Source organism: Neofelis nebulosa, chromosome 4 (genome assembly GCF_028018385.1).
Source record: "Neofelis nebulosa isolate mNeoNeb1 chromosome 4, mNeoNeb1.pri, whole genome shotgun sequence".
Classification (NCBI taxonomy): domain Eukaryota; kingdom Metazoa; phylum Chordata; class Mammalia; order Carnivora; family Felidae; genus Neofelis; species Neofelis nebulosa.
Genome location: NC_080785.1, coordinates 1564688 through 1847050, shown reverse-complemented (window position 1 = coordinate 1847050; position 282363 = coordinate 1564688). Strand labels below are relative to the sequence as shown.

The following is a 282363-nucleotide window of genomic DNA, read 5'->3' as shown; positions in this document are numbered from 1 at the left end:
AAATGAGGAAAAGAGGGGCGCCTGGGTGGCGCAGTCGGTTAAGCGTCCGACTTCAGCCAGGTCACGATCTCGCGGTCCGTGAGTTCGAGCCCCGCGTCGGGCTCTGGGCTGATGGCTCGGAGCCTGGAGCCTGTTTCCGATTCTGTGTCTCCCTCTCTCTCTGCCCCTCCCCCGTTCATGCTCTGTCTCTCCCTGTCCCAAAAATAAATAAAAAACGTTGAAAAAAAAATTAAAAAAAAAAATTTGGAAAAGACTTGAGGCTTCACAAGAGTTCCAAATACCCATAAACACATGAAAAGGTACTGAAATTCACTAAATCATTAGGGAAACGCAAATAAAATTTGTTGCGCAATAAATATTGCGACGCTTAGGACAATGGCTTACATTTAAACAGGACAGAAAATACTAAGCGTTGGTAAAGCTGGGGAGCAACCACACCCCTCATTCAGTGCTGTGGGAGCGCAAGGTGGTGCAAGCACTTTGGTAAACGGTAGGAAAGTATCTATTAATGATAAATGCGCAACCTACACAGCGGTTCCACCCCAGGGCATCTTCCTGTAACAGAAATGCGGACACACGTTCACCGAGAAACACGTACAAGAATATTTGCAGCCCCAACCCGTTAACTACTGAAGCGCCCCTGAAAAGTAAAACAGGGGCTCGGTCTGTTGAGCACCTGACTCCTGATTTCGGCTCGGGTCACGATCTCAGGGTTGTGCGTTCAAGCCCCAGCCACGTGGGGCTCTGCGCGGAGAGCACGGAGCCTGCTTGGGATTCTCCCTCTCCCTCTCCCTCTCCAAATAACCTTCAAAACAAATAAAACAAAGTCGATCATACTATAGTCACACGACAACAGCGACAGGAACGAAAGCTCTTTATTCCAAGTTATGACTCGGCAAAGCAGTTCTCAATTTCAAGATCAATAAAGACACAAATCCGGCGATTCGACACCAGAATTCCCTCACCCCCGAGCAAGAGCTGTGACCGAGTCTGGGACAAGTCAGAAGAGGGAATGTGTAAACCCGATGTGCGACTGCTGGGAAAACACAAACACATCGGGACGCGCGCGGCGCACGACCAAAAGGCAGGCACTTCAAGGCCGGTTTCTAAGGCCGAGCCCGCTTCCCGATCCCGGTAGGACGCCCGCCACCAGAAGTTGCCCGCAGAGCACAATGGACTCGGGCTCGGGCCCTCCGGGGCCTCGGTCGCCGCCGTCCCCCACAGCGGAAGGCGTCCGGCGGGGCGCACGCGGGGCCGGGCCGCGGGGCGCCGGGAGCGGCCGCACAGGCACCTGCACGCACACCTGTGTGCGCTCACGGCAGAGCTCGGGGCGGAGGGCGCGGGTGGCGGCGCGGCGCGCACCCAGCTCGGGCGCGGGGGGCGAGGGGCGCAGGGCGCGGCCGGCGGCGGGGGGTCGGCGGGAGGCTGCGGGACTGCGGCCGGGGCGCGGGGGGGGGGGGGGGGGGGGGGCAGGGCCGTGGGGGCGGGGCGCGGGCCGGCTCACCGTGGACTCCCGCACTTGGCTGTGGAAGTGCTGCTCCCGCGCCGACACCTCATCTTGCCCTTCCATCCTCCCTCATGCCCGCCGCCGCGCCGCCCGCGTCCGCGCGCTCCGCCGCACCATCGCCCGCCGGCCCGGGACGGGAGCAGACTGACAGCGGGCCGCCGCAGGGCCGGCGACCACGACCCCCGGCGCCGCCTCGGCCGCCTCAGCCGCCGCCTCAGGCGAAGCCGCTCTGGCTGCAGAGGGCGGGCGCGGGGTGGGGCGGGGGCGGGACCTGACGTCAGAGGAAGGCGCCTCGCGTCAGAGGAGCGCGCCGCGCCGTCTGCGAACGGGAGCCGCCGAGGGGCGTGGCCTAGCGGGGCGGGGAGGCGGGGCCACGCCCCCAGGAGGCCGGCGCTTGGCCGCCTTGACCAGTCCGGAGACGCGCGCGGACGCGAGGTGGGTGGGTCTGCCGAAGCGCGTTCCTCCTCCTTTAAGGTTCAGTGACTCGTGGGCGGCCGGCCGCAGTGTCCGTGCACTTGTTTTCGGCAGAAGGTAATTTTCGTGGCAACTCCTGTTAGTGCCTTCGCCGGGCACCCAGCACCCGGTCTCTGGCCCTTGGCACTCAGCACCCGGCACCCAGCGCTCAGCCTGCAGAGCACCTGGGCGGTCAAGCAGGACATCTCCCGCGGGGTCTTGCGCTCTGCCAAAGTAGGTAAAAGGCCAGCAGAGTTGCTTCCGGACCCTCTTTGGGCGGAACCCTGGAAACCTGGCTTGTGTGGATGTGATAAGGGGCTCGGGCGGCAGGAGGTCTCGGGCTTCCCCACCTGGAGAACGTAGATAGCCTTGGACAGGAGGCCCTCGCCCAATCCCTAGAGCCCTCCCTGTTCCTCTGTCTTACTACCTTCCCGACACCCTCGGCAGCTCATTTATTTGGGGGACCTCCAAACATAACAAACACAGTAATTCATCCCCAGTCTACATTAAGTATCTTTTTTATGGATTTTTGCCATGAAGCTGAGTTTGAAGGAATACTTAATCATTTTACCTTTGGATTTATTTGGCTATAGAGAAGTCATGTAAATTGCTATTGTCTGTGTGATTTTCTTGGCATCTCTAATTAAACATTCTAAGGAAGCAAGAAAATCTAGAAGCTCCGTTCAAATTATTTTAACAATGTATGTGAATTTAGATTTTTTTCAGTATCTTTTGAAATTTTGAGTTAAAACTTTTGTCATGACTCAAAAACTTTTTTTTTATGGTCTGCAAAAAGCTTGCCAGCCCCCTATATTGTGCCCATGATGCACTGTGCTGTAAATTGTTGGTAGTGGGAAAACTGGGGGGACATGCGGTTTGTTCTGAGAGTTCCTCTGCTGACACAGGCTAATAAGAAACCAGGAATGCTTCCAACCGGTTATATGCAGTGTTCACTTTTATTTTGAAAATGTCTCAGGGGGGGCGCCTGGGTGGCGCAGTCGGTTAAGCGTCCGACTTCAGCCAGGTCACGATCTCGCGGTCCGTGAGTTCGAGCCCCGCGTCAGGCTCTGGGCTGATGGCTCGGAGCCTGGAGCCTGTTTCCGATTCTGTGTCTCCCTCTCTCTCTGCCCCTCCCCCGTTCATGCTCTGTCTCTCTCTGTCCCAAAAAAAAAAAAAAAAAAAAAAAAAAAAAAAAAAAAAAGAAAATGTCTCAGGGCCCAAAAGAACGAGGGAAAGACAGTATCTCAGTCTGTTTTTCTAGACACCCAGGTTCTGCAAGCTGCGTTATACACCCCCCTGAACTGACCTGCATAATTTCTAGATTAATCTCTCCAAATCAGAAGGTAGGCAGATCGTATTTTAAGATGTGTGGCATTTAGACGTGTTCCAGAAAGTGGATGCATGCATTTCTGCTCTTTCTAACCCAGCACTCCGAGCATCTAGACCTTTCTGTTTTCTTTAGCCCTTAGCCCAGGATAGGAGACTTCAAAAATGGCCAGAAGCTCACCCCTCCCTGTACATTCACCCCTTTGCCTTGTGGCTTTGCCCTTCCTTCCATCAAGAAGTGTATCTGTCTTCCACTCCCTTGAATCTGGGCCTCAACATGTGACTTGCTTTGTCCAAAAGGACAGAAGAAAGTAGGAGGTTCCTGAAAAGCGCTTGTGCGTTAGGGCTTGTCCTCTCCTACCACCCCTTGGCACCCTCCAACTGCTACTGTGCAAATAAACCCCAACTAAGCTGGTTTGGGAGGCCCAGTTATGTCTGTCACCCTATCTGCCACTCTTCTGCATCCCTCTAGAACATAAATCTACCCCAAAATACAGTTTTTCTCCCCTGCTCAAAGCACTGCAATGCAGTCATTCTCACTAACTGAAAGATAAAATTAAACTCCTTAACTTGGCATTCAAGACGTTGACTTTGGGGCCCTACCTCACCCTTCCAGACATCCTCCCCACTTCATTCGCTGAACAGCTCTTTGCTGCAGCCTGGCTCTCTCCTCTCTCCACCCCCAATACCAAGGCCCAGCCACTTTACTGTTCCCTATCCTCTTTCCTGCTGTTCAGTCAGTGCTACCTCCCTTCAGCGTTCACACCAGGACCTTCCTTCTCCACAAAGTCTTTCCGGACAATTCCAGTCTCTTCATTCATTCAAAAATGTGGGGACAGGGGCGCCTGGGTGGCGCAGTCGGTTAAGCGTCCCGACTTCAGCCAGGTCACAATCTCGCGGTCCATGAGTTCGAGCCCCGCGTCAGGCTCTGGGCTGATGGCTCGGAGCCTGGAGCCTGTTTCCGATTCTGTGTCTCCCTCTCTCTCTGCCCCTCCCCCGTTCATGCTCTGTCTCTCTCTGTCCCAAAAATAAATTAAAAACGTTGAAAAAAAAAATGTGGGGACACGATGGAAAGAACCCTGCTTCGGTCCCTGCTCCCACAGAGCTTACAATCCAGGGGTGCAGCAGAAAACGTACAGAGACTATATTCCTGGCCATTCATTTGACCCTTAGGACACATGGCCTTGTATCTGGGTCTATCCATAGTCAACGTATAAGCTCTTTAAGGTCTAGGGCATCTTTTCTTGTAAACATCTGTGTACTGCCTTCAATACCTAATAGAATGCCTTGTACAAAGTCGATACCTAAATAATAATGTTGATTGGTCCATAGGTTGGTGGCCCCGAGAAATTTCCCAAAAACTTCTTCATGCTTTGGCACTTCTTCAGATTTCTATACCGATGTAGATGATTGTGTGGCATTGCTCGTGTTTCCAGCATTACGGTTCAGATGTCCATGATTGAAGGCACTGCTCGTTACTCTGTACTCTGGTTTCACTGCCTCATCGTGTCTTTGAAACTGCTAATATTCCATATAATTCTCCTCGCTTCATTAGGCCTTGCTTTGATCCTCCTGGTCAAAATGAGATCAAAGTTTTGAGATATAAAGGGACAGAGACCCAATTTTTTTTAACCTCTTTATGCCCTGCACGAAACCAAGCCAAGCAATATTCAGATGTAACTTGTATTCCTTCCAGCCTCTGTCCGAGGTGGAGGTTTTTTCCCTTAGCCAAATAAGCAAAAGATGAACAAGGAAAAGTCTAGAAATAGCCCAGCTCTCCCTCCGCAGTGGGATGGGTAAAGAAACTGTGATGTGTTCATGCAATGGAATAATGCACTGGGGTGAAAACTCGACGAACTACAGCTGCGAGCAACATTCTGGATGAGTCTCTGAGACTGTGTTGAGCAAAAGAAAGAACAATGCGCACAGCCTGATTCCATTTATATCAAGTTCCTAACCATGCAAGACAAAATAAGATACTATTTAGGGATACAAACATGCATAGAACTATAGAGGAGAGGGGGGGAAGGATAAACTTCCAGGAAGGAGGGTCAGAGAAGAGAACGGCAGGAGGCGTGCAGGGGCTGCAGAGAGGTGATTGTGCTCATTGCTAAGACTTGTTGGATCTGGATGCAGGTTGCCATTTGCACGATGGATCCCACAGGGATCTCCCTTCACGTCACTGCAGCGGGTGCCTCCAGTTGGCAGAGCCTGGGTCATGTGCCCACGCCTGTCTGCAAAGGAAGTGAGTGTGTGATTTTTCCAGCTTCTTCTGTGGGACGGAGTCTCTGCTTCATAGGATAGGGGGTTCTTGTAACACAGAAAGGGGCTTCCGATATGGTTTGGCCGAGAGGAATTCTTTGGTGCAAATACGAAGTTCTCTGATGATCCAGCATAATCAAAGTATAAAATTTAGACTCCCTAAAGAAACATATGGACTTTAGGTTTCACTAGATGATAACCAGCTAGTGGTGTGCTGGAGACCAGCTCTTAAAAGCTGGTTGTTGGGGGGCGCCTGGGTGGCGCAGTCGGTTAAGCGTCCGACCTCAGCCAGGTCACGATCTCGCGGTCCGTGAGTTCGAGCCCCGCGTCAGGCTCTGGGCTGATGGCTCGGAGCCTGGAGCCTGTTTCCGATTCTGTGTCTCCCTCTCTCTCTGCCCCTCCCCCGTTCATGCTCTGTCTCTCTCTGTCCCAAAATAAATAAAAAACGTTGAAAAAAAAATTTTTAAAGCTGGTTGTTGGTTTTTAGGAATTTTGTGAGTCATTTGTTAAACACAGCCCTTATTTCAAGTTAAATTATAGACACTTACACTCAGTTAAATTTTTCTGAGAGAGAGCACGCGGGGGGGGGGGGGGGGGGGGGAGGGGGGAATGAATCCCAAGAGGGCTTCACACTTGTCAGCACAGAGCCCAACGTGGGGCTCAATCCCAGGACCCTGAGATCATGACCTGAGCTGAAACCAAGAATCGGCCACTCAACTGACTGAGCCACCCAGGCGCCCCAATTAAACTATATTTTTGAGAGGTAGCAAAAACTCCTAGTCCGCCATGTCCTGATTCTTTTATCATACTTTACTCTCAGCTGGGCTCCGGAGGTTACTTACATCCACAGCTGCCTGCTGCTTCTCCTTCAGTGGCCTCACACTGGCAGCCGGAATCCGCCGCGGTGGGAGCATTTACAACATGGAAATCAGCAAATGATGCAGATCAGAGGACTCTTTCCGCCCCCTTGTAGAGCACCATTAGTTCTGGCATCCCACGGAAGCTGGCAAAGTCTCGGGAAGCACTTGAAGGTTTTCCGTACTGTGAATTAATGCCAAACAACCAGCTGATCAAAGGTGGTGTCGTTTGAGGGAAATTGAGGAGAACAACACACTCACCTGATGGCTGATCGTCCCAGGTGTCTGGAGAGGTGGGGGGCTCCTCCAGGGAAAATAGAATTTTCTCTCAGGAAAGCAGTTCTAAACCCATGAGAGTATAGCTAGGTTTAGAAACATCCATTATGTCACGCTGATCAGAACTCACCCGTGGCTTGCTGGGGCGCCTGGGTGGCTCAGTCGGTTAAGCATCTGACTTGGGCTCAGGTCATGATCTCGCGGTTTGTGAGTTCGAGCCCCACGTCGGGCTCTGTGCTGAGCTTGGATCCTGCTTGGGATTCCGTGTCTCCCTCTCTCTCTGCCCTTCCCCCACTCATGCTCTCTCAAAAATAAATAAATGTTAAAAAATATATATATACATATATATACATAAAGAGCTCACCAGTAGTTTGTGTATTTGTTGGTTTTCTTTTTTATTTATTTTTTAATGTTTATAGTGAGAGAGCGTGAGTCGGGGAGGGTCCAAGAGAGAGACACGGAATCCCAAGCAGGCCCCAGGCTCTGAGCTGTCAGCACAGAGCCCGACACGGGGCTCGAACTCATGAACCCGGAGATCATGACCTGAGCCGAATTTGGACGCTTAACCAACTGAGCCACCCAGGCGCCCCTGCTGGTTTTCTAAAGGGGCAAACGAAATTCATTGTTCCCTCTCACGGGAAGGACAGCAAGCGCGAGGCCAGGTGCAGGGAGGGAACAGACGTAGCGGGAGTTGATTGGCCTGGAGCTGCCGTGACAGAGCCCTCAGACTGGGCAGATGTGTGCAGTCCTGATCTCTCACAGCTCTGGAGGCTGCAAGTCTGACCTGAAGGTGCTGGCAGGGCTGCTTGTCCCTGAGGCCTCTCTCCTTGGCGTGTGGACACCTGTCTTCTCCGTGTTCTCATGTGGCCATCCCTCTGTGTGTCTGTGTCCTGATCTCCTTATCAGGACACCGGTCACACTGAACTGGGGCCCTCCCTCATGACCTCCTTCTAACCTAATCACCTCTTTGAGGACCCCATCCCAAATACAGTCACAATCTGAGGTCCTGGGGTCAGGAGGTCAACATGAATTTGGGGGACACAGTTCAGCCCCTAACAGGGGGCATGGTTAAGTTCTCTCTCCTGATGGCCCACCTTTCTTGGGGGAATAAAGAGCAAGCTCATCCTCGAGGGAAGAATGTAGTGTTTGAGATTCTGGGAGGGAAAAGGTGTGACATAGTCAATACTGGGGTGGGCAGGGGCAGGCACAGTCACCAGGGGACAGGCAGAGGCGGACATGGTCACTAGTGGGTGGGAATTAGTGGACATAGTCAAGGGGGGGGTGGCAAACAGGGGGATCAGAATCACTAGGGGGCAAGTCAGGGATGAACACACCCTAAGGTGCTGACAGGAATGAACATAATCACCAGCAAGTGGGGAGTAGCGGACAGAGTCACCAGGGGGTGGGCAGGGGTGGGGACAGAGTCTCCAGGGGGCAGGCAGGGGCAGACAGAATCACTAACGGGTGGGCAGGGATGAACACAGACACAAGGGTGCTGTCAGGAGTGGACATAGTCTTAGGGGTGCTGACAGGGATAGATGTAGACACTACGAGTTGGACAGGGGTAAACATAGTTACCCGGGGGGCAGGCAGGCGTGGACACAGCCACCAGGGAGTGGGCCGGGACAGAGACAGTCACCAGGAGGCAGGCAGAGGAGGACAGAGTCACCAGGGGGCAGGCTGGAGTGGACACAGCCACCAGAGGGTGGGCAGGGGCGGGGACAGTCCCCAGGAGGCAGGCAGAGGTGGACAGTCACCAGGGGAGAGCAGGACGGATGAGGAAGGGCACAGCACTTCTAGGCAGCTCAAAGCTCCAGTTTAGGCACCAGACGTAGCTGCCCTCTAGGCACCGGACCCCGCATGTAACCGCTCCCTCTGCTCAGTGCTCCCCTGGGCCTTGCTCTCCAGTTCCCGTGTTCAACTCTGGCCAGCCTGTGTTAACATTAGCGGGTGAACAGCTCCTTGCAAGGTAGGCAGGATAGCGCTTAGGAACAGCCTCAGAAATTGGAGAACCAGGTTGGAAAGCCAGCTTCACCACTTCCTGGTTGTATGGCTTTGGGCAAATTAACAGCGTGCTTTGTGCCTCCGTTTTCTCATCTGCAAAAGCTGGGAATCATGAAGACGCTCAGCTGGTGTGGTTGCTGCGACTGAATGACATATCCGTGGAGTGCAGAGGCACCCTAACGTGGGCTGTCATCACCATCATCACCTGAAGAACCGGGATCTAAGCATGGATTGCGCGGACATTTACATATTGGGTTACATACCTACGAAACATTCACAAGTTTCAAAGAAATTTGTAGCTCCTGCGCAGGGGCTTAAACACAAAAACGTGCTTAAAATGAAAGAGAAGAACTTTAATTTGCCAAGAAATTGCGTAGCTGTGGTATCCGTAGAGTTGAAACTTAGAGGAGACACAACCAGAGGAAACAAAGGCATGTGGGACTTGGGATTCGCTGCGGGGGGGAATTGCAGAGAATCCCTGGAAATCTAAGTCCACAGATAAAAATTGCATCCCCCCCTCGACTTGCCCTTCGACCCTTGGCATCAGCTGCTGATCTTAACAAGACTCTGTCTTAGGTGAGGCACGTGGTTTTCACCTGCTCTGCTAACCCTCGCTGAAGAGTGAATAGAGGAGCAGGGCTGCTAGTGGAAGAAAGAAGAGGGACGTGAGGGTTGGTGTGCGGTGAGATCAGCCTTATTCAGCCGTTCTGCAATGTTTCAGATGCCACGGGAAAGCGGGACCCCACGAGATTCCAGATAAGAGACCCGTACAGACCTCTTTAAAGGTCTGCCCTGGGGCGCCTGGGTGGCGCAGTCGGTTAAGCGTCCGACTTCAGCCAGGTCACGATCTCGCGGTCCGTGAGTTCGAGCCCCGCGTCAGGCTCTGGGCTGATGGCTCGGAGCCTAGAGCCTGTTTCCGATTCTGTGTCTCCCTCTCTCTCTGCCCCTCCCCTGTTCATGCTCTGTCTCTCTCTGTCCCAAAAATAAATAAAAAACGTTGAAAAAAAAATTAAAAAAATAAATAAATAAATAAAGGTCTGCCCTGTGCCGTATACACACGAAAATGCCTGATCTCTGATTCAAAGGCAACCTTTGAGGAGGCGAGCTATCTCACCAGGGCGTACGTCGGATGGCAGAGAGCAAAACAGCAGTACGGGGAAGGGCCTGGGCCAACGGGGCGCGGGGTCGAGAGATTGAGGAGGACACAGGGCATGCGGGGGCCGGACAGGGAGGACTCAGGAGGACGGGCTGCGTGCCCGGACACTCCACAGACGGTTTTGTTACGAATGCCTGACGGCGGGAACGGCTCCCTGCCTCGATGAAACCTCAGCGGGCCAAGTTAGATGAGCAAGCCCTCCCCGGCTCTGCGGGGGAGGCCCAAAGCCAGGGCCCAAAGCCAAGGTGAAGACACTCGTCTGAAAAATATCCTGCTTGGAGAGCCAGCTCGTAAACGGCTCGAGAAGAGGCAGTTAAGTGCTCAGGGAACGGGATGCTGACCTTACACTTTTTATGATAGCTTTTTAATTATGCTGTGGAAGGAAAAAGAAGGAAACAACGAGAAAAGTATATTTAAGAAGTTAGCCTTTCTCCCCCTCCCTCAGATGCGTCCTCTGGATGCAGCCGGGGTGGCCGGGGCGGGGTGGGGGGTTGGCGGTAAGTGTTTCCACATTCCTGCTACACACACAGAAGTGTTTCTTTACGACACAGTTGAGATCTATTCTGCCACCTGATAACTTTCATTTGACCACATATGGTGGCTATGTCACCACATCACTACGTGCAGCTCTGTTTCATTCTTTCCACGGCTTCATTAGCAGTTCACGGACTAGTAGTTTTTGTTTATTGATCTAATCTTATAGGGACACACATTCGGGTTGTTTGGTTTTTTTATTTTCCAGTCTTGCTTAAACGATGCTGTATCATCTATCTTTGTGCGTGTATTTCTGCACACTTGTGCAAGTCTCGGAGGCGAGTGGGCCCCTGGTGGACACTTCCTCTGGTTTGCAACAGATGAAGCCAAAGCGGCCAGATGCTTTGGGGAAAGGCAGTACTGGGCCCAGGTCCCATCACCGCGAGGGCCTCCCGGGGGGCCTGGGAGGGACACAGCCGGAGCTGGCTGGGAAGGGAATCAGTTACATGTTGAGTCTTCACTCGCCACCGGGCCCGAGGAGGGAGACTGCCTGTCAGGACCGTGGGGAATTCACCCCAGGGAACGCAGGCCTCATCCAGGCCTCCTCAGGGGCTGCGAGCCCTGGGACAGGCCCAAGGAGGGAAAATTAAGTCAGCAATGCCCAGGAGGGAGGGATCTCTCGAACCTGGCAGCTTTAGAAAACACTGACTTAGCCCCTGAGAGCCCAGGCCACGTGCTTGAGGACTGGGCCCTGAAGGGACGGGTGGAGGCAGGAGGGCAGGATCCAGGTCACTGTGTAGTCACTGTGCAGGAACCAGTTCCCAATCGTTGGCTGCGATGCCCTGGGCACGAAGCAAGCCCCTGTGCCGCGCGTCACTTAAGGAGCTGGGAGGGCTGGTCTCGGCGGCCTATAGCACTGTTGGAAATACCTCAGTTACCTTCATGCGCTCCCGAGCCGTGGTGAGCCTACACCTCCTGCCGCTGAGGTCCCTCTCGCAGGGTGTGTTTAACCCCGTTTTCAAGTGAGCGTCCTAAAATCACTCTACCCAGGAAGTCAGTCTGATAGTGTCCCCGACATGAACTTTCCCGGCAAGACAGAGGGTGCCGCTGGGCCCTGACGTGCTCCCCCACAGTGCTCGCTCGGGACTCAGCAGTGGGTCAGCAGGGCGCGCGGATCCCCGCCAGGGGCTGCGCTGAGGCCCCGCTCGGCTATCGTCGGGGACACGTTGGGTTTTGTGAGAAACCGCAGTCTGAGAACACAGACGCTGCTCCACCTGTGCGGGTCCTGCCAAGCCGTGCGTTTGCTGGGAAGGTTCCTCTGACTGCAAAGCGTCAGGACAGGCACACAGGCAGAACGTTAGCCCGAGACCCCTGCGTTGCTGTGTTTGAATGTGACATCATCACAGTCGAAGTTCTTGCTGTCATCGGCGGGGGGGGGGGGGGGGGGGGGGTCCGTCTCCCTTAGGACCAAGTCCCCCAGGGCAGGGCCAGGCCCTGTAGCATCCCTATCCGGCACAGCTGTGGCCTCACCAGGCCTGTGGTAGACGGTGACTTGGAGGTCACGGACGGTAACAGATCCCCCGAAATGCCGGGTTCGCTCACCGCATCCAGAAATCTTCCAATGAGGCAAATGCCCTCCAAGCTGCACACTTAGAAATTCAGCACAAGAACCACACACACAAGCCCTTGTCTGGAAGATGCTGCTGTGGAAAGCACTTTACTGACTGCGTGACAGGAGGCGTGTGTGCCGGGCTTGGGGCGCTCGAAGCGTTAACAGGAAGGTGGATCCTCCCAAGAGGAGGGCTGCAGCCTGCCCCACCTGCCTGTCCTGGGAGCGGGGAGTCCTGGAGGGCCTCCTGGCAGCACCGTTAACCCGGGCAGAACTGGGGGGGCGGTAACGCCGCGGGCGCTGTTTCCGGGGCCTCAGGGCTGAGAGTCTCTCTCTCTTCTGTCCCAGGCGTTCCCGGGCTGTGAGCACGGGAGCCTGTCACATGTCAGAGTACTGGCACATTGGGCACCAGAGGTGACACTACTTCCCCTTCTTACCTTACACGTCATTTTTGCTTAATATTGGGCTTAGCCCAGATCTTGGGGCGATGTCTTCTAATGGAATCAGCAGCCGATGTTACAGAGAAGGAAACTGAGGCTGAGAGGGAGTAGGGCTCCCTCTGCTCGGTCTCGCCCCAGCCACGGGCCAGGCGCCCCACCCCTCTGTCCTGAGGCCCCGCGATTCGCCCAACGTGAGCCAGCGAGTGGACTGCAGGCGTCATGGGGGAGTAGGTCTTGAAATGGGGGCTGCTTCTCCCTTCAGACCTCCAAAAGTGGGCCTGAACAGCCTGTCGCTTGTGTGTGGTGTCTTGTAGCCCCCAGAGCACGTGTGATCCAGGACTTAAGTTCACAGTAACCCACCAGGGTCCCTTCTCAACGGATGAGGACACTGAAGTGGGAGGGGGCAAACCGCACACCCAGGCTGGCGCGGTGAGTGCGCAACAGAGGCAACTCTGAATTCCAGCCGTCCGTCCCGAGCCCAGAGCGCTCCGTGACCTGTCCCACGGCCAGCCCAGGAGAAAGGGAGACAGCGAGAGACGGGGTGGGGTGTAGACAATGGATACGGACACAGTTATAGTAGAGACAGATGTAGCCATGCTGTGCCCATGGATACAGATACCATAAGCAACGTTACAGTCATTGACATGCTATGGACATCGACCCAGCGATGGTTGTGGATGTACAGGTAAATACACATTTGTAGATAGACACTGGCAGAGGTGGAGACAAAGACAAACTGCCCCGCTGAGCTGGCCAAATTAAAATTCTCACATGCGGGGCCCGTGGGGGGCTCAGTCTGCGAAGCCTCTGACCCTTGGTTTGGGCTCAGGTCATAGTCTCGCAGTTCGCTGGATCCAGCCCCACGTCCATTCTCTCTCCCTCTCTCTCTACCCCTTCCCCATTCACGCATGCACGTGCACCTGCTCTCTCTCTCTCTCTCTCAAAATAAATAAACATTTTGAAAGTCAATGAAAGAAAATGCAAGTAGAAAGCCTGGGCCCAGATTCCGTCGCCCCTGGCTTCCTTCAGTCCACACAGGGACCTCCTTGTGGAAGGGAGACCAGGAAAGCCCTCTCTGCCGTGCCGGGGAGCGCAGGACTGCTGGCTCCGTGTACTGACAGGTGGATAAAAGTCCCCTTTCTCCTGCTTCTCAGAATCAATGTTTTATATAGTTAGAAACTTCTGGAGCTTCCTGAGACAGTCTGGGAGACAGCTTATAAATAGCTCCACTTTTTCCTTATATATACTCAAGCATAGAAGGGGGACTCAAAAAAATCAACAGTAAAAAATATTTGTTATATGTTTTACTATTGTAAAATTGAATTATAATTTAAGAGCTTCGATACATTTCTAACTGTGGTAGATTTTAAGGTAATTACGTGTCTCTTCAGTAATATATTTGCTATCAACTTATTGCATAAAAGGATTGCTTGTGAATTCAAAATTATTTTTAGATTTATAGCCCTTTCAAGCGAAAAAAGGGTTTTTCAGAAATACTTCCGATTGCCAATGTCAGGTGGATCGTCCATTTGCCATCAATAACGCCTCCTCCAGAATCCTCCGTCATATAAATCCAGCCTGACAGGCCCATAATGCATGCTGCGAGGGTGTTCTCAGGGGTAAGGAATGATATCTGTGTGAGTTATATTAGGCCGGCCTGTGGAAAACAGTCATCCCGCAATTTATGAATTCAGATGCTCCCAGAACACGCTTTGGTATTCCAAGGAGACGTAGGTGTTTTCATTTGCGTTGGCTGTCTTGATAAATGTTTATTGTGAAAAACTGCTGATCTGGAAAAACACTTCTGTGCACCGTTGTCCGGCCTGCCTCTAATGTTTATTGCCCACATTATCAAAATTGTACGGCTCTATTACGCGCCCTGAGGCTGTTTTGTCGTGATTTTTCCAACATAAAGGCTTTGTGGGTGGCTCCAGGTGAAGCCTCGGTGTCCAAGACGAGCTTGGAGAAGGCAGGTGGCAGAGGCCTCCCTGGGGACACTGTCGCGTCTAATGTGTTACTTTATGTGGCCTCACGGGCCAGGCAGCGTCGTGTTGTGATGTGTTCTGTTGTGCTGTGTTGAGCTGCGTATGTTGCCTGTAGTATGTTGGTTTATATTGTTGGAGACCACAGAGCCATGGTCGCAGTGCGGAAGATAATAATTTCATGTGGGTTGAGGACGGAGTAAGCGTTTGGGCTAAATGTTACAGTGTCTACACGGTCTACGTTCGCTGGGGGGTTGCCCCTCTCTTCGCCTTCTCTCCCGTCACTTGGTTCATTAAAATATGGGGTTTGATTTGTTCATTTGGTTGTTTTAAAAGTTAAAGTCTCAGGCCTCAAATCTTACCCAGCCTGCTGCCTTTGGGTAAGTGCGCGTGCATGCGTGTGCATGTGTGTGCGTGCGTGTGGGTCTTGAAGATCCCAGGGGAGACTGGGATGCTGCGATTTATCTTCGGACCCAGTTCTAATGCCCAAGCTCCTGAGTCAGCAGCCTTTATTAATACAGCCGAGGAGGCCAATTCCCCTCAGGCTGCACTCAGTTCCTCTTCCAGTGATCTCTGTCTTGCTTAGCTCCTGGCCTGCGCCTGGGAGTGGGATTTAATCTGTTATCTGAATACCATTCATAAGAAAAAGCATGCAAGTAAACATGTAGCATTAAATAAGGAATTATTTGTGAAAGTCACACAATCCCTTTCTGTAGTCAGGTCACTGAAAAGGAACCAACCATACGCTATCCTTTTCCTGAAAGATTGGTTTCAGAAGCATTAGAAATCCAAGGGGAATAAATCAGATTAATTTTCAAAATTAGCAGGGATAAGCTTTATTCTGAAATCATGAATGTTCTCTTTTAATTAATTTCAAATGTGGCTAATCCGTTTTAGGCGTGTTACAATATTAAATAGTAGACTGGCGTGTGGCAGGCAGAGGCGGTGAATATCCTTGATCTCTGTAAATACTTAGACTGGTTGGCTTATAACGCATAATGTCAGACACTGTAAAAATCCCGATCTTCTACTTCCGTCTCATTGGCAAGAATAAATAGGCTTGTGCTAGGCACACAGGCTAAAACAGGAATTCGGTATTGTTCAAGGACACCCCGGAGGAGGTGCAGGGCCCCTGCCGGCTGGCAACAGTTTATTCAGCTTGGTTTTCCTCTTCCCAAAAGCAGATCGAGAAAATCATTAGATTAGCAGCTCTCACAACTGTGCTACTGCTCGGCCAGGTCATCAGCCACGGGGGAGGGACAGGAATCGGTTCATTGGAGTGCCATGGGGACGTGGCAGAGAGCTTCTTCCTGCTTCCCCGAAGCCCAAGGGATCCAGCGAGATGACGGCAGCCGTCAGCGTGAACGCGGCCAGCAGCCCAGACTCGCCCTGGTTCTGCACCTCCAAGCTGAGGCAGGGGTGAATCTCGCAGACACGCCCACACCCGGCTCTACTCTACTCGGTTGCATTTTACGGAGTCAAAACAGGACGTTCTTCCTGTGTTAACGATCGCAAGGGAAAGGAGGCTCAAGCTCACGCTGGCCACCTGGGCCTGGGATGTTGATAGTGGCCTCCACGCGCTATGGGGGGCGAGCGAGACCTGGCTTGGGCCAGGAAGCGTCCTGCGGGCCTCTTGGCTTCCATTCCTTCGAGCACAAGTGTAGAAGTCCTCTGGGCTCAGCACTATTCAAGGAACTGAGATTACTTACACGGAGTTTGTCAATAAACCCTCACATAAACACGGAGAGTTACTTACAGGCCTCAGCTGTCCAATGCGTGCACTTTAGGAGAGACACAAAAGTAATTAACGATTTTAATCAATTAATGAAAATATTAGGTAATGACTGATGAGCGCTAGAGAGAGAATTAAAATAGGTTGAGCAGATGAGGTTAGAGAGACCCAAGGTGGAGACTCTGGAAGGTGGAAAGGGGAGGGGGGACCCAAGGACCCAGAGCAATGGGACATCTTCCCACCTCCAGCCCCCGCCAGGCGTCCCCCGACCCACCACCTTGAACAGAAGGTGGCCCAGGTAGGCTCACCCCTCCCCCACATCAAACAGGAGTCCTGCCCACCCCCGAAAGCAGGTGACCCAGCAGCACCAGCAGAGTGCTGACCCACTGACAAGAAGAGGCCAGGGGACATACGCCCTCCCCCAGCCAGAGAGATAGGGTGGCCCAGGGCTTGAGCAAGGAGGAACCCACCATCTGGCCCCAGAATCATTCTAGGCCTCTAAAGGCACCAGGCGGCTTGGCCTGGGAAGTTCCCTCCAGCCGCTCAGGAAGCACCAGCAGGAACCTGTGGGAGCCCCATCAGGACCAGACAGGAAGTAGAGCAAAATAGCTCCTCAAAATCTCTGAAAATTATTATTTTTTAATGTATTTTTTTTTTTTAAAGAGAGAGCACAAGCAAAGGAGGGGCAGAGAAAGAGGGAGAGAGAGAGAGTCTCAAGCAGCCTCTGCACTGACAGCACGGAGCCCGACGTGGGCCTCAAACTCACAAACCGTGAGATCAGGACCCGAGCTGAGATCAAGAGTCAGATGCTTAACTGACTGAGCCACCCACGCTCCCATGTATCCTAGGTTTTGACGAGAACATGACCCCAGATGATGCAGAAGAGATTCATTCTAAAAGTCAAGAAAACAGCTGGGTCAAATCATGCTAAACAGGGATAATATTACCCTGCTCCAAAGTCTCTCCAACTAGAAATGATCAGTGAAGTGAGAAATTCTTGAGAAGGCCATGTAGTTTGTTTTTTTTAGATGCCCTTCTTTGGGAAGATAGTTCTAAAACATTTGTTCAGATTGTTTTGATTACCTTTATGTTATTACCCGATGACAATAAATGCTGTGGGGTGGTTTTTACCTAAAAAGGATTCGTAGTAAGTAAAGGATGACAATAGAACTGAAAAAACACAGTAACCGAAATAGAAAACTCACGGGACAGGTTCCTAGTGCAGTAGAAATGACAAAAGATAGAATCAGCAAACTTGAGGACAGATCAGCAGAATTTACCCCATCTCAACAACAAAGAGAAAATAGAAACCCACACAGTTTCAGGCCATTGTGGGACCATAACAAGACATCCAACATTCATGTCATCAGAGTCCCAGAAGGGAAGGGAAAAAGGGGGTAGCTGAAAGCGAATTCAAAGCAACACTGGCTAGAAGCTTGCAAAATTTGAGAAAATGCATAAACCTACAGATGCAAGTACAGTTTACCTTAGGATAGGACCCCCCACCCAAAAAAAAACCTCATCCAAGGTGCATCATCAGGAAACTAAAGACCAAGACAAACTGTTGAAAGCAGCCAGAGAGAGATCACAAAGTACCAATACAGGAACACCAGTTCGAATGCTGGCGCATTTCTCATCTGAAACCCGAGGCCAGAAGGAAGCAGCATGACACGGTCCAGATGCTGGAAGAAGAGAGCTGTCGGCCACAAATTCTATATCCTCCGTGAAGCTATCTTTGAGGAGTGAAGGGGAACTAGAGACGTTCTCAAAAGAAGAAAAACTAAAACACTTGGTCACTTCCAGACCTATTCCTCAAGAATAGCTAAAGAAGTCCTCCGGACCTTACGGCAACGATGAAGGAGCGTCAGCAAGGAAGACGACGGGAGGAACAGGTACAACAGGACTGCCTTTTCCTTGTGATTTTCCTAAATCATCTTTGATGATCGAAACAGAAATGGTAACACCATTTGATACTCAGGACCATGATATGTAAGAGCGGGGAAATCAAAGTTGCCAAATGCAATCAGGCTTTGGATGCTTAGCTTGAAATGGGAAAATGGGCGGCCGCGTAGTAAAACGCTCCCTGAATGCTTGTGCGAAGAAACTGACTGAGCTGCAACATAGCAGGCTAATACCAAATTTGGGGAAAGCACGTTGAAATCTGCATTATTAGCGCTGTATCACTAGGACTCAACGCTTGACGGAACAGGATTTAAAATGTATGAGCACTTACATGTGCGTACAGAAAAATTCTTCTTGCTTATTTCTCCCTTGATTTAGCAATAGTCAGACCTGCAAATGCATAAAATCTTAAGTGATTACAAAGAAGGTGGCTTGCATAATGACGACTACCTCTGTTTGCAGCTGTGATTTTAAAAACCGTTGCCTAATAAGCCAGCATGGAAAGTGGCTCGTAATCTCCTCTTTTGCAGGAGCAGGAGCAGTGACCTTCTCGGTGGCTCCGAGGAGTATGGGCTACCATCAGAAAGCACAGTGGGTTCTGCTAAGCTGGTGGTCAAGCAGCAGAGACGTCGTGACACATGGGGGACTGGAAGCCCAGACAGGGGACGTAACAGAAAATGGACAGCAGAGAAGCAGCCCTGAAGCCCAGAGCCCACTCACCGTGGTCTTGTGACGAGGGTCCGCTCCCCGCCATGTGGCCTCCCTGCCCTCCCCCTCAGATTACAGACTGGCATGTCCGGACTCTTCCCCCGAGAGGCAACCTGGAGGGGACCCTGGTAAGGCTGGAGTGGTCTCAGCCCCGTGTTTCTGGGCCCCACGCACGCCTCTTGCTTGCCCCCACTCCTTCTGCGACTTCCGTGAGGCCTGGGCTCCCCATACCCACGACTTGGCAGCTTGGGCCCTACAGTGTGAGCTGTTTCCCACAGGTAGGACCCACGTGCCCCTGACCACCCCGGGCCCTCGCCTGCCTCTGTCTCAGGTCCTGCCTCTGGCCCCGCCTCTCCCCTGGGGATCCCGGCTCTGCCAAGTCTGGGACAGTCCCTGCCACCTGTCACCTGGCATTGTGCTGTGGAAGAGAGAAGCGTGACCACAGGAAGCACGCTCAGTCGTTCCCACCAGAAGGTTCTACTGCAGTCAGGGGTCCCCTTCCACCTCCTGAGTGGGGGACGGGCCTTGCCCTCCGCCCTCCGGCTCAGGCAGCCGTGATAACGAGACAACGACAGTACCGCGGGTGCCCTCACGCAGATTCCTGTCGGTCTTCTGCTGGAACCGAGGTTCTGAACCCCAACTACGAAACATCTCCTGAGTTAATGAGACTGACACCTCCCCCGCACCCCCCCCCCCCCCCACCATCCCGGAAAATCCTGGAGAGGAGGAAACATCCCTGGGGCTCCGGGAGCCTGGGCCCCTGCTGCCCTCCCTGGACCAGCCAGGTGAAGTCCGCCAGCTGTGACTAGAGCCCTGGCACCCGCCCGCTCCTGTGTGTTCAGCTAGACAGCGCATCGTCATACCATATGTGGCCCTTTGTACCTATTTGCACGTGGACGTAATACCACAAATAAAACACTGAACGGGAGGAATCAGGGAAAAACACAGAACCCAGAATATTGGGGGCCACTTATGCTCCTCCGGGAAAGCAGCGGGGACACTGTGGACGTGTTAATATTTCTACCGCAGTGAGACCACATGTCAAATGTCAAGTCTGTGTGTAATTGTGAGAGAGAGATATAAATAGAGGAATTATTATAATTCCGTCATAATTTGCTACTTGACCAAAATAAACTAATAAGATAAATAAACATGGCTGCTTTTGCCCAACTGACTAATATGACCTGAATAGAAATAAAATATTGGATGAGTTGGAGATGCCAAGTTTAAACTAGATTAGCAACAAAATCTCAGTGTGCCGTTTCGATATAATTAACGGGATGATTTAATGTGTTTTTCGCTCAGAATCGTCGTGAGGCGTTTTTTTGCAATAGCGTAGAAATGAATCCGCACGCGTCCGGGCTGCAGAGGAATAAAAGGTTGTAATATTTTTGAGTCCTCTTGGCAGAGTAATCCATCTGGCACTCTGCAGGACAACGGAGATGTTTTTCTTCCGATCATTCACAGCCATTATTTAATGCGGGGTAACAGCCACAGTCTTCATTAATATATTAACCTATGGCTCAAAAAGGCCTTGCAGTAAACCAACTGAGGACTCCTCATGACGGGTTTATATCATAGGGTTTGGAGACACTGAGCCGCGGAGACACTGACCTCAGGGATAAGCCCAGCGTTTGTTACCGACGGCAGAAGTGTGGCCAGCGAGTGAGAAGGGAGGTGGTCAGAACACTCACGGAAGCCACTACACGCGGGACAGAGGGCCAGTTACAAACATACACGATATGAGGCGCCTGGGTGGCTCAGTCGGTTAAGCCTCCGACTCGGGCTCAGGTCATGATCTCACGGTTCGTGGGTTCGAGCCCCGCGTCGGGCTCTCTGCTGTCAACACAGAGCCCACCCTCTGTCTCCCCTCTCTGTCCCTTCCCCGCCTGCACTCGCTTGCCTTCTCTCTCTATCAGAAGTAAAGAAACATTTTTTTTTTTAATTTTTTTTTTTCAACGTTTTTTTATTTATTTTTGGGACAGAGAGAGACAGAGCATGAACAGGGGAGGGGCAGAGAGAGAGGGAGACACAGAATCGGAAACAGGCTCCAGGCTCCGAGCCATCGGCCCAGAGCCCGACGCGGGGCTCGAACTCACGGGCCGCGAGATCGTGACCTGGCTGAAGTCGGACGCTTAACCGACTGCGCCACCCAGGCGCCCCAGGAAACATTTTTAAAAACACATACATGATACAACCTTAGAATACAATACTTGGCGACCTCAGAAAGAATGTGGTAGAACCACCGTATCTCACTGGCCTCAACTTCTGCTCATTCCATGCAGCCCCTCCAGCCTCCTGGCCTCTCTTCAACATGCAGGCCTTTCCCAGACCGAAGTTCCTGAGGCAGCACTTCCTTCAGGGAGATGTGGAAGAGAAGGGTCAAGACCAAACATCTTTTCGGGAGGCCTCCTCTGGCCGCAGGGTAAAAGTCACGGGGGGGGGGGTGCCCGGGGAGGGGGGGGGGCTGCCCCTTCAATGCTTTGATTTTTGCCCCAGGGCTTGTCACTGACATACAATGTACTTTATTTATCTTGATTTTCATCTCTTCCCTAAAAGGGCGGGAGGATGAGTCAGAGCCCAAGCAGGAAACAAAAGGGAACCTTGAACTGGGTTCTTTGAGGAGAGTTTAGTAAAAGGGCCATTTCCCAAGACTGGGAAGGAGGTAGGGAAGCCTGGGGTGAGGCAGCACCTGAGGGCAGTGACCCAGCCCGGGGGACAGGGATGTGAGAGAGGACGACAGCCACTGACCCTCCGCTTCGGGCGGCTCGGTCAAGCAACCCCCCACTCCGCGGTTGCCCCACATCACCCACCCCAAGCGGAGCCTGGAGCTGGGGCCCCGGGCACAGTGCTAAGGTGGGGGGGGGGGGGTGGAATCTGCACGGTGACACACAGGGAAGTCAGGTCTGTCCCCCGTTGGACCTCCATCCCTACTGGCACACAGGAGGTGTGAGTGTCCTGGGGCTGCCAGGACAAAGTACTGCATGGGGGGGGGGGGGGGGGGGGCGGGGCTTAGAACAGTAGAAACACATTCTCTCACGGTTCTGGCGGCCAGACGTCTGAAATAAAAATTTCAGTAGGGCTGCGCTCCCTCGGAAGACTCTAGAAAAGAAACTCCCACATCTCTCCAGTAGCTCCAGGAGGATACGGATGCCCCTTGGCGTCCCCTCACCTGTGAACTCCGTCTTCATGGGGCCGTCTTCCCGTGTGTCTGCATCTGTCTGTCCTCACAAGGACGCCAGTCATATTGGATCAAGGCCCATCCCCACTGAGGATGACCTCATCTTAACTTGATGACATGGGGAGACCCTATTTCCAATCACAGATGCTCGGTTTAAGACTTCAACACAGCCTTTTGGGGGACACAGTTCAACCTGGAATACTGAGTAGTCAATAATGAGTCAACGAATGAGTTGTCTCTCCTGAGAATAAAAAAGAAAAGAGAAGTAAAGTTTGGGGGTAATTCAAACCAGGTCATTAAAGGCCCTCCTTCCATTATATATATATATATATATTTTTTTTTTTTTCCTTGACATTATGTCAGATTATGGGCAGCAGTAAATCTCCAAGAAAAACAAAGGCCAGGATTTAGTGCCAGAAAGAAATCCTGAAAAAAAAATTTTTTTTTCATAAATAAATAACACAAGGAACTAGAAGCGGAAAGGGTGGTATACTGTTCAGGCATAGGACCGGGGAGAGGTTCAGAGCTCAGAAACGCTGCCTTCGGATGGGAGTATGAAGGCGTCACCCCCACACCCCGTCATGCACAGCGCGGGGACCTGGCTCCTAGTGAGGGCTCTTCTCTAGAGAAATGAAATGTTTCCAAAGCAACCAGCAAACCCTTCTGCCACCACTGGATCCCCCGCCCGCCCACCCTGAAGTGAAGCCTGACAAGGATGAGCCCCAACAGAGATACAAAGCCCTCTCTCAACACACTGTCTGTCGCCTTTTTCCTAGCTTGAGGGTCAACAGAGAAGGATTGGACATTTCCAGGAAACCAGAAATAGGAATGAGAAAGAGGAAGACAAACAGGAAAAAGGGAAGGAAAAAGCCATATGTACCTACGGTCCCAGTTCAATTAAAAATGCACACAGTGTGGGGCGCCTGGGTGGCTCAGTCGATTGAGCGACTGACTCTTTTTTTTTTTTTTTTTTTTTTATAAATTTTTTTTTCAACGTTTTTTTATTTATTTTTGGGACAGAGAGAGACAGAGCATGAACGGGGGAGGGGCAGAGAGAGAGAGGGAGACACAGAATCGGAAACAGGCTCCAGGCTCCGAGCCATCGGCCCAGAGCCTGACGCGGGGCTCGAACTCACGGACCGCGAGATCGTGACCTGGCTGAAGTCGGACGCTTAACCGACTGCGCCACCCAGGCGCCCCGAGCGACTGACTCTTGATTTTGGCTCAGGTCATGGTCGCAGGGTCATGGGATCAGGCCCTGTGTTGGCCGAGCGTGGAGCCTGCTTGGGATTCTCTCTTTCTCGTCCTCTTCCCCTCACCTTTCTCTCTCTCTCTTTCTCTAATAAATAAATGAAAATAAAAAATGAAAAAAGTACAGTGTGTTTGTAGACACATCAACACACGTGTTATGTATGCACATATATATGTGTTTTTCGGGTTGTTTTTTTTTTTTAATATTTCCCTTTGAGAGAGGGATGGACAGAGTGTGAGCAGGGGAGGGGCAGAAAGAGAGGGAGACACAGAATCCGAAGCAGGCTCCGGGCTCCAAGCTGTCAGCACAGAGCCGGACACGGGACCCGAACCAACCAACCGTGAGATCGTGACCTAAGCCCAGCGCTCAACCGACTGAGCCACCCAACTGCCCCGAGATTCGTGTGTTTTAGATGCCAGCAAGCCAAGTATCGGTATTCAGACAGCAAGACCAAGGTTGGGCTGTAAATGTTAAAAGCCCTGATTTATGTTGCTGTCCTCGTGAAGCACAGCCATGGAAGCTCAGCCTACTTCTCATGGAGTAGGATTGTTGAGCTACCAAACTATTTTTCAAAAAAGCGAGTGGAGGTTTCTTTAAATATCCAACAAGTACCAAGAACGGTGCCATCATTCCATCCCGTTAAGTGGAGTGCCAGGTGACGGTCACCGAGCAGCAGAATGGAGCCCAGCATTCAGCCTTGTATTTCCTACCGCATTTAAGGCTTTGTTAAAGAATATTTTAAGGACATCTCTTCTGTCATAAAAGAACTCAGTAAGTCTTCTGGAAAGGTGTACCAGTGGGTCCGCCAAATGACCAAATGAGCTAGTCTGTTCGGTAAACTTGTTTAAACAGTATTATCCAATCAGATGCCAGAGTTAGTTTGATAAGAACGACTGTTTTGATGTCGGCTGGATATTTTGCTGTTTCTCTTAACAATACCCAACCCAATGGATTCAGTTGTTTCCTGAGGCTTGCTGGGGACACAACGGTAGCTCTACGTTATCAACCCAGAAGAGCGTCTCCTGTTTATTTAATTTCAGAGGCCACGTGACCACATAGGCTAGGAAGGTTTCTAAAATCTTTACATGTGGGGGCTGTGTAAAACAGAGCCATCGCCACATAATTAAACATGGACTTTTATGTCAGAAGGCCAATCCAGCCCACTCCGATTTTCTCAGTGACATTATGATAAAGGCAAAAGGTGCATTAAAAGCTTTGGATCTATACTAAGGTCATAAAATCTCGCCCAGAGACAGTTCCTGTCTAGGGATTCATATGCCAGAAACAGATCAATAAAGGCTGTAAAAAGTTCTACAATATTCCCAACCAGCTGCTCTATAAAGTACAAGTGAACGCTCACTCGTTGAAGACGAAAGCATTCCCGTAATGCCAGTATTGAATATACAATTTACCCGAATGAAATAATTTGTTTTCTATTTATTTTCTTGGGAAAACCAGTTGACCAGTGAGATATGAGACTTGCTTCATTTTCCAGGTTAAAGTCTGATGGAACCACTGGCCTGCACCAACCACAGATAGGCCGTCTTCTTTCCCCTCCCTCAGTAGACGCCAGAGATGTTTCCTCTCGAGTTGTTGGGGTTCAACTTGACAAAATTCTAGAGGCGGTACAGAGTCTGTGATCAGAAAAATGCCTTGATCACGGCGAAAATCTGCTCGTGCCGGTGGACCGGAGAGAAGGCAGAAGAACCAGTTGTGTCTCGGGGTAGCTGTTCTCCCTCGAAATCCGGTAAAAATGGCCCCGTGAATGCAGGGCCTAAAAGTGAGTCCCCAAAGTGAGGGGCCTCTGGGACCCACACGCCATCCCCCAAACAGGAAGAATCATTTTCCTGGCAACGGAAAGATGAATCATGCATTTCACAAAGGAGACGCAAGGTTCGGTAATGTGCGACCTTGATTTACAATGGCCTCCAGATTTATTGTTGTGTATTTTTAAACCATGCTATTTAAAACACAGCTAATTTAAAAGCTAGTGTGTAGGCCCCGTCTGACTAGTGCTAAAGATTTACTCTGTGCTAATAAGAAAATTATTGTGTCTACGCTATTCCCACTTCTCCCGCACTGTGTGATCCAACCTCCAATAAAATTGCTTGTCAGGTGAGAGACATTGGTTTTCTACTGTAGTTACTATTTCTTTGTCTCATCCCCTCCCCTCCCCTCCCCTCCGAAATACAGTTTACCGAATGTTACAGACACTGCATAAGAAAGATGCTTCATAGCAACAGCGCCCAGGGTGAATGAAACAGCAAGTGTTTTTAAAGGGGCCCTTTCTACCGGCAAGAACAGAAACATTTGTGCTTATGTGATGCACTTGGGTCAGAGGATAGACACATCAGCACCTTCCTCTCCTGCATGAGGAAACTGCCTGCCTCCCCGCCCAGCAAAGCCAGGCAGCCCAGTCGGCCACCCCCTTCCACTTGCACAGCGGCTGCTGGGATCCCGGGGCGAAACTCATGAATTGATATTTCTAAAAAGTTCAGAATAGGGCCTGATTCATGGCAAACGTGCAATAAATGTTAGCCATTCTTTTTAACTCAGAAATATTAAGTTCTATGCAAGCTCATTTTGTCCTAAATATTGTTAGTACAAGACTTTAGTACAAGACCAACAGGGGCTCCTGGGTGGTTCATTCGGTTAAGCGTCTGACTCTTTTTTTGTTTGTTATTTAAATCCAAGTTAGTTAGGGGCGCCTGGGTGGCGCAGTCGGTTGAGCGTCCGACTTCAGCCAGGTCACGATCTCGCGGTCCGTGAGTTCGAGCCCCGCGTCAGGCTCTGGGCTGATGGCTCGGAGCCTGGAGCCTGTTTCCGATTCTGTGTCTCCCTCTCTCTCTGACCCTCCCCCGTTCACGCTCTGTCTCTCTCTGTCCCAAAAATAAATAAAAAACGTTGAAAAAAAAATTAAATCCAAGTTAGTTAACATATAGTGTAAAATTAATACTATGTGTATTATTATATATAGGATTTAATGAGTCATCACTTACATATAACACCCAGTGCTCATCCCAACAAGTGCCCTCCTTAATGCCCATCACCCATCTAGCCCATCCCCCCACCCAACACCCTGCCAGGAGCCCTCAGTTTGTTTTCTGTATTCAAGAGTCTCTCATGGTTTGTCCCTCTCTGTTTTTATATTATTTTTTCTTACCTTGTGTTCGTCTTTTTTGTATCTTAAATTCCACATAGGAATGAAATCACATGATACTTGTCTTTGACTGACTTATTTCGCTTAGCATAATAGCCTCCAACTCCATCCGTGTAGTTGCAAATGGCGACATTTCATTCTTTTTCATCGCCAAGTACTATTCCATTGTATATACATACCACATCTCTTTATCCATTCATCAGTTGATGGACATTTGGGCTCTTTCCATAATTTGACTATTGTCGATAGGACTGCTGTAAACATTGGGGTGCATGTGCCCCTTCAAATCAGCATTTTTGTATCCTTTGGATAAATACCTCCTAGTGTATTGCTGGGCCGTAGGGTAGTTCTATTTTTAACTTTTTGGGGCACCTCCACACTGTTTTCCAGAGCGGCTGCACAGGCTTGCATTCCCACCAGCAGGGCAAAAGGGCTCCTCTTTCTCCACATCCTTGCCAACATCTGTTGTTGCCTGAGTTGTTAATGTGAGCCATTCTGACCGGTGTGAAGTGGTATCTCATTGTGGTTTTGATTTGTATTTCGCTGATGATGAGTGATGTTGAGCATTTTCTCATGCGTCAGTTGGCCATCTGGATGTCTTCTTTGGAGAAGTGTCTGTTCATGTCTTCTGCCCATTTCTTCACCGGCTTATTTGTTTTTTGGGTGTTGAGTTTGATAAGTTCTTTGTAGATTTTGGATACTAACCCCTTATCCGATATGTCGTTTGCAAATATCTTCTCCCATTCCATCAGTTGCCTTTTAGTTTTGCTGATTGGTTCCTTTGCTGTGCAGAAGCTTTTTATTTTGATGAGGTCCCAATAGTTCATTTTTGCTTTTGTTTCCCTTGCCTCCGGAGACGTGTTGAGTAAGAAGTTGCCACGGCCAAGATCCAAGAGGTTATTGCCTGCTTTCTCCTCGAGGATTTTGATGGCTTCCTGTCGTACATTTAGGTCTTTCATCCATTTTGAGTTTATTTTTGTGTCTGGTGTAAGAAAGTGGTCCAGGTTCATTCTTCTGCATGTCGCTGTCCAGTTTTCCCAGCACCACGTGCTGAAGAGACTGTGTTTATTCCAATGGATACTCTTTCCTGCTTTGTCAAAGATTAGTTGGCCATACGTTTGTGAGTCCATTTCTGGGTTTTGTATTTCTGTTCCATTAATCTGAGTGTCTGTTCTTGTGCCGGTACCTTACTGTCTTAATGATTACAGCTTTGTGATACAGCTTAAAGTCCGGGATTGTGATGCCTCCTGCTTTGGTTTTATTTATCAGGATCGCTCTGGCTACTCGGGGTCTTTTCTGGTTCCATACAAATTTTAGGATTGTTTGTTCTAGCTCTGTGAAGAACGGTGGTGCTATTTTGATAAGGATTGCATTGAATATGTAGATTGCTTTGGGTAGTGTCGACATTTTAACAATATTTGTTCTTCTGACCCATGAGCATGGAATATTTTTCCATTTCTTTGTGTCTTCTTCAATTCCTTGCATAAGCTTTCTATAGTTTTCAGTGTATAGATCTTTCACGTCTTTGGTTAGGTTTATTCCTAAGTATTTTATGGGTTTTGGTGCAGTTGTAAGTGGGATCGATTCCTTGATTCCCTTTCTGCTCTCCTTCATTATTGATGTATAGAAATGCAGCCGATTTCTGTACATTGATTTTATATCCTGCAAATTTGCTGAGTTCATGGATCAGTCCAGCAGCATTTTGGTGGAATCTTTTGGGTTTTCCACGTAGAGTATCATGTCATCTGTGAAGAGTGAAAGCATGACTTCTTCTTTGACAATTTGGATGCCTTTTATTTCTTTGTGTTGTCTGATTGCTGAGGCTAGGACTTCCAGCACTATGATGAATAACAATGGTGAGAATGTACATCCTTGCCATGTTCCTGACCTTAGGGGGAAAGTTCTCAGTTTTTCCCCATTGAGGATGATATTAGCTCTGGGCTTTTCATATATGGCCTTTATGATCTTGAGGTATATTCATTCTACCCCTACTTTCTTGAGGATTTTTATCACGAAAGGATGCTATATTTTGTCAAATGCTTTTTCTGAAAAGTGTCTGACTTGATTTCGGTTCAGGTCGTGATCTCATGGTTCATGGGATTGAGCCCCACATCAGGCTCTGCACTGACAGCACAGAGCCTCCTTGGGATTCTTTCTCCCCCTCTCTCTCTGCCCCTCCCCGGCTCACTCACACTCTATCTCAAAATAAATAAACTTAAAAAAGACTTGAGTACAAGACCTACAAACAATTTTTAAAGAACCCATTAAAATTCCCCAAAGAGGGGCTCCTGGGTGGCTCAGTCGGTTAAGTGTCCGACTTGGGCTCAGGTCATGATCTCGCAGTTCGTGAGTTCAAGCCCAGCATCAGGCTCACTGCTATCAGTGTAAAGCCTGCTTCGGATCCTCTGTCCCCACTCTCTCTCTCCCTCAAACATCGGATCCTCTGTCCCCACTCTCTCTCTCCTGTCCCCCACTCTCTCTCTCCCTCAAACATAAATAAGCATTAAAAAATTTTTTTAAGTAAGATTCTCCAAAGAACTGAGTATGTTGCAGTGTGAATAATTAAAATAACCAAAGTGAGCCCACAATGTCCTATATGAACCTCAAAACCCAAACGACTAGACCAGGGCCCCCAACTCTGCTGTTGTAAAACCTCCACTTGAAGCCACCGACAGAGTGCTCGCTTTGGCCGCACATATACTAAGCAACCGACAGATAGCTGTTTTCTAAAGACCTTTATGCCAGGCCCTGGAAATCAAACAAGTGACCCCGGTCCTCTTCTTCGGATAAAACCATGAACACCAGGCACGGGCCACCATGGAGGCTCGACCACCAGGAGGAAGGCGCCTGGAGAGGGTGCCAGGGAATCCTGACTGAGAGGAGGAAGGTCCGTGTCAGAACACAGAGGTCACGTGTGGCTGGGGCTAGCTGCGTGGAAAGGCGTGCCCAGGAGAAAGGGCCGAGGGGCGGGTGAGTAGCAAGATGGGGTTGCTGGTTTGGGGGCTGGCAGGGCAAGAAGCAGCCCCAGAACCGTAGGGCGAAGCCACCTGCCTGCGACCTGCTGGTCTCCGGGGACACTGTCCTCTGCTTCTGGCACCCTCACAAGCTGTCACCTTCACAGCCCTCCCGGCACAGCAAGGACTTCAGGGAAACCAGACGGTGGAATGTGATGCCCCCACTGCCCCCCAAAAATGTGTGTGCGTGCGTGCGTGTGTCTGTGCGTGCGCGTAAGAAAGAGTTCTGTGCTGAACAAGGAGACAACCACATTTGGGTTTAGAAAGAGGAAGAGTTTTCTATACTGGTTACTTCTAAAAATTGCTCTGTTACTCTTCCTAGGATTTTTATTTATTTTTTTTTTTTAATTTTTTTTAATTTTTTTTTTTCAACTTTTTTTTTTTGTTTATTTTTGGGACAGAGAGAGACAGAGCATGAACGGGGGAGGGGCAGAGAGAGAGGGAGACACAGAATCGGAAGCAGGCTCCAGGCTCCGAGCCATCGGCCCAGAGCCCGACGTGGGGCTCGAACTCACAAACCATGAGATCATGACCTGAGCCAAAGTCGGACGCTTATCCAACTGAGCCACCCAGGCGCCCCTATACTGGTTACTTCTAAAAATTGCTCTGTTATTCTTCCTAGGATTTTTATTTATTTATTTATTTTTTATTTTTTTTAATTTTTTTTCAACGTTTTTTATTTATTTTTGGGACAGAGAGAGACAGAGCATGAACGGGGGAGGGGCAGAGAGAGAGGGAGACACAGAATCGGAAGCAGGCTCCAGGCTCCGAGCCATCAGCCCAGAGCCATCAGCCCAGAGCCATCAGCCCAGAGCCTGACGCGGGGCTCGAACTCACGGACCGCGAGATCGTGACCTGGCTGAAGTCGGACGCTTAACCGACTGCGCCACCCAGGCACCCCTATTTATTTATTTTTTAACTGCTGTGTTACGTTGAATTCTTCCAGAAGCAAACCTGGAGTCAAGGATTTTAATGCTCCCAGGAGTACCAGCTCTCCGCCCATGGCTCTCCTCCCTGCCCCTGGCCGGACCAGAGAAAGACACTTGTTCCAGGAGATCCTCGGCAGGTGCCGTGTGTGGAGGACACAGGGGCACCGACAAGAACCTCTTCTTACATTTCTAACTTTTTGATATTTTCTGAAATTTGTACATTGAACTTCTTGTAAGAAAAACTGTATCCACTCAGAAAACAGCAAAATATACATGCCCGTTACATTGCCAGAGTTTCTGAATGGAGAAGACCATGTTTAAATTTAGCCTGTGATCTGAGCGATATTAAAGGGTTGGTCACCTTAGCCAGTGATGACACTAAGTAGAATTTTATGCTAATTGAACATTTTTACTTCAAAATCCAAAGTGTAGGGGTGCCTGGGTGGCTCAGTTAAGCATCAGACTTCGGCTCAGGTCACGATCTCACGGTTCGTGAGTTCGAGCCCCGTGTCGGGCTCTGGGCTGCCAGCTCGGAGCCTGGAGCCTGCTTTGGATTCTGTGTCTCCCTCTCTCTCTCTCTCTGTTCCTCCCCGGCCCACGCTCTGTCTCTCTCTCTCAAAAAGAAGTAAATGTTAAAAAAAAAAAAAATTCAACTTGTATTCGTTTGCTCTGGCGTAAGCAAGATGCAGCGTGAACAAGATCAAGCAGCTGTGTGGGAAGCTGAGAGTTTCACCAGGACACGTGAAGACAGACGTCCTGGGTCTACTGCGGGCTGGAAGCATGGCAAACAGCAAACAGCGCGTCGGGATCCTTGGGCTCGCGTGGGAACGCTGAACGGAAACAAACACGGGTGTGGTGGCCCCCGCAGGGACTCGAGACTGATGATAAACAGCAAACCAAAGACGGCAGTGAGAGACCCTACACAACTAGCGAACTCGGCGTAGCTTCTGCGGAGAGGGGAAAGCGCCCGCGGAAGCCGTAAGTGCTCTAATCCCAGAGCGTGCACGTGCCACATGCTGCAGACCGGGAAGCATCTCCTGACCCAGGAGAACCCTGAACCCGGGGAGAGCCTCAGAAAGAACACGCTTTGCTAATGAAAACCAATGACGCCTCCGAAATACAGCCACAAGCAGAGGTGGCTTCACGTTACTCAAACGCAAGAGCTGACCTCCAGGGCCCGCCCCCGGGAACGGAGGTTTGATAAGGACTTTGGTAATCAGGAATGTGATTGATAACCAGGACGAAAGCCACGGCGTTCATAATAAAGGGATCGATGACACAGACAAATATATCTACAGATCATTGCCTCAACTTGAAGCCGGCAAAGGCCCAGATGTATCACTGCTTTCAAATTTATTTATAGATCAGTGTCTTAATGTGATAAACAGTTGGCTTGTAAACTAAAAATCCTGAAAACCGCAACATAGAACCGTGGCTTTTGTTCCTTTTCTTTGCTGCACGAGAGATGTCAGCGCAGGTCCGTGACTCGGGACAGCTCCTTCGTCATCTGATGAGTGGTGTCAGATGGCCGCTTACCCTGCGGCTAACCGCTAACGAACGCGACACTCAAGGCCCTGTGGACACCCCGCAGCTCAGAGCCACGGTGCACCGGAAGCCTCTCCCGTGGAGGTGCCCTCTTCCACGTCCAATCTGACCCGGCTGCTGCAGCCCGGTGCTGTCTGAGCTCTGTCAAGAGGAAAGCTGGACCCGTGGCTCTTGGCTCGGCCGTTCCATCGCTAATCAATATAGCAGAAGGAAAAGACTGAGGACGCTGGCTCTCAAAGTTCCTTTTTGCCCCCATGTGATTGCACTTGGGCGTCCCAGGGAGCCCACTCGGTCGTGCATTTTGCCCAGCAAGTGAGTGAGTGCCTGCTGCCGGCCAGGACTACAAGTAGGTCCTGGAGGTAGAAACATGGCTGCAGAAAGTTGAAGAAGACAGAATCTGAGCTCTCCCCTCCAGTCTGGGAGACAGGGGTGAGCACAGAATAGGGTAAGGGGTGGAGTAGGAGTGGTAAAGGGAGGCAGGAAGCTGTCTCTGGGCAAAGCCGGGGGTGATCAAGCAGAAAGGGGCACTCCAGCCAGAGGGTAGACAGAGAGGCTCAAGACGGAGCGTCCTGCCAAACCTGGGACATGTGGGGAAGAGAGGCCGGGGGGGCTGGGATCAGGGAGACCCAAATGGGCTGAAAGGCCGGGCTTTGAACTTGGTTCTTCAGGGAGCCATGAAAGATCTTACACAGGGGAACGGCAAAGGGAGATTTAGGTCTAGAGCGAACGCTCTGGCAGCCGGTGGACTGGAGAGAGTCAGAGGGAGGAGACGCTGGGGCCTGTGCAGCACAGCGGCTTCAAGGATGGGGAGAAGGCTCTGGGTCTGGCCCGACCTTCTCCATCAGGGGCTACGGCATGGATGCTGGGGGAGAAGTCTGGGCTGCCGTTTAGTAGCAGGAGGCAGAAGAAGGGAGGTGCATTTGACCTTGACCTTGCAGCCGAGGGCCTCTCTGCATGCTGACCTTTCACCTACCAGATGGCAAAGAGGAAACCCCAGAGGCGTCGGTGAAGGAGGCGGGGGGCACAGGTGCTCACACTCTCGGCTGCAGCACAGACCGGCCCAGCTTTGGGGTTGCAAATTTGGCACTGTGAATTTTTAAATTTTTTTACATATTTATTTATTTTTGGCGTACAGAGAGAGACAGAGCATGAGCAGGGGAGGGGCAGAGAGAGGGAGACACAGAATCCGAAGCAGGCTCCAGGCTCTGAGCCATCAGCACAGAGCCCGACGCGGGGCTTGAACTCATGAACTGCGAGATCATGATCTGAGCCACCCAGGTGACCCATTTATCTGTGAATTTTTAAAACACATGTGTATACTTTCTCTAAGCAATTTCTAGGATGACAATCTATGGAACATGTGCACAGTCCTGCAGACACACACACACACACACAATGTTCACTACAGCATTTTTAATAGTGCAAAAAATGTGTCCTTAACAAGAAGCAATTAAATATTCCTCATTAGCAGATTGGTTACAAAAATTATGCCCATCGAGCCGCTGGAAAGAGTGGAGGATCCAGAATCGATACTCGGATGTTACCATGCCAAGAATCACCCTGGAGGCTGCTGAATGCAGATTCTGACTCAGTGGGTCTGGGAAGGGCTGTGGATGTTACTACATTCCTAACCCTCCAGTGATGCTGCCAGGCTCCAGGTCACCGATGTGGAGAGAAGCCTCAGCTGAATCATCTATTGCGGAACAATAGATCCCATTTTGGTAAAAAAAAAAACAAAAACAAAAACAAAAACAAAAAAACATCATCATCATCATCATCATCATCATCATCATCATCATCATAATGCAAGTTGGTATATAAACTGAATATCCAGAAGGAAATGTATTTCTGGAAAGTAAAGCATAGGGTGGACCCCCCCCCTTCTACATCACATGTATAACTATAATGATTCCTTTTTTTACGGTGAGCATGAATTATTTTGCATCAGAGAAAAAAGGAATCCATAAATCGATGCACTGAAACAAAAAAGTTTGTAAGCCTAAGTGTTATGGACAGAATGTTTTCGTTCCCCCAAATGCTTGTGTTCAAGTCCTCACCCCCAGTGTGATGGTGTCCGGAGATGGGGCCTTGGGGAGGTGACCAGATCAGAAGGGTGGAGCCCCGTGGTGGGCTGAGTGCTTTTACAGAGGGGACCCCAGAGAGCTCTCTCACCTTCCCACCAAGTGAGGACACAGCGAGAAGAGGCCATCCGTGAAACAGGTTGGGGGGTGTGGGGGCGTGTCACAAGACACCAAATGTGCCGGCACCCTGACCTTGGACTTGCAGCCCCCAGAACTCTGAGAAATAAATCTCTGCTGTTTAAGCCTCCCACCCCCACTCCCACCCCTGTCTGTGGTGTTCTGTTATACTCGCACTAAGACACAGAGCTAAAGGCTATGCTTTAAATTGTATATCATGTTCCTCGTGATAGATCATTCATGCTATTATTTTTAAAAAGCTGTCAGGCAAAGCCCCAACCCGCAATTTTTTTCCAGGCCGGGGGACAAGTGTCTGAGGCAACAGGCTTCCGTCTGCCCTTCAAGGCCGACCAGCCTGGGTCAGTCCTGCCGGCAGTGGGGTGAGTCTCTCACAGTGCAAATCTGTCTGGGTCACGCCCGAACAGTCTTGCCCACCCCTCCACCGGAAGCATTTCCCTGGTTTCCTTGTGCGCCCAGAATTAAAGTGAAATGCGGCGCAAGTTGCCACACCTTGCCCGCCTGGCCCCTGCCCACTTGGCCGGCTTGTAGTTTGCACACACACCCCCACGTGCACACACCCGCACTCTGGTTCTGCTACTGCCCGGGTGCCCTCTGTTGCCCCAGCCCCTGTGTCATGAATGGACTGTTTTACATCCGCATTGCTTCTCTTGGCAACGAGATGGTAAAGGCGCTTTTCTCCCACCCCCGGCTGCTTTCATGAGGCAAACAACTCCCTCTCCACCAACTGCCCGAACGCCTGGCCAGTGGGGCGATGGCGGTTTGCGGGTTTGGAGACACCGAGCTCCTCCAAGTGAGAAGTCGTCGGAATAAGTGCGGAAGGCCTCCCTCGCTTTAGGATTTTAGGGTTGAAAACTACCCCCAAGATTTGCCTACATCCATCCCTCCCGGAGTCTTAGAAGCCGTGGCCTCGGAGCAAAGCCGCCTCCACCAACAGGAAGGCAGAGCCAGCCAGGTGGCCTGGACGCTGCCAGCCCAGGGCTCAGAGTGATCCGTGAATGCCAGCCGATTAGGGAGGTCGCTGACATTTACTGAGCACTTACGATGTGCCACACCCCTTCTAAAGACTCTGCATGAGTGAATGAATTTAATTCATCCGGTTTCTGTCAAAACGGATTAGAAACAATTAGCAGCAGAGAAATGTCTGAACGAGAGAGAAGCGTGGACCCCAGGGCATAACAGCAGAAGCGAGAGCCCTGCAGTGACAGGAGGTGAGGACAGGTGGAGACAAGCTTTCTCTCATCTCCCTCGCACGGCCTCCCACACGGCCAGGGCCCGGGAGGGGAGGCGCCCTGGAGGGCAGAGCTAGGCCGGCACCCCAGCACCTGCTCCAAAGCCCCAGAGCCCCAGGACCAGGGGGACTGCCCCCGGGAGGCCTGTCCTCCCCCGATGCTTCTCTCCCGGCACTTAGTGATGTGGACAGGCGGACAGGGCCTGGATCTCTCCACATTGGAGCTAGTTCGTCAGACACGGCCCCGACCTTCAGCCTCCGAACTACTCATTCCCAGAGCGTTCGTAGTCCCGGCAAACAAGCCCTCGCTGCAGCCCCAAATACAGATGAGAAAGGGGACAACTAGCAGCATGGGTCACAGAGTGAGGGTGTGACGGACCAAGAGCCTAGAGCCGCCTGGCAGGGCCACTGAGGGAGAACAAGAGAGGAACAGCATACGTTCTGCTACAAAACCAAAGAAAGCAGGTGTTTGCTTAAACCTCATTATTTTTATAATAGCCCCGTGGGATAGGCACGATCATCATCCCATTCTGCAGATAGAGAAACTGAGACTCACTCAGAGAAGCTGAGCTCAGTGAGGCTGAGCAAGGTCACGTAGCTAGGAAGCGTGAGGTCAGGATCTGAACCCAAGCCCCGGGGCCCCGGCTGTTGAACACTCTGAGTTTTGAACTTTTATTTGCTTGTCTCTGGTCCTTCCTGAAGTTTTTTTCTCTTCACCTTTAAGCCATGAGTACTGTTCTTCCCCTCTACTGCACTGTTTCCTACTATAACCACCTAGTAACAAGGTACCACAAACTGGGCAGCTGAAAACAACAGAAACAAATAGGCTCATTCCTAAGGCTGGAAGTGGGAAATGGTGGTGTGGGTGGGGTTACTTCCTTCTGGGCTCCCAGAGAGAATCTGTTCCAGACCTCTCCCAGCTGCTGGCGGTGGCCGGCCAGGAGGAGCTCACGGCCCTCTCCCTGTGTGTGAGCCCAGAACCGGCTGGGAAATCCGGGAAGACCTCCTCTTACCTTTCCTTCGGCTGAAGTATGACTACCAATCAGTGCTATATTAGTTTCAGGCGTAACCTCCTCTTGATCACAGCTGCAAAGACCCTATTTCCAAATAAGCTCACCTTCCCAGTCTCTGGTAGACACGAATACTTTCATCCCAGGACACCGCTATTGAGAGAGAAATAATGGAACATCGCCCCATGAAATACCAGGCAATCCTAATAAATACGGAGGTGAGCCATTCCACTGTAGTGGAGGGATGGGAGGCCTGAGCTGGAGTGAAATAAGCAAGTGTCAGAATCATAAGCTTGGATACGTTTCCCCTGTAAAATGCCCACCGGAAACGACATTAACATTTTCCCTACGGATCTGTGAAAGGCAAGCACGTCGGAAGAGTCGCGCCATCCAGACAACCACACTTAACTCCTGTGACATAGGCCGTGGGGTTTCATTCATTAAATGAGAATGTACTTGCGTGCTCAGCACACAGATTTTCCAGCATTTGCCGAGCAAGCGACGTTCCCTGCGCTGCCGCCCTCCCGCCAGCAGGGGACACCGCCCCGTCCGGCTCAGCGCCGGCTCTGCCCGGAAGTCCCGCCCCGGCCGGAAGTTGGGGTAGGGGCATCCAGGAAAATGGCGGCGTCCGCAAGTGCGGGCGTGATGGGCCGGCGTGGGCGAAGGGGGCGCGGGCAGCACGGACGCGGGGGGCGCCGCCGGCCGGGGGGCGGCACGGAGGGGGCCCTGAAGCGGCTGAAGCTAGCGGTGGAGGAGTTCGTGCAGGCGACCTCCGAGGGTGAGACCCCCGGCGGCCCGGCCGGGCCCCGGGCGGAGGGGCGCTTGCGCCGGGGCGGGAGGAGAAGCCGCAGGGAGCTGAGGAAGGAGAAGCGGCACCTGAAGAAGGCGCGCCGGCTGCAGAGGACTGCGAGCCCGGCGCAGGGCTCGGGCCCAGGCGGCGGCGGAGCCGGGGGAACGAGCGGCCTTCGGGCGGAGGGGGCGGAGGGGGAGGGCTGCCGGCGGTCCCCTCGTCGGGTCCCGACGCCCCCGGACGAGCCGCGACCTCCCCCGGCCAAGGGCGCCCGGGCCCGCCCCGAGACCAGGGGTCTCCCCGGGAGCACCAGACCCGCCGCAGCCGCCGCCGCCGCCCGGAAACGGGCCCTTCTGGCAGCCAACGAGGAGGAGGACCGGGAGATCCGGAAGCTGGAGCGGTGCCTCGGCTTGAACAAGCGCAGGAGGAAGGGCGACGGTGGCTCTGTGCCGCTTAGCTTTGCTCGCGATGGGCTCGACTACATCCTGGGAGCCCTGGGGTCTGGAAGAACTGGCGGCTCGTACGAAGGCAGTAGTGAGGAGGAGGAGGAGGATGTCGGACAGACTGTCCCCGAAAGTGACTTAGAGAGCGACACCGAGGACGAAAGGGAGGAGGAGGAGGAGGAGGAGGAAGAAGAAGAAAAGAACAAGGTGGAAGCGGGAGCGCACAGTGAGCAGGACGACGTGGAAGACATTAAGCCAAAAAAAGCGGCAGAGGGGAGAGCGAAGTGGAAAAGGGACAAAAAGAGAGTCCGTTTTGCAGAAGAAACGAGTGAAAATTCCTCTGAGGACGCGGGCACAGACGCAACAGATCAGGTATGGTGTGGACAACCTAAATTCTCCGGAATTTTCCCCAAAATAACGCGTGGTGGCCAGAGTGGGACAGAAGTGACATATTGATCTATTGGTAGTTGCTGAGCCAAGTGTGGGTAAATCGGATTATTATGTCTATTATGTTTTTTAATTTCCATAATGAAGAGTTAAGGGAGAAAACCTTTCTGGAGACTTTTTATATCAGAAGCTTAATGGCCATTCCCACTGGTCGTCCTAAGATGATATCTTCAGCTTACTGCCTCAGTCTCTGAACCTGACTTTGAGTTCCCTCCCCCTGTGCTCTGTTCCCAGTGGGCCTCCGACGTTTTGGCTGGGCGGGGTGGGGGTGGGGGGGATGTCTCTAGCATCCCTGACTCACCTCTGCCCTCCCTAGTCCTTTTCCTGTCCTGCTGCTTCCAGAGTGAATCTTTAAAACATAAAGCTGATCTACAGCACCCCCTTCCACAAAGTCCTATGTTGAAGATCAGGTTCAGAACCCAGCACCCAGCAGTTGCCTTAGGGGAGGGGGGCACCTCCGCGTGCACCTTGAAGGCAAGCATACGAGTGGAGTGCGTGCACTCTTCCCACGTGTCGCTGTCACAGCGTTCTGTGCCTAACTAAATGCATTTCTCCCTCCTGCCTGCAGGGCCTGTCTTCATCTTCCCAACGTGTCTGTCTGTCCACGCAGACTTCCCTGGGCGTCTTTCCCCATCTTAAGTGTAGGAGCTAACACTCTCGTGTCTGTCCCCGGAACCTTAGCACCTGGCGCTCTGTGAGCAGTCTTTAACTGCTGTCGGTTCCTCTCTCAGGACTTGGTTTTTGGACTGTCCCTAACTGTTCTTTCACAGCCTGTTGAGGTATAATTGACACACTGTGAACCGATGGGTGTCTCAAGAGTAACAGTTTCTGTGTACATAAATGTGTTTTCTCCAACTAAGTTTGAGCTCTCTGACTGCAGGAATCATGCCTTACAAATGTTTGTCCCCTAAAGCCCTCACTTAGGTACCCAGAGAGTGTTGGTCAATGGTGATGATCTGTGTAACCTTCCCAGTTGATAATCTAGGAAATAGTGAGCAATGGATTGATTTTGATTTGGTCTTGTATACTTAGACACTAGTTTTGAACAAGTTTGAAGTTCTTTTCTTTTCTTTTTGAAGTTACTTTAGAACAGTCTCCCTCCAAAACCGGTGGTGCATTTAATTTCGGTGTTTGTATCCTGCTGTGCGGACCGTAAATTAAGCCCAAGCAGGTGTATGTAGACTGTGGAGCTCTGGCGGGCAGATGCCGGAGGGTCACGGCCAGTTCTGAAGAGTCACAGGGAAAAACAAGGGGGTGAGATGTGCCGACACTAACGTCAGTGGCGACACCACCAGGCTGGGGAGTGGGGGGCTCAGGGCTCCCCACGGCATGCAGTACGTTACTGATGGTGATTAAGCAGCAGTGGTCAGTGGGTCAGCCCCTGCCGCTCCGTGGGACTGTAATATGTAAACGTGAGCATAGAAGACAGAAAGGTGGAACTTGTTCGATGTAAAGTTTTTGTCATTTATTTCTGTCTTTTCAAGCAGAGTGTTTGCGAAAACGATGGAAAGTACGTCCCACCTCACGTGAGGCATGCTGAAGAGACAGTGAGTGGTCAGAAAAAGGAGGGACTGGAAAGACTGAAGAGACATGTCCAAGGTCTCATCAACAGGTAACCTGGCAACACTGTCACCCTGTGACATGAAAAGAGATCGTCTGTGTTCTGAGAATGTAGGAACTTTTCCCAGCAATAACCCGTAAGCTGATCGACCACAACAGCCCCTCTCGGTTCCTGTCTTAGTGCAGCCAGATCTGTGCCTTGGAAAGCAGGATGTCCGCCTTTTCTGTTTGGTACTTTGAACCCTTCAGACTCTGAAAGCCACATGGTGGTTCTGAGAAGTCCCAGGACCAGGCCTGGCAGGACTGGGCCTCCCCCTGCACCGGCGCTCCTGGTCCGGAATGCGGGCTTCAGTCCCCTTGCTCGTTACTTGTGGTTGAGAGTGTGTGTGTTCTCTGCAGGGTCTCACGCACGGAGCTCCAGGTCCTGCCCACAGTGAAGGCGGGACCCTCCCGGCACCCCACAGCTCTCATGCTAGCCTTTGTGGTCACACCCAGTCCTCCCTCTGCACTCACTGCTTTGTTTTATTTTGTTTTTAAGTTTCTTAGTTTATTTTGAGAGAGAGGGAAAGATTGAGCAGGGGAGGGGCAGAGAGAGAGGGAGACACAGAATCCCAAGCAGGCTCCATGCTGTCATGAGATCATGACCTGACCCGAAGTCAAGAGTTGGACACTTAACAGACTAAGCCGCCCAGGAGCCCTCATTGCTTTGTTTTTAATTAAAAAAACAAAACACCGTTTCCATGGTAATTCTGGAATTCCACCATACGTGCCGTTTTAACGCTCGGGGGCAGCACAGGAATGGTGCATGATCCTCACGTACCTGTCCAGCCCTCCCCTCTGCCCAGGACACAGAGCAGCCTTTCCTCAGTGTAGGAGCGGAAATCGTTATGCTGGCCTCTGGCCCAAGGTGGAAACGGACTTCTTCCCAACAGTGCATCCCCACGTGCCAAGTAAGGACAGCTCCCTGCCTGTGCCCGGGACGCTGGATCAGGGCAGCAGTGAAGCTCCCTCAGCATAGTGTCCGGGGTCTTCGAGTCCCGTGTATGCTTCCTGCAGGCAGGAAGACAGTGGTTAGATCATTGCGGGCTCCCAGAGGATCGTGTGCCATGTACGGATACACGCGTTACCGGGGCCACCCAAAAGCTGTTTGTGGGTCAGACAGGCACGTGGATAGGGTGTGGAGTGGTACTGATGACTCTAATTTGTTTAAATGGACCTAGAAAGTAATTCCTGATGAGAAGCATCATTGCTGCTCTGCCTTCACAACTGCCTGCAGGTTGAGCGAGCCGAGCGTGGCCTCCATAAGCGGGCAGCTGGAGGAACTGTACATGGCCCACAGCAGGAAGGACATGAACGACACTCTGACGGCCGTCCTCCTGAGCGCCTGTGCCCCGGGCGCGGCCATGCCAGGCAGGCTGGTGATGGAGCACGTGCTCCTGCTCAGCGTCCTTCACCACACGGTCGGCGTGGAGGTAGGGTCCCTCTCCCTGCGTGATGGCCGTGTCCACAGGCGGCTCCGGAAGGCAGGTGCTGCTTTGTCGCCACTGCGTCGTCCGAACCGCGTTCCCAAATACTTGGTTTCGTGTCGGGTCCGTTCTGATGGCCCCCGTCGCCGTTAGTTTGCTCGGGCCTGGCGTCTCGGATTTGCCTCCATCGTGCTCCCCGCTCTAACAGAGACTTGCCCCAGATACTCGAGAAACGGCGGTCCGTGTGGCCTATCTGCTCAGGTGTTCGTACTGGGCGCAAGGCCACCAGACTGGGAGTGACGGCGGGTTTGATGACGTGAGGAGACACGGGACGGGGCCGGGCTCGGAGCCCCCGGGGCCACCTGCGGGCAGCCCGCAGGCACGTCCTTGCCCCTGGCCCTCTGCCTTAGCCTCAGGGAGGCCGTGCGGTGACCGCTCCCGTTCTGAGAAGTCCTCTTGGGTCACCTCCTATGGTAAAGCCACAACCTTCCCAGGCAGCATTCCATTTCCCACCTACTTAGAGCATCACCTACCAGAAGTAATCGTTTGTGTTGTAAGGGCCGTCCTCACATAAGACGCCGTGAGTCCCTTCTCTTCACGGTGAAGTGTGCTGGACTCCCCGGACGCCACTCCCGAGTGCCCTGTGTGTGCCGCGACGCGGTGCCCCCGGGGCTTTTCTAGCGTGCCCCAGGCCTCCCGGGGTCACACCGGTGCCCTTCGTAACCAGAAGGATTTAACGCAGACGGTAAGTGGAGTTGCGGTAACAGCCGTAGACCCCGAGCAGCCACAGCATGTAGGACCCCCGGGTCGGACGACATGAGGCGATGGGTCCCACGTGTCATTAGACCCCCACGCACGGTATGGAGGACACCTGGAATGGCTCGTCCCCGGGGAGTCGTCACGAGCCTTAGTGGACAGTGTCCGCTTCTGCCAGAGGTTGACCAGCTGTCCGGACTGGGTCCGTTAGCTTTTCTTTCAGTTCTTGAGAAGGACCTCCTCGCAGGAATTCGTGGGAGAAGAGTCTGTCACAGACCCCCTGCTGCCAGTTACTGAAAATAAAAGTCAGGCCTGTGCCGATTTGCTTTAAAATCTCCAAATCAGGAGCGCCTGGGTGGTTCAGTCGGTTGAGCATCCCAAGTCGTGATCTTATGGTTCATGAGTTCGAGCCCCGCGTCGGGCTCTGTGCGGACGGCTCGGAGCCTGGAGCCTGCTTCGGAATCTATGTCTCCCTCTCTCTCTGCCCCTCCCCTGCTCTTGCTCTCTCAAAAATAAATGAACATTAAAAAAATTTTTTTTACATCTCTAAGTCAAAATTAAGGCATATTCTCAAGTAACTTTAGTCACATGAATGTTACTCATATTATAGTAAAGTTATATTTTATTCTGAAGATATTAACTGGAATCTAAAATTTTGACAAATGTTATTATTCTGTTCGTGTGATTGAAGACATACTTAAATATGTTTTATGCCTGAATTTTTCTTGATGTCTGCAGAATTCTACTTTCTGTCTTGGGTTATATTTGAACGTGATGTAGCATTCACCACGGGGTGCCCTTCGGGGTCACCGTCACTGTCCCAGGCTGTCCTCCCTCGGCTGCTGTGTGGACACACCTCCCCACGGGCTCTGTGTCCCTGCTTCTCTTGCCCCCTCCAGCCTTAGCTGGAGCCGAGCTCAAGCTGCATTAGAGTCTGTAACTTAGTAGCTGTATATTTTCTGTGTTAATTTAAAAAGCACTAGACGTTTAAGTTCGTTGCAAGAGGAAGAAGGATCCCTGAGAAGAGCTTGCCAACATTGATTTTTGCATGTTTGCAGTGATATTTTTTCTGCTTTGTCCAGGTCGGTGCTCACTTTTTGGAGGCCGTGGTGAGGAGGTTTGACACCATCTACAAGAACGGAGGCGAAGACAGAGAGTGTGAGAACCTGTTCACTGTCATCGCCCACTTGTATAACTTCCACGTGGTGCAGTCTCTCCTTGTCTTTGACATTTTGAAAAAACTTATTGGAACTTTCACAGAAAAAGATATTGAACTGATCCTGTTAATGCTGAAAAACGTGGGCTTTTCATTGAGAAAAGATGATGCTTTGTCGCTTAAGGAACTAATCCTGGAGGCCCAGGCCAAAGCCAGCGAGGCAGGTGGCAAGTTCCGGGACCAGACGAGGGTACGAGTGCGTCACCTGGCCTGCTTCCTAAGTGCCTAACTGCTCACACTGACCAGAGCTTAAAATCAAGTATTTTGGGTAAAATTGCTTTTAATTTCTTAGCGATCCCCGTTGTCTTCTGCCCCATCGGGTTTTGTGGTTTATCTTCAGTAGGTGAATGGACTTTTTTCCTGGTAAGAACTCAGGTATTTTGTGAATTTCAGAATCGGCTTATTTAACATTTACCCACTGAGAAAACGTTTCCTGAGGAAGGCCATGTGGCTGGGGCTCAGGTGTCAGCCCTTGTGGACCTGGGTAGAGAGAAGGGATCGAGGGGAGCATTCCTGAGGGCGGGGCAGGAGGAAAGGGCTGAGGCTGGCCTCGGGAGGCTTGTAAACCTTTCAGGGACTTGGGATTTTATCCTAGAGGCACCTGAAGGGTTCCGAGTGTGCTAATGCCGCTTTCACTACCCCGTAGAAAAGGGGGAGGTGGGGCGCCTGGGGGGCTCAGTCGGTTGAGCGTCCGGCTTCGGCTGAGGTCACAATCTGATGGTCTGTGAGCTCGAGCCCCGTGTCGGGCTCTGTGCTGACACCTCAGCCTGGCGTCTGCTTCAGATTCTGTGTCTTCCTCTCTCTCTGCCCCTCCCCTGCTTGTGCTCAGTCTCTCAAAAATAAAAAAATGTAAAGAAAAGGGGGAGGTGGTCAGGGCAGGGAGACACCACTGCAGGGTCCGGTGGGGAGCGGCAGCATGGTCACAGCAGATGTGGGTTTAGGGATTAGAAGTGGGTTGGAGGGGGAAGGCGAGTGTGAAGGAAAGGAAGGGCCGGGGTCACCGCCAGTGGACAGCAGGACAATAGGAGAGGAGACAGGCGCAGGAGGGAAGGCTGGCCCACTTTGGGAGTCCTGAATGAAAGTGCTGGGTCAGCTATGAAGAGGTGCTGGCATCTGCTGGGCAGTGGACAGAGCCTGATGGTTTCAGAGGACCAGCATTCAGCGGGGCTGTTGAGGGAGGAGCGTGAGGAATCTCATCGGCCGGGTCCCAGAGTGTCCCGAGGAAGCGCTTGTCCCTGGGTTGAACGATCAGAGGTCAAGTTTAAGACAAAAGTCGCTGGAGGCGGGAAGTAGGCTCTGTGGCCTGGGGCTGGGAGGGATGGGGAGTGCTCATATGGGTTTGGAGCTTCTTTCTGGGGGTGATAAATATGTCCTGAAATTGATCAGGTTAGCTGCACTCCCCTGAATGTGCTCATACGGTTTTATGGGGATGAGTTTTATGGTGTGTGAATTACTCTCTCGATCAAAAGGTAGTATCGGGGGAAATCTCAGAGAAAGTTACGTGAAAAACTTTTTTACTCTTGCAACTTTTCTCTAATTATGACATTATTTCCGATTTAAAAGTTAGAAAAAGAAAAAGACCAGGAATGGGGAAGACATTAAAATGTAATGGAGAGAGAATAGCTAAGACTGTGGGGTTGGGAGGTGCAGGGGGCAGGTCAGAGGCGGTGGGGGTGGAGGAAAGAACGTGAGACCTTAGGGGGGTGGTCGGGTCCCAGAGGACGTCGGGTATTAAAACACGTAGTCCTGGGACGCCTGGGTGGCTCAGTCGGTTAAGCGTCTGACTTTGCCTCGGGTCATGATCTCACGGTTGGTGGGTTCGAGCCCCATGTTGGGCTCTGTGCTAACAGCTCAGAGCCTGGAGCCTGCTTTAGACTCTGTGTCTCCTTCTCTCTCTTCTCCTCCCCCCCCCCCCCCCCGCCCTTGTGCGCGCGCTCTCTTTCTCTCTCCTTCAAAAATAAACATTTAAAAAAAAAAAAAGGAAAACAAGAAAAAACCTTGTAGTCCTGAGCAGGAGGGTCAGGTTAGTGGAGACCGTCTACCTGAGGACCAGGCTGGTTCACCGTCCACGGTGTGCACAGCTGGGTTAGTTCTTTCCATCTCGGGTTTGCACTGTACGAAACGACGCTTTTGTTTTCGTTTTTTTCCTTAAAGGTTCGGTTTATGCTGGAGACCATGCTGGCGCTGAAGAACAATGACCTGCGCAAGATCCCCGGCTACGATCCTGAGCCTGTGGAGAAGCTGAGGAAATTACAACGAGCTCTGGTGAGGCCTTTTGACTTCTTGCTTGTTCAGAGCTCCTGTGCCTGCCTGAACTCCTCGTGGAACCTGGGCTGTGGTTGGGGCTGTTAGGTGCCACATCCGGTTAGTAAGAGTTCAGGATCCTGGAAGGAAGCTTCGTGTTTCTGTGGTGAGACCCTCTGAGTGGTCTGTGTGCCGAGGCGTCCCTGTGACTTAAGCGTCCCAGACACTTAGCCTGTGGTGCTCGACTCGGCTGCGCGATAGAATTCTCCGATCGCTTTGAAAGAGGGCTCAGGCCACAGTCCCACCCAGACCAGTGAGGTCACACCATGGGGGTGGGAGTTGGCTGTTGAAGCTCCCTAAGTTCTCCAGACGTGGGGCCACAGCTGAGACCCACTGACCTCCCCCCCCAGCCAGGGGGTGCTTCGGCCCCGACTCTGGGCCGGTCCAGAATCACTGACTCGCAGACCCTAGGTGCAGAGCGGTTCTCACCGCCAGCTCTGTGCAGCTGTCCTTGGGACCTGAGTGCGAGCGTCTTCCTGGCATGATAACTCTCCAAACGAGGCAGTGTGAGAGTTCACGTCTCACTTTGGCATCATTCCAAACTGGTCAACTATCCCATTGGTCGGTGACCCATCACAATATTCACGAACCAGGGGCACCTGGTGGCTTAGTCAGTTGAACGTCTGACTTCGGTTCAGGTCACGATCTCACAGTCTGTGAGTTTGAGCCCCACGTCAGGCTCACTGCTGACAGCTCGGAGCCTGGAGCCCGTTTCAGATTCTGTGTCTCCCTCTCTCTCTGCCTGTCTCCCTGCCCCCCCCCCCCCCCCCCCGCCAAGAATAAATAAACATTAAAAAAAAGAGAGAGAGAATTGGGTGTCTGGGTGGCTCAGTCGGTTAACTGTCTGACTTCGGCTCAGGTCATGATCTCGCAGTCTGTGAGTTCGAGCCCCACGTCGGGCTCTGTGCTGACAGCTCGGAGCCTGGAGCCTGCTTCAGATTCTGTGTCTCCCTTTCTCTCTGTCCCTCCCCCGCTCACACTATCTCTATCAGAAATAGACAAACATAAAAAAAACAATACAGATCAGAAATCCCGTTATCAACAACAGGAAAAGCCAAGGGTGATGGAAGTACAGACTGTGAACCGGCTGAAGTGTTTCACAAGCTCCTTCTCTTCACTCAGGTGCGCGGCACCGGCTCAGGCACGGAAACCCGGCTCCGCGTCTCCTGGGACGGTGTCCTGAACGCAGAGCAGACCGGGCGCTGGTGGATTGTGGGGTCCGCGTGGAGCGGGGCCCCTATGATTGACAACAGCCAGCAGAAGGTCACAGAGAAGCGGCCCACGGGGACGGTACGAGACCCCTGGGCTCATTCCGAAACCTTACAGAAACTGTTACCGTTTGCTGATAGAATTGAACTCCGTTTCCGTTGTTTCTCTAGTCCCTGAACACGTTACGTTAAGGACTCAAAAGTTGAATGAGGGAAGCACAAAGGCCGAACGCTCACGTTGCAGATACCAGACTTGAGATGCAGGCAGGGGTTTCCCGGGAGAGGTGGCTACCGGTCCCTTAAGATTGCATTTCAGATGGTCGGAAATCTTCATTTTCTTTGTATTTTATCATTAACTAAAGTTCACGTGTTACTCAGATTTCCTTCACTTTCCCCTAACACCCTTTTTTGTCCCAGGATCCCATGTCCTCCTTCATTGTCCTGGCTCTTCTGGCTGCGGCCACTTCTGTCTAATTTATGTCGTTATTGTCTAGACTCACAGATGGGGGTGCTCTGAGAAGTCCCCCAAATCAGGCAGTTTTTCTCCTCCTGTGGCCCTCTATGTCTCCTGCTGCCGTTCTGTCTTTGTGGGGCTCACCCAGGGATAAAGATTTGGCACTCACACATACATATTTACGTATAACTCACAGTTAATCCTCTGTAAAGTCACAAAGATGTACATGTTATCTTCTAGAAACTTAGTAAAGACAGTGAATGAAATTCGCTTTTGCTTAAAACATGTGTGGTCTGTGTCTCAATTACCCCTCTTTCAGGTCAGCGGGAAGATACTAGAACTCGCCAGGAAGCAGAGAATGAACACCGATGTCAGGAGAAACATATTCTGCACAATAATGACAAGTGAAGATTTTTTGGACGCGTTTGAAAAGCTTCTGAAGTGAGTGTGTGTGTGAACACTTGGACGTACAGTTTGCTGAGATGCTGTGGAAGGAAGCCGCACAGTTGAGGTCTATGGCACGGGGTTGAGGGGTCAGAACAGATGCGCTCGGGGCAGCTGGGCCGTCCCGTTCCTCCCCTGCCTGGCTCCAGGGGTCGCTGGCCGCCAGTGGTTCCAGAGTGGAACATGTTCGATATATTTTGATTAAAAGTGTTGGGTGACTAACTGATTATTCTCAGTGACTGTTGGTTGTCATAAATTGCTTAGAATCTTCCTATCGAGGTTGTCTTTCTGATTTTTTCTAAATTAAAAACATCCTGGTGTAGTTTCTGTAATTGGTTGTGGTAAGACTCTTCAAGTGTCTGTGAACCCTTACAAAACCCTTCTCAGGAGACGTGATAGGAGTTAACTTTCCTTTATTTGCTTCACACGGAATGGAACTCCCGGGTGCAAGGACAGGCCTGTCTGTGGCACCTGTCCTGTGACTCGCGCCTCCTCTCCTCAGCTCTCCTTTACCCAAACTGCCCGGCAGGCTGTGCTCCTCTACGCTTCCTTACTCATCACCATGTCTGTTCGCAGGCTTGGGCTCAAGGACCAACAGGAGAGGGAGATCGTTCACGTTCTCATGGATTGCTGCCTTCAGGAGAAAAGCTACAACCCCTTCTATGCGTTCCTGGCCGGCAAGTTCTGTGAACACGAGAGAAGGTTCCAGGTAACTCCGTCAGCAGGCCGCCCGTAACCTCTGCTCCGCTCTGTCTTCCTGGACCTGGACCTTCTGTGTGGCTGAGCCCAGCGGGCACAAGTGCCCTGAGTCAGGGTCCAGCTGGGGCCACAGGGTATGCAGGGAACCGGTCCCACGGCCAGGCCCCTCTGGGGCAGAGCCAGGGGACACCGCTGAGGCAGAGTGATGGGGAAACGATTGCCGTGCTGCCTTTTCCTGCCGCAGATGAGGGCCTCTGGCGGCCCACGTCTCTGGGGAGGGCCTCCTGGATGCTGCACTGCACCAGCCTTTTTTCCTCCTAACGTTTCTGCCAATTTGAGGGAAAACGCTGTGCAAACCATGTGTGGGACGGGAGGGCGTGTCGCTCCTGGCTTGTCCCGACTCACCTTGTAAGATACTGCAGACACATGAGTGGTAGGGTGCCTTTGAGTCCATTCTAGCGACTTACACTAGCAGTTTCTTGCATTTGACTTTGTTCTTTTTTTTTTTTTTTTCAATCAGATGACTTTCCAGTTCAGCATATGGGATAAATTCCGGGACCTAGAAAACTTGCCAGCCACTAATGTCTCTAATTTGGTTCACCTGGTAGCCCACTTGTTGAAGACAAAGTCACTTCCACTTTCCATTTTAAAGGTTTGTATCACGTGCGGAATTGCTGAAAGCAGTGAAAGTAATAACACAATTGCTTTTTTTGGTACCTCAAGAAAATGCGTCTCCTTAGATTCTGACTTAGCTGAAACACGTTTAGTTTCATTTATTTTGAGAGAGAGTACATGGGTGCAAGCTGGGGAGGGGGAGAGAGAGAGGGAGAGAGAGAGATGGAGAATCCCAAGCAGGCTCCACGCCGTCAGCACAGAGCCCAATGCAGGGCCCAGTCCCACAACCGTGAGATCGTGACCTGAGCCAAAATCAAGAGTCGGGTGCTTAACCAACTGAGCCACCGAGGCGCCCCAGTTTGTTCCATTTTTTTTTAATGTTTATTCTGGGGAGAGAGAGCATGAGCAGGGGAGGGCCAGAAAGAGAGGGAGAGAATCCCAAGCAGGTTCCACACCAGCAGCACGGAGCCAGATGCGGAGCTCAGTCACAAACTGTGAGATCAAGACCTGAGCTAAAATCAGGAGTTGGACGTTCACCCGACTCAGTCCCCGCCCCCCGGCGGCCCTGAGAAGTGTGTTTATAACACCATAGCGCTGTGAGGAGTAGCCAGAGTCGCTCGCGGTGTGAGTGCACTCGGTAGAGGAAGGCACTGTTACGGCTTTGCTCATCTCAGAGAATCTTGTCTGGAGTTTGGGTTCCCGCGCATGCCCTAAAGATACAGCCGCACTGGCTGCTGTCGAGTCAGGAGGAGGACGGGGCGGCAGGGAGCTGGCGGGCTGCTGTGCGGGGCTTCCGCTTCTTCTCCCTTTGCGACGGACAGACGGCGTCTCTTAAAGCGGAGGGCGCCCCAGCCCTGCCCTGCTTCCGGGTCACGTCCGAGCCAGTGACGTGCAGGTGCCCCGATGTCTAGAGTGGACAGGGGAACCGAGAGAGGACGTGGAGTTTGAGGTGGCTACCGGGCCTGGGCATCCTAGAAACGTGGACAGTGAGGGAGCCTGAGGGCCAGAGAGGGTGTTCGTGGCCTGGACTCGTGCCTCCTGCTCCCTGACCCGCAGACAGACGGCCGCTGCGGTTTCCTGGTTGTGCTTACGTGTCCATCCACCAGGGCACCGAGGCAGGTCGACTGTGTCTCTTTCGGGCGTGGAATTAGGTTTAGGCCACCGTACTGAAAACCAGGCACGGAGCCTTCTACCACATTCCGAAAATGGGAATACTGTGAAGTGTGGCGAGGACGTCCCTTCTCGTTGCTGGATAGACCTTGCTTTCGGTTTGCTCGAGTTTTGAGCTCAGAATGGAGTAGGGTACGATGTTTCCCTGGATTCAGTGGAACCTAGAGATGTCCTTGAAGCTTGTCCCGGGGTCCTCCCCTAGCCCCGTTCGCTGGGACCTCTCTGGTTCTCAGGTGTGCTGTTGAACTCTTACTGGGCCTGTGTATCTGCGGGTGTCACGTAATGTCATCTCATGTACCGAGTCCTGCACATGAACAGTACTGTCCTGTCCCCGTGCTGAGTATCCTTTTACAGTTCTTTGTGGTTAAGTCAGCATGAGTTTGAAACCCACGTTTCATACACGTTTATACCTGTAATTCTGTTCTCTGATTTCCTTCTGTGCAGTTTTCTGTGGTGTAAGTGTAGCGAAAGTTATGTCTATTTCTCAGGGAGTATGTATACGTATATGTGAGCGATTGTCCCCAGACCTAAACTTTGTATGTATGGTTTCAATTTGGGTGTGGTTTCTTTAAGGCAGGGAGATAAGTATGCTTCAGTTCTCGAATTCCTGGTTCATAACTTTTGCGCCCATATAAACCCCCAGCGGCATGTTGCACTCGACAAGGGCGTGCAGGCTCCTGCCCTCAGTACGTAACAGGCCCGCGACCCCACCCTTGCTAACAGCTCTTCGTCTTATAAAACTGGAAGTAGGTTACTTACAGGCGGCAGGTAATTTTTTACTCTAATTATGTTTGGACATCATTGAAAGAAATGGACTAAATGCAATTTTTTCTCTCTGTCCTGACTCCTGTTAGGTAGTTGAATTCAGCGAATTGGATAAACCCAGAGTCCACTTTTTACGAAAAGTGTTATATATGCTGTTAATGGAAACTGAAGTCGAAGACCTGGCTTCAATTTTTGCAAGGTGTGTGCCAGCTTGTTCTGTTCCAACACACTGCGTAATAAATTATTTTCCGTTTTAGCCTTCAGCTCACATCTTACACGTTAGATTTGGGGAACACGATACCTGCCAGAGGCAAACTAATAACCTCTGACATGTAGAATAGGTTGTTAAGCTCTTACCTGAGAGTTCTGTTCTTTAAAAGCAGTTAGGTTGTGTCTCCCGACGGGAGATCCCGGAGCTGTGGTCTGGGAGCGGCCAGCTCATCGCTGACACACGTTTCTCCGACTCCTTTCCAGAGTGGCTGACAGCCCGAAGCTAGGCATGTTGAGAGAAGGTCTGAAACTCTTCATCAGTCACTTCCTGGTGAAGAGCGAGCAGACGCACGCGAGTGCGGAGGAAGCCAGCGTGCTGAGAGAGAGGGCCGACCTCTCCACAAAGAGTTTGCAAGGCCAGGCTTCCCTGAGGATGTAGCCTGCCAAAGGACGGCAAGTGAGTGGTCATTTGTCTGAAAATGTCCCTTTTAAACCCAAAAGGCTTGTTACTCCACTGACCGTGTGTAAAAAGCCTGGTGGAGATATGCCACGGTCTGTCGTATTTAGTATACTGCATTTTAGCTAATTTTTTAATTTAAGGTTATATTGTACTTACGTTTTCACCCATTTTCACGTATCTGTATATACAGTGGAGTTGGGAGAAGACGGAGGGAAGAACAGACAGACCCCGGACTTGTTCTCCGAGCTGCGAGACCGGGTCGGGTATGGGTGTGCAGGCACGGGGGTGATGGTCTCTTTTAATAGACAAAGTAGGCCACTAGGGGGTGCAGTTACAAAGAAGTTGATGCGTGTTTTTATCTTCTTTATATATTGGTTAAAAGTTCGAAAACCATCAGTTAAGTGTGGTACCTGATATCTGACTATTTCAAGTGTTGGGAATGCAGATGTTTTGGAAAAGTCAGCAGGTGACGTAAGCCTTGCAAATATCTGTATGACATGATGTGTGTGGAGCTTCGCGCCAGCACTTGCCTAAAATTGTGACGTGGTGAAGGACGCTCTTCCTGTTTGTGTCTGTCACTTCTACTCATCAACTCCAGATGGCAAAGCACTTTGCTAAACAGCCTTGACGTCACCAGATAGTGGACACTTAAGGGGTGTGGCTTTCGAGCCTGGTTCTAGGAGGGACGCTGTGTGATGAGTGAACGTTTCTGCAGAAAAGACACCCCCGCTCACACGGCAAACTCCGGCCGATCCTCTGAAGAAGTGAGTGTCCTCGGAGGGCAAGTGTCTGTCGTTTCTCCAGCTCCTAGGATCTGCTCCACTGTCTTAAATGCTGCAAACTTGACTTACACGTCACCTTCAGTTGTTGAAAAGTCACCAAAACGTGTGTATAGACTAGTGTTTTATGTGCCATAAACCCACGTACCCCAGCAGTGCGCTGTCCTTCAGAGTGGTCCCCGTGGGAGGCTGCACCGGCCGAGTGAGGCCACTCCTGTGCAAACCCCCCTTTTGTCACAGACTTTCACACATCGTCTCCACGTGACCCAACAGCGGTTCATGTCTGGAAGTCACCGCGCGAAGTCCCACGTGTCTCCGTGTGTCTCCGTGCGCGTCCCTAAACTAACGGTTTCAGTTTTGAGATGCGCAGGGGACACCGGAGACTCGGTGCTCTGGCCTCTGTCGTGCTTGTCAGCCCCACAGTCAGCAGCCGCCCCGCAGCCGCGTGTTTCGCAGCCGGTTCTGAACCTGCACGACAAAGAAGCCTGTGTTAGGAGCGCGCTGAGAGCCTCCACTCTACCGAGGGGCTTTTTCACAGAACGTCTGCTGGGCGGTGGCCAGGCTGGACAAGGTCCGTTCCGCTCACGCCACCTGTCTGCGCACAGCGACCCGCGTCCAGAGGTCTGGCTCCAAAGAGAAATGTGTCCGTCGAACTAAACTGTGTGCTTAACGCACAGTCGATCTGCGTTCGGTGCCAGCTCCTGCCTCCCCGAGGACGCTCGTAACTGACCTGAGGCCATTCTCTGTGGGGGCAGCTGCCAAGATTGAGAGAAGCTTCTCTGCAACAGAACGGTCCCCCCTCATCCGTGACACGCGCCCCAGACCTCGGAGGTGTGGATGAGCCCAAGCTGATGTTTCGTAGAAGATAAACTTGTGCAGGTTGAATCCCACTTTTATATTGTCTTTTACTGTTAAAACAGTAAGAATGTCTCTTTTCCATGGAATATATTTATGACTTAATCCCCGATGTCTGAGTTGTTGAATTTGTACTATGGCAGATTATCCATAAATCTGTCCTTTTTAAGTATAAACGCCTTTTTTAACAAAATATGGGTTGTCACGTGTCAGTATGCTTTAAGTAAATGATTGTATCTTGACCAAAAGCTGTGAATTCAAATTTGCTTTAAATGTATAGGTCTTTTAAATGTAGTACAATAATCTGCCTTTGAAAAGAATGCAGCCAGTGCTAGGTGTCTGTGAATTCTTGGACTTCTGGTGATGCAGTTTGAGAACTGCTATTGTATTGATGGAATTTATGAAAAGAAGCTGTCTTTAGGGAGTTTTGTCTTTTTTTTTTCTTTGTAAACGATCTCTACATCCAGCCTGAGGCTTGAACTCACAACCCTGCAATCAAGGGTTGGTTGCCTGTTCCACCCACGGAGTCGGCCAGGTGCCTGCACGGGGTTTCATCTTCAAAGTAGAGACATAAGGAACAAACTTTTTAACGTATTAAAATGTGTAAATAAAAATATTTTTTGTATTTAGACTGCTTGTGAAGGTTTATTTTGAAAGAAGAGGTCTGCTGGTATACTAAGGTCTGCACCTTATCTTTCCATTTTTAGGAAATCTACTTAGCATATGGTTTAGACTCCGCCTGAAAAAAACATGTGTCTCCCTCCCTCTGAGCCCAAAGACCGAGATAAGGCAAATGAGGCAAGATGTAAACCATTAGTGGATCTGGGTGAAGTTTATACAGACCAACTATTACATTCTTGCAACTGCTCCGTAAGGTTTAAATTGTTTTAAAACAGAATTTTGATACGGCGTTCATAATGCAGATCTCATCCTTCAAAGTTCTAAAATACCCTGGTGTTTTTTTTCACCAAATTAAGCTAACAAATCACCTTTGCCTCCTTTGTAAACTGATTAGGCCTTACTGGGTAAAACAGTGATGGCGTGTGTGTGGGTTCCCTCCGTCTTGGCGCCTGGGTTAGGAGGAGCCCGGGGGGGCTGGCGGGGAGGCCCGGTTCACTCGCTGATCACGGTGAGCCGTGCTCGGAGCCTGCACGTGGGCCAGGTGGCAGTGGGCACAGTCCCGAGAGTTGAGCACCCTTCCCACCCTGCCACACGGGAGCGGGCGGTTCGTGCTTCCTCTCCGTGGCTGGCCGGGTAGCGAGGCCCAGGGTCCTTTCCCGAACCGCTTGAGAGAAAGCTGCATCGTCACGTCCTGTTTCGCTAAGCGACTCTGTATTTCCTGTGAGCGCCTTCCAGTTGCCAGAGTCAGGGAGTGAACGTCGACGGGAGGCTAGGACGGCCATCTGCGTGGGCCTTTCTGCTGTTCCCTGATGACCCAAGCTACACTCTCGTTCCCTTCTCCGCGCGTCCCGTCAGGAGAACGTGATGTCAGTCTGTCCTACCGATGACAGCTGGGGCTGATGGAGGCCATGTCGGCTGGGGTCCACACCGACCAGCTGACCAGTCTGTGAGCAGGGCGGGGGAACCGTGCTAACCTAGCGTTGCATCCACAGTCACCCCACTGCCTGGGTGAGGCAGCAGTCACTTGGTGTCTGGGGTTCTCTGGGTCACGTTCACGAGCAGCTGGGCCGGTTCCGGGTCAAGCGAGAGGAGCTTCCCGCCACGTGCCCTGCCGGCCCTCCGGGGCTCCCGCCGGCGTCTGGTCCGCTCGCGGCACACCTCTCGCTGGAAATAGCAAGAGTGGCTTCTCTTTCCTGCACCGAAGGCTGAGATGCTGGGCGTCACAGGATACCTGCCTGACCCTCAAGCTCTCCGCGGGGCCTCTGCAGTCCTTTCCTTGGCCTTGTCCCTCGTCCGGCTGCCCCGTCCCTGGACCCAGAGCACGCCTCTTGTCATCGAGTCCCGTGAGCACAAATAGCATCCCTATCGCAGGGTCCTAGCGGCGGGATGGCTGTGGTGTGCTTCAGGCGCGACCTGGTGTGGGACCCAGCAGCAGGGAGGTTCCTCTCGGATCTCACCGCCTCCGTGGCCCGCCTCCCGCTCGGTGTTGTGTGCGTGGATGTGTTTGTTCGTGTGGCTGTGCTGTCTCTGACCTGCGTCTGCTCAAAGCCCCTTCTGAGGAGGTCCTGAGGGACACCGGAATTGTCAATTCCGTGAAGCACTTCTGGGGGGGCCTGCCCGGGGCCGCCCTTCGGGCTGTAGTCTGAGTGCCGGGTCCTTGAAGTGTGACCCAATGGCCCGATAGCGGAAGTGCTCCGGACCTGGGGGAGGGGGGGGGGGCAGCCAGCGATGCCCAGAGGGACAGGGATCCAGCGCTTTCTACAGGGAGCAGCTGAGAAGGGCACTCTGGGGACACTCGGGGCCACCAGGCACGGGTCCCTGAGCCCAGATCCCTGCTGTGGCCTGGCCAAGGACACGGCAGCAGTGCCACAGGTGTGCTTGGGACCTGATCCTGATTTCCCTGTGTCCACACTGAGGAGGTGGGGGTTCGGTCACTGATAGCAAACTATGGAAGGATTATTGGCAAGATTGAGTCGCTGAAGCTGGTTTCAAAGGCCTTGATGAATCAGGGCTCTGGACGGGCAGGGGGGTGTCCTGGTCACAGCCCAGGGGGCCGGTTCCTGTGACTTGCCCAGCCGGGCGTGCCGCACCAGGGTCAGGGCAGCAGCAGCGGGGGCCCTTCTACAGACACTTGCGAGAGAGGGGGATTTGACCTTTGGGGCCCTGGATCCCACAGAGGTCAGGGTCAGGGGCTCAGACACGCCACCTGGAGGCGGGAGCCTTGGCAGGGAGTCTGGTGACCCGAGCACGGAATTCTGGCGCTCTGAGCAGAGACCACAGGCAGCCAAGAGCCCCCTGAGACCCTCCTGACACATCCCGGAGCATGAAGGGTTGAGGACGTGTGAACAGGTGCATGTGTAGTGCTCGTGTGCATCGTGACAGACAGGGACACCAGAGGTCGGGGGGACTTGGGTTTTCCCAGAAAAGTCATCCAGGCGCAGAGATCTTTGCTTTCCTTTTTCCCACCAGTGAGGTTTTGTATCCTGTGCCACACTGAGGACGCTGGCGGGAGGGGGCTGGCCACTGCGAGGTCGAGGTCACAAGAAGGTGACATTTATCTTGAGCACAGCAGGATAAATGATGAAAAGTTATGTTTGCGCGATAAGATGATGAAAGGGAAATCGGGCCCAGTGTCCAGTGCTCCAAGGGTGCAGAGGTGGAGTCAGGAGCAGGGAGGGCTGAGCGGGCTCGAGAAACAATGCCGTGTGTGTGCCCATGGGCCACCGGGGCCGCGTGGTTTTGACCTTGAGTGTGTCCAAACAAGGATGTATGGGCCACTGACCTTCGAGGCTTATCAAGGCAACGCTTTCCCACCCCTTCCCCCGAAGCTTGCCCCCCCTCCCCCACCACGTGCTCTCTTTCTCCCACGCGCCCCCTGCTCCGGCAGGGCCCTCCCCAGCCTGCAGCCCAGCCAGGTAGCCACCTGCACCTGCGCTCGAGAGCGCCCCTCGTGGGCAGCAGGAGGTACAAAACCAGGCCGGGGCTTGGCATTTTCTTCTCTCTAGAAAGTCATTTGTGGTGGACCACTCCCCTCGTTCTGCTTTGTCACAAGTGTTTCCAAAAAAGAGGGCAAATTCTTCCACTTGTGTGTTGGGTTTGCCAGTTAACGTTTGCCGTCTTTGCCCTTTCTCTTCTTTATATATACGTCCACGTGCGTTTATACTCACCCCGTGTTGTGCTGGCGTCATTTGAAAACACACACATCAGGGCACCCAACGCCTAAAGCATCAGCCTGTACCTCCACCAGCGGCCGCGGTGCCGTGAGCGCCCCGAGCGCAGGGACGCTACCGCAGCTCCAGACTCCCCAACACTCCAGCCAGTGTTCGAGCCTCCGGTGCTGAAGCGAATCTTCCAGAGCTGTTGTTTCCTACCCCAGGAGCACAGCCAAGGCCCGAACACTCCTCCTTGTCACTTCTCGTTTAAGGTAGGAGGGGTTCTCCCCTCCTCTCTGTTTCTTAAAAAAGTCCGTGACGCTGGGCTTTTGAACAGGCCCGGCCAAGTGTTCCGCGGAATCCTGGATGTGCCTGCGAGCCGGGGGTAAACCCTTTGGGGGCAGCCCGCTGCTTGTGACCGCCAGTGCTAAGTTCCATCGCTCCATTAAGGTCAAGGCCACCGGGCTTGCAAAATGGTAAGCTTCTAATTCTGTCGTTCCTCCTACATTATCAGCTGGCTTTCTTATTTTGAAATGAGTCTTCCCAGTGGGGCCCCTGGCCGGCTCAGCCAGTAGAGCACGCGACTCTTGATCTCGGGGTTGGGAGTTCAAGCCCCACGTTGAATGTAGAAATTACTTAAATAAATAAAAATAAACTTAAAGGCACAAAACACGAGTCTTCGTACAGTCCTCTCCCCTTTCCCTGGAAGGATGAATCTCTATCCGTTTTTAGTCTGCTGACATAGTAACAAGCGATTCCCTGACTTGTGCATCTGAACACATCATTACTGGCCGTGGCTGGTGCAAGACCCGCCAAGGTCATCAGGCTGGGGAGTGGGGTCCGAGGAGCATGGTCCTGCAGCCTCCCCAGCTTGGTGGCAGAGACCTGTCGTGAGTGAAGTCCCACCAGGTGGAGGGAAGCCCTGGGTGCACTGCCAAGCTTCCAGAACTCCCAGCTGCGTGGCCTTGAGTCTCCAGTATGATTACCGTTCGCGGTCCAGGGTCTAGGCCTGGAGCACAGTTTTGTCACATTGTGTGCTATTGGAAACAAACATCAGGCGGCCTGGGTGGCTCAGTCGGTTGGGTGGTCAACTTCAGCTCGGGTCACGATCTCACCGCTCATGAGTTCGAGCCCCGCGTCGGGCTCTGTGCTGACAGCTCAGAGCCTGGAGTCTGCTCAGATTCCGTGTCTCCTTCTCCCTGCCCCTGCTCATGCTCTGTCTCTGTCTCTCTCAAAAATAAGTAAACTTTTTAAAAAACTAAAAAAGAAAACATCGGGCATCACAGTATGCAATCCCCTTCTAACGAGGCAATGATGACCCTCTGTAGACATGCCGCCTGGTCGGTCCTAAGGTGTAGAAGGGACCAGGTGCGTCAGGCCCGGCCAGCACGGCCACCAGCCCAACTCAAGGCCAGCCTCCTCCACTGACCGTCTTGGAACTGCTTTGCTTATGAACTCAATTTGCTATTTGTGTTTCTCTGATGTTCAGGTGGGTTTGTGAACACCTGTGATGACATCGGCGAGGTCTCTGGGACTCGGGAAGTTGTTCACCGGCAGCTCCTTAAGTCACACTCTTCTCACGTCTGCCTCACGCTGTCCGCTGAGTAGAGCAGGCAAGGTGACCGGCTATCCCGGTTTGTCCAGGAATCCGGGGGGTTCTCAGGATGGAAACTTTTTTTTTTTAACGTTTTTATTTATTTTTGAGACAGGGAGAGACAGAGCATGAACGGGGGAGGGTCAGAGAGAGGGAGACACAGAATCTGAAACAGGCTCCAGGCTCTGAGCTGTCAGCACAGAGCCCGACGCGGGGCTCGAACTCACGGACCGCGAGATCGTGACCTGAGCCGAAGTCGGCCACCCAACCGACTGAGCCACCCAGGCGCCCCAATTTATTTTTTAAATCTACATCCAAATTAGTTAGCATATAGTGCGACAATGATTTCCGGAGTCGATTCCTTAGTGCTCCTTCCCCGTTTAGCCCATCCCCCCCCCCCACAGCCCCTCCAGTGACCCTCTGTTTGTTTTCCATATTTAAGAGCCTCTTATGTTTTGTCCCCCTCCCTGTTTTTATATTATTGTGACTTCTAGGATGGAACATTTTTGGTGCTAAGACCGGGAAAGTCCCAGAAAACCGTGATGGGGACGGTCACCCTAAGTGCAGCAGCAGACAAGACCTCGGGTAAAATCTCCAGGACAAGACGGGGGTCAGGTCCGGGAGTGTAGCTGAGTGAGCGGGACTCCCTAGCTCTCTGGTGGCCTCACCTGTGGTACCCACAGCCATACCTGAGCCCCGGAGGGTTTCTTTCTGGCAGTGACTCCCGAGATAGAAAGTGTGCGTGTCAGTTTTGCTGACAGCCTGACACGGGCAGGAGTAAGGGCACTTCGGACTCCTGGAGTCCGATTTTACAACCTGTCACGAGTTTTGTGTCCTTCGGAGCACCCAGCACTGTTCGTCTCCAGGAAGGCTCTTATCTAGACCCAGGAGGGGCCTGTTGACTGAGCGGTACTGCTTCTCAGTACAAAGAGGATGGGCTCTAGAGTCATTCTTCTTTCTCAGTCCCCAGTGTCCCATGAACGCTACCCCGAAGGTCTGTATCACTATCATGCTTCTTAAAAGCCGATGGACAGCTCGGGACGTTTTTGCTGTCTCTGGGAAAATCATCCTTAATGAAAGCAAAGTAAGGCTCGCAGAAAAGTACAAGATGACGGCAGGTGCTGAAAGCCATCCCGGCACCCCTCCCCCGCCCCGCCCGGGCACCACACGCCTCAACCCCGAGGGCTGAGGTTATTTCTCTTCTCGTCATTACTGGATTCGCCCAGGCTCGGCCAAACCCCTGATTTCCTAGAGACACCCGGCCCTGAGCAGATGTGCCCGAGGGCGTCACTGTCAGACAAGCCGCAGAAGCAGTGCGCGAGCAGCGCGGACTTCCTGGGGAGCGCGCCCTGTGCTTACCGCGTGCGGGAAAGCAGGTTCCTGTGTTCAGGGCATAGAGCCTGCTTATTTAACGCCTCAAAAATACGACGTGATTATTTGAGATTTATTTTAGCCTCACCCTCAACCTTGGGGTTAGCGGAGGAAGTGCCTTTCAATCCGGGCCCCGGACCAGCAGGTGGAATCCATCGAATGCTCATTAGCACCCTCGCACTTTTGACTCACGTAGACAATGAGCTTGCTAAAGCGCTCTGTTTTCTAGATCAGGTTTAATAGGGCCGACAGAGTCTGCTTTTCTACTTGGGCACCTGTGGGGCCGACGCTGAGAGACCAGGCTGCGGAGCCCTCCCCCTGCGGCAGAGGCCAGGCCTGGGGAGGCCTGGGGACACCGGGCCTGCCCCGGCCCCACTGTCCCCAGAGGCGGCCCTGCCTCACACACCCTGTAAATCCGCCCAGAACCGTGCCAGAGAAAATCCCAGAAGACAGCCTGGGCGTTGGGAGGCGGGCTTGCCGTTTCCTCTCCCGCGTGTGCGAGTGGATCCGTGCACTTCGGTCCTGTGGCCCCAGCTCTGTGTTCCCGCGGGGGAGTCTGTGAGCCCCGCCGTGGGAGGGGGAGCCCCAGAGCTGCTCCCCTGGGGTGCGATTCACGACACCCCCCCCGAGTGAGCCCGGTCCCTGCCCCTGCCCGGCCGAGTCACCACGGTGCCAGGGCCGCCCGACCGAGCGCCTGGGAACCATCTAGCCAAATAGCAGCGGCCACTCGTCGTGAGGAGACGTGTGTGTTTGGCGGCGATCTCGGGTGAGAGTCCGTGGTGGGTCATCCCCCCACTGCCCCACCAGAGGACGGGGGCCTGGAGGGACCGTGTCGGGAGCGAGGCCATTGACAGATCTGATGGTGGTCAGAGGGTCTCCGGTCCCCACGTGGTGCCTGGATCCTAGGGGGCCCTGCGGGGCCTCTGGTCCCCGCTCACCCTCCCTTCGGCCAGTCGGAAGGCTCCGGGGTCTCAGGGGCACCACGTGTGCCCGCCAGGCCGGGGACTGTCCTCGGGAAACGCCTGGCCAGCCCGAGGGCTCCCAGCCTGCTGGGCGGGAAAATACAGCACTTTGTCACCTGTGAGTGTGGGGCCTGGTACAAGCAAAATCGTGTCACACCGCCTGTGATTAGGGGGCAGCTGACACTGCAGAGTGAGTAACATTTATGAGTAAATATAATTTATTTCTGTTCTCTGATTATGAAGGTCACGGTGGTTTAACCCTGTCGGGAAGGCCTCAGACGCATTATCTGCTCAAAGAGAACTGGGAAGGAAAACACTGGCGGTCATTAAAAGTGAATTACTTTGTTTTTTGAAGATAGAAGGCCTCCAGGGCCTCGCAGGTGGGGCCTTTCCATGGGCGCCTGGACGGACACACAGGGACCCTCCGGTCCACCTGCAAAGGGGGGGTCGGAGAGAAAAGCTCACAGGCGGCCGCCAGAGATCCGGGCAGGTTGTGAGCTCCCCTGGCGGCTTCTTGGAAACTCTCTGGATTTTTCCAGCAGTTTTGAAAGCTGCCAAGAGTGAACCATGGGGCATTTCCGGGGTTTTCTTTACCTGTGAAATCGAGGAAAGGATTTCTGAGAGCTACAAAATCAGCCTATATCTCTGGTTTCAAATTTAGCAGAAGACTTGTGTTTTTTGGTGCACTGGCCCTGTTTTCAGGTGAAATGTTTGGCCAGGGATGATGATTTTCCAGTCGCTCCTGACTCTGTGAACCATGCCCCCCCTCAACCCTTGGGCTCTTGGGGGACATCCTAGTCAGGAATCACTTACTTGAGCTCCACGCAGACATGCTAACGCCTCTAAGGGAAACGTGGACCCTGGACGTGGGTGCTGCATCGCACGTGGGACAGAGGGTTGGTGGGTGGTGTTAATTTTGCTGAATGGGGGGAAAAACCAACTCAACTTATGGGCCCTTTTCATGTGTTCACATCTCCGCTGGGTACTGTAGGGGTTTGAAAAGAACCCAAATTACGGGGCGCCTGGGTGGCTCAGTCGGTTGAGCGTCCGATTTCGGCTCAGGTCACGATCTCAGGGTTTGTGGCTTCGAGCCCCGCGTCCGGCTCTGTGCAGACAGCTCGGAGCCTGGAGCCCGCTTTGGATTCTGTGCCTGCCTCTCTCTCTGCCCCTCCCCTGCTCATGCTCATGCTCTGTATCTGTCTCTCAAAAAGAAATAAACGTTAAAAAAAATTCTAAAAAGAACCCAAATTCATAGAGGTAGAGTAGAGGCACCCAAGGGCTGATGGAGGGTTATTGTTTGGTGGGGACAGAGCTTGGGGGTTGATGGAAGAGTCTGGGGCGGACAGTGCTGACGGGTGAGTGGATTTCATGTCCTGAAGCGCTCACTGCAAATGCCTACAATGACGCATCTGGCTATGAACGTTTTGCCACAATACAAATAACCCAAACACACACGGGCGGCAGAGTCGTTTCCCAGTGCTCGCTCGCCCGCCTTGTCCTCCGGGGTAGAAGCCCGATCTTCAGCTAGGCCCAAGGCCACCTGGAAATGCGGATTTCCCCGCTGTCAGTGAGGCTCGCCGTGGCCGTGTGCGGAGCGCTTGCCAGGTGAGAAGTGGAAGTGCCGGGTTCTGACCTCCTCGGAAGGATACACGCTCATTTGTCCTGTGCCCTTGGCCCCGTTCGCTGGGTTGTGGAGCCCAAGCGCCATCTTGAACGGTGGAGGAAAGGCCACCGGATTAGGATGAGCCGCGGGGTAACAGGCCCAGGTCGGCGGTGATGGCGGGGCCCCCAGCGGAGGCCGGAGTCGGGGCGGGGTGACGCCAGGCACAGATGTCCCCCGACGGGCAAGCCCGGGAGGGCAGCGAGTGGCGCAGGGAGACCGCAAGACCCCCGCGGGAGACGCGGGAGGGCTGGCGTGGGGGGGCTGCTTCCTTGGTGACCAGCCACTCGTCTGCGCTGCCGTGGTGCCGTTCCTCATGGCCACTCTGTGACGCGGCCACCGCTATCCCGCTGGCCAAAGGAGGACCTGGGGGCTCAGAGAGGTTACGTCACTTGCCCGAGGCCACCCAGTCGGTGTGTGCCTGTGTGCCGGGACCAGGATTTCACCCACACCTCCAACGCCAGCCCTGTCTGCAGAGAGCCTCCTCTCCGCCACGTGCGCCCCCTCCCCCCCCAACTCCCTCCCCTCTCCCCCTCCCTCCTCTCCCCTCCCTCCCTTCTCCCCTCCTCCCCCCTCCTCCCCTCCTCCTCCACAACACCCCTCCCCAGACTGCCTGAACTACAGCTGCTCCAGCAGGCCCTGCGAGTGTGTCCTGTGTGCCACAGGGCGCTGGAGACCTTGGGGCAGAGAGGTGCGCATGGGGGGCAGGGGGTATTCTTCTTGGTTTAATGATCCCAGAGCCGGCATGTGGTGCCTGGCATGCTATAAATGTTGTCGTCCAACCGCAAGTGCCCTGTGAGATGGGAACCGAGAGGGCCCTTACTTTACAGCGGGGGACGCTTCGGCCCAGGCCGGGAGGAACTCGCCCCAGCCATACTCTAGGTGAGGCAGGACACAGGCCCCCGTGGCGGGGCTCTGGGATCCCCACCCTTCTCCGTGGCCCCGCTGCTCTGGGCTCAGCGACTCCCCGTGGGGGGATGGGCTTGCCTCCCATCCAGGAGAATGGGTGGTAAGGAAAGTGCCGGTGACGCGAGTCTAGCTGGGACGACAGCGTGTACAGACGTGTGGACGCAGACACACCGCGGGAAGGGGATGCTGCGCGATGCCTAGCAGGTGCAGAGGGGGCCCGTGGTCACTGACTGTGTGGTGAGGGTGGCGTCCCAGGGCCCCACTCTCAGTGGCACATGAGCCCAGGCCTGGCATAGGGTCGCTGCTCCAGAGCTCCCTCCTCCAGAGATCTCCCCACACCTCTAAAACTGACCACGAATCTTTCATGTGGAAATTTTGTTTTTCTCTTCTATTTTCTGGAGTGGTATTAAATGTGTGAATTAGGGGCGCCCGGGTGGCTCCGTCGGTGAAGCGTCTGACTTCGGCTCGGGCCATGACCTCTTGGTTCGTGGGTTCGAGCCCTGCATCGGACTCTGTGCTGACAGCTCAGAGCCTGGAGCCTGCTTCGGATTCTGTCTCTCTCTGTCTCTCAAAAATAAATAAGTGTTAAAAAAAATTAAATATGCGAATTATTAAAATTAAGACATTATGTACCTGAAGCTCATACGGTATTCTGTCAATCATATCTCCATAGAAGAACAGAAAGAAACCCCACGTTATCTATTTCTCTCCCCAAAGTCCTGTCTGCACCACCCACACGCCTCTCTGTTCTGTGTTCTGCGGTCTTTACTCGACCAGAAGGGCTAAGAAGACTGTGCGTCAGAAGGTGAGCATGTGATGGGTCGGTGTCCTGCACGATTCCTGAAGGCCTCTGGTCCTTCCTTCCTAGCCTCTGAAAGGAAGACAGCCCGCTCCCTCACGGCCCCATCAGCGCCGGCACAGTCCCCATCTGGGATGACGTCCCAAGGGACGGCCACCCTCCAAGGACTGTGCTCCATGCTCTAGACCTGCCTTGGCCTTACTTTACAATGATGTACCAGCTCGGGTATGACCTCATGTCTTCACGCCCCTTTCAGCTGCGCGGTGTGTGTTCCCACGTTTCCTACTGGTCCTTCTCTTCCCGCTACAGCGTCACTCCAGGCGGATGGAGGTTCGGGGCTGGCTTATGCGCCAGGGCACCTCCGTGCCTGGAGCAGCGTCTGGCGGCTCGGAGGTTTCTGGAAAGTCTGGTTGCATGAAGCACCGAGGTGGCTATTGTTACCGAGTTTGTGGGCAGAAAGGCCGCAGTGTCACACAGGCATCTAATCCGGGGGCTCTGGTGACACCCCTTGGAAAAAAGTCATCAGCAGGTAAATCCACCGGGGCGATGAAAGGTGCGAAGAACGTGTTGCAGACCCGGGAAGAAAACCAATCCGTGTTTCCTTCACAGATTTGTCTATTTTAAAAAGTAAACCGCAAGTTTCCTGTCGCGGCGCTGGCCTCTGCTGCACCGAGCAGAGCCACCAGCTGGTGGGGGCCTCTGGCCGGTCGCGGGTTTGCAGGAGGCAGCTGAGCCCCCCCCCCCTTCCCCGTCCCCCGCCCCGGGCTGCCGAGGACGCCCCGCCCGAGAGCCCCGCCACCTGCCGGGGGCGCAGGACCGGCTTCGGAGGACGGGGGCCGCCCCTCTGCCCTCTCTGGCCCCCTCCCCCAGACGACCCTTATTCTAGTTTTCCCTTTTTCTAGGTCTAACTTCTCAGCAGAACAGGAGACTTCAGGGCCGGACGCAAGGAGAGGGAGGGTTAGGGCGACCGGGAATAGCACAGGAACCACGGCAAGACCAGAGGCCTCGCAGTGAAAACCGCCCGACTTGGCGCCCTAAGCGCAGGCGCCTCCTGCGCTGGGAGGGTCCCGGTTCCCAGCGCCCGCCGCCTCCGGCCCCCCACCCCCACCCCCGTGCCCCTCTCCCAGCCCCGGGCGGCAGCGACCCCACCTGGGCCGCCCGCCCCCCCGCGCCCCCGGCCTGACCCCGCGCCCCGCCGAGATAAGGCGGCGGGCCTTTGTTCCTCCCCCCAGCTGGGTAAACCGCGCCCGCCGCCCCGCCCCCCGGCCGAGGCCGCCCGGGGAGGGGGCACCCTTTGTCCCGCCCGAGCGTGGCCGGACAATGGCCCGGAGCAGCCGCACATTGTCCGGCACCGTGTGCACACCTGGGGGGCGGCAGGTGCGCGGGGTCGGCGCGGGGGCGGCGGGGGGGGGGGGGAGACCGGCTTCGTTCCACCGGCCCCGCCCCTCCGGCCCCCCTACTCCTCGACCCCCTCCCCACGACGCCCGGTCCCTGCCCCCGCCCCGCCCCTCGACCCCCCCCCCACTCTGTTCCCCCCCCCCCCCGGCCCCCCTGCCCTGTCGCTGGCATTTGTGGGGGGAGGGGGCGTTTCTCGTCGGCGTCCAGTTTGGGACACACCTGGCGCGTAGTAAGGTGATTTACGAAGTGAAAGTGTTAAACGAGGCCACCAGCTGGAGGCCCGACCCGGCTTTATGGGTTTTATTAGGTGCCCTATTACGGAAAATAAACTTTAATCCGACCATAAAAACCAAATCTGAAAAACATATTTGCCCTTGTAGTCTGGACCGGTGCAGGTCCCCGCTGCAGGTCACACCTCCCGAGGGATTAGTTTTATTGAGGGAGACACAATGCACCGCGGGACTTTGATACGGGGTGGGGGGGCGCGCGCCTTTGCGGGGAGCACGCCCCCACCTCGCCGGCAGCCCGCACTGCCCCCTCCCTGCGGGCCCCCCCCCCACCCTGGGGGTGCAGTCTCCGCCCCAGCCTGGGGGCAGGGGGCGCAGGGGCGGCGGCAGGGCTGAGTTAACCCGCCAACCCGGAGGTGCTCCGTGGAAGCCGCTTGGAGCTCCCGGGCCTGGGGCGCACAGCGCGGGGGTGGGGTGGGGGGCGGGCATCCAGACACCCTCTTGCTTTGGTCCAGGGGCTCGCCCTCTCTGTGCCTTGGATTTTCCACAGCAAGTGAGCCCTGTCTTTAGAGGGGACGGAGGGCAAGGGGGGAAGGCGGGCCTGTCTTCGTTTTAACCATCGCCGGCGTCAGCTCCCTACTGTTACCTGTGGTTGGGCAAAAGATCCCTAGAATCTCTCCATCTTGCAAAACTGAAAGCCTGTACCCACTGAAAAACTCACTTCCCCCTTCCTCCTAGCACCCCCACGCCCCACCACTCTAAGAGTTTGATTTAGATTCCACATACAGGGAGAATTTGTGAGTGGCTCATCGCATGCACAGAACGTCGTCAAGGTTCAGCCATGTCGCAGGTGACAGGCTTTGCTTCTTTTTAGAGGCTGAATGATATTCTAGTGTGTGTGCGCGCGTGTGTTCCGTTTCCTTCCTCTGTCCGTCTTCCACGTCTTGGTTATCGTGAGTAGCTGTGCAATGATCACGAGTGTGCAAATTCTCTCTTCCAGACGCAGTTCTCAGTCTCTTGGCCGCACAACCGGGAATAAGGTTGCTGCTGGGTCGGATGGTAATTCCAGGGTCGTTGTGTTCTGTTGCGTTTTGTTCGTCTTTGAGGAAGCTGCTTTCCAGGCTGTGCTATTCTCCACACCATCGCCAACACTTGTTATTTTCTGGGTTTGTTTTCATGCCTGTCATCCCAGTGGGTGTGAGGGAGTAGCTCACCGTGGTCTTGATGTGTGCTTCCCCAGTGGCGAGTGGCGTTGAGCACCTTTCCGTGTGCTGCGGACCACCTGTCCGTCTACGTCAGAGAAATCTCTATTCGAGTCCTTTGCCTGTTTCTGAGCGGGTTCATATTTGTGTCGTCGTTGAGTTGTGTGAGTTCTTTTACATCTTGGAATATTAACCCCTATCAGACACGTGATTTACAAGCATCTTCTCCCGTCCCTAGGTTGTCTTTTCATTCTGTGGGCCGTTTCCTCTGCTGTGCAAAAGTTTTAAAGTTTGACGTACTTCCACTTGTCTATTTTTGCTTTTGTTGTGGGTGCTTTTGGTGTCCTACAAAGTCTTTGAAGCTGCTCCTGCCGAGCTGACCCCCGTCCAGGGATGGGCTGCGGAAGGCGCCCCTCCGAAGGAGCAGGCCTAGTTCGTCTAGGTTCTAGTACGTTCTGCACTTCTCAGGCTCCCGCTGTGAAAGCTTCTGTAGGGGCCTGGGACCCTGGGCCAGAGCTCTGCTGTGGACAAAAGACCCGTGGGCCGTCCCAGGAGGATACGTGTAGGTCGGTTTCTTTGTCACAAAAAAGGAGGTTGTCCACATCCTGTCGTGCAGGCTGGAGACGCTGGCCAGGGCAGATGCCCCTTTTCTCCACCAGGGTGGAGAGAAGCGCGCGCACGACGGGCCCTCGGCCCGCAGGGGGTCGGGCTGGGGTTCCCGGAGGAGCGGGATCCGCTTTGGGTGGAGGCCTCGCGGGGGGCCTGGGCCCCGGGGTTCCAGGACCTGCGCGGCGCGCCCTCGCCCCCGTGGAAAGCCGGGAGGCCGGCGCCATAAGCCCGGCTTGTCTGAAGCCAATGCTTTCGTCTCCCCCTGGGCTGCGGGTCCTGGAAACGGGGGTCCTTGGCGGGGGGGGGGGGGGGGGGGGGGGGCTGCCGAGTCTCTCCCCCGCCTCGCGGGGTCAGCGGGGTGGGGGTCGCGCCCCGCGAGGCGGGCGGAGCAGGGCCCGCCGGCCGTTGATCAGGCGGAACGAATTGTTCGCGGTGCCCCGAGTGGGTGAGGATGAGCCAGTGATTATATTTAAATTTGCTATAATTGATTTGGGGAAGAGCTGACAAGAACGAATTGATCATTAAATTTATTAGCGAGATAAATTCCGCCGCGATTAGGCAGCTGGCTGGAGACGCCGGGGCCGCGGCCGGGCCTCCCCGCCGCCGAGTCCCCGCGCCCCGGCCGGGCCGCTCCGCCGGGGGGCAAGGGCGGGGTCACGGGGCGCGCCCGCCTCCAGCGCCCCTCCTGCCCGGGTCGGGTGGGGGGAGCGGACCGACCCCGGGCGCGGGGGGCTCAGCCCCGCGCGCGGATGCCCCCCCCCCCCGACCCCCAGGCCGAAGCCCGCCAGCCGGGGAAGAGATCGCTGCGGAGTGAACCTCACCAGCGTGTTAGGAATGGAGACGCCAGATCCACAGATTGCGGAGGTTTTGTGGGGGCTTTTTTAACCCCCAAAGGCATTTCTTTCTCTTCTCTCCCTCCCCCACCCCTGTCCAATTTCCCCACCCCCTTTCCTCGGGGCCCTCTGGCTTCCCCACCGCTTGCAAACCCAGTCCCCGGTCCCCAGAAGCACCTTTGGACCCCGAGGCGGCCGAGGCCCGCGCCCTGCCGGCAGCTGCTCCCTCCCGGCTCTGGCAGCGCCGCGCCCGGCCTCGGCTGACGTTGCATTTTATGGAACGAGCCCGGGGTGATAATGAGCTGCCAGAGAGGATATTAATCTCACCCCGGCCCTGAGGCAGAGGAGTGGCCCCGCTGGCCCGCGGTAATCACCCAAATGAAACGCCAGGCCCTCCTGAACTCATTTATCAGCGGGAGGGGGAGGGGCGCTCCCCGCGCGCCCGGCGGCGGCGAGTGAGGCCGCGCGAGCCACAGGAGGACGGGGGAGGGCACGCGAGGCGGGCCGTGTCGCCTGTTTCCTCCGGGCCCAGGAGGGGCCACCGGGCCGGCGCGGCGGGCGCAGGTGCAGGGGGCATGTGTGCGGCACATGGCGGCGGGCCCGGCCGGTGACCGAGGGCGCACGCCGCAAGGTTTACTGACCCGGAGCCGTCGCAGACCCGGCGCCAAGCGATCCTGTCGCCGCCGCTGTCGCCGCGGACGTCTGCACGGGTCCCAGAAAAACGTTTCCGGCCGGACCCAGAAAGTTCTGCGGGAGGCAGGCCCCGGAACGAGCCCGGGGTTACGCGAGGCCACACGGACCCCAAAGGCCTGCCGGTGAATCGTCCAGTCGTGGTAAGGCTTATTTGCCGAAACGTTCGAATGGTGCGTCTCCACTTCCTGGAGCGCCGGTGCCGCGAGATCCTCGAGCAGATAGGAAAGTAAACCCACCGAGTCCCGTTACCCTCCTGGATCCCCGCATCCGGACAGGCGGACGCCAGGTCGCAGGTATTTTCACCAACCTGTCGCACCTGCGACTCCCCAGCCCCGGGGCCGTGCCCCGCCCCGCCCGCAGAGGGAGGTGATCCTCCCACCGGTTTGCAAGTCTGATTTGCACCTTCGGTCGGTGGAATAACACCCAACCCCTCATTTCAAAAACAAAAATAGTAAAGTCCGCTTTCCTAACTCACCCCCCCCAAAGATCTGCGCTCTCATCCAGTAAAAAACCAATTTATTTTACATTCCATCGTGGGCGATGGGAGAAGCTAAATAATAATTTAGCATGCATAAGTAGTCGTTTCTTTATATATATATATAAATACAATGTACAAAAATAAAGACGGTACAGTTTTGAGATTTCCAGCAGTTTGAAAGCTCGTGACATAAAGTTCCCCCCAGATAGGTAAGCACAAAACAGTTTCCCTTTTTCAATACTCAAGTTTTCCAGGTCGTCCAACACTGTAGGTCCCGGCCTTCTCCATTCAGGAAGTGGGGAGGAGTGGGGGGAGGAGTGGGGGCCTTCCCCTGGTGGCGCTCAGGTCGTCTGACAAAACAGCACCCCCAACACTAACCAAAATTAAATTAAAAAGGACAGGAGTTCAAGGGTGCACCCGTCGGACCTCCCTCTTTCTCGGTCCCTGGGAGAGCAGACAGGCACGGCGCCCGAACCTGCCCCAGGACGCGCGGCCTCGAGGCGGGGGGGGTGGGGGGGGGGGGGGGGGGCCCGCGGGGCTGCCCTGGGGCGCAGGGCCCCTCCTGGGGCAGAGGCTGGTGCCTGGGGGCCGCGGGGCTGCCCTGGGGCGCGGGGCCCCTACTGGGGCGGGGGCTGGTGCCCGGGTGCGTTGGGCCGCGGGGGTGGGGAATTGGCCTCAGACGAGCAGTCGGAGGAGACGGCGTGCGCTCCCGTGCCGTTGCTGTAGGGAAAGGGGTCCTCGTCGTCGTCGTCCTCGTCATCCTCAGTCACTGTCCCTCAAGTCCCGCAGGCGGCGTCCGCCGCTTTTGTCCCCGGCAGCCGGCGGCCCCAGCAGCTCGTCGTCCCCCTTGTCCTCCCCGAGGCCACCTTTGCTGGCGCCCCCACCCCCCTTCTGCTTCTCAGCCTCCTGTGCCGCCTGCTCTTTGGCCTTTTTGCTGCGTTTCCACTTCATCCGCCTGTTCTGGAACCAGATCTTCACCTGAGGGCACAAGACGGCGTAAGAAACTGGCCACTCCATCCCTACGGGTCCTCTCTCTGGAGTCCTGTCTGCACCTGCACCACGCCGGTCCTCACAAGGCCCAGGAGTGGGCTTCAGGGGAAGGGGTGCCCCCCCCAGGCACCAGCGCCCCCAGAGTGGGGCTGGGGGGCTCCAAGGAGGCTTTTTCTGGGGGTGCTCTGGCACTGTCCAGATAGGACTGGAGCAGCTCGAGGACATATCTGTAAACCTGTACACATCCCTGCTCTCTTTTTGGAATAAAATTTCTCAAATGTGGCCTGGGGACCACTGCTTCGGAATGGAAGAGGGGGTGAAGTGTCCTTCAAATGCAGATTTCTGGGTCTCAGCCCAACCTACTGAATCAGACCTCTGGGCTTGGTAAGTGAGCCCTGGCAGGGTGGATGCTAACTCTCCCGGGACAGGAACCCGCCCCCTAAGGGTCCAAAAGCCGCCCCCCCCCCACCGGCCTCCAGGTGCTCAGGCCAGCAGAGGGCCAGGGGTGCACAGGTGACAAGGCAGGGGGTGAGCTGTTGGGGGGGGGGGCTGTGTACCTGGGTCTCCGTGAGCATTAGCGAGGTGGCCACCTCGAAGCGCTTGGGCCGCGACAGGTACTTGTTGAGCTTGAACTGGTGTTCCAGCTCCAGTAGCTGCTGGCTGGTGAAGGCTGTGCGGGGCCGACGGCACTTTCCCAGGAGGTTGGACTGCGCCTGGGCTGGGGACAGAGAGGGGCATGACACTGGAAGTCTGGCTCAGGCCTCCCGCCCCCACTGCCACCCAATGCGCCCTGTGCCACTTGTGCAAGGCTGCTGCCCGGCCCACCAGCCCAGGGCCTCACCGCTCTGCCTTCAGTGTGGACGCCCTCTCCCCAGGGACGCGGGTGTGCCTGGAGGGGGCCCTGGAGCCCAGGCTCCGGATGCCAGGTGGAGCCACGCAAGTTCGGATTTAACAGGACCAAATTTTTTTTAACCCAGGGCCTGGGCGTTCTGATTAAAGAGAGTCTCTCACACACAGCAGCCCTGTGCACCCGGTGGGCGGCGTAGAAGAAGGTGGACAGGCCAGAAGCAGAGGCCAGAGGGGCACTCCTCCTCCCACTCCTCACTGAGTCCTCCCCCAGCCCAAGCTCAAAGAGACAGGTCCCAGGAATCACCAGTCCCGTTTCTTCCCAGCCAGCAAAGGACTGGTGTGGGATTCCCACTGCCACCTCCTTAAGTACATAGGAGAAGGGGGAAAGGAAAAAGGAGGAAGGCCGGAGAAGGACCAAATCCTGGGCCCGAACATGTGAATTCACCAGACTCCCCCACTGAAAATTCTTCCCGACAGCCCCGTACCCAGGTCGCAGAGGGGCAGAGCCCAGGGAGACTGGAAGCCTTTTCAGAACAAGTCTCATTTTGCAAATGGAAGGCCTAGGCAAAGGGGGCGGGGGGGGGGGGGGGGGGGGATCCGGCTTTCCAGTGTTCAAGGAGGTCCCCTGGCTGTATTTACATAATTTCACAAGGTTACATCACAGAGAATTTTGTGACCTCAAAATGCGACCTGCCTTGATGTCCCAGGAGCCTGACAAGTGTTAGACAATAAAGGGAAGGGACGAAAAGAGGCCAGTCCAGCGGCTGAGCTCAGGCCCCCGGGGTGGGCAATTTGCTTTACGGGAAGGCCCACGCCCCCAGCTTTAGTTAAATGAGGCCCCAATTCCCAACTTGACAATACATTAGAACTTTAATTAAAACACTGGCTCCAAAGGGACCATTTGGGACATGCCATCCAACAGCAGAGACAACCTATTAAGGAAACCAAACAGGTTTTCCAGCGACCAGAAGAGGAACCCTCAGGACAGACGCCGGCATCCTGGCCGGCTTATTATTGCCCTTTAGGACTCGGCGTTCAGATTTCTGTTCTAAACTTAAAGCTGCCTGGGTTTTCACTCTGCTACCTCTGGGTCAAGATTAGGAATCAGGGATGGGTGAAGTGTGTTGGCAAAGGGATGTGGCTTTCACCGGTTTTCTGAGCGACCTTGAGTTCCACGCAGGCCCAGGAGAACAACCCCTGCCCCCCCCCCCGGCCGTGGTCAGGGGACCCAGTGCCCAGGGGAGGCCTGTGTGCAGGCCAGCAGCCCCCTCCGAGGGAGATGCAGATCATAAGGGGAAATCCATGGGGTGGCTTTCCGTGAGCAGGGGTTTGGAGGCTTTGGCGACCAGGCCCGGGAAGAGTGCCCTGGGTTTGGCTGACCCGGGATCAGCAGGTTCAGACATGAGGTGAGACAAGAGTTGAGCTGGAGGTTTCCCTGTAGGGATCAGGATGGGCTGACTTCCCGCCGGCCGGCCGTTCGGTGGCCATGAGGGTCTTGTGGGAGCTGAGCTGGGAAACGCCTGGGGTGGGCTGTGGGCCAACAGTGCACACGCAGGGATTTTCTCACCTGGCTGTGACTTCTCCAGCCTCAGGGTCCTGGCTTTTCTCTGTTTAGTCACAACCACGGCTTCTAGCAGAGGGATCTCAATTCTGCCAAGTGCTTATTTTTGTTTTCTTTTTTGCTTTTTTCCCCCTCCTATGCCTGCATCTCCCCAGTCTGAACACATCCACCCAGAAGGAAACAATGGGGTCTCTTTGTTTGGGTCTTCTGCAGCTGAAAGCGTAAAGTCTTATGCATCAGCCTGCGCATGCAGCCCCGGTGGGGCGAGCCGACAGGAGACCCAGACTCCCCGGAGCGCCAGCCCAGGGTGCCTGCCCTCGGGCCAGGAAAGACGAGGGGGCCCAGGCCTCCTGGAGGTGTACCACCTGCCCACAGTCTCGCCGCTCTCCTCCGGGTGGGGGTGGCCAGCCCTCCCTTGCTCCTACCTTGGGGAGGAGTTCGCTCTGTATTGGGGACCTCCAATTCTGGGCGGGCACCTGCTACCCAGAGTCCCCGAGATGGGAGTACTGAAAGAGACGTATCTCCCCTTCCGCAGGAGCGCACCGTCGACGCTCGGTTGGGGTCAGGCCATCTGCTTCCTGGGCATCACACGGCGGCCCAGGCGCCCTCACAGAGGCAGGCTCAACCCCGCAGACGGCCTGAGCGTCGCCAGGGACCTGGCCTTGCGGCCCTGGCCTCTTGAAGCCCATTTCTTGTTCTGTGCTCCTGAATCTCTCCTCTTGGGAGGGACCGGGGGTCCCTCCAGAACCCAGAATGCGGTACCTAAGTCAAGTCCGTTTCCCTGGAGAGAAGCCCCTGGCTCCGGGGGGCCTCAATCCCCAGGCCAGCCTAACTCGGGTGCTCCTCGGCTCGCCTTCCCTCACCACTTCCTTCTCTAGCCTGCCGGTTAATCATTAGATTCGAGTCTCACACCTCCACTGCCCCTTCCCGTTAGGAGAGGAAGAGAAAGAAAGCAGGGCCCGCGCGTGGCCATTTCAGTAACTCGCCGCCGATCCCACCGCGCGCAGTCCGCACGAGTCTTCGCGGGCCCCGGGCGGAGCCGAGGCGGCCTCGCGGCGCTTCCACCGCGCTCTCCCAGCGGAGAGCGAGAGGCAGGCGGCGGCCGGCGGCCGAGGCTGCGCGGGGAAAACCGTGTGCCAGGACTCCCCCTCCCCCCGTTTTCCCCTGGCTTCGTTTCCGGGCCCGGGGGCTGCGCGGTACTCACAGTTGAAGTCGGGCATCTTGGGCAGGATCATGCCCGCGGTGGACGCGCGCAGCCACTGGTCCAGCTGGAAGGTGCCGGCGCCCAGCTTGATGGGGTCGGCGGGGTGCGCGGGGTGCGCGCCCTGCACCTGCGGGTACGAGTAGGAGAGCGCCGGGTGCTGGCCAGCCAGCGCGGCCGCCGCCGCCGCCGCCGAGTAGCCGTAGACCGGGTGGCCGTAGAGCGCGGCCTGCGCGGGGAGGCCCGCGCCGCCCTGCGCGCCCCCGGGGTGCAGCCCCAGCGCCAGGCCCCCCGCGGCGGCGGCGGCGGCGGCTGCAGCGGCGGCGGCGGCGGCGGCGGCGGCGCCCGGGTGCGCGTGGTGGTGGGGCCCCCCGGGGCCGCCGCCCGCGCCGCCCGCGCCGCCGCCCGCGCCGCCCGCGCCGCCCGCGCCGCCCGCGCCCAGGAAGCCGGGCTTGGGCAACAGCGCGCAGTGCGCGGCCAGCAGGCGCGGCGGCGAGGGGCTCTCGGCGTGCAGGCGGTCGGCGGGCGCCGCGGGCGGCTCCGAGGACGCGGGGCTGCAGCCGCCGCTCGCCCCGCCGCCGCTCGCCCCGCCGCCGCCGCCGCCGCCGCCGCCACCGCCCCCGGGGCCAGACGCGGCGGCCGCGAGCGACGTGACCAGGGCCAGCGGCGCGGTCTGCGCGGAGGCCGCTCGCGGGGGGTCCACGGCCAGCAGCGCATCGATGCGGAAATTTTTGGATTTTTCCATCGGCCTGTGTGGGGCTGGCGAGCAGGGCCGGGCGGCGGGTGGCGCGGCCGCGTGCGGGCTCGCGGACTCCGTGCGTGGTGGTGGCGAGCCCCAGGGTGCGGTATTGTTATGGTGATTATTTGCCAATAATCAAAGTCGCCGCCGGAAACTCAGCCGAGGGTGACCATGGTCCGGGCGCCTCCTCCGTGCGGGCCCCGCCCCGGGCCGCGCTCGCACGCGCTTTGCACAAACTCGCAGGCGAGTGCCCGGACGCGCCGGGCCGGGGAGCCCGGCTCTGTGCGCTGGACCCTCGGGCGACCGCGCCGAGGCCGCTGGCGCCGTAGTGGGGACCCGCGCCCCTCCGCGCACTTGAAGCGCAGCGCGGCCGCGGATTGGCGCGCTCGGCGGGGGCTCGGGGAGGGGCGCGGGCCCCGCCATTGGCCGAGGGGCGCACCTGTCACCGTCCCGGCCGCCTGCCGCCCCGCCCCTGCGCCGCGGGGTCCTAAACAACCGGGGCGCCGAGCGGCGATGGCGGGGCGGAGACTGCCACCGGGCTTGCCAGACCCGGAGCCTCAGCCTAGGGACCCCGCTCGCCCTCCCGCGAACGCTGAGCGGGGCTGCGGGCGTGGCACCCCCGGGTCCGGGTGTGGGCCCCGCTGCCCGAGTCCAGCTTCTGACACACGCTGTCCCGTTCTGGGCTCGGCGTCACCTAGAGCAGTGGCCCGCGTCTTCTCGCGCCTCCTCGCCCGCACTTGAGTTTGTGCACTCCTGCGTCGGGGAGCCCACGTTGCTCGCAGATCTAGCTGCTTTGCACAATGGCCGCAGCACAGCGAAGGCCGTACGGGTCCCCAAGCCCCGCTCCCGGTCTCCAGGGTGCACAGGGGCGGTTCGTGTCCCTGCCGCCAGCCCTCTGCAGGTGGAACTTTCTCTACTCCGTGCGTCTCAGGTGCTGTGTGTGCGCGCGTGAGTGTGCCTTCCACAAGTCCTCGCCTTGAGTGCCTGCCCCGTCGAGGCGCAGTAGACGGAATCCGCGAGCCCGCGGCCTCCAGGACCTGGATCCGCTGGGAGACCTTGCCCACCTGCCCTTGACAGGATCCTCAGCGACAGCGCTCCTCTTCTCTGGGAAGGCGACCCTCGGGCGTGCGAGACTCAGCACCCACCCCACCCCGGCTCTGGAAAGCCCGCGGGCGCGCAGAGTCCTCCGGAGGCCAGTGCCCCCGACCCCCCGCTTCGTCCCCAGGCAGGAAAACGCAGCCTCTGTCCTCTTGCTACCTGCAGCCTGGGAAATCGCGCGGAAACCTCGCCCCCCCTGGCTGAGCAAGGTAGCGGAGGGAGAATCCAGACTTCACAGCCACCCACCCCCTCCGTCCCCCATACACACACTTCAAATATTTACAGTCAAAGCACTTCCAAGGGCTTTTCTGCAGCCGAAAGAATCAACATGCAGGTCGGGGAGTCGAGCGGTCACCAGCACGAGGCTTGGTCAATAGCTCCATTAGACCTAGTTATCTTGCCCAGCTGGCGAGAGGACGCAGGAGGGGGGTTCCATTCTGGAAGGCAGCTTCCTGAGCAGGCGAGAGGGGAGTGAGGGACAGGGTGGGGGCTGTGGGAAGGGCAGAGGAGGAAGGAAAAACCAGGGCAAGTAAACTTTAAAATTAGCAGATCAGGTTGCTACAAGAGGGTTGGTTTTTTGGGTTTTTTTTTTTTTTTGCCTTTTTTTTTTTTTTAAGGTAAGTATAGGGATCGCTTAGTTTCCCTTCAAAAAGCTTCTCGCCTTGGCAAGAGTGGACTGCGGTGATTCTCTTGGCAAGAGCCGAGTTTCTTCTTCATTAAAACAGGGTAGTTCCCAGACACACAGACTAGCTGGGAATTAGGAGGACAGCAGTGGGACTGAGTGTTACATGGCTCGGCAAAAACCAATAATAACTTGTAAATAGAAATGACAGCATTTACGTGGTGTTTGTCTTGTCTTTGGATGGTATCTCTTTGGGTGATGAGAATGCAGTCCTGCCTCTACAGGGAGAGAGGGGAACACTCAGTACAGGTTCAAAGAAGTTGAGAATCCTGTCCCCTGTAAGCCGTTATTTGTTTGGGACTGAGTCTGCCAGAGGGGCCACACAGCTCTCACCGGCCGCCCTCAACACTCCCGGTGTCCCTAGCCCTGTTTCTCCGTGCCTATCCGTTCCCCTCGGGGGAGAAGGGTTTGCGAAAGAGACACGAGATTCTCATCTGTCCTGGGCAGGAAACCCTTCCCCCTTGGAGGGACAGTAACAATATCTTGGCTGTCGATGTGCCTCCCCAGGAGAGAGCAGTCTTGGCCCCCACCTCTGACTGTGGCCCTCTCTAAGTCTGACTCGCCTTTCTCTATCTCTCCCCTCCTCCATGTGCTGGGGCAGGACTCCTGGGCTTGGGGGACAGTGATGTAGGAGGCTGGGGGAGGGGAGCGAATGAAACTAATGAAACTCCCCCAAGATTGATCTTGGAGAGCCTGCTGCCCTCTCTTCTCCCTGAAACACCCACCACCAGGGCTGTTTTAGTTGAGGACAGGTGTGCGGGCTATACGCAATAAATCTCCCCATTTCCCTCAACAAAATCATTCTGGTGTTTAGAACTCCCAGAGGAATTCATTTCACCCCTCTTTGTTCTACAGTAACCACGCTCCTAAGCCCCTCAAAATCCCAGGCTGGTGCCCGTCCTCCCCGAGACCAGCTGAGAGCACTTCCTGAAAGCAGACTGGTCGGGGAATGCGGGGGTGGGCACCCGCCCCCCTTCAGGAAAAGTTCACCAGGGTTTACCCTGGAGCCCACACCCCTACAGGGGCGCCCGGGAGGCATCCAAGTGGTGCTCAGCCTGCTCTGGGTCCTGGTCCGGGCCACCCCTCCACTGCAGTGTGACTCTGGATGTCACTGCTCTGTTATTTTTATAGATTCTGTTTCTTTGTTTAGAAAAGTCAGGGTTAGGTCTCTCTGGGGCTAAAGGGCTTTAAAATGATATACTCTGTGAATGTTGAAAAGTTAATACATATTGGAGGTTTCCTGTGCAGTTGTATGGAAAGAGGGACAGAGAGAGGGGAGAGGTCTTGGAAGTGTGGGGGCTTTGTGTGGTTTATGAGGTGTGAAGCTGAGCCCGCTGGGGTTCTTCCTGTCTCCAGCATCTGTATGGACCCAGCCCAGCTGGCTTTGAAGACGGTTTGGGGCAGACAGGAGCAGGGCTTGCGTCTGGTGAAGGGCCCTAGCGAGAGATCAAAGGTCTGGCCATACACCCAAGCCCAGTCTCCCGGTGACTCCCCTCTCCAGCGGCCGGGGGGTGGCAGGCCGCCCTCGACACCTGGGGGGACCCTCGATTTTCCGATCGGCCAAGGCCTACCCGGTGCACAGTCCTCTGCCGTGTCCCTTCTCAGCCCCTGCCCTGCCCGCACGACGTCCCTGCCTCCACACAGCCTCCCTCTAAGACGTTGAATCCTGCCTGCGGGCCGCCCTCCTCCCACTACTTAGAAAGGAGAATTGGTGGTTTATATCAACAATTGCAAACGAAAAAAGCGTTCCTAATGCACATCTGTTCACTTTCCGAATTGAACACATGCGAGGTTGGGAATAAAACCCGTATACCCGCATATTCAGAGGGTGGGAGGCAGGCATCATTATCATTTACATATTGCTTTCTTCCCTGTGAAGTGGGCCCAGTCCAGAATAATCCACCCGAAGACCGCCTCGCCTTCGGAGGCACTGGGCGCTGGAGCACAGGGTGCAGCCCGAAGTTCCCCGGTAGTCCCTGTGGGCAGAGCCTCCGCGGGGATGTGCGCCAGGCCTGGGGTCCGGGGTGGGGGGGGGGGCGCACCGGGGTTGGCCGAGCGTGGGGGTGTGTGTGGCTGGGGTCACCGGAAGGCGAGCTGGGTTGGGGGGGGGCGGATCCGCACAGGTGCCCCTCCCCCCCCCCCCCCAAGCAGAGCCCCGAGGGCCAAAGGTATCGCGTTGTAGCGCTGCCCTTTGATCTGCCGACCGCCTTCCTGACCCGGGGGCGCTCCGCCTTTAAAGGGGCCTGGAAAGGGTGGGACCCCGCCGACCGGCCTCTCCAACCACAGGTGGGGCCTGCCAGAGGCGCTTGGTGCCTTTTCTGGAGGCTCCTCCTGGTCGGCCTCGCCGTCTACACCTGGATTTCAAGTCGCCCCTTACAGGTCTGACCCTGTCCACGGGGCCCAGCCCTAGATGCAAACACCCGGCCCAAACAGGGCGGGGATCACTGCTGGGGTTTCGCTAAGAGGTCAGGAGGATGCCGCAGGATTTAAATGCCTGAAAGTTCAGCAACCCAAGGGCCCTCTATTTTTGGAAATTTCCTCCAGATACAAAAATATCTGCTTTATGCTCAGGCTTTGGGCAGTCTCCCAGCGTCCATGGACACCAAAGAGAAGGCACGGGCTTGGCTGTCGGGGTGCTGGGGGTAGGGGTGAGGTGGGGGGCAGGGCTAAGCGCTGGGCCCTGGGTGGGGGGGCCGAGGCAGGCCTTATCCACCTGCAGGCTTCCTTCTGACCGGAACACTGGAGGCGTCTCCAGCCTCTCTATTGCACAATTTCGGGGCTCTGCATTACAAAGAGAAACCAATCCCCCCCCAAGAAGTGGGGGGAGCAGGGGGAGCTCCCGCAGTCCCTCTAATCAGGTTGGGGGGACAACAGTCTTCCCCAGGGAAGTAGCCTGTATTTTTGCTGGAGGATTTCAATTTCATTGTGTCGCAGGTTCACTCACACTGTGTCAGGGACCAGGGAGAGAACACGCGTCCCCGCGAAGTCAGCTTTTCCAGAGCGCTGCTGCCTTCACGACCCCTCTCCAGACACGCTGCCGGCTGGCCTGCGCTTCGCAGTGAGTCTGGGCCCAGGGGCCTTCTTATTTTAGGGTTGGACACAACGCACGCCTGCTTTGGAGGAGCCCAGCCTTCCTGGCTCCCTTACAGCATGTGTCTAGTCATCGAAGGCTCGCTTTCTAAAGAGCCCCCGCAGCAGGTCGGGGACCGTGCTGCCTGAGGTCCTCCCCCACCCCGCTGAAGGAGAGGGTGGTTGAGTTCACGCCAGCAAATCTGCCACTGAGAAGATCACAGCCACACGGGCCGGTGTCCGCCCCAGCCCGGCCTGTCACTACTGACCTGGGGGAGGGGGTACAGGGAGGGGCACAGATAACAACAGATACTGCTTGGTACATGAACTGTTTGGTGCGTTCGGACTCCAATTCTGGCCGAATAGCAGCACGGTAGCGTCCACGTCCACGGTGGATAATGGCAGGAAGTCGTCACTAATTGGTCTCTTTAGGAGTGCTGAGGTAGCAGAAGCTGCTGAGACAGAGAGAGAGAGAGAGAGAGAGAGAGAGGAGAATGAATTCCTTCTCATTTCCCAGAGCTGGGGAGGGGGTGTTCCCAGGTGTTGGGGTCAAGTTCTCCTTGTCCTCCCCCAGGTGCACACGCAGGACCCGAGGGCAGATCTCAGGCTTGGGTGGACTTGCGGGGGAGGGGGGTTCGGTGTGCCAGTGGGATGTGGCGACTTGCCCAGGACATCGTTCCCAGGGCGCCTTCCTTCAAGCAGCCTCTGCCTCACATCACACCCCGTCCACACGGCCCGACGGCTCAGGTGGAAGAACCCGCCGCCTGCCCTCCCCTTGAACCCGTGGGACGTTTTACCCAAGAGGAATCTGAAGCTAACGGCCCCTCAGTGAGTGTCCCCCCAGGCCAGATTTGAAGTGGCCTCTGCGGGGGGCCTGGCCCTCAGTGCCCGCTGTCCTGCCGGGTCGCCGAGCACTGGCAGCATGTACTGTGCCTCAGTGTACCTTCTGGCACCGTCCCGTCCGACGGGGATGGTACCTGCAAACGTACCGGTGTCCCCGTCTTACAGATGGGCAAACTGAGTCTCTGAGAAGCCAAGGCGCTTTGCTCCAAGCCCCACAGCAAAAAGGCCGCTCTGACTCCCAGTCCCGTGGGGGGCCTTGCGCCATAACCTGGTCAGCCACACTGCTTATTATGTTATAATCTCCTCACTGCGGGGTTCTAATAAGCTTTTCCCACTTGGCCTTTGACCCACTGGGCTCCTGCCTGTGGAACATCAGGCTGACAGAGGCGGAAGGTTGGCCGCGGCCGCCCTGGGTCTGGGGTCCCTCCTCCCTGACACCCGTGAGGCTGTCCCCTGTCGGGCGCCCAGGCCCCTCTCCGCGGGCTCCGCCAGACCGACCGAGGGCGGGGGGCGGAGAAAGCCCGTGGCCCTGCCCCCGCCCCCTCCCCCAGTCCCCCCGGGCTCCGCGCGGCCGGCAGGATAATTTGGCTAATGAACTCGTTAAACGGCCCCTGGTGACCCGCCCCGGCCTCCCCCCCACCCCCGGCCCATCTGGGAAATTCCACTGAAAGGCTGAGAGCCTCCGCGGCCTCCGCCGTCTGTCGCCGTGGGAGGCGCGAACCCGGTGAAGACGCTGGGCCCTTACATTAAAATAATTACCCGGCGGAACAGGTGGCCCACTCCGGGCCGCCGGGACGCATCTGGGTCGGGGAGCCGCCGCCGCCAGGGGAGGGGAGCGGCCCGCCCACGGGAGGGCAGGGGAGGTCAGGCCCGCCGCCCCCGGAGCCTGGGGGGGGGGGCGGCGGCTGAGAGGGGCCTTCCGGGCCAGTTCCGGGGAGGGGGCGGCGGGGCAGAGCGGCGAGCTCGCACCTGCCGAGGCCGGAGCACAAGCTTATCCCGGGCAGCGCTCCAGGGCCGCGCCGGCCGCGTGCGCACGAGTGACGCGTGCGACCGCGTGTGTGCGGGGCCTGTACACGCGCCTTTTGAGTGTGCGCACGTGGGTGTGGTGGTGGAGGTGGGGGGCAGCGTGGCCCCCAGGCCTCCCTGCCCGCGCGGGACGCGTCCTCGGGCTCCCGGCTCCGAGCGCGCGGGGTTCCAGGCCGGGCCGTGGGGAAGGAGGCCCGCGGTGCCGCTAAAAAGAGCCGCGCGATCCAGGCGCGGGGCCAAGCCTATTGCCAAAAACACATATTACACTGCGACATTCTGTAAATGAGATAATGATACATAAACCCGGATGATAGATGTGACGTGCCTGGGATGTCTTCTCTAAATTAGCTGCTCGCATCGACTGCTAATAATGGTGAGTTTATGAAAGCAATTTCAGCGCAGAATGCGAGCCGGTCTTACTCTAATCAGCCTGCCTCGGTTAATGCATGAGGGGGTCAGGCTGAGAATTATTGACACGCCTGTGCCCTTAACCTGTTTCCCAATAAAGCTGATTAGTTTTTGTCAACCCATCAGCTAACCACTCTTGCTGGAACTGCATCAAAGCCTTATTTGCTCAGGGGAAATCAACAAGTCACAGACCAGCTCCATTAAGGGGCTGCTGGGCCAGGACGTCAGGGGGGGCCTAGGGATGCCCCACTGACCCCACACGCCCCCCCCAGGGCGGGGGACAGCATGGCCTCCTAACCTCTAAGCACCAACACAAATGAATATGGCAAAATTGCTGGGTCTGAAGATTTCCTCTTTCTGTGAAGGGAGGCCCCTGCAGCCCAGTGCTTTGGGTCGGATGTCTTGGGCCCTGACAGTCCCCGTGAGGACCCTGTCACCTTCTAGGCCAGGTGAGGTGGGCGGAGGCAGCAAGTCCTGAGCCCAGCAGGATGTTGCAGGGGGGAGGAAGCAGAGAGTGTAAGTGGGGGGCCTGGAGGGGCCTCAGAGTGCCTGCATGTCCCACATACGCATTCCCCCAAGATGACAGAAGGGACAAGAGTGCGGATGTCAGACTGTGGGGGGGGGGTGTCCAAGTGCTGACAGGGCAAGGGTACTATTTGTGGGCCGGGTTTACACCTACAACCAAGGCTGACCCTGACCTTGCCTGGTTACCTCCACAAGCACGTGGGCTAGGGAGCTGGGCTGCCTGGGGGTCCACTTGGGTAGGGGATCTGTGTCTCCGCCCCCACCTGTGCCCCAGGTGAGCTGGCCAGGTGAGCCTGGCCTTTCCCTGCAGGCGGGAGCAGCAGATCGGCCTGTCTGATGGAGGTGACCTCCGTGCCCTGGCCTGGGCGGGCGGGGAAGGGGGGCGGAAAACGTGTGCTGTCCCTTTAAGCCCTGGGCCACTGTCGCCTCCCGACCCCATCCCCCCTCAATTTAATTTCATTAAAACAGAGCATGAATATTTCTATTAAACCTAAAATGAAATATGAAGCCATTTAGTCTCTGCCTGCACCAATCACCCAGATTTATGACTTTTATTCATCACATCAAGAGCCTGGAAAAATGAATTTTCTTCACCCAGGAAGGAAATAAAACCTCAGGCTTGGTCATTTCCAGAAAGCTGTTAATTTGACCGTGTGGTAATTACTTTCACAATTAACTAAAATACAAATCAACTTGACAAATTGGGCTAGTTTATATATTAATTAGCCTGCTTAAATTTATTCATTATGAAAAGACAATTTAAGGGGACCCGTGGTGTCTGTTTTATTGCAATAAATTATTGTTAGGAAATGGGTCTAATAAAATATCTTTAATATTTAAGGATATTGTGTACGCGAGTGGGGGGATGCTTTATTGACAATTTCATTTTCCAATTAGTAATCGTGTTGTAATATCTGGGCGATCCCAGGACTCGCCAGCGGGCGGGATGCTCCGGGCCGGGGCAGCAGCAAGTGGCTGGGCCGGGCCGCGGCGGGAGAAGGGAGTCAGGGGTGCGGGCAGCGCCGGTGTCGGGTGGGAAGCGGAGCCGGGTTTGGGGCTCCGATGGCGGGGGCACCGAACCCCGCCGAGCCGCCGCGCCCGCCCCGGCTCCCTCGCCTGCTGCCAGGGGCCGCGGGGGCTGATTTAATAGAATGTCGATAGAATCATTCGATGCCTTTTAGCTTGTGATCTTTATAAATGTCCCTCTATTAAATTAGAAAATGATTCTCTTCTCGTTTAATTGTATTCTTTCGTTTCTTATTTCCAATTAATTAGTCCTATCGACGTTGCAATATTTTAAGTGACTCGAGTCCGTTTCCAGTTAGAATATATGGGTCAGCAATGCAATTTTATACCCGACAGAACTATATAATGTGGGTTTTAACTACTCTCTCCTCATCCGTCTTTAATATCTGGCCGGAATGCGCCCCCTGGTCCCCTGGCCGCCCCTCCCGGGTAGGTGGGCGCCTTCCGCCACCCGGAGCGTTTATTTGTGATTCTCTCTGTTTTACATCTAGTCCCAGCAGGACGGTGAGGACACCGCGCAGGGGAGCCCGGCGCCACCGTGGGGTCTGCCACCGTGGGGTTCGCTGGTGGCGCGAGGGCGCGTCCCCACAGGTGCCCCTGGACGCCCCCTGGGCCCAGCGCCGCGCTGGCGGAGCCGAGGCCGCCAGGCCAGGCCCTCCGGCACCTTCTTTTCCACTCCTGCCCGCACCCCCACACTTGCTGCCTCACAAGACTTTAAATCACTTTTCAAAAGGATGGCCTTCGCGCAGGCTTCTCCCCAGGGCCCCCTCGACCTCTGCCAGGGAGCCGCACGCCCTCCTTGCAGGCGGCGGTGCGGGGGACCTTCCCTCACGGCGTTTGACCCCCCACAGCCACCCCACGGCTGTCACGGAACTCAGGTTCAACCCGGGAGGGACCCACCTTTCTTTAATTCATTGACCAATCAACTAATTCTCCCCAGGAAGACTGCGGGGGCTGCTGTGCGTGCGGGCGCCTCCCACCGTGCGCTCCCCGGCCTGCGCGCCCCCAGCCCACCCCGGGGCCCACCGGAGTCCGCCGCCTTTTCCTGCCCCCGTGGGCACCGGGGTCCTCTGTTCAGCTGCCCTGAGGGTCAGTGGCCTGGTGCCCGAGGCAGGGCCCGCGAGCGGGGAGAGGGACAGTGGTCGGAACGGTCCCTGGATTCGGACTCCTGGGTGCCCTCGCCAATGCCGGGCAGCGGCGCCCCTGCGCGCATCCCTCGGCTCACCGCTCCGGAGGCCCACTCACCCGCCTGGCTCCCCGCTCCGTCCCTCCCTCCTTCCCCCTCTTTCCCCCTCCTTCTCCCTCCTTCCAAGGTGGGGATGGGGCTGGAAACCTGGAAGCCTTCCAAGTAGCTCCCCGCTCACCTCAGGTTTCTCCCCCTAGAGCAGAGAGACCCCCGTTTCCTCTTCAAGGCCTGTGTCCTGAAAGAGGGAACATGAGACCCACCGAGGAAGGGGAAAGGTGACCCAGCCCCTCGCCTCAGCTTGGGCAGAGAGGGGCGCATTTCCACAGAAATTTTCTCCCCCAAACCAGGACCCGTCCTGCTCGCTGTGGGGACACAGCTGGCTTGGGTGGTGGGAGAACTGAGCATTTCGAGCCTGGAGCTCAAGGACTTCGTAGGGAGCCAGGCTTGGGCCTGTTTCCCCGACTCCCAGCCGGTTCATCTATAGCCTGCCCTCTGCGGAGGACCCGCTCTCCGGCAAGAGGGTGGCTGGCTCTTTAACGGGAGGATGTGGGTCTTTAATGCAGTGGTGTTTTTTGAGGGGACAGGAGGATTTCAGATCGGGTGGAGCTGCTGGCCCCCTCCCTCCCACTTCTGCCTGACACCGGGGTGGTGGGAGCCTGCGATCCGAACGCTTCTGCCGGCTCCCCAGGCGGCTCTAATACCAGCCGTCCCCGCAGACCGGCTTCCTCCGGGGCCATAAGGGGCAGCCCCGAAGTCTGGCTGCCTGAAATCAAACTCTGCTCACCTCCTCTTTCTGGTTATCCGCTGCGGTTGTCTACTGTAGGTTAAGGGGGAAAACAGTCCTCAGCCACGGGAGAGCACTAAGCAGACCTGCAGAGGTCGGCCTGGCTCCCTCGCCCACCCTGGGGTCGGGGCTGTGCCTGGAGGAAAACTGCCCGGTCTGAAGGTGGTCAGAGCCACGGCCTCAGATGGGCAGCCAAGGACGCGGGAGCCCTCAACGTCCCCCAGAGCGTGTGGTCTGCCGATGAGTGACCGTGCACTCGGACTGCGCTCTCTGCAGCACCGCCTGTGGGGGGCAGCTCCCTGGGCTTGGGGCAGAGGAACTCCGCGCCCGCCTGCTTGGAGTGACAGCTGCAGGTTTTCTGTCTCTGGAACCCAGATGGGCTGTATAACGGGATCCAAGGCGGCAAGCCCGGGGGCGCCTGGTGGCTCAGTCGGTTCAGGGTCCAACTCTCAGTTTTGGCTCAGGTCACGATCTCACGGTTCCTTCGCTTAAGCCCTTCATCGTCAGGCTCCATGCTGACACTGGGGAGCCTGGTTGGGATTCCCTCTCCCTCTCTCTCTGTCTCAAAAAAATTCCCTTTCTGTGCTCAATTCCTTCTTGGAAGAGAACAAAGTGGGCATGTGAAACAATTAGAAAACACCATCAAATCATATATAATGATGTATAAGAATGAGGAAGAGGGGCACCTGGGTGGCTCAGTTGGTTAAACATCCGACTCTTGGTTTTGGCTCAGGTCATGATGTCACAGTTTGTGAGTTCGAGCCCCACGTCGGGCTCTGCACTGGCAACACAGAGCCTGCTTGGGATTCTCCCTCTCTCTCCTTCTCTCTCTGTCCCATCCCTGCTCGTGCGTGTGCTCCTTCTCTCTCTCTCAAAATAAGCTTTTAAATTAAAAAAAAAAACGAGGAGGAATATAACGCTTTGTGGGAATTAGACTTACAGCCTGTATTTATCCAATTGGCCGCACCATGGACCGTCTTTCCCAGAATCCCCCCGGAGGAGAAGGACGTCCAGCCTCATGGGAAACTATCCAAATCTTATTTTTCTCTGTATTACATCACAGAAGGGTGACTAGTCCTGTTCTAGCCTTGGCTTACCACCTAATTAGCTGTTTCCTTGGCGATTTGCTTAATTTCCTTGGGTCTCCGTTTCATCACCTGTGAAAATTTTATTTTCAATTATAAGGGAATTTTTTTAACTTGGGGATTTTTTTTTTTCTTTTTAACATGGTAGAAGCTTAGTGGAGAAGTGGCAATTTAGATTGTTGGCAAACCTAGGACAGCAGCTGCCACGGGCTGTCTTACGCGCATTTTACAGGTGAGGAAACAGAGGCTTTGGCTGGTTTGCCCCAGACCCCGCATCCCTAGTAGGGGGCGGGTGGTCGCGGGCTCCAGACCTTCTGTTCCCCACTCTGGACACCTCCCAGGAGACAGGTCCCTCCGAGCTGTGAGGGGGCTGTGGCCAGACGAGCGGGGCAGGCACCCGGGAACTGACTCAGGCCAGAGCTGGCAAAATCCGAGATAGCGGGGGCCAGGCATCCAGCTGCTGGGGAGGCAGGAGGGGCTGGAGTGCCACCCGGCTCATTGTGGGATGCTGCCAGATGTGTGGCGAGGATGTGTGTGTCTGCCGGGCGCTAAAATACCATGAATCATTGACAAGAAACCAAACAGTGCCGATCTATGTAACAATTCGGAACCACATTACTCCAAGTAAAATCAAATTAGAGCCTTGCCCCAATTAGGTTATGCAAACGCTGACGGAAAGAACAAAGAGTGATGTCCGAGGGGCCCAAGCCGGCGGCCCCCACCTCGCACCTCACACACCACAGATACGCTCAAGCACGCGGGCCCGACACCCGGTTTCTGTCAACATTCTAGCTCCAGATAATAAATATGAGACACAACGCACACTGCTTTTAATTGCATCGATAAACTGGGATTAACCCCCAAGTCAGGCTCCACTATTGCAATCAAATGTCCTCAAATAAATTGTTTCCTCAATAAACAAATGGAAGGGACTGTGTTTGCCCTGAATAATAACAGGTGTAATATTTTACTGGCTAAAGTTAAGTATTAAGTGGATTCACTTGCTGGCCCTGATTTATTCCCTGGGATCGGAAAGTCATTTTTCATCCGTCTTGGGCCGCTTCAGTACTGTATAAACAGCTAATAATACACTAAATCAACCCGGCACGACCTTGCATTTCACCTAAAGCCATCAGGCCGCAAGAACCTGGCGTGGAGGGTTCTAGAGAGTCAAGAGCATAGAAGCTGTCCTGGAAAGACAGCTGAGTAAATGCTTGGAGGGGTTTTGTCTCCAGCTCCTGGGATTCAAAAGTTAAGAAATGCATGGAAACCTTCTAGGTTGTTAAAGCATCTGGTAGCTCTTTAAAGACATCCGTTTTATTTGGGTTTTCTGGTTTTGTGGTAGAACCAGCTGGAGGGCTTATCCTAAGGAGGCTGATGAGGGGACCTATTTCCTTTGCCTCTGTGCTGAGACGCCACCTGTCAGAGCCGTAGTCCCTTCGTTGGTGAAATTGCACAGGAAATCCTTTTTTTTTTTTTTTTAATTTTTTTTTAATGTTCATTTATTTTTTTGAGAGAGACAGAGACAGAATGCGAGTGGGTTGGGGCCCAGAGAGAGGGAGACACAATTTTGATTCATGGCGATCCTTTCTTTTTAATGTTTTTATTTTTGGGAGAGAGGGAGAGAGAGAGAGAGAGAAAGAGAGAGAGAGAGACAAAGCATGAGTGGGGGAGGGGCAGAGAAAGAGGGAGACACAGAATCTGAAACAGGTTCCAGGCTCTGAGCTCTCAGCACAGAGCCGGACTTGGAGCTCAAACCCACGAACCCCAAGATCATGACCTGAGCCCAAGTCAGATGCTTAACTGACTGAGCCACCCAGGAGCCCCTTCACAGACAACTTTTAGTCTCTCTGGGTGGCTCTTGATTTGTAAGGCACCAGGGAAGAGAGAACACAGTGATGTGTCCTAAGAGGTTGGGAGTGAAGATTATATTAGCTCTCAAATAACCAGGGTCTATCTTATTCTTCTAGAATAAATTTTTTTAATATTTATTTTTGAGACAGAGAGAGAGCACGACTGGGGGAGGGACAGAGAGAGAGGGAGACACAGAATCCGAAGCAGGCTCCAGGCTCCAAGCTGTCAACACAGAGCCCGACGCGGGTCTCCAACTCATGGACTGTGAGATCGTGACCTGAGCCGAAGTCGGACGCTCAACCGACTGAGCCACCCAGGCGTCCCTATTTAGTCCATTGCTTCTTAAACTTTGCAACGTGAAATGTCCCTCTCATTTTACTCTATAAACCTTATACTTGCATTCTTGACCATATTAAAAATAAGGCCTTGCTTTTTTTTTTTTAGAGGTAGTCAAATGCGTGGCTTCCGGCCCACAGGAGAGGGCTAACACCCGCGGCCCCGAGCGGATTCCTCCTCCACCAGAGAGGCTGTGGGCTTTGGTAAAGAAGCCTCATGGAGAGAAAAATGCAAGATATCTATTAAGCTCTTAATGTATTGAAATGATGCGAAGGACACTGTCTTCCCCTCCCCCATGACTACCTTCCTTGGTGCCTGGAGACCTGGAGATTCTAGGTTGGGATTTATTGATTTAGTTAAAGAGCAATTTAGGCCACATTTTATTAATATCCTCCTCATCAGCATCACTGTCCCTTAACCTTTCCCGCTTTTACCACATCATTCTCGATGATTACCGAGCCGTGCTTATTTTTAGTTAGTGAATCTCTTACACGCGTTACCACAGGGGGAGAGTGTCTGCTTGGGCTCCTACACAGACAAAAAACATGTGTGGGAATTATCGGCATGCCTTAAATATATCAAAATAACCTTCCTTTGAGCTGATGCCCGGGAACTTGAGATAACGAGAGTTTGGATTTCCCAAAGTATTATAAAACATCTTTCGATGGTAAAGGATATCAGATGAAGAAAATAAAATATTTAGCATGCAGGAAGGACCTCATTCAGAGCATGAATATATCTATAGATAATTGTAAGTTCCTAGGAATACTTGATGGGAAATATATTGATAATACAATTTTTCTTTTGAGAGGGGTCATAATGATTGCAAATTTGGTTAAATAATTAAATTAATAAGAACTACTTGGTTCAAACATGGGCCTTTTAATGATATACAGAGCTAATAATATCCCTCTTGCCAGCTAAAGAGGTTTTAAAAGACTGTATCGGGCCATCTACAATTACAGCCCCTAGCTGCCCTTTATTAATGCAACATTAACCTTTAGATTAAAATGCATTTAAGCGTAGTCTCTGAAAATATTAAAGAAAAAACAAATATAGTTCATAACAACATCCTTATTTTACTGTTTTGGAGAAAAAATATCATCGGGGCAACTGGGCGGCTCAGTCGGTTAGGCTTCCGACTCTTGATTTCGGCTCAGGTCATGATCTCGTGGGATCAAACCCCGCGTCAGGTTCTGTGCTGACAGTGCGAGCCTGCTTGGGATTCTCTCTCTCCCTCTCTCTCTCTGCCGTTCCCCTACTTGTGCTCTCTCTCTCTCTCTCTCTCTCTCCCCCTCAAAAATAAATAAGCATTTAAAAAAAATTTTTTTAATGTTTATTTATTTATTTATTTTTTTTCAACGTTTTTTTTTTTAATTTATTTTTGGGACAGAGAGAGACAGAGCATGAACGGGGGAGGGGCAGAGAGGGAGGGAGACACAGAATCGGAAACAGGCTCCAGGCTCCGAGCCATCAGCCCAGAGCCTGACGCGGGGCTCGAACTCACGGACCACGAGATCGTGACCTGGCTGAAGTCAGACGCTTAACCGACTGCGCCACCCAGGCGCCCTGATGTTTATTTATTTTTGAGACAGAGAGAGACAGAGCATGAACAGGGGAGGGGCAGAGAGAGAAGGAGACACAGAATCCGAAACAGGCTCCAGGCTCTGAGCGGTCAGCACAGAGCCCGACACGGGGCTCGAATTCACGGACCTTGAGATCATGACCTGAGCCGAAGTCGGATGCTCAACTGACTGAGCCACCCAGGCGCCCCTAAATAAACATTTTTAAAAATATTATTTAATTTTCTGGAAATCCATTGCAAAATGGAGGTAAAAATACCTACACTGTGTTAACGCATCTCAGAACAGGATCTTACAGGTCCACGGGAAGTTCCGAAAACACGTATCTGTATTTTGTAGGTGACGTGTGGTTTAGTAATTGGTGTCGGGGAGGCAGCACGGTCCATGTGAAGGAGCCGGGCGGCTTCCTCCCTGCTGGTTGTTATGTGACCCTGGACGAGTCACTTAGTCCTTCTTGGCCGTGTTTCCTTATCTTATATGTAAGCTGGGGATAATAACATCTGTCCATCCTAACAGGGATGTTGGGAACGTTAATGACAGTACACGTATGGAGCATCTGGCACACAGTAAGTGCATAATACATGCTGGTCCACTCAGTCTCTCTGTGGGATATGCGATATTTGCTATCAAGTGATTGTGACCGATGGCGGAGGCAGGAATATGGACTGGTGTGCCTACCGGTTATGGACTGAACATTTGTGTCCCCCACAAAATTCGCATTTGAAGCCCTGACCCGTGATGGGATGGTACATGGAGGTGGGCTTTGGGAGGTGATTATGTTTAGATGAGGTCATGGGGGAGGGTCCTTATGCTGGCGCTCGTGCCCCTGCAAGAAGAGAGACCAGAGAGGTCCCTCTGTGCCACGTGAAGAGGGAGAGGGCAGCCGTCAGCAAGCCAGAAAGCCCTCACCAAGAACGGACTCGGCCGGCGCCACGATCTTGGACGTCCAGTGCCCAGAACCGTGAGAGATACGTGCCTGTTGTGTGAGTGCCCATAACTTTGTTATGGCAGCCCGAGCTGAGAAAGTGCCTAAAACTCGGGACGTAGTCCCGAGTCCCCCTCCTGATCAGCCCCTCCTGGGCCTTTGCAAGCGAGTGAGTTCTCGTGCCACTGGTGAGCTAGATCCTGGGGGGCTGTGTGTCTGCAGAAAGCTGACCTGATGGCCACCACTCTCCACCCTTTCCAACCTCAGGCATTTTCTTTCCTTTTTTTTTTTTTTTTAATGTTTATTTATTTTGAGAGAGAGTGTGTGAGCATGAGCAGGGGGAAGGGCGGAGAGAGAGAGAGGATCCCAAGCAGGCTCCACGCTGTCAGTGCAGAGCCCGATGCGGGGCTCGATCCCACGAACTGTGAGATCATGACCTGAGCCGAAATCCGGAGTCAGATGCTCTACCGACTGAACCCCCCCAGGCGCTCCTCCTCAGGCATGTTCTAGGCACAGAAGGTCACAGGAAACAGAGCAGACTGGGGCTCTTCAAGTGAAGTGACTTGGAGAGGTGACTTTTCCAGCCCCAGAGCCGGTGAACGGCAGGGGCCAGGACGAGGCGTCCCTTATGTGGGACGGTTGCTGACGTCCGTGAGCATCACAGCCGTCTGTCTCCTGAGCAGCACTGGGGTCCCCCGAACAAGGCGGGGAGCCAGAGCCAGACCAGGGTGCCCGAGCCCCGACCCAGATGGCGACTGGCAGGCAGGAACGTTTCACGGCGGGCCCAGTACGGTTTGAAGTGCTTGGTAACATCTCGTCTCGTTTGACGCTCACGACGCCAAAAGTCTATTTTTCAGAATTGAAAGCTGAGAAAAGGAACTTGCCCAAAGTGACAGAGTTCGCGGTGGCAGAGCTGGGGCTCAAGCCCAGGCCATCTCCTGCGACACTCTGATGGGCGTCTCTGGGTCCCGGGTCGGGGACAGGGCTGCAGCTGGAATCGAAGGCAGGAGGTCTGACGTCCTGGTGGGGCACCGGTGATGGGGGGAGGCTGTGTCCAAGCGGGAGCTGGGCTTGGGGCAGCAAGACTAGGTCCAGGTCCCACCGGCCGGGATGGGGTGGGGTTCGAGGGTCCTTTCAATGATGTCACTCTGGGCTCAAGGCCTGGCTGGTGCCAATTCCACAGTCTAATGGACTCACGATGTGTCAAGAACAGAGACACCTCAGGGGCTCCGAGCCCTCCCGCTCGTCCGCTAGGGCTCTCGCCCCCCATCACTCCACCCTTCCTGCCCAGCGTGAGGCCAGGTGAGGACGGCTGGGTCCTCTGTGTTGTCACCAAGAGCTGTGACCCGTGTGATGAGTACCTGGCAGGGAGACAGGGTTTGCAGGGCCGTGGCCGCGGTGAGCAGGGCAGGGAGAGGGGCTGAGAAGTTACTAGAAGGGCACGAGGCAAACGGGGATGCACCAAGGGCCGGAGCAGACCCAAGTCGGAGCGGAGAGGAGGCAGTTGCGGGGGGACCATCGCTCCTTCCCTGCTGCTTCCAGAAGGGCCGTGGTGGGGCAGGTCGGAGCCGGTTCGGGACCTGCGGGGCTGTCACAGCTCCGCCTCCTGCCCTGTCCTCGAGGTGGGACACCTTCTATGCCTTGAGACAGCCGCAGCCGGAGAAGTGTCCCAGTGTCTGTGGGCACAGGTGTCAGTGGCCCGGGGTCTTCTCATCTTTAGAGGACTTTCCAAACACTACATGCAATTTATTAAAAACTGTTTTGTAAAAAAAATTAATTTCCCAAGAGGTTCCTCTATATTACTCTAATTGCTTTGCCTTGACTGACTAATTTTTTAAATAGCAGTTTTATGAAAAAAAAATCCAAATATTTCTAGATGAGAAATGTCTCAGTGGGAATTCAGCCTTCAGAGGGGTTTGTAATCTTTCTATCTGGGTTTATATATTACCTTTCTATTGACACTACTTTTTGATTAATATTGTGTATAACATTCCTTAATGCATCAGCAGAATTAATTATGCAGAAACATTCAGGCACACAGACGTTATATTGATGAAATGACATTTTATTGACAAAATGACAGTTTAATACTGAGCTTTCCTGACGCTGTATATCCAATCGATTGCCTCAATCCTGTGAGCGACTGTGGGGGGGCAAGAACGAGGTAAATCCGTCCTGCCTTCACCGTGCAACCCAGTAGGTGGGTGTGGGCGTTCAGGGTGTGCACTGTGCATTCCTGTGCACACGCCGGTTTGGGTTAACTTTTTGCATAAATTTGAACGCTTATTCATCCCTGGAGGATTTATCCGTATTTATCTGCATTTCTTTTGCAAAAGTCTGAGACTCACACTTCTCCTGACGCAGGCTCGCTGTCCCCTATGTTGCGGGTTGAGTTGCGTCCCCACAAAATGCATACGCTGAAGTCCTTGCCTCCCGGCCCCCCAGATGGTGTGCTGGTGTGGAGACGGGCCTTCACAGATGACCGAGTGGAGATGAGGTCACCCCGGGGGGTGCCGTCCAACGTCACTCGCATCCTCACGAAAAGCGGAGATCCGGAAAGAGCCGCGAGCGCAGGGACGACGTCACGCGCAGACCCGAGCTTTGCTGCAGGGAGTCCGGGAACCCCCGGGGGCCGGGAAAGAGGCCACGGCAGACTCTTCCCCGGCACGTAGGGAGGGAGGGTGGCCTTCATCTCAGACTGCGGGCCTCCAGAGCTGTGGGAAGATAAATGTGTGCTCTGGCAGCCTCCCGAGACCGACCTTCCCGTCTCCCAATTGCGAGGTCCTTTTCTGTGTCCCCTCCACACGGGGAGCCCCCGGGGTCCCGGGTAGTGCAGGCTTGTCCTGTCGGCTCTGCCTTGGAGCAACCTTCCCGGGACCTGGGGGCCCTGGATTCCGTGGGCCTCGACGGCCGGTGAGGGTCCGGGAGGCCTGCCCCCACCGCACCCCCGATGGCAGGCGTGGGGGGTGCGAGGCGGGGGAACGCGACGCCCCGGAGAGGCCGGCCTCGGTGCGGAGTCCGCCTGCGTGCCAGAACCTCGTCAAAACCCAGCAGGGCCATCACAACATCCCTGCCAGCGGGCCGGGTAGGCAGTAGGAGTTCGTCACTTTGTCTTGATGCCCGGCTTGCAGACACACACCATTGGTCTTCGTGTTTTCTGGAAGGAAGACGACGTCCTTCCCTTCCGTCTGGAAGAGCTTCGTGGAGGTACAGTACATGCAGCAAACCGCACGTCTTCAAAATGCGCGACTTGAGGGGCACCTGGCTGGCGCGGTCGGTGGAGTGCCGGACTCCCGGCCTCGGGGTCGTGAGTTCAAGGCCCACATCGGGTGCAGCGTTTACTTCAAATGAATAAATAAAACAAAATGCACAACTCGACAAGTTTTGGCCTGGGTTTACACGTGCAGCGAAACGTGACCACAGTCAAGGTCACAAACACCTCCATCACTGACCCGGAGTTTCTCATGTTCCTCTTGTAAGCCCATGAGAAGCTCATCTTCTCATCTATTTACCTATTCTTATTTTAAAGTGCTTCTGACAGTTTCTTGTCTTTTCTATATTTTTTTAATGTTTATTTATTTTTGAGAGAGAGAGAGAGAGCAAGCAGGGGAGGGGCAGAGAGAGAGAGAGAGAGAGAGAATCCGAAGCAGCCCCAAGCTCTGAGCTGTCAGCACAGAGCCTGATGCGGAGCTCAAACCCACAAGCCAGGAGATCATGACCTGAGCCCAAGTCAGACGCCCAACCGACTGATCCACCCAGACCCCCTCTTTTCTTTTTTTTCAAAGTTTGTTGCTTATTTGTTTGTTTGTTTTAGAGAGAGAGCCTGCACGAGTCGGGGAGGGGCAGAGGGAGAGAGAGAGAATCCCAAGCAGGCTCCGTGCTGTCAGCACAGAGCCCGACGTGGGGCTTGAACCCACAGACCGTGAGTTCACGACCTGAGCCGAAATCAAGAGTCGGAGGCTCAACCGCCTGAGCCTCCCGGGTGCCCCCTATCCTGCTTTTCTTTTTACTGCCAAATAATATTCCATTGAGTGCACATTCCCTTGGTGAACATTTGGGTTGTTTCCATCTCTGGCTCTTACGAAAATTGTTGCTTTGAACGTTCGGGTGCAAGTTCTCGTGTTTTAATTTCTCTCGGGTGGGTCGTATGGCGACTCCGTGTATGACATTCTGTGTGATGGTTCATTTCACGTACCAGCCTGGCCGGCCCACCCAGACACTCGGTCAGACATCACTCTGTTGTTCGCGAGGGTGTTTCTGGATGAGTCCTCCCCGCCGTTGGGGGGCGCTGCATCCGGTCGTTTGGAGGCCCAGACGGAACAAAAAGGCTGAGAAAGAAGGAATTCTGCCACCTGACTGATGGGGGGAAGCTGGTCTTTTCCAGCCTTTGGACTTGGACTGAAGTGTCAGGTCCTCTCGGGTCTCAGGCCTGTGGCTTTCAGACTAGGACTTAACCGTCCGACCTCTGGTTCTTGGGCCTTCGGCTCGGGCTAGAACCACGCGCTGGCTCCCCTGGGCCTCCCGCTTGCTTCCTGCAGATCTTGGGACTGGTGAGCCTCCAAAACTGTATGGGCCAGTTCCTTCCCATGAGTCTCTTCACACGCACACCATGCACACACACCCCACACACACCCGACTGCTTCGGTTTCTCTGGAGAACTCTAGTGCAGACCGTCATGATGGAATTAATGCCCTTGTGAAAGGAGACAGCAGAGGGCGCCCTCCCTGCCACGTGAGCACGTGTGGAGACGGTGGTCGTCCACAAGCCAGGGACTCGATCTGCTGGTGCCTTGGTCTTAGACATCCCATCCTCTGGAACTGTGAGAAATACAACTCTGTGGTTTAATCCCTGCAGTCGATGGTGTCGTGTTGTGGCAACCATACCGAAGAAAACAAGCTGAGAGACGTTTTTCAAAATGGCTCCACCTTTTGCCATTCCCGCCTTCACCCTGTGAGGCTCCTCACCCTTCCGACACTCTCCCTTCCTGTCGTCTTATCCTGGCCATCCTAGCGGCTGTGACAAGGTGTCTCATTGTGGTTTCGATTTCATTTTCCTAATTGCTAATAATCTCAAACATCTTTTTGGGTGCTTATTGGTCATCTGTAGATCTTCTCTGAAGAAAGTCTGTTCAGATGCTTTGCTCATTTTTGTTTATTTTTATTTTTTTAATTTTGAGAGAGAGAGAGAGAGACAGAGTGTGAACAGGGGAGGGGCAGAGAGAGAGTGAGACAGAATCCGAAGCAGGCTCCAGGCTCTGAGCTGTCAACACAGAGTCTGACGTGGGGCTCAAACCCACGGACTGTGAGACCGCGACCTGAGTTGAAGTCGGATGCTCAACCGACTGAGCCACCCAGGCGCCCCATATTTATTACGTTTTGTTTTTTTTTTTAATGTTTATTTATTTTTAAGACAGAGAGAGACAGAGCATGAACGGGGAAGGGGCAGAGAGAGAGGGAGACAGAATCTGAGGCAGGCTCCAGGCTCTGAGCTGTCAGCACAGAGCCCGACGCAGGGCTCAAACTCACAAACTGTGAGATCATGACCTGAGCCTAAGTCGGACGCCCAACCGACTGAGTCACCCAGGTGCCCCAACTTTGTTCATTTTTAATGGATAATCTGTCTTTCTGTTGTTGGATTATAAGAGCTCTTTACATACTCTACATACGAATTCCTTTTTCAGATGAGCCATGTGCAAATATGTGGCATGCAGCAGGCTGCCTTCTCACTCTCCTGAGGGTGTCCTTGGAAGCACGAAACTGTTTTGTTTTGATGATGTCACATTTCAAATTTATTTTTCTTTTGTCACTTGTGCCTTTAGCGTCATATCTTACAAGTATTTACCTATCCCAGGTCACAAAGACTTGCTCCTGTGTTTCAGTCTAAGAATTTGTATAGTTTCAGCTCTTAAATTTAGGTCTATGATCCATTGTGAATTAGTGTTTTTGTATGGTGTGAGGAAGGGCTCTGAATCTGTCGTTTTGCTCGTGGGCGTCTGGTTACCCCAGGACACGTGATGGAGGACGTGACGTAGTGCTGCCTCCTCAGAATGTAGTAAACGTAGTCACGGAGGTGGACCTCGAAGACTGGACGAGATGAGCATTAGAAAAGTGACCCTCACGTTCCGACTCCGTGAGCCTCCCCAGTCTGCGTCAACAAAGCCGAGAGCCACGGACACTTCTACTGTCTTGCCGTTCTGGAGGCCAGAAGTCCAAAATCAAAGTGTCAGTGCTGTGCCCTTGGAAGCCCCGAGCAGAGGACCCTCGTTGGCCCGGACTTCTGAGGGTGGTGTCAGGCCCTCCAAGTCCTGCCTCCACTGTCACGTGGTCATCTCCTGTGTGGCCCTGTCTCTTGCTCTTCCTGCAAGGACATCAGTCACACTGGGTTGGGGCCACCCTGCTCCAGCATGACTTCATCTTAACGAATTCCATCCGTGACAGCCCTATTTTTCAGATAAGGTCCCATTCTGAAGTCCTGGGGATCAGGACCTCAGCCTACCTCTTTTTTAGAGGGCACAATTCGACCCGTAACACCCACCATAAGGAATGTGAGTGTGTTGAAGATGCACATGTAATGTGGGTGAGGCAGAACCTCGTGGAACAGGCCGGGCTGGGCAGTTCTCGTGCAACAAAGCCTCGGAGGAAGGAAGCCCCGCGTGCGGCGGCACGTGGGATGCAGAGGGGCGAGGGATTCAGGAAGAGCGGGATCAGGCATTTGGGAAGGAGTAGAGATTCTTCTAGGGAGCGAGAACTCTGGGGACACACACTTGGGAGGAGACATAACTGGGTCCCTCGTGGGACCCGCAGCAGCCACTGCTCCTGGAGGACCAGATCCTCCCAGGACGCGAACCTGCCGATGTGGGCGCTGAGCGGGTGCCAGAGGCCAGACCCTCGTCTGGAGACAGGCGAGACTATGGTGTGGGCTTTCCTCGGGATCACACCAGGTTCGCCTTTCCCTGAGAAGGCAGCCCCCCTCCCCTCCCTCTCCCTTCTCCTCTCCTTCCCACCCCTCCCCACCCCTCCCTCCCTCCCTCTCCCTCTCCTCCAGTTCTTCCTGGAGAGCTGCACTTCCTCAACAGCTTGCAAGCTTCACGCCCATCCTGAGCTTTGCTTCCAGTTCTGGAAGTCTGGTCCACCTGGCTGGCAGAAGACGGAAGAGAGATTAGACACAGGATATTTCATCTGTCAGAGGGCGGCCGTTGGGTGGCTGGTTGGGAATGTCAGGCTGTCCTTACATTTCTGTTTCCACGGATAGAGCTGGTTGCAGCCACTGGATGAACAGATCAAGAACCGAAAACAAGTTCCCGCATGTGATTGAGCGTCTTCTGTCTACTTAAGGCATTTACGGAAGCATTTCCCGACTGCAGCCTAGAAAGGTAGCTGAGGAATAAGCAGACAAAAGCCGGGTGACTTGTGCACATACGTGACAGATCGTAATACGCACGAGCCGTCAGAGGCCCACGTAAGCGGGCAAGGTCTCTACCCCGCTGCCAGCCTCGGGGGTGAGTGTTGGCCGACGTGGGAGGCGCACAACCCGGGAGGACCAGAGGCGACACCCTAACTGTTGCCTCGGTGTAAGCACCTCGGGGCCCTCTAGGAGGCTGGGCCGACCGTGGAGTGATTAGCATAACGAAGTGGGACGAAATAGTGACATTTTGTGTATCTGCAGCCCGATGATGCCGTATGAAGGGAGATATCTCAGTGCTAATGGAAACGTAATTGATGTAACAGCACAATTCTTACAACGGCTCGGAAGGCGAAGACCTCACTTGTAAAACAGATAAGGTTGGAGGGAGCGGTGGGAATCCCGAGGCATTAATCCCGGCTGCATCTCTGGTGCCAGATGCTAATAAGTAACTGATTGTTTTAATTCATGTAGGTACCACTGATATTTATTGTATTCTCCAGATCGGGCTTGCCTGCCGATGAATAAATCAGTAAGAGCCTTCATTATTTCATTTCGTCCCCGTCACCGGAGTGTCTGTGGCACCAGGGCGACACAGTATTACTGATGTGACAATCTGGGAGGGGAGGCCGTGGACAAGCACATCAGAGGCACTCCACGTTCATAAACAAAAGTGCTCTGATTTAATGCTTCCTGCGTGTGGTTCCTACCACTCAGGGTCTCCGGGCCCCGCCCAGCCCCTGCTGCGGACGCTCCTGACGCGGGGCTCATCGTCCCTCTCGAGGCCCCTGTGTTGAGGCCACACCGGCCCCTTCGAGGGTGGACCTTGTGGGGACACGGGTTGATGCCTGTCAAACTCCCTCCAAGAGCCCGAGTGCGCTTAGATGATCGGACTGGAGGAAAGGCTCCAAGGGCAGGCTGCAGGCTCCCTGGCCGCTTGCTCTCCGATCCCTGCCTCACCCCTGCCCTGTCCCCGCACCCCCAACCTCAGCCTCGCCCGGCTCGGGGCCTCGGTGGGCCTGGGCCCCGCAGCTTCCATCATCAGCGGGCTTCTGGTCGGGGGCAGATAGCAGAGGGCGGGTGGAAGCTGGGAGGGCGGGTGCAGGGGAGGCGCCGGGCGTGTTTCCCGAGGGTCTCCTCCTGTCTCCTCCTCGGCCCCAGCTGACTCCTCTGGAGTCCAGTAGGCTGTCCGGTGTCCATTCTGCTTTAGGAACGGCGGTGGCTTCCCGCCGTTGAAATGCCTGGTGTGCCTCTCGGGGGGGCGGGGGGGGGACCCTCTTGCGATAGCTGCTCTCCCTCTCCCCTCCCCTCCCTCGTTTTAAATACTCCCAAGTGTTTTCTGCTGCTGTGCCTGGAACCGGGCTCCAGTCCCCATCCCAGGTCAGGGGTCCGCGATCCTTTGTGCCACGGATCGCTTTGCCGATTTGGTGGAGCCCGTGGCCTGCTTCTTAGAAGGAAGTTTTTCTGTGAGTGACGGAATACATGTGGGCGTCAAAAGGAAGACAATTCTGTTGCGACACGCTTGTCCAAACATTTAGGCAAACGTGTGCTAGAGTAGTAAACACACCTCTTCCTTAGTGTTAGTGCGTTATGTGGCAGTCTCGCGGGGGCTCTAACGCTCCTGCATTCTGAAGGACTAATGTGTGGCCCCAACCTTCCGAAATCCCTGCACAGATGTGGTGCCTACTGAGATGTCTGCCGGTCAGAGAGGTGCTTTGACACGACTGACACGAATATGACACTTATGTTAATCATATTTCAAGTTTTTAAATGCTTTTTTTTTTTCAACATTTTTTTAAAATTTTTTTTTATTTTTGGGACAGAGAGAGACAGAGCATGAACGGGGGAGGGGCAGAGAGAGAGGGAGACACAGAATCGGAAACAGGCTCCGGGGTCCGAGCCGTCGGCCCAGAGCCTGACGCGGGGCTCGAACTCACGGACCGCGAGATCGTGACCTGGCTGAAGTCGGACGCTTAACCGACTGCGCCACCCAGGCGCCCCTTTAAATGCTTTTTAAATTTATTTTTGAGAGAGAGAGAGACAGAGCATGAGCAGGGGAGGGGCAGAGAGAGAGGGAGACACAGAATCTGAAGCAGGCTTCGGGCTCCAAGCTGTCAGCACAGAGTCTGACGTGGGACTCGAACCCGTGAACCGTGAGATCATGACCTGAGCCGAAGTCGGACGCTTCACCGACTGAGCCACCCAGGCGCCCCTGTTAGTTATATTTCAATTTTCAAAAAAAGGATGCTTTGTACTGGTGACAGACAGTTGCCACATTCATAATTAAAGGGCACGCCAAATTTTAGTTGGAGCTTAGTGAAAATAAAGGTATAATTATTTCTTATCCGGGTTCGCGGACTGCTGAATTTTATCCACAGCTCTTTCAGGGATCTGTGAAGTGTAGGTTGACAACCCTTGCCATGGTCAAGGCAAATACCCCTGGGACTTCTGGGATGAGATTCGTGCCGTCCTTCCCCCAGCTGGCCATTTCATGGTTACCCAGCTTCCAGGCGGCCGTGCTTTCTCTGTCCCCGCAGATGTCTGGCCACGCGGTTGCCTTACCCACCCCCCTGTGCCCCCTCATCGAGTTGAAGTCCTTTGGTGTCTGAGGCTGGTGTCGTCAGCAGCCCCCCGCCCCCTGGAGGCGGCAAAATCCCACCTTCTCCACGACCACAAAAGCCTCCGTTCAACTTCCAAAGCCCTTCGGGGGGGGGGGGGGGGGGGCGGTGTGAATAAACGCAGGTTGGACTCGCGAAGCAGAACTCCACTTTTAATATTTTAGGGAAATTATCGAATAATATATTTCTGCACAGGAGACAGTTTCCTGGCCCCAAACAAACCATTAGTCAGTTGTGGTGCTAGCAGACTCTTTACCTAATGGAGTCATGTGCGTGTGTCTTTGGCCTTGTCAGAATTCGGAACTGGGTCAGACGCAGACGTTTCCTCGGGGTTGTCTTTAGTGGTCAGGTATGGGGAGACGGTGCGAGGCGCGGGGGGCCGGGCCTCTACCCCTGGTCTCGGCGGAAAGACGGCCTGCACTCTGGTGCTGGGACCGTGGGACGGAAGTGCTTCTCCACGAGCAGGCTCACGCAGACTGCTGATGAGACAAAAAATAAAACTCGGTGAAACCAGTGGTGCGGCTGAATTGTCTTTCTCCCGCTTTTAATGAAATTGGTCAGGTAAAAAATGATCAACGTGACCTGTGTCCGTGGCCACGATATGGACGGTGTTACCCATGGGGCCCTGGGTCTTTGCTCGTGGCCACCTGCCGCACGGTGTGCCGGTATCGTCGTGGCGTCCTAAGACAGCACGCTCTCCCGCTTCCGGAGGCCGAGGGCTGAGACCGCCTTGCTGCTGGCAGGGCTGGTGGGAGGGAAAATCGGGTCCGGGCCTTTCTCCCGCGTCTGGTGATTTGCTGCCATCTCTGGTGTTCCCTGTCGCGTGGGATTGTCACCCCATCTCTGGCTCCCCCGTCACACGGTGTTCCGTGTGCGTCTGTCTCTGTGTCCGCATTTCCGCCTTCTGTGAGAACACAGTCACATGGGAGTGGGGCCACCCTGCTGACCTCGTCTTCACTTGATCGCATCTGCAAAGACCGTATTTTTCTTTTTTTTTTTTATTTCTTAATTTTTTTTAAAGTTTCTTTTTCTTTTTTTTTTTTTTTAATTTTTTTTTTTAACGTTTATTTATTTTTGAGACAGAGAGAGACAGAGCATGAACGGGGGAGGGTCAGAGAGAGAGGGAGACACAGAATCTGAAACAGGCTCCAGGCTCTGAGCTGTCAGCACAGAGCCCGATGCGGGGCTCGAACTCACATACCGCGAGATCGTGACCTGAGCCGAAGTCGGACGCTCAACTGACTGAGCCATCCAGGCGACCCAAGACCATATTTTTCAAGAAGGTCACATTCTGAAGTGTGGGGCTTAGGACTCCAACGTGTGAATTTGGGGGACATAATTCAACTCATAACACATATCACCTTTTGATGCATCAGAAGCGTCTCAAAGCAGGAAATTCACACAGCTGAGCAAAATTCACACGGACCTTGGGTCCCGCCTCGGACCCGTGCTCAGGTCGATGAGCCCACGACTGGAGGCCGACAGGAACGGCTCACCTGGAAATAGGTGTTTCCCTCTATGCTCATAACCAGCGGCTTTTCTCTGTGTCTTAGAAATTCCTCCGGGTCACAGCTTGGGCAGGGAGCTGTAACCCCGCAGTGTCACGGCCGACGGTAGGTCAGTCAGAACTGCCTGTCGCCAGGTTCGGCCGATTAATACCTGCTGTTGGGTCGGGTTACCTCCCGTGTTGCCTGGAGTAGATTCAGGTCCCCAACGGGAAGTGGCAACACAGCAGTGGAGATCTCCTCGTCCGTTTGGCGGAGGGCAGAGGGCGGAGGAAGAGCTGGTCCGAGCACAGACAATCCACGCGGCTCATCTTTGCCGTTCACGGTCAGCTTCAGGGCCAGGTCCCATTCAGACCGAAGTGCGATGTGGGTGATGCCATGTGGCCACCGTGGGCCTCGGTTTCCCCATCTGCTCTCAAAGGATCGGCTGGGACCTCCTAGTCTTTTTATTTTTTTAATTTTTTTTAATGTTTATTTATTTTTGAAACAGAGGGAGACAGAGCGTAAGTGGGGGAGGGGCAGAGAGAGAGGGAGACACAGAATCCGAAGCAGGTTCCACGCTCTGAGCTGTCGGCACAGAGCCCGACATGGGGCTTGAACCCACACACCGCAAGATATGACCTGAGCCAAAGTCAGATGCTTAACCGACTGAGCCACTGAGGCACCCAGCACTGCAGACTTTGGTGAGCATTAAATTACAGAGTGGAAAGGAGTCTGCTTTTCCTGCTGGGGGTTGTGTTAACGTCACAGAAACATTTGTAAGCGACTGCATTTAGATGTAGATTCAGTAGATAAGAGAACTCCTATTTCTTTTATTTAAAAAATTTTGTTTAATGTTTATTTTTGAGAGAGAGAGAGAGAGACAGACAGAGTGTGAGACAAGAAGGGGCAGAGAGGGAGGGAGACACAGAATCTGAAGCAGGCTCCGGGCTCTGAGCTGTCAGCACAGAGCCCGACGTGGGGTTCGGGCCCGTGAATCGCGAGATCATGACCTGAGCCGAAGTCGGACGCTTCACCGACTGAGCCACCCAGGCACCCTCCTCCCAGTCTTCATGGCTGTTCCAGGGCCACCGGCCGGGGGCACAGCTGTGTTCTTACCCCGCAGGGTGTCTGCTCAGCCCAGGCCTCCCGATGCACCTGTCTTCAGACGCGGTTGTCTGGTTGTAAGGAAGAGACACCCCCCGACCTAGCGTGGGTAGATGGCCTCTGCCAAGGGGATTCCCAGGCCGTCTCACGGACGCCCAAGGCAGAAGCAGAACGGAGCTGGGCCATATGTCTCCCAGAACTGGACAGCGTGGCCTGCAACGTGGCACACACGTGCACACACGTGCACACGCTCACATACGCACCCATTCCTTTGGCCTGCCGCAGCGCTGACTGGTTTGGCTTTACCTGACCTTGCATCTAAGGACCCACCGTCCACCGCTGACTCCTCCTGGTCTCTTAATTCACATTCTCCAGAGAGAGAGGAAAGATTGATTGGTTCAGGCTGGTGTGGGTCGGTTCTCTCGGGTGAGGCGTTCATCCTTGGTGTCGTCAGGTGTAGAAGGAATGCAGGAGAAAACATTTCAAAAGCAAGGACAGGAGTTGGGGCTGGAGCAAGTTCTCTAGGAAGGAGCGTGGGAGGGGGGCCGAGGGAACCACCTGCGTTTGCATTTCAAGAAATGTTTATCGATCCACTGAACAAAGGAATCCCCAAGCGATGGCGCAGGTAATTGCAGTCAGAGCCAGTCCCTTCCTGTGCAGGTGGGGGAGGGGCTCCCCTCCCCCACGGAAGCCAGCGGGGTCCAGTTCCTCTTCCTCCCAGCCCCCGTGCCCAGGCTGGTCCCATAGATGTTCCCACCCGTGCTGGGCCTTGAGCCGGCGGGACAGGTCAGGATCCAGCAAGCGGCACCCAGTGGTGGCAACAGGGGGCCCCAGCCTGTGTCTGCTCTGGACCCCTGGCTGGAAGCCCGCCACCACGCCTCAGCCTCTTGCCCTTCTCTGAGCCTGTTCTCAAGCCTTCGGTCCATCCCGTGAGCTACCGCTGTATTCCCGATACATTCCTTTCCCGCAAGAACCTGGACTCATCGGCAGCTAGGAGATGGGGGTTGCATAAGGGAGTGAGGTGATGGTGGCCGCGATTGCAGAAGAAAGTTGGCCGTGGGTTTCAGGGAGCACAGGTTACCCTTGACAGCTCGTTTCTCCTCACTGCCTCGGTGCCCCTGGGCGGGGGCCGTCCGGGTGCATGGGGACCCTGAGGTCTGCTCTTCCTGCAGATGGGCGGTGACGAAGCTCGCCCCGGGCAACCTCGTGAGGGAGCCGGGCAGCGTCTTCAGTGTCCCCACACTTCGCTTTTACCCTTCCCTCCGCCCGATACAGTCAGTGATTAGGCTACATAACTTAAATATTTATCAAGTGCGTCTCTTATGCCGAGCAGAGACCGGAGCCCTTGACCCCGGATGCTACTGAACACAATGCCGTGATGGATATCCCCATAAAGATGTCTTTGTGCATACTTACAAGGACGTTTACAGGGGAATTCTTGGCTCGGGGGGTATGCTCATCTAAATTGCGAGAGATAATACCGAATTGCCCACCGAAGACATTGTATCAGTTTACCCCTGCCCAGAGCCGTGTGTGACAGAGCTGGCTCCCCACCCCCCACCAGCCCCAAACTTCGGCTTCACCGGTCAGCTGAGTGAGGGATCGGTTCCTTTTAGAGGTGATTTGCATTTTGTTGTTATTATCAGTGAGGAAGGGGACCTTTTCATACGTTTGAAACCACTTGTCTTTTTTTTTTTTTTTTTTTTATGTTTATTTTTTGAGAAGGAGAGAGAGAGAGCACAGTGGGGCAGGGGCAGAGAGAGGGGGACAGAGGATCCAAAGTGGGCTCTGCGTTGACAACAGTGAGCCCAATGTGGGGCTCGAACCCGCGAACTGCCGAAGTCGGACGCTCAACCCGCTGAGCCACTCCGGCACCCCGAAACCACTTGTATTTCTTCAGATTAGACAGCCTCTTGACTGTCTGCTTTTTTATCAGTGAAATACACAGCAGTACCGAGAAGAACTTCCCGGGGTCGGTGTGAGACTTGAATCCGATGTCGTAGAAACCGCTGCTCCATGAGTGGTGGTCCCCGGGCGGTCGTGCCCGGGGCAGAGACCAGGGGTGCCTGAAGCAATCGCAGAAAAACAAGAAGACACGGGAGGGTGTGACATATACTCGGTCCCAACAATAAAAAAAACTCAGCGCCTCTTGGTCGGCGGGGTTTCGGCCCAGTGTGATGAGCAAGTCTAGAAATAGGTCCCATTCACACGGGGACATCCGGGCAGTCGGTGAAGCCGAGGGCTCCCCTGGTGGTTGGAAGGAAGGGCCCTACTTGCCCCTTGCCCTGGGGATCAGGCCCTGCTTCCTGCCAGGGCTCTCACCGGGCACAGGTGGGCAGTCTCTCCCGGGCACCAGCACCGTCCCTGCCTCCCACGGGCCGCGGGGGGTGCTCCTCGGGGCTCCCTGCCTTCCGGTCAGTGCCTCTCAGAATGCCCCCACCCGCTTCCCACTCCTTTCCAGAGCCTTCTTTCTTTGTTTGACGAGGCTTCCATCAGGCGTCCCTGGTGATTTTACGTGAAACAAAGGGCCCGCCCTCCTCCGTAACTGTTCTCCCTCCCTGCTTCTCCTTCCCACCCTTTGGAGAAAACCCTGGCCTGATGTCCAATCTGCAGGCAGGTGGTTGGTGTAGGTCAAAATTGTGGACAATGTGTCAAAGCCATTCATAGGATAATCAAGTTAAAAGTATTAAAAACCAAACCACAAAGCTTCTTGTGAATGAAAGGGGCATCTTTCTGCTGACGGAACCCCGATCCGTCCTCGTCAGTCGGGGTTTGGTCCCGTGTCCCTGTAGGCCTACTGGGCAAAGACCAAGTGCCCTGAATGATCGGGAGAGCCGGCGGAGGGCCGAGCCCCTGTGACCTAGCTCCATCTGTCCCAGGCTTCGTGGAGAAGCTCCAGTTCTGCCCGGGATTGAGACGCACTTCCCTGTGGCTCTGGGCCGCCTGGGTCTTGCGAAGGATTATCACAGCCGCGCCCCTCCCCATTATAAGGGCTTCCCATTTGAATCGATGGCGTTTGTGGGTAACCTAAAGCCTTTGATCCAAGGTTGTTTACCTGCCCGGGGGACACCAATAACTCTCCGAACAATGGCACAGCTCCAGGGAGTTATCTGAGACCCAGACCTAGTTCCAGAACAATCAACTCTAAGTTGTTTAAGAAGGCTGTGTACATTAAAACAGCCATAAATCACGGTAATGAATCCACCGGCAAGGGGAGAAATTCATTACACATCTGATACACGGGGCTATTACTTCAGGGCTTGATGCACACGCTCTTGAGGGTGGTAAATGCAGGACGAAAACGCAGCATTGACACGCCGCCCCGTAAACAGAAAACATTGCACGTTTAAGGGGGTGGAGGAGAAAGGACCCACCCAACACATAAGTGCTTTCTTATTGTAGATTTCTTGGGGCCAACAGTTCAGCAAGGAGAATTTATAAACATATTTCAACCCTTGGAAGGATTTCAGCATAATTTGCTCAGGCTCCTTAAGCGAGGTGAAAGGCATCTCCCGGTCCCTGCAGAGTAATAAAAAGGGAGAAGTGGCTGTTTGTATGTGCCTGAGATTTCACAGCACCCGAGACGCTTCCTACTTTCCAAACTAAATGGGTCTGTCTTCAAGATAGAGGAATGGCAGGGCCCTAGAACGTCTGGAAAAGGCACAGGACGCCCTGAGTGCCAGCAGGTGTCTGACAGGCAACCCAAGGTCAGCTGTCTTTCTGAAACCCTTTCATTTGGAAGTGAAAACGCTGATGCATTTAAGCCCAGTCCCATCTGATTTCCATTTGCAAATGAACAGGAATGATTTCTTCCACTTACCCTTGGTGATTAACCGTTGGCAATCAACATCACACAAACAAATGAGCCTGCCCCAGTTTTCGACTCCATCAGTTAGACAGATGCTTCAGAAACGCCACCTCTTGGGTTTCTGGGTCAGGGAGGAACAGGCACGGGTAACCGAGAAGTTAACCTTGGCTCTTGGGTCTGGCCTGGTTCCTACGGTGAGTCTTTTTGATTATTGGTCCCCTATTGGGTTCTCTCAGGTGGGTGATGGCTACGGAAAGGGACTTCCATAAAGAATGCCGCTGGCCGGCTGTCCCTGCTGATCTGCGGGCAAAGAAATAGTGGGGCGATGTGGACATCCGTTCCGAGATGAGGACGCTTCTAGAAGGGGGTTGTTGTGAGGAGGAAGATGACTGTGGCTACTTAGGAATGCTGTTTCCCTCGCGAACCCCAGAGGCTGGCAGAACAGCTCTCCTCGGTGGTGGACGCGGGGTGGTCCTCTCCTCCCCGGTTGCGCCCTCCGAACTGCCCTCGCTTCTCTCAGAGTGAGACGGTCTCAGGCTGCAGCCCAGAGACTCAGGGATGCGCGTCTGTGAAAGAGAGCAGGACGTTCTCTTGCCGGCCCGGTTATCCCACGTCCAGAGCGAATGTGACCTTGGGGCGTCCGTTAGTGATCTTCAGTCTAGAACAAGCATTTCACCATCACCCGGCGCCTTCAAGGGGCAGGGTGGGTGCTCGGGGCAGACGTGGGGTTGGTGGGAGGGGGTTACAGAGACGGAAGTCTCTTGATGATTCTGGACAAAAACGTCGATGATCTGGAAGTTCTAAAGAACAGTTTTATCAGTGACTTCCCCTCCCTGGCTTTCCTCCTTTCTCTCTGACTACAGCTCTGGCCCGGTGCTGGCCCAAATCCACCCCCCAGAGCCCACCCTCAGCTTCCACAGCACACCCCTCACCAGGATGCCCGGAGTCTCTGCGTCTACAGCCCCGGGGATCTACTTCTTTTTATTTAAAAAAAAAAATTTTTTTAATGTTTATTTGTTTTTGAGACAGAGACAGAGCATGAGCGGGGAGGGGCAGAGAGAGGGGGAGACACAGAATCCGAAGCAGGCTCCAGGCTCTGAGCTGTGAGCACAGAGCCCGACGCGGGGCTCGAACCCACGAGCTGTGAGATCATGACCTGAGGCGAAGTCCGATGCTCAACCGACCGACCGAGCCACCCAGGCGCCCCATGGGGATCTACTTCTTTTTATCCCACCTCCCTCGTCCGCCTCCCCCGATTTGTGCAGTAGCTTCCTGGTTTCCCCGCGTGTATCGAGTGTGGCATTTTCTCAGCGTTCAGGCCCATGGTCTGTTCTCACTGGAAGCCAGCTTTCTGCGCAACTGGTCTGATTTCACGGTTCTGACTCCCGACCCAGTGTCTTTACCCTCTACCTCGGGAGAGCTGCGGACTGATAACAGGTGGCTCTCGTTTGGGGTCTCCGTTCGGGTGAGTTCCAGGCGCCGCCTGCTCGACGTCTCCAAGCCCGGGCTCGCCTCCTCCTCACCCTGTTCCGTGTAGCGTCAGTCACGGTGTCCCACTCGCTCGGCTGACTGAGCCAGGCACGCGGGAGCACCGTGGGGCTCCCTCTCGCCCTCAGTCTGCATGTCCTATCTGTCGCCCGAAGTCTTGCACCCAAACCACTCCTGAATCCGTTTCTCTCCATCCCCCTGCCGCCCAGTCCAAGCCTTCCTCGGTGCTGCACTAGCTTGCTCTCTGTGCATTTATCTTGGCTTTCGCTAATCTGTGCTCCACGCTGACGCCCAAAGAACATTCCAGATATTCACCAAAAGCTCTTCCCTAGCTCCCGGTGCACACAGAATCAAATCTGAAACCCATCAGGTGGCCCCTAAATCCCCGCGAGAGTTGGCCCCTGGACTTCGGCTACTTGGCCACCTCCTTGCTCACATTCCTTCCAGAACAAGACGTAAAGATCTCTGACATCGTGGAGTGAGGCTCCTCATTGCAGGTCTTGTGAAAATTCACTTTGCTGACCTGAATGGCCATGGGCGAGACAGACAGATCTGCTGCGGACAACGACGAGGCAGCTGGAACTCTCCCGAATTGCCCGTGGTACCACAAGTTGGTTCACCCACTTTGGAAAACGGTTTGACAGGATTTAGTAGAGCAGGTCGCTTTTCTAGCCTATGACCCCTAATTTTACTTCTCCTTGCATCTCCTCCAAGACACGAGCAGGAATGTCCATAGCAGCAAAATTGGTAACAACCCCAAGCTGGGGGTAGCCCAGATCCACCAGCAGCAGAGTGGATGACCAAGTGGCAGAATATTCATCCAGTGAGACTGCAGCCTGCCATGAGAACTACAGTGTGCTGTGACCATAGGACAGAGGGCGTCTCAAATGCACTTCAGTTAAGAATTTTCTTTCAGGGGCACCTGGGCGGCTCAGTCGGTTCAGCACCCGACTCTCGATTTTGGCTCAGGTGGTGAGCTCACGGTTCGTGAGTTTGAGCCTCACTTCGGGCTCCGTGCTGACAGCGTGGAGCCTGCTTAGGATTCTGTCTCCCTCTGCCCCTCCCCCGCTTGTGTGTGTGTGTGTGTGTGTGTGTGTGTGCGCGCGCGCACTCTCTCTCTTTCAAAATAAATAAAACTTAAAAAAGAATTTTCTTTCAAAAATGGTAATGTGCGCTGTGTCTACCGAGCCCTTTCAATGTAAAGATTCCTGTCCCTTAGTCCTGGGGAATGTTCTGGAATGTTCTGTTCTGGATTTCGTCTTTCCTGCTCTTCTCCTTTTCTGGAAACTCTACCTGTCCAAAGTTTGACTTTTGGGGCTGTTCCCCTCTAATTTCCTTATTTTTTTCCTCTTACTCGATCTCTTTGTCTCTGTATACTTTTTTTCTGACAGATTTCTTCAAACTTCTTTTCCAAACGCTGAAAGTTTCTATTCAGTTGCCTCTATCTTTAGTGTCTAAGAACATTTGGTTGCTTGTAACCGCTCCCAGCTTAAAGTAACGTTCTCTTCTATTGTTTCAGGGATCCAGGGTCATCCCTTTGTTTTTTAGTTTGCTTTCGCTCTTTATAATATCTTTGCTTTTCTCTTTTTCCTTACTGTTATCTTCGTCTTTATGTTGGAATTCCTCCAGTGTCGTGTGATATTTGACTCTCAGCTCACATTTAGGAACGAGGCATCCAAAAGCTGTCCAGGGTTCTGTGTATGTGATGGATTAAGGGTGGCCACAAACTCTCTTCTCCTCTTCTTGATTTATGTGCCGAGGTTCCCGAGGTCAGGTCATCAGCAGCCTTGTGGCTTCCGCCCAGGCTTCTTGGCATTCGTGGAGGCCAGCGCCATGCTGTCAGGAAGCCCAAATAGCCGCGGGGAGGGGCTCACGCACAGAAGAACTGAGGCCAGCAGGCTGGACGGAGCTCCTAGCGGACGGCCATGTGAATGAGCCATTCTGGAAACCACTGCCCTGTGGGAAGGAGAGTGAACAGTCTCTGAGGAGTTCTGTCTAAATTCGAGGTTTGTGAGGAAAAGCAACGATTGTTGCTTTAAGTCGCTGCGTTTTGGGTGGCACACCACCATCTGTGTGCATAAACGGCATTTCAATGGTGGCGTTCTCTCTAGGGTAGTCAGGTGACGGCCAGCCTCTGGTTACGGAGTTCCTAGATATCCACACGCTTACAGAAAAGGTGCCGTCGGCCTCTGGCCTGGGAGCCAGGCGTGCGACCATCACTAGCGGCCACGTCCATAGCTCTCATCGGGAAAAGGAAACTTTACTAGCCTCTTCTTTTCCTTCTTTCTTTCAACCAGCTCCAATTGGTTTCTACGACCTGCAGTTCAGAGATCTCACCAGGACACGCGGAACCGTGCAGGGCGGGGGCACGTCATGGCGGTGTCTGTGCAAGAAGCTGTAGGCGGAAGGCGAGCTTGGTCGGGGTCACGTGGGTTCTGAGGTAGGCTGAGCTGAAGCCTCATTTCTCTGATGGTGGGAAGTCTTCTGACGGCGGGTGACGAGTACAAGTGTGTCGTGTTGTGAAGTCTGACTTGACGGTGTGAGTACCATGGCTTGAAGAAGAATCTTAAAGCAGAGGAGATGACTTCATGAATTCAACAAGTATTTATCAGGCTCCTCTCAGACACCCGGCCCTGTTCTTGGCCCTGGAAATACAGCAAGGGACAGAATAAACACGGTCTCTGCCATCATGAAATTTAGATCCTCCTTGGGAAGGACATATAATGTGCAAGTCAATGCCTGCACCAGATAATTTCATGTGGCAAAAAGTGTTATTAAAGGAACCAGATGAGGGGCACCTGGTGGCCTCAGTCGGTGGAGCACGTGACTCTCGGTCTCGGGGTGGTGAGTTCGAGCCCCACACTGGGTGTAGAGATTACTTTTTAAAAAGGAACGAGGGGCGCCTGGGTGGCGCAGTCGGTTAAGCGTCCGACTTCAGCCAGGTCACGATCTCGCGGTCCGTGAGTTCGAGCCCCGCGTCAGGCTCTGAGCTGATGGCTCAGAGCCTGGAGCCTGTTTCCGATTCTGTGTCTCCCTCTCTCTCTCTGCCCCTCCCCCGTTCATGCTCTGTCTCTCTCTGTCCCAAAAATAAATAAAAAACGTTGAAAAAAAAATTTAAAAAAAAAAAAAAATAAAAAGGAACGAAATGAGATGATGAGATAAACAGTTCTTGGGGAAGGCGGGGGTCCACTTTAGACGGGTGACCAGCCACGGCTGCACCAGGGTGGGGAGACAGAAGTGACGATTAGGACAGAGTTTAATTCAGGAAGGACTCGTATCAGCCCAGTTAAAATTCCACAAACCATTATGGAACACATACTTGCGCCTCTGGCGTATAATCCAGTAGTTCGGGGCCTGAATGCAGTTACGGGATTGAATGGAGGCCAGAGGCTGGGGGGCAGAGAAAACCTGGCGCGTAAGAAAGTTAAACTGGTGTCATTGAAAGAAATCGGAGTGTCTGAAGGAGAGTCGGTTCTGGGGGAAAGTCGATTCGCTCGGTCTGGGATTTGGCAGTTTGGGGGTACGAATGGGACGCCTGAGTGGAAACGTCCAGCAGACCCAGAGGTGAGGCCTGAAGAGAAAGCTTCAACCTAGAAGCCTCCTCAGCTCCTTTCTGTCCCCCACCTCCTCGTCCACGTGGCCACCCAGGCCTCGGCATCGACCTCCTGACAAGCCAGCCTAGGTCCTCACCCTCCTGTCCGTGGCCACCACCTTCGGTCAGGCCCGCGACCCTTCTGGCCTGCCTCTCGGAAGCGGCGTCTTCCTGGTTCCCCTCGCGGTGTGAGGCCCACGGGAGATGCTTCACAAACGCTTGCGGGATGAGACAAGATTGGATCTGAGACGTGCAAAGAAGAGGGGAGGGTTAAGTTGCTGAAATGAGGCGTTGAGGCGTTGGCAGCATTTTGACACTTTTGCCCAGGCTCGCAGGAAGAGGAGGCTGGCAGGTCACAAAATGCCAGCGCGGCAGGGACATCTTGGCACCCAGGGTGCGGCCAATACCTTGGCCCTCTGCTTCTACAGAGAGAGGGCGGAGGCCGCTGGAGACGGAGGGCGGCGTGGGGCCTTGAAGAGGCAGCATCGGTGGGTGTTTGGGGGCCTCAGAGCCGTCCTGAGCAAGCGGCATCCGGGTTCCGGGCCGTCTCGTGGTTTGGGGTCCGACCCCCCGCTCCTCCCCACCCGCCCCAGTAATTAACATGACCCTTCCACAGCCAGGCGGTTAGCACGGTGCCGGGGAAAGTGCTGAGTGAGGTGCAGACAGGAGGAGACAGAGGCTCCGAGACCAGTCGGTCACCTCGCGAGAGCCGCACGGCGGGCCGGCCAGCGGTGGCAGATGGTAGACGAGCACCCCCCCCCCCACCCCGGCCCCTTTTCAAACGACGCCTCTGTGCTCGGAGACTCGAGGCGGTCGGTGCCGAGCTCCGGGGGATCTAAGCACTTGCACTGCTAGGCTCTCCCGCAGTGAACCCCCTTCTTCCCTCCTCTGTACCCGCTTCAGACAAGATTTACTGAAGTCAAGTGAACCTTGGTTCAACCTTGTTCGCAGGTTCTAAGTGGTCGTTTCATTTAAGACATTTAACTAAAAGCCCTTTCCAGAGAACCAACTCCCGCAGGCACGCTGCCAGCAATTAATGAAAGATGATGAAATAATAAAAGAAGTAATACATTAACTATATTATCCTTGCACATTTGGGCAGTCCTTTCCATTATATCCTCTTTATGGACATTCTCCAGCAACATTTGAAGAACTCCTTTATTGCCGTCCTGTGACTGTTTAGGTTTCCAGACGTTAACAGGCTGCTTAAATGCTGATGCTCCGTCCCGCACCCCATCCTCGCGGTGGGCTTTGACGCAAGTGCTCGGCGGGCGGACGGCCCATCTGAGCCATCCTTTCTGCTTGGAGAGCGAGCGGAAAGGGAACTTGGGATGACGGATCGCGTGTTTGGGCTCCTGGCCTCTGAAGGAGATTGGTTCGCTGATTAACGGGAGCGAAGCAGTTGGCCTCCGTCTCCAATTTGCTTAAAGAACAATTTGGTCTAGAAGCCAAGCGTCCCTGCGGAGACAGGATTTCCAGGTCACAGTCTGTGGTGGGCTTGACGGAGGACTTTCGTGCCCGGAGCAGCACGCCTGGGGTGACGCGCCGTGTGCCGTGCGTCTAAGCCTCTGCTCCGCCTCCTTGTCCCCTGCCCCCCAGACTCTTCCCTACCTGTCTGGTACGTCCACCCACGGCCTGGGGCCTAACTTTGGAAAAGAGCGCGGGCTCTGGAGGAGAGGAAAAGCGCCCGACTAAACCACCAGCTCTTCAAAGCCTCTCTTGCGGCTGTGGTGGCCATGAGACACAATCCTGACCAATGAGATGTGAGTGGAAGCATGGAAGAGACTCCTGGGAAAGTCTGTGTGGCCACGTGACAATCCTGACCAATGAGATGCAAGGAGAAGTATGGGTGTGAGTTCTAGAAAGTTCAGCTAGCCTGACATAGGAAGCAGCACTCCTCCCTCTTCCCATCCCTCCTCTCTGCCCGGTAGAAGGACAGGTATGCTCTGGACAGGGAGCCTGCACCTTGAAGCCCCTGGGTAACGAGCCTGAGTCTAGAAGCTCCCGTGGCGGGAAGCGTGGAGCAGACAGACTGTAAGAGCCTGAGTCTCTGGCGGCATTTTTAAAGTTGATGTGGGTCAGGTGTGGGTCGTCTACCTGGGGACTTGTAATGTGACAGAGTCCCCAGGCACAGGAGCCACTGTTGGACAGGTTTTCTACCTCTTACAGCTGGTTGCCTTCCTTGCGGATATGGGATCTCTTGGAGAAGAGACTTGGGATGAGCAGCGGTCGCCTTAGAGGCTTGGGCAGGACTGGGAACCGGCCAGGGGCTCTCTGGCCAGCGCAGGCTCGTCTCTGCTATAAACTTGGCCCTCCGGGCCTCCATTCCTCCCGTCCTGGTCACCCCTGTGCCTGAGCGTACCTGGCGAGAGAGCCGGCCTCTGGAGGCCCTTCCCACCCGTGACCCCTGCTGGGGCCTCTGCCCTTCCCCACCCAGCATCTCAGCTGGTGTCTCCACCTCGGCCACAACTTCCAGCCCGGGCTGTAGAGTCAAGAGAGACACAAGCCCCCCCGCCCGCCTAGCCAGAAGCTGGCTACCGTAGAGGCAACGCCTGCAGACTGAGCGGACGGTGAGGGGAAAGGAAAAGACCGCGGACAGCGGGTGGACTTAAGCCCAGGCTGTGCCCACCGAGCAGAACATACTTTGCAAACTTCCTGTGTCTTCCTTCCTTCTCCGAGCCCTCAGTCCAGGATCTGAGCTTTTCTGAGCTAATCAAAGGGGAGGAGAGAGTCTTCAAAAGCCAGAGTGTCTCGGGGAGAAAGCACCTGTTGACTGTGGCTGCGGTGGGGTCTCAGATGGCCACCGTTAGAACGGGAGAGGGTCTCTGTTAACGGTGGCACACGTTCCAGTTATCTCTTGTAATTTTACTTTCCAGCTCTTTCTGTCAAGAGCTTAATTTTTCCCCGCAATGGAGTTACTGGTCCCTTTGCCTAATTATAGTTCGGATTCTTGGAAGCTGGATGTCACTCCAGTTGTGGTTCCGATGTGACAGCCTTCTGGCGCAAAGCCTCACTGGTTTCTTCTCCTTTGCTTCTGTTCCCGAGAAAGCTGTCCCCAGCGGGAAGCTGCTGTCCTGTGACAGCCCCCGGCCCCTGCCCCACCGCTTTTCTCTGCAGCGTCTTGGGCCTCTCGTCTCTGTGATAGAGAAGTTGGTGGAGACGGAAACACAAGATTGAGATGCAGGGGGGAGGCGTTCCCGGCCCAAGTCAAGGTCAGGAGCCCAAGAGGTCAGAGTGTTTGGCAGGCTGGGGGACAGGGAGGCGAGGACAGGAGGGGAGGCCAAAGAAGAAAGGAAAGATCTTCCGAAAACGTTGAGTGCTTCCTTGCCCCTCCCTGTCCCGCACGACCTTCCTGGGTGGACTGCTTCTCCGCGAAGCTCCAGGCGTCTGGTGGCTCCTTGAGTTCGTAGTGAACCTCTCGACCGTGACCCCGTGCCGCGACTCGGCTGTGTTCTGGGGTGGCCGCTCACCGGTGGCACTCCACCCCGGAGGGACAGTATGATGTCGCCGTGACCTTGCATTCGGCCCCGCTCCAGGGAACACCAAGAGCTATTCAGGGAGGGGCGCTAAACCCACACCGCGAGCCCCTTGGAACATCCCTTGTTTGTAACAGTTGCTGAGGACTTGAGCTCACCTCCTCTGCTCCCCGCAGTGAGAGGCTTTTGTGAATTCATGAGCACCTGTTCAGAGAATCAACAGAGAAACACAAGTCGCCAGTAAGAAAAGGTCCTCGTTTTCCTACTGCTTCAGCCCCCCTGATCAGTGACTTTGCTCACTGGTAAGACAGCGGCGTATATTTACAATATTAAAATTTTGTGAATGGTTGATCTTCTGCATTCTCCTCTATACCTTTTCTTTTCGATCTTGGAAGAAACGCTCATAACCTTTCAATTTAGAGATTTTTCTATTATTCACTATGGAAATCAAAAAGCTTTGCCAGATTGGAACTGAAACGTCAATTAATTGTCAATTCGTCATGCTGTGTAATTGATTAATTGGCACAATGTTAATCCCTAAATCAGTGGTAATAAATTACTCGGTTTTTAATGTTGACCTTCAGAGTGTTAAAACTCTTCAAATTGCCTCTGTTCTGCGGGAAAATGACTGATGAAGCTACATTTGTCTCATAATTTTTGTTGCTCCTAAAATTTCTCCCTAATTGAGAATCTCGGGAGTGCTGGGAGCCAACTGTGACAGAGCAGTCCCAGCCTGGCCCGGACATCAAGGTGGATGAAAACCAGGCCATGGCACTGGCTCGACCGAGGAGCACATCTCAGTTGATGGGTTTTTTTTTTTTTTGTTTTTTCTTTTTGCAAACCTAATCACTTTAATATCACTTAGAATTAATTTAACAGGTGCCCTATTTACCACAAAATTTATAGCCAAGCCACAGGGAAAGTGTTCGTTTTTCTTTTTCTCATCGGTGCAGCCGAACACGGAAAATGTGCTAACCACGTTCTCTGCTGTGTCTGTTCCTGGCCTCCCGGGGCTGTGGTCTGACATCCCCAAATCCCGTTCTCTCCTTGAGCGAGGGAATAAATGCGTTCAGTCTGACCCCCAAATGGCTCGGAAAGGTTAACCTCTTTGGCATCTGGAAAGCTTTGGGAATAGCAGCTTTGAATTTTCTTTCTCAAGCAGGCCTTGGGTTTTTGTGGAACCGTGAGCTGTCTGGCCCTGCCCTCGGCCTCCTGCCTCCCTCCCGCCCCACCCTTCTCTCTTTTCCGATAAGGCCCGACGGGTAACTTGAGGGTGGACGCGCCACCTGGCAGGGCTGTTAGAGAATCAACAAGTCCTCTCGAGGGAACCCCAGAGCTGCACCCTCGATGCCCTGGGAGCCCCCGCGGGCAGTCCCGGCCCCTCTCGGTGCACATGGCCCTCTCCTCACACTGTTCTTCGCGTGCTTGTTCGTGGGCCGTCTCGGGACCGGAACGTGGGCTCCCCTAAGGGACCATCAACGCGCTCAGGCTGAGGAACACTCCAGAAAGACCTTTCTCTTGTCCGTATGTGGGAGATCACAGGAAGTTGCTGTGTGAACCCTGCCCAAGGTCCACACAGCCGGGTTCTCACGGCCTTGTGCTGGCTCCTGTCTTCCTGTCTGTGGGAAGTCACTTTCGCCTCCCTGAGGGCTTTCCCATCAGTAAAATGAGACTAATATTGTTTACTTCGTAGGACGGTTTTGAACATTGGATAGTATGTGAAAAAAGGTCTGGGAAATGTGGCATCATACACATAAATTAGGATGTTTCCGGGTGTTCTGGTGGAATTCAGGGCTTTCCTGGGAACCCCCAACCGCAGGACCATCAGGCCTGGGGGCCCCCTGACGCTGGTGTCTCGGGTCCCGCGCACCCCCAGAGACGGGTCTGCAGCTGTGGACTTGGCCAGGCCCCACACGTCGAGATTAATCACCAGGCCGCGTGCGTGCCCCTTCCCGGGCCGGGCCAGGGCAGCCAGACTGCAGCCTTCCTGATCTGGGCGATCTGGATGAGGCACAGAAGTGCATCTGGCGTGAAGGGGCCAGGCGGGCAGAGGAAAGAGGGAACGGGCCTGGTTTAAAGACGTGGGGTGGGCACCTCGGCGAACAGGGGAGTGGTGTCCATCCCGTGGATACGCATTTTGCCGACACAAACTCTCCGTGTAAACGTCACCAAAGCCATGTTCTTCCCAGAGAGGCTAGCCTGCGTGGAATTAGGAGGAAACAGTCAGGACACCACAGAGAGGGGGGTCACGTGGCAGAGTTGGGGAAACCTGGCCTGGCCTCAGCCAACAATTCAATGCTGTGGAAAACCCTTTGAGGGTTCTCAAAGGGAGGGGGGTTCTCGTGTAAAAGGGACCCACAGAATGAGACCCAAATGCCATGTACGGACCCAAGGGCTCAAGACTTTCAAAAAATGCAGCTTTAAGTGACATTTGGGGGACAAGTGGGGAAATCCGAATGTGGTGGTATATTACACGATGTTATGGAATTGTCTGTTGTCTTTGGAGGCAGTGGCATCACGGGAATGGACATTTACTTCAGGAGACGCAGGCTGAAGTATTTATTTATTTTTTAAAAATTTATTTTTGAGAAAGAGAGAGAGACAGAGAGAGAGAGACAGAGCATGAGCAGGGGAGGGGCAGAGAGAGAGGGAGACGCACAATCCGAAGCAGGCTCCGGGCTCCGAGCCGTCAGCCCAGAGCCCGACGCGGGGCTCGAACTCACGGACCGCGAGATCGTGACCTGAGCCGAAGTCAGTCGCTTAACCGACTGAGCCCCCCAGGCGCCCCTCCCCACGATGCTGAAGTATTTACACGTAAAAGTCATGCTGTTTGCAATTTACTTTCAAATGGTTCAGTAAAAAATGTATAGTACACACCCACATAAACAGTGCACCCCCATCTACGTGTAGACATGTACACACACATCACATTCACAGGGAGACACGTACCCGCATATTCACACCTGTCCATAGGGAGAGAAAGTAGATGTGACAACATGTTAATATTTGGTGAATGTAGCTGGAGGATGTGTGGATGTTCGTTGTACTATGTGTTTAGTTTTGTGCAGATTCGAACATTTTTAAAATAAAAATTGGGGGCGTGAGCACTGTGCGGGTCACCTGCACCACATGTGAGGCCCGGGTTTGGCCAACTGTTTGCCCACAGTAAATTCTGGAACTCGTAGTTTGTATACATTCATATTCGAGTTTTCGTCTTCAGTCTCGTAAGCTGCAGTAACTTAAAAATATACTTGAGGATAAGTAAAGAAATAGTATTGTAAGTTGCTCTAGCCTCTTGCTTCCTTCTCCAGATTCCCAGAAGGACCTTAAGTTACTGGGGGAATGGATTTGCTACGTACCTGAAGCGCTTTCTACAGTTATGGGGTCTGTTTGATTGAAGCACCGAGGGGGGTAGCCAGAGAGAAGGAAATCGTTCTGGACTTGCACAATTTCTCAGAGACCTATTGCTTAGCAGAGACTGACCTGGTGTTCTCCTGGACTCTGCTGACCAGGAGTGATGACGTCCCGAGTCTGGAGACCAAGAGCAAACGTGAGGCTCTTTCTCTCCGTTGCTCCCAAGTGTTGGATGGTGGCCTGCGTCCTGGGGCCTACTGGCCGGGGAGAGGTGTCTGGATCTTAACTTTTGTGGGATGAAGTACCTTCCCGTGTCTTTGCCTCCCTAGAGGTGTTCTTTTGTGGTCCAGCACGATGCAGACTTGAAGAATGTCCCAGAATGTTCTGGAACATTTTCAGTTTGATTCTTTCGTTGGTGTCTGGGGGGCTCCCCACCATTACATTGATTAGACATAGAAAAAAGACACATTTCATTCCTGCTGATTCTCAGGAAAACAGTCTTAATTTGCCATGAGGTGTCTAAGATACCCTTGCTGAGGTATGAATGGATGAGACTGTTCTCACCGCCCCAGGAGAACACCCCCAAATGGCAGCAGTGCTGACACGTCCTCAAGGAAGGCGCGTGAGACGGGCGCCTGGCCGGCTGGCCTCCCTCCCCGAAGCGGGCGTGGGCTGCATCTGCGTGGCAGGAAATGTGGACACCCGTTCTCATGTCCGTGTCCTCCGGGCTGGCTCCGCGTGGGCTCCGGGTCTGGTTAGCAGGGACTGTGCTGACGTGGACACTGCCGAGCGGGGGCCTCCCCAGGGAAGCCGCTCTTGCCCCTCCCACTTCAAGCCCTCTGAGGGGAAGGTGGCCGCACGGCCAGCCTGCGGGAGGAGAGCCGGGCCCTGTCCTCGATCCACCTCCAGGAGAGGCCCACCCGCCCACGGGCCAGGACAGTCGGTGGAACCACAGGCGCCACCAGGCCCGGGGGGCTAAGAGTGAGCTCGCGCACCCCTCACATCGCTGTCCCCACTGCTGGTCCCATCCCCAGGCCCTGGACCCGGTCCGGGGGGGACAGTGGCAGCGGGCACCCCTTCCTGAGGGAGTGACTGCAGCCCGAGACCCAGGGAAGGTGCGGAAGGCGGTCCGGTCTGGGCTGTTGCCCTTCTCAGAGTGAACGTGTGCAGCCCGGCCTTGGCCTTCGGCTTTCGAATCAAGTCTAGAACATCAAAAGCTTAGCAATGCTGACTGAACACAGGCTTATATCTCAGGACCAAGCAACGCAAACTCACTGTCGAATCCGAGAAGAAAACCAGAGGGGAGCTTTGTGGCAAGGCAGGAGGGCCCGTGGCCCCCGGTGTGTGCAACACGGGCCTTCTGCCCCCGGGCCCTGGGCATGCGGTCGATTCCCCCATCATTTCCGCACCCAGATGATAGTTCTGCGTGCACCTTTCCTGTTGGACCGCGCTTCTTGTAGTCAGGGAGATGTTTCTTACTGATATTTGTTTCCCCCAGACTGGGCCCATTCGGTGTCCTAACACTTAAGCCCAAGAATGCTGGTAAGAACGAGGGGCTCTTACCCCCTCCCCGTCCGGGGCTGGTGTCCTCAGGAGGCCCTCCCAGACTCCTCGTTCCCTGCACCCCTGGAGCCAGGCCCTTGCTCCTGATCGCCTGGTAGAGGCCTGGGTGCTGCTCAACACCCCACGGCGAGCAGGGCAGCCCCCCCGCCCAGCAAAGAACTATCTGATCCAACATGTCATTGGTGCCGAGGTTGAGAAACCTTGCTGTCCTGTACAACCCTGCAATCCCATTCGTAAGTAGTGTGCATTTTAAGTAAGAACTTAGACAACTACGTTAATTCTGGGGCTGTCCCTCCAATCAAGGGTGTCACAGGGCTCCTGGGGGATGTGTTGGTGGGGAGAGAGCATGTCGGCCCTGCTGGTCCCTGGGCTCAGTCAGTGTGGCCGGCCAGCCGTGACGATTCAGATTCGAACTCTCGTTCTTTGCTTGCAGTATTTTCTGCCAAAATGATACAAATCATCCTTTTCATTCATTTCCCCTTTTTCTACATAGACAGAGGGAAAACTCTGCTTTCTTTGAAAGTATTCTTGTCCTTGCTCTATGTATGTACAGATGCATCTACACACATCCAGGGGCAACAATAGTGCCATGCATGGTGTTGACTAAGTCTGCACTTTTATTTTATTTTATTAAAAAAAATTTTTTTTTAACGTTTATTTATTTTTGAGACAGAGAGAGACAGAGCATGAACAGGGGAGGGGCAGAGAGAGAGGGAGACACAGAGTCTGAAACAGGCTCCGGGCTCTGAGCGGTCGGCACAGAGCCCGACTCGGGGCTCGAACTCAGACTGTGAGATCATGACCTGAGCCGAAGTCGGACGCTCAACCGACTGAGCCACCCAGGCGCCCCCTGAGTCTGCACTTTTAGCAGGAGCTTTACAGTTTCTGAGTAAGAGAATGAGTATTTACAGAGCTTTGTCAAGATTGTTTTCTTGATTCAGCTCCCTCCCCTGTCCCCAAATCAACCTCTAATTATAGCGGGAAACGCCCAGCTCTTGCCCAGCTCTTGAAGCACGTGCTCTCTGTATTTGACATCATGAGTCACAAACCCTCTTTCCAAACAATATACAGAGTGCGGGGAGTGTGGTATGCACAGTATAGGAATCGGCTCCAATGAATAATGGGGCCCCCACTTAGCTTGTGAGAGGCAGCATCTGCCTACGACACAGCCACATCCTCCTGGGGAGCCACCAGCATTGTCACGCCTCACCACCAGCAACCTCGCTGGCCGGGGCAGGGAGGAACGAGGAGACATTAGCACAGAGCCACAGCTGGTAACCTCGGGTCTCCCAGGGTGGGTCACGTGTACGGGGCGACGGGCTCTTAGAATCAGGGCGCCCCTGACAATATTTATGCCCTCATTTGCCAAACTCACCCTGGGAGCAGAGGACAGATGGCTTGCCAGGTTTTCGTGTGTAGAAGTGACCCCACACACGGCGTCGTTTTTTCCACGCCAGCCAAGCTGCTTAGCACCCAGATCCATTACCGAGGCAGGAGGGAGAGCGTCAGATGGAGAGGCCGTGGTCCTTTTCAGCGCCGGCTGGGCTTTGATATTCCCAGCTCCGTCTCCTCTCGCTGTGGCTGGATCCCGCCCTCAGAGCCCGCTTCGGGACTGAAACCATTGTCCTTGGCTTTGGTGGGGGGTGGGGTTTCCACAGGGCCCATGAAAAGGAGCGCAGGGAAGACAAGTTGCCCGTTTGTCTGAAAGGGAAAGGACTACAAATCAATGCTGGGTGAGCGAGGGGCAGGGGGAGCAAAGGCCGGGGAGGAATGGGGGAAAGATGGGGGCGGCTGGGCGTAGGACAGGACAGGAAGCGCTGGAGACTGAATCCCACTTTCACACCTAAAAATATAAAGCTGTCAATTTTCATTAAGGATGAAGCAAATGAAATCTAGATGGTGCCAAATAATTAACGACTTTTAATAACCCTAATAAATTTGGGTTTCATCAAAACCATGTTGCCTATCGCTGACGATCAGAACAAGAATGGGGAGCTGTTAAGGGGAACCTAACACCTGTGTAAAAATGGATGCCGCTGACATCTTTCCCAGGTACATCAATTATAATTAAAGAGTAATAAGAATGCCAGAATGGACTTCTTTAGCACTTTGATACAGAGGCCCTCGCATTTAAAATTAAATCCATTAATTGTAACTACTGTACTTTTGTGATCCCGCAGGTAGCGCACAAACTAATTCATGGCTTTGGCAATCACGCAGTCTTTGTTAATTAAGGGTCTTGATTTATTTCGCAAAGGGAGGGCTGCAAGCGTGTGCCCAAAATCACACTGATAAAGGGTCATTAGATCATTTTGCTCCAGACAGTTTAGAAACTGATCATGAAATATGCTCTAGCACCTGGACCAGAAACGGTTGGAGGAAGACGCACAAAGGGTGGGTGTTCCATGGCACCCAGCCGTCTTTAAGCTCACGAGGGAAGATGCATGGTTTCCTCTTGCCCGCATGGTGAAAATTTATTTTAAAATGAAAGATTTTTAATGGCGCTTGGCATTTTTTCTGACTGTTCCGGGTGGCAGCCATTTTGATGCATCAGTTTTGACTTTGGCCCAGGGGAGGCGAGCGGGAGAAATGGAAGAATTGGCTTCCAACCAGCTGATGTGGGTTTGTCTGGAGGAGGAAGACGGGCCAGTGGGGCTGTCGCTGGTCCGAAGGGCGTGGGGGGCATGAGAGAAAGGCGCTCCTCCGGTGGGCACATCTCCCTGCGCCGAGATTGGCCCCCGCTAGCCCTCATGCAGGATGATGCCCCCGGGAGACCTGTGTCTGGATGGACAAGCGTGCGGGGACCCCTGACCCGTCTGAGCAGGTCGGGGATCCTCGTGTGGACGTGGAGGGGGAGGAGGGACCACGCTGTCCTGGAGGGTGAGCAAGAAGTCTAGTGGGTGGATGACGAGAGCCCGAGGACCGTGTTGTCCCTTCACCGTGCTCCCGCTGCCCCTTCCCAGCTGTCCCCGACGTCTCCATGTGGTGCTCCCTGGCCTCTCCTCTCAGGCTGGTCATGTGCTCCCAGTCTATAGCCTTTGAGTCATGATGTTTCCCTGAATGAGACATTCCCGAGCCTCTTTGGGACAGGGTGCCCCACAATCACAGCACACAGCAGGGCTCAGAGAGTGCTCTCGTTGGGGCGTCTGGGTGGCTCAGTCGGTTGGGCGTCCGACTTCGGCTCAGGTCATGATCTCACGGTTTGTGGGTTCGAGCCCCGCGTCGGGCTCTGTGCTGACGGCTCAGAGCCTGGAGCCTGTTTCAGACTCTGTGTCTCCCTCTCTCTCTGCCCCTCCCATGCTTCTACTCTCTCTCTCTCTTTCTCAAAAGTAAATAAACATTAAAAAATAAATAAGAAGAAGTGCTCTCCTTGTTAAAGGTACTGGTCTCAGGGATCCTTACAAGCTTGTCAGTAAGCCCCGGCTAGGGGACAATGTGCAGAGTGGGGGTTGGAGTCATTTACCGCCTCGTGGCCACATTATAGACTCCCTGTGAATTGTCTTTAGTCAGTGTCACCAGGCTGGTCACTGCACTCTGAAAATACTGAATTCTGCTCCCTGGATGCCCTCAAAGCACTTTCTCCTTCTTCAATATGAAGGTCTCCCACATATTAAAAAAAAGTTTTTTTAGTGTTTATTTATTTTTGACAGAGAGAGAGAGAGAGAGAGACAGAGCATGAGCAGGGGAGGGGCAGAGAGAGAGGGAGACACAGAATCTGAAACAGGCTCCAGGCTCTGAGCCGTCAGCACAGAGCCCGACGCGGGGCTCGAACCCACAAGGTCTCCCACATATTTTAAACAAAAAATACACTTGTAGCAGACAGAGTAATGCCCCCCAAAGAGGTCCACGTGGTGGTCCCGGAACCTGTGAACACCCCACCCTACAGACACGCAGATGTGACGGTGTTAAGGGTGTTGACATGGGGGAGACTGTTGTGAATTATCCGGGTGGGCCCAGTGTACCAGGAGGGTCCTTAGGAGAGGGAGGCGGGAGGTCAGAGCCAGAGAAGGAGACGTGAGGACAAGCAGAAGTGGGAGTGGTGTGGTGGCCAGGAAGCCATGAGCCAGGGAACGTGGCAGCCTCTGGAAACCTCTAGAAGCCAGGAAGAGCCATTCTCCCCTAGACCTCCCGAAGGAGCCAGCCCCGCTGACAACTGACATCCACCCAGTGGGAGCGTGTCGGACCTCTGAGCTTCAGAACACACGTGTTGTTTTAAGCAACTAAAGTTCTGGTCATTTGCTACAGCTGCCACGGGAAACGGACACGACACTTAAATTTTCATCTCCTACAATGGCGAACTCAAGCCTTCCTTGCTCCCTAAGAGCAGTTCCATGGAATCAGGAAGCTTTGCTCAGCATCTCTGGGAAGTGATGGCCTCCCTGGCCAGGTGGGCCCCGCACACCTGCATACACCAGTGCCTGTCTGATGGGGGAGGACCTGGAAGGCGACCCCTGCCCCCTGAGCCTGTCGCCTCTTCACCCACGTCACCACAACGCCAGTGTTCCCCGGTGTATTCAATGATCATGCTAAGGCCGGCTGAAGCAACAAACCGGCTGGCCTGAGATGGCCTAATCTGTTAATAACCGATCACTTATTCAAAATAATTGATACATTTTGGCGACAGAGGTGGGACGGTCTCTGCTTTTGGATTTTCACATTCCATACTTTTCAGTTCTCATTTTTAATGTTTATTTGTTTTTTATATTAGAGAGAGAGAGAGAGCATGAACACGGGAGGGACAGAAAGAGACAGAATCCGAAGCAGCTCCAGGCTCCGAGCTGTCAGCACAGAGCCCGACGCGGGGCTCGAACCCACGAACCGTGAGATCACGACCTGAGCCGAAGTTGGATGTTCAACCGACTGAGCCCTCCAGGCGCCCCTTCAGTTTTCATTTGAATACACCCTCACAATACGCTCAGTAACCTCACTCAGCCACATAATGTGACGTCTGTACTTTCTTTTAAATCAAAAAGAGTTAAGAATTACTTGATTCTTGAGATTTTCTTCAGCCCAACTGTTTTAACGCTCTAAACTCCTTGGGAAGGTTCCAGGATTTCACAAACTCAGACATAGGGCCATGTCAGGTACAGCAGACGTGTGGCTTTTGTACAGGGCGACTGTCACCACGCGCCTTATCTACTGGCCGTCACACACGGCTCGTTCTGGACGGAACGGCACCCGTCCCGTACCAGGCTGTGCTAAGCCTGATGGAGAGTGCTGCTGCGGTCACAGAATACTGTCCACGTTGTGGTAAGGTGGGTCTGAACAGTTCCTCGCAGCACATAGGAAATGAGATGAAGGTTGCTTTAGAAGCGGTCACATTGGGGCGCCTGGGTGGCGCAGTCGGTTAAGCGTCCGACTTCAGCCAGGTCACGATCTCGCGGTCCGTGAGTTCGAGCCCCGCGTCAGGCTCTGGGCTGATGGCTCGGAGCCTGGAGCCTGTTTCCGATTCTGTGTCTCCCTCTCTCTCTGCCCCTCCCCCGTTCGTGCTCTGTCTCTCTCTGTCCCAAAAATAGATGGAAAACGTTGGAAAAAAAAAAAAAAAAAAAAATTAAAAAAAAAAAAAAAAAAAAAAAAAAAAAAAAAAAGAAGCGGTCACATTACCCGTGTAGGGAGAAGGTTCCGGAGAGCAGGGATGTGTTGAAATATGTCAGCAGTGGCCGTTTCTAGAGCAAAAAACTACCCAAGGTTGTTATTTTGGGTTATGAATCGCTTGTCTGGAAACAGAGAACCCTGACAGTGACCTTTTGTCTCGCCTCGGGAACACAACCAGTCACTGCAAAGATTAGGTTTGTCTTGATTTCATTTCATCCCGCAGGTTGAGTATATTTTATGGGTTTTCGTGAAAGGCATGATTTATGCTTTGAGAGTCCTGGAAAGGCTCGCGGCTTTTAAAAATAATTTCTGAAAATGAATTTCTTTTTAGGGTCACTGACTTAACCACGTAGCTCGAGAAGGCCCCAGCCTCGCCGACAACAGAGCATCCGAGGTCCCCCTCTTCCTTCAAAAGTCACTTATGCCTCTGAAACCTTAAAAAAACCCACCGGCCGTGTAAAATATGCACCTCTCACCTCTCCCGTACTCGTGCTCCCGTCCCCAGCGCCTCCCTCAGCACCGTGTCTGTAGGCCGCTGGCCGTTACACGCCAGGGGCAGCAGGAGTCTGACCGGATGGAAGCACTCGCCGGGGTGTCGGTCCAGAGCCGAGCCCTCGCAGAGGTTTGGATACGTGTCTGTCTGCGTGTGCCCGAGCTGGTCCGCATGTAGTTGCCACGTGTGTTGGGGGAGGTTAGAAGTAGAAGCTTTAATTTCACGTGTGTCCGCTATGAAGATTTCACGTCCACAATAAGGTGCTGTTAACCCTCACCACATTGCCGCGCATTAGATCTCCACGACTTACTCATCTTACAGAACTGAAAGTGTTCCCACAAATGACACCTCTCTGTTTGCCCTCCGTCAGCCTGACCCCCCAGCCCAACCCCCTAGCAGAACCCCCCCCAGTAAGCCCCCCCAGCAGAACTCCCCCCAAGCCAGACTCCCCCACCAGCTGGACCCCTCCAGCCAGACCTCCCAGAATGCCCCCTGCCGAAACCCCCCAAGCAGAACTCCCCCCAAGCCGGACTTCCCCACCAGTTGGACCCCTCCAGCCAGACCTCCCAGCCCGACCCCCACAGTCAGACCCACCGGCCCGACCCTCCCCCAGCCGGACTCCTCCAGCCAGACACCCCCTGCAGGACCCCAACTGGACTCCCACCCCCAGCAAATGCCATTCTACTCTCTGTCTCTGTAGGCTTCACTCTATTAGATTCCACCTATGAGTGGATTTGTCACAAATCACATGGTATTTGTCTCAATTGGCAAGATTTCCTTCCTTTTTGAGGCTAAATAATACTGTCTTGGGTATATAGGCCACATCTTTTTTTATCCACTCATCCACGGACGGACACGTGGGTGGTTTCCACACCTTGGCCATTGTGAATAATGTTGCAGTGAACGTGGGGGTGCGGATCTCTCTTCGAAATTCCGATTTCAAATGCTTCGGACACGATATATACAGAAGTGGGATTACTGGATCGTACGGTAGTTTCTGTTTTTAATTTTTCGAGGAACCAGCATACTGTTTTCCATAATGGCTGGGCTAATTTACATGGTCACTCGCAGCGCACAAGGGTCCCCTGTTCTCCACGGCCTCGCCAATATTCGTCATCTCTTGTCTTCTTGATGACTGTCACCTTAACAGGCGTGAGGTGACATCTCATTGTGGTTTTGATTTGCATTTCCGTGATGATGAGAGAGGTTGAGCATCTTTTCATGTGTCTGTTGGCCATCTGCGTGTCTCCTTTAAAAAAAAAATGCCTGTTCAGGTCCTTTGTCCACTTTTTAATCTGGGCATGTTTTTTGCTATTAGGTTGTATGTGTTCCTTAGATATTTTGGATACTGACCCTTATCAGATACATGATTTGTAAATATTTTCTCCCATTCTGCAGGCTGCCTCGGCATTTTGTTGCCGGTTTCCTTTAACGTGCAGAGGTCTTTTAGTCTGATGTCGTCCCAGCTGGCTATCTTGGCCGGGTGTTTACTGACCAGCCCTTCAGCGCTCTGTCACGCACTCGCTGATCAGGATTCCCAAGGACCCCTCGAAAGCAGTTGGGCCAGGGCCTCATCGGGTCCCTCTTCTCCCTGGGAGGTGCCCCTCTCCTCTCTGGCAAGAGTCTAAGAAGGTCAAGGACCAAGAGGCTCAGAACGCTGTCAGCCTCGCCCCTGGAGGATCCCAGGAGGGAACAGAAGACCGGGAGGGGGATAAAAAAGGAGGAAGGAGAGGCAATAAATAACCAGGGACCCTCAGCTGTGCCCCCAGGGAGAGTCGGTGGGGACGGTGGGGGGTGTGCCCCTCTCTGGTCCCGAGGGAGGATTCCGAGTAGGGCTGGGAAAGAAGGGGCGGGAAGGGGCTCTGCGGACAGACCGGAGGCAAACAAACCGAGACGGGCTGTAGGGGAGGGGAGCTCGCCTCGCTTGTCTAGGAGCCCTCCGGGGATCACTGGCAGAACTCCCTTCAAATTCCTTGACTTTTTCAAAATTCCTTTGTATTGTTTTTAACCGTGGCAAAATACACACAACGTAAAATTTACCATCTTGACCGTTTTTACATGTCCAGTTCAGTGGTATTGAGCACATTCGTTCTGTCCCCATTTGACCCTAACTGCCCCCGTCCCCAGCCCCGGCGCCCACCTTCTACTCTCTGCCTCTGAATTTGACGGCTGTGGGGACCTCATTCGAGTAGAATCACACAGTATTTGTCCTTTTGGGACTGGCTTATTTTACTTAACACGGTGTCCTCGAGGCTTATCCACGGTGTAGCCGGTGTCAGAATCCCCTTCCTCTTTAAGGCTGAATGATGTTCCAAAATTCTTTGACTTTTTCAACCCATAGTTTAAAGACTTGCTCTGGGGCGCCTGGCTGGCTCTGTCGGTGGAGGGTGTGACTCTTGACCCAGGGCTGTAAGTTTGAACCCCAGGCTAGGTGTCGAGATTACTTAAAAATAAAATCTTTAAAAACAAAAACAAGGAGCACGAGTGGGCGAGCATCTGACTTCAGCTCGTCATGACCTCACGGTTCGTGAGGTGGAGCCCCGGGTCGGGCTCTGCCCCTCTCTCTCTGCCCCTTCGGCTCTCTCTCATTCTCTCTCAAAGTAAATAAATAAGCTTTAAAAAAAAAAAAAAGACTTTAAAAACAAAAACCAAAACAGCACAAGAGAGCCTTGCTCTTACTTGGTAGAACACAGGTAAGCGTCTTCATCAGTCGTAAACCGAATCTTGTCCTCGGCTGCTTGAAACCCTCCTGTCCGGGGTCAAGGGCGTCCTCCAGGGCCTCCTGTTTTGGAGGCAGAAGCCAGTCTACTGTCTCAGTTGTGGCCTTCCAGGGTCGCCCCGCCTGTCTCCCCGGACATTCTCTCCATGCCGGGCTCTGGCCCCCCCACGCTCCTTTGGGTCACAACGTGCCACAAAGGCTCCTTTGACCTCAGGGCCTTCCTTCCAAGCTGGTCCCCGGGTTCCAAATCCCCTCCTGATCGATTACTGCCAACAGTCAGGCATCCCTCAAGTTACCTCCTCAAAAGGCTTTCCTGACCTTTTCTGAGCCGCCCTACCTCCTGCCAGCATCACACCAGCCTGCCCTGTTTTCCTCTGAGCTCAGGTCATTGACGTGTCCCGGGCCCGGAGAGCTCCCAAGAGCCGGCACCTGCTTTCTCGTGTCACTGCCAGACCCTGTGTGTAGACAGGAGCTGGGCGCGGGCCGAGCTCAGGAACCACGTATCAAACGGGAACACGAGGCAGACGCGAGGTTGAGGGCACCCATTTGATATCCCGGAAGTAATGAATGTAAGAAGAACTACATGGGGTAAAGTTTCAGAATATCAGGGATGAAGATCTTGAACGTCTCTGGAGTCGGGGGAGGGACAAAGTTGTATACAAAGGATTGGAAGTCTGAGCCTCATCAAATCCTCAGAATCCTCAGAATCGTCGAGATGATGAATCTAGTGCTCTATATCCAACCAAACTATTACTTACGGGTGAGGATAGAAAAAGGCTTTCAGAGACACCAACGATCTCACCAGGGGCGCCTGGGTGGCTCAGTGTGTCGAGCGTCCGACTCTTGATCTCGGCTCGGGTTATGATCTCACGGTTCACGGGTTCGAGCCCCACGTTGGGCTCTATGCTGACAGTGTGGAGCCTGCTTCGGATCCTATCTCCCCCTCTCTATCCCTCTCTCTCTCTGCTACTTCCTACTCACGCGCTCTCTCTCTCAAAAATAAACATAAAAAAAAAGAAGATCTCACAAAAAATCGACTTCTCTCGTATTCTTTTCTAGCAAGCTATTGGCAGATGTGTTCCACCCAATGGGTGAACCGAGTCACAGATCACAGCTTTTCTAGAGAAATAGCTGTGTAATCTCAGAGACAGGTGTAACTGACAAGTGTGGCTGACAGGTGTGACTGCATAAAGAGAGCATTGGAAACACTGGGAGACATTTTATAGGGCTCCTGGGGGTGAAAAAATGGACATTTCAAAGAAAAATAAATATATTAAAAATTAGACAGTTATTTTGGGGCGCCTGGGGGGCTCAGTGGGTTAAGCGTCCAACTCTCTATTTCAGCTCAGGTCATGATCTCACGGGTTGTGAAGTCAGCCCCATGTCAGGCTCTGAGCTGGCAGCATGGAGACTACTTGGTATTCTCTCTCTCTCTCTCTCTCTCTCTCTCTCTCTCTCTCTCTCTCTCTCTCCCCCTCTCACCCATTCTTGCTCTGTCTCTCAAAATAAATAAACACTAAAAAAAATTAGACTGTTATTGTTTTGAGTAAGTTCTATACCCAAAGAAGGGCTTGAACTCTTGACCCTGAGAACAAGAGGTGAATGCCTTACCAACTGAACCAGCCCCCCAAAGTACACAGATATTAACTTCAGGAAAAAGGTTATACAAGAAGGGAAACACAATCACAGTACAGATTATTGTGCTGTCCAGGCTGATAGCCGTGAGACACAAGTGGCTATTTAATTTTAATTAATTAGAATAGGTACAGTTCAGTTCCTCAGCTGCATTGGTCGCAAAAGCTCACAGCCACATACGTCTAGGGCCTTCCGTATTAGACAGCTCAGATGTAGAACATTTCCCTCATCACAGAAAATTCTGTTGGACAGCACTAGCATAGAACTCGGGTCGGCAGTGAAAAGTATTTACGCAGTCATAATGATGAAAACGCGAAGTGCGGATACACTGTCAAATTGTGATGGGGCGCCTGGGTGGCTCCGTCGGTTAAGCAGCCCACTCTGGATTTCGGCTCGGGTCATGATCTCACAGGTTGGTGAGTCTGAGCCCCGACAGACAGGGCAGAGCCTGCTTGGGATTCTCTCTCTCCCTCTCTCTCTGCCCTTCCCCTGATCATGCACACTTGCTCTCTCTTTCAAAATAAATATATAAACTTAAAAAAAAAACTGGTAAAAAATAAAATTGTGATACATCTGTACTGGGGAGGTGGGGGAGGGAAGGGGCACAGCGAGCTGCAATCCCAATCTATAACCTCACGTCGTCGAACGCAACCAAGTGTTGCAGACGTCAAGATCAAGGGCTAGCTGATTGTGTATACTACATAGAAATAAGGAGGGACATAACCAGGGTAAATGACTAAAAGAATCGGAAGCAGTCATCCCCCGAGGGCTGAGGGTAGGGGATGTAGAGACCTCATTAAAAAACCCATTTTTTATAGACAAAAAGCTGTACATATTTAATGCAGATAACTTGATGAGCTTGGGGATGAGTATACACCCACAAAGCCATCGCCACGATCGATGCATATACCCGCCCATCACGTCAAAAGTTTTCTCCCACCCTGTTATAATAATTTTAATAATCAATTAATAATTATTAATAAATAATAATCACTTATTATGGTATATAATTATATATTACATATATAATATAAAATGTGATATGTAACATATAATGATTATGTACGATAGATTAATAATATAAATAAGAATATTGATATTGTTACTATCATTATTAACGATTGCAATGATTAATCAATCACTGTTAATGATAATTAATAATAATAATAACTACCGATGATAATAATTATTCTAGTTTTTGGTGATAAGACCGCCTATAAGATCTACCCTCTTAGCAAACTTTAAGTGTAGGACAGAGAATTGTTCACTCCGGGCATCAGGCTGTACGGTCTGTGTAGGACTTATTCACGCCGAGCGGCTGCGCCTTTGTCTCAGTGACTCCCCACGCCCCCCTTTCTCCGGCCCTGGGCGACCACCGCGCCACCCTCTGCTTCTATGAGATTTTCGTTTTGTTTTTTGTTTCGTTCAGCGTACACGGACTTCACTGCAGTCGGTGCGTCTGTGAAGAGACGGACGACGTTGTCCGCGTGAGCACACGGTGTCGCGCTTCACAGCTTCTCAAAGACACGCCAACTGGCACGCTCACGCGTGCCGTAGTCGGTCATCACGTTGCAGAAGCACCTTCGACCACTTCCAGAGAAATGCCTACAACGCCGTTGTGTCCTTCGATGGGTTTGACCAGTCTGGATTCCTCGCACAGGTGGTATCACGCCGTATTTGTCCTTCTGCGACCGGCTTAGTTCTCTGCGCACGACGTCCTTCGTGCCCGGCCATGTTGCCACAAATGGCAAGATTTCCTTCTGTTTTTCAAAGGCTGGGTCGTCCCTTGTGAGATACACACGGCACGTTCTCTTTCCCCATTCAACCACCAAAGGACACTCAGGTTGCTTCCACACCCTGGCTGTCGTGAACAACGTTGCTGTGAACGCGGGCATGCAGGCGTCTCCGGGAGATCCGGATTTTATTTCATTTGGCTAAATTCCCAGAAGGGGGAAGCGCTGCATCATGTGGCAGTCCTATTTCTGGAGGAGCCTCCGCGCCACTTTCCACGGTGGCCGCACCAATTTACATCACATCCACCGGCCGCGCACGAGGCCTCCCTCTTCTCCACATCCTCACCAACACCTATCTTTTGTTTTCCTGATAACAGCCATCCTAACGGCGGGAGGTGAGATCTCGTTGTGGTTCTGATTTGCGTTTCCCCGATGATGAGTGATGGTGAACACCTTCTCATAAACCTGTGTGAGCCATTCGTGTGTCCCTTTTGGAGGAATAACTCTAGTCCATTTTTTAATCTGGTGATTTGTGTTTTTTGGGTTTTTTTTGCTGCTAAGTTGTCAGAGACCTACTTTTGTTAAAAGCCTTGCAGTGCAATTTGACTTTGAAAACCATGTTCACATATTACTTTGAAAAAAACCAAAAAATAATCGGAAGAATGAGCGTTCCGAGCCACACCACACACACACACGGGAGACAGGATGCCGTGGAAGGCACATCGAGCTTAAGAGAGTTCCCTGTGGGGCAGCAGGGAGAGGGGGACACCGGGACACGTAGGACTACTTCAACAACGCTGGATGTGAGAGGTAAGTGAGACGATTCATTTTCAGAAATACCAAATAAAAGCTGTGCTGTCTAGTCAAAATTGGTTCGCGACCTGTCGGGAGTAGAGCGAGCCCGCCCCACCCCACAATGGAGTCCCAAACCCTTAGACACCTCACTTCCTGGTTCTTCCTCCCCTCTCCATTTCACAAGCTTATTTTTTTGTGGGCTTTGCAATGAGCATGAGCCAAAGACCTGGAGCCTCTGTGTCACCTCAGGGAATGTTCATTTGTTCCAGTCAGGCTACTGTTTGCCTTACGTGGGCACAGGCGACCTCCAGGTGAGGCTGTGACCCGTGTAATATCAGCCAATGAGGAACCAGGGGAGGGACTTATGTGCTAGGAGATAAATGGTCTGCTGTAACCACCCCGAGTGTGCCTGTCCATCAGACACCCGCTCCCGCAAGAAGGTTGATTAAAGCCTCGCCTCCCTGTGCTCCGAGTCTCCTTGTCCCTCCTTTGATTGGGTTGGAGGACTTACTTCTCACACCTGACACTTGTATGTATGTATGTATGTATGTATGTATTTATTTATTTCGAGGGAAAAGGGTCTGAAACAAATGCGGGAACTATTTCTTAAATCTAGGTGATGTGTACATGGGTACTTGCTAGACCCTCTCTCCTTGTGTTTGAAATATTTCAAGGAAGAATAAAAGAGAGAGACATTTCCGGTTGCAGTGAGGTCTGTAGTGCATTTCTGTTGAAGACATTAAGACGGGCTCTTTCAAAAATGGGGCTGGGGTCATCTGAGTTGAGCCTGGGATGTCTTGTCATCACGAAAGCTATCACAGATGGCAAGAGTCACTCCAGACGGGTGTGGGAGCCGGGGCTCACATGCCCCTTTGCCCAAAGCTGGGCAATCTGAGCGTCCAGAAAAACAGTGGCTACGGTGGCTTTTTTAAAGCACATCAACTGTGTTTTCACCGATACCTTAAAAAATCTTCACTGGTACCCAGTCAAACTCAAGGTGAAGGGCACTGCCCTCACGAACCTGCACTTACTCCAGATGCCAGTTGGAAGTTTGGGGTCCCCAGGGGCTACCCTCACTTCTGACCAGCTGGCTACAAATTGCAGACCACCCTCGGGCTCCACAATTTAGACTAAATGAGAACGTCTGGAAAGACTCACAAAACTCAGGAAAGAGCTATACTTATAATGACACTTTTCTTATAAAGGACACAAATCTGAACGAGCCAAAGGGGAACACGCAGGGCGAGGTCCGGGCAGGCCTCAAATGCCGCTTCCTTGTCGTCACGGATGTGTCAGCCTCCCGGCATGCCAGTGCAACCATACTCAGAGCATGGCCGATTCTTAAATCTCCAGTTCCCCTGACCCAGGACAAACCCCTCTGAGGAAGCTGTGGGTCTTCCCTGGGGCCCAACCCCCCTCGTTAGCATGGGCCATCAGGTGCGGGCCACATGAATGACAGGCCTTGCCCATCCCTCAGAGCACGCCTCTAAGGGACGGGGACGATGGCCAGCCGATCCTGAAGACACAGCTGGTCCTTGGGAGAACGAGTAGGACCCAGGGCAGTATTTTCAGTGCTGGTGGATAACGGTAAAGAGCCAATGACGCATTTGTCCCCCTTTCCCTTCGTTATTGGATCAGGTTACCAAATATCGATGAGGGGAGTCCCTCCTAATAGAAGTGTGTCACTAATGTGTCACTAGTAAATAAAGAGGGGGCAGATTGGAATCCGTGAGCCAGAACTGCTCCACTTGGCACAGCCTTGTGGAGTCAGGGATCCAGCAGCGGCGGTAGGTGATGGCTAACGAGACAACAGGGCGACCAGTGTGACCAGCCTCCTGAGGCGCCCCCGGGGGAAACGGCCTGCCGACAGTGGCCCCTGGAGCTGCCCAGGCTCCCAGATCTGACTCGTGTGACCCCCCCACAGTGGGATGCATTTTGTATGGCTGTGCGGCTCTCTGGGACAAAGGACCTGGTGTCTTCGGGAATGAATCATCGAAAAAGAGAGAAACAGAGGGGGAACCTAGAGATTAAAACAAATTTCAGAAACATGTCAACAAATTGCAACCTATGAACATAGTTTGAATCCTGACTCAAACCAAGTAAAAAATTATGAGACAGGGAATCCAAACACTACCTGGATATTTGATGAGTCAAGTAATTTTGCTTTAATTTTTTTGATGTTATTATTTCTTTTTTGAGAAAGAGAGAGAGAGAGAGAGCAAGCAGGGGAGGGCAGAGAGAGAGGGAGACACAGAATCGGAAGCAGGCTCCAGGCCCTGAGCTGTCAGCACAGAGCCCAATGGGGGGCTTGAACTCATGAATCATGAGATCGTGACCTGAGCCGAAGTCGGACGCTTAACTGACTGAGCCACCCAGGCGCCCCTGCTTTCACATGTGTTTAAAATTTTCTCCCGTAAGACACTTGTAAACTTTCCATGATGTTACCTGGGCGGATGAAGAAATGGTTATTCATTGCCACTCACTTCCAGATCAGCAGCTGAGGCTGGGGACACAGGAGACTGGAGTACAGGACAGGGGCCCTAGACCGCACATACCAGGCCCTGCCGTTAGAGAAGCAGCAGCTGCCTGCCCCCAGCCGGGCGCGGCAAACCCAGGGCCCCGGGCAGGAAGGGCTGGGAAGTCCTGTCAGGGGAAAGAGGACGCCCGAGTGGGGGCGACAGGAGGCCTGCTTGGCCCAGTCCTGGGTGCGCTTTGCTAAATGCCCTCCCAGTCCTGAAATGGGAGAGAAAAGCCTCTCTCTGAAACACGATGGAGATAATTTTAGGATAATAAACACGGCATCATGATATTAACGTAAAGAATGAGAATTGGAAATTACATCTACTTGGGTAATTTTCTTGACTTCTCTGAGTTCAAATTTTTTAATCTGTAAAATGAGACGGTTGGACAAGATCCATGGCTATCAATCTTTGTTCTAGTTAATATTGATCTATTTAATATCTGTATGTCAGTCTTTGCACCTCAAAAATACATTAAATATTTTAAAGTAATCACATTTCCTCGGGAAAAATATAATCATAAACCTACTTACCAAATTTAATTTGAAAGATGAGTTCCCATCTTGTGGACCAAGAAGGCTGGCTTTCTGGTGCGACACACCCCCTGCACGCACGTTCATGGCTCTGCATTTATTATCATCCTCTGTTTTGTGTGTGGCAGTCCCAGATTCTGGGATATGATTAAGTTGTTATTTGAAATGTTTAAGTTTAAATTTCGATCACATGTCAATTCTATCATTTTTTTAAATTACAAAGTCCCAGGGTGAGTGCTCTTAAATGGATTGTGAATCCCATCACAATTTCCGATTTCAAGAGGACAACGCCCGCGCCCTAATCTCACTCTGCCCTGAGCCATCGGCCTGGAGATTATCCTTGGAGAAGCCGTCCTGGGCGGCAAGGCAACGAAATCAGCCTCGTCTTCGGTGCGTGCTAGATTCCACGTTCTCTTTTTGTGGCTGTGATTTTGCCAGAGCGGAGAGGAAATTCTGTCTTAAAAGTTCAGTCGTATTCAGCTCCTAGGTGTATGCGCAAAGGAATTGAAAGTAGGGACCAAACGTACTTGCACACCAACGATCGTAACTGCATCGAGTACAACAACCAGAAGGCAGAGGAGCTAAATTCACAACGGCTAAAAAGGGAAGCAACCCAGCGGCCACCAACAGAAGAGTGGATGAACGAAATGGGATACATCCATACGCTGGAAAATGACCAGCCTTAAAAACGAAGGAAATCCGAGGGCGCCTGGGTGGCCCAGTCGGTTGGGTGTCTGACTTCGGCTCAGGTCATGATCTCGAGGTTTGGGAGTTCGAGCCCCGCGTCCGGCTCTGTGCTGACAGCTCGGAGCCTGGAGCCTGCTTCAGATTCTGGGTCTCCCTCTCTCTCTGCCCCTCCCGTGCTCATGCTCTGTCTCTCTCTCTCGAAGAAATAAACATTAAAACAAATTTTCAAAACTAAAAAAAAAAAAAAATCCCGATACCTGTGACGCCGTAGGTGAACCCTGAGGACATTATGCTGAGTGAAATACAACAGTCACAGAAGACAAATATTGCACGATCCCACTTGCATGAGGTCCTGGAGCTGTCAGATTTGTAGCAGCAGAGTAGAGGGGGAGCACCGGGGGGTGGGAGGGGATGGGAGTCAGTGTTTCACGGGGACAGTTTCAGTTTAGGAAGATGGAACGTTCTGGAGATGTGTGGTAGTGATGGCTGTGATCCACGTCAGTGTGGATGTACTTACTGCCACAGAACTGCGCACTTTAAAATGGTTAAAATGAAGGGGAAGGCGCTTGGCTGGCTTAGTCGGAAGGGTGAGCAACCCTTGATCTCGGGGTCCTGAGTTCGAGCCCCACGTCGGGTGCAGAGATCACTTAAGTAAATCAGTGTTTAAAAAATAAAATAAATAAAATGGTTAAAATGGTAAATTTCATGTTGTGGGTATTTTACCACTGTTAGAAAAACTCACGAATACAGAACCAGGTTAGGTTTAGTCCACTAGCCAGCCCCCAGCTCCTGCCTGGAGGCAAAGTCCTGAAGGAGAGATGAGATTTTTTGGAAGACGGAGTGGTCCGCATTAACTTCTGTTCGTAACACAAGGATACAAAGGCTCCCTCAAACTTGAAAGGTGTCGTGCTGTGACATTCAATAGCTTGTAGCTAAGGTTTGTCTTGCTTTTAAATGAGGTTGTCAGGGCAGGAGGAACTTCTGATAGAATCCCTTGTTGGGAAGGACACTCGGCTCCCGCTTGTCTGCTGGTTGGGAACGTGTTGCTCCCTCGAGCAGGACCCTGGCTTACTTTGTGAACCGGTCAAGAGCATTTCCTACATTTTTCAGGGATGCAGAGGTGGGGGAGGCTCCGTGCACCTGAAAGAGGGCACCGCTGAGGAGAACCCACAGTCCCCAGGCTCTGTGGCAGACGACCTCACGCGCCCCAGGACAGGCACAAAACGGGGCTCGAGGGGCCGACCGGGGAGAACCGCGGGATGGACGGTGCACCTGCCGGTGGCCCCACGGAGGTCTGACTCGAGCAGAGAGGGAGCGGGTGGGAAGTCACACCGGATCCGCCCAACAGCGGGAGCAAGGCTGGTCGCGGCGGTGGCACCTTTCTGGGCGAGGCCCCGGGAACCGGGAGGTGCCAGGTTCGAAAGGGGCTTCTAGGACATCTTTTCCCTCCAAGCGCAGAACCACAGCTGAACGATGAAAAGCGTTTTCTTCGCGGTCCCCAAAGCCTCCGGGGGGTGGGGAGTGGAGGCGGGCGCTGCTTCTTCCACGGCCGGAGGAAGGACTCCTTCACTCGGCCGTCGGCTTCTTTCCCTGCTCGTGCTGGACACAGACTATCACGGGAGAAAGGTACAGTTTTTCTTCTAGACCCTGACACTGCTTGAAGGGAAAAAGCACATCAACACGCGGCACACGCAGCCACGTCTCAACTTGTGAGCAAGCAGTGTCCGGCACGGGGGTGGGGGAGGTGAGGCGACTGGAAAGACCACGCGGGCGGGCACGCGCGGCGGTTCTGGAAGGGCCTCCCGCACTCTGGCCGGCTGTCCGATCCGTCTTTTCGAAACGGCCCTTTCTGATAAAATGAGACTGAAGATTCACGGCAGCTCGATGGGATGTCTGTTCCTCACCTGGATTCTGAGCCAGGAAGAAAACCCCCAACTACTCTCGAGTGTCTGAGAAGACAATGACAGAGAGGGGGTGACGGAGTGCCGGCGGCAACCTGAGCGCTCAGCGCGTGTGGCCGCTTGGTGCGTGGTTCGAACCGTGACCGTGACTTGTCCACGTGGTCTTTTCTGTAGAACTTTAAAAAGCTACAGTAGGTCCAACCCATCGCGTCGCACTCTCTCTCCGCGCGCCGGCTCCCAGCCAGGCACGGGGACCTCGGGTGGCTTCATGAGTGTGACAGATGAGGGTTCACGAACACACCACTGCTCCTTTGTCAGACCCCGCTGTGACCAGTGGGGGTGGAGGGGAGTGGGGCAGTTCTGAAAATGACTCCCATGAAAGAAAAGGCTTCAGGCCTTGGGTGCCCGCATGACTCCAAGGTGGCCCCAGGCCCTGCGCAGGCCTGGAGGTGTGGCTACATCTCACTTAGCCCCTGGGTTGAGAGGGCACCGTGGGCACCACGGCCCCTTCTCAGTCTCTGGCCTTCAAACCAGGGGCGCCTGGGTGGCTCAGTCAGTTGAGCGTCCGACTTCGGCTCAGGTCATGATCTCACAGCTCGTGAGTTTGAGCCCCGCGTCGGGCTCTGTGCTGACAGCTCAGACCCTGGAGCCTGCTTCGGATTCTGTGTCTCCCTCTCTCTCTGCCCCTCCCCTGCTTGTTCTCTCTCTCTCTCTCTCTCTCTCTCTCTCTCTCAAGAATAAACATTTAAGAAAATTCAAACCAGGTGAATGTCTTTGTAGCAGAGCAGACACAGACACACAGCCCTCCAGCCCCACCAGCACCTCCATCTGGAAACCTCTGGAACTGACTAGAAATTGGCTCTGGAATCTTTTCTGGAGAGCTTGTGTATCAGGGTCTGAGTACCATAAATGGCAGTGCTAGGATCCAGCTTGACAGCTTTGCCTGGTGCCAGACCCACGATCCTGGCCTTGTTCACGCTGCACAGACCAGATCTGTCCTAGTGCCGTATTGCTGCCTGGCAAATTACCCCAACATCTAGTGACTTCAAACGATGAACATTTAGTATCTCGGTGTCTGCGAGTCAGAAATGTGGGAATGGCTTAGCCTGGTGGTTCTCCCTCAGGGTCTCTTAGGAGCTTGCAGTCAAGATGGTTCTCATCTGAAGGCTCAACCGTGGCTGGAGGGGCCATTTCCAAGATGCCACCCTCTTCTGGTTGTTGGCCAGAGGCCTCAGTTCTCTGTATTAACCGTATCTTTTATCTTCTGTGTTCTGATACTTTGACATCTGGGGCCTCGCGACCCTGGAGGACTGCCCTCCCAGGGTTAGCCACTCCTCATCGACGGTGAACACTTGCCCACCTGTGAGCGCATTTCACAAATGCAAACCAACCAGTGTGGAGCCCATACCCCTACCACCCGCTCTACTTGGCCCTCACACTCTGGGCCACCACCCACCTACCCTAACCACCCCAGAGCAAGGTCCCAACAACCGGGGGCAGCTCCTACCTCTCAGAGCCCACCTATGTCACTCAAACCAGCCGATCCTAAGCCTATGCACCCTGCCTCGCCCACTCCTTCCTGCAGAAACCACAGTAAAAGCTCTCACCCCCACCCACCCCACAGCTCTTGATTTGCTTTAGTGCTTCTCATGGGGCCCCCATGGTGTGTTGAGCCCCCTCCTCTTGGGATCTAGTACACTATCTTTTCACTTGACGGTTTTCTCCCGGTCTGTTGGCCTCACCACACCTGAATAATAAAGCCCGCTAGACCAGACACCCAGCCTGGTTCTTTCCATCCCTTGCAAACACTCATTACATGCTGTTGCACACATTTCTGGTAGCTGGAGGATTCACCTGCTTAGATCTTGTTGGAGTTACAGCTGACTGCTGTGGGGTCTGGCTGCACACGGAGAGCTCTGAACAAGGCCTGCGTGTTTCTGGATTTTCCTTCAGGCTCACTGCTGCTTAGAGCCTTGGCTGTTAAATGAACACCTTGTATCAGAAGAGATTTACTACTCTAACTATATCTGTATCTCAATTTAATGAAAATGTTAAGGATACTTTGATGGTCTTGTGCCAGTGTAATTTTAAGTAAAATGTCTTCATTCTTTGGCAGCAGGGGCTGCCTTGATGTTCAACTATTGGAAAGTACTTAAGTGAAGGGCTCTTTACAATATTGTCTTTACAACATCGGCGTGTTTTACAGCATTTTTTCCCCAGAGTAAACAAAAAATGTTACTGGAAATATCTGAGGCAAAGCCTCATCAGTGCTGCTAGAAATTAAACCCTGGCTGACTGCAGATTATGAAGCAATGTATCTTAGGGGTAAAACGCAGGACTTTGAAGTCACACGGTGACTATACAGCTGAACCCCAGCTGTGTGCAGACCAGCTGTGAACCGTGCCAGTAGATGTGGAAGACAGCGTTTACCTCGTAGGATTTGCCGTGAGCAGTGCGTTCGTGGAAGAATCCACATGGCACACGGTGTAATGCCTGATGGAGACTGAGCGTTCGACAAATAATAGTTTTTGCTTTCTGCTGCTGTGTTTATACACTCCAGCGCTTAGTTATTTGTAGGTGACTTTGAACAGAAGTTTGTGTTTCTCTCCAGAACACGGTGCACTTGGAGATGAAATACTTTTGCTCAGCTTTGCCCGGACAAGGTGCTCGGCCAAGGCAATGTGGAGCATTCACGGTTGCGGCCTCCTGTTTCCCACATGGTGACGGGCTACCAAACACACTCTGAATTGTCTAACCTTTATAAATGACTAAAATGATGATGATGATGATGCATAAAAATAGTACCACTAAAACGTTAACAGTGTATTATCAGTACTTGGCCTTTTGATATTGCTTAATGTTAAACTTTCTTTTTTGTCCTATGGATTTAGTGAAATGCCCTTGGAGTACACATATTTAGTACTAACAATAGTCTACGATAACCAGGGTTGTTCAATATACTCGAATCACCAAAATACAGATCTCAAGAGCCATCTGGGCCGGGCCTGTGCGTCAGCCCCGGAGGCCTTTCACCAGCTTGGCTAGTGAAGTTGATGAAGTCACAGGACTCACCCAAAGTCACTCAGCTATGGATGGAGGGGGCTGGGATCCAAGCGAGTAGGGGCAGGCCCCCGGGTGGGCGGGGCCGGGGCCCAAAGTGGGCGGGGCCAGGACCCAAGTGAGTCAGGGCAGGCCCCCCCCTGTGGGCGGGGCCAGGACACCAGTGGGTGGGGCTAGACCCAAGTCAGCTTCTGAACCACGCTTTACTACAAGAAAACATGTTGGGGCGCCTGGGTGGCGCAGTCGGTTAAGCGTCCGACTTCAGCCAGGTCACGATCTCGCGGTCCGTGAGTTCGAGCCCCGCGTCAGGCTCTGGGCTGATGGCTCGGAGCCTGGAGCCTGTTTCCACTTCTGTGCCTCCCTCTCTCTCTGTCCCTCCCCCGTTCATGCTCTGTCTCTCTCTGTCCCAAAAATAAATAAAAAACGTTGAAAAAAAAAAATAAAAAAAAAAAAAAAAAAGAAAACATGTTAAATTATATTTTCCTTTGAAAGCGGAAAGCGTGCCTGGATATTTGTGCACATCGTTTAACCCGTCAGTGACAACACGAACGTTTTACTGAAGAACACTGCCATCTGTGCAAGGCAACTGGAAAGCGTGAGATACAGGCCATTTTGCCTTGGGGGCAGTCCAGGTTTTAGCAGAAACAAATACATGAATAATTCATAGTCCGTAATGTTAAAGAGCTTTCTGATAAACAGAAGGAAAGGTAAATGCAGATGAACGCAGAGCCCAGTTGTGAAATCAGAAGCTTTGCTTCCTGCCCTGCTGGGCACAGGACCTGCCTCCCGTTCTGTGCGCCCCCGCCTGCTTCTGGTCCTACAGCCCCAGCCTCTTGTGCATTCACTTCCTGGTCGCTACTTTTAAGGTACAAAGTCACGGCTGATGACCAGACGCATGAGCCAGGGCTTTGGGGAGTAATTTTATGCCTAGAGCACATGGCGTCGCACGGTGCTGACCGCAGGTTTCAGCAGGATGGCACTCAGCTCAGGGCCCGTGCAGCTGACCGCGTGCCAGCTGTGTGGCCATCTCTCCTGCAGCAGGGGAAGCGATGTCTGTCCTGGGCCACACGAAGTTGTTGCTTTTCTGATTCATTTGTTTGTTTAAGTAGGCTTCCCTCCCAGCGTGGAACCCAACGCAGGTCTTGAACTCATGACCCTGAGATCAAGGCCCGAGCTGAGATCCAGAGTCAGACGCTTAACCTACTGCGTCACCCGGGCGCGCCGTGGCCACGCGAAGTTTTGGCCTTGCTGGGTAATCACAGCTGATGGTGGGTTTGCCCAGGTGCAGATGTCATGTGTGATCGAGGGTCCTGGTGGGGACTTCCAGGTGGGGACATGTTAGGTGTGGAGGGACAGTGGCTGCAGGGTACCTCCAGAGGGAACTCCGCCATCCCAGGGCGGCCCTCCCAGTACCTTCAGCTCAGAATCTCCAGTGGATGCACCGTGGGATAGACAGAGACTTCCCTAGTTGACGGGCCACAGGCCAAAGCAGGACCCAAGGCCGCTATGGCACAAACTCGAAAACTCCCAAGTCTCAGGGACACCGGTGCGGGAGATGCGGCTCAGGTGGAGAGAGACAAGGGATGGGAGAGAAAGGCCACCCAAGTCAGGCCGGCCCCGCCACAGATTTGTGACGTTTTCAAGAGGCGGGTGTCCTGAGTGCTGCTTTCCGAAAGGGAGAGCGGGCCCAGGTCAAACTCCCATTCCTCTGGAGGTGCAGACAAAGGGCACAGTTCTGGTCTCCATGGGAACTGAGCACTCTGGGCACGGATTCCAGAAGGCCGGCAGAGAGGAGGCCCGTGTTTGTGAACCTAAAACCTTAAGCTACCTGCGTGGGCAATGCCATCCACCCCTGCGGTGGTCCCCTGCACACTCTGGATTTTCTTTCATCTCCACAGGCCTTCTGGTTCCCCTTCTGACTTCTCTGAGCCAGGAGCCACTTAGAATGTGTTGTTGAAGTTCCACATATGTGGCTTTCCCAAATTTTCCCTGTCGAAGATTTCTTTTTTTAACGTTTATTTTTGAGAGACAGAGAGAGACAGTGTGAGCAGGGGAGGTGCAGAGAGAGAGGGAGATGTAGAATCCAAAGCAGGCTCCAGGCTCCGAGCTGTCAGCACAGAGCCTGACATGGGGCTCGAACTCATGAGCCGCGAGATTATGACCTGGGCTGAAGTTGGCTGCCCAACTGACTGAGCCCACCAGGCACCCCTTCTCTGTTAAGGATTTCTAATTTCATTCCACTGTGGCCAGAGAACACATTTTGAATGATTTCTGTCCTTCTGAATGTACCAAGATTATGTTTATGGCTAGCAAATGGCCTGTCCAGAGAATGTTCCACGTGCACCAGAGAAATACGCGTTTCTGCTGCTAACCATGGGCATTTTCGGTCAGTTTTTGCATACTTTAATTTCTTTGGACTTTACTCTTGCAAAGCAATTTAATTTTTTGACTTTACTTCCCCTAGAATATAATGGAAGAGGAGTGTATATGCAAATGTAGGGCATTTTATTGTTGCCATTGATGTCCAGGACTGCCCCGCCCCCCTGCACAATTCATATGTTGATATCCTAACCCTCGCTGTGAAGCTGGTAAGAGGTGGCGCCTTTGGGGGTGATTAAGTCAGGAGAGCTGAAACCTCATTGATAGGATTAGTGCCCTCAAAAAGGGAACGCCACAGAGCCCCTCACCCTCCTGCTTTGGGGGAGCAAGAGAAGGTGCCATCCGTGAACCAGGAAGCAGTTCTTATCAGACATCAAACTGGCTGGGCATCCATCCTCCAGAACCACGAGACACAAAGTTCTGTGGTTCGGAAGCCACGCAGTCTGTGGTATCTGTTACAGCAGCCTGATGTACAACGAAGCTTTTCCTGAGAAATTTATCGTTCAAATCATGGTGTGCACAGAGAGCATATGTATCTACATGTTAAAGAATGATACCTAAGGGGGAGCCCGGGTGGCTCAGTCGGTTGAGCTGCCGACTTCGGCCGAGGTCATGATCTCACGGTTCCTGACTCCAGGCCCCGCGTCGGGCTCTGTGCTGACAGTCTGGGACCTGCTTTGGATTCCGTGTCCCCCCCTCTCTCCGCACCAACCCTGCTTGTGCTCTGCCTCTCTAGCTCTCAAGGGTGAATACACATTAAATTTTTTTTAAAAAAGGAAAAGAATAACAGCTAAGGAAGCACCCCAGGGGAGACCATGCAGGCTGAGAAACGTTGCCAGTATCTGGGAAGTTACTGACCAGGGAAAGAAAGAAACTTCCTTTCTTTTTTTTTTTTAGTTTATTTATTTGAGAGAGAGAGAGAGAGAGCGAGAGGGCATGCACCACACATGCTCATGCAAGCTGGGGAGAGGCAGAGAGAGGGAGAGAGAGAATACCAAGTAGGCTCTGCGTTGTCAGCACAGAGCCCAACGCAGGGCTTGAACTCATGAACCCGGAGATCATGACCTGAGCCGAAATCAAGAGTCGGATGTTTAACCAACTGAGCCCCACCTCAACCAAATTTTCTGTGTATTTCTTTCTAGTTTTATTTGCTGGAATCCTTTCGTATTTTATTAGTGGAAAATCTTGATGTGATCACTTCATTGCATGAGTTCTGGTTAATTCTATGGACAATGCGGTTGGAAGTTATTTGGAACGGTAAATGGAGAAAGGAGTGAATTTTCTGCCTTGGGTGTATAATGCCCTCGGTGTTAATGAATGCTCTCCTTGGACGCATTCCAGAGTCTCTGGGGCCAACATCTATGTGGCTCGGCAGCCCCAGGATGACCCCAAAGGAAAGGGCGGATATCCTCTGGGGACAGCAAGGAACTGACCCTATCAGATGTAAGCCTGCTGACCTGTAACTCAGCCACACCATATCACAGAAAGAACTCATCCCTGTGTGTGAGAATGCTCTTGCAGCAGAATCTGTAACAACAAAATGGCATCGACCTTGGCATCAAATAGTAGGGAGACAGCTGATAAATTATGGTCCATCCAAACAACGAAACCCTAAGTAGCCAATACAACTGATGTGGCAGATTTCTTTTTTTTTTTAATTTTTTTTTTTTCAACGTTTATTTATTTTTGGGACAGAGAGAGACAGAGCATGAACGGGGGAGGGACAGAGAGAGAAGGAGACACAGAATCGGAAACAGGCTCCAGGCTCTGAGCCATCAGCCCAGAGCCTGACGCGGGGCTCGAACTCACGGACCATGAGATCGTGACCTGGCTGAAGTCGGACGCCTAACCGACTGCGCCACCCAGGCGCCCCTGATGTGGCAGATTTCTAAGTACTGCCATGGAAGGTGTCCATGCTGCATTTTGGTATCAAAACAAAAACAAAAACAAAAACAAAGCTGTTGGGGGCTGAGGGGGTAATATGATCTCTTTCAAAAACAGAACGATGCTACACAGTGTGGCACACGGATTAATGGCCCTCCCCGCAAAGGTGTCCACGTCCTAATCCCCAGAACCTGTGAATGTGTTACCTTACCTGGCAAAAGTGACTTTGCAGGTGTGGTTAGAGATCTCGAGACGGGCTGAGTATCCTGGATTATCCGAGTGGCCCAGCGTAATCACGGGCGTCCTTAGAGAAGGAGGGAGGACGGTCAGTCAGGAGATGAGAGGACAGAGCAGAGGTCAGGGTGATGGGCTTGCTGGACGGGGGCACCAGCCAAGGGTGTGGGCACCCCTGGGAGCTGGAAAAGGCAGGTCAATGGATTCTCCCCTGGAGCCTCCAGAAGGAACCAGCCCTGTAGACACTTTGATTTTGGCCCAGTGCGACTTCTGACTTCCAGGACGGGGAGGTAATAAATTTGTGTTGTTGAAGCCACTAAGTCTTTGGTAATTTGTTAGAGCAGTGACAGGAAACTAAGCCAGATGGAGCGTCTCAGAGGTAGGAGCAGGACAGTGCGGGGCAGATGGAAAGTTTCACTTATTCCTCTGCTTACGTTGGTACTGTTTTGATTTTTTTAAATAACTAACGTGTGACTATTCTAAATAATAAATCCTTACAATGAAAAGAAAACCGATGGGCACCAAACGTTTGAATTGTGAGGTAATCGAGACAGGAAAGTGTGCGCGAGGGGAGAAAGCTCCCAGTGGCTTCCTGGTGGAGGAGGTCTTTCTTTCTCTCCTTCTACAGGCTGCAGAAGAGCTTCTGAAACAACGTGTGATTTTCCACTAGGATCTTCAGAAAAACTGCAAAGGGCCTCATAAGCCTCCAAAAACAATAGCTTGAAAATATATCACGTATGTTACGTTAGATTCATGTGGAGGAGAATAGAAGAAAGCAGAAATTGGGAGGAATACGTATCTTCCGATGGAGTATAAAACGCCCAGGGCTTTTTCAACGCTGATCGTTGTTTGTCATTCAAGAGTTTTATTGTTTTCCGCCATATTTAAGAATTCTATTTTGAGGGGCGCCTGGGTGGCTCAGTCGGTGAAGCGTCCGACTTCAGCTCAGGTCATGATCTCGCGGCCCGTGAGTTCGAGCCCCGCGTCGGGCTCTGGGCTGACAGCTCGGAGCCTGGAGCCTGCTTCGGATTCTGTGTCTCCCTCTCTCTCTGACCCTCCCCCGTTCATGCTCTGTCTCTCAAATAAATAAACGTTAAAAAAAAAATTAAAAAAAAAAAGAATTCTATTTTGAGATACAGATTCACAAGAAGTCGCAAAAATAGTACAGAGATGTCCTCTATACCCTTTACCCAATTTCCCATCATGGTTGTATCTTACCTAATTATAGGACAATGTCCAAACCAAGCGGCTGCTGACACTGGTGTGGTGTGTACTCATGGTTCTGTGTCATCTTATCCCACGTGGATTCATGTGACCAGCACTGACCAGGACACAGAGCCCATCTGCCACTACAGAGACTCCCTCCTGCTGTCCCCGTGTAGTCCCACCCTCCTCACCTTTCCATCCCCAACCCTCACGGCTACTAACCTAGTCTCTGTCTGGCTCCATGATTTTGTCATTTTGCCAAAAAGACGGAATCATCCTTTATGCATGGGATCTCTGGGAGTGGCCTTTCCATCCATCCAGCATCATCCCGAGAGCACCGGTGCCCTGTGAGTCAGTGGATTCTTTCATCACTGCTGAGTCACATCCGAGGTGTAGACGCACCACACGTGGACTGACCACCACCCTTTGGAGGATATTTTAGTTGTTCCTGGATTCAGTTGATAGAAAAAGCTGACGTGAACATTTACGTATACATGTTACGCGGACATAAATTTTGATTTCCTGGGATAAATGTGCAGGAAGACAAGTGCTGGGCGTGCACGGTAAGCATTGTTTCTTTTTTTTTTTTTTTAAAAAAAGAAATGATCGAGGTGCCCAGGTGGCTCAGCAGGTTGAATGAAACGCTCTTGATTTTGGCTCAGGTCATGATCTCATGGTCATGAGATCGAGCCCTGGTCGGGCTCCACGCTGGGCATGGAGTCTGCTTGAGACTCTCTTTCTTTCTCTCTCCCTCTGCCACTGTCCCCCACTTGCACTCGAAGTTTAAAAAATAAATTAAACAAACAAATAAATAAATAAAAGAAAAAAGCAACGACCGAACTCTTTCCTAGAATGCCTGTAACACTTTCCATATGGGAGGTTGGGCTTCTCCACCTCCCTGCCAGCATCTGGTGTTGTCAGTATTTTGCACGTTAGCTGTGTAACAGTTATGTGATTTTAACCTACCTTTTTCCATTGTCTTTTGGTAATCATCAATTTTAATGCACAAATATTTGGGAGCCTATTATACAGCACTACACTAGGCCCCCAAGTGAGCTAACTGGCTCCTTAGCTCTCGAGGAGGTGCAGTCTAGAACAGAAAGTAGGACCATTCACGAAGTGAACCAGAATCACGTTCGTTGTCTCAGGCGTCAGGTTTCAGGATCAGCACACACGGTGGGGAATCTTTCACAGTCCAGTTTATCCTTGAAAACTATTGTTAATTTTTGTAGGGTGATAATGATATAACGATGTCTTACCCCCCCCCCCCCCCCCTTTTAAGAGATACATACTGACATATTTACAGATGAAATGATGTCTGGAGTTTGCTTCACAATAATGGGGAGAATGGTTAATGGATGGGGCATGAGTCACACAAGTGGCCATAAGGTGACAATCACTGAAGCTAGCTGATGGGTAACAAGAACTGATTATACCATTTTATACTCTGCAGTAGGCTTGAAATTTTCTACTTAACAAGTATTTTGGGGGCACCTGGGTGGCTCAGTCGGTTGAGCATCCGGCTTCGGCTCAGGTCATGATCTCGCGGTCTGTGAGTTCGAGCCCCGCGTCGGGCTCTGTGCCGGCAGCTCAGAGCCCGGAGCCTGGTTTGGATCCTGTGTCTCCCCCTCTCTCTGCCCCTCCCTCGCTCATGCTCTCTTTCTCTAAATTCCTAAACACCCACACTCTTCCAAAACTCAATCAGGAGGAAATAGAAAGCTTGAACAGACCCATAACCAGCGAAGAAATTGAATCGGTTATCAAAAATCTCCCAACAAATAAGAGTCCAGGACCAGATGGCTTCCCAGGGGAGTTCCACCAGACGTTTAAAGCAGAGATAATACCTATCCTTCTCAAGCTATTCCAAGAAATAGAAAGGGAAGGAAAACTTCCAGACTCATTCTATGAAGCCAGTATTACTTTGATTCCTAAACCAGGCAGAGACCCAGTAAAAAAGGAGAACTACAGGCCAATATCCCTGATGAATATGGATGCAAAAATTCTCAATAAGATACTAGCAAATCGAATTCAACAGCATATAAAAAGAATTACCCACCATGATCAAGTGGGATTCATTCCTGGGATGCAGGGCTGGTTCAACATTCGCAAATCAATCAACGTGATACATCACAGTAAGAAAAGAAAAGATAAGAACCATATGAGCCTGTCAATCGATGCAGAAAAGGCCTTTGACAAAATCCAGCACCCTTTCTTAATAAAAACCCTTGAGAAAGTCGGGATAGAAGGAACATACTTAAAGATCATAAAAGCCATTTATGAAAAGCCCACAGCTAACATCATCCTCAATGGGGAAAAACTGAGAGCTTTTTCCCTGAGATCAGGAACACGACAGGGATGCCCACTCTCACCGCTGCTGTTTAATATAGTGCTGGAAGTTCTAGCATCAGCAATCAGACAACAAAAGGAAATCAAAGGCATCCAAATTGGCAAAGATGAAGTCAAGCTTTCGCTTTTTGCAGATGACATGATATTATACATGGAAAATCCGATAGACTCCACCAAAAGTCTGCTAGAACTGATACATGAATTCAGCAAAGTTGCCGGATACAAAATCAATGTACAGAAATCAGTTGCATTCTTATACACTAACAATGAAGCAACAGAAAGACAAATAAAGAAACTGATCCCATTCACAATTGCACCAAGAAGCATAAAATACCTAGGAATAAATCTAACCAAAGATGTAAAAGATCTGTATGCTGAAAACTATAGAAAGCTTATGCAGGTAATTGAAGAAGATATAAAGAAATGGAAAGACATTCCCTGCTCATGGATTGGAAGAATAAATATTGTCAAAATGTCAATACTACCCAAAGCTATCTACACATTCAATGCAATCCCAATCAAAATTGCACCAGCATTCTTCTCGAAACTAGAACAAGCAATCCTAAAATTCATATGGAACCACAAAAGGCCCCGAATAGCCAAAGTAATTTTGAAGAAGAAGACCAAAGCAGGAGGCATCACAATCCCAGACTTTAGCCTCTACTACAAAGCTGTCATCATCAAGACAGCATGGTATTGGCATAAAAACAGACACATAGACCAATGGAATCGAATAGAAACCCCAGAACTAGACCCACAAACGTATGGCCAACTCATTTTTGACAAAGCAGGAAAGAACATCCAATGGAAAAAAGACAGTCTCTTTAACAAATGGTGCTGGGAGAACTGGACAGCAACATGCAGAAGGTTGAAACTAGACCACTTTCTCACACCATTCACAAAAATAAACTCAAAATGGATAAAGGACCTGAATGTGAGACAGGAAACCATCAAAACCTTAGAGGAGAAAGCAGGAAAAGACCTCTCTGACCTCAGCCGTAGCAATCTCTTACTCGGCACATCCCCAAAGGCAAGGGAATTAAAAGCAAAAGTGAATTACTGGGACCTTATGAAGATAAAAAGCTTCTGCACAGCAAAGGAAACAACCAACAAAACTAAAAGGCAACCAACGGAATGGGAAAAGATATTTGCAAATGACACATCGGACAAAGGGCTAGTATCCAAAATCTATAAAGAGCTCATCAAACTCCACACCCGAAAAACAAATAACCCAGTGAAGAAATGGGCAGAAAACATGAATAGACACTTCTCTAAAGAAGACATCCGGATGGCCAACAGGCACATGAAAAGATGCTCAACGTCGCTCCTCATCAGGGAAATACAAATCAAAACCACACTCAGATACCACCTCACGCCAGTCAGAGTGGCCAAAATGAAGAAATCAGGAGACTGTAGATGCTGGAGAGGATGTGGAGAGACGGGAACCCTCTTGCACTGTTGGTGGGAATGCAAATTGGTGCAGCCGCTCTGGAAAGCAGTGTGGAGGTTCCTCAGAAAATTAAAAATAGACCTACCCTATGACCCAGCAATAGCACTGCTAGGAATTTATCCAAGGGATACAGGAGTACTGATGCATAGGGGCACTTGTACCCCAATGTTTATAGCAGCACTCTCAACAATCGCCAAATTATGGAAAGAGCCTAAATGTCCATCAACTGATGAATGGATAAAGAAATTGTGGTTTATATACACAATGGAATACTACGTGGCAATGAGAAAGAATGAAATATGGCCTTTTGTAGCAACGTGGATGGAACTGGAGAGTGTGATGCTAAGTGAAATAAGCCATACAGAGAAAGACAGATACCATATGGTTTCACTCTTATGTGGATCCTGAGAAACGTAACAGAAACCCATGGGGGAGGGGAAGGGAAAAAAAAAAAAAAAGAGGTTAGAGTGGGAGAGAGCCAAAGCATAAGAGACTGTTAAAAACTGAGAACAAACTGAGGGTTGATGGGGGGTGGGAGGGAGGGCAGGGTGGGTGATGGGTATTGAGGAGGGCACCTTTTGGGATGAGCACTGGGTGTTGTATGGAAACCAATTTGACAGTAAATTTCATATATTAAAAAATAAATAAATAAATAAATAAATTAAAAAAAAAATTTTTTTTAAGTATTTTTAAGAAATGTTTCAGGGATGCCTGGGTGGCTCGGTCTGTTGAGCATCTGACTCTTGATTTTGGCTCAGGTCATGATCCCGGCATCGTGGGATTGAGCCCTGTGTTGGGCTCTGCGCGGAGTGTGGAGCCTGCCTGGGATTTTCTCTCTCTAAAAAAAAAAAAAAAAAAAAATCTAAAAATCCTTGAAAATCTTTCAGAGGAATCACATCCTGCTAAGCTGTGTTTCCTTCCCTCCAGCGTGGGGCGGATGACTAATTCTCCAGCGGAGCCCCAGGTGAAGTAGTTGGCTCGCACGATGGGCCACATGACAAACCGCGGTGTTCCCGCCGCCAGTGGTAGGTGGAAGTAAGACCAAATGAGGAACGGCAACGCGGGGTTTTGTTAAAGAGCACCCTCTTCCGTGCCCACGTTCTCAGCCAACTAGAAAATATGAAAAACACCCAGCAGGTGGAGGCCACACACCTTAATTCCCAGCGAAGATGACACTGGACAACCAGGCTTGGTGTTCACATCGGTTGGGCTTGTCTGCTCCTCACTCTTGGTCTAGACCTTGGAAGAATTTATCTGAGGCCAAACCTGAGAACTCTGGGAAGACACACTTAATGAGGGTGCATACTGATATCACCAATAGTTTTAATTTTTTCTCCTCTGACAGGTCAAAAAAAAAAAAAAGCATGTTTTATTTACAAAGTCTGTAAAATTTCAAATTTGGTAAAAGTTGAGTATTTTTGATGAATCAAGGATCTCTTGACATATCACAGTAAGTGGTAGAATGAACATTCTTCCGGTGGCTTTCAACGTTTTTCGATCCTAACTTAGAATAAAAACACACACTATATTGTGACCTCATTGATAGTGTGTGTGTGCGCGTGTGGCAGGATTTTTCAAACTGCTATCGAAGCCCATTAGCGTGTCGAGAAACGTAGTTAGCGCTTTGTGGCCAGCGTTAAAAAAAAAAAAAAAAAAAAAGATCCACATTCCACACAGTAATGAAAACCACTGGCTTGTAGATTTTCGGTTTCAGTCGTGTGTATAGGATTAGATTCACGTATAAGTATGTGTACATACATTTGCGAATGTGACAGGTGCATGTGTATGTACGTGTGGACACGGCACGTACGGGACATGTACTTGCACGTATGCGTATGAAGGACACGCGTGACCTTGGTCACAACCTGAAATGTTTGCACGCTGCGCGGGCATTAAGTTATCTAATGAGGCCGTTTCTCTCGGTGTCACATCGGTCAAGTCCGGCCTCAGACCGAAAGCCACCAGCCCGCTTCCCGGCAAGGCGCACAAGCCACCCCCGAGTTCAGCCGCGGGGTGCGGGCGCCCACCGGTCCCCCGTACCTGTCCTGGGAGTGCTCGCGGCGAGGGACCCCTCAGCGCCTCTCGCGTGGCCCCGGCCCCCACCGCCCCTCCCCGCCCCCGGCCCCGCCCCTCACCTACGCGCCCCGGCCGCAGAGCCCGGTCACCGCGGCACCTTCCCACGCTTCAGCGCGCCGGCGACGGGAGCGCGCACGCTGCCCGGCTCCGGAGAGCGCCGCGGCGTCGGCGGCGGGTGCGCGCACGCTGGCGGGGACAGGGGAGCGCCGCGGCGTCGATAGCGGGCGCGCGCACGCCGGCGGCCCGCGGGGTGGAGGGCGTCGGCCTCGGGCGCGCGCGCGCAGGCGGGACCGCGCACGCCAGCCCCGGCCGGCGGCCATCTTTCCTCCCGGCGGCTGCTCCCGGTGCAAGTGCGGGGTCTGCGGCCCTGCCGGCGCCCTCGGCCTCGGCCGGAGCAGTGGGGAGGCGTGGATGAGGGGGGAGGTGAGGCGGAGCCGCCCCCCCCCAGTGTCGCCGCCTCCCCCACCCGAGGGCAGGTCGGGCGGGCAGAGCCCCCTGGGCGGGCTCGGGGTCGCTCCCCGCTGCGGCGTAGTCCTCCCCGCAGGCGACCCCTCCTCTCAGGAGACCCCTCCCCGCGGGAGACCCCTCCCCTCGGAGACCCCTCCCCGTAAGAGGCCCCTCCCCCGCGGGAGCCCGCCCCGCCCGCCCCGCTGCTCTCAGGGTCGGGGGCTCCTCCCAGATGGGATAAGCTGTAAAGATGTTTAGTTTTGAAGGGGATTTCAAAACGAGGCCCAAGGTGTCCCTCGGAGGCGCCAGTAGGAAGGTAAGAGCGGCCTGTGTGTCTGCGGCGTCTCGGGCCCTCCGGGCGGGCGGCCTGCGTCGGGGATCCGGGCCCCCGGAGGCGGGCGGGGGGCCGCGGGGCCGGCCCGCTGCGCGGCCACCTGCTTCTGATGCGCTAAAGCGGGTCTGATGAGGAAAAGGGCTTTGTAGACGGGAATCGCCGGTGATCTGCGCTCCTTAGGTTCCAGACACTGCAAGGATGCTGAAGGCGGACAGCCCTTTGAATCCCGGTGGTGACAGAACTCGGGCAAAGGACATAATGTTTCTGTTTAAAATGAGCTCTCGCTACTCTCACCCTTGACTTCTGGTAGCGGTTGCTTTCAGAATCCACCACCTAAGGGGTGGTTTCTGTTGTAGGAAGTGGCCAGGATGTGTCTGTTAATGTCAACAACCTCTGAAATCCAGGCGCAACTCCTCGCCGGCCACGTGTTTGGATCCGAGGCTGTGTGGATTATTCTTCACCAGCTTTCTGGAAGGAGTGCGGGGACACTCTGGGACCGTTGGTCATACCATTATTCTTACAATTGTTTAGAGTGAGGGGGAGCAGGCTCCGGCTATCCTGCTGCCCTCTCTGATGACCGGCGGCTATTGGTTCAGCGGAACTGCCAACAGATAGGTGCCAGTGCTGTTTCATTCCCTTGTTTCTCACCATTTCTCCTCTGTGCCGGTTCATGGGTCCCTTTTCTGCCTGCTTAGGTTTTAAAGGTTCAAAATAAAAATCTGGCCCCCGTGCTTGAAGTGTTTGAAAAGTTTAAATGAATCGAATTAGTTGATTATTTACTGAAGAATTTTTTAAACGTCTTTTACTTTATTTTTTATTTTGTTTACTTATTTTAAAATAGTTTTTAATGTTTATTTGAGAGAGGGAGAGAGAGAGAGAGAGAGAGAGGGAGAGAGAGCGGGGGAGGGTCAGAGAGAGAGAACCCCAAGCAGCTGTGCTGTCAGCACAGACCCCAGCACGGGGCTTGATCTCCCCAACCATGAGATCATGACCTGAGCCGAAAGCAAGAGTGGGACGCTTGACAACGGGGCCACCCAGATGCCCCTAAAATGTCTTTTAAATGCTTTGCATATTGTTTTTGTTTGTTGAGTATATTCTGTATGTTACACTTAAATAAATAGCTGAGTTGTCACATAATCCTGAGTGCATACTCCAAGTAGGAACATCCCTTTAAAATTGTGCTCTGGGAGGGGCACCTCGGGGGCTCAGTCGGTTAAGCATCCGACTTCGGCTCAGGTCATGATCTCGTGGTTCGTGAGTTCGAGCCCCGTGTTGGGCTGTGTGCTGAGAGCTCTGAGCCTGGAGCTGCTTCGGATTCTGTGTCTCCCTCCCTCTCCCTCCACCCCAGCCCCCCCCCCCGCCCCCCCGCTGGCTCTCTTTCTCTCTCTCAAAAATAAACTTTAAAAAAGATTTCAAAAACATGTAAATAAAATTGTGCTTTAGGGGTGTGTATGATGGCCTCCTAGGATGGAGGAAGGGGACCCAGTAGGGAGTTGGTAGAGAAGTGTGCTGATGATTTTCAGGCTTTGAGTTGTGCATGACCGTGATTGGTTGAGGGTAGCTGGCTGCAGGACTAGGTGTTAGAGCTGGGTACTGTGTACGTGTGGCAGGGTGGGCAGGGGTGACCTTCCGTGGCTTGGGTATTCATGGAGATTACAGGTGAGATGGAGGAGGGTAGAAGAGGCCTCGGAGCACCTCCGGACCAGATCTGGCGTACAGGCGAGGTGGAGAGCACATGGCCGGTTGTACGTGCACAGCGAGCTGGTGGCAGGTCACCACCTCACAACCCATGTCACTTCTCCGCAGGGGCTCCTGATTTCTCTTACAGACAGGAGTGCCCCCGCATGCCCTGCCAGTGCCCCGACCCCATCTTCTCAACTATGAGCACAGCTCCAGCCCGAGGAAAGTGCTCATCTAGCGGTCAGGGTCTCGGGGGAGGCTGCATATCCTGCTTTTTAGCTGTGCAGAACCGTTTTCTTTTTGATTGGGGTGCAGATTAGACATCCAATGTGTGTGTCTTAGGTCATGTCCCTAGAAGAGCTTGAGGAGGTGACCTCGCTGCAGGTGAAACGGAGGCGGGAGAAGGAGAGGGCAGGGGAAAGGGTCTTCTTCCTTGGAGCCTGTCTCAGCCCCACGGGGAACTCAGGAGCTTGGCTGGCATCACGGGGCTGCCCCCTTCTTGAGTGAAGGGACCTGGAATTCTGTCACCCTCCCGTGTCAGTTGGTCGTTGGCTGCAGGCCGCTCTTGGCGTGAGGGTGGGAGTGTGGCACTGCGGCCCCTCTGCTGAGGGCAGTCACCCTGAGGGTAGCCTTTAGGAGCCGGCGGTGGCTAACACATGGCGGCTGGGGGATGGGTGGGGAGTCAACAGCAGGTGCCGCTTGAAGGATGTCTGCGCTTGAAGGATGTCTGCGGTCCACTGCACCCTTGTGACCACCCCACCCCCATCGCATAACATTCCCAGCATTCCGTAGGCTCCCTCCTGCCCCCTTCCAGTCAGTATCCCTTCTCCCAAAGATAATTGCTGTTTGATCTCTGTTACTGTAGGTGAGTTTTGCCTGCTGAACTTGGTGTGAGTGGAGTCACATCCGGTTTGTTCCCGTTTTCCGGATTTGGCTTCTTTGGGTCCGCATTTCTCTGCGTTCCTCCACACTATAGTTGATGCATTCTGTACTTATGGGTGTGTGTAATGTCAGGTGTGCATTTACACTCATGTGCTGGGTTCTGCACACACTTAGGCTTTGCTCTAGTGCACACACCTGCAGTGTGTGGAGGGGGCCGGTGGCCTTACTTCCTTGTCAACATTCATTATCGTTAGTCCTTTTAATTTTGGCAATTCTGGTGGCGATGTAGTTTCATCGTAGCTTTAATTTTGTTTCCTCGCAACTAATTCTGTTGAGCAGGTACAAATGCATATTTTCCTTAATTTTCTTTGGCTATGATACAATTCTTTCCCCTCATTTAAAAAGCAAAAGGTTATAATGGTCTTTCCTTCATGTATTAAATTATTCGTAACTGTTTCTCCTTTCTTGGGCTGGGTAGAAAACTGAATATGGCCACCTTTTAAATACATCTTTTTTCCCCAAATTAAATGAGTATTTTAGTGGTTATTTGTAAAGGCTCTGTGTAGCATATGAAACATCATAAGGAAAAGTCCATGCCCTCCTTATAATCTTGTTGGAGAGACAAGACTTAGTTAGAAGTTAAATAATTATTGAGGGCACCTGGGTGGTCAGTCGGTTGGGTGTCCGACTTTGGCTCAGGTCATGATCTCGCGGTTCGTGGGTTCAAGCCCCGCATCGGGCTCCATGCTGACAGCTCAGAATCTGGAGCCTGCTTCCGATTCTGTCTCCTCCTCTCTGCCCCTCCCCCACTCGCACTCCTTCTCTCTCTCTCTCTCTCTCTCTCTCTCAAAAATAAACAACAACAAAGAAGCTAAATAACTATTGTTACTGTAACTATTGAAGTAATATTATTATTACATTCAAGAATTCTGTTGGGGCTGGTCCAGGAAGAGGTAGAGTTGGTTGGGGCTTAGTCTTGAAGGATGGATAGAATTAGCGTTGGTGGGTGGAAGGGGATACATGGAGTAAGTGTATACTGGATTCCACTGATTCTAAATCACACAGTTTCCTGATTTTTAGTATTTCTGAAGTCAGGATACATCTTGGTGGCATGACCTAGTTAGCGCAGTATTTTTTCCCTTTCTTGGAGTGCATAAAAGAGTATTTTAGGAGCCATTTAATCACAAGTGTAGAAATCCATTGAAAATAGCTTAGTAGGGGGAAAAATTTATGGGAGGAATATGATGCTGTTTCAAAGAACGTAAGGACAGACGTAATCCAGATACCAAGTCATCAGGACCCAGGTGGTTACTCGGTTTTTCTCCCCGAGCTGTGCCGTCTCCTTCATTCTTGCCTCCCTGCCCACTGGCTTTCTCCCTTTTTCTTGCACATGATCTCAGCAGTGTATGATTTCCTAGTTTAGGTGTCCAACTGGGGCAGTTGGATCTCAATTGCATTCCTCAGGAGAGGAAATCTGATTGGTCTGGGTCAGCTTTCCGCCTGATGAGCAGAGTCTGGGATGAGGTTGGGGTCTCTGGTCCACATAGAGCAGTATAGATGTGTGAGTTGTAGGGTGTGGATTCTCCAAGAGGGGAGTGGTTGTTAAATGGAATGTCTAGGTTCCTATGGACATAGACGGAGATGTGGAACAGGCTGTTGATTGTACCTGTGTGAAATGAGGGAGAAATCTGGGCCAGACATGCAGATTTGGTAGTTACCGGCAGGTAGATGACTCAGAAAGAAGTCCCTAGGGAGGAGGCCTGGCGTTTGGGATGGGGTGTGGCCTGTGGGGTATTTTAACATCTAATAAGTGAGGAGAATACTTAGGAAAGAATCACACCTGGTGGAGGGCGGGGTGGGGGTGGTGGGGAGGAGGCGTGACCACAGTGCCAAGCGCTGCAGGGAGGCACTGCGGCAATACTAACAAGCCACCAGGAAGACCTGGGTGGCTTCGTGGGGACAATACTCCAGGGTGGTAGGGTCGGAAGTCAGATCGCAGCATGCAGGGAGTGACCGGGAGGTCAAAAAGTGGCGAGATGTTTTTTTGGTTTTTTTTTTTTTAAGTTTTTAGTTATTTGGGGGGGGGGGGGGTCACATGTGAGCAGGGGAGGGGCAGACAGAGGGAGACAGAATCCCAAGCAGGATCCGTGCCGTCAGGGTGGAGCCTGACGTGGGGCTCCATCTCACAAGCATGAGATCATGACCTGAGCTGAAATCAAGAGTCAGACGCTCAGCCGACTGAGCCACCCAGGCGCCCCTAAAGTGTTTAACTTTGTAAGAAACTGCCCAGTGTCCTGCCAAGTGGCCGCACCATTTTGCCTCCCCACCAACAAACAGTGAGCGGTCCTGTTGCCTCACATTCTGTCCAGCCTCGGTGGTTGCCAGTGATCGCATTGTAGTCATTCTGCTAGGAGGCAGTGATGTCCTCGTCATTTTCCTTTGCGGCTCCCTGATGATAAGGGGTGTGGATCACCTTTTCACGTGCTCATTTGCCATCTGTATACGTTCCCTTTTGCCCACTTTTCAGTTAGTTGTCTTATTGTTGAGTCTCAAGAGTTCTTTGTATACATTTCTTATGTATTTGTATATATTTTGCGAATATACAAGTTCTTTTTCAAATATGTCTTTTTTGCATATATTTTCCCCCAGTTTCTTCTGGCTTGTTTTTCTCATTCTCTTAACTGTCTTTTGCAGAGCAGAAGTTTGTGATTCTAATGAAGTCCAATTTTATCAATACTTTTCTTTCATGGATTACGCTTCTGACGTCGTGTCTAAAAAGTTTGCCAAACACAAGGTCACGTGGCTTTTATAAAACGTTAGCTTCCAGTAGTTTTATACTTTTGTGTTTTACATTTGGGTCTATGATCCATTTTGGGGAAATTTTTGTGAAAGATAGAAGGTCAGTGTCTGGTTTTCTGCTTTTGTTTTTATTTGTTGTTTTGCATGGATGATCAGATGCTGCAGCCTGTTTTGTTGAAAAGCTGCCCTTTCTTTGTTGATCTGTTTGGGGTTTGTTTTGTTGTGTTTGTTTTGCCTACGTCACCCTGTCTTGATTTCTGTAGTATTATAGGAAGCCTTGAAGTTGGATAGTGCCGCTTTGTTCTTTTTCGTCAGCATTGTGTGGGGTATTCTGGGATTTTCATTGTGATTGCGCAATCTGTAGATCAATTTGGGAAAACCTGACATTTTGACAATATTGAGTCTTCCTATCCAACATGGGGTAAGTACCTCCAGGGTTTAGTTCTTTGATTTCATTCATCAGACTTTGATAGTTTTCCTTGTGTAAACCTTATATATGTTTTGTTAGATTTAGATCTAAGTGATTCATTTTTCTGGACCTAGTATAACGGCACTGTTTTTAATTTCAAATTCCAGCCGTTCATTGCTGGTATAAAGGAAAGCAATTGAGTTTTGATTTGTATTAACCCTTAGCTCAGCTCCCAGCAGCCAGTTTCATAGTCTCTGTTTCCAGACATTTGACTTTTTTTTCTTTAATTTTTTTAACGTTTTTATTTATTTTTGAGACAGAGAGAGACAGAGCACAAGCAAGGGTGGGACAGAGAGAGAGGGACACACAGAATCCAAAGCAGGCTCCAGGCTCTGAGCTGTCAGCACTGAGCCTGACACGGGGCTCGAACTCACGGACCACGAGATCATGACCTGAGCCGAAGTCGGAGGATTAGCCAACTGAGCCACCCAGGCGCCCCCATTTGCCTTTTTTTTTTTTTTTTTTTAGGAGTCTACGTTCCACATATAAGTGAGCTCATACAGTATTTGTCTTTGGCTTATTTCACTGAGCACAGTGTCCTCAGGGTCCACCCATGTTGTCACAGATGGCAGGATCTTCATCTTTCTCGTGGCCAAATAACATCCTGTCGTGTATCCAGTGGCCGCATTTTTGTCCATCACCTGTTGATGTACATTTTGGTCGTTTCCATTTCTTGGTTGCTGGGAGAAACGCTGCAGTGAATATGAGGGTGCGGATAGCTCTTTGAGATCCTGTTTTTATTTCCTTTGGCTGTTACACTCCCCGAAGTAGGACTGCTGGATCATAAGGTCGTTCTGTTTTTAAAACAATTTTTTAATGTTTATTTATTATTGAGAGACAGAGCATGAGCAGGGGAGGGGCAGAGAGAGGGAGACACAGAATCCAAAGCAGGCTCCAAGCTCCGAGCTGTCGGCGCAGAGCCCGACGCGGGGCTCCAGCCCACGAACCGCGAGATAATGATCTGAGCCGGAGGCAGATGCTCAACTGGCTGAGCCACCCAGGCGCCCCAGGTTGTTCTGTTTTTAATTTTTTGAGGAACCTCCATACTGTTTTCCATAGCGGAAGTGATGTTTTTGGTTTTGTTTTTGATCAGTTTGTTGGAATTTTCTACATAGATGATCCTGTCATCTGTGATCAAATACAGTTTTCTTTTTCTCTTCCTGATTTGTCTACCTGTTATTTCCGTTTCTTTTCTCACTGCATTCTGCATTAGCTCTGACTTTCAGGAATGGTAAATCAGTGGTGTGGAGGGAATGCCCTAGCCTTGTTCCTGATCTTATTGGGAAAGTTGCTAGTTTGTCGCCATTAAGTTTGATGTTAACTGCAGATACTTTGTGGATGTTTTTTATCAAGGTGAGGAAGTTCCCTTCTATTTCTCGTTTACTGCGTTCTTATCATGAATGGGTGTTGGGGTTTGTCAAATGCTTTTCTGCATCTACTGATGTGGTCATGTGATTTTTCTTTAGTCCGTCGGTGTGGCGGATTACCCTCAATGATTTCTGAATGCTGAACCAGCCTTGCCGGCCTGGGATCACCACCACCGGCTGTCTTCTGTATTTATTTTTATACCTCGTTGGATTGTGTTTGACAGTATTTTGTTGGGGAGTTTTGCATCTGTATTCGTAAGAGATAGTGGTCTTTGATATTGTGATATTTTTTTCTGGGTTTGGCGTTAGGGTAATGCTGGGCTCATAGAAGGAGTTATTATACTCTAGGGCCTACCAAAGCCAGCTACTGCAAGTTTAATTTTCCTCTTTGATAGGTGTAGACAATTTTTTCTTCTTCTTAAGTTTATTTATTTTGAGAGAGACAGTGCAAGTGGGGAAGGAGCAGCGAGAGGGGGACAGAGGATCGGAAGTGGGCGCGGGGCTCGAACTCAGAAACTGTGAGATCGTGACCTGAGCCGAAGTCAACCATTCAACCGACTGAGCCACCCAGGTGCCTAGGTTTGGACTGCGCTTAAGATTGTAGAACTCTGATTGGCTGGCTCTGTAAAACTGCCCTCTATTCTGCAATTGAAGATCTTATGTAAAATCTTTTAACTTAAAAAAAATCCCATGCTATTTTGTTTTAAAAAGCTGGCACTGGGTATATGTGTTGTCATGCCTACTCTGTGTACGTTGCAGTAGAAACTAAAACTTTCTTACAGATCTGGCAGTGAGTGAAGTAAAAATGCGTTCTAAGGTCAGATTTAAAAGTGTTAATTTTCTGTCAGGCTGGGATCACGCTGCCGTTTTACCCGCCAGTGCCGAGTCTCTTCTCTTGTGTGTAACTAACCGGTGGCCTTCACACACAAGACCAAAAACCTGTAGTTCCCCGTAGCAGAGGTCGGGAATTCACGATCTGGTTCTTAGGGAAATCAAGCAGAAGAGAAGGGCTGAGACTGTTTGTCTAATTCTCTTTGTACTACTTGCACTCAGGGCCTCGGGTGAGGCAAGCAGGGCCCCTCAAGTACCACTGGAGGGTTCGAGGTGGCCTTACTGTCAAGCTCACACTGTGGCTGGCCCTGCACTGGCACCGCCCTGAGCGCGAGCACCTCCTGAAACTTTGTTCCCCGGGTATGAGCTTGCCTCGCTAGTCCCTGCCTGCCTTTGCACACTTAAGCCGATTTTCGTGGGTTATGCAGTTAATTGCCAACTAGGTCTCTTAACTAAAGTAATGCGCATTACAGGAAGCCTCACAGGACTGCAGAAGAGCCTCAAAAGAGTTTATTGCAAAAGCAGTCTGGAGTTTTCTTCGAATGTAACTTTCCCTATATTCTTAGAACTTTCATAGAATGCAGACAGCTGGGAGCTTGGAAGTTAGGCATCTTATTATTCTATACCACCGTCAGGGTATCTGCCTTCCACACGTTCCTGTTCTGCCACGGCCTCTGCGTGCCCGCACCGGTTGTCATCATGAAGGCAGGAGCAGGAACTTCTGTCGGCGTGTGTCGGTACGGTCCAGCACCTCCCGTGGTAACCGGGGTAAAGATGGAAATGCCTGCTGGCGGTGTGGGTGCCTTGTGAGTTGTCTCAACCTGCCGGCTGGGGGCGGGGGGGCAGGGGCAGTTGAACATCAGAGGCCTTAACAAGGTACATCCCTTCTCATCCAGTTATTGTGCTTTAAGACCTTTATCCTAAGGAACTAATCTGACAGGTGCAGAGGAAAGACGCAGGGGAAGAGATGATTGCGGCGACACCCATAATATTGAACAATTTGAAGCACGTAAATGTCGAGCAGGAAATTTGTGAAGCAAATGGTAATACAACAGTGTGACGGAATACTAGACAGGCGTTTAAAGTGCACATGATGTGTGCTTATTAATATTTATATTTCAATGTCTTATGTTTACTAAAAGGATTCATTGTTAATGGAAATAAGCAGATTACAAAACAGGACTTCAGTGTGCATTTAAATTACATTAATCTAAATGTCACAATACCTGCTTTACCACTTTCTTAATTTCCAGTGAATGAAGGACGTGATACTTTATAGTTCCTGTAGAATGGTGGCTTGGAGCAGTGCATTCTTGCTGTCCACTCAGTTTTGTGGGACAGGGATCTGAGAGCAGTTGGTGGGTGGTTCTGGCTCAGGATTTCTGTGAGGCTGCGGTGCCTAAAGCCGTGCCTGGGGGGCTGGCTTGTCCACGTGCACGGAAGTTAGTGCTGGGTCTTGGTGGGAGGTGTCAGTTCCCTGCTACGTGCACATCTCCTTACAACTCCTTGACTGTCCTCCTGACATGGCGTGTGACCTGGGAGTGCAGGGAGAGAGCGGCATGCCTGTACGAGGCAGTCCTGAAAGTCACATACATTTTTGTCGGATTCTGTTTATGTATCCGGTCCACACTCAAGGTCGGGGGTGGGGGTGGGGGTCTCGCTCCACCTCTTAAAGGGAAGCAACCTCAAAGACCTTGTGGAAATATGCTGAAGCCACCGCAGGAGGGGTATCGGTTTCAGCTAAGTTGTAAATGCTAATAACACATGACTTACATGTGCTATTTTTCTGTCTTAACAGCCTATTAGGATTTAAATATTATGGCTTTCCTTCTCTCCTACTATATTGAGTCAGTAGTTACTGGCTGTGTAACTATTATGCAAATATGAAGCAGTTAAAAAGCAAAGATTATCAACCAAATAAATTTTCAGTAGATGTTTTGGTGAAACTTAGTTGACTCAGAGACAGTTTTGTAGCTCTGTGCCTTAGAAACGTAAGCAGGTGTCATTTATTTGCAGCCGTGGGAATTTACTTATTTAGATCATTTACCTCTTTGATCCAGCCACCCTTGGAGAAGGGGGGGGGGCACACAGTTGGGCCAGGGGGAGTAGATAATTTTGGACTGAGTGTCTGTGGGTTGTCACCATGACGACCGTAGGGCAGGAGGCAGTCACATGAGGGTATAGGAGAGAGGTGAGTGAAGTAGGGGAGTATCACAGTAAATTTTGGGCCATCTGGGAGCTCTTTTGGATGGTGGTATACCAGAATGGAGGGACGAAGCTTGTTTTCCTTTTCGTGCTATGTGTATCCTGTTTCCAGAACCCCAAGCAAATGGCATAAGGTTGGTGCCCTAGGCTTTTGTATGCTGGACTGGGATCCTTGCTACTATGTACATATGGACCTCGTTGCCATCGGGGAGGAAGGACAGCACGGACAGAAGTGGCCAGCCGCGGAGAAGCGGTAATCACCTACAGATTGCTCAACGTGGCTGGAGTCAGTGTTGGAGAGAAGGCCGGTGAGAGGCGGTCAGGGCCCAGATCATAAAGGTTCTGTGGGTCACACTCAGGCATATCCAGGCACGTGGGTGAGCCAGTGAGGGATTTTAAGCAGTAAAGTGACTGGGGGCAAACGGGTTTTGGAGAGATGAGTGTGGGGCAGTGCGGGTGGTGGGAGGCCAGGTGGGAGAGAGGGAGGCAGCCGCAGTTGTGCAGACGAGTAATGCGGGCCTGACGCACCGTGGTGGGCGCCTGAGTGGAGGGGCCTTCGAGAGCTGTGGACGAGGTAGAATCGGTGAGCTCTGCAACGAGAGGGGGCACTTCAGGCGTTCGTCTGGGATTACCGGAGTGGAGAGTGAGGCCGTGAACCAAGACGTCAAATTCCTGGGGAGTTGTTCGGTTTGAGTGGTGGAGGGTGTTCAGGAAGCGCCCGTCTGGAGCTTCGGGTAGAGACCCGGAGTCCCTCAGTCCATCAGCAGGTGGTGGAAATTGTGCGATGCACGGAGTCGTCAGGAGAAAGGGTTCGCTCAGAAGGCTGCGAACAGAACTCCCACGGCTGCCAGCATTTACACAAGAGGCAGAGAAAGGGGCGTGCAAAGGCGATGGTGCGTCAGGACCTGGTGAGCGGAAGGCTAGCGTGATGTCCGTGTGTGGGTGGCCGCACTCGCCCCCAGACAGTAGCTTTAATGAGGGAATGCGCGGAGGCAGAGTGGGAAAAAGCAGGGACTGGTGGGGGACCGCGGACCTGTTGAATGAGGCTTTATTTTGAGGCTTTTGTGTTTTGCTGTAGCCATTCCTCTATGCCTTGTGTTCAGACTCGATGTTATCCCAAAGCAGAGAGTCAAGTCGTTTCATCTCTTTTCTAAAATTAAAATTTTGTTTTATGTTTAAAAATTACCATACATGGGGGCGCCTGGGTGGCTCCGTCGGTTAGGCGTCTGACGCTTGATTTCGGCTCAGGTCATGAGCTCAGTGCTCGCGGGATCAAGCACCGTGTCGGGCTTGAGCTGACAGTGTGGAGTGTGCTTGGGATTCTCTCTCTCTTCTCTCTCTCTGCCCTTCCCCCACTCGTTCCCCCTCTGTCTCTCAAAAAATATAAACTTAAAACCATTTGAAAATTAAAAAAATACATGCTCATTGTGTGGACTTGGAAGTATTTATGTTTATTCTTAAAAAAATTTTTTTTAATGTATATTTTTGAGAGAGCGAGAGAGAGACCAAACGCAAGCAGGGGAGGGGCAGAGAGACAGGGAGGCACAGAATCCGAAGCAGGCTCCAGGCTCCGACTGAGCCACCCAGGCGCCCCCGTTTATCCTTTCTTTTTGGACATTTAGGTTGTTTGTTTTTATCGTGAACATCTTTAGAGCCAACAATGTAATTATTTTTTAGGATAAATTAAAGAAGTTGAATTGCTTGGTCCAAGTATGCACATTGGAAAGGCTTTTGATACACTTTGTTCTCTGGAAAACAGTTTCTATTCCCTGGTTGCTTGGGTTCAGTGCTGCCTTTGCTTCTTTGGCCCGCGGTCAGCCTCTCAGGCATTTTCTCTCCAGGGTGTTTCCGTTTCCCTCTTCCCTCGTTACAGGTAGGCAGGCCACCGTCCTCGGTATTTGTCCTCTGGCAGGGTGCTTTGCCCCTGTGCTCTCGCTTCTTGACTTTTTAATTTAACTGTGTTAGCATTCCTTGGAAGTTCTTCCAGGGAAGAAGTCAGAGCCAGAGAGTCCAGAACTTTGGCAAAACCTGCAGGGCTCAGGTGTCGGCCCGCCGGTCTGTGGCCCAGGACGCGCGGCTGGGGCTTGTGTGGCCTGCACGCGCCGTGTCTGCCATGTCGCCGCGCTGCAGTTTCCTGTGGAAGGGCCAGGAGCACGTCCCCCAGGCCCCGGGAAGGTGGCTCCAGTAAAACCCTCCTTCCTTTTGAGTTAATTTTCCGTTTAATGGAGCTTTAATGCTCTGATGTTTTTAAGGGGCATCAGTAAACCCTGGCGTGTGGGCGAGCAGCACAATTCATGCCACATCCTTACTGCAAAACATGAAGTTGTGTGGGGCGCCTGGGTGGCTCAGTCGGTTGAGCGTCAGGCTTCGGCTCAGGTCATGATCTCGCAGTCCGTGAGGTCGAGCCCCGCGTCGAGCTCTGTGCCGGCAGCTCAGAGCCCGGAACCTGCTTCGGATTCTGTGTCTCCCTCTCTCTCTGCCGCTCCCCCACTCATGCTCAGTTTCTGTCTCAGAAATAAATAAACATTAAAAAAAAAATTAAACAAAACATGAAGTTGTGAAAAGCATGATGGGAACCTGAAAAAATGTTATCTCCGTGACCAACTGCAGTTTCATTGCTTATCTTTTCTGGGCTTCTCTTTTTCACATCTTGTAATACCAAAGTCAAAATTCTTGTTAATCAGAAAGTCAGACTGAATTACTTTTAATATTACCTTGCTCTAATAATGTTTCCATTTCCAGTCAGGGGCCTTTAAAGCAATGTTAAATTTTTTTTTAATTGAAAAAAATTATAAAAACAATGAGATCCATCTAAAGACCGATCCATCCATCTAAAGACTCCTGATTTCCCCACTGTTAGAGTTTCCTCAGTGTCTGTTTGGAACTAGTGTAAACATAAATAAACATATCCCCCATCACCTTTTCAGTGATAAGGAGAGAACGTACTACAGTTCTCCTGAGTGCTGTATCTTTTTTTTTAATTAATTTTTTATTAAAAAAAATTTTTTTTAATGTTTATTTATTTTTGAGAGAGAGAGAGAGAGAGTGAGACGGGGAGGGCCAGAGAGAGGGAGACACAGGATCGGAAGCAGGCTCCAGGCTCCGAGCTGTCAGCACAGAACCCGACGCAGGGCTCGAACCACGAACCTTGAGAACATGACCTGAGCCCAAGTCGGACGCCCAACCGACTGAGCCCCCCAGATGCCCCTCCTGAGTGCTGTGTCATAATGAGTCCACACCAGCACCTGTAGGTCTCTGGCGTTGTGTTTCCTAGGTGCGTCACGTTCCACTACCTGGTTTGTATCCTGTAAGTCTTTCCAAGTTTATCGTAATGGGATTTAAACTGTTGCATTTTGCTTTGGATACTTTAAAGTGGGCTCTTTTCTGATTATAAAATAATGTTTATTACAGAAAATTTTAAATTACTGCCATAAGTAAAGAAAAATTACTTCTTTGGAACCCTCCCCTCTGTTTAGAAATAATGCACTATTAATAGGTGGGTAAATGTTCTTCCAGTCTTTTTCTATATACTTTTTGAATTAGGAATCATTTTGCACATTTCGTTTTATAAATACGATATTTAGCTCTTATTGTATTTGATGCACCTTTAAAGACTTTTTGCTTTTGCACCTGAAGTTAGTTTCTCTTACATTTTCACAGAGGTTCTTAGGAAAAACCTGCAAATTGTAGGTTGTGCATTATTCACAAATAATACTTTTGCTAGCATTTAACATTTTAATTAACTCAAAAGGAAGTGTTTTACTTGACGATTCTTTGAGTTGTGTAAAACTGCTCTTCTGTTACTGCATGAGAGTGGGAAAATACCAACTTAAAACAGGTGTGAAACTGATTATTCTGTTTACACTGTTAAATGCAGTAAATTGCTAACGGAAAAAAACCCAAATAGTGAAACAGAGGAAGCTTCATAATTGCTTTAAAAATCAAGATATTAATAAGCATGCTGAAGTTCTTTTTATAAATGGTTAGCGGTCCGTCTGAGCATTTGGTTTATGGAAATTACATTATATAAATGTACTTTGACTTGCACTCAGATTTTCGACCATAAATTTTTAAATTCGGATAGTTAATGAAATCTGATTTAAACTATGTATGACTGATTTTTTTTAACTTCATTTTGTTACCACTAAATGTATTTGCCAAAAACAAAAAACGTTTTTTGTCCTATTGAAAAACATCTTTGTTAATGGCATTTTTGAAGTTTGGCCACATTCAGTTTTCAGAGGAGACAAGACAATGTGTCTAAAGCTCAAGGCTCAGACTCAAAAGGGAAGTTTGCTTCGTTCACTCTTGTTTACATGTTGGGGAAGAGGTGCAGTGTCACAGCTGTGGAGGGAAGATGAGGGTCGAAAGGACCGTGGGCGCCGACTCGTCGTGCCAGAAACACTTGATGAGTGTGTTTTGTGAACTGGTATAGAACTGCTCCTGGGAATTCCCCGCTGCTTCTAGGCCTGTAGGATTTAAGATCCAGTATGCGTGTAATAAATCGGAGCGGTCACAGTCTGAGGGTTCTTTTTGGTGGTGCTTCCTTGTGCTTTTCCTCCCAGCCACTTCGCGTGGACTTGTTTACATGGAGCTGGTTTTGAAAATTTATGTCGTCTTGTGGCTTCACTGGTTTATTACACAGGTGAGAACGTATTCCATGGGCATGGGTAATAACTCAAGCAGTAGAAAATAACGACGCAGAGGAAGGCGGTCCAAGTCCCCCCCACCTCACCTCTCACCCACCCCTCACTGCCTCCGTCACCGGTCCTGACAGTCAGACTGTTCTCTGCGTGTGGAATCGTCCGGGGGCATGCTCCTCTCTCGTTTAAACACCTGCTAGAGCATGGGAAACAGGCTGCAGCACTCCTCTTACCGCCTGATAACCCATCTTGGAGATCGTTCCAGATGAGCGCAGGCGGATTGACTGCATTCTTTTCCAGAGCCGGATGATCCTGTGTGCAGTGAATGTTGCACAACTTACCTGTCTTACGTTTTAATGGCCGTTTATGGTCAGTTTTTCACTAAGCAACATTGCAGTGCATATCCTTGTAAATGTGCCTTTAATTCGTACAGGTCACGTTTCTAGAAGTGCTAGCTCAGGGGCGCCTGGGTGGCGCAGTCGGTTAAGCGTCCGACTTCAGCCAGGTCACGATCTCGCGGTCCGTGAGTTCGAGCCCCGCGTCAGGCTCTGGGCTGATGGCTCGGAGCCTGGAGCCTGTTTCCGATTCTGTGTCTCCCTCTCTCTCTGCCCCTCCCCTGTTCATGCTCTGTCTCTCTCCGTCCCAAAAATAAATAAAAAACGTTGAAAAAAAAAAAAAAAAAAAAACAAGTGCTAACTCAAAGGCTGTGCACATTTGGGGTTTTAGTAGATGCACCTCGATTGCCGAGGTGGGTTATCAGCGAATGAAAGTGCCTGCTGTCTGTAACTCACAGCAGCTCCCTGAGTCTGTTTGCCAGACAGGTAGGGAAAAATCCTCTTTCGTTGGCTTTGTAGTGCATATTTCTAAAATGAGTAGAAATGAAGTTCTTAGGTCTAAAGATTTTTATTTCTCTCTGCACTGTTTATATACCTTTTGCTGATTTTACAAATAATTGGCTTTGCGTTATTATAGATAGTTGTTCCTATTTTGTTATTTTATTAACCTGTGTTATATTTTTCCGTGTAGAAAGTTCTAATTTTTATGTACTCAAATTTATTAAATAAATGACAAACCGTAACGAGACTTAGTGTTGATGTGATACATCTTTCTTAGAGAAAGTCTTCTTTCATATGGAGATTTTTTAGTGCTCATATTACCTTCACATTTTTATAGCTAGCCCTTTATATATATATGTATATATGTAAATCTTATATCCGTTAAGGATCTGTTTTTTTTTTTTTTAAGTTTATTAATTTATTTTGAGAGAGTGGGGGAGAGAGCGAGAATCCCAAGCAGGCATGTGGGGCTTGAACTCACAAACCATGAGATCATGACCTGAGTCAAAACTGAGGGCGCTTAACCAGCTGAACCACCCAGGAGCCCTAGGGATCTATTTTGACGTATAGACTAAAGCTACATTGTTATTTATTTAGGTCACCCAGTTTTTCCAGTAATAGTTATTAAATAATACACATTCTATATAGATTTGAAATGCTACCTTCGTCACATGCTGATCTTTCTTTCTATTTGAGTCTCCCTGGAGACTCTGAATTTGACCTGCCTCATCATGCTTTAGCCTCATTAGTGTAGGTCACTGTTTGTCCCAAAGTATGGTGTGTGATGATTTAGGTGGCACATGAAGGAACATTGTAAAAACTGAACAGTGTTAATTTCAGTATAACTAGGGTGTCAGATCTGTGATTTCTCTGAAATGCTTGCTCATGATGAGGTCAGAGTAGGGGGTTGTCAGCCAGGTGTCAGTGTTTGGTGGCTGCAGTTTGGGAATATGGGCATACAGAGTATGGACTATATACACGGCCCGTGTGGCTAGTGTGCATTTCTGTCCACTGAGTCTCCCTGTGCATTGTCGTGGGGTTTATTTTTCTAGCAACCTGATGAATTTCACTTTCAGAAATTGATAGTTGTTTTGCTAGTGTGAGCTACACACAGGTATTGGTAATAGCAAATTGGGATTATGTCTGTGCCTGTATTTTTTCCCACCTGACTGCTGTGCCTGACGTGGATTGGGTTTTATAACAACAGAAAAATATGTCATTTTTGAAGTCTGAAGGTCAAGATTGTCTTGTAAATTAAGGCACTAAGGATAATTATGATTGTCATCATATGTCTTCATTTATAATAAGGACCACATTAGTGAGCCGCTGGAACTAACTTTTTAGTCTCGTACGCTTACCGCCTGCATAGGAGGAAGCACAGATCAAACAAATGATAAGATTTTTGAGACTTGGTTTCTCATGCGCTGGCTGAGAGAGTGAACCTATCCCATTATGAGCCCGGTCTCCATGTAAAAGCACCGTGCTCAAGCTTTATTTTGAAACCATAAGGCATACCACCCCTAAACCGTTAAACTTTGGGGGGACAAACAGGAAAGATGTCTGAACAGCCTGAAAGTAAGTGCAGAATGGGACGGTGAATTAAATTAATGAAAAGTTGAGAACACTTCATCTGGGGTATTGTATTTAATTACAAAGGCTAAGCTGCTAATTGGCCAAAGGTATGATGAAAAGTGACTTTAGTAACAAAGCAAATAACCTCATTGTCCAGTGAGTTAGTTCGCGGATCACTTAGAGACAAGTATGGCCAGTTTTCAGTCTCCAGGGAAGACAGAGCTGGTCTGTACACACTGAGGCGCTCACCGATGCTTTGAGATGAACATGAGCTGAATAAATAAACAAGTCTAACTTCTGTCTAGCTCCTCTTTTAATCTTCTTAACCTTTTAAAACCCATTGATGACTTTGTGACAGACAGTAACATAGACGTAATGTGTGGTGTTGTGGATGGAAAAGCAGAGCTGGGCCAGACGCTGTGGTGGTCCAGTAGGGGGTTTGGTCCAGCGAGGTCCCGCAGCAGAAGCTAGGTAGCCTCTCCTAGCCGAAGGGTGGTCTTGTCCCTTGCCCGTGTTTGAGAGGAGTACCTAACAGAGCGTCCGTTGGTCACTCCTGCGTAGGGGATTTAGTCCTCTAGCTTTGTGAAGATGGGGGCAGTCGTGACCAACACCCTCTTCTCTCCATCCTGAGAGCAGAAAGGTCTCCTCTTGTCCGTCACTTCAAGAGGAGCGTCAGATCTTTGTGATGTAAACCTTTTACCTTGAGCCATGGGAAGTACATCTTGACTGTGGGGGAAAGAATTGGGAACAACTTGAAGAAAGTACTTTGAATACCACGCGTACGGAGTTGAGTGAAGGTGTCCCTGAGCAGGGTGAGTGGGTGGGCACAAGCCCCATCCCTTTTCTAAAATCACCCCGAGACTAGTACCAAATAAAAGGGCGCATTCAGAAGGTCGGGCCCTGGACGCTTTCTTGAAACTGAAGTTTGTTGAACCATAGCCACACCTGGTGTTCTGGTTAGGAATTCATTTTCAGAATCCAGTTCTGTCAGAGAAGGGGAATAAATAACATTTGTCTGATCTAATGATGGACATGTGAGTTTGTATTCTCTGTGGTGTTCAATATCAAAATTAAAAAATAAAATTATAGACTTATCTTCCTCTGAAGCTTTACATAGCACCTCATACTCCTTTATTGGGATGATAAACTGTTCTTTTGCTTTGAGGAACTGAGTTTCTTTTTTTAAATTTTTATCTTTTATTTATTTAAAAAATTTTTTTGATGTTTATTTATTTTTGAGAGAGAGAAAGAGAGACAGAGTACAAGCAGGGGAGGGGCAGAGAGACAGGGAGACCCAGAATCCGAAGCAGTTCCAGGCTCCGAGCCGTCAGCGCAGAGCCCGACGTGGGGCTCGAACCCACGAACCGTGAGATCATGATCTGAGCCAAAGTCGGATGCTCAACCGACTGAGCCACCCAGGCACCCCAGGAACTTAGTTTCTGATCATTGTGATCCAGTGTTTCCTTTTTAATTTAGCTGATTTGAAATGTAGCAATGCAGTTTGTTTTCATGGTGTTGAGTTTTAGGAGGAACTGGAGCTCAAGGCAGCAGTACCGTAGGGCTCGTGGTGGCCTCGTGCCTTCGCGCTGGCGGGCCCGGTCACCTGGGTGGCGTCTGCGGGGTTCTCCACGTTCGCTGTCTGTCCCGTAGTAGTTGATAAAGTGCTTGAGGAGGTACTTTGAGATCAGGCATATCCTGTTTTTTTCCTCAAACTCTGCCCACTAACTTTAGCATGTCTCCGTAGCTCTTGTCTGCAGTGTTTATTACTGTGGTGTTTGGTGATGCCTTTCCTCTCTCCTCCTTTTATTAACTGCATTCTGTGAGAAGAGATTTTTCTTCTCTCTTGTTTATATATTTATTTGATTATGTAAGTATGGAGGCATAGCTGGTGTATTTTACCGTATGCAGTAACGTCTAATGCCATCATCATTGCATAACCTCTCTCTAAGTGTAAGAGAATATTGGAAAAGCTCGGATTGAGGAGGAGAGTCCAAGATACAAAAGGTAAAGGTGGAGGAACTGCTATGGATCGGTAAAGGAGTAGGAAAAAAAAAAGGGAATTAACTTCAGTGTAGGACCCTGGATGGGACCCTAGAACGGGCAGAGATCTTCAGTGTAAAAATTGGTAAATGTCGAATGAAATTTGTGGCTCAGTTAGTGATATTGGCCCCATGTTGATTTCCTGTTCTTGCTGATTGCAGTCTGGTTATGAAGGGGGACTAGGGTAAGAGACCGAGGGGATTAGGGAACTCACTATGTCATTTCTGCAACTTTGTCTAAAATGAGTTCAAAGTTCAAAGTGTTAAAGGTTTAAAGAATAATACTAAGTGAATAACGATGTGGATGGTACAGCTGCGCTAAAGCGTGTGACAGTGGCAGAGGAGTGTCCCCGAGACGCTGGTGTAGGTGGTGGTCTTGCTGGAGGGCGAGGGGCCTCCGTGCCGGGAGTCACCTTTCTTCACTCTTCCCTCTGTCCAGGTGCGTCCAGACGTGATCCTCCCTGTGCCGTCCTCCACCTTCCAGCCTCTGTGCCTGGGTACTGCGGACGATGTGGCATGTGTGGCTGTGACTCCCCACCTTTGCCGCCTCCCCCGCCCGCCTCCACCCCCGCTTTCTGCTGTAACTGACCGTGGACTCACTGTGGTGTGGGTTACTTCTGTGGGCTCAGTCAGGGTTTGCTGTGGGGACGTGTTCAGACACTTGTCTCTACGGGCGGGTTTAGCGTGTCCAGAAGGGCAGTTTGGCGGTCAGAGGAGCTGGCCCGTCCACCTGAACAGTCATACTTTCCAGATGGAGTTGGGCTCACCAACATTTGGAAGAGTGATTGATTAAGTAAGGAATGTTGATGAGATTTATAATACCTACAACATTTTGAAATTATTTGTTGACCTCCTGAGGGAGTTTAGAACATTGGAATTATTGGTTGGATTTAGGATTTGTTTGGCCACTATTCCGATTTTGGTGGCACTAAATGTGGGTAGATGGATGAGGGCCTTTCTAATACCCGCCTTAATAGATAAGTGATTTTACATTCTAGTCAACTTTAAAATCTTTCCAGTTTCAGATTTCCCAGTTGTACCTTTATTCTTTCTAAATTTAATCCTTCATTCATTCACTTGGGCACAGTGCTAGATATCGGGATTATAAACACCAAGACACAGGCCTTGTTCTGAAGGAATTTATAATTTATTGAAGGAGAAACATACAATTAAAGTTACCTTTACTCTTTCCTCTCTGCAGGTGCATTAAGATAAAAAACATTTTTCTCTTTAAATAGACACTTTGTTTTACCTGTAAGTGACAAAACCCTGTAAATCTAGACCCTGCTAAATATTTCACATTGTCAGGCTTGTGTGGTTAGAGCTTGGTCCGCAGGGGCGCGGCCGTGGGCTCTCCACCTGTGTGGCTGTGGGCCCCGCAGGGCTGCTTCCTCTCCTGCCTCGCGGTCCGCGCCTGCTCGTTCCCAGACTGGGGCCCAACGTGTACCTCCCTGTGCTCGGATCATTCCTTACTTGCGGCTGGAACTGATGGAGTTCAAGTTTTACTCTCTGATCTTCTGCTCGGAGGGCTGACAGTGCACTCCTCCCCAGACCAACTGTGCCCACGCCAGCGCTCAGTGGCTAGCGCTCCGTGGCACGGCGTGTTGAACGGTGATCTGCCATGGCGGAGGCCGCGTCCTTGTGGGTGACACCCACGTTGCCTCCGTGGTTTTGACTAGCGCAGATAGTCGCGTGCTCCGTGCCCTTCCACGAGCGTCTTCTGCGCCGAGGCCGTCGTCGCCTCGGCGAGCTCCCGGCGGATGGTGTGGAGGAATGGGAATGACGGTGGCCTCCGAGGGGGAGCTTCATGGGCGAGAGGGTGTTTAAGCGGAGTCTCACCCGAGACGAGCGCGGCTTGGGTGCGTGCTGGGGTCAGGAGGGAAGCGGGGCCGCCCTGGGCAGAAGGGAGCAGGGCTTGAGGCCTAGGGATCCGTGGGAGAGATGCGCCTGAGGCAGCACCAGGAGATGGCCCATGAGGAGCCGGGAGAAGGAGAAGTGTTTTGGCCATGATACCCCCATGCTAAGGCTGTGTTTGAACTTGATCCCTCCGAGGACATTGGTGGTTGTCAGACTAGGTTCTCTGATAGGATGACTAACACGAAATAGAAAATAAGGGCAGTGTAGTAACGCTTTACATAAATTTGGTTAATTTAAATGAACATTGAGAAGAGATGCTTGCTTGCTTGCTTCCTTTTTCTTTTTTAGTGTTTATTTATTTCTGAGAGACAGTGCAAGCCAGGGAGGGGCAGAGAGAGAGGGAGACACAGAATCTGAAGCAGGTTCAGGCTCCAAGCTGTCAGCACACCGCCCGATGTGGGGCTCGAACTCACAAACCGTGAGATCATGACCTGAGCCAAAGTCGGACGCTTAACCGACTGAGCCTCCCAGGCGCCCTGGGAGGAGATGATTCTTATATTTGACCTTCAGTGATCTTTTAGGAAACGATTGAGAATAGGTTGCAGTTTTTGTTGGCTTTAAAGGGCTGGCAGCCTGATGTGACGTGATCCAGAAGGAGTCACAGGGGTCTCAGCTGGACCGTTGCTTTTGTTTCCTGCTAACTCACGAGTCGCACCCCCGTCTCCGTGGCCCTGAATGGCGAGGGTATCATCGCCTCCCTCCCATCCCTGCCGCCGTGGTGTGGGCTCCGCAGCCAGAGCTGGAGCCCTCGGGCCGATCCTTGGCCCGGAGCGGACTCACCCACGGTCATCGCTGAGTGCGGTTCATCCTGGCTCAGCTGTCTCGTGCGCTGTCCCTCCGCCCGCACGGTTTCCCATCTCGTCGTCCTGCTCAACACCGCCTTCTAGGTTGCCTCTCAGATTTGCCGTTTCTTAGCGTTCCTCAGTGGCTGAGGCAGAGCACCCCTCTTTCCCCGCGCTTGGACCCTGTTTGTACCTCGGTGCACGGGGGTGGACTGTCCACCTTGTTCAGGGTTACTGCTGAGTAACGGCGTCTGGCACACAGCGCGTCCTCAGTAAGCAGGCTTCTTTGTCCTCCTGCCGCACTGTGAGCTCCTTGGGAGCAGGTGCCGTACTTTGAAAATATCTAGGGCCTAGCATGATACACGATTCGCTGAGTACCTGCTGAGTGAATAGATATTCCTCCTGAGCCTCATTTGAATGTCTTTTGAATGGGGACCACGTGGAGCGGCTCTGGCCCTGATCTGGAAGTTGGTTACTGTTCAGGGGCCGCATAGGGATGATCTACGTAATTTATAGACATCGATTGTGTGGTCTGTCGCCCTTTCCTTTGTGCTGGGCCGGCTTTTTACGGCAGCCTCTGCGTCCTGCTCTGATTACTTAGTTCACCTTTTCTAGACATTCTGTATCCTGTGCTTCTGAACTCTGAACTTCTGAACTCTGTCAGATTTTGGTGATTAAGACTTTTTTCTGTGGCCTCCTTCTCCCCATCAGCCTCCTTTCTGATATATCTTCCAAATTACTTATGTCTTATGAAGACAAAGAATTTTTTTGATTTCTCAAAATGTAAAATAATAATGTTCTTTTTTGAAGTAAATGGTATACTGCTTAGTGGGTTAATAAGTTCTAGACCACCCGTGTTCAGGTCCTGGACCTTCCACTTTCACACCGCGACGAGGGAAGCCCTCCGTCCGTGTTGGCCTCCGCGTGTTGCACCCGTGTCCTCCCCTCGTCCCTCCTGTGTAGGGCACGGTGCTTGGGTGTAGACAAATCAGTGCTGGTGGCAGCCAGTGCTGTTCTTAGAGTTGACTTTGTGGTGTGCCTGACTTGATGTGCGAGTTTGGCTGACCCCTCCCTGTAGCCCCTTTTCTTTTTTCTGCAGGATATTTCGGGAGCGTGAGTATTCTCTGAAAGGCCTTTTCAGTTTCCAAAGTACAATTTTATTGTTGAAGTTACATATCAGGCTTTGGTGTGTGTCTGTATATCCAGTATTTTGGATTGCTTGCTATACTTCCTTTATTCTTTTTAAATGAATTGTCTTTTGAGTAGGAGACTGTATAGCCCCTGAGCACAGGTAGGAGGAGTGATCATGTTTATACGATGTCCCGTGTCCAGGGAATTTGACTTACAGGCCACGAGAAGTTAAGAATACTCAGCCGTCAACACTGTCTCTTGTGCTTGTGTGGCGCCTCCCGCATCATAAGCTTCAGACTTAAATAGAATTTGTAAGAAATTCTAGTATTGAGTTAGAAGCTAGTTGTGTGTTTTGAGAGCTAGCACCCGTTTTGATTTTGAAGCTATCGATGCCTCGGTACCGTGTTGCTGGAACCCAAAAGTGCTTTTCAGCTGGTGTGCTTACTGCGTCTTTTAGACTGCTTTGTTCTACTTAAAGGAAGTGCTCATCAGTCATCTCATAAGCATTTGTTGGATACATACGCATGTCGGACGTGGAAGTAAATGAGAGCAGCAAGGTGGAGGGAACCGTGAGGTCCTGGAGCCCGCGGTACCGGGCTCTGGGGTTAGTGAGGATGATGAGCTCATTTGTGTGGGCAAGTAAATCTGGTGCCTGTTTCGCCAGCGTGGACCATTTTGGCTTGTTTGATTTCAGACATGAAGTATGTTTTTTCATAGTTGTTCCAGGGTATACCATTTTAAGAAATCTCAGCTCTTTAGCTATAACCAAATAATGAACATATATTAAATCTGGACAAACGGAGATAGAAGGAAAAGAAATTATGGACACAGGGATAATGGCTAGAAATTGGTCTATATTATTCTCTAGAAGCTGTCCATAATTCTCAGCATCATAACTTTGTACTTTTTACTATATAGAGTTTCCATTCTCCCTACTCCTTTTAATTAAAATTTAAAACAAAATATTTTTCTGACTTTGAACATGTGGTAGATAAAGCCTTTTTATTTGAAATTCAAGAAATGAAATTTTCTTTTTATAAAAAATTTTGTAAAGTTTATTTTGAGAGAGAGCATATGTGCACGCGTGTGCATGAGTGGGTTAGGCAGAGAGAGGGAGAGAGAGAATCCCAAGCAGGCTTCGCACTGTCAGCACAGAGCCTGACGCAGGGCTTGAACCCACAAACTGAGATCATGACCTGAGCTGAGATCAAGAGTGGATGCTTAACCGACTGAGCCACTGAGGCACGTGCCCAAGAAATGAAATTTTCTATAGTGGAAAATGGAGGATTTCTTTTCTTTCCTTAATGCTTATTTATTTTTGAGAGACTCAGAGACAGAGCATGAGTGGTGTAGGGGCAGAGAGAGAGAGGGAGACACAGAATCTGAAGCAGGCTCCAGGCTCTGAGCTGTGAGCACAGAGCCTGACCCGGGGCTCAAACCCATGAACCATAAAGTCATGACCTGAGCTGAAGTCGGACACTTAACCGACTGAGCCACCCAGGCACCACTGTCTCCCCCCCCCCCCCCCGCCCTTTTTTTTGAGTAAGCTCTACTCCCTACGTGGGGCTTGAATTCATGACCCAAGATCAAGAGTCGTATGCATGGCCTACTGACTGAGCCAGCCAGGTGCCCTGGATTTATTTCTTTGGTTTCAATTTTGTCGGTGAGAAATTTTTCATTCTGCACACTGTTGATTCACATATCAATGTATAATTTTTTTAATGTTTATTTATTTTTGGGAGGGAGAGAGAGAGAGCACGTGCACACACGGGCAGGGGAAGGGTAGAGAGAGGGGGACAGAGGATCCAAAGCAGGCTCTGCACTGACAGCAGAGAGCTGACGGGAGGGGGGGGGGGGCTCAAACTCCTGAACCAGGAGATCATGACATGAGCCGAAGTCGGACACAACTGACTTGGCCACCCAGGCGCCCCTCAATGTATAATTTTAAATTGGCTTAATTACTGGGGCGCCTGGGTGGCTCAGTCGGTTGAGCGTCTGACTTCAGCTCAGGTCATGATCTCGCGGTCCGTGAGTTCGAGCCCCGCGTCGGGCTCTGTGCTGACAGCTCGGAGCCCGGAGCCTGTTTCGGATTCTGTGTCTCCCTCTCTCTCTGCCCCTCCCCTGCTCATGCTCTGTCTCTGTCTCAAAAATAAATAAAAACATTAAAAAAAATTTTAATTGGCTTAATTACTTGCCTTCTGACACTATTTTGATGGTGTGTTTGTTTTTGTTAAGAAATTTATTTTTGTAATGATTCATATATAATGTCTTGGACTGTTAGTTTTAGTTTGAATTACATTTGTAAAAACAAAATGCCCATTCACTGTAAACTGGAACACTTTGGGGGAGAGGAGAGTTGTCTTTACGTATTTTTATTTTATTAGGAATGTTTAACTTTCCCATTGATTGCTTTGGTTCCTTCTACATACTGAGTAATTTTGTTCAAAATTTAGTTTTACTTACGATGAAAAAAGATTTTTTTTAACATTCAGTAACAGTACAGAAATTGTTTTATCAAAAATTTTATTGAGATAATTGTACACTCATGTTCAGCTGTTAGGAATAATATAGAAAGGTCTCTTGTTTGCATTGCCTGATTTCCCCTGGGAGTTATATTTTGCAAAACTAGTGTGATAATCACAACCAGGATATTGACATTGATATAATGCATTGACATTATCCAGATATTTCTGGTTTCACTTGAAGTCTCTTGTGTGTGTAAAGAAATCAGAGTTTATTCCTGGAAAACTACTGTTAGTTAAAATACTAACTTTAATTAGATCTGTCATCTGGCGGGAGGGAACCATTTAACCTCGTGTGCTCAGATTTCTCATTAAGTCAGAATGTTTGTATGATGCTTAGAATCCCTTTGGGGTCAAAACATTCTATAATTTTTGTATGAGAGCATTTTAGAATTTGAAATTATAACCTTCTTTCTCTTTTCTCGTTTTGTGTTTAGGAAGAAAAGGCTTCTCTTTTACATCGTACTCAGGAAGAAAGAAGAAAGAGAGAGGTAAAAACAGTTTTATAATAGTCTCTTTAGAGAAACATTTTTCCATAGCATTTAAATAAGGGTTGATTTTGCTGTTATATATATGCATGGTATGCATATGCATATATACATATTTTTACGTCTATGAAACGTTAGAAACATTTCTGGATTTTTTGGATTTTATAATAAGTAATTTATTCTGGAACCACTGTGGAAAAGATGGACTACAAGGGCAGTTTCCAGAATACAGGGGGAAAACAGGCTTTTATAAAGTTCAGTTGCTTGCTTGTGACATGGTTTCCAGAAGATCTAGAAAGACTTTGTATATAACGCTCATCTTTTGCCAAGCAGAAGCAAACTCACTGTGAAGGCAGTTACCATAACTCTTTGTGAAGAAGTAAAATAGATGAAAGGAGCTGTGACATTTGTTGTTTTATTCTTTCTTTTTTTAAATGTCTGTTTATTTATTTTGAGAGAGAGTGCACGCACATGCGCACATGCGGAGGAGGGGCAGAGAGAGGGAGAGGGGATGATCCCAGGCAGCCTCCGTGCTGTCGGCACAGAACCCGACACGGGGGCCCGGTCCCACGAACCCTGAGGTCATGACCTCATGGCACCAAGAGTCAGATGCTTAACTGGCTGAGCCACCCAGGCGCCCCTTTTATTCTTTATTTTACATTTCATCTTTCTGGTGACAGTGGCTTTATTTTACTGATTAATCAGCAATTATGGTATTTTAGGCCTATTTTTCTAGATTTTGATTTTGTTTTCTAATAATTCATTTGTTCCTTTAAGAAATACTAATTGAGAGCTTGTTACATTCCAGGGACTGCTCTGCCTACAGGGGACACAGGTAGTAAATAAGACCATGTTCTGGGCGCTTGGGATTCTCTCCCTCTCTCTGTCCCTCCCCCGCTCATCATGCACTTGGACGCTCTCTCTTCTCTCTCTCTCTCAAAAAAAAAAAAAAAAAAAAAAAGCTTAAAAAGGGCGGGTAATGTTCTTGTGTGGTTATAGAACACAGAGATTCACCAAGCTATTGAGACGGTGCTAAGTTGCTGTGAGTGAGGTAGAGTGATGTGATAATAACTGGGAAGGCCTGCTTTCGGGTAGGGCATTCAGGGAAGGACTCTCCGAGCTGGGTAGAGAGTTGAGCAGGATTCCTGAAGGAGGAAAAAGAAGCTCCTATGGAAAGCTGGAGGAAGAACTTTCTTGGTGCAGGAAGCAGCAAATATGGAGACTTTCAGGTGGGGTTTCTCAACCTCAGCACTGTTGACATCTTGGACTCATTAATTCTTTGTTGTGGGCTTTATCCTGTACATCGAGGGGTGTGTAGCAGCCTCCAGGGCCTCTGTTCTACCCACTAGATGCCACAACACTCCCTCCCTCCGGTTGAGATAATCAAAAATGTCTCCAGAAGTTACCAAATGTGGTAAAATTGCTCACAGTTGAAAATGACCATTTATTGGTTAATGTCTCTTATCTTTTCTGGAAAACTCTCAGCTCTCATCTTTTCCAATAGTGTTTTAGCTCCATTCTTCCTCTCCTCTTCTTGGACTCAGATTACTTATGTATTTGACCTTGGCCTTATCCCGTACTCTTCTGTATATTTATCCTTTTGAATGTTTTGGCTTTGGTTTGGGTATTTCTTCTGACCCAACTTCTAATTTACAGATTATCTCTTTACCAGTGTCTGATTGTCACATAATATCCATTAACCTGTGGATTTCAGATTTTTACTTTAGTTCTAGAATTTTCTTTGATTCTTTTAATTTTATGAACATTTTAATTGTCTTTTAATTTCGTGAATATAACTGTAGATTATTAAAGATAGTTTTTAAGCTCCAGTATTTGGATCACCTGTGGGTTTGTTGTTTGTCCTCTTGATTTTTAGTTCTTGTCTTTTGCCCGATTGTTTTGGTTGAATACTGACATTCTGTATTCCAAAATGAAGAGAGATCTACAGGCTCTTGATGATGATCTCTTCTTTCTGGAAAGCATTGCATTTTATTTTGGCCGGCAGTAGGGAGAGGGATGGGTCACCTTTAAATAATACAGAGTCGAGCTGATCTACGGCTGGTCTTCAGTCCTTGTCAGGATCCATCTGTTTCCAGTCCAGCTGAGATGCAGCCGTTAGGTCCCGGTCCCAGCCCCAGCCAGGACACTGGAATGTCACCGAGACTTCCTCCTCAGTGAACAACCGAATGCATAAAAATAGTTAGAAGACTCATGGGACAGTCTATGGGTCTTTAATTAGGTGCTCTTAGAATCATCGTAGTAGTGAATAGAGTCCCAAACTAGGTTTAAGCTCAGGGCTTCCTTCGCTGTAACCACTCGAAGCTCGGAAAGCACGCTTGCGCGACCTGATTGGTCTTCTGGGTGAGTGTGTGTGTGCCTTTCAGGCCTGGCAGGTGGCACTCACCTGTCAGGTGGCACAGAAAGTATGAGACAGTGTTACGTGGTAAGATGGGCACAACTTTCAGTGTCACGCCTGAGTGTGAATCCTGACCCCTTAGGTCTTTCGGCACCGGCGTCTCTATGGAAATTTCAGCTTCTGCGTCATGAAACCGGGAGTGACGTTCATCTAAGGTTGTCAGGCGTCTCGGGGTTGGCGCGTCGTAGACTTTCAAGCGGTGGTGGCTACGTTGCTTGCGATGACGATGTGAAAAAGAAATGTGTTTTGCTAGGTCGCTGGAAATTTTCAAGACAGTCTTAGGTCAGTCAAAATTAGAGTTTCCGCTTTGAAATGAGAAAGTGACTTTTAAAATTGATGTTCGTGTCCGTTTTCCTTCCTGTACTGAAAACCGCAGTTGTTATTGGAAGTCTCACTGTGCTGGGAGGAGTGGAAGGTGGTGTTGCCATTTTGGCCAACAGTCCGGTAGCTCCTCACGTGCTAGTCCTGCTCGTGGGCGTGCACCCAAGAGAAACGTAACCGTGTCCACACGCAACTTTGACATGAGTGTGTGCGGCAGCGATGTTCGCAGCAGCCCAGAGTGGGAACCGCCCGAGTGTCTCTCGGGCGGTAAATGGTAAACCGTGGGACGGCCGCACAATGAAATACCGTACGTACTGGCCGTAAAAAGCAGTGGAGCACCGACACGTGACACGACACGGCCCAACCTTGAAAATGTCGTGCCAGGTGAACAAGGCCTGACACCAAAGGCCGCGCGTTACCTGACTCCACGATAAGAAATGTCCGGAAGAGGCAATCCCGGGCAGACGGAAATTCGGTCAGTGGTTGCCGTGGATGTGGGGGGACCCGGGAGAGGGAACGAGAGACGAGTGCTAATGGGAACAGGGGGTGTGGAGTGGCCGATGAAAGTATTCTCAAATTAGATGGTGGTGGTAGTTGAACCTTGAAGATTTTAAAGACTGCTAAGCGGTACGCTTGAAAGATTGAATTTTGTGGTATGTAAATTCTGTAGTTGTTTTGTTTTTAAGTCTTTACTAGCTAAATGTCAATTCACTCCGACCAATTGTTCCTTCCTCCCTTCATCATGCAGGAGGAAAGGCGAAGATTGAAAAATGCAATAATCATACAGTCATTTATTCGAGGCTATCGAGACCGGAAACAGCAAGTAAGTTTGCTTTCAGGCTGAGAAAGAATTGGAAAGGCCTGCCAGGGTTTGTTTCAGATAGGGCCTCGGAGTCTTAGAAGTGGAATCGTTTTGTGGGGATTTTGGTACACCCGTTTCATGACAGTTTATGTTGATAATAGCGTTTTCCCCAGAAATTAACCGTATTCGCTTATATTTACGTAAAGATTTACAGATAGGGGAGTTTTGAGGTGATTTTTAAATAATAAAAATAGAAACACGGGCTGCAGCTCAAGATCAAAGCGGAAGGAGGCGGCGGAAGACCATTTTAGGGGAGTGGAGGGTTTTTATTCCAGTCCAGGTTTTCTGGGCTTCATTTCCCCCTTTCCCAAGAGCTGCCCCATCACGGCCCCCTCACTGCGCCCCCGCCGTGCAGACCCCAGGGCGCACGTGGACCGCGCCGCCCGCCCGCCCGCCCGTCACGCCTGTGTGTGGTTTGTCTCGTCTCCAGCACTCCATCCAGAGAAGCGCCTTTGACCGCTACGCCAGCGCCTCGCAGTCCGGTGACACTTTCTCCATTGCCAGTGGTCCCAACCTTACCCTTTTGGTGAGGCGGCTTCTGTTTTTCTACAAACAGAACGAAGACTCAAAACGTTTGGTGAGTGTTAACTGTGTTCTCACCGTTATTTATGGGTTTTCCGGTGTTTTTTTTTTAATGGGGCCAGATAACCCTGCAAAGGCATATGTCTTTCTGAACTTCCCTCAGCCCGCCACGATAGGCCATCTTTGTGGTGTTGCGTTTCACCTCTTAGAGAGCGATAGAAATTTTCAGTAGTTTTTTTCATTTCTTTATTATGGAAAATGTCAAATATAAGAAAAAGTAGAATAATCTGGTGAGCCATCCTCCACGTACCCATTACTGAGCGTTGGTAGTCAGCAACACCTCTCTCACCCAGAGCCCCACGTACCTGTGCCTTCAGTCACTCTTGTGATGCGCACCTCAGTATCATAGCATGTTATCTGTAAATATTTTAAAGTGTATTTATTGGGGGAGGGGGCAGAGAGAGAGGGAGAGAGAATCCTAAGCAGGCTCTGTGCTGTCAGTGTGGAGCCAGATGCCAGGCTTGACTTCACAGATGGTGAGATCATGACCTGAACCTAAATCAGGAGTCCCAGACACTTAATGGACTGAGCCACCCCGGTGCCCCTGTAAATACTTTAATATGAATCTGTGATGTACAGGGCCTTGCTCTACTGGAGGGGTTGTGGGAGGGGGGATGGGCTAAATGGGGAAGGGGCATTAAGCAATCTACTCCTGAAATCATTGTTGCAGTAGATGCTAACTAATTTGGATGTAAATTAAAAAAAAATTAAATTAAAAAAATTTTAAAAAACAATTAAAATAAAGTTAATTTCTAAAAAACAAATTCAGAATATAATTGTAGTACTTTAAAATTTTATAGCCTTCTGATGTAATCAGTGATGAGGAACAGTGTTGAAAAATACCTATGGATGCATAGATGAATAAACTTTTAAAAAATGTAACTTGTTACTGTGTCGTCTCTCAGGAAATATTAAGAGATTTCTGTGTACTCGTTTGGTTAGATACATATTTATTCTCGGAAATTCTTGTTTACTTGTAATAAAAATTTCAGATTATATTAAACGAGGTACACAATGAAAAGTCAGTCTTCCACACCCCAACCATACATACTAGAAAATCCCCTGAGGAAATGTAAATACAGAGGACAAAGGGACACTTTATTGTGGATCTGGTGTTTGGTTTTAATTTTCTTTAATTATTCTGGAGTTAATAATTGCCTCACTTTTGTTTAATTTTCTTGGGGTCTCTTGATAAAGTCGTCTTCCACTTTTGACAGGACTATGATGCTTCTCAGTGTAATTTTCCGTGACTGAAGATGTCAGATAGTCTGATGCTTTGTTTTCCCCGGAGCTATTCTTGGCTTTCCGAAACCTTTGCACCAGTTTGGATCCTTGGCTTCTCATTATCTTGGGAAAGTCATTCGCTTTGCTTCAGTTTTGGATCCTCCTTCCCGATTCCATTATCTTTTTGCTTTCTTGGTTTACTCCCTTCATATCCTCAGTTGACTTCCCAAGAAAGGGTGAATAAGGTGTTTTTAAAAGTTGACGAATCTGCGTTTAGGAAATGATAACAATAAGTTAGGCAAAGTAAGTGTTTAAAGTAGTGATAGTACAGCCTTTCGGATGCCTTTGGCACATTTGTCAAGGTTGTAAAATACAGTATCCGAACGCAGTCCAGGGTGTTTAAGTGTCACTACTGCTTTTGGCTTTCTTATTTCATAGGCAACTTGAATCATAATTACTTGATTAATATATTTGCACCTTTGTCTGGAAGTTTCTATAATTGCCCTTGAGATTTTTTCTAATGCTATTTTTATTTGTTAATAGACGGCACATAATTGAGAATGAACTGCGTGTCAGATTGGCAGAAAGTATTGTATCCTATTAGTTCCTGAGAAAAGACGGACAGGTTAGCTCCAGACACCTCGTGAAGAAAGCTTGTGTGTAGGCAAGTTCATACTTGGAATGGGTCACAGAAATGATTTTCCCGAAACTTAGGACACGCTCTTAGCTTGTTTTAGAAAATGCTTTTGCGGGGCGCCTGCCTGGGTGGCTCAGTCGGTGAAGCATCTGACTTCAGCTCAGGTCGTGATCTCGCGGTTTGTGAGTCCGAGCCGCATGTCGGGCTATCTGCTGTAAGCACGGAGCCCGCTTCGGATCCTCTGTCCCCCTCTCTTTCTGTCCCTCCCCCACTTGCATGTTCTCTCTCTCTCTCTCTCAAAACTGAACATTAAAAAAAAAAATGCTTTTGGGCGCCTGGGTGGCTCAGTCGGTTAAGCGTCCGACTTCAGCTCAGGTCACGATCTCGCGGTCCGTGAGTTCGAGCCCCACGTCGGGCTCTGTGCTGACAGCTCAGAGCCTGGAGCCTGTTTCAGATTCTGTGTCTCCCTCTCTTTCTGACCTTCCCCCGTTCATGCTCTGTCTCTCTCTGTCTCAAAAATAAATAAACGTTAAAAAAAAATTAAAAAAAAATAGCTTTTGCGTGAATATTTTGTCTGATAACAATTTTATATGAAATAAGTGTTCCCGTCAGAGGAGAAACGCCTTAAAGAGAACAGGCAGAGGGAAGGTTATGTGGCACATTGATAAGTAGCCACATTTAAGAAGCCGTCTTAATTTTATTTTTTTTTTTTTAATTTTTTTTTTTTCCAACGTTTTTTATTTATTTTTGGGACAGAGAGAGACAGAGCATGAACGGGGGAGGGGCAGAGAGAGAGGGAGACACAGAATCGGAAACAGGCTCCAGGCTCCGAGCCATCAGCCCAGAGCCCGACGCGGGGCTCGAACTCACGGACTGCGAGATCGTGACCTGGCTGAAGTCGGACGCTTAACCGACTACGCCACCCAGGCGCCCCAAGAAGCCGTCTTAATTTTAACTCGTTCTAATGGGTCTCATGAAGTGAACAAAAAACAGTTTTATGAAAATGTGGCAGAGAAAGTAGAAGAGATTCCTTGTTAAGTCCTGAGTTTTCGAAATCATTTCTGGTAGCCACACCCATAGTAGGTAGGCCTCCGGGATGCAAGTCAGACAGAAATCGAACTCAGCATCCGCGGAGTTCACTGACCAGTCGTTGTGTCCAGGAGACTGGGCAGTTCTGGGCACATCCCTGACTTTTTTTCCCCCCAACTCTACTGAGGTATAGTTGACAAGTAAAGTTGTAGGATAGGTAAAGGGTACACCATGATGATTGGACGAATGTCGACATTGTGAAAGGATCTCTCCCTTCTCCGTCGCCTGGCATCCTACATGGGAATAGTGGGGCCCTGTGATTGCCTTTCCTACCCAAATTTCATGGACTTAGGGAAGGGGAATATCCAAAAGGAAAGGATGCTGGAGACACAGAGGCAAAAAGTAAAAAGAAGAAACTGATATCCTTATGTACATTATGATTAATACTATAGTTCTCATTTATTTTTCCCTGTGGATTGCTGATTGTTGCAAATGAACTGTTTTTATTTCAGATTCAGATGAGTCTTTTTGTCAGTGTTTGTTGATTCATTTTTTGAGAGGGAGAGAGGGAGACACAGAATCCGAAGCAGGCTCCAGGCTCTGAGCTGTCAGCACAGAGCCCGACGTGCGACTCACACTCACGAACCTTGAGATCGTGACCTGAGCCGAAGTCGGGTGCTCAACCGACTGAGCTGCCCAGGCGTCCCTAGAAGATTTACTTTTTATCATGTTTGATTAAGTATCTCCTTAGCAATTCAGGAAATTTGGAGTGTTATGCAGTGCAGTAAACAGTGAGCTTTTATGGATTGAGAGTGACCTATACATATGTTTTGCTGTTTCAGATATGGATGTATCAGAACTTAATTAAACACAGCTCTCTGTTTGTCCAGCAGTTGGATGGATCTGAGAGACTTACATGCTTATTTCAAATAAAGAGATTGATGAGCCTCTGCTGCAGGTAAATCCCATCTAGTCCGCTCCTTGCTACAGGTGTGCCATGTCTTGAAGGCGTCTTTGAAGATGATAGGCACTGGGAGAGATCCAGGCATTGTAAGAATCCTACACGATGCTTGCGATCGTTGATTTTTTTCGTCTGTTTCTCCCTTTGTGATTGTGCATTTTTCCTCTCCGTGAACCCAATGCCGCCGTGCTGTTTGGCACATAATAAGCACTGCAAAAAAATGTGAGTGACAGAATGTGTGATTATTTTCCTGTCTACCTTTGGGAGTCCTGCCTCTGTTCAGAGACACCCGCTAGTAGAGCAGAGTGGTTCAGGCCTTACTGTAGTGAGCGAGAGTAATTGAAGGGGGCTCAGGGTGACATTCGCCATCCAGTACACACGTGAAGACTTTTTTCTTTTTTACAGGTTATTGCAGAACTGTAATGATGACAGTTTGAATGTTGCACTTCCAATGAGAATGCTTGAGGTGTTTTCGTCTGAGAATACTTACTTGCCTGTTTTACGAGACGCCAGCTACGTGGTGTCCATAATCGAACAGATTTTGCACTACATGATTCAAAATGGTAAGTAGCAGCTAGGCTCAGGGCTGTGGGTTGGCGTTACCGTGCGAGTGCACGCAATGGGGTACTCTGTGCGGCTTGCGCACAGGCTCTAGACCCCCACGTGGGACGGACCGGGCGCCGTGCCCTGCCGGGGGTGTGCACCGCTGAGGGGTGTGTGCCCGATTTGTCCTGGGCTCCACCCGCCCCGAACACCGGATATGCCCACTGGCTATGTAAAGCAGGCTTTACACTGGCCTGCTGCTTGAAAATGAAGCAAACGGACGCAGGCTGTCGGAAACCTCTCCGGGTCCTCCCACAGCCGGTCCTCCCGCGTCCTGAGCTGGTAGGAGCGGTGGTGCCGCGAGTCCGTGAGCTCTGGCAGCGGGAAGCCTGTCTCAGGAAAAAGCACACTTTGTCTTCATGTCAGTTCAGTGGAGGAGAGTTAAAGATACTTCGTTGGTTTGGATTTTCTTACTGACCGGGTGTGAGAGCTTTTATGTCCCGACACCCTTCTGAACGTGCCTGTCATGTGACATACAATGACCTGGGTCTGAAATTCTTGTGCAGACACATCAGTGACTCTGTTTCGGAGGAAGATTATGAAACACCCATGGTTTCTAAAGCTTTTATGACAAATGAAGCGGGGTGTGAAACACACATTTAAAAATCTGGTTCCCGGTGTTCTCACAGGTCAAACCCTTCAGGGTGTGGACTTCAGAGGTTTTAGTGGTAAGAGGAGCTATAGGTGATTCTGGAATGCAGTAGTCACTGATGAAAACATAAATAAGTTTCCTTTTGTTTTTTGGAGGTGATGGGTTAATCTAGGCTAAATCTAGCTAGTTGAATCCTCAGTAAAAAACTGTAAACATTAAGTTCTTACACCCCCCAACCTTACTGTTTGGTTTAAAAAGAAAGAAAGAAACCCTACTTCATTTGTTGAAAAATTAGGGAGTCAGCTAAAAGTAATTGAAATTTGTGCAATTTGATCTTTGAAAAAACAACTTAATGGTAATTAGAAATGGTCCTTTGTACCAGTCGATGCATTATTATGCATGTTGACTTAAGGCTAAGCAGTCAGTGAGAATCTTTAGTTTTCTTGTTTTCCAAAAGTATAAAGAAGATAACTAAGACTGCATTATTTTGTGTCGAGAACCCAAGTCTCGCACCGAAACCGCCACTTCGAGCTTCTGGCATCTTCTGTTGTAAAGGCACTTTGTTGTTTTGATAAATTACTTCCTGACTTTTTTTTTCTTTAATTGCTGAACTACAGCTAACCTACAGTTACATTAGTTTCAGGTGCAACAGTTCTGTACAAGCGTCAGTGCTCGCCACGATAAGGGCGATCACCAGCCGTCACCACGCGGCATTTCTGTTCCCTATGCTCCACTTTTCACCTCTGTGACTTCTTTATTTAACTGGAAGTTCGTACCTCTTACTTCCATTCACCTGATTCTCCCTCACAGTATTAGTCTATAAAATTTTGGCATTATTTATTAATTATAGTTTCTATTATACGTTACGAGCTGTGACTTAACATGAAGCTTTTTAACAAACGCAGCTGAACTTAGTTCTCTAGTCACGCTGTCAGCTAATCTCTTCAATACTTACTTAGATTGATGTTGATACATTAATGCTCTAATATTTAAAAAAATTTTCTTGACATGGTGTTTTTTAAAATTCTTGATAGATTCCCTATGCTGTACTTCTTTAAATCTCTGTGACTGACTTATTTTATGACTGGAAAATTGTATCTCTTAATCCCCTTCATCTCTTTCACGCACTTAGATCTTTCAGTTTCATAGCAGAGGAGCTTCAAGCTTCCCTGTTTCACTAGTGATCAAAACATACGAGGTTTGAAATGGGCATAGTTACAAAGTAGTTCTAAAGAGGGCGGCCCCTCTGGCTCAGCTGGTAGAGCAGGTGACTCTTGATGTCGCGGTTGTGAGTTCGAGCCTCATGTTGAATGTAGAGATTACTTAAAATCTTCAAAAAAAAAAAAAAAAGTACGTCTAAAGATAGAGTATGGAGTAGTCAGTGTTAATGGTCATAAGGTCATAACTCAAGTACAGATCTATGTAGGACTGTTTTCATAAAGTAAACCAAGCAAATGGATTTTATTTTATTTTATTTCATTTCATTTCATTTCATTTCATTTCATTTCATTTCATTTCATTTTATTTTATTTTATTTTATTTTATTTTATTTTATTTTTTGAGAGGGAGAGCACAGGAAGTGAGGGGGGGAGGAAGAGAGAGGGAGAGGGAGAGAGAGAATCTTAGACTGTATACCCAGTGCGAAGATGGATGCAAAAACCTAACTTTTGCAGGGCTCGATCTCATGACAGTGAAATCGTGACCTGAGTCATACGCTTAACTGTCTGAGCCACCCAGGCGCCCCAGATTGTGTTTTTAATGTGCACCACCAAACGTGTCTGGACAATATTGAGATGTTCACGATCTACACCTGAAGATTGTCCCTATTGCTTTATAAAAAAGTGACAAATACATATAAAGACTGAATGATTTGGATCATTGGTGATACCAGAGTTGATGTTTACTGCACCCAGAAATCCCATCAGAAGTTTAGAAAGGTCATAAAAGTTGTTACTTCTGCGTAATGCTCTGGTGCCCATATTGTCTCCAAAGGTGTCATTTCCTCTAAAAGGAACCTAAGAGTCCCTGGGGGAAAAATGAATCTGGAGGTGCTCCTGGCGAACGTTGGAGCTCAGGGCCCCCCTCCCACGGGTCACTCCGTTGCCCAAAGATAGGACGTTTTGAGAGTCACTGAGGTAATGACTGCAGTGGGTTGAAATAACACCAACGTACTCAAGTCTGTGAGTACATGTGGTTCAGAAGTCACAAAACCAGCTACATACTTGGAGGATGCTTAAGAGGCAGATAAAAACCATCATAATATATGGGCCTTAATTGGATCCTGATTCAAACAAACGAGTTAAATAAGATTTTAGCATGAGAAAGTTGGAGATTTGAACACCCATTAGATACTTATGATAGCAAGGAATGACTATTAATTTGTTTTAGCTGTCGTAATGATATTTTTTAAATGTTTATTCTGAGAGAGAGAGAGAGAGAGAGAGAGAGAGGCACAGAAAATCCCAAGCAGGCTGCACGCCCAGCATGGAACCTGATAAAGGCTTGATCTCACAACTGTGAGATCATGACCTGAACCGAAATCGAGTTGGATACTTAACTGACTGAGCCACCGAGGCTCCCCTGTCATAATGGTATTTTTAAGAAAAATGAAGTCCTTTGATGATATACTAAAATAATTATATTTTAGATTTGCTTCCCAGTGAGTGGAGGAGTGGGTGATGGGCTATAGTTGACAATTATTGATGGAGGGTGATGGGTACATGCAGTTTATATGCCATTTCAAGCTGCTTATGTAATTAATTTTTTCCTGAATAAAAAGTTCAGGAGGCACCTAGGTGGCTCAGTCAGTGATGCATGTGACTCTTGATCTTGGGGGTGAGTTCGTGCCCCATGTTGGGTGTAGTGATTACTTAAAAAAATGTTAAACTTTAAAAAAAAAAGGAGCCAATAGCTGAGCTATTAAAAAGTTGAGGGGTGGCTGGGTGGCTCAGTGGGTTAAGCGTCTGACTCTTGATTTTGGCTTGGGTCATGATCCCATGGTTTTGAGATCAAGGCCTGCATCAGGCTTTGGGTCAGGCTTCGAGCTGGGCAGGGACCCTGCTTAAGATTCTATCTCTTCCGGGGCACTGGGTGGCTCAGTTGGTTAAGTGTCCGACTTCGGTTCAGGTCATGATCTCACAGCTCATGATTTCAAGCCCCGCGTCAGGCTCTGTGCTGACGGCTGAGAGCCTGGAGCCTGCTTCAGATTCTGTGTGTCTCTCTCTCTCTCTGCCCCTCTCCCGTTCATGCTCTCTCTGAAAAATAAGTAAAATATTAAAAAAAAAAAAAAAAAAAAAAAAGATTCTTTGTCTTCCTCTCTCTCTCTGTTCCTCCCCCACTTGCACAAATGCTGTCTCCCTCTCCGTCTCTAAAAAAAACAGTTGAAGAATTAACTTAAATTTGGACATATATTTATCAAAAGCATTTAAAAATTGATGCTTTTTTCCCTCTCTTTATGATGAAGGTACCAAATTTTAAATATGTGCTTTTCCTTTCTTTTAGGGTATTATAGATCTCTCTATTTGTTAATTAACAGCAAGCTTCCATCAAGTATTGAATATTCTGATATATCTCGAGTTCCTATAGCAAAAATTTTGCTAGAGAATGTTCTGAAACCATTGCACTTTACTTACAACTCGTGTCCTGAGGGTGCAAGGTGAGAATGGAATAATTTATTGATTTTGTAAGGTCACAAGTTCTGTATCTAATGATAACTTTTACATAGTATGCTGTTTTACATAAAGATTTGAAAGTCAAATTTTTACTTTATTAATGTGACTCAGTTTAAAAAAAAATTACTATCTGTTTGGCCTGTGCCCTAACATAAATTTATAATTCTGATGACCTGGTTATTTTCCTGCCTCTGAGCAGCTATTGAAAGATCGAAAGACGCAGCAGAGTTTTCTCAGTAGGGAAGGCACAAAATCGGTTAAGTAAATTTCATGGCGACCTAGTTGGTTTTGGATGTTCAGCTTCGTTTAATTTAGAAGAGAATATTTGGAAAGTTGATTTTCATCAGTGATTTTATGAATAACATGTTTTGACGAAAGCTTCCATTTTCCTTTTTCAGGCAACAAGTTTTTACAGCCTTCACCGAGGCGTTTTTGGTGGCACCTTTTACAGATCAGATTTTTCACTTCATCATTCCGGCCTTAGCAGACGCGCAGACTGTTTTCCCGTACGAGCCCTTTCTGAGTGCACTGTTGTCGCCGGAGAGCAGGTGTCCCGAGACGGGGGGAGGGGCGCCGTGGCTCTTCTTCTTTGTCCTCACTGTCGGCGAGACTTACCTGGGTATGAGATACAGCATAGGTTTTACCTGACCTCACGTGTATGTCGTGCCAGCAGACCAGTCACACGAAGGGAATCCAGGGGTGGGTGTGTGTTGTCAGGAAGGCCTCTGGGGCGGAATTTCCTGGAAGAGCGTATTTGCTGAAGGTCTGTAGCTTGGACAGTGTCCCTGGGGAAAATTTCCAGGCACAGGAGAAAGACTGATTCAGGGGCGCCTGGCTGGCGTTGTCGGTGGAGCCTGTGACTCTCGATCTGGGGGTTGTGAGTTCAAGCCCCATGTTGACTGTAGACGTTATTTTAAAATCTTTGAAGGGCTCCTGGGGGGCTCAGTTGGTCGAGCATCCAGGTCACGATCTCACAGTTCATGGGCTCGAGCCCCAAGTCAGGCTCTGCACTGACAGTGCGCAGCCTGCTTGGGATTCGCTTTCTCCCTCTCTGCCTCTCAAAATAAATAAACTTCGGGGCACCTGGGTGGCTCAGTCGGTTGAGTGTCCGACTTCGGCTCAGGTCGTGATTTCACAGCTCGTGGGTTCGAGCCCCGTGTCGGGCTCTGTGCCGACGGCTCGGAGCCTGGAGCCTGTGTCTCCCTCTCTCTCTGCCCCTAACCCACTTGCATTCTGTCTCTGTCTCTCTCAAAAATAAACAGTAAGAAACAATTAAAAATAAATACACTTTAAAAAAATACAGTCTTTAAAAAAAATGTCTGATTCAGATACATGTTATGAGGCCACACAGACTAAAAAGAATTTTAAAGTTGAGGGAGAACTGTGAGCGCAGGGATGTTATCCCATTCATGCCAAACTTCCTAATATGTGCCTCTTCTGGAATTATAGCATCTTTTTCTGATGTATTTTAATACGTACATCTATACCTGAATTACTAGAATTTTAATACGTTCTGGTCAGAAATGTCTCTCTGAGTGTAAGAAGAATGATACCTCAGTTTTCTAGTTTCTTTTTGCTTGCTTTTAACAAAACGTTACTGTCGACTGTTTTGCAAAGGGACCCTCTCTGAGGAAGGACTGCTGGTGTACCTGCGGGTGCTCCAGAGCTCGCTGTCTCGGCTGCCGGCGTCGCCGGCCGGCACAAGCTGTCAGGACCCGGCCAGCGACTCGGAGGACGAGAGTGAAGAGGCGGACAAGCAGCCGAGCGCTCCGGTAAGCTCCCGGGGGCTGCATCGGAGACCACTCCTCCTGATTTTCAGGTCACTCGTAGCTTTGTGTCCGTCCTTCTTCTTAGCTGTGTGACTCCTGCACTGAAGCATTCTTGTAAAACCTTCCCGCTGCAGAAAAAGTCCCTTCCCCTCCACTGCCGCCCTGTCCTTCCCGAGGTCACCGTCCCGGCCATTAGGGAGTGAGGATAGTTCTTCCACACCTTCTCCTGCGTACAAGTCCGTGTGGGGTTTTCATGCAAAGTAGGCCATGCTGTGCATTAACTTGTTACTTAGGAGATATTTCCTAGAGCTGAAATTGTTGGATTGAAAGGTTAAGTTCCTAGTTTTCTCGAAGGGCATTTACTGTGCACCAAGCACTGTTTTATTTTTAAGAATTTTTTTATAGCAGCTTTATGGAGATACACTTTACCATAAAATTTACCCTTTTAAAAAAATGATGTGCAGTTCAGTGATTTCTCAGTATATTAACCTAAGTGCAGCCACCACCACTCTGATAGAGCATTTTCATGGTCTGCTCAGAAGCCCGGCCCGTCAGCAGCCGCTGCCCCCCACCCTTCGCCCAACCCCAAGGGGAAGAAAAAGGTTAAGTTCTCCCTTACCCTGTCTTGTGAACGCCAAGTCACGTCTCCTGTTAATTTTTGCCAGTTTTGTGGATGGCAAGCGTTACGATTTATTTGAAAGTGAATTGCGAGTGCGTCAACACATGCGGTATAAGTCCTTTTCTCCTGTTTCTTACTCAGCATGATCTGCAGTGTCTTTCCAAGGAATAAAAAGCTTCGCATGATACACATAATTTATGTCTTCAGTGATATATCTGCTGCTGGTCTCTTTTGCTCTTCTTACAGAATTGGAATAACTTGAGATATGGCTGTAATAGGTTTAAATTAAACGTTGTATTTTTTTGTTAGGGAATTTCTTGTTGATTAATACCAAATGGAATCCCAGGACGAATATACTGAGGAGTGGTTGGGTTTTCCAGGGGAAGTCAGTGAAAGGCTTGTTAGTACTGCCTTCTGGACACACATAGCTTTGTTAGCAGAGATGAAAACAGTCCTAACAGTACGAGAACACACGTTAGTCATTGCCCTAAGCTTATGGCTGGGGGAAGGACTGGTTGGTTACAGAGGGGCCAAACGGAATGTTTCCGTGGGTGCTGGGACTCCTGCACCCGTCCAAGCTCAGAACTGCACACCAAAATGTGAATTTTTCTTACGGTAAAAAAAAGAAAAAGTGGGATTCTGTAGCTGGAATGTAGATAAAACTTTTGTTTTTATTTTAATTTCATTTTATTTAAAAAAAATTTTTTTTTTTTTTTTTAACATTTATTTACTATCGAGAGACAGACACAGAGCATGAACAGGGACGGGGCAGATAGAGGGGGAGACACAGAATCCGAAGCAGGCTCCAGGCTCTGAGCTGTCAGCACAGAGCCCGATGCGGGGCTCGAACTCACAAGCTGCGAGATGATGACCTGAGCTGAAGTCAGACGCTTAACCGTCTGAGCCACCCAGGCGCCCCAAAACTTTTGTTTCTAGAAAACACTTAAAAAAAATTTTTTTTAACGTTTATTCCTTTTTTGAGTGACAGGGAGAGAGCGTGAGTGGAGGTGGGGCAGAGACTGAGGGAGACACAGAATCGGAAGCAGGCTCCAGGCTCCCCAGCTGTCAGCACAGAGCCTGACGGGGGGCTCGGAACTCACAAGCCGCGAGATCATGACCTGAGCTGAATGAAGTCGGACGCTTAACCGACTGAGCCACCCAAGCACCCCATAGAAGACATTTTTTTTAATGCTTAATTACCTTCTAGAGAATCTGTGAAATTAAAATGCTGTTTATACACAATATAATTTGTACCTATGTGAAGGATGGGGCTATGTCTGCTGGAGGGATGTTAGGAAACCCCTCCTCACTGGGGACACAGACGTGACAGTGGGATATGAAGACACAGGAAACAGAAAACACTGAGCTCACTTGCTCGTGGTTACAGTTTTATAATATGTAAAAAGTGCAGCTTGATTTTGTTACCTGCATTCGCGGGGGGAGGGGAGAATTTTACTCCACTTTATTTCTCTTGTGTAATACACAACGGTTTCAAGGTCTATTTTATTAGATGTATAACTTTGTACTTCCATTTTTTTTTCACTCTTTTTCTCTTCATTTTTCCCTGGCCTTGGTTATTATCACTTCTTTCCTGTCCACATTTGGGTTCAGAACCAGTGACCCGGGTGTAGGCCAGGTACTTACAGACTGACTTAAAATCTTTATTTTTGGGTCACATCTTCTAATGGCTGCTTATACATTGCCTTTTCTTTCCTATGGTAATTATTTAGAATCTAATTTGATCAAATAGGATTTTTCCAGAGTCAGACTTCACTGTTTTTTTAAAAATTTTTTTTTTAATCTTTATTTATTTTTGAGAGAGAGAGAGAGAGACAGAGTGAGAGCAGGGGAGGAACGGAAAGAGAGGGAGACGCAGAATCCTAAGCAGGCTCCAGGCTCCAGGCTCCAGGCTCCAGGCTCCAGGCTCCGAGCTGTCGGCACAGAGCCCAAAGTGGGGCTCAAACCCATGAACCGTGAGATCATGACCTGAGCCGAAGTCGGACGCTTAACTGACTGAGCCACCCAGGCGCCCCCAGACTTCACTGTTTATAGACTCTTAGGTTTCTGTGTAATTGGTTCAGTTCTTTGTGTGTAATTTACTTCAAATGTGTGCACTACTAAATAGTACCAATGTTCTAACTCCTTTCATTAGGTGCATCTTATTTACAGATTTGAGGTTGGCAGGTAGAATTTATTACTTTTATCTAAAGCAATGTTTTATTTGGTAGATGATTATAAATTACATAAATTATACCAGTCTAAGTTTCCAAGCAGGGCAGTCAACAATATCCAGTGTTGTGTATGTATGTTCATATTAATATGTACTTGGATATATGCATACATCTATGAAACAAGGATATATCTTTGATTAATACCCCAAATAGGTAAATGCGTAACATCTTAGTTCAGGTTTTAATCGGTGAATCAGATCTTTAAAGAAGTTAAGATAGAAAAAAATAAATTCTTTGATACCCTATTTTTGCTTAGCCTGTGATCTCCTAAATGATTTAAAGTGGAGGTTCTGTCACATGAGAATATTTTCCCAAACATGTATGCTTAGTACAATGGCATCTAAAAATATGAAATAAACGTTTCTTAAAATGTCAGTACTGAAAATATTGTCCCATCGGTAGGCAAAAACTGAGCATTTACCGTTCCTGTGTTGTTATGCTGGGCAAAATTAGAGCCTAAGATAGATAGTGACTAGGGATCTCTGGAGAATTTGATTCGGAGAGAGATTGATAATGTTCGTTGTGATGTGGGTAACTTTTAGGTAATGGCTCTTTCGTATTTTTACTTGAAGTAAAGTAAGATGTTATGTGTGTTGGGAGCATAGAGGGTCATTTCTAATAACACGTCGTTCACTTAGAGCAGTTTATCTGGTGTGTTTTAGGAGGATGGGAGGCTGTCCGTACCTTACATAACAGAGGAGTGTCTGAAGAAGTTGGACACGAAACAGCAGACCAACACCCTGTTAAACCTGGTCTGGCGGGACTCAGCCAGCGAGGAGGCCTTCGCTCTGATGGCGTCCATCGGCCACACGCTTATGGTGCAGCATCGGATGGCGGTGCCCAAAGTCAGGCAAGTCTCCGCTGCAGTCACCATGTGAACACCGAAGTGCGCTTTCCTCCCCCGGTGGGTTGCCCGGGCTTCATCCGTGTCCGCTTTATGTGCTGTTGTTGTTTTATTCTTTATTTATGTTTGAGAGACAGACAGAGTGTGAGCTGGGGAGGAACAGAGAGACAGGGAGACACAGGATCTGAAGCAGGCTCCAGGCTCCGAGCTGTCGTGTCAGCACAGAGCCCGACGTGGGGCTCGGACACACGAATCGCGAGATCATGACCTGAGCCGAAGTCAGACGCTTAACCGACTGAGCCACCCAGGTGCCCCTTATCTGCTGTTTTTTAAAGTTTATTTATTTATTTTGAGAGAGAGAGAGAGAGAGAGAGAGAGAGAGAACATTAACCTTACACCTTAAAGAGCTGGAAAAAGAATAGCAAAACCCCAAACCATCAGAAGACGGGAAATAATAAGGATTAGACCAGAAATCAATGCTATTGAAATTAAAAACAAAAACAGTAGAAGAGATCAGTGAAAGCAGGAGCTGGTTCTTTGAAAGAATTGACAAAATTGATAAACCCTTACTAGCCAGTTTGATCAAAAAGAAGAAGGAAAGGACCCTAGTAAATAAAATCAAGAATGAAAGAGGAGAGATCGCAATCAACACAGCAGAAATACAAACAATAATAAGAGAATATTACAAGCAATTATATGCCAATAAGTTGGGTAGTCTGGAAGAAGTGGACAAATTCTTAGAAACATATAAACTGTCAAAACTGAAATAGGAAGAAATAGAAACTTTGAACAGACCTGTAACCAGTAAAGAAATTGAATTCGTCATCAGAAATCTCCCAAAAAAAACAAGAGTCCAGGGCTGGATGGCTTTCTAGGGGAATTCTACCAAACGTTTAGAGAGAAAGAGAGCAAGCAGGGGAGGGACAGAGAGAGAACGGAGAGAGGATCCCACGCAGGCTACGCGCTGTCAGCCTGATGCGGGGCTTGAACTCACGATCCGTGAGATCGTGACCTGAGCCGAAATCAAGGATCAGACACTCAGCCGACTGAGCACCCCCCCAGGCGCCCCTGCCTGCTATTTTCTGATAAGATATGATACAGAATATACAAGTGTGCAGGCGTTTTGTGGAAAATGAAAGTTTGTTTTTCTTTTCTAAACCAGCTGATCCTTTGTGAGTCTGTTTCCCTGGCCTGTGAGGCTTTCAAGTGGCCTGTGAATAAGCTTGTTTTTTTAGAGTATCTTGGCAGCGAAAGTGGAGTTTAGTCTTAGCCGCCTGTTTTAGACATTGGATTCAAGGCCCCTGGGTGACTCAGTCAGTTGAGTGTCCTGCTCTTGATTTCAGCTCAGGCCATGACCCCAGGGTCATTGATCAGGCCCCACATCGGGCTCTACTCCAGGTGTGGAGCCTCCCTAGGCTTCTCTGGCCCTACCTCTGCCCCTCTCCCCTGCTCACGCACTCTCTCTTTCTCTCTGAAATGAAATGAAATGAAATGAAATGAAATGAAATGAAATGAAATAATAAAATGAAATAAAATAGGGGCACCTGGGTGGTTCAGTCAGTTAAACGTCTGACTTGCTCAGGTCATGATCTTGCGGTTCTTGAGTTCAAGCCCCATGTCAGGCTCTGTGCTGTCGGCGCAGAGCCTGCTTGGGATCCTCTGTCCCCCTCTCTATGCCCCGCCCCTGCTCACTTTCTGTCTGTCTCTCTCTCTTTCTCAAAAATAAATATTACAAAAAAAGCATCTGAACCTAAGGTTTAAAAGTAAATAAATAAAAATAAAACAAAGTCTACTTCAAACAAACAAACAGACAGACAAACCCATTGGACTCAAGCCTGCATTGTAGACCCGGTACGTTACATGTCTCTTCGGCTTCCCTATAGGACTTTTTACCAGCTTGCCCTTGACAACTTACTCCAGCACTCTGCCATTTTTGTTTTTCTAAACTTTGAAATAAGCTTTTGGAAGGGACAAAACAACACATACAAATTAAAATGTGGCTGATTTGTGTTTAGGTAAACGTGCCTACAATCTGGAAACATTTTTCTTTACTTTGAGTGGTAGGTTAGTGGTTGCTTGAAAATTTAACAGAAAAGTATTTAACAGAGCGTACGGGGCAGAAATCCGCACTGGCCCTGGTAGGAGCTAAGGGACCCGTGTCATCTAGCGGCCTGCTGAAAGGCGCTGTCTGTTGTTGGCAACTCTTGTGTTATGTCAGATGATTTATGTTACCCTAAAGAATCCTCTCCTGGTTTTGTAAAATGCTGTCCTGTAACATGAAAAGAGCTGTTTCTTTTGGCTAGGAAAGCATTCTTTGAAATGAACTGTATGCAGAGAACACATCATCAGCTGAAACTGCCTTGTAAACACTAATACAGCCAGCTAATTAGGTGCTGTCTTAGCCCCGGTGTTTATTACTGCTGGAGGAAGTAGGAGGGCAGTGAGACCGCCACCCCTCGGTTAGCTAATTAGCTCTCTGTAGGCTAATTGCATTAGAGCAGGATGTGAGTTCTGAGGATCATAGCAGCCGAGCTGGGACGCTCGCTTTTATTGTCGCACAAAGTCCACGGCTTTGGACAGTAATTACTGGAGTTAAATGCACCAGTGCCCTGCTCTGAGGTTCGCTGGTGAACTGTTTCCAAAAGGTGTTTAATGGGTAAAGGAGCTTTATACGTAGCCTTTTTTATGAGTACAGCACCTGTTTCCTCTAAGAAACTACTCTAGGAATTTTATTTATGGTTTAAATATATTAGGTTTTAAGTATTTAGAATGTTTTTCTTAGCTCATGAAAGCAAATAGGCTTACTCTAACTGTTGTAGATTTTAACTGCTTTCAGGTTTTGTGGGTTGTTGTTGTTTTAAGGTATTTAAAAGATGATTAGTAAATTCCAGGGCCGATAACTCACTCTCAGCGCCTCCCAGGCTTGTATAAATCCCTCCTATTTTTAAGGTTGGGATTTGCAGTCTTAATTTCTGTTTAATGTTGATTGTCAGGATGTTGTTTTTTTTCTTCTTTTTCTTTTTTTTCTTTTTCTTCTTTTTCTTCTGATTGTCAGGATGTTAGAGGAATATGAAAGCCCTTTTTACATTGATGTGGAAAGATTTCCAAGGTATATGTTCAAGTGAAAAAAAGGAAGATACAGAATATAAATAATAGCCTACTTTTGTGTCAGAAATGTGGAAAAAGGAGGAATGTATTTTTGTATTTACGTGAAAAGTCTTGGACGCGTACACAGGAAATTCACAAAAATGAGTATTCACATGTCTGGCTGTGCTTTGGGGACCAAGGCGGGGGCAGCACGGACTTTTTGCCATTTCTTTCTGATACGGTTTTGAGTTCCAGGTCATGTGAATTACTTAAATTTTTTTTTTTTTTAATTTTTTTTTTTTAACGTTTATTTATTTTTGAGACAGAGAGAGACACAGCATGAACGGGGGAGGGTCGGAGAGAGAGGGGAACACAGAATCAGAAGCAGGCTCCAGGCTCCGAGCCATCAGCCCAGAGCCCGACGTGGGGCTCGAACTCGCGGACCGCGAGATGGTGACCTGAGTGAAGTCGGACGCTTAACCGACTGAGCCACCCAGGCGCCCCGAATTACTTAAATTTTTAACAACGTCATAATAAATGAGTTTGCCACCGACTTTTATGAGAGAAAATTTGTAAATCTTACCAGTGGACTTGGGAATTCGAATAAATATTTGGATGTAAAACTAGTTTTTCCTTAAGAAAATGTATTCTTGGTGCCTGGCTGACTCAGTGGAGTGTGCAACTCTTGATCTCCAGGTCGTGAGTTCAAGCCCCACGTTGGGTATAGAGATTACTTAAAAATAAAATCTTTGGGGCGCCTGGGTGGCTCAGTCGGTTGAGCGACCGACTTCGTCTCAGGTCATGATCCCACAGCACGTGAATTCGAGCCTCGTGTCGGGCTCTGGGCTCGCGGCTCGGACCCTGGAACCTGCTTCGCATTCTGTGTCTCCCTCTCTCTCTGCCCCTCCCCCCACTCACACTCTCTCTCTGTCTCTGTCTCTCAAAAATAAATAAATATTAAAATTAAAAAATAAAGATAAAATAAAATCTTAAGAAAGAAAATGTATTCACTCTTTTTAATATGAGTGAATACTAAGTGGCCGTGTGGTGAGAGGGAAAAGAAAGAAGTCAGTCTCCCAGTATCCAGAGAAGTAAGCCCAGCAAAGTGAGCATTAAGTGGACACTTGGGGGCGGCCAGTGTCCAGCGCCCAGCTCTAACCTGGCTGACTCCGAACCTGGCTTGGTGGGCGGTGGGTTAGTGTTTTCATCGAATGGAGTTCCGTTGTTCGGAAGCGTCGCGGGTTGAGCCGAGGACGGTGCCCTTCTGCCCATCGGTGGCCGCGCCTCCCCCTGCCGGGCGGAGACACCCCACCGCCCCTCCAGCGTCCCCCCCTCCCGTGACCCTCTGCATGGCGTCTGCCCCTCCTCCTCTTTCTTCCTGAACCTCCTTCACCCATCACCTTCACAGATGCTGTTCTCGGGAGGTTTCCTTTGCTGCTGGGCTTTTTCTCCGTTTCCTCCGCGGGCGGCTCTTTGTCTCTGTGTTTCAGCGTTTCCTGAACTTCTTTGACTCACTTCTTTTGCTCTTCACTTCCTCAGTTTTGTCCTACTTATTGGCTTCTCTGAGTGATAGAAGTGGCTTCAGCCACGTTTGGGAACTCCAGACTCCTGTTGAACTGCTTAACGGGGGCTGTCCTCAGCGCATTCTACACTGCCTCAGATTGAGTTGAGCATTTTTCTCCAAAATCTGGGGCTCACGCTGGGGAGCCACTAGCAAAATGTGGCTACTTCGCTTCAATTCAGATGAAATAAAAATACAAGCCCAGTTCCTCGGCCCCACCGCTTGCCACGTTTCAAGCGCTCAGTAGTCATGTGTGTCTGGCCAGCGGCCACCGCATCGGATCGCGCGGCATAGACCCTTTCCGGCATCGCAGAAAGTTCTGTTGGACCGCGCTGCTGTGGCCTGGGCTTGGATTTGCTCCTTTCTTGGTAATCCCCCACATGCATTCAGTCCCTGTGGTGCGTGAGTGCTGTATTCTCTGTGCCCTGTGTCGCCGAGACACAACCCTGTTACTCTCCGGCTCAGGTGTCCGCCTGGCGTCCCCTTTGCTTTCAGGAAAAATTCACATTCCTTAGTTTATGGATTTGTTCATTATTCTTTCCTTATCGAACATTCGGTTACCTCTCTAACTTTATTTGTAGCTACAAAATGCTTTTGCCCCAACCATGCTTGTGTGGCCTCTCCTCCACTGAGTTTCATGCCTCTCGCCTTTTGCCCCTGCTCGACTCTGTCCAAAATGCCTCTTCCCTCCATGCCTTATCTTTCCTGGCCGAATTGTCTGTTAGATTCGTGCTAAGGTGATCATCTGTCAGAAGCCTTCTTGGGGCGTCTGGGGGGCTCAGTTGGTCAAGCGTCCGACTCTTGATTTTGGCTCAGGTCGTGATCTTACAGTTCATGAGTTTGAGCCCCACATCAGGCTCTGCGCTGACAGTCCAGAGCCTGCTTCAGATTCTCTTTCTCCCTCTGTCTCTCTCCCTCTCTCTCTCTGCCCGCCCCCCCCCCATGCTGTCTCTGTCTCTCTCAAAATGAATAAAATAAACTTTTTTTTTTAAAAAAAGAAGCCTTTCTGAGTTATTTAGTGAGATGTCACCTGTAATTCCAGCTTGCAGTGAAATTTTCATTTTAGGGTCAATACTTCTGGTAAAGTACTGATGTCAGGAGGTGGGCTTACAGTCCGGGTATGCAGACGGGCTAGTTCTTGGGGCTTAGCTCTCCTGTTCCATGGATTTCTAAAACCTTTGAAATGAAGTTTTAAAGATAATGCCTTAGAGATCACAAAGGTTGATACTATAATTTGCCTGTGGTTTTCTTGTAAAGACATCAAATCCTAAGGCCTCCCAGATCAATTTTATTGCAACACGTGCTTGATTTTTCTTTCTTTCTTTTTTATATATATATAAATTTTTTTAACATTTTATTTATTTTTGAGAGAGCACAAGCAAGGGGGAGGGGCAGAGAGAGGGAGGAGACACAGAATGGGAAGCAGGCTCCAGGCTCTGAGCTGTCAGCACAAAGCCCGATGTGTGGCTCAAATTCATGAACTGTGAGATCATGACCTGAGCTGAAGTCGGATGCTCCACTGACTGAGCCCCCCAGGTGCCCCTGTGCTTGATTTTTCTAAGAAAAACTAATAGAATGAGCCAGCGTAATTGTGTCTTATGTTATTAATGGTTGTGATATAGCTAATTGTGTGCTCTGAAAATGCATGGCTGTTGCCTCATCAGTTTTCTGAGTGTGATAACACACTCCTTAGCTCTGATTCATAAGCTCATATATGTAATAATTTGAAATAGAATGATTCTGCACATGACTTCAGTGGAAAAAAATAACAGATTTGTGTTCTATTTTATAGTTTAGATTATGCTGTTCATGTTTTTGTAAATAAATTTTTATCATTTCTTTTGAAAATACTGAGGTTATCTCCCTACAGAGAAACAAATTTATTTTTTGCCTGTGACTTCATGCTTGCTTTTATTATCAATGATATTTTCTGTATAATAAATACATTTAATTTGCTACTGATTCATGTTAAAATTTTCTGTTGTGAAAGTCAAATAAGATTTGTGAGCTTCTAAACATTTCAGCACATAATGATTTTATTATTAAATCTATTTTGAAGTCATGTATAGATTATAAAGAAATTGATAGTAGTTATTGTTAGACACATCCAGTTAATAAAGTGGTGTCGATTTGGTCAAATTTAGCAGTAAGTGAGTTTTGAAACTTCTAAGGATTTTCTAAATTTTTATGAGTGATAATTGATTCACAGGAAATACAAGTCAACTTGGCAAAAGCATACATGAAGGCTATGTTGATCTTCTTGAGTGTATTTTTTAAGAGTGGTGTTAAGGAATGATAAGGAAAGCACTGAAGGTCATTAATGCTGTTTTCCCAGTTTTGTTTTATTTTATTTTATTTTATTTTATTTTATTTTATTTTATTTTATTTTATTTATTGATGTTTGTTTATTTTTGAGAGAGAGATAGAGCAGGAACAGAGGAGGGGCAGAGAGAAGGAGACACAGAATCCGAAGCAGGCTCCAGGCTCTAAGCTGTCAGCACAGAGCCCGATGCGGGGCTCGAACCCACGAGCTGTGAGATCATGACCTGGGCTGAAGTCGGACACCTAACCGACTGAGCCCCCCAGGCGCCCCTTCCCCCATTTTAATGAGACTGTAGTATGAGGGAAAGTTCAGTCTGTTCAATTTTCAATAAAAGCAGTTGTCAGGAAGAGGGGAACGGTCTGTGTAAACCTGTGTGGTCTTAGCACTGGAACGTTAATAGAGCTGCATGCCTGAAGCTTCTCTTGATTCTGAGTTTTCAGTTTGTGAAGAAGACTTTTTTGGCAAGTTGCCTCAAACTGAAATACACCTTAAAACTTTTATAATAATTAAGGAAATTTAGAATTTATTTTCAATCTTATATTTTCTCGGGGGTGAAACGTTACGTATGTATTTTAATACTGCTCTTGTCAATAACGTGATACTTTCAGCAGGAAAAGCGCTACGTCTGTACCTGTGTCTACAAGAGGCGAATGGACTCTGGGTGGTGACTTGTCATATTTCTTTTACCTGTGACACCTTTATGTGCGGAGGAGGTGTCTGAGAATGCCTTTCCTGCCTATGTGTGAGCTGGTGTCCCCCACTGTGTCCTCTTTAATAACTTAATAGTCCTGCAGACAACAGGCCTGAATTTATGACCTGGGTTGAAAATGTTGCCCTTTACTAATTAACTCATAGGTTTATCTCAGCTAAATAAAACTTCATGGGTAATTTGGAATATATCCCAGTTTACATAAAAAACATGTTACTTCCTTACCTTTTAGCAGTAAAGCCCCAAACTGAATAACCTTCAGTGATTTATAAAAATGTTTCTGTAAAATGTTTATTTATTTATTTTGAGAGAGCGCGAGAGAGTGTGAGCAGGGCGGGGGAATCCCAGGCAGGCTTCTCACTGTCAGCGAGGAGCCCTCACAACCAGGAGACCATGCCCTGAGCTGGAATCAAGAGTCAGACGCCTAACTGACTGAGCCACCCAGGCACCTCTGTAATTTATAAACATGTTTAATAATTTGTTTTATTTTTGCCTACTGATTAATTTAGGTAATGCAGTTCTTTCAAAGTTAAATCTGAAATACAGCGTTTGCTATGTGGCCATTAAAATGGTGTTTCAGAAGCATAGATCTTTATGTGGAAAGTTGGTAATGATAGTCGTAAGGGGGACTGCGCTGTCAGACGGTGTGCTGGGAGAGCGCCTTTCTGCTTGTGTGTGCACACCTCGTATCTGGAGATCTGTCCCAGGGTGTTAAGTCTGGGTGTCTGTGGGAAGATAGCAGGAAGTATTGCCAATGCTCTCTGGCTGTGTCGTTGTGTTGCTCTTAAGAGAGAAGAGCAAAGGAGACACGAGATGAAAATACGGAATCTCTCACATTTCTGACGTGCTTGAGTTTCAGTATTTATATTTAACACGATTTTAAGTAATCTTGTTGGTATCAGCAAAATTACACTAGATAATGTATTTTTGAAAGAACTAACAAGGCGAGCAAATATGACCTTCTAGAATTCTTCTATGCTGTAAGTTTGGGTTTTTTGTAGCTTTTTTCTCTCTTTGTTTTACATGTGGTTGTTTGGACATCCTTCATAGTCTGTGAAAGTCCATAAAGGCAGGAAAGTCAACATTTAACACTCTTCACGTGTTAGGTGTGTGGTAAGCATTTTAAATATCTCAGAGATGGAGCAGGCACTATTTTTTTAAGGTTATTTATCTGTTTTGAGAGAGAGAGAGAATGAGCCGGGGAGGGGCAGGGGGGAGGGAGCACCCGGAGAGAGAGCTCTCTTCATTAGCGCAGAGCCCGACCTGGGGCTCGATCTCACGAATTGTGGGATCATGACCTGAGCTGAAATCAAGAGTCGGACGCTTAACCGACAGCCCCCCCGCCCCCCAGGCGCCCCTCATTGTTCGTGGTTGTTTCTTATGAGGAGAAGTAGAAGTGGTCTCAGGGGGCCGCTGGGGCTTGTGGCCACACCCCTGAGGGACCGAAGGGCCCTCTGTTACTCCAGAGTCTGGCACTGGTTCTTGCCACGAGCCGGCTTGACAAATTGGGGTTGGAATCCGGCTCGGAGGTGACTCAGTGTCAGCTTTGGCACCCCACCCAACAGGCGTAGGACTGGTGCTTGGTCCACAGGCACTTGAAACGTGGGGTTCTGCTCTCCTAGGAGCTTCATCCGCACGTTCTCCTTCCAGAATCCTCCCTGACGTGTCCTCTCATGCCGCTGACCACGTCTATGTTCCTTGGTTCTGCAAAAACCACCTTTGTTTTTGCCCTTCTGCTTTCTTGTTCTAAGATGATTCTAAAGTAAGGTGACATTCCTTTCTTAAAACCCTGTTTTCCTACTGTCCTAAGCCATTTCTACTGTCATTTAATCCCACAAGTTTGAAATTTAATTTTTGACTCCTACACTTCTACAACTGTTTTATGCAAGTTTTTTTCTGATTACAACACTGTGATGAGCAAGTATGTCCTATTACACACAGGCACTGTGCACCATGGAGTTAGAATTCGGTAAGCCTCTGCCTTTATCCCCAAAGGTTTTTAGGCTTTTTAATCAAGTCGATATTATACGGAGGGTTTTTAAAAACCTTTAAAATATACTTTTATTTATTTTTGTTTGTTTACTTGTTTTGAGAGTGTGTGTGCGCGTGCGCAACATGCAGGGAGGGGAAAGGCAGAGAGGGAGAGCCCCGTGTGGGGCTTGATCCCACGAACCGTGAGATCATGACTTGAGCCGAAATCAAGTCTGATGCTTAACTGACGGAGCCACCCAGGCGCCCCATTTGAATTTTGACATGTTAGTTAACGTTAAAAAACATGTATTTATATCTTTGTTTCAAGAATGATGACTTAAAACGAGGCAGCGGTTTCAAAACGTTAAATATACGTTAGTAACACATGGTATTTGCTCTGAAGCAGCCCGTGTCCTTCTCTTGGTGCAGGACCGTTGCTCTGGAGCATGCACGTGGACCGATGGCGTCTGGGACTCACCAGTGACTCCCGGTCACACTCAGCAAGCAGCCTGGGGTGGGAAGCATGCTGTTTGTGGGTTAATACAGACATTTTCTGAATTGTACATTTATCTTTTGTTTATAGCCTTCTTTAATTTTGAAGAAATATATTGAATGAATACAAACTTATTCTCACTTTTTTACCCCCATTCCTTTTTAGGCTTCTCTACAGTTTAGCCTTTAATGCCAGGTTTCTGAGACACCTGTGGTTTCTCATATCTTCTATGGCAACACGGACGATCACAGGGTATGTGCTACGTGGACTTATAAATTGAGCTTAACTTGAAGCACATGGGAAGTCGTGGCCTAATAAAGATATTGTAAGATGGTATTTTAAAGTACTATTTTATGTAAGAAAAATTCTAGATGGTCTCAATTTTATAAAAAGAAATTAATGCCTAATTTACAGTTATCTGTATATATTAAGCGGATGGCTTTATTTGAAAGTACATTTGTTTTTAAAATCCTGGTCATTTTTTTTAAACCACAGGCTTGGTATTTCTTTGCTCCATATGACTTTCATATATTTTTGATAGTGAAAATATAGAGCTGAAGCAAATTTAACACCATTACAGACATTAAAACGTAAAATATTATAGAAGTTGCTTTTTGAAACTTTTGTTTGTGTAATTAGGTTTTTCTTTCTTTTTTTTTTAATACGAAATTTATTGTCAAATTGGTTTCCAAACAACACCCAGTGCTCATCCCACCAGGTGCCCTCCTCAATGCCCATCACCCACCCTCCCCTCCCTCCCACCCCCCATCAACCCTCAGTTTATTCTCAGTTTTTAAGAGTCTCTTATGGTTTGGCTCCCTCCCTCCCTAACTTCTTTTTTTCCTTCCCCTCCCCCATGATTTTTCTTATATGAATCGGCATGTAACTTAAGTTCTAGAATCTGTAATATACACATTTTAATTGGATGCGTACTAAGCAGAGAATTTAATGTTCACACATCCTTCATGGTGAGCTGACATAGCCTAGCGTCCCATCGAATCTCTCCTCCATCAGGAGTCCGCGCTAACCCCTCTCTGCCAACCCCTCTCTGCCGTAACAGCGAAAATGAAGCATGTGGCTCAGGCAACCAGAGACTGCACTTCCAGAATGCAGCTCACTGTGCTGGCAGTTACAGCGGCCTGCAGCCTGTCTGGCCTGTCTGACGAAGGACAGACACATCTCACCTTCAGGGCGAAAGTTTGGAAGGCATTGCCTTGACATTGCCCGCCTCTCTCTGTCTCTCTCCGCCCGCCCCACCCTGCCCTTTCCCTTCCCTTCCCCTCCCTCCCTCCCTCCCTCCCTCCCTCCCTTCCCTTCCCCTCCCTCCCTCCCTCCCTTCCCTTCCCTTCCCCTCCCTCCCTCCCTCCCTTCCCTTCCCCTCCCTCCCTCCCTCCCTTCCCTTCCCCTCCCTCCCTCCCTCCCTTCCCTTCCCCTCCCTCCCTCCCTCCCTTCCCTCCCCTTCCCCTCCCTCCCTCCCTCCCACCCTTCGACAGGAAGTTGAAACAGTTTTTGGTGAGTGAGGATGAGGTGCCCAAAATGCAGACGTGCACCGGGCTGGTCTGTGAGGTGTCAGGTGGTGACACACAGAGAAAGGATGACCACGTTTGCTGCCTTTGTCTCCCGGTCAGCTCCTGGGCAGCAGGAGACCGTATGCGAGGCATCTGTACAAGCTAGTCTTACAATAAGAGGGGATGTCAGTTCGTTGATAGTTTTACTTTGAGTGACATACTTGGTTTTCTTCGTTTAATGTTACTGCATCTGGAGTGAGCAGAGGGAGCTTATAATAATCCCGCAGCCGCTGATGACACTCCTAGAGGTGACATGAACAGGGAGGAGCGGCCGAGATGGGAGAGAACCTTGGATGCCTTAGTGTCTAGAGAAATTCTTTCACATCCTTTCCTTCTCAGATAAAAACGTAGGGCTTTCATGTGTGTTTGGTTTCGTTTTTTGGTGCCTTTCAGCCACTTAGGGCTGTGCCGGCCTTGGCACATGACAGGTTTGTTTAACGCAGAAGATCAGGGATCGCTGGGGCAGGAAGTGATCTTCGGGCTCCGAGTGTTTCAGCTTAGCGACCTGCCCCGGCCCGTGCTGTGCCTGACGGCCACCTGGGGTGCACAGTGTCTGGCTTGTAAGGAGGTGGGGTCGTGGTGTGAAGGAAAATGAGGTGTTATTAATTATAGTAAACTGCTAATACTACTTTATAAGTTGGTGAATTTCACAAAAGTGTTAAAACTCATTTCTTAGAAGCCGGTTGGAGAATTTGGGTTTCATTTTCCATATTGAATTGAAGTCCCTCAAGAAACTTATGATGGGATACGTACTAGGATTGTGTTAATAATCTGTAAGTTTCTTGAATTTACCATTGGAGTAAAATTTAAAATTTAAATACCTGATTTTCCTGAAAATGGCATTGAGTTAGCTTGGAAATCATTTCATAACAAGACTTCCGCTGGGACCTCTGAGTTCTAAGGGTCATGACGAGCGTGTGAAACCGTACATTTCTCTGTGACCCCCGAGTCTCGCCGGCCTGGGTTAGAAGCCCAGGGGTCTGCGACCTCACAGGCTCCTGGGTGATTGGGGTGCGGCTGACCCCAAACGACCACGTGGCTGGCTGGCTTGTCTTTGTTGTGAGACGTCCCTTCACTGTCGCATGAGGGGCTTTGCCGGGTCACGGCCTGGGCGGTCATTTCTCTGACCCCGAGGCTGGCGTGGTGCCTCATTGTCTCTAACTCCGTGGGGACTGTTCTCGTTATGAATTCTTGTCACACTGACACCAGTAGTAAGCAGTACTGGCAGTAGGTCTAAGCAGTGCTCTTAAAACTGCTTTTAGGTGAGGGGCCTGGGTGGCTCAGTTGGTTAAGCGTCTCTCAATTTCGGCTCAGGTCATGGCCTCATAGTTCATGGGATCGAGCCCCAAGTCAGGCTCTGTGCTGACGGCATGAAGCTGGCTTGGGTTTCTCTCTCTGTCTCCCTTTCTGCCCCTCCCCCGTGCATGTTCTCCCTCTCGCCCTCCTCAAAATGAATAAACTTAAAAAAATACTTTAGCATGCTCTACCAACTGAGCCAGCCAGGTGCTCCTTCCCTACCTTTTTTGTTAAGAAAACAAAGAACAACAATAAACCTTCCACCAAAGCCATAAAAAAAAATATTAAAAAACCAACCTCGTTTTAGGCAGGAAAGCATTCAGTAGAAACTTCTGTAGCAGAGAAACCTTGATCCAAGGAGGAGTGGTTGCTGCAGCCGGGGGTGGGAGCCTCGTCCAGAGGGCGTGTCCAGAGGGGAGGGGTCACCCATGGCCCCAGCGATGCTCCTGTGGCAACCAGCTCTCCAAGTTCTGAACCAGTGTCTTTTCCATTACAGTAAATTATGGACTTTTTATTTGCACATAAGTCTTTGTGATTGACCTGTTTTTAGAGGAATACCTGAGTCAGTGTTTACGGCCAAAAGAATGGTCAGCGGAGAATCAAGAAACGTGTCTGCTGGAGGGGACCAGAGGCACACATCTGACCCTTCTTGCCAGCCACAGTTTCTGTCATTAAAATGAAGATGATTCATTCCTTTTGCTTACCTTATGGGGGTCAAGGAGAAAAAAGCAGCTCATGTTGAATAATTGCCCTCCTTTCCTTTAGGGAACGCGTGTCAGCATCTTACGTGTGCTGGCGCATACATGCGTGACCGGTGGTGGCGATTAAGGGCAGGGACTGCTGACAGGCTAACAGCTGGAAGCTGGTGTCTCACTCTTCCAGGTTCAGGAAATACCTTCTGTACCTTGTAGCCCTGAGCTCGACCTGTCCCGTGTCCCCCAAAACAGCATCTGCCCGTCACTGTCATCTGTTCTTTGGGGAGCTCTGCAAGGGAACCAAAAGATACAATCCATTTTTATTAATACAACAAAACATGTGACGTTAAACTTTCTTCCTGCTGTACGTCAGCACGATTTTACTGTGTGAATGGCCCAGGACTAGGTTTGTGTGGAGGGGGGGGGTCCCTGGGGAGGAGGAGGACTGGCCGGTTCAAAGGGCGCCCCCACGCCTCTTGTATCCTAACATAAAGAGCCTTTCTTCGTCATCTGGCTTTGGCCACGAGGTAGGATGCTTGTACTCTGTCCCTTGTGGCATGTCCTCACTGCGTTTTTATTTTGGACACACCCCTTACATCCATCACTTCACCGAGCTGCTGTCGAGTGCTGTGGGTACACGCAGCAGGACGGCTCGCTCAGGCTGTGTTTCTTCTGCGGGACAGCAGAGTTCACGCTGCACATCTGGGTCCCTGTTCTCACGGCCCTGCTGGTGGCGGTGCTGTCCCCTGAAGTGGGCCCCGTGGACACCCTAACACTCCAGGCCGCTCAGGCCAGCTCACCGGAGCCCCACTAGGAATAACAGTACATTTGCCTGGCCTCACCTTCTGCTTCGGGCTCTCACGTAACTTGGCAGTGGTGGGCAACCGGTTGGTAATTTGTGGCTCCTTATTCCTGGTCACAGTTCACCTGATTCACACCTGTGGTTTTGTGGAAATAGTGTTTGAGTATAAACGTACGTGGGTGAAGATGAGCCAGTGATCACGCACGACACCTGCCTGTTCAGGGTTGGCGGGACACGCTGAGGGGACCGTGGGGCTTGATAGACGTGGGAGTGCTTACACGTGAGCCTCCGTTCGCTGGATGGTCAGCAGGACAAGGGGCCACATTTGACCAAGAGAGGACGGAACAGGTTCCAGGTGGCAGAAGTAAATGTAGTAGCTCTCGGCTCCTGACCCGTGACACAGACTCCGGGGCGCCCGCAGACGGCCTTACTTGAGATCAGCCCTCCTGGTGCAAGCAGGGGCGCTCACGGGAGCTGGTGAGGAAACTGGCGCAGTGGAAACAGGGCCCAGCACAGAAGAGGGGAACCTTTATTCCTGAAGGTTCTGGCCAGGGTTCAGTACTCGGCCGTTTTGAATGTTCCCAAATGTAAGTCACTGGGTGAATGTTTCCTGAGACCAACCTGATACTCTGTTAAATCCGTTAAGTAGAGAGGGGACAAAGGGGACGCTTTTCAACATAGAAATAAAGTCTGTGTCTTTAATAGTGGTGTTACTTACTATGACCTCTCTCTGGGGACCGCTGGCTCGCTTGGTGACTGGATTCATCCAGTTGATCACGGTGGCAGGAACGTTAGTAAGGAGTGGTGGGTTGTGTCCTGCTTTTTAATTTGAGTTATTCACGAACCCAGGTTGTTAGAAGGACTTCCTTCCCTTGAAGTAGTTCAGTTGCTAATGGGAATGTTATTTTCCCTGATTATGCTTGTCTGACGGCCCGTCTTAACTCATTCCCAAATGAAAACTAACCTTAAAGTCATGGTGGTTCTTTTTGCTCCCATTTCAAGGTCGATGGTGCCACTGCTCCAGGTGATATCTCGGGGCTCCCCTATGTCTTTGGAAGACTCCAATCGAATCATCCCTCTCTTCTACCTGTTCAGCTCTTTGTTCAGTCACTCGCTAATTTCCATACATGACAGTGAGTTCTTTGGGGACCCCATAGAAGGTAAGAGTTTTGAGGAATCTGGGTTTTTTTGGCTTCACTGCCTGTCTGTCTTCATAGATGATAGAAAAGTTTTAAACCTCTTAAGCCTCTCACTGTGTTGAGAAATGAGAAAAAACAAGTATGATAGAATATTGAACTGTGTTTCTCAGTTGTAGGTCAGAGACAATCGTCAATGATGCCTTTTACCCTAGAAGAGCTGATAATGTTGTCTCGCTGCCTTCGAGATGCATGCCTAGGGATCATCAAGTTGGCTTATCCAGAAACCAAGCCAGAAGTTCGCGAAGAGTATATTACAGCATTTCAAAGTATTGGGGTTACGACTAATTCTGAAATGCAACAGTGTATACAAATGGAACAGAAGCGATGGATTCAGTTATTTAAGGTATAGAATATGCGGGGTGTGTGTGTGTGTGTGTGTGTGTGTGTGTGTGTGTAGGAGGTCACACAATGTACAAACGTGTCCTGACTTGATTCATTTCATAAAAACAGAAGGACAGGTTTGCATCCGGCATCGTTCTTAATTTGCAAAACTTTTTTAAATGAAGAAAATTCATTTTCATTTTACTTTTGCCTTCTTTTAAAACCTTGTTTTTACATTGTTACATGCATCATTTATAAGTTGCTCTAAGTACTTTCAGTGACCGGATGAAGTATAAATAAAATTTTAAAGTATTTTCATTTTCATTTTTCACCAAAAGATCTCTTACAGATTTTTTTCTTTTTAATCTCTTGAGAAATTGATTAAGAAAAGTGGGATGAGGGGCGCCTGGGTGGCTCAGTCGGTTAAGCCTCCGACTTCGGCTCTGATCATGATCTCATGGTTCGTGAGTTCGAGCCCCACGTCGGGCTCTGTGCTGACACTTCAGAGCCTGGAGCCTGCTTCGGATTCTGTGTCTCCTCTCTCTGCCCCCTCCCCTGCTCACACACTCTCTCTCTCTCTCTCTCTCAAAAATTAAGAAAAAAAAAACAACAAAAAAAAACATTAAAAAAAAAAAAAGGTGTGATAAAGTCATTAATGTAATGTAAGTTGCATGTAAATTATTTTAGGATATCTTCATTTTTACCCATGCCCAAAGAGAAGTTACGGGTTGCCGTGGCTGGAATGCTGGCAGGAAATCCCCACCGGTGCGAGTATCACTGAGGGTAGAAAAAAAGAAAAGATAAAAGGTGCTTGACTTGCCATGAAATTTCTGCAGCAAACACATCCAGTCAGCTAAAATCGCTCATTAAGGGAGTGGGAGCAGAAGAAGTGCATTTTCCAAATTGAATGCTGGATTTACAGTCCGTTTGATACCCGCGACCCCTCGCGCGCTAATGTGCGGCTCAAATCATCAGCTGTCCCTCCAGGTCTTTTATCACTGCTTTTGTCAAGCTATCTATTTAATTGAAAGAAGTTAATTGAATGAAAATGATCAACTAAGCTTGTATTAATATTGCTAATGGAGCTTTCTTCTTGGCCATGTTTGGAGAAAGATGTCAAGCTAGACTTTAGGAAAGGCCCATTAATGCTCGCACTTAACCTGATGGGCTAATTAAGGACTGCTTATTCATCCGAGGAGCGCACGATAGTCTCTATCCACCCCATTCTGCCGGATTTTACAACACATTTCACTTAGGAGCATGAGCATTAGTAGCAGTGAGAGTAACTGATAATGTTTTGATTGCACTGAACACAGTACTAATGCATCATTGAATTTATAATTTGTGCAGATTGATGTAATATATGTTTGCACAATTTATTTTAATTACCTATCTCTGCATTCCCAAGTAAACTCTAAAGGTCACATGTTGAACCCTTAATATATCCATTCTTAAAGACTGACAGTTTTGCAACTTTTCTAAGTTAAAAATAAGCTGTCTAACCCATTTAAAACTTAAAATTCTTATGTAAACTTTCCCTGGATATGTGTATTATGGTGGCATATGTGTTTTTCTTTAAGTATTTAATTAAACTCTGGGATCGTTGTTGATAAAGCTTTCCATTATGTAGGATATCAGGTTTGTGTGCACTGTCACATAATCTCATTTTATAGCACCTATTGAGAACCTCATAATTTTCACATGGCACGCTTATCTTTAGGACTTAGAAATCTCAGAATTTAATAATTCTCTATAAGATATTCCCCCCTGTCCTTGTTTTGCTTTAGCAGTAAATGGAAATTCTGTAGTGAATTTTTTCTTATGCCTTAAAATGACTCATTACCACTTGATTAAGGATTGAAGTTTTTAGGAATTAGGGTGAAGGTTCACTTTTGTGGTACGGGATTGTTTTAGGTTTGAGATCGAGTGGTTACAAAGACCTGGGTTTAGAACAGAATTGTTTGAAAGACAGTTTTTTGAACAGGATTCCTGTTCTTTGGGGAAAAGAAACCTTCTTCATACTCTCTGCTGTTAAGCTGAGCCCCCAAAATAATGAAAAATCAAGGCATAGTTTTTGAGTAGAAAAGGGTTTTTTCCATGTAAGAAAAAATTATCTTTAACATGAGATCAAAAGAATTACCTCCCAGTGGATACTGTGTCCCAGACGGTAGTCTCAGAGCTGTACACACATTAATTCTGCCAGGAAGATGCCGTTATTGTCCCCATTTTACAGATGAGGCCGCATGGCCGCCGGTGAATAGAACCGGCATCCGAACCCGGCTGCTGCTCTGCATCCCCCTCGGAAGAGTACGAAAATAGAATGCTAGCATTTCCTAGGTATTTTAGTGCCAAATTTGAATTGAAGAATTCAAGGTAGAAGCAACCAGAAAGGTAAAAGCATTTTGCCCGTGATTTCCTGCCTTCTGCTGATGGTGACAGAATTGCAAATGATGAGGCCTGACTCCTCCGGCCGGCAGCCATTTTCATTTTTCAGTCTCACGATGGGCCTTTCAGACTGATTTCTGTGAGAGGCCCTGCTGGCTGGTCACAGAGCATACATAGAATTTTAAGTGGATAGAGTCATCTTTCTTTGTCACTCTAAGAATTGAGGTCAGTTGCTAGGCCCCGCATTGACACTGCTAAAACAGTTTATGCATTTATCAAATTTATAAACTCCTCTTGAGGCGTAATTTACAGGTCTAATTACTTGAGCCCTATCAGGAGATAGGAAGTCCTGTCTGATGCGGCTTCTGTGGGAGCTGTCGCCTACATAGGAGTCCCCTACCCGGAAGGTGGGGCCCTGGGGAGCAGGGAAGAGACTTCCGGAGCCTTTCTTGTCTGCACACCTCTGCGTGGAGAGACGGAGGTCTGTATTGTGAGTGATGTTCACTTTCTCGGTGGCTGGTTTTATTTTCCAGTCTCAAAAAGAATTGTTTAAGAAGTGAACATTAAAACAACAGCAGTGCCCTAACGCGGCCCTAGCGTGCCGCCGTGAACTGTCACCGTTAGGCACGCGACGCACCTTTGTTCTTGCAGGGTAGTGTCACTTCCTTTCCGGTCTTTGAAGGTTTTTGTTTAGTTTCTGACCACTGAATAAAATGGGTACTTTCAGAAGTAATTTTGGAGTGTTTTAGACATCCTGGAGAACCGGGTTGTCTTTAAAGATACACACCAGTTTTCGCAGGTCGTAACTGAAGGCTTTATAAAACTTGGCTAACCTGACATCAGTCCACAGCAGACGCTTCATGACCTCTGGGTTAGGGCTCCGCTGCGACCGGTTATCTGAACACTATTAGGGGAAGTAATAGAACATGAAAAACAATCGTGTGTATTTCTGAAGGTTTGCTTACATAACTTTTTTAGTTATTGAGCATGTATTTAAGGTGTAGATCTAGCATGGGCAGACGTGATACGGCGGACGAGAGCGAAACACACCAAATAAACACAGTGCTGTTACACTTATAGCTGTTGAAGCCTGCTGAGCGTGTCTGTGGGGCTGGGCACACCTGGTTATTCCAGTACGTGCGTGTTTGTGTTCTGTTTGACTTCCCGTTTCTTAACACGCTAGTAGTCCAGGATCTCCCAGCGAACAGCTAAAAACAATTGACTGGCTTTACCCCAGAGCCAGGTAAAAAAGCCAGGTAAAAACTGACTGAAAATCACTGTTGCTGGTACCTCTGCCCAGGCATTCATCAACAGAAGATTTTGGGCCACTTGGGTGGCTCAGTCGGTTAAGCATCAGACTTCACGCTTTCAGCTCAGTCGTGATCTCACAGTTTGTGAGTTCAAGCCCTGACAGCTCACTGACAACAAGGAGCCTGCTTGGGATTCTCTCCCCCCCTCTCTCTCTCTCTGCCCTCCTCACTCCCAAAATAAATAAACTTCAACAAAAAACAAAAAAAAACCAGGAGATTTCAACATGCAGCCAGGGTTAAGAACCATAGGCCTCACTGTATAAAGAAATCACTTGGGGCAGATATATATAACCTTTGATCTCATATAGCAAAAGTAGGCTTACTGTGACGTAGGTCCTGTGTATTTATTTATTTTTATTATTACTTTTTTTCATGTTTATTTACTTTTGAGAGAGAGACAGAGAGAGACCGAGTGTGAGTGGGGGAGGGGCAGAGTGAGAGGGAGACACAGAATCCAAAGCAGGCTCCAGGCTCCGAGCTGTCAGCACAGAACCTGACGGGGGGCTTGAACCCATGAACCCATGACCTGAGCCGAAGTCATACACTTAACTGAACCACCCAGGCGCCCCGAATATTTATTTATTCTTAAGAGAGAGAGAGAGAGAGAGAGAGTGAGTGACCATGAGTCGGGGAGGGGCAGAGAGAGAGGGAGACACAGAATCCGAAGCTGCTCTAGGCTCCGAGCTGTCAGCACAGAGCCTGACGCGGGGCTCAAACCCATGAACCGTGAGATCATGACCTGAGCCAAAGTCGAACACTTAACCGACTGAGCCACCCAGGCGCCCCTCTGATTTTTTTTATCTATTTTAGAGAGAGAGCGCACAGGATTGCACCAGAGGGGGAGGAGCAGAGAGACAAAGAATCCTGAGCAGGCTCCATACCGTCAGTGCAAAGCCTGACATGGGTTCTATCCCCCAACTGTGAGATCGTGACCTGAGCCAAAATCAAGAGTCAGACGATCAACCCATTGAGACACTGGGCGCCCCAACAAATTTTATTTTTTTTTATTTTATTTTATTTTTTTATTTTTATTTTTGGGACAGAGAGAGACAGAGCATGAACGGGGGAGGGGCAGAGAGAGAGGGAGACACAGAATCGGAAACAGGCTCCGGGCTCCGAGCCGTCAGCCCAGAGCCTGACGCGGGGCTCGAACTCACGGACCGCGAGATCGTGACCTGGCTGAAGTCGGACGCTTAACCGACTGCGCCACCCAGGCGCCCCACCCCAACAAATTTTAGATTTAAGCAGGAACTAAATTTTAGATTTAAGTCAGGGCGCCTGGGCGGCTCGGTTGTTTGAGCGTCCAACTCTTGATGTCAGTCGGCTCAGGTCATGATCCTGCTGTTGTGAGATTGAGTCCCTCATTGGGCATGGAATCTGCTTAAGCGTCCCTCTCCCTCGCCCTGTGTCCTTTCCCCCATCACGCGCGTGTACGTGCACACGCTTTCTCTAAAAAATAAAAAAAAAATCTAAAATTCCTTCCGTTTTGGTACAGGCTTCTTTAGTGTGCATGTCTATACCAGAAAATTTAATAAAATTAACTGAGAGCAAAACTGCCCTCTGATCTCAGCAGTGGCTGTTAATCCAGTTCAAAATTGGTGCCCCAGTTCTCCTTACCTTTCACAGTCTTTAGTCGATTTATGTAACTTTTTTTTTTTTTTTTTTTTAAACTTTTTTTTTTTTTTTTACGCTTATTTATTTTTGAGACAGAGAGAGACAGAGCATGAACAGGGGAGGGGCAGAGAGAGAGGGAGACACAGAATCGGAAACAGGCTCCAGACTCTGGGCTGTCAGCACAGAGCCCTACGCGGGGCTCGAACTCACGGACCGTGAGATCATGACCTGAGCCGAAGTCGGCCGCTTAACCGACTGAGCCACCCAGGCGCCCCGTTTTATGTAACTTTTTAATGGTCGCCTCCACATTCCTTTCCGATACTAAATATTTGTACAGCAGTTGAGTTTGTGGCCCTGAAAATGCACGCAGAGAGCAGGAATGTGATCAGGGGTGATTTGACATCACAAATGGGCCCCGTTAAAGTTTTGTGGTTTCTTAAAATTTGCATTTTTCTTTGAAACTTAGAAGAGACTAGTTTAAATGGAGGAAGTGTTTTTAGTTGAATTTAAAATATGGGATTTGACATTTCTAAAAAAGGATTTTGGGAATTGGTTCCGGGCTAGTATTACCAGATTTAGCAAATAAAAATGTGTCACCCAGTTAAATTTTAATGTCATGGCTTGTTTTAGATAAAAATATGTCCTGTGCAGTATTTTGGATATACTTACATTTTTTAAAAAAGCAATATTTGGAGCATATTTATTCTAAAAAATTATTTGCTGTTTACCTGAAATTAAAATTTAACAGGTGTCTTTATTTTTTCGGCTAAATCCTCTCCAAGATTCCTCTTCAAGGTTGGCCTGCCGTCAGCTCTGACCTGTAAGACCTGCTTTTCCACAGTGACTCCTTCTTGACATCTCGCCCTTTACAAGCCTCCTCAGGCCCCCATCACTTTGCGCCTCCCACTTTTTCCTCCCTCCCTCTCTCTCCCTTTCCTGTTTTTGAAAGAGGATCGATTATACCAGGACATTTATAAGTAATATCCGATTACTGGGGCGCCTGGGGGGCTCCATCGGTTGAGCGTCCGACTTCGGCTCAGGTCACGATCTCGCGGTTCGTGAGAGTTCAGGCCCTGTGTGGGGCTCTGCACTGGTGGTGTGGAGCCTGCTTGGGAGTCTCTCTCTCTCTCTGCCCCTTCCCCACTTGCACTCTCTCTCTCAAAATAAATAAATAAACTTTAAATTTTTTTTTTTTTCAACGTTTTTTATTTATTTTTGGGACAGAGAGAGACATAGCATGAACGGGGGAGGGGCAGAGAGAGAGGGAGACACAGAATTGGAAACAGGCTCCAGGCTCTGAGCCATCAGCCCAGAGCCTGACGCGGGGCTCGAACTCACGGACCGCGAGATCGTGACCTGGCTGAAGTCGGACGCTTAACCGACTGCGCCACCCAAGCGCCCCTAAATAAATAAACTTTAAAAAGAAGTAATATGTGATTGCTTCTTTTTTTTATACTTAGAATGTGAAAATAAGACAGTGGCTGCCTGTATTGAAACTTTTTAGTGTTTAATTTCACAGTAATTTAAAAGAAGAAAGTAACTTAATGGCATTAATTGCCTCATACATAGTTTCATGTCTGTGACCTGCAGAAAACAAATGTCCTCATGACCAGAGGTTGAAAGATGGCTACCAGGAGGCAGATAGAAGGTTTTATTCTAGAGTGAGGCAGCCCTGGCCCTGCCCCTCATGGGCCCGGGAGCAAGTCTCTCACCCTCAGGAAAGCTACGTTTCCTCAGCTGTGCAACGGGGAAGGTCAGCACGAGAGGATGCCACCTTTCAGTGGCATAAGTAATGGCGTGAGCCATAAGTAAATGGGCGCAGTTAAAGAAATACATGAAACGTGTGTCAGAAAGCATGTCTTCTGTTAACAGTCGTGGTGTATCGTGTAAATTTCGGCCCAGTATCTGTTCAGTCTGAATTTACTTGAAATACTAATATAGCTGGTTATGAAAATGGAAAGGTGTAAGCTGTGATATTTTTAAAAAATTTTGTTTAATTGTTTATTTTGAGAGAGAGACGGAGCAGAGGGGAGGCAGAGACAGAGTCCCAAACAGGCTCCACGCTGTCAGCACGGAGCCCGATGCGGGGCTTGAACCCACGAGCATGAGGTCACGACCTGAGCCGAAATCAACAGTCGGACCCTTAACCGACTGAGCCCCCCCAGGCGCCCCAGGATGTGAGAAACTTCAAAGAAAAAGATGGTGCTTCTGTCTGTGCTCTCAGAAGAGGGCACGTGCTTGTGTTGTGCTCTGCGTGCGCTGACCCCGTCGGTTGTCCCAGACAAGACCACACGTGTAGCGTAACTCATCGCCATCTGGTCTTTTCATGCTCAGAGAGCATTGCATGTGCCTGACTTCACCCCTGAGCAAGCATAATAAGAGAGTCAGGAGTGGGGGGTGACCGACTACAGGTTCAGGCTGATTCACCTAAGCTAATTACTGCTGATTCAGAAAGGATGTTACTATAGTATTAGGATAGGCCTTCACCTGCCACAAGGGATGTGGAAGAACAAACTGGGAAGAAATTCCACCAGTCAGAAGGCTGTATTCTAGGTCTTGAGACATTTACGCTGATGTGGTTTTGTCTGTGTGGCCGAACTGCTCAACTACTAACTGTTGGCTCCATCCGTGGGCATCTCATCCAAGCCGTGTGTCCACATTGTAGCGGTCTGAAGTGTCAGCCGAGGGCCCTTTCTCACCTGCTTTTGTTGGACACACGGAGTTTTTGGTATCCCTGGATGCCAGGGTTTGCATGTCATGAAAGAAGCATTGGTATTTCTGTGGTATATACATGCTGGGTTGTAAATTTTAAATTAAAGAAAATTTTCTTTTAATATTTGTTTCTTTTTGAGAGAGAGACAGACGCGCACACACGGAGCATGAGCAGGGGACGCTGGTGGGGGGAGGGGGGTGGGGCGGAAAAGAGAGGGAGGGAGACACAATCCCAAGCAGGCTAAGAACGGTCAGCGTAGAGCCCAACGCGGGGCTCGAACCCACTAACTGTGAGATCGTGACCTGACCTGAAGTCGGATGCCTAACTGACTGAGCCATGCTGGCACCCCTGAATTGTAAAATTTTAAAGAGAAATCTCTATTAACAGTTGAAATTATGCAGTCTTATTTGTCTTGTGGGTATATTTGGAAATTTATCATGTTATCCTAATTTTTTTCCTTACCCGAATTATATTTTATCCTAATTCCTTATCCAAATTGTATTTTACTTAATTAGAGGCCATGTGGACAGAGGCCTGGCTGACTTTTTCAGAAAACGTCATCATAGTCTTACTTTCACTACATAGTAGTTGTATGATCAAATCCTGGTTGTAAAGGTTTAAAACTTTGGATTTACAATTTTATGTTGGTCTTATCTTGGCTTATTGCAAAGTACATTTGTATTTAATAAAGAATGTCAGGTCTTATTTTTTATTTTTTATTCCCGCCATCGGGTCTTTTTTAAATAGGCAGTGAGTGCCATTAGCTCTCTTACTCATACAGTCTAAAATTTATAATTAATTATTGATCCCAAGTCAGTCATTGAATGCCTACTAGGTTTGTGGGTCCTCAGCTGGCTTTTCTTCAGAGGCAGCTTCCTACGTCGCCAGAGAGGGACCAGAGCTCACTGCAGAATCAGTACTGAAATGCAAAGTGTCAGCATGGGGGGCTTTATGAGAGGAGTGGGACCCAGTGTGTGTAGAATCATGGTGAGAAGCAGGCCTGACTCCAGAGACGTGTATAAGGGAAAGACAGGAATTGTTGGTCTTTTTTGGCAGATGTCAGAGGTCCATGTAGGACTGTCCACCCCCGCCCGTGCACTTGACGGAGCGTCTTTTAAGAAAAAATAAGAAATGCTATTACTGTAGGAAAAAGTTTTACAAAATTGCCGTACTTGGAGATTTCTTACATTATAGCTCAAATGAGCTAATACATTTCCAAATTTGTGTTTCAAAACTCACTTGCTACCTCCTTTGTAGACAGCCTTTAACATGTTCCTGTTAATTTTTCTCTCTTCACTGGCACTTAACTAACCACTTTGTACTTGACTCATTCTTGAGGCGCCTCGGCGGCTCAGTCGGTTAAGCGTCCGACTCTTGATTTCGGCTCAGGTCACAATCCCACAGTTCATGGGATCGAACCCCACTCGGCCTCTACACTGACCGCGTGGAGGCTGCTTGGGATCATCTCTCTCCCCCTCTCTCTGCCCCTCCCCTACTCTCTCTCTCTCTTTCTCTAAAAAATAAACATTTTTTAAAAAATTGTATTATTTATCTTAAAAAAACACAGACTCATTCTTGGGGTCACAGGATAAGGTGCTCTCCTGTGGCCTGACTGGTGGTGGCCGAGGGGAGGCCCGGACGGCCCAGCCCACGCACTCACAGGCATACAGGGGAGCTGCCGTGTTATTGCCTCTCTTGTGCGGTGGTCGTTACTGGGCTTGCTCACGTGACTCGGCCCTGCTCTCCCCCTGCAGGTTATCACCAGCCTTGTGAAGATGCTGAAGTCCAGAGACACCAGAAGAAATTTCTGTCCTCCAAGCCACTGGCTGTCAGAACAGGAAGATATTAAAGCAGATAAGGTTTATGGAAAGATCTTTTTAAATAGTTTTCATTACACATTGTCTCAGCTTTTGTCTTTCGAGGGAGGATAAAGCCTTTTAAATTGGTTCATTTGGTTCATTGATTACTTAGTATGTAACAAAATATTAACAGTAAACTTTTTTATTATTAACGCTTAGGTCACAAGACAGAATATATAGCAGTACCATTGACTTCAACATGCATCCTGAGTTTGCTATTAATCCTGATTTTCTCCTTTAACCACAAATTATATTGAAGCCTAGTGGTTCTTTGTTGGGGTTGCAAAAGATGTTGCTTTTATTGAAAGGTATTATAATTATTGACGCATATTTGGTACTTAGAGGAAATGGAGCATGTCCTTGATTTTCTAAAGGAACAAATTTGAATGTTACTAAAATTACTAAGACCTAGGTCTAAAGTAGATTCAGTAGTATAATATATTTTCAGAAATTTAAGTAACATTAACAGACGTCTATGAACCGTTTTCGTTCTTGTTTGTCAGTGAAAGGCATGATTGTATTCATTTCAGAATCTCGGGGTGCAGAGAGTGGAGGGTGTAGAAGAAACAGGACTATAGAAGCATTAAAGGAAAGAAAACAGCAGGCGCCTGGGTGGCTCAGTCAGTTGAGCATCCGACTCGCTCTCAGCTCAGGTCTTGATCTTAGGGTCATGAGTTCAGGCCCCACATTGGGCTCCACTCGGGGCGTAGAGCCTACTTAAAAAGAAGAAGAAGAAGAAGAAAACAGAGGTGCTTTATAACAGTTTCAGAAGCATTACTGTGTCTGCATGAATCTTGGAGCGTGTGGCGCCTAGCTGTGCCCACTGGTTAGGCTGCGAAACCACGGCCAACGCTGTAGCAGATGGACATCTCCAAGGCCCGGGATGGGGCCTCTGAACAACATTTACCACCAAAAGGAAACAGCCTTTGGAATGATGGAGTGTCTTGTCACTGGAGAGTATGGGAACCACAGGAGGCCCCGGCCCTTCGGAACAGGTGTAATGGACTAAACGTCGAATATGCTTAAATCTGTGAGTTACGGGCGCCTGGCCGGCTCAGTCGGAAAAGCATGGGACTCTTTATCTCAGGGTTGTGGTTCCAAACCCCACACTGGGTGTAGAGGTTACTCAAATAAATAAAACTTTTTCAAAAGTGTTTTAAACGTTAGAAAATGAAGAACGTGATTGGCCATCTTATAAGCAGAGGAACCACCTTATTATTTTGAGGACGGGTTCGGAAAAAAGTAATCATGCACTGAGTCTGCCTTTCCCTTACAAACTTCATGTATCTCAGGCTGAGTAGTGGTGATGTGAGACCCTTCTCGGTTTAGGGGTGGCTCATGATGCACGAAGAAGCCACTTTTGACCTGGAGTCCCACAGTCTGCAGCTCTGATGAGTCAGCGGTCTAGGCGGTGCCCTCGGGGTGCAGGCCACAAGGGGACCTGCTGATACCGGGCTGGAGGCCCCAGCTGATGAGGGTCCAGTGATGAGGGTCCAGTGCCGGACGCCCCTCGCTGTGCCGCTGCTACCCCAGGAGACTCAGCTGTGGAAAAAACATCAGCTGCGCCACACCGTGCCTGGTAACGCAGCTGGTCCCTCTTTTGGCCTCATCGCTTTGTAACAACGGGTACCCAGACCTGCGGTCACCGGACACGTGCCTTGAGGAAAGGACACTCTGCCCATGAAGCGTCCTGGCCAGAAACTGAACCTGGATGTGAGGAGCCCTCCTGATGCCGCTGCACATGTGTGTGGGAACCGGGCCAGAAGCCCGTGTTAGCCCCGAGGGGCCTCAGCCGGCACAGCCCCGAAGGGAGGTGGGGGGGCCCTGCCACCCAGCTGCTCTGACCCGGCCCGCTCAGGGCCGGGGGAGCCCACAGAGCGGCGAGGCTTCCAGAGTGCACACGACCCCAGCCTCGCTGGATACTCAGATTTTGTAATTATGAGATACTGAATATTTAGTAGTAAGAAATTCGTTCTTTAAGCGTGATGCGTTTTCATTTAGAAAGTGATCACATGACCGTTTACTATATGCACCTGTTACACGGCATTAACCAGAAGCAGCAGAGAGTTCCCTGGGATGTGTTAGAAGCAGTTACACTGTCAAAGCGTGAAAGGGTAGCCAGCAGGGGAGAGAGGGCGGGACGAGGACTTGGAAAGGACATGAGATCAAAGAGCAGGACCCGGCTGACACTCAGTACGTGTAAGGCACGATTTAGTTCACATGTGACAAGTTAAAGTTCGCGCCACAGCACAAGGATGTACTAAGCAAGCGTTGCTGGCCCCGCAGGTCACCCAGCTCTACGTTCCGGCTTCCAGACACGTGTGGAGGTACCGGCGGATGGGGAGGATTGGCCCCCTGCAGTCGAGCCTGGACGGTGAGTTCTCTGTGGCCTTGCAGTCCCCTTTTCCGTTCAGGGTTATGGACTACCATTCCGTACCGGGAAGTTCACTCTTTTCAGTGTACTCTTCTGCGATTTTTGATAAACATAGGCCACCGTGATCAACCATAGAGAAAAGGCTCATCGTTCCGGAAATTACCTCGTGTTCCTTTGTACTTAGCCCTCGCCCCGGCTCCTTGCCCCAGCCCCTGCCCCTGGGAACCACTGATTTGTTTTTGTCCTGGTAGCTTTGCCTGTTCCAGAATGTCTTTAGATGGAACCATATAGTGTGTAGCCTTGTGAGTCTGGGAGGGAAGAGTCCAAGCAGGCCTCAAGGACATGGTGGGTTCTGCTCTCCACCACCGCAATCAAGTGTATGTCGCAGAACAAGTCAAATGAATTTTTTGGTTTTCCAGCGTATGTAAAGGTTAAGAGTGCCATAGCATTACGTCTAAAGAAGCGACAAACGTACCTTCATTAGAAGAAACTTTTAGGGGTGCCTGGGTGGCTCGGTCAGTTGAGCGTCTCACTCTTGATTTTGGCTCAGGTCATGATCCACGCCTGCCTCGGGCTCCATGCTGAGTGTGCAGCCTGCTTGGGATTCTCTCCCTGCCCTCCCTCACTCGCACTCTCATGCTCTCTGTCATATTAAAAAAAATACACTTTTTGGAGATGATGCTATCATCTGAGTCGTTTCAGCGACTGAGAATCACGGATCACAGATGACTGTAACAAATGTAATTATGAAAAAGTTAGAAATGTTGCAAGAATTACCGAAATGTGACACGAGGACACCAAGTGTGCAAGTGCTGCTGGAAATGGCGTCCACGGAGGCGCTGGGCGCGGGGTCAGCACCGACCTTCTGTTCGTGGCACACGGTGTCTGCCAGGTGCCACAAGGTGGGGTGTGTCCATGCCCGTAACTCCACAGAGCCTTTAAAATGTGTTGCAGTGGGTTTGGAGTCCCCACCGCTGTCCGTCTCTGAGGAAAGACAACTCGCCATCCTGACAGAATTGCCATTTGTGGTTCCATTTGAGGAGCGAGTCAAGGTAAGCAGTTTGGTGTCTTTACGGACTGCGTGTGTGGCACGGTCACTTAGCATCATTTCAGGGTTGAACTAACACCAGCCAGAAAGTCTCCAAAGATGTGTGGTGCCCGGCTGATTCTGCACTTCTTATTTTCCTCATTGGGTGATAATAGCTGAGAGCGATTTATAAAAGCATAGTCCAGGGGCACCTGGGTGGCTCAGTCAGTTATTAGCGTCTGACTCTTCACTTCGGCTCGGGTCATGATCTCACGGTGGGGTCGAGCCCCTGAGTCAGGGCGGAGCCTGCGTGGGATTCTTTCTGCCCCGCCCCCACTCGCGTGCATCCCTGTGCTTTCTCTTTCAAAATAAATGAACTTTTTTTCTTTTCTTTTCTTTTCTTTTTTTTTCTTTTTTTTTTTTTTCTAGAAAGCATAGTCCAACCAAGTACCTCTTTATATAGACTTGAAAGATTTTCTCCTTAGTTGTACCTAGAGTTCAGAGGCCTGTCACACCATTGTCGTCTTATGGGAGGATGAGGTCCTTTGTCTAGGACCTGTGTTTTGAAAATGCATATTTTTTGAAAAGATACGCTTCTGTACATTATGTTGAAGTTATTTATCACAAACACTACTTTATAAAAGAGACTTGGATAGTTATCTTAACTTCTTGCCTGGTCATTTTTGACTAATGTACAAAACTTTGTATTTATCTGTTTTGAGATTTTAAAATGTCTTGTTTGTATTCATTAACTTAGCAAATTTCTAAAAACTACCAGGCTTTTTTTTTAAGTTTACTTAGTTAGAAAGAGAGTGAGCTAGGGAGGGGCAGAGAGAGAGAGTCCTAAGCAGGCTCCACACTGACAGCATGGAGCCCAGTGTGGGGCTCGAACTCATGAATTGTGAGATCATGACCTGAGCTGAATTCCAGAGTTGGACACTTAACGGACCGAGCTACCCAGGCGCCCCTACCAGGCTCTATTCTTAAGTAATAGATTCAAGAGGGTAATTTTAGTCCTGCCCACTCTTTATAGGATGAGCAAAAGATTGAATTTCTTTTAAAGCTGTTGGTGTTTCTTTATTAAAACACACACACACACACACACACGCACACACACACACACGCACGCACACACACAGAGGCACAAATGCAACATGATATTACATAGTTCCTGAGCTCCCTCTACTGGATTTTTAGCATCAAAAAAAAAATCAGTTGAGTTTTATTGTTAGGGAGACATTCCTACTAGTGATACACAGCTTTACAAAGAAAGATATTCGTTCTTTTTCTGTCACCTGGGTTTTTCTAAAGGGTTTGTAAAAGAAGATACTGACAATACTATAGCATGGGACTTTAAAAATTTGTTGTAAGATGGGGAAGAGGAGCAGGGTTACAAATACACAAATATCGCATGTCTACTAATAAGGCCGAAAGTCCATATTCGATACCTTGGCTTTTAAAATTTGTTTCTGAATTCACGGAGATAGAAGACTGAAGATTTATGTAGCAGTTTTTTGTTGCTTATGTTTATAACAAAGTCTCATTTTCGGGTAACCTGACAGCTTCCTCTGTTTGTTAGATCTTTCAAAGGTTGATTTATGCAGATAAGCAAGAGGTGCAAGGAGATGGTCCGTTTCTGGATGGAATTAATGTCACTATAAGAAGAAATTATATTTATGAAGATGCTTATGACAAACTTTCCCCAGAAAATGGTATGTATAATTCTGTCTGTGTGTATGCATGCGGCAGGGGGAGCCTGAGGGATTCTTTTAGAAAAAGGTCCTCACTAAAACCTTAGTGTCCGTCGTCTTGTTCTGTAATGAGTTTTAACAGTGAAATGTATGCCGGATCTGTAGATGTGTGTGATCAGATAACATTCCTAAGATTGACAGATAATTAGTGCAACAGGAGCCTTTTTCAAATAGTGACTTCTGTTTTTTTGTTTTTTTTTTTTAATTTTTTTTAATGTTTTTTATTTATTTTTGGGACAGAGAGAGACAGAGCATGAACGGGGGAGGGGCAGAGAGAGAGGGAGACACAGAATCGGAAACAGGCTCCAGGCTCCGAGCCATCAGCCCAGAGCCTGACGCGGGGCTCAAACTCACGGACCGCGAGATCGTGACCTGGCTGAAGTCGGACGCTTAACCGACGGCGCCACCCAGGCGCCCCAGTGACTTCTGTTTTTAAGGCCAAAAAAACCCTCCACTCCACCCGCAGATGTCTGTTTCTAAAATTTAGTTGACGATCTAGAATTCTGAAAATGTTGGTGGGCGCCGTTTACGTTCTGTATTATGTGTGTGTTATAACCTCTAAGCCTTGTTTAACATGCCAGAATAAACTCGGTGCAGTGCAGATTTCTTTATAAAAGGACGTGGGCTTCAGCGTCAGTGCTAGTAGAGAAAGACCGGAGAGATTTCTCCTGTAACAGCACTTTGGATCGTGCGTAGAGGTCAGTGACACGTTCTGTCTCCTGTGAGTATCTGACACCCAGCATTAAGTGTTGTATTACTAGTTTACATGTTCATAATTTTTCCTTCAAGAGTATGGGATCCCTGTTAACTGCATTAAATCAGGGCTAGATCGGTGCAGGGAGCTCGCAGCGGAAGGTGGCAGGCAGGGTCTGGATCACCGCTGCAGGAGATGGGAGGTCGTCAGAAGTGAAGTAACAGTCGCCTCTCCAAGGGGAGCAAAACCTCGATTCAAGTGATTTTTTTCTTAAAGAGCTAATTTTGTTACGCTGTGGGAATAACGGCGGACGGCCAGCGTCAGTCACCGGTCCCTTCTCTTCCAGGTTTTGTGTGTGAGGGTTTGATGTTCACATAATGTGGTTTTCTCACCTAATCTGTGCCGTAGCCCTCTGAAGGCGGACCGCCGCTGTCCCGGCTCCCTGCCAGCCAGCGTGGTTCGTTCGTAAGTTTTACCTGCGAACGGGGCAAAATCCGGAACTCTGACTCAAGCCCAACACACTTTTGAGAAAAACTGGACCTCCTCCTGGGGGCTCCTCGGTCCCCGCGAATCGGCGGTAGTAGCTGTGGTGTGCCTGCCACTTGGCCGGGGCTCTCGTGCTGCGGCCCGGAGTCCTTGTCCTCTGTCCGGCTCAAGTCACGGGTGCTCGGTAGATGTTTGTTGAATTTGCGATTGAACCCGGGGAAAACTCGAGAGGACGAAATGATAATTTGCCAGCCGCTAAGACTGTGGGTGAGAGCAGAAGTGAGGCACGGTCGGTGCCGGGGGGTGTCGGGAAGGGGAGGCCTGCCCGCGTGGCCGGTCCCGCGCAGCCGCTTGGGCGCTCATTCTCGCAGGCTTGCTTCCTGCACGTGCTGCAGGTGGGGTGCCTCCAAATGGGGTCGGCGGCGACTTTAAACTAGCTTTAAAACTATTCACGTAGATGGTTTTTAAAGACATTACTGTCCAGTTAGAACAGACCGCAGATTTCCTAATAAACCCTTAAGCTTAAAGTTGTTCAAAAGTTGACCCTACTCTGCCTCCCGAGGTGTGTTCTGATTCTTGCACTGAGTTCAAGGGATGTGGAAGAACCTTCCCATAATGCTTGGTCATAATGCTTTAGATCTCTGCAGATACTCTGAGTCAGGCCTTCTTGACAGGAGTTTTCAAACCATGGCTTAAAATTGGTATCTCACCAGCGAGAGGAGTAAAATTAACTGTCATCTCCGAATGTTTCATTTACTTAGGGGAAGTTGGTGGGAAGTGCTTTGTTGATTGATCATCTGTGTATAATGGGTTAATACGATTACCCCGTATATCTAGTCCTTAAAGCAAATCCTTCCTTCACCAATGCTCGGCATCTGTCATCTCGGAACAGGTTTCTCAAGTGTGGGCGTCAGCCGGTAGGGGGAGAGCTGGCTGCTGGGGCTCCGACCTGGGCGGTGGGCAGTCCTGGAGAGCCCTCCCGTGGCGGTGCTGCCGGGGGGCGGTGGGGGGGGGGGGCACGGAGCCGTGATCACCTTCACTCTCAGGGTTGCTGTCACTCTGGGCATGATCGCTCTTCTCTTCTGGGATGAGAGCCCGCCAGAGCTGGCTCTGGACTGAGCTGTGCTCACTCCGAGAGCCTTTGTGTGTTTGCTGGTTTTGAGGTGTTTGTGTACTGGGCAGGATTTACTACACTGTTTTCCTGAAGGGGGAATGGTAATAGAGTAAAATCAAAGTAACATTTTACTTAGTTTTTTTTTCCCCCCACTAAAACCTTAGCGTGTAAGTAGAGATTTTAAAATTCGTCCTTAGAAACAAGTAGTGTCAAGATATTTCGAAGGCTGGATTTGATTCTGAAATTATATTATGTTTTTGTTATTATTTTTTTTACATATTACTGTTTACAGAAATGAGCTTCAGGGAACCACAGAATCTCAATTCTAGCCAAAGTAGAGAGGCGACTTCCGATGGCCCACTGAGTCTCCAAGCAATCATGACACACCCCCTGCCCACCATGAGACTGTCGAAGGGGGGCCGTGGCCAAGTGTCTCCCGCCTGTAACATTTGTACGCTTAGAGTTTTTACAAAATCTGCTGCTGACTGCTATTAGTCAGTTTGAAAAACATTATATATGACAAAGAAATGCTTATAGTTCATCCTTAAAATTGGGCATTAAAAAGGAATCTGTAAAGGTGAAAAATACCCAACTATATTTTTGTGTTGCACGTACAATTATTTGCTTAGATTTCTTTTGGCATTTTATGTAGATCTTGAGATTGAACATACTTTGTAATCCTGTTGATCAAAATAGATGTTGGGGTGCCTGGGTGGCTCCATCAATTAAGTGTCCGACTTCAGCTCAGGTCACGATCTCGCGGTCCGCGAGTTCAAGCCCCGCGTCGGGCTCTGTGCTGACAGCTCAGAGTCTGGAGCCTGTTTCGGATTCTGTGTCTCCCTCTCTCTCTTACCGTCCCCTGTTCATGCTCTGTCTCTTTCTGTCTCAAAAATAAATAAACATTAAAAAAAAAATTTTTTTTTAAAACGATGCAAATGACATATTGTGGAATCCAACCATCCCTGAAAAGCATGTTCTGATTGCTCATGTAAGTATTTTAAATTTTAAAAACAAAAGAGAGAGGGCACCCCGCTGGCTCGGTCGGTAGAGTGTGCCACTCCTGACTTCAGGGTTGTGAGTTCGAGCCTCACGTTGGCGAGATTGCTTAAAAATAAAACCTTTAAGAAAAAAAAGAAAAGTAAAGAAAGAAGAGAATATAGTTTAGTATAAAAGCCTGTGCTTTGTAGGCAGTAGACAGATCTTTACATTACAACACTCCTGCCACAGTGCTAGCTGTATGTCTTTAAATAAATAATTCCTTGTCCTTGGTTCTCTTACTCCAGAGTGGAGATAATTCTTAACCCGGAAGGTTGTTAAAAGACTTGAAGCAATGTGTGTAAAATTCTAACATAAATGCTAGCTCGGGGTAAATAATCAATGATGGGTATCCCTTTATGGAGTACGAGAGCAGGCTGTAACCAGGTGGCTTAATTTGTCTCCCTAACTCTGGGGGAAATGTGAGCCTTTACACAGAGCTCACCCAGCAGCGTTCTTCTGTCGCTGCTGGCAGGATGGGGTGGCCCTCGCCCCTGCCGGTCAGTGAAAGATAGTGTCAGTACCGCTGTCCACAGTGGTGTAGATCTCAGTCCATATAAGAAATTGTACCGGCCCTGTTTGGACCGTGTTACAGAGTATCTACCGCCAGGCTCTGGGACTTCAGAAGTATCGACACGGCTCCCCGAAGCCACGTTCCGCTGAACCCCTTTCCGGAGTGTTTTCTAGAGGTCCTCTGTCCCTTGGCATAGATCGGCCTCGCGGGAAGCCTGAAAGATGGTGGCAGCTCCTGAAAGCCCAGCAGCAGAGTGGCACCAGGTGCAGACCTGGGCTGAGCTGCCTGCACCTCCGAGCTCTCAGCATCACACCCACCCTGCCCGGGGCAACCGCCCCTGCCCCGCCGCCCCTGCTCCCACCTGCTCCCGCTCAGGATGCAGGTGGGGAGGGGTGAAGTTACTTTCTCAGACCCGCGCACCCTGATTAAGCCTGTGCGGTGAAGATCACCTGGTTCTGGCTTTTGGCAGAATCACTTCCATTGGCTTGTATTTTGGGGCCTGTGTCCCGAGGCCTGTACCGAACTAAGACTGTGTATCATTGTGGGTGAGTCCAGGGTCATATCCCTGCTGACGGCACTCCTGACCTCTTGAGGACCTGTGTGGAAATTTCTCTAAGATACCAGGCTTAACTGACCAACTTTCCAATTTTTTTTTTATTTTAATCTTGGTGGCGCACTATAACCAAAAAGGCTTGTACCCTTTTCAGCCGCTTACTGCTTTTAACGATAATGTAGATCCTGGATTCTGACTCTCCTGCCTCATTCACCTTTTTCAGAGACTCTTTGTAATGTTAATTGCGCTGACATCTTCTTTATCCATTTATGGTTTTCACCTTTCCTGGTAACGGTTGCTGTTCCCCTGGTATTCTCACGTGCTTAACTCCCTCCCTCCTAGTACAAGTCTCCTAGTGTTTTAGAGCGTCCTATCCTTTAGAATATGTGGGATAACTTTATTTGCTCCTGAACACTCAGTTTCCCCTCACCTCCATGTGTGATATGTTAACATAAAGGAACTTCTTTCTCTCTTTCTCCCCTTGGCAGCTTTGGGGGAATTACTGGTCGGTCTGTTTCATCATCTGGTTTTAATCTCATTGATTTTTTTTTTTTTTTAGTCCTGCATTAAAATATCTCTAATATTCTTGCTCCCCTTCCAAAACTTCCTGTAGTAATACTAGCATAGTAAAAACTGTTTTTCTCCTCGCCCCCATCACCCCTTTGTTTTAACAGAGCCTGATTTGAAAAAGCGGATCCGCGTGCACCTGCTCAACGCACACGGCCTGGATGAAGCCGGCATTGACGGCGGTGGCATTTTCAGAGAGTTCCTAAACGAACTGCTGAAGTCGGGGTTTAACCCCAATCAGGGGTTCTTTAAGACTACTAACGAGGGCCTTCTGTACCCCAGCCCAGCTGCTCACATGCTGGTGGGAGACTCCTTCGCCAGACATTACTACTTCCTGGGCAGGATGCTTGGAAAGGTACAGTGTTCTGGGACCACAGGGTGCTGGGGTTGTATTTCCGTGTGGTTGCCGTCTGTTTCACTGAAGATCTTTATTCAAAATTGCTTAAGTAATTTTGGTGATCCCTGCATCGTATTCCTTTGTATAATAACTAACATTTCATCGTGATGCGCTACATGCGCAGTAGTCACAAGCATAAAGCATTTGCATAGTATGGGGAACCTGGGGGCACGTACGATAAAATCCTGTTGGTCGAAGTCTTTTCAGGGGCTGTTGGCCGTCTGGTTGTGTGCTAGAAATACCAGAAAGCTCCCTGTTGCTCTCATTGGTAGTGTTACAAGTGGGTTCTGTAGTTACAAGTGGTCTTTAAAGGTTCCGTAAACTTTTAGAGTGCTGCGAGGCAGACGACCGTTGTTACTGGGTATGGGGCGAGTGGTACATGTGTCGTGTGCAAACTCCAGGAAAATTGGCCGTGTAAGGATGACGTGAGGGTAATGCTGTCATGAGCAGCACGTCACACACCCGTCGACCGTGCACACAAACACAATTTGCCCTTTACTGTAAGTGACAGGAAAACTTCATCTGTAGTCTGGTGGACACTTCCTGTTTATTGCTGAAACTTTGACAGGACCTGCCCCCCCCACCCCCACTGGTAAAGTCAGAAGCAAAGCCAGGACACCCCCGATATCAGTGCTGTTCGTCAAGGAACCAGGTCAGTCCCTGCCTGTCGTCCCTGCGGATGGCTAGAACGGAGCACCCCAGACGTGCAGCTTCTGAGGGACACACATGTGTTTCTCACGGTTTGGGAGGCTGGAAGGTCGCCATCAACAAGCCGCGGGGTCTCCTTGGGTGGGGGCCGTCGTCCCAGTTCACGTCCGTGCCTTCTCACCGTGTCCTCACATGATGGAAGGGGTGAGGGGCTCTCCAGGATCCCTTTGAGAAGGACACCAATCACATCCCTGAGGGCTCTGCCTCATGACCCCATCACCGTCCAGAGCCAGCCTCCTAATGCCACCGCCCTGGGGACGCAAACATTCAGTGTACCAAAGGTGGGGACAGCAGGCCAGGAGACTTCATTTAAATCCAGGGTGGCTAACTGCTTCCCCGCAGGACAGATGAAGTCCAAAAAAGAGATTTGGGTTTTCTTTCTTTTTAACTGAATACTAACTTTTTAAAAAAAATTTTTTTTTCAACGTTTTTTATTTATTTTTGGGACAGAGAGAGACAGAGCATGAACGGGGGAGGGTCAGAGAGAGAGGGAGACACAGAATCGGAAACAGGCTCCAGGCTCCGAGCCGTCAGCCCAGAGCCTGACGCGGGGCTCGAACCCACGGACCGCGAGATCGTGACCTGGCTGAAGTCGGACGCTTAACCGACTGCGCCACCCAGGCGCCCCTAAAAAATTTTTATTTTAATGTTTATTTTTGAGAGAGAGAGAGAGAGAGACAGAGTGTGCAGGGGAGGGGCAGAGAGAGAGGGAAACAGAGAATCCGAAACAGGCTCCAGGCTGAGCTGTCAGCACAGAGCCCGACGCGGGGCTTGAACCCACAGACTGTGAGATCGTGACCTGAGCCGAAGTCAGATTTATTAACCAAGTGAGCCACCCGGGCGCCCCACGTTGTCCATTTCTTAAATTGAGTTGTTTGTTTTCTATTATTAAGTCCTTTATATATTCTAGTTCAAGTCCTTATCCGACATGTGTTTTGCAAGTATTTTCTCCCGTTCTGTGGGTTGTCTTTCACTTTCTTGATGGCTTCTAATGCATTTATTTTTCTTTTGTTGCCTGAGCTTTTGCAGTCTTGTCTAAGAAACTTGTGGTCATGTGGTTTAATCCAGGGTCGCAGAGATTTATACCTGTGTGTGTTCTAAGAATTGAGTCATTTTAGTTCTTCCATTTAAGTCTCTGCTCCATTAGGAGTTAATTTCTGTAGGTGGTGTGAGTTAGGGGTCCCAGCAGGTTCTGTCGCATGTGGACACCCTTTGTCCTCACACCGTTTGTTAAAAAGCCTTACGTGGTTCCCTTGCCCAGAGTCAGTTGACTGTGAATGTGAGGGTTTATTTCTGGACTCTCGGTTTCACTCATCTCTGTGTCTGTGCCAGCGTGGCACCGCTTTGATTACTGTGCCTTTGTCGTCAGTCTTGGGCTGTGTGTACTTACCAATGACAAACGGTAATGAAGCCCCAGGACCCAACGCAGCGGAGGGGCAGCGGAAGGAACCGGTAGGTCGTGGATCTCTCTTTGACATGCATGGTAGGAGGTCCGGTCATTACCGTTTGCTCCGATTCCACATGCGCGGTTGTAATCATACAGGTTCGTCTTCCAGCTTGCCGATGGGCTCAGCTCGACCTCACCGTTACACCAGTATGTTTCTTTAGGCTCTCCTTATCGTTTCAGAGAGCAGCTTCAGACATCGGCCTGACGTTAGATCCCTTAGCGTCCGTGTCAAACAGATCATTTTCTCACTTCATTTTGAGACACCCTGCCTCTCCCCGCGACGCCGCGTGCTGGCTTTGGTGTCAGCTGTCCACCAGACACCCCTCCCCCCCTCTGGCTCCCTCTGGAGCACACGGCTTTCGTAACTCGTTTCATGAAAATCTTTGAGATGATGCATAGTCATTTTTATTAAGGTGAGCCCAAGAATCTCCTAAATTAATAATAGTAAAATTAAAATCTAAAATAATAACGAAGGGGAGCTTTATGTTGCTAGACTAACCTGAAATACCTCCAAATTTAAAAAAAGAAATACAGGGGCGCCTGGGTGGCGCAGTCGGTTAAGCGTCCGACTTCAGCCAGGTCACGATCTCGCGGTCCGTGAGTTCGAGCCCCGCGTCAGGCTCTGGGCTGATGGCTCGGAGGCTGGAGCCTGTTTCCGATTCTGTGTCTCCCTCTCTCTCTGCCCCTCCCCCGTTCATGCTCTGTCTCTCTCTGTCCCAAAAATAAAAAATAAAAAAAAATGTTGAAAAAAAAAAAAAAAAAACATTTTTAAATAATCTCCACACCCAGTGTGGGGCTTGAGCTCACGACCCCAAGATCGAGAGTCACGTGCTCTACCAACCAAGCCAGCAGGGTGCCCCTGAAATATGCCCTAAGTTTGGTGGTTTTCACACGGTGCGGTGTCAGACGACAGAGTAATCTTATTTGCACGATGAGATCTTATTAACGTTTTGTATTTTTTCTTCCTGAGTGTATAAATTGTCCGATCTTGATTAATACAGAGACAGGAAAATTGGACCATCCTGGTTCACTGAGGTCTTCTGGTCAATGGTTCTGTAAGTTTGAGGGGATAGACTCCTTTCCCCTGAGTTATCTCCTGGCACGCTGTTCCTGACGGCGCTCGTGAAGACTCAGGTGCAGGGCGGATGACCGATCGCTGTCCCTCCTTTGCTCTGGAATGTGCATCACTTCACACCAGACTCTGGAGACTTTGTCCCAGAAATGAAGTTTACGTCAAGTGTAGTTCAATAATCTTTAAAGTAGTGAAGGTTAGATAAAATCAGCAAGAAAACTAGTTGTTTGATGATGGTAGATAATTTCGTTTCACATAGTTAAGTTTTTACTGATATAATTTTCTGCATTTTCCAGAAATTCCTAAGGGAGTGCTAGTTTCTAAAAGATCTGATTATTTTCTGATTACAAATGGTTAAACTTGGTGCCAACATGTTAAAAATTGTCGAGATCTAAGTGAGTGTAATAGTATAGGGCTAATAGTATGGTATCTGAACATTAAATCCTTAGCAGAAGAAAATTGTATATTGATTGATTATGATATTTATTGGGTCATAATGTATTTAAATTTTCTTTAATGCATATGTTAGTGATTGTTTACTGTGATGAAGTGCAAAGAGGTCTTGAAGAGCAATCCTGCATAGAAAGAATTACCTCATGTCAGTGGTCACTTCTCAATTAAAAGTTCCATTAGCAGATGGTTCCTGCTTCTGGTGTGGGTCGTGATTGCATTTTATCGCCTGTAAATCAGGCTGTCGACAGGGAATAAATAAACAGCTCAAGGATGTGGTAATGTCATCTTGAATTTTTTTTTACAGATAGAAGCACCTAGGTCCATTTAAACCAATTAAGTTCAGAAATTTATTGAAGGAAATCTTTTATCATATTTGAATTCTATTTGAAGATGGCTTTTTTCCCCTTGCTTCAGAATATTGATTTAATTGGAACAGGATGCCTGTAAATCAGATTATTTGATAATATCTCGGTCATATATTTTCAGATTTCTAATTAGCAGACACCCTTCCACACGTGGTTTACCATTTTGTATTTTAGTAGAATACAGTGTGCGTTTAATGCGTCCTAGAATGTAAATGTTAATGGTTTACCCTGAGATTTTTGAGAGTTGGGAAAATTTATTCTTTTATACCACGGGAGTCCCTTCGTAAAATGCTCACGAAATCTGCTGAGCCTTTAAAAGCGAAGACTGAAGTGAGTGTAGTGATTTAGTTACCTTGGTCTTTAAATGGCAAAGCCTCTCTTTTCTAATACCTTGTTCTGAGCTCTCAGGCTCATTAGGGGTCAGAGTGACGGAGCTCCCTCATCTGATTGTCCCCGAACTGAGTGCTCTTGTGTCTCAAGTTAATAGATCTTTTCGCCTAGATTTTTGAAACATAACATTCAGCCAATAGTTGGTCATCCTGTGCTTAATCCAAGCCTTCCAATCAGCGTAAAGACTTTTTTACTTTGTTGTCAGCAAATTTCACAGGCAAGCTTTCTCTGAGTCTCCCGATTATCCACAGTGGGCGGTTCATTATGAGTTTGCTTGTTGACCTTCAGCTTTTTTTGGAAGCAGAACAATGAACGATCATAGTAATTTACAGATGGTTATTTTGTTTTAATCTTACCCCCTCTGAGAACTGTTCCCTTAAATCCTTACAGCATTCTAATAACACAGAATTTACATTCTTTTCCTTTAAAAACAAAGTGTTCACCAATCTGAAAATTATTCTTCTTGTCAGTTAAGGTCATAGTTTTCTACCTAAGTTTATTTCTTCAGAATTAAACATGATATAAAAACAAGGTAGATTGTATGGTGAAAATGACAAGGGTGTTCCAGAATGCAGCTGATTCCACCACCTAAAAGTATTATTTTAGTTTTAGCCACTTGGAGATATTCACCAAAATTCTTTCTGCTCCTGAATAAAGTAGATCTTCCCTGCTGTTGGGATACCCCTTCTCCTAATTTTTACGCACTCCCAAATACTAGTCAAACACAGATCAGTACCGTGTCGAGACCGTCTTCGTTTCTCTAAGCCATGTTAAGTGGTCACTATGAAAATTAGAAACACAGACTTGCTCATCCTGCTTTAACGTCCACTGCTTTAATCTTCATTTGTGCAGTAAAGACAGTAAATGTTAAAAAACAAAATGTAGCCCATTTAAATTCTTTAGAACATTTAAGTACTAGCTTGAAATTAGTAAATTTAATTTAATGAAAGCAGACCAAGGAAACATACATATTGTTACTCTCATTTCCAGAATTGTGATCAACTTTGGGAGGCAGCAGGGGTCTGAGCAGAGCAGTGATGGGATATGAGTTACGTTGTGCGGATCTCCTTGCGCTGGTATCATAAATAGCTCACGCAGCCAGGGGAGCGCGAGCAAGCCGGCCAGTTGGAGGTGTCACAGGCACTCAGGTTGGGTGGTCGTTAGTATCTTCGTCCCGGGAGGTAGTGTTGGAGAGGAAGCAGTGGGACCCAAGGGGATTTGCTAAAAACTCAGATGTTGGGGTGGGAGGGAGGAGAGACGGCAGGGCCACACGGATTTTGTTCTGAGAACCGGGGGATACAAGTGTCATCCACCGAGAGGGGCTTGGGGAGGGATGATGAAGTGTTCATTTTTCCTTAGGGCTGAGAGGTCTATCAGACGTTCTGTGGCGATGTCAGCTAAGCATGCGGTTGAATCTGCGGGCCTTGGCTTGAGGGGCAAGGTAGGAGCTGAGCCGTCAGAGCTCAAACAGGCCTGAGGTCGTGAGATGGGGCTGTGTCGCCCAGGCAGTAAGTGTAGCTAGAGAAGAGGAAACGCCGAGGAACCGAGTCCTGGGCTGTCCCCAGGCTGAGAGTTCAGAGGCTGGAGGAGGATGTAGCCACCGAAGGTCAGGAGAAGGCAGCTGAGAGCGGGGAGCAGACTGGAAGCCACGTGAAACCGTGTTTCAGGGGAGAGACAGTGAGGAACAGTCAGATGCTGTCCCATGTGTCAAGAGCATAGGACTGAGAAGTGAGCATTTCACAGCGTGTTCGAGAAGCTGGCCTGGAGGGTGGAGGCCAAAGCCTTAGCACTTAGTGGGTTGAAAGGTACGGGAAGCAGGGTCTTCCAGAAGTACCTTATTAGGTACTGTGTCCTGTACCTGCGGGGGTACCCCAGCTGCTCTGTCCTGTACCTATAGGTGTAACCCATAGAAATACGTGTGTGTTGGGGCGCCTGGGTGGCGCAGTCGGTTAAGCGTCCGACTTCAGCCAGGTCACGATCTCGCGGTCCGTGAGTTCGAGCCCCGCGTCGGGCTCTGGGCTGATGGCTCAGAGCCTGGAGCCTGTTTCCGATTCTGTGTCTCCCTCTCTCTCTGCCCCTCCCCCGTTCATGCTCTGTCTCTCTCTGTCCCAAAAATAAAATAAAAATAAAAAAAATAAAAAAAATAAAAAAAGAGGGGCGCCTGGGTGGCGCAGTCGGTTAAGCGTCCGACTTCAGCCAGGTCACGATCTCGCGGTCCGTGAGTTCGAGCCCCGCGTCAGGCTCTGGGCTGACGGCTCGGAGCCTGGAGCCTGTTTCCGATTCTGTGTCTCCCTCTCTCTCTGCCCCTCCCCCCGTTCATGCTCTGTCTCTCTCTGTCCCAAAAATAAATAAAAAATGTTGAAAAAAAAAAAAAAAGAAATACGTGTGTGTGTGTTCCCCAAGACCCGTGCATAAGGACGGTCACAGTAACGCTGTATTATGCAGCCCCGAAGTAAACTACCCAGATGTCCCTCAGAAGGACAGCGGGTAAATGAGCTGTGGGACATTCACATGAACCACGGGGTGACCCAGCTACAACTATTCACAGCAGCTCAGAGGTGTGGCACAGACATGGTGTTGAGTGCGAAAAGCCAGAAAGAGCAGAGAGTATTCTGTAGGACTCCGGCAAAACTAATGTCTGTTACTGGGTATCAGGTCCTTTATCCTTGGAGGGGCACAGGGGGTTTCTGGGATGCTGGTCAGTTCCTCTTTAGGGGATCGAGTGCTTTTACTGAGTGGGTTCACTTTGTGAGGACCAGTTGGGCTGCACGCCTGGGACAGGGGTTCTCCGCTCCAGGAAGGATGGGGGCAGGGTAGCTCAGTCACAGCTCTTGAGGGGTGTTCTGTAAAGAAGCTCTGAGCGGTAGCTCACGTGTGGGGCTGGTAGAGCCTAGTGCCCGTTTGCAAGAAAAGAGAAGGCCGAGTGTGCAGGCGATGGCCACGCAGTTAGGTCAGGGTCACCATCGGGGGCCAGCAGCTGTGGGAGGCGTTGCAGTGGGCACTGTGGCCCAGCAGCAGGGATGGCGGCGCGGGTGGTGGAAGAGGCAGTGAGGGGCGGAGATCCCGGCCTTGCTTTTCCCACTGGTGTGAGAGCGTGAACGAGGAGAGAACCGCTGACGGACGGGGACGCTGAGGAGGACGGAGAGCGGGCGCATCCCGTCCCGGAGCAGTGCCGGGTGCTGCCGGGCTGCCAGGAAGAATCGCGCTCCACAGAAGTGAAACCAAGAATGCTGAAAGAAAAATAAAATAGATCGGATTGCATCCAAAACCTTTTTGCTGCAAAAAACACCATCAAGAAACTGAAAGAGGGTAAGGGACTTGTGCTAGGATACCTAAAGTCCTCGGAAACGGAAAGGCAAACTTATTTCAAAATGGGCAAAGGGCCTGAGTAGACGCTTCTCCAAAGGACATAGATCAGTGAGCAGCGAGCACAGAAGGGATGCTCGCCATCCGCGGTCCTCAGGAAAACGCACATCAGAACCACCTCACCGCCACTAGGACGGGAAGAGTCAGCGGGACCGGTAAGAACACGTCTGGCGGGGATGTGGAGGAATCGAGGTCCCGTCCGTGGGAGTAGACCGCGAACGCGGGGGAGGGCGGCCGCTCCTACACGGTCCAGCAGGGCCGCTCCATGGCCCAGCCAGCACGTGTCCGCGCAGAACTTGTCCAGAAGTGCGCGCAGCATTACCGGAAACAGCCCGAGGGGATTCGTGACCCAAACGGCCGTCAGCTGACCAAGACTAACAGAACTGTTCCAGCCCTGCGATGGAATCTTCCCCCTGCCTCTGCACGCTGAACGAAACACGCTACGTGAGCAAAGCCAATCACCGAAGAAGATGGCTGAAATGTCCCAAAAGGGAAATCTGTGAAGACATAAAGTAGATGAAAGATCGTCCCAGGATGGGAGCGTGGGAGAAATGAGGACCACTAAGGAGTACAGGGTGATGAAAATGTCCAAAACCCAGCTGTGGTGACGGCCACACCGCTCTGCCCGTACGACTGCTGGCTTGTTCTCTGTAAATGGGTGACTTGTAAGGGACGTGACTTGTGTCTCAGCGAAGCTCAAGAAACAGCAGTGTAATGTGGTGACTTTGCAAGAGCCAGAAAGTGTCAGGGGAGTTAGCGGAAGGAAACTGACATGGGGCGGAGTCGGTGGGTGTGACCGCTGAAGCTAGAGGGAGTCTGGAGGTCACGGATCCTAGTCTTGCTAGGGAAAGTACTCAGTGCCTGGAGATAATGCCCTTGAGGGACACCCATATGCTCAAATTTCAAGGGAGGTGGTATGACAGATCTCAGTCTAATATTTTATTATCCTGTGTGGTAAAAGAATTTTTTTTAAGATTTTTATTTTTAAGTAGTCTCTACAACCAGCATGGCACTCAAACTCACAACCCGGAGATCAAGATTCACACACACCCTCTACAGACTGAGCCAGCCAGGCACCTCAAGAACTTTTAAACCTGAAAAATGTTTCCTTTTCTTTTTTTTTTTTTTTTAAATTTTTTTTTTTTTCAACGTTTTTTATTTATTTTTGGGACAGAGAGAGACAAAGCATGAACGGGGGAGGGGCAGAGAGAGAGGGAGACACAGAATCCGAAACAGGCTCCAGGCTCCGAGCTGTCAGCACAGAGCCCGACGCGGGGCTCGAACTCACGGACCGCGAGATCGTGACCTGGCTGAAGTCGGCCGCTTAACCGACTGCGCCACCCAGGCGCCCCAATGTTTCCTTTTCATTAGTGAAAATAGTTCCTGCTGTGTGGGGTACCTTAGCTGGACCTCCCTGTTTTTCTAAACTCTTGCTAAATCTCTCAGAAGCAGGAATGTAACAACAGTTCTAAAACTCCCAGATGTTTACTCCTTGTGGCTATAAATGGGACTGTGGGTTTGTTACTTGGGCAAACCCTTTTGGGTGTTTATCTTCCAGAAGTATTTCTGTGGGCAGAGACCGGCCCTTTGGGAAGAGTGGGAACCTGGGAGAGGAGGGGAGGGGAGGCGAAGAGAGGGGAGGCGCCCGCCGCTCAGAATTAGTCCACGTCACAGGTTGATTTCTGGATGTCCGATGAGGAGAACAGGCTATGAGAGGTGAACTTTCATCTCCCACCCACCCGACATCCCCTACAGGTTTTCCAAAGTTTAACTTTTTTTCAATAAAGCTGTCAAAGCATGAAGTCCAGACCGTCCGTTGCCATGAGCAAGTAACGACCCGTTCTCTCGAAAGCCTTGGCTTCCAGTGTTGGCAGTGGCCGTGGCCGTGGCTGGAGGCGTGGGAATGGGGCCTAGAGAGGAGCGCCCTGCTCTCTGGCACCTGGAGTCCCCGTGGGAAGAGAAGGCGGTGCCAGCACCGTCGCATGGAGCCTCCGGGTTTCAGGGATCCCTTGAACCACTGCACCTGCCCAGTCGTGCTTGGTGGGCGTTTGCCGAGTCCTGAACGGACGGAGTCGATACGTAAAGAAACACTGGAGGTGCCCGAGAGCAGGAGGGAGTGTGGAGGTGGAGGGCTGCCTCACCATCTTGGGTGGTGACGGTGCACGGGAGATACCTGGGAACCCGGGGCGCAAACCTTTACACCCGGTGTCATTGCCGCTGTGCTGACGAAAGCAGTGAGCGCCACGGAAAGACGCCTGGGACAGGGTTGTGGACGCCCAGGGGCTTGGAGTGACTCTTCACACACGTGGACACACACGTGGTTTTGCATAACCTGGGGTGTCTCCAAAGAGCAGAAATGGGTTTTTGCAAACAAATTTATGGTTGTTGAATTTCAGTGTACAAAGTAGTCCCTAGCACATAATAAGTTGGCATTTAATAAATGTCTCCTGAGCGCCCGGATGCCGGATGTTGCATGTAGACTCGGGTCCTGTTAAGGATGGAGTGTGTTTCCTGCCCTGCGGGAGCTTATGGGCCTAAAACCCACGGTAGTCCCAGCGAGAGACCATGTTTTCCACTCCCGGTTAGTAATTTTGAAGGACAACTATTAGATAGCGTATTACTGGGGTGCCTGGGTGGCTCAGTTGGTTGAGCGGCCGACTTCGGCTCAGGTCGTGATCTCAAGGGTCACGGGTTCCAGCTCCGCGTCGGGCTCTGTGCTGACGGTCAACTTGGAGCCTGGGCCTGCTTCGGATTCTGTGTCTCCCTCTCTATCTGTTCCTGCCCTGCTCATACTCTGTCTCTCTCTCTCTCTCTCTCTCTCTCTCTCTCTCTCTCTCTGTCAAAAATGGATAAAGATTCTTAAAAAAATTTTTTTTAATAAATAACGTATTACTGTCAGCTTACATCCTTATTTTACATTCCTTCCTTATTTTTTTAAACTCCAAGGTTAACATGATCTGAAATAATTAAAATTATTATCTTCTTACTCAATTAGGGTGGTTTTAATACAAGACAACTCTGATATAGTTTTTAGATTAAGTTATAAATGTTCACTTTAGAACTGCCTGAAGATTGATAGAGATGCATTTGAAAAGCATTATTTTTTTTATTGATTCTTAATGTAGTAAATTACTGAAGTTATTTGGCAACAAGCAGAAATGGCCTGTGACGCGGTTCACATTTATTCTCCCGATAGCGCCACGATTTGCATTAATTGCATTGCGACTGCACTCACTTATATTAAAAGGCTTCTACTATAATTAATCCTTTTTATTTCAAATCATTTTGGCACAATCTCTAGCTATAAACACTCATAAAAGACAGACAGTTGAAAAATACGCTACAGGTTTTTTCCATATACCTATTGCAGTTTTTTCGTGACAAGTAGTTATTGATGTGCTTCTGGAACAAGTGTGCAACTGGCTGAGAATTAAGGCCAATGTGGAAAATGCTAAGTGGATTATTTTGCATAAAAAATAGGCAGTTTTGAAATTGTATAATTAACCTGTGTTTAGAAAATACCTTGATTTATGCTTACATTTGTATCTCAGTTGCATACATTATGGAAATTTAATTTATAATCCATTTAGCTGATGCAATCATAGTTTTTAGTGCTATCATTTATTAGTGCTTGTATATTAAATGCTCTAACGGTTTAAACCTGCCTTACGTAAAAAATTATACCTAGGCATTTACATTTTATGAGTCACAGTGGGATTTCTGTTTAAAATTCAGGTAGCTCTGATATATTTAACGAATTTCACTGGTTTATTGTTACTAATGCAGAAATGGCAAACAATGACCTTATATATTGAACATCAAATGATTTACACTTCCAGCTTACTTTAAAGTCCACTGTACAAATGAGGCTTTTCTTCAACACCTGGAATCAATCATGTCGTCTTGTGCAGAATGTTCTTGGCTTTGAAGCCATCGTTCATTTAGAAGTAATGGGAGTTTTAAGTGCTCCGGGGTAATAGTATTAGCCATTCTTAACTTCAAGCAAACTGTGGATTTTCCAACAGCTCTTTCTTTGCGATACCAGTAGATGGGTTAAGACCGGTCACCATCGTACTGCTCATTCTCTGGTTCCGAAGTCCTTTTTTGCCTCTTTCTTTTTTTTTTTTAGAATTAATCGGGTAATCATCAGTCTTCAAATCAGAAGTGAAAGCACAGGGACATAACCCTTCAGTTTCCTTGGCAGAGAACATCTGGAGTCTTAGCTGGAGGGGGAATATTACGAAATACGTAGTTAACAGATGGTGTGACCTGACTTGGGGAGAGTGTCACTCGTATTGTCGGCCGGTGGCTTTCTGAAACAAGCCAGTGCTCTCCGGGTGTTTCATGGCTGTCCTCTAGTTCCTTCTAGTCGTGTTAGTGGGGGGACTTTCCGGTGTCCATCTCAAGGTGAACCTGAGCGTTCTCTGGCGGAGGAGGGAAGGGGGCACTCGTACAAATGTTCAGTTTTCGGTGTGTTCAGGGACCAGTGGTTTTTCACAGACGACCACTGTTTGTGGTTACTAGTGCGGAAGTGGCGGGCACTTGATGTGGAACGGCCGAGGGGACGCCGTAAGGGTGCCAGAAGCCGTAACCAGGGAAGGGCTCCCATAAGCTGAGCTGACGGATGGCATCGGCGCTGGAAGGTTGGAGGGGCAGAGCCCCTGCTCTCTGGACGCTGGTGGTCTTCTGTGTGCAAACTCGCACGGGCGTGTCTCGGCAAAGCCTCGCGTCCCACACCTAGTGGATGTGGATGTGGATGTGGATGTGGATGTGGTCAGGTGCACGGCCTCCCGGCAGAGGGGCTTCCAAAGCTGCGGCCTCGTGGCTGAGAGATTTCCCCCGGGATTAAACTTTGTTTTTATGTTGGTGTTCCCTGAGTGGCGTGGTGGCACTGGAATCTCCCTTACAGGAAAAGCGGTGAATACATCCCAGCACAGCGCACGCTCCGCAGCTCACGGCAGCACTTTCCAAGGTGGGGCTCCCTCCTCCATCCCGCTCTGTCTGTGCTCCTGGCGCCTGGCCTCCCGGCCTCACTCCGTCTCAGGGTCTCAGGCAAGGGTCCCAGGGTTTGTGACGATGTGCGCCCAGCTCCCCACGTTCCAAGTGGGGGTGGGGACTGCCCTCATCCCGTGTCAGGTCTCTGCAGACCACGAGTATTCTAGCACGAAGGGCCTTTGTCGTGGAGATCCAGACTCCCTTTGACTTCTGTAAGCCTCCCTTCCTTCCACTGAGGAGATCTTCCTGACGGGCCACACAAAACGAGGCCAGCGTCAGTATGTGCTCGCTTAGTCTCAGTAGAACATTTGTGACGAGACCTGTGGCGGCTTCCAAGTCCCTCATCTCTTAGAATAAAATAATAAGAATGTTCCTGAGAAGTCTGCAGCCTGTTTTCTCACTCCTTGTTCAACTTTACAGCCTTGGGCTGTAAGTGATATTTATCATGTAAGATGAACCCTGACATCATGTTGGAAAACCCACACCGTCTCTTGGTAGAGAATCTGGGGCTTAACACAGTGATGCCGTCGCCACTGGTCATGAGGGAGTTACAGATTAAAACCACAGCGAGGTACCCCATTGCACCAGCCACAATAGCTAAACGTAAAAAGACTGACTGTACCAATCGTTGGTGAGGTCCTGGACCAGCTGGAATCTTCCTGCTTGCTGGTCACGGTGGGAAAATGGTTGCACTTTGGAAAACAGCATGTCCTTGCCTAACAGAGCTAAACGCAGCTTGGGGCCCAGCGCTTCCCCTGTTAACGGGTCTTAGGTCTGTACTGGGAGAAGCCAGCACGGATCCACAGAAGGGCTCAGACCGACTGTCCAGCAGCCCCAAATGGGACACCGCCCACGTGTCCACCATGTGCCCATCACGCGACGGTGTCACACGGCCTTCGGTGAGAGAACAGTATCACAGCCGAGTCTCAGAAACAGGATGTTGTGAGAAGGCGTGTGGAAGAGGGTGCGTGCTGTATGATCCCGTCGACGCAGTCCTGGGCCCGGCGGGACTCAGCCGTGGTGATGACCACAGAATGGGGTAACGGGAGGGAACTCTCACGGGACCTCGGGGAGGGGGAAGTGTTCTGTGTCTTGACGCCTTCTGTGGCCGCTGCGCGGGTGTGATCAAATGTAATAATTCATCAGGCCGCATGCACATTTTATTTTACGGTACGTAAATTACCCTTTAACGTGCGCGAGTGTGCGGTCTGGTTATCTGTCGCCGTCTGCAGACACGGGGCAGACAGGAACGCAGCAGAGGAGTCCTGGTGTGGGCGCCAGGGCACCTGCTTTGGCACCACCTCTGCCAGTCGCTGACTCCCAGGGTCTGCACACGCGTCTCCCACGCTCAGTCTCCCCCTGTAAGAACAGCGCAGGGCAGACCGCAGCCTGTGGGCCGGGCCCCGCCTGCTGCCTGTCGCGTGGCCAGGGTGCTCGGAAGGCTTTTTCCTTTTGGTCGCTAAAAGTCTGAAGGATAGTATTTCTTGGCGTTGGGAATTGCTTGAGTGCAGCCCTGGCACACAGCTGCCCTCGCTCGTCCACGCATCGTCTATGCTCCTTTTGCTAGAGGCAGAGTGGAGGCATGGCCACCGAGCTGGTCCAGCCTGCGGTCGTGCGTTGAACCGCGGCCCCAGAAAAGGTAGAGGCTCCATCCTGATCCCTGGCGCCTGGGAACCCGACCTTATTTGCCTATGCAGTCAAGCTAGGAGGGGTCACACTGGGTGAGAGAGGATCCCAAACCCGGTGACAGGTGTCTTCATGTTAGAGACCGGGGAGGGAGGTGCCGGCACACCCAGGGACGACAGCCTCTCGAAGAGGCAGGGCTGGGAGTGACACAGCCCAAAGCCCCGGGCCACCGGCTGTGGCCAGCAGTACCGGGAAAGACAGGAGGCCTTTCAAGAGCGTGCGTCAGACTCCGGCCTGCGCAGCCAGGAGACCCCTCCGCTGGCAGAGGCCTTTGCGGAAAACGTGTGCTGACCACCGTTGCAGCACAACACGTGTGGCTCTCGAACGTCCCCCTTGGTGTGAACGTGCTGTGGTTCAGCCCTCAGGTGTTTGAGAGTCGTGACACGCGGAGCGCACGCGGCGAATGGTCAAACCGGCCCAGCGCTGGTAAGTGCTCGCCAAACGCTAGCTTCCGCCGTCGTCGCTGCTGCAGAGAGAAGGTATCTGCTGTCTTAGGATTCTCTTCAGGCTCAAGTTGGCCTTTCTTTTTATTTGTAGGAAGTATGAGAAAGGATTCCTGTGACATACTGATCGTTGTTCCTTGTTCTCATCTGAAGGCCCTCTATGAGAATATGCTGGTGGAATTGCCCTTCGCCGGCTTCTTCCTGTCCAAATTGCTGGGAACCAGTGCGGACGTGGACATCCACCATCTGGCTTCGTTAGACCCTGAAGTGTACAAGAATCTGCTGTTTCTCAAGAGCTACGAAGGCGACGTGGAGGAGCTTGGGCTGAACTTCACGGTGGTGAACAACGACCTGGGAGAGGCGCAGGTGAGGAGGCCCTTCACCGGCTGCTGTTCACATGGCGACAAGGAGGGTTTCTCTTTGCAGGGGGAGGCTCCACGTCTCCCTTGGAAGAACTGCTGTGGCTGCGGGTTAGAAGTGGGGAGTTGGTGGGGGCTGGAGACACCCGGGCCCTCGCCCCACTCCCTCGTGACGGCTGTCCTCGGGGACTCTCTTCCTGGGCCGGGGGTTAACCCCTGCCTCTTGGCTGGCTCTCGGTCCCTGGGAGTGGCAGGTTAGCGCCTTCCTGACAGGAGCCCCGAGGGGCCTCCGTGCGCCTCTGTTCCCTGCCTGATCACCGTGGGGGCCTCGGTGGCTCGGACACAGATCGCTGGCCTTTGTTATCAGTCTGGTTGGCCTTGGTGTGTTTATCTTTAAAAAAAAAAAAAAAAAAAAACGTGCGTGTTAGAGATGATTCAAACTAATTTTTTAAATGACAGTATTGTCGGGATATAATGTACGTACCATAAAAATGCACGCTTTAGAGCATGGCGCGGGTCAGTGCACCCCCAGGGTGCTCCGCCGTCACCAGCAGCTAAGTTCGGGATGGTTGCGTCCCTCCACAGAGACTGTGCCCGTTAGCGGGTCGCTCCTGCCCAGCGTGGGTGAGCGCCGCCTACGTTCTGTCTCTGGATGTGGCACATAACCCGCATCTTACGGCCTGTGGCCTTGTGTGACCGGCTTCGTTCACCTGTTGCAGGAGCCGGTGCTTTTTTTTTTGTTTCTGGCCGAACGTCGTCCCATTGTACGGATGTGCCGCGTTTTCTTTCTCGGCCGAGGGACGTCTGGGTTATTTCCACATCTCAGCTGTGGTGATAATACCGCTGCGCACACGCGTGGACAACACACCAGGTGGCGGAAGACTCGGCAACATCCGGAATTTGCTTCCAGGATTAGGGGAGCAGGGGCAGCGGGTGGACGCGGAGATGACCCAGATCGGCCAGGAGGCGACACCTGCTGAAACGGGCGCTGCGCCGTGGACGCGCGTCTGCTGTTCTGTCTGCCTCGGCCTGTGTTCACGTGCTCCCCGTAATCCACAAAGCCTCTGTTAATGTGCACAGACAGATCCAACATGTAAGAACCTTTGATGCTGCTCTCTGATCTTACTAGATTTTAACTACCCAGCTTTGCTTGTCTAACTTGATTTTGGTCTTCGGACAAATACATCTCTTCTGTGGGGAAGGACTGCTCTTCTGCTGTTCTTACATGGATCGTGCCATTTTCCGAACCTAGTAGTCGTACTTTAACTACAAAACTGTGGTTACCTTTGAACTTCATACTCGTTTCTCTAAATTTCTGTTATTACTTGGTTTCTGACTGAGGCTTTGCCAGCTCACAAGTAACTTCGTAGTAGATAGATACTTAGCGTTTGGTGAAGCCACCACTGAGAGTACATTGACCCACACAGGGTACTCCTCAACCTGACCCTCCAGGTGTGAGCTCTCACATTTTATTTTGATAAGCACATGTATTGAACGCATTTGAACTAATGCAATTTTGGTTATTTTCGTATCATGTTACCTACCTGCCACCGTGCCTGGTCCGTATGTTTTCCTTATGAGACGTTAATGACACTCTGTGAGCCAGCCCTCGGGCCAGGCGTGGGAGACGGTTTGTAAACTAACAAGGGAGGCCGATACGAACAGGATAGTGAGGTGTCAGTTTACTAGTAGCTCAGCTCCAAGTAGGTCAGGGAAAGCTACCTGGAAGAGAGGCTGGCTGGGTGGAAAGGCATTCACCGGGTAGGTGAGCAGATGTCAAAGTGGCTAAGTTTGGGGGTGCACGAGAGGAGGCAGACAGACACCAGGGAGTCTGAGCTTCTCCTGTCCTCTTGGAGGACAATCTGAGGCCTTGGGCTTTAGAAAGGTTAGACCTACGCTCAGAAAGACAACCATTGTGTCCATCCATCGCTGGTTTGCAGTATTTCCATGCGTCAGGGTAAGGTGGCCTAAACAGGTGCATTTTGGAGCTAATAGAAGAATGAATAACCAGAAAACACTTAGGGGCACCTGGCTGGCTCCATCCGTGGAGTATGCGACTCTTGATCTCAGGGTTGTAAGTTCGAGCACCCCTGTTGGGGGTAGAGATTGCTTAAAAAAATAACATCTTTTTAAAAAGAAAGAAAGAAAAGAACAAAGAAAGTACGGGAGCCTCCTCTCAGAGAAACCTGAGATGTTGATTCTGTAAGTCAGGGCGGGGCCTGGAAGCAGCCTTCGGGTTAGGTGTTTCCAGAATTCAGAGGAACCACAACCTGGGGGTTAAGCAATGAAACAAGTTTTCATGAGAGCACGCCTGTGTAATCTTCATTTTAAAAATGACATCCTCGAGGCACCCGGGTGGCTCAGTCAGTTAAGCATCCGACTCTTGATCTTGGCTCAGTTCATGATGTCACAGTTGGTGAGTTTGAGCCCAGAGTCGGGCTCCACTCTGTCAGCATGGAGCCTGCTTGCGATTCTCTCTCTCTCTCTCTCTCTCTCTCTCTCTCTCTCTCTCTCTCTCTCTCACTCTCTGTGTCTCTCTCTCCCCCCCCCTTCTCTCTGCTCCTCCCCCACTTGCACTCACCAGTGCACTCTCTCTTAAAATAAATTTTTGAAAAATAAAGTAATTCTGTAGGTATCTTGAGCGAAGTAGATTTTATTTGAGTCAGAGGAGGATAGGCGGGCAGGACGTTGTTGCACTGGAGCCCCGGTCCCCCGCCCCTGTGCCCTGGTGCCCGTCATTCTCCTTTGGGTCTCCATGAGTTTGACGGCGGTAAGGACCTCATACAGGTGGAATCACACAGTATTTGTCCTTCTGTGACAGGTTTATGCCACTGAGTGCGACGTCCTCCAGGTTCGCCTGTGGTTTCTTCCTTCTTAAGGCTGATACTCCATCGTACATACGTGTCCCCTTTATCTGCTCATCCCTTGATGGACAGTAGGGTTGTGTCCGCCATCATGAACAAGGATGCCGTGAACGTTGCTGTCAAAGTATCTGTTCAAGTCCCTGCGTCCCCTTCCCGTAGATGCATACCTAGAGGTGGGATTCCTGGGTCCTGCGCAGGTTCTAATGGTGACTTTCCGAGGGCCTGCCGCACGTCCTCCACAGCGGGTACACCACGGTGCATTTCTCCCGGGTCTGCAGAGGTTCCGATCCCTCCACACACTTGCCAGCACTTGCTTTCTGCCTTCTTTTCTGTCTCTCTCTCTCGCTCTCTCTTTTAAAAAAAAAATAGCAGCCGTCCTGCTGAGTGTGAAGGACTGTTTCATTGTGCTGTTGTGACGCACAGAGCTGTGTGAGTCCCTGACGGTTCTTTGAGAAAGTTACGAGGAGATTTAAGATCTTTATTGGCTTCCTCCCTGGGCTGCAGAACATTGCACGGTTCCGACGCCACAGAGGTGTCTTCAAAAACAAAGATTGAAAACACACACATGGATGAATACATCCTGCTGTTTAAATTCTGGGCATTTTTAAATGTTCATCGTCATGGTACTCGAATTTTAGTCTATTTCTTAGCCTTTAACAAGCTGCGTATTGAAGAAATAGCTGTGGATTAAATCCTAAATGGAAACAAAGGTAACGATCCTGCCTGAGGCCTCCTGCTTCCCTCTCTTACTAGGTCATCTCCAGGCAGTTTTGCAACGTACTATCAGGGCACCCGGCTGGCTCAGTCGGAAGAGAGTGCGACTCTTGATCTCGGGGTTGTGGGTTTGAGCCCCGCTTTGTGTGTAGAGATTATTTAAAAATCAATCTTAGAAAAATGAAAAGTAATTCCAATACTGTGCGATAAAATAAGAATGAGGAATACAGAACCGTATTTCTTTTGGTTACATCTTACTTAGTTGCTTTGTTTCGATCTCTTCTTCCGTTTTATTTTATTTTATCTTATTTTATTTTATTTTATTTTATTTTATTTTTTTATTTTGCTTTAATGTTTATTTATTCCGAGAGAGTGAGTGAGCAAGCATGAGCAGGGGAGTAGTAGAGAGAGAGAGAGAATCCCAAGCAGACTCCACACTGTCAGTGCAGAGCCTGGCACGGGGCTTGAGCTCACAAACTGTGAGATCATGACCTGAGCCACAGGGAAGAGTCAGACACTTAACTGAGCCACCCAGGTGCCCCTCTTCCGTTTTATAGACCTGAAGTTTCAACCTGCAGAATTCAGATTTTTTTTAAAGAGGGTTTTTTTTTTTTTAATTTTTTTTTTTTCAACATTTTTTATTTATTTTTGGGACAGAGAGAGACAGAGCATGAACGGGGGAGGGGCAGAGAGAGAGGGAGACACAGAATCGGAAACAGGCTCCAGGCTCCGGGCCGTCAGCCCAGAGCCAGACGCGGGGCTCGAACTCACGGACCGCGAGATCGTGACCTGGCCGAAGTCGGACGCTTAACCGACGGCGCCACCCAGGCGCCCCAAGAGGGGTTTTTTTTATCAGCATAAGGAAACCTCGAACATACAGATGTCAATGCTGCTGGCTACTCTTGTCTCCCTGCACCTGGTGGCACGATTTAAAAACGAAATAAAAGTGCTAGGGCAGTCAGTTTTATGATGACCTGTCCACGGCCTTTGCTAATGGGAGTATTTCCCATTTTTCCTTCTGAAATAGGTGGTAATAGTGAAATGTCACATTTGTAAGAGTTCCATTAAAGCACCACTGATAATATTGGAATCTATTAAAAGCAAAAGTGTGAAGTTAAGATGTTCCAATTACTCATAGAAATTCCCACTGGATAAAGAGATCATAGATGACAGTGCATAAGAATAATTATACTAAAGAATCAAATGAGAAAAATTTAGAAAGTCACTGGTAAAGCAGCTAATTTGGGGGTATCTTATGGATTCCCATGGAGATGGATATAAAAACATGGGCCTTCATACAGGTTTCCATTTATAAAATACTGCGAGTTAAAGATTTGTAATATGCAGCTACTTCATTACATTGGCAGGTTATGTTAATTAATCTTCCGTTTTCAAATAATAGTGTTCCTCCCCAATTTGTTTCCTTTGGTATAATCAGTCCGGCTGTTTGTTAGCCTGCTGGAAAACGAACGTGAGACTTCAGCCTGCTAACCTGTACCCAGAGCTCTCCCGAGCGGGCACTCGGGGCTTAACGTGGACCCGGCATGGGCTTCTGTAACGTGGGAGAGCGTGAACCTGAGTCCCAGGACCCTGTTGAAGCCCTGGCTTTGCAGCTGTGCTGTGGCCTTGGGCAAGTCCTAGAGGCCCGTCCTCATTTTCAGAGGGTGCGTCCGCTGCGCTGAGGATAAAATGAGCCGTTCTGGTGAGTGAGTGAGTGAGTGAGTGAGGCCCTGTCCGCTCTGGTGAGGGAGGCGGGCGGGGGGGTGGGGGGAAGCCCGTGCACCCAGCCACGCCATGAACGCAGACATTCCGAAGCGGGGAGATAGCTCTGGCTGTAAGAGCTGCTCTCGTTCCAGATTGAAAGCTTTAAATATGCCCTCAGACCTGAGATCCTAGGGCAGGCCGGACACGGTGTGGAACGTGGGAAGTTGTGTGGGTGTAGCCCAGAGAGTCACTGGAAAGGTCATGGCCGTCCCAGCAGGCAGGGCTGCTGGGGCTTGGGAGTCCTTCAACTGATGGTTTCGTGGGTCCTTTGTCTTCGAGTCACTCAGTACACCCTCGCTTATTACCTGTTGGCAGTCCTCTTAAAGGAACGGGTGGGATTTTGAGATGAAAACAGAGCAGCGAGCTCCTGGGGCCCGGGTCACAGATGGCCTGCCAGCGGACGGCGAGCACGGGAGGCGTCGTGGCCTGTCCCCGGCTGGAGACGTGCAGGAGACGAGCGTGCGGAGCGCGGAGAACGGGAATCAGTGAGAAGGGGGGCGTCACCTAGAACGTGCCATCTGGAAAAAGCAAACCCAGTGAGGTGGTCGTGGGGCCGTCAGGCACGGGACGAGTTTATCATCTTCAGCAGATTTTTAAATGGCCATGGGGCGCCTGGGTGGCGCAGTCGGTTAAGCGTCCGACTTCAGCCAGGTCACGATCTCGCGGTCCGTGAGTTCGAGCCCCGCGTCAGGCTCTGGGCTGATGGCTCGGAGCCTGGAGCCTGTTTCCGATTCTGTGTCTCCCTCTCTCTCTGCCCCTCCCCCGTTCATGCTCTGTCTCTCTCTGTCCCAAAAATAAATAAAAAACGTTGAAAAAAAAAAAAAAATTTAAATGGCCTTTGTGCCAAGTGGTAAGACACCGGGGTGACGTGCCACCGTCCTCGATCCGCATGGAACGCGACGGGTCCCAGGAGAAGCGCAGGCGGTGGAGGAACGTGAGGAGGAGGTGCCGTGTCTGCCCCGGAGGGGGGCCGCCTCCGCGGTGGCTCTGGAATGTCTTCGTTCACTTACGGTGGATTCGCTGTTTCCCTGTCATCCGGATGCACCTGAGAGTGCGTTTCTCCCGTTTAAGTGCTAGGAAACGAGGAACTTAGAAGGCGCGTTCGGGCCTGCGCGTTCGTGATCGTCTGGTGTTCTGTCGTCCCCTCTGGTGTGTGAGACGCTATTGAAAATACCACCGCTGTGCCAACGGCGAGAGCGGTTCGGGGGCCCAGCGGACTCGCGGGTGTCCGTTGCAGTGGGCGGGCGAGCCGGCGCCCGGCCTCTGCCCCTGCCTGGCGCGTCCTCGAGTGACCGTGTGCCGGACCTGCAGGTTTTGTGATGTGCCCGCGTGACGGTAACCACTCGTTCTTGGGAATTCAGTTCAGATACGCGGGAACGCGCTGGTCTGTTACCTCTGATGTTGCCACTGTCCTGAGTCACATTTAAAATACTTCAGGGGTGCCCGGCTGGCTCAGTCGGTGGAACGTGCGACGCTCGATCTTGGGGTTATAGGTTCGAGCCCCATGTTGGGTGTAGAGATGATTTAAAAATAAAGTCTTTTTTAAAAAAATAGGGTACCTCATAGTACCAACATGATGGAAATAGAAAGAGAAGAACGTGCTGTTTGTACAAATATGAGCAATTATTCTACCGCAACCTTCATTCCTTAAGCTGTATTTTCTCCAGATTGAATCGCTTTTGATTTAAGTTCATTTTTGGTTCATGCCTTTGCCCTTTGCGATTCCTAATTTTTGAGAACGAAGTTGCCACGATTACATTGTCGCGTCATTCCTTAGTGCTTTGGAGAAGGCGTTGGTGGCTGCTGATCTGAAACGGTGAGATGCCGGGCTTCGGAGAGTCCCACGAGAGCGGCGTCTGCGCCGACGCAGACTGGGGCGCCCCAGGCGCCCAGCTTTTATTCTCGCGACGCAGCAGCACCGGCAAGTGTCTTTGAAGAAATTGTTTCACTCTAGTCATACTTGGGATTTTCAGACCCCGATTTTAATGTTCACAGGTAGTTGAACTAAAATTTGGTGGAAAAGACATCCCTGTCACCAGCGCCAACAGGATCGCGTATATCCACCTCGTAGCGGACTACAGACTGAACCGCCAGATCCGCCAGCACTGCCTGGCTTTCCGGCAGGGCCTGGCCAACGTGCTGAACCTGGAGTGGCTGCGGATGTTTGACCAGCAGGAGATTCAGGTACTTCTGGAGCCGCACTTACCTCGTGACGCGAGAAAGCGTTCTTGAAATCCGTCTCAAATTTTACAAATTGGCCTTTTTGCTTTTTCTTTGGCAGGTATTGATTTCTGGTGCCCAAGTTCCCATAAGTCTTGAGGACCTAAAATCCTTTACAAACTATTCAGGTATGTTGTCAGTACTAGTTATTTGTTCCTGAAAATGTTCCAGATGATGTTTCTAAACTAATTTTTTTTTTTTTAATATTTGTTTATTTTTGAGAGAGAGAGAGCATGAGCGGGGGGGAGAGAGAGAGACAGAGCATGGGCGGGGAGGGCAGAGAGAGAGAGGGAGACACGGTATCCGAAGCAGGCTCCGGGCCCTGAGCTATCAGCACAGAGCCCGATGTGGGGCTCGAACCCACAGACCGCGAGATCATGACCAGAGCCAAAGTGGGACACTTAACCTGAGCCTCCCAGGTGCCCCTATTTACTTTTTTATTAAATTAAAAGTTTCTGCTCTTCAAGAAAATGAAAAACCAAAAGGAACATATACAGATGGCCAGTGAGCACATAGAAAGATGTGATTACATTGTTGAAGCATTAGTTGTCAGAGAAATAACAAAACCATTATGAGATTGTTCACAGATCGAATTGGTGTATCTTTTGGGTATTTGTAAGTTTTTTAAAATTAACCTCATGTGTATTTAAGAACAGTGAAGAGAAAAAAAAAAGCATCCTTAAAACAATCATTGTTATTTTGGCGAGTTTTTCTTAATCATGGCGTATAATTCTAGTTTATAGTGTTACGTCATTTATAGTATACATTGTTTGTTTAGCACCAGAAATAAAAAAGATATTTCCAAGCTGTTATTCTTCTTGCAATTAATTTTCGATATCAGATACATATGTAGTGATTTATTTTTTATTTTTTTTCTTTTAATTTTTTTTTTTTTAATTTATATCCAAATTAGCATATAGTGCAACAATGCTTTCAGGACTTGATTCCTTAATGCCCCTTCCCCATTTAGCCCATCCCCCCTCCAGTAACCCTCTGTTTGTTCTCCGTATTGAAGAATCTCTTATGTTTTGCCCCCTCCCTATTTTTATATTATCTTTGTTTCCCTTCCCTTACGTTCATTAGAGTTCTCATGTGAGTGAAGTCATATGATTTTTGTCTTTCTCTGACTAATTTCGCTCAGTATAATACCCTCCAATTCCATCCACATAGTTGCAAATGGCAAGATTTCATTCTTTTTGATTGCCAAGTAATATTCCATTGTATGTACATACCACATCTTCTTTATCCATTCATCCATCGGTGGACATTTGGGCTCTTTCCATCCTTTGGCTATTGTTGACAATGCTGCTATAAACATGGGGGTGCATGTGTCCCTTCAAAACACCACACCTGTATCCGTGGATAAATGCCTAGTAGTACAATTGCTGGGTCGTAGGGTAGTTCTCTTTTTAGTTTTTTGAGAAACCTCCACTGTTTTCCAGAGTGGCTGCACGAGCTTGCATTCCCACCAAAAATGCAAAAGAGATCCTCTTTCTCCGCATCCTCGTCAACATCTGTTGTTGCCTGAGTTGTTAATGTGAGCCATTCTGACAGGTGTGAGGTGATATCTCATTGTGGTTTTGATTTGTATTTCCTTGATGATGAGTGATGTTGAGCATTTTTTCATGTGTCGGCTATCTGGATGTCTTTGGGGAAGTGTCTGTTCATGTCTTCTGCCCATTTTTTCACTGGATTATTTGTTTTTTGGGTGTTGAGTTTGATAAGTTCTTTGTAGATTTTGGATACTAACCCTTTATCTGATATGTCATTTACAAATATCTTCTCCCATTCTGTCGGTTGCCTTTTAGTTTTGCTGATTGTTTCCTTCTCTGTGCAGAAGCTTTTATTTTGATGTGGTCCCAGTAGTTCATTTTTGGATATATGTGATTTATTTAACCTCCCACTGTAATAAACAACTTTGTGCATATTTCTGTGTTTTTAATGAGAGAAACCCAGAAGTTACATTGCTTATTGAAGGGTATGAAGATTTGGGGGGATGGAATTCGAACGCATAGGGTACACAGGGGAAATGTGACAAGTTAGGAAGTGGCACACATTTTTTAGTTTGGTTGAGGATAATTCTACCCTTCCAGTCTTTTTTCTCACCTATGGAAAACTCTCCAAAGCTTAAATACATATTGTAAAAAACCTACAGTTGTGAGCCATTTATTCTTATCTTTATTACCTGAATGGAATTTATTTTATTGATTTGTTTGTTGAGTTTTAAGTAGGCTTCACACCCAACGTGGGTGTAGAGATTACTTAATATGTATATATAATATTAAAAAATATTTTATGTATCTTAGGAAACTTAAAACATAGCCTTAAATAAACCCGGTGATGAAACAGTGCACTCCATGCGACGTCACATCTTTAAAGATGAAATTGAGTAAGATGTGAGCAAAAACACGCAGTGGTTGTGAGATGATTAGTCATTTCTGCTTGTTTTAAAATTTTATTTCCCTTTCTTTATTATCTATTATGTCCTACATCATTTACTTTCTACAGCCGAGAAAACTTTAAAGTCATTTCAGTTTCGGGGTGCCTGGCCGGCTCAGTGAGTGGAGCTTGCCACTCCTGATTTCAGGGTCATGAGTTCAAGCTTGGAGCTTATTTAACAAAATGAAAAATAAGGGGTGCCTGGGTGGCTCAGTCGGTTAAGTGGCCGACTTCGGCTCAGGTCATGATCTCACGGTCCGTGAGTTCGAGCCCCGCGTCGGGCTCTGTGCTGACAGCTCAGAGCCTGGAGCCTGTTTTAGATTCTGTGTCTCCCTCTCTCTGTGCCCCTCCCCTGCTTGCACCTTGTCTTTCTCAAAAATAATAAGTTAACATTAAAAAAATTTTTAATAAGAATAAATAAATTAAGTCATTTCATTTTCACAAAATAACAGTCATTTACAATTAATGAAATTACAGGCAATTTTTTTCATTGTACTTCTCTTTTTTCTAAATATTACGAAATGTATATTTCTTTCAGAACAGTATTTAAGCCTTAAAAACATCCTGTACATGAGTTCCAGCTACAGCTGAGTAAAGAGAGGCTTTCTCTCCTCAAAGATCAGTATTAGCGTGATGTCAAAAGCAAACAAAAATAACCTGAGGAAAGGAAATTATAGATTAATATCCCTCAGGGACATAGATGCAAAATCCTCCAAATATTAGCAAGCTGAGTCCAGCCGCTGAGTAGTTTCTATCCCATGAATGCGAGGTTAATTTAACATGTGACAGTGTATTAATGGGACATGTGGTATTGCTGGCACGGGAACAGAACCGGCCCGGCCGTGTCAGCAGGTGCAGAAGGAAGGAGAGAAAAGCAAGTTATTCTCTTCAGCATCTAAGCATCTCCTGCCCAATGAGGACTAAAAACTCGTAGGAAACTAGGAACGGGGGAGCTTTCCCAGCCCAATTCAGGACGCGCACAGCGCCCGCACACGGTGGCGAGGGTCTACATGCTTCCTGCCCGCGGCCGAGGCACGTGACTGGGCTTCCTAGCTCGTGCAGCAAGGCGGAGGGAGGGAGGGAGGGAGGGAAGTTTCAGCTTGGAAAGGAGCAGTGAAAGAAGTAAGACTTTTTTCACAAATAGCATGACAAAAAAAACCCAACTAGAATTAAGAAACAGTTTCAGCAGGTGGCAGCACAGATCAGTACACACAAACCAATTTTGTGTTTATGTGCAGACCCAGAATGGAATTAAACAGTTCCATTCCTAGTAACATCACAAAGAATAAAATACAAAATTAGCAAAGCAAGTGTACGTGCAAGACTTGTATGCCGAAAACTGTAAAAACACTGCTGAGAGAAATTGAAGACCAAATTGGGGGGGGGGCGGGGGGGGGAGATGGTCCATTTTCATGGTCAGAGGACTCTGTATGTCAGGATGTAGTTCTCTTCAAATTAATCCACAAATTCAGCGCAACCCCTACCAAAATCCCAGCAGTCATTTTATAGAAATCGACAGGCTGATTTTAAATTCATTTGGAAATGTAAAGGTCCTAACATAGCCAAGATAATTTTGTACGAGAGCAAAGTTATAGGACTTATACTCTGATTTAAAACTTACTCTAAAGCCACAGTAATCAAAGCATTGTAGTATTGGCACAAGGATAGGCTTGTTGATCAATGGAACATAATCAGGAGTTCAGAAACAAATCCTCATATTTACGGTCAGTTGACAATTCACTTGATGATACAATAGCCCTGGGACAACATCCACGTGGGAAAAAATGAGCTTAGACCTTTACCTCACACCACCGTATGTACAAATTAGCTCAACAGGATCAGAGGCCAATAGGTAAAAACCAAAACTATAAAACCTCAAAAAGAACATAAAGCAGAAAATCTGCATGACTTTTGGATTAGACACAGTTTTTGATTGTACACCAAGAGCATGATCCAGGAAAAAGAATTTGATAGAAAATTGGACTTCCTCAACATTAAAGCTTTTGTGCTTCAAAAATTACTATTAAGAAAATGAAAGATAAGCCACAGATGGGGAGAAAATATTTTCAAGTAATACATGTAACAGTGGACTGTGTCTACTGTAGATATATAAAGAACACTTACAGCTCAGTAAGACAAACAATCGAATTTAAAAACATGGCCAAAAAAACCCCCAGGTTTTGGGGTTTATATATATCTGAAGATACATATAAATGGCCCGTAAGCAAATAAGCACATGAACAGATGTTTAACACTAGTAATCATTAGAGAAATAGAAATCAAATCCTTGAGATATTACTACACACCCATTAGAAAGACTATAGTCAAAAAGAGACAGTACCAAGTGTTAGGGAGTACATGGAGAAATTGGAACCCTCTTCACTGATAGAAATGTAAAATAGAGCCTCTCTGAAAAAGTTTACAGTGATTTAAAAAGTTAAATGCAGAACACCTGGAATTTTACAAAACAATGAGGCTATACTCCTACCTCATACTGTACATAAAAACGAACCCAAAATGATCAATAACCTTGATGTAGGAGCTAAAACCATAAAAGTCCTAGGAGAACACCGGTAAGTCTTCATGACCTTAGATTTGGCATTGGATTCTTAGATATGATACCAAAAGCATGAGCAACAACAACTATATATATAATATATATATATATAATATATATATATTATATATATATATATATATATGTAAGTTGGACTTTATCAAAATCACAAACTTTGTACATCAAAAGACATTGTCAAGAAAATTAAAAGACGAACCTTACAGAAGGAGAGAAAATATGCAGAAGAAATATATATGTGTGTCCAGAATATATAAAGAACTCTTCTACTCAGCAACAAAAAGACAAAGCAATTCAAAAATGGGCAAAGGACTTGAATCGACATTTCTCCAAAGAAGATATGCAAACAACCAGTAATCTCAAAAAGGTGTTCAATATCACTAATCACTAGGGAAATGCAAATCAGAACAATATTGAAATACCCTTCACATCTATCAAGAGGACTATTATTAAGCACATACAAACACATGTGCACGCATACAGAAAACAAGTGTTGGCAAGGATATGGAGAAATTGGAACCCTTGTTCGTTGCTGGCGGGAATGTAAAAAAAGCCACTATGGAGAATGGTTTGGTGGCACCCCAGATAGCTAAACATAGAATTACCATATGACCCAGCAATTCTATCTTAAGTACAGACGCAGAGGAACTGCAAGCAGGGACTGAAGCCTGTTTGCACATGCACGTTCATACAGCATTATTCACGGTAGCCAAAAGGCGAAACAACCAAATGCCCATCTACAGATGAATCGGTAAACACATCCATACAGTGGGGTATTAGGAAGTCTTAAAAAGGAGCGAAGTTTGAAAAGTTATAATAGGGATGAATCTTGAAAACACGATGCTAAGTGAAATAAGCCAGACACAAAAGGGGCATCTGTTGTATGATTCAGCTTCAATGAAATACCTAGAATAGGCAAATTCCTGGACTCTGAAAGTAGGTTAGAGGTCACTGGGGCTGGGGGAGGGGAATGGGGACTTGCTGCCCAGTAGAGTTTCTGTTTGGGGTGATGACATTTTGGTTGGACTTAGGTGCTTGCACAACACTATGTATGTAATTAATGTCACTGAGTTGTACACTTAAAAAATGGTGAAATTTATGTCAGGTATTTTACCACAGTCTACCCAGACCTCTCTGTCCTCCAAGTGCCATTTCCTAAGCTTTCTTCCGAGGTAGCTCTGACGGGGTAATGGAAACGGAGCATGGTTGGTGCTCCCGTGTAGATGAGCCATCGCTAAGAGCACACCTACAGAGACAGGGCGGACTGGTGGCTGTCTGTAGTGGGGCATGGGATTCCTTTGAGGAAATGGGAATGTTCCAGAAGTAGATTGTGGACATGGTTGTAAAACTAAATTTGTGGACACGTTTACATAGATGAATATGTATATATTTATGTAAATATGTTCATGTTCATATGTATATAAATATATGGATGTGTCTCTTTACAATTAATTTCTGTTGCTGGAAATTTGAACTCTAATGTTTATGTAAAGGCACATAATACCTAAGGTCACTTTGTCCACACTATCAAGTCATAAGTTTAAAAAAATGAAATCAATGCAACCTCTTCTTTGCCAAGAAATTGTCTTGGGTTGTTTTGCATTACCCTGTCTGCACTGGAAGCTTGTACCTTTAATGATCTTAGCTATTCCAGTAAATAGGTTTTAAAATATTATCATATTCATTTTGGTGCCAATTAATGCACTTAAGATATTTTATCGATGTTATTTCTGTAGTATATTAACAATGAGGGAACAATATATAGCAATTATTTCAGTTTTAGGAAGCACTTAGCTAGATTAAAAGCTGTAAGTAGCAGATAGTAGTACACTTAAGAATAGTGGTCTAATCGTGGGCTGGGGTGGGTTGGTAGCCATGGTCTGTGCCTTCTTGTCACAAGGGCGGGTGATAAAATGAATTTAGACCCTAAGATCATGTCGGCCAAGTAACTATCTCTATTAGAAATAAAAACCCCAGAGTGTGCTGTTTTCAGGTCTGTGACTCTGGTATAAATCCTTTGTTAGTTAGGGTCTGCTGCTCAGGGGAGGTGGGTTTTCAACCCGCAGAGGAGTCAGAACCCAGGCCTTTGCAGCCAGGGCCCATCTCGGGGGTGGCGGGGTGTTTCCCATTCTGGCCTTTGGTATTTGGGCCTTCCGGAGGTTTCTGTCCCCTCACGCACTCGTCCATCATCTCCCAGGAGCAGAATGAATGGGGTCTCCAGGGGCTCCTGCTCCTGGCTGGCTCAGGCTTGAGTCAGGGTTGTGAGTTCAAGCCCCATGTCAGGCATGGAACATACGTGGAGGAAAAGAAGGGTGTCTCTAGAGCTGGCTTCCAGCCACAAGCCAGCGCCCATCACTGTAGCGGGCGGACGAAGGTGGATCACTCTTAGCAGTCTGTTGCTCTGCTGTTTCTGGGAGAATCCTCCTTTTGCAATTACCTTGTTTTTAGTAAAACATTTATTCCCGTTGTCCTAGGAGGCTATTCTGCTGACCATCCTGTGATCAAAGTCTTTTGGAGAGTTGTGGAAGGATTCACAGATGAAGAGAAGCGCAAACTGCTCAAGTTTGTAACCAGCTGCTCCCGACCCCCTCTCTTGGGGTTTAAGGTAAGGGCTTCTGTGCCATGTGCTTTGAGCTCCAACTTGTAACCAACGAGGACGGCCAGCAGGCCCCATCTGTCCTTTGTTTTCCGGGCAGCGTAGTGCTTTTATAACCCCAGATTCCGGGGTGTTGTTATGTTAGTAGGTGTTTCAGCCAGATCAACTAAGGATTGGCCGCTACTGTATATGAAGGTGCTGGGCCCAGGGTTGACCTGTTGATGTGGTGGGCGTGATCATGATGGCCCGTGGACAGGCCCTGCAGGCTGGTGGGCTCACTGGAATATGAATGACCCGTGTCCTACATCTGTGATGCATCGTAAGCTGGTTTTCCTACTGAAGGAAACACGAGCTAAAAATGTTGATGTAGTGTATTTGGGAAGAATAAGGTATGAGTAAAACTGCACTTGACCTTTGAATAACACGGGGTTGGGGGGCACTGACGCCCCCCATGCAATAGAAAACCCACGTATAATTTCTGACTCTTCAAAAACGTAACTACAAAATAGGCTGCTGTTGACGAGAAGCCTTACCAATAACAAATGGCCAATTAACACGTGTCTCATGTATATTATACATCGTACACTTACTATATAGTACGCCAGAGAAAAAATTTAAAATCGTAAGAGAAGATAAGATACCTTTGTAGTACTGACCTGTATTTATTGAAAACAATCTGCATAGAAGTGGATTCATGCAGTTCAGACCAGTATCGTTCATGGGTCAGTGGTATATTTCTCCCTGGTTGTTCTCTGTTACTTATCATTTCTGACAATTAATGATTGCCTCATATAATTCACCTTAATATTAGTGAATAAAATTGGTTAAGGGACAGTTAGTATGTTTCCCTTATTCATTGTAAGTTAAAGCAGCATCAGTGGTCTAAGACACACAATGGTGGGTGTGTGTGTGTGTGTGTGTGTGTGCGCACGCGCATGTGTGTGTGTGTGCAGTACAGAAGGGTATCAGTCAGATGAGCTCGTGCTGTGAGACATCGGGCAGGCTTGCACCTTCCAATAACCTATGTTATTCTTTTCTTTAAATGTCTACTTTGAAATTATTTCAAAAGTGTAGAAAAGTGAGAACTTCTGGTATGTAAATTGCACTTCAATCAAGCTGTTTTTAAACAGTCAACATCATTAGGGGCGCCTGGCTGGCTCAGTCTAGAGCATGCGACTCTTGATCTCGGGGTTGTGAGTTCAAGCCCCATGTTGGGTATAGAGCTGACTTAAAAATAAAAAAATCTTTGGGGCTCCTGGATGGCTCAGTCAGTTAAGCGTCCAGCTCTTGATTGTGGCTCAGGTCGTGATCTCATGGTTTGTGAGTTCGAGCCCCACATTGGGCTCTGCACTGACAGTGCAGACCCTGCTTGGGATTCTCTCTCTCTCCCTCTGTCTCTGCCCCTCCCCTGCTCACGTGCTGTCTCTCTCAAATGAACTTTTTTTTTTTAACTTAAAAATAAAAAATCTTTAAGAACACTTGACATCAGTAGCTTCACACAGCATCTCCATCGTGTGGTCAGAGCTGGAGCCAGCAAGTGGAGAAATGGGAGAGGGGCGGGCATGAGCACAGTGGTCTTACTGTCCACAGGACCTGAGTCGTCGACACTTCACAGTTTGGAAGCGGTGATGAGTTAGGATATGAAGGTAAACCTGTTCGTGAGTAATAGTGACATCGGAACTAAAATCACTTTTCTGTCTTCCACATTATCAGAGAGGGAGAAAGCAAGCATCCAAAACAAGACAAACGGTACCAGCCAGATGTAGAAAACAGCACTCAGAATCATAAAATAGACACTTAACATGAATGAGAGAAGGCTGACCCCTTCCAACAATGAATATACATAGAATAATGCCATGTGCTAAAGGGTTTAAAAACTCTGCTGTGCACAAGCGACACACCGAAACAGTGATTCACGAAGACTGAGTGATGCTTCTGACTCGGCGTGTAAGCCCTGCCCCCGAAACAGCTGTGCAAACCTGCCCTGTGGCCTTATGTGCCAGCACCGACCAGGTACCAAATCAGGCAGACAGCCTGAAGGAAACGTGTCTTTGCTGCTTGGTTCCTCCTGGGCGTGTCGTGGAGTGTGGGGCTGTCGCGTGTGGGGGCCCACAGAGCAGGAAGAATGCAGGGGCCGGTGCGCAAGTGCATGGGCCCCTCAGACCCCGGAGAGGGTGTTCACTGGACCAAGTTTTATCATCACCTGGTGATGGAAACAGTTCTATAAACAAAATTCTCCATATGAAGATCGTAATACCGTTACGTAGTTTTATCGGTAACATTCATTATGAGAAACCAGGCTTCTAGTATCTTCCAGTTTCTAAATGGCCCCCACACCTAGAGGTAAAAAAAAATTAAGCACCTACTTTCGTGAAGGGAAGTTTGGAGGACCTGCTCCCATCAAAACTGAGTGGAGGACCCAGAGATTCCTGCCAGCGCCTGGTTAATTAGTCCCAGGCCAGTAAAAATTAGGGGTCTTGCTGGAAGAGGAAGGTTCGGAAGGTTCCAGCCATTTTAGCAGCCAGTGCGGGAGTCTGTGTAAAAGGCCTGTGGGAGCGCTGCAGGCTGGAGGGAGGAGTGTGGGCTTTATGTTGGCTTTTGAATCCCAAATAGTGAAAACCCTCTTGTCCCCTGTTGGGGACCCCACACAGTCACAACTGAGTTGTCACTGTCACATGAGTGTTACTTGTGGAAGTTATGAGACAGTCTTCCTATCTTGGATTTTTTTCAATGATCTAAAGCCTATTAAATGTAGAATTTAATGTAGAGTTTTCAAACATCTTTGCAGCCGTCGTAAGTTAGACTCCACAGCTGGAAGAAGTCACCTTGCTGTGTGTGCTCTCCAGTTGGGCCGCGTGCCCGGAGAGGCTGGCGGGACTCAGGTGGGGGAGGAGGGCGGCCCGCGGGTGGAGGACCGCGAGGCAGAGGCGGACGTGCGTGATTTACAGGTCACGAGACTCCTTAGCGCCGGCTTAGCGGCGGAGGACAGCGCTTGCTAAAGCTAATTAAAGTTTAATATGTTCAGTGAGTGCGATGGCTACAGACAAAAAGGTCATTACGGCGCTGTAGAAAATTGTTAAGTTGCCATCAGGCCACATAACAAATTGATGATTTTTCTTACTCTGAATTAATCCAAATTCCCGTTGTGCTCTATTTAATAATGCACGAAATAGTGCCCTTGACTCAGATTGCAGTGAAGAACTTCATTTTTTTTTTTTTTTTTTACTTTTAAGACTCCAAGTGGGAAATTCAATTAGCATTCTGTACAGAAAGCCAAACTGGGACATTTTACTCCAAATGCCCTTGAGCTCTTCCCGCCCAGGCCGATGCTCGCCCTCCTTCCCCACGCCTGCCCTCGTGTCTCACCGTGTGATGCTTTCATCGCAGTTTATTCAAGCATTGCAGAAAATTATTGTCCTCAATGCACTCAAAAGGCTAAATAATAAATGTAATATCTTTTCTGTTTCTCTTTTGGATCCTGTTTTGACACTTTTATGAGACACTTGAAATAGCATATGAACTGTAACTGTTTTATTATTTTTTTGAACTGTAATTGTTTTATTATTTTTTTTGAACTGTAATTGTTTTAAAAGACAGTGGTTTTTAGCACATACCGTATGCCACGTATACTGTTTAAATAAGCCTTTTTTTTTTTTTAACATTTATTTATTTTTGAGAGACAGAGTGCAAGTGGGGGAGGGTAGAGAGAGAGGGAGACACAGAATCCGAAGCAGGCTCCGGGCTCCGAGCTGTCAGCACAGAGCCTGATGTGAGGCCTGAACTCACAAACCGTGAGATTATGACCTGAGCTGAGATCAATCGGACGCTTAAAGAGTGAGCCACCTGGGCACCTCTTAAATTTTTTTTAATGTTTATTCATTTTTGAGAGAGAGAGAGAGAGAGACAGGGGAGGGACAGGGGAGGGGCAGAGAGAGAGGGAGACACAATCCGAAGCAGGCTCCGGGCGCCAAGCTGTCAGCACAGGGCCCGACGCGAGGCTCAGTCTCACGGACCGTGACGTCATGACCTGAGCTGAAGTCGGATGCTCAACCGACTGAGCCCCCCAGCCTCCCTAAACGAAGTTCTTCATTGAACAGTGGAGAGATGTCCAGGGGCTGATTGGTAAGAACCGTGTAAGTCTCCATTCGGTGTTCTCTGGGCTGTTCTCTTAACTCGGTTTTGCCCACGTCGTAAAATACACACTAAATTCAACATGTAAACGAAATGAAACCGGCTGGAATGCAATTTGGGCCAGTTGGGTGCCTGTCGTGCTGGGTGACATGGTCTCCTGGAGTCCCCGTCAGAGGAGGGACACGGTTCCAATTTTGCTCGCTCGTTTCCACTACAGTGGTTGGTAGGTAATTATTTTTTATACTGTTTGACCATAATTCTTAAATATAATTTAAGCTGATTGTGTACTCAGTCATGTAGGCCTTTTTTTCACTCAACGTTACATCAGGGTCATTTTTCCTCATATTAAGTCATCTTTGAAATATTTTTAATAAACGTCCTAATGTCCAATCATGTGAATTTGCCACAGTTTACTTCCTGTTCCATCAGTTGTTTACAAGCCTTCCTTCCTACTGGTGTGGGGACCATCCTCATGCATAAACCTCCGTCCAGGTCTGCGACTGCTGGTGCACAATACAGTCCTGGGGGTGGAGGTCACGGGATGTGGGTGTGTAGGCGCCAGACTGGCCTTCACGGACAGTTACGCAGGTCATGGCCTGGAGAGGAGGGTTCAGAGAAGGCGCCAGTGGGTGTGCGCGTGAGCAGGGGCTGGGTCGTACGTCTGCCTGGGCGCTGGCGTCGGAAGCACAGGCTCTCTTGTCACAGCTCTGGGGAGGAAGGGCACTGACCCGGAGCTGAAACCACCCTGGTTCTGGATAACCCCACCCCCTCCCCCGGCACCCATGTGGGTAGGCCGCCGTTTTGTTTTCTGGGCCCCGCGTTCTGCACCGGGACAGAGGGGGTGCGGCACACTGGGTGTCTGGAATCCTGTAGTCATGGAGCGCGAAAGCCACGCGTGCCCGAGAGTTAGCAGATTCAGGCTTTTGGGATGAAGACCGTCTCCACATCTTGGCGTCCGCGCTGGAAGAGAACACGGAAGGCCCGGCCTATGTGTAATGAATGTCTGTGTATAAGAGAAGGATGGAGCCCCCGGTCATTTGTAGCCAGCGAAGGATTGGCATTTCCAGAGGTCTCACGCTCAGCCTGCCTGATCAGTTTAGCCTGCAGATACGCCTGCACAGGTGTGAAATAACTGAAGCACGTGCTTATTCACAGCATCAGTATTTGTAAAAATAAGGAAATAAGTAATGCCCATCAACAAACTGCTGCATACATCTAGTGCAAGACTGTGCAGCCTCAGAAGCAGGAAGCTGGATTGATACAGAAAGATCGTAAAGACACATTATCAAGGGAAGACTTACACACAACACTGTACGTACGCATTGTGTTAACATTTCGTATTTTTTATGTACCTATTTAATTTTTTTGACGTTTATTTATTGAGAGGCAGAGAGACATAGAGCATGCGCAGGGGAGGGGCAGAGAGAGGGGGAGACACACAATCCGACGCAGTCTCCAGGCTCCGAGCTGTCAGCACGAGCCCGATGTGGGGCTCGAACCCACAAACCAGGAGATCATGACCCGAGCCAAAGTCGGACGCTCAACCGACTGAGCCACCCAGGCACCCAACATTTCATAGTTTTTAAATGGGGAGGGAGAAAACAATTTTTTAAGTAGGCTCCACACCCAGCATGAAGCCTAATAACATGGGGCTTGAACTCACAACCCCAAGATCAAGATCTGAGCTGAGATCAAGAGTCAGATGCTTAACCAACTGACCACCCAGGCACCCTGAAAAATTTTTTTTCTATTTTTTCTTTTTCAAATTTTTATGTATTCTTATTTTTTTAACGTTTATTTATTTTTTGAGAGACAGAGCATGAGCAGGGGAGGGGCAGAGAGAGAGAGGGAGTCACAGAATCAGAAGCAGGCTCCAGGTTCTCAGCTGTCAGCGCAGAGCCCGACGTGGGGCTTGAACTCATGGACTGTGAGGTCATGACCTGAGCTGAAGTCGGACGCTTCACCGACTGAGCCACCCAGGCGCCCCTTCAAATTTTTATTTAGATTCTAGTCAGTTAACTTACCGTGCAATATTGGTTTCAAAAGTAGAATTCAGTGATTCCTCACTTACATACCACACCCAGTGCTCAGCACAAGTGCCCTCCTTATACCCATCCCCCATCCAGCCCATCCCCCACCCATCAGTTTGTTCTCTACTGTGGAGGGCCTCTTATGGTTTGTGTCCCTTTCTCTTTTGTTTTCCTTTCTTTCCCCCTCCCATATGTTCATCTGTTGTGTTTCTTAAATTCCACACAGGAGTGAAGTCATATGGCCTCTTTCTCTGACTGACTGATTTTTCTTAGCATGAAACACTAGCTCCAGCCACATGGTTGCAAATGGCAAGATTTCGTTTTTTATGGCTGAGTAGTAGTTTTTTATGGCTGAGTAGTGTGTGACACACACACACACACACACCACGTTTTCTTTATCCATTCATCAGTGGGTGAGCGTTTGGGTTGCTTCCATAGTTTGGCTGTTGGGGTGCATGTACCCCTTTCGAATCTGTATTTTTGTATCCTTTGGATAAATACCTATTAGTGCAATTGCTGGGTCGCAGGGTAGTTCTGTTTTTAACTTTTTGAGGACCCTCCACACTGTTTTCCAGAGTGGCTGCACCAATCTGCATTGCCACCAACAGTGTAACGTCGTTCCCATTTCTCCACATCCTCACCAACACCTGTTGTTTCTTGTGTTTTTGTGTTTCTTTGATTTTAGCCATTCTGACAGGTGTGAGGGGGTATCTCATTGTGGGTTTAATGGGTATTTCCCTGATGATGAGTGATGTTGAACATCTTTTTATGTCTGTTGGCCATCTGGATGTCTTCTTTGGAAAAGTGTTCGGGTCTTCTGCATTTCTTCACTGGATTATTTGGTTTTGGGGGGTATTAAGTTTGAAAAGTTCTTTATAGATTTTGGAGAAAATATTTTCTTGTATATGCACTAATTTCTGTGGGATAATGCTTAAGACTCCCAAATATTACTGCTCAGGGGATGGGGGCTGGGCAGCTGGGACAGCAGGATGAGAATGTTTACACCGTGCCTTAAAAAATAACCAGAGTGACATCATCAGGTTTAAAAAATAATCACCTTAATCCCCTGGTACCGTCAGTGCTCCCGGTACAAACAAGCCCCGGGCCGTCTGCCGTGCTTGCTTGTTGCCTAGCTTTGCTCTTTTCTCTTTCTGGTCTGTGCTGTCCACCTCCCTCTCATCTGGTACTTTGTGGTCTGATTACTGGAGGAGCTGGGTTGTTCCTCCTGCATCTCGTTAGGGATCGTGAGAGGTCTCATCAGCTTCCAGATCTGAGTTGTCCTCTTTTGGCGGTAACGTTGCATAGATGACGTCCACTCTACATTTTCCGACTTGAGCACCACAGATCTGGTGCCGGGGAGTCAGCGGTGCGCGGTGCTGAGACCGGCGTGCGCGCCTGGGGTCGCTGGTTTGGCCGTCTGTCACAGAGGCCACTTGTGGACACTCCCTAGATCCATTCCTGGCTTTTTTTTCTTTTTTAGTGTGTCTTTATTAGAGAGAGAGAGAGAGAAGAGCACGCGCACACACACACATGCAAGCGGGGAAGGGGCAGAGGGAGCATCCCAGCAGACTCCACACTGTGCTGTCGGCCCAGAGCCTGACGCAGGGCTCGTTTGAACTCACCAACCGCGAGATCATGACCTGAGCTGAAGTCGAGTCAGACACCTATCCGGCCGAGCCATCCGGGTGCCCCTGAATCCACTCTGTAACGTAGGGGTGCGGCCGAGCCGCCCGGGCGCCCCGGAATCTACTCTGTAACCGGGGGTGAGACAACTGCATCAGCTGTGTTCCCGCTGCCTCATCTGTTCACTTATTAGCTGGAATTTTCTATAAAGAAAAACTTTATTTTTTCTCTTCAGCTGTTTGGTTCCCCTGTGAACAAGTCACGATCACCCTTCAGCTTCCAGTGTTCGGAATATCGAGTGGGTGAGCCCACATCTCCTACAGGCAGGCGTACCTCCAGTTCCCTCACTACCACGGTGAACGCTCGGGCTTTAACGTGTTCTGCGTTTCAGGCCGTTGCTGTCATTCTTTTTGATATTCAGAGTGCCCTCCTGTGGGCGGGGGTGCCTTCGGGTGGGCCCTTTAACCCTCGGAGTTCGGGGAGGCTTTCTTGCTTTCTGGTGTGACAGATGGTGACACGTGTCGTGTGCGCTTCTGGGCTCCACGCAGAATCCAGATTTCCCCCAGGAGGCCTGGCTCCTACAGACCAAACCTGCGTGCTTAGTCTGTTCCTTGTCACACGTGGGGGTTGTCTGCGGCCTTTGCAGGGGACAGTTAGGAAATGGTGTTTTCTCCCCTGAAGAGAAACATATATCACAAGTTCAAACTGAGACTTCCAATTCAAATATCGGCTTATATTTGATTCTATATTTACATCTTGTTTTGCCACTGATAGTCTCGGTTTCAGTTCTCTCCTTGGCTTCATCTCCTGGTGAGTCCCAGGACCGCACAGTTACAGTCCCTTGTGCATGTGCACTACTTACGTATGACACGACCGCAGCTTTGGAACCACACTCGGGATGATGCCTCCCTGCGTGACAAAGCCGTCAGTGCACAGGCTCATTGTTTCATTTTGCGTTTGGTATTTAGACGTTGTCCCCCCCCCCCCTTTTTTAAATGTGTATTTATTTTGAGAGAAAGAGTTGGGGTGGGCAGGGGAAGAATCCCAAGCAGGCTCCATGCTCATCGAAGACCTGACACAGGACTTGACCCCACGACCCTGAGATCATGGCCTGAGCGGAAATCAAGAGTCAGACGCTCGACCGACTGAGCCACCCTAACCCTTTCTCTCCCCTTTTGAGTGAATTTGTTTCTTGGGGGTTTGTTTTGTTTTGTTTTGTTTTTGAGTGAATTTGGTCCTTGTTTTCTGTTACCCCATCCACATGGCCGTCCCGCCTGCCTGCAGAGTGTGCTGGTCTGGAGAAGACCGCCCCCCCCCACCCCCTCCCTGCCCCGGGTGCCTTCTTTCCCACATTTCCACAGAAACAAACAGGCCTCTGTATTCAAGTCTTCACCCTCTTAGCTTCTTGAATTTTAAACAGATTTTCAAAAGACTGAAACACAATGCCTTAGAGGCCCTATTTACTGAACAGGTTATTTTTCCCATGAATGAGCGCTATTCTCGTCCTGTTCCCTGCACGGAGTGTAGTCTGGGGTGCGGTGAAACACCAAAAGTCTTTTGGGGAAATGTGACCACAGCAACTTTTTACTGTTTGAAGCAGGTGAGTTTTGTGTGCTTTTTAAGACGTTCATTCAACAGCCTGCCTGTTAAAGCCGCCTCGTGCACCCCTGTCTTTTCAGGAGCTGTACCCCGCGTTCTGCATTCACAACGGAGGCTCTGACCTCGAGCGGCTCCCCACGGCCAGCACCTGCATGAACCTGCTGAAGCTGCCCGAGTTCTACGACGAGACGCTTCTGCGCAGTAAGCTTCTCTACGCTATCGAATGTGCTGCTGGCTTCGAGCTGAGCTGAGCGGAGGCCAGAACTGACCCTCTGCAGAGAACCGACCGGTGCCCGCAGCACAGGCAGCACCCCCCGGCCGCCGAGGGCGCTGGGGCCGGGCTCCCGCAGCTCTCCGCGTACCCCCATCCCTCATTCCACCCCCTCAATTGTCTAGATGGTCCAGTAAGTCACGGTCACTTACTTAGACGGACACTGCTTTTCAGATAACTTAGAATAACAAGGGTTACGTGCCATGCGGCTACGTTAGTAATTTGCCAACAAGAGCACAGTTTTAAGACTAGTGGCGACTCAGTGAAATTAACCAAAGATGAAGCTTTGGCTTTGCTGGTGGACTCGAGCCTCCCTCCGCTGGCGGGGCTCCTGGCGGGGCTCCTGGAGGGCGGCGCGTGCTCCGTCCGCAGAGACGTGGGGTCTGAGACGTGGAGACGTCACTCTCAGGGCCCGCTGCTTCTCGTGTGGCTGAATTGTTTACAATCCTAATTGTTAAAACGAAAGGCATTTTCTCTCCTGCCTTTTCCCAAAGTGGTTAGGTCTGGAAAATACACAACGTGATAATATTTTATTTGTGCTGTTTAAGCCATTCCCCTGCACGGGACTAGCATGCTTGTTTCGGGGTACCGAGGACCGCACCGTGGTGGCTTGGGTACTCCCGTGTGTGGGTGTGTGCGAGGGGACGTTCATCCCTCTTCCCTTCCTGGCTGCACGCTGTGGCGGGAGAGCTCCCGGGAGAGGGGAGGGTCTCGTCCAGGCCCCACGGCACGCGTGGCCTCTGAGAAGTGGCGACGTGGGGAGAACAGACACTGGCATCGGAGTCACTTGAACCAAAGGGGCGGCTGCGGCTTTGCACTCAGTGTGGCCCGCTGTGGCCGGGCCATCCGCGGCCCACCGCCCTCCTACCCCGGGGCACGCCCCCCCCCCCCCCCCCCCCCGGATGCGTGGGGTAATGCGCCGCCTGCGCCCTCCCCTGCGCCCTCCGCTTCTCGAAGGTGCTGCTTCTGGAGGAAGACCGGCCGGTCCCACGCGGGCCCGGGGGAGGGGCGTCGGTAACTCTCTCTTAAAAAGGCACTTTATCGGGACCTTCCTTGTTGCTGGGTGATTCCGGTCTCTGAAAACGGAGTGCGGAGTGCGTCAGAGCGGCCCTCCCTCCCGACCAGGGGAGTGGTGGGGGCGTGGAGGGGAGTGTGGAGGGGGGCGTGGAGGGCCCAGCAGCTACTCCCCCCCCCCCCCAGCATTTCCTGTCACCGGGGCTGGGGGCCGTGCTGTGGAAGTGACCAGAATTAGCAATATGCTTTTAAATGCGGGGAAACTGAATGACACTTTTAAGACAATGACCATATCAAAACAAAATGTATAATTTCGTAATTTGAATAATAAATTAAGTGTTTAAATGCTATTTGTAGTCTTGATATACAGAAATAAAATAATTAGGGTTTGTCCTTGGTTTTATTTTTATTTCAGGTTGGTTTATGGTGAATGTTCTGTATCTTCTTTACGTATTATTTTGTATATTTTATTATCCGTATTTTGAAAATGGATTATCTGGGCCTGAGGGGGGATGGGCAGTTCTACTTCCTTCGGCTTTTTTTCTCAGCTGCTCTGAGCTTACTTATTTATTTATTTGTATGTTCCAGTGGTTACATATTTGCATTAAATGTTTTTCCCCAAGATTGTGTTGGAGTCCACCGAAGTCATTGTGATCACTTGTGGTCTGCCCTGCTGAAACGACCAAGATCCTCAGTATGCGCTGGTTTTGTCACGGACGTTCGAATGGCGCCAGGTGACCCGTGTGACAGCAGCCTGTGATCGTTCCCGCGAACCCGGTAGAGTCCGCAGGAGCGCCTGCCGTCGGAACGCACAGAGAGGCTCTGGCAGACGGACCTGTGACGGCCCTTCCCGTGGCCTCCGGCGACCTGACTGCACAGCCCCCTGCCTGGGAGTGACCGCCACCTTCCCAGCCTCTTGGTGGGCCGAAGAGGACGTTGTTGAGAAAAATCATACCTGAGGCAACACTCTCCTTGCTCTGCCGTACTTCGTGCGCACTGCTGGTAGCTCTGTGCTCGAACCTGAACGTCGAGTCCCGGGGGGTTAGGCCAGGCACTTCTCACAAGCTGTCCCTGCAAGTGGATTTCAGCCGGTAACCTGTGGAAGCTCCCGAGGGCAGCGTCATCGCTGCGCGGGGCTCTGGCCGCCACATCCTGCCCCGGTGCTGGCGAAGCCCCCGCCCCGCGGCTTGCATGGGGTGCGTGCCCGGCCGGGCACCGTGCGGCCCTCGGGAGCCCCGTGACACCGCCCCCGGCGAGCACAGCCCTCGGTCCGTGCAGTCAGGCGTTGTGGGCACGGCCACGCTGTTCAGCGTGACGGAGAACCGAGGCAGTGCCTCGAAGACCTGTGGATGCTCGCGGGATTTGGAGCACAGGAAGGGCTCCGGAAACGTCCTGAAGGGGGGACTGGTGAGCATGACACCGTTGCCAGTTGCAGCTGTCTCATACTTCAAAGAAAGATGAACAGAATGCAAATAAAATAGAAATCCGGGGCCTAGAATAGGAGCCCAAAATAAGCTAACCAAAGCTGATAATTAGCTATTCTCTTGCAGCCAAGGCCTCAACAAGCCCAGAAATGTAAACCACCCGCTTTCAGATTCATCCGTGCCGGGTCAGAAAGCGTTACGATTGTGGGATAATCTGTCTGGAGTACCACGGCCGCGCTCGTACGACACAGGACAGGTTTCCCCTGGAGACCACTCCCCGGACGGCCCGGGGGCGTGGCTGAGCTCTGGTGGTGGCCGGACATGGTGGCCTCTTTCCTTCTCCCAAAAAAGTCCTCTTGGGGAGGGTTTGGGGAGCTGAGATGGTCCGGGCCGGCTACAGGTGGGAGTCTTCTGGGGGCTCCAGGGCTGCGGGCCATGCCAAGCTCCCTGCTTCCAGAAAACCCTGAGGGTGAGTTCTTAAGCAGAAGGACTTTGTGGCTCAGCTCGTGTGTCTGAGAAAACGGGGACGATCTGGATGCTTGGGCTTCACGGTGGCGCTGCGAGGGTTTGGTGGGAACCCTAAACATGCTTTCACTTTAGCGTGCTTGCAGCGCAGTGGAACCTTATCTAAGACTGTGGGCTTTCGTGGTTTGTCACCACAGGCTGAAGACGTTGGAAGCCACGCCCCAGCAACCGTCCGAGCCTTCCCAACGTGCAGCGGCCCCGCCAGGCACCGCAGCCTGGGCACAGAACGGCCACCCACCCGCTCACCTCTTCGCCTGTGTCTTTCTCGCCTCCCTTCCGTTCTTGTTCTGGAAGGATGGTTCTCAGCACAGTTGCAGAGATGGGCTGCTGACGTCTGGGTTCCAGGCGACCAAAAGAGGCAGTGTCCCTCAGAAATGGTCACTAGCTTCTATTCGTATCGACCAACCACTCGCCATGTAACTTGTGGCTTCTTCACAGTCGATGCTTAGCGAGCTGAAGACCTGCCCGCCTTCTGGCCAGCATGCAGCCTGCGTCAGGAGCCCCCAGGGCGGCGTCCCCAGCGGGCAGAGCGGCGGAGGCCCCCGGGTCACTGTGGACAAGCAGGCGCACACGTGGAGGCTCATCGTCCAGAACAGCCGATGTCACTTGCCCGACACAGTGACGCTGTGTCGTGGGACACAGCCCTGTGATCTTGAATTCACTGTGCAGGTTTGTGGGGTTATTGGGAACACGGGGTCTGAGCATGTCTTAGAGCTAAAGCGAGCCCCCCGCCAGAACTGCGGACAGAAAGAAGCACACCTTCAAATTCAGGACGGGCTGTGAACTGGTGAGTGTCATTACCAGAAGCTTCTGCGTGGACACAGTGCGAAGTAACAGGTCGGTGCTGTTTGGGGAATTTGAGGCGGGGCAGTAAATATGCCATGAAGGCTTAGACCCGGGACAGGAGAGCCAGCCAGGGATACAAGGGCACCGAGTTATGGCTGTACAGACGGCCGAAGCTTGGGAAGATCTGTTTGAAGAAAATTAAGATCACGTGTTACTACTTTCTCGTGGCTGCCATAATGTGACCACAGACGGGTGCCCGTAACAACATCTGTTCTCAGTGCTGGAGGCCCGGAGGCTCCCTGTGGGGAGGAATCTGTTCTTTGCCCCTTCCCCCTTCCGGTGGCTGCTGACGCCCCCGGGCTGAAGTCACATCTGCCCGCGTCAAATCTCTGTCTGCGTTTCTCCTCTACGGACGCTTGTCCAGTGGAATTAGGGCCCCAGGATAAGCCAGCGACCTCAAGATCCTCGATTACATCTGCAAAGACCTTTTTATCCAAGTAATGTCCATTCGCAAGTTCTAGGGGACATGAGCCTCTGTTGGAGGCCGAGAGGCGAAGTTCACCACGCCATCCGACAGGCGGAGCAGCACAGTGGACGTGCCCTTTAACTTGAAAGTTGGGAACCTCTAACTCCCGCGTGGCCGTGGCCCCCAGAGCCCTGCACAAGTCCGTCCTTTGCCATCAGGGAGTGCAGGGTCACACTAGATCGGTGTTACCCAGACTGGAACGAGGTGATCCAGGGAGGAACTCACAAGTCTGCATCTTTTCTAAGCTAATTTATGCATTTTGAGGGTGAGAAAGTGTGAGCGGGAGAGGGGCAGAGAGAGAATCCCAGGCAGGCTCCGAGCTGTCCGTGCAGAGCCCGATGCGGGGCTCGAACCCACAACCCTGAGATCATGACCTGAGCTGAAATCAAGAGTCAGACGCTCAACCGACTGAGCCACCCAGGCACCCCCACAAGTCTGCATTTTTGAAGTGTCCCAGTCCTTCCTGGGAGGCTGTTGGAAAATGATTACGCAGCCTCAGACACTCCTGAGCGGCCGAGACCCTCCTGTCTGGGGCCGCCGCAAGTCGGAACCGATGCGCGTAGAGGCTATTTCCGCTATCCTGGGCAGTACCGGGCTCTCTGCTGCTGGGGCGGGTCAGTTCCTTCCAGTTCAGGGGCCCCAGCCAGGGCTCCGAAGGAGGGCTGGGTCCCCCTGCCCCCCAGGGGGACCCCCCCCAGGTGGGTCCCCCTGTGTCCCACCACCCCCACTGCAGGCACACAGGAGGAGGCTCTCCAGGGATTCTGGGCCAGACCTCGTGTCTGTGTCCAGCAGCAGCTCCCCGCTTGGCTTCCGGGTCGGCATCCCAGACCCCGTGGGCCCAGGACGCCTGCTGAACCCTCAGCCGGGCCCCAGATCATCGGCCCACCTCCCCCTCCCCACACTGCCGCCCCACGCACCCTGCCAGCTCTCCTCCCCGAACCGCCAAGCTGAGGACCTCTTGCCATGTTCTGCCACCTCCCTGTTCTCTGCTGTGGCCTCAGGTTTGCCTGGATCTGAGGTGCCTCCCGGCATCCCCCTACTTCTGCCCTCCCTCACCTCCAGTCTGTTTTCAACTCCGTCGCCAAAGAAGACCCTGGATCCTCAGCCAGTCCTTGTCATTACTCCGGGTGGGACTTTCTGGTGTCTCCCAGTAAGAGCCGGTGCCGCCAGGAACACCCAGATCCCTCTCTCTTGCTGACTGGGCCCCACTGGTGGCTTTGGTTTCCTTCCCTGGCCTCAGGGCCTTTGCACTCGCTCCCTAAGCATGAAGTTCTTCCCACAGACACTCAGGTGGCTCCCCCCTCACTTTCCTCAGGCAGTTCTTGGCTCGGTGTCCCTTTCCCTTCCCAACCCCTCTCTGTCCCCATCATGACCTTTTGTGATGCATAGCTTCCTCAGTGGCACTGGTTTCGTTTTCGTCTAAACTGCTGTATCCCAGCGCCTAGAATAATGCTTAGCGCACAGGTGCTCAGTAATTGTTGAATGAACTTGCTTCACTAAGGAAGAAAGGGTTCGCTAACCACAATAAGCTGCAAGTGAACGCCTCTGTGGATGCTCAGAGTGTGAATCCTTGGGCCCAGATTAGAAACCTTTTGCAAACAGAGTAACGAGAAGCTGATGATCTTTACGGCCTGCCCTGCCCTTCCAGCCCCAGAACGGACCCTTTCTGGGGCACTGCTCCTTTCCTGGGGACTTTGTTCCTGCAGTCCTGTCACTCGACACCTGCAGTCCTGAGAAAAGGGGGCTTTGTCAGCCTCCCCAGTGCTGGTTACCACGTAACCCTCGGTCCTCCCTATGTTCTCAGACCCGCGCAGGCTCCATCCGGTAGGCGCGGGTGAGGCTGTGGTATTAATGGTGTGACAGACGAGTCCCTGCCTGCCCTCCAGTCCCAGTCTGTCCTGGCTTCTCTTAGCGACAGCTCCCTACCGGCCACCATCAGGAGCCAGTCAGTCGTCTTGAAACTTGAACCTCTTC

At 50.3% G+C, this 282363-nt stretch overlaps 5 protein-coding genes, 3 long non-coding RNA genes and 2 other non-coding genes across 25 annotated transcripts in view; 4 read left to right on the top strand and 6 right to left on the bottom strand.

Annotated features, from left to right (window-relative positions):
- The window catches only part of LMBR1 (limb development membrane protein 1), a 199086-nt gene extending 197318 nt beyond the window's left edge, over positions 1 to 1768 (bottom strand). For 3 of the 5 annotated variants that reach the window (XM_058723650.1, XM_058723652.1, XM_058723654.1), the window contains exon 1: positions 1505 to 1767. In XM_058723650.1, coding sequence (XP_058579633.1) covers positions 1505 to 1570 — 66 coding nt within the window. In that variant the 5' untranslated portion in view covers positions 1571 to 1767. Of the gene's footprint in view, positions 1 to 1504 lie in introns of all 5 variants that reach the window. The other 2 variants (XR_009260087.1, XM_058723651.1) reach the window with 1 other exon arrangement.
- Positions 1769 to 1899: 131 nt separating this feature from the next.
- On the top strand, positions 1900 to 20625 carry LOC131508670 (uncharacterized). The gene is made up of 2 exons (XR_009260086.1): positions 1900 to 2194; positions 18511 to 20625. It is a non-coding gene; the product is annotated as an uncharacterized LOC131508670 (long non-coding RNA).
- A 2450-nt stretch (positions 20626 to 23075) lies between these two features.
- LOC131508669 (uncharacterized) lies at positions 23076 to 25246 on the top strand. The gene is made up of 2 exons (XR_009260085.1): positions 23076 to 23892; positions 24617 to 25246. It is a non-coding gene; the product is annotated as an uncharacterized LOC131508669 (long non-coding RNA).
- An 11569-nt stretch (positions 25247 to 36815) lies between these two features.
- NOM1 (nucleolar protein with MIF4G domain 1) lies at positions 36816 to 53496 on the top strand. 4 transcript variants are annotated; one of them, XM_058723647.1, is made up of 12 exons: positions 36816 to 37831; positions 39391 to 39518; positions 40743 to 40938; positions 42771 to 43094; positions 45059 to 45169; positions 46331 to 46498; positions 47190 to 47311; positions 47891 to 48023; positions 48534 to 48665; positions 50653 to 50762; positions 51038 to 51230; positions 51616 to 53496. In XM_058723647.1, the coding sequence occupies exons 1-11, from the start codon at positions 36845 to 36847 to the stop codon at positions 51210 to 51212; spliced, it is 2586 nt and encodes an 861-aa protein (XP_058579630.1). In that variant the 5' UTR covers positions 36816 to 36844; the 3' UTR covers positions 51213 to 51230; positions 51616 to 53496. The 4 variants fall into 4 exon arrangements, with proteins under 4 accessions (XP_058579630.1, XP_058579629.1, XP_058579628.1 ...); XM_058723646.1 differs by having other exon boundaries at positions 51424 to 53496; XM_058723645.1 differs by having other exon boundaries at positions 51038 to 53496.
- A 7271-nt stretch (positions 53497 to 60767) lies between these two features.
- LOC131508347 (Krueppel-like factor 2) lies at positions 60768 to 62721 on the bottom strand. 3 transcript variants are annotated; one of them, XR_009259977.1, is made up of 3 exons: positions 62023 to 62721; positions 61381 to 61486; positions 60768 to 61161 (listed from the first exon to the last, which is right to left on the bottom strand). XR_009259977.1 is itself a non-coding variant. In XM_058723455.1 (3 exons), the coding sequence occupies exons 1-3, from the start codon at positions 62543 to 62545 to the stop codon at positions 60905 to 60907; spliced, it is 687 nt and encodes a 228-aa protein (XP_058579438.1). In that variant the 5' UTR covers positions 62546 to 62721; the 3' UTR covers positions 60768 to 60904. The 3 variants fall into 3 exon arrangements, 2 of the variants coding, with proteins under 2 accessions (XP_058579438.1, XP_058579439.1); XM_058723455.1 differs by lacking the exon at positions 61381 to 61486 and having other exon boundaries at positions 62023 to 62107; positions 62201 to 62721; XM_058723456.1 differs by lacking the exon at positions 60768 to 61161 and having other exon boundaries at positions 61377 to 61486; positions 62023 to 62107; positions 62201 to 62721.
- Positions 62722 to 69902: 7181 nt separating this feature from the next.
- MNX1 (motor neuron and pancreas homeobox 1) lies at positions 69903 to 75052 on the bottom strand. Its single transcript, XM_058723644.1, is given in 4 exon segments — positions 69903 to 70140; positions 70142 to 70353; positions 70923 to 71083; positions 73980 to 75052. Coding segments are annotated over 4 exon segments (1263 nt in total). The 5' UTR covers positions 74722 to 75052; the 3' UTR covers positions 69903 to 69992.
- A 65317-nt stretch (positions 75053 to 140369) lies between these two features.
- On the bottom strand, positions 140370 to 154546 carry LOC131508665 (uncharacterized). Of its 4 annotated transcripts, none has more exons than XR_009260082.1 (6): positions 154341 to 154546; positions 153358 to 153480; positions 148632 to 150073; positions 148422 to 148524; positions 141501 to 141623; positions 140370 to 141006 (listed from the first exon to the last, which is right to left on the bottom strand). It is a non-coding gene; the product is annotated as an uncharacterized LOC131508665 (long non-coding RNA). The 4 variants fall into 4 exon arrangements; XR_009260084.1 differs by lacking the exon at positions 148422 to 148524 and adding an exon at positions 147181 to 147273; XR_009260081.1 differs by lacking the exon at positions 148422 to 148524.
- Positions 154547 to 154622: 76 nt separating this feature from the next.
- On the top strand, positions 154623 to 277521 carry UBE3C (ubiquitin protein ligase E3C). 4 transcript variants are annotated; one of them, XM_058723640.1, is made up of 23 exons: positions 154623 to 155044; positions 181175 to 181228; positions 184711 to 184785; positions 185255 to 185401; positions 189139 to 189254; positions 189663 to 189820; positions 193954 to 194107; positions 194522 to 194742; positions 195741 to 195895; positions 199405 to 199592; positions 209896 to 209982; positions 215094 to 215251; positions 215401 to 215633; positions 225388 to 225492; positions 227779 to 227866; positions 228821 to 228918; positions 230473 to 230605; positions 235715 to 235962; positions 251083 to 251295; positions 258626 to 258814; positions 258912 to 258978; positions 266339 to 266469; positions 275924 to 277521. In XM_058723640.1, exons 1-23 carry the CDS (start codon positions 154979 to 154981, stop codon positions 276092 to 276094), a joined length of 3255 nt encoding a protein of 1084 aa, XP_058579623.1. In that variant the 5' UTR covers positions 154623 to 154978; the 3' UTR covers positions 276095 to 277521. The 4 variants fall into 4 exon arrangements, with proteins under 4 accessions (XP_058579623.1, XP_058579624.1, XP_058579625.1 ...); XM_058723641.1 differs by lacking the exon at positions 209896 to 209982; XM_058723642.1 differs by lacking the exons at positions 193954 to 194107; positions 194522 to 194742.
- Positions 173683 to 173767, bottom strand: TRNAQ-UUG (transfer RNA glutamine (anticodon UUG)). The gene has a single exon. It is a non-coding gene; the product is annotated as a tRNA-Gln (tRNA).
- Positions 272070 to 272154, bottom strand: TRNAQ-UUG (transfer RNA glutamine (anticodon UUG)). The gene has a single exon. It is a non-coding gene; the product is annotated as a tRNA-Gln (tRNA).
- Positions 277522 to 282363: the final 4842 nt, after the last annotated feature.

What these genes read in the sequence shown, in the direction of transcription:
- NOM1 (XM_058723647.1), top strand. Translation starts at nt 36,845, where the DNA reads ATGGCGGCGTCCGCAAGTGCGGGCGTGATGGGCCGGCGTGGGCGAAGG. An exon ending in AGAAGCGGCCCACGGGGACG is followed by an intron (nt 46,499 to 47,189) that starts GTACGAGACCCC and finishes CCCCTCTTTCAG; the next exon opens with GTCAGCGGGAAGATACTAGA. An exon ending in GCGTTTGAAAAGCTTCTGAA is followed by an intron (nt 47,312 to 47,890) that starts GTGAGTGTGTGT and finishes GTCTGTTCGCAG; the next exon opens with GCTTGGGCTCAAGGACCAAC.
- LOC131508347 (XM_058723455.1), bottom strand. Translation starts at nt 62,545, where the DNA reads ATGAGGAACGGCACCACGGCAGCGCAGACGAGTGGCTGGTCACCAAGG. An exon ending in GCGTGTATCCTTCCGAGGAG is followed by an intron (nt 62,108 to 62,200) that starts GTCAGAACCCGG and finishes CCGCATTTCCAG; the next exon opens with GTGGCCTTGGGCCTAGCTGA. An exon ending in GGGAAACGACTCTGCCGCCC is followed by an intron (nt 61,162 to 62,022) that starts GTGTGTGTTTGG and finishes TCGATTTCACAG; the next exon opens with GTAAAGAAAACCCCGGAAAT.
- UBE3C (XM_058723640.1), top strand. Translation starts at nt 154,979, where the DNA reads ATGTTTAGTTTTGAAGGGGATTTCAAAACGAGGCCCAAGGTGTCCCTC. An exon ending in AAGATATTAAAGCAGATAAG is followed by an intron (nt 225,493 to 227,778) that starts GTTTATGGAAAG and finishes CTGGCCCCGCAG; the next exon opens with GTCACCCAGCTCTACGTTCC. An exon ending in CATTTGAGGAGCGAGTCAAG is followed by an intron (nt 228,919 to 230,472) that starts GTAAGCAGTTTG and finishes TCTGTTTGTTAG; the next exon opens with ATCTTTCAAAGGTTGATTTA.